Source organism: Ixodes scapularis, unplaced genomic scaffold (genome assembly GCF_016920785.2).
Source record: "Ixodes scapularis isolate PalLabHiFi unplaced genomic scaffold, ASM1692078v2 PGA_scaffold1__304_contigs__length_218370807, whole genome shotgun sequence".
Lineage (NCBI taxonomy): Eukaryota > Metazoa > Arthropoda > Arachnida > Ixodida > Ixodidae > Ixodes > Ixodes scapularis.
The window spans coordinates 32,228,995-32,517,352 of record NW_024609846.1 but is presented as its reverse complement, the minus strand read 5'-3'; the positions used below and the strand labels follow the sequence as shown (position 1 = coordinate 32,517,352).

Genomic DNA, 288,358 nt, shown 5'->3' with positions numbered 1-288,358 from the left:
AGGGCGCCTTTTATATTAAGGTGTCTGGGAGTACCCACCAAGAAACAGCCGTACACCGAGTGAAACTCACACCGCTTAGTCGCATTATGCGCAAGTATTAACTCACTATTCCTTTGTATTAGGGCTGGACAAGTGATCGATTAATCTACCGATTAATCGATTACTGCTTTAATCGCGATTAATTTTTTAAAGCGCGGCTCTTTGGTGGACGCTTCCGGCTTGAGCGGCGTCGCCGTCGCCGTAACCGCGCGGTGCATTATGGGAAATGTCCCATAATGCACCGCGCGGGGAGGAGGAGGGGAGAGGAGGAAAGGAGGAGGGGAAGAGGGGAGGACAGGAGGGGAGGAGGAGGAGGAGTACGAGGAGAGGGAGGAGGAGAAAGAGGAAGGAGGAGGAGTAGCAGGCAGGATGAGGAGGTGAGGAGGAGAAAGGACGGGTATACCCTCCCCTCAGTACCCTTACCTCCTCCTCCTCAAGAGCTGCGCTCTAACTCGGCGTTACAGGGTGTTGTAAACGTCTTTCATTTTTTTAACCGGTTAGTCGGTAAAATATTTACGAACCAAAAGAAAGTCAGAATTAAACGCTTTCAGCACGCAGACCTGGACGAGTACACCTGTTTGAAGGGCCAACTTTAGGTCAAATTTTAGAATAAATAAACTGTAAGGGTGAGATTTGTAACTCCAGAGAAGGGTGCAAAAGGCTACACGTGCCCCGCTAAGGCACCCTAGTCCCGGCTACTTCAACGCGGTTCGAGTGTCTGTTCAGAGTAGCAGACGCTATAGTAAACTTTGAAAGGAGGTCGCTCTTGCCGGAGAATACCAACGAACCCCTTCATCTGATGCAGCTGAAGTAAAGATCTGTGAGTGTGGGTGTCTTTAAACTCCCCTTAAAGGGACACTGAGAGGCGGTTTATGCTCGTCAAGGTTTTTCTTTGTACATGACATGGCCGGTTTGAGTCGCGCTAACTCTCCTCTCCGTGGTCACGTGCAGTTTTCTATGGTTTAGACACAACCACCAACTATAATAAAAGTCGTGGGTCATTGGAGGCACACACTCAATGCTGAAATTACGGAAAAAATGCGATACCATTTTTTTTGTGGCTTGTAAAAAGCCGCAAATATGTTGATTGAGAAAATAAAATTTGCACAGCCACGTGACTTTCGGTAATTTTCTCCTCTGTATTCTTTTCTTTCTCCTCAGTCCAGTTTCAATTTCGGTTTCGAGCAGTTGCGTTTTTTTTTTTTTTTTTTTTTTTTTCGTTTTTTGGTAAATATAGGGGACGCTGAAGCAAAATATTCAATGAGTAGTCTTCTGACACCGTAATAGATAACATGGCAAAATATTTTTAAAAAATGTGGGAGGGGGGGGGGGGAGGTGTCAGTGTTGGGTTTATCCAAAATTTTACAACCTGCAAGGTGACACAATCTTTTTTTTTTTTTGGGGGGGGGGTGGGAGGGGGGGTTGTAGGGGTGTTTGGAGAAGGGGGATGTTGTCTTGTATGTGCTTTGCACAGAACATTCTGGGGGTGTTGGGCTCAACCTGAGGGGAGGGGTGGGTGTTGGCGCGGGTCTAGTATAAATCACAGGTGTCAGTGTCTCTTTAACTACACATGGAGATTAATTCATAATCAAAGTTCTTAATTGTGCCGTTTTCATGTATTCAACAAAGGCAAACAAAAAATATTCATTTGATATTCTTAATATTATGCGTAAAGATAAACAAGACCGATTTTAATCGAAAAATTAATCGATTAAAGGGTGACGATTAATCCGGTTAAAACGTTTAATCGACACCCAACCCTACTTTGTATACGATTTATTTTCATTTCTGCGAGCAAGAAATAAGCATATTGTGATGCAGCCACGCACCACCCATTCCGACGGCACCCAGTGCAAGGCAAAAAAAGCTGATTTTTCTTCAAGTGCGCAATACGTGTTTTCGCTTTTTAGCCGCTAGCTTTATGAATACGCACTGATCTTTCCTACAGACACTGTATATGTACGACGGGAAGGAATAAAAAAGAAGCAGCTTAACTTACTTCTTCAAATTGATAACTTCGTTAAGTTCGCTGCATGTCGTACCGCGCACCGCAGCACCAACGTGATGTCATCGGCGCCGGACTGATCAGTGTTGCCATTCATCCCTAGCAGATATTTCGATTTTGCTGTAGACGCTCGAAACCCAACTTTGAGCCCCAATTATAGTCATGAAACTACAAACAATATAAAGAAACCTTGTAGATCAGGGTCGCTGACTGAGCTGAAAAAAGTCGTAATCCCAAATTTGAAGATATTGACCGGGGTTGTCTTTTAAAGGGGTTCTGCAAAGGGACGAAGAAAACCAAATGCAGCTTTAAGGGCGTGCCTATTAGTGTCAGACACGAGCGTTTAGTGACGACATTGGTCTAGGACCTTGGATAATGACGACATAGAATTCTAGAGGTAGGACTAGCTAAATAAGTGCACGTGACCCTTCTGATTCTTTCAAGCGCGTGATTCTTTGCTCGGAAGACCCGTAAATCGGTGGGGCATTCAAATCTTCATAACTGGATGTTAATTCCAGCAATTAGGAAGATCTGTATGATTGTTGCACGCTCTTGTCGTTTCGGTTTTTATTGGTTCAGTCTAAGGACGCCATCAAGAAAAGAAAATGTGCTCAAAATTAGGAACTTCTTTCAACTATTTTTTTTAAATCCATCAGATTTCTTCTTTATTTTATCTTTAATGTGTTGCTAGAGTCTCATCTACTACTTCGAGCGAACGCGCGAACGCGATGAAAATTAAAAATGACTAGAAACGCTTTGCGGGGCCCCTTTAAAACCCTTGTTACACGGGCATACTTAACTGGAGTTACACTAAGCCATAGTTCGCGCACAACACTGCGCACAACATTCTGCGTCAATGCAGACAAAACTATGGGCGAACATGCGCTTGAGCATCTTGAGCACCCGTCAAGGCAGTACACGCGCGCTGTTCACTTCTCCTGATATAGCTGTCCGAGAGTATAGTGAGGTAACTGTGGTGCCGCGTAACAGCAGTTAAAGCCGAATAACGTAGCAGCGCACAACTATAGAAACACTCGCAAACTCAGACACACCAAAAAAGTATACACTCACTCGGCGCTGACTCACAACTCTTAAATTTGTATTGTCTTCTTCTTCTATGCAAAAAGACCCACCTCCTCTTTTTTATGCCCTAGGAGAGAGATGACTACCTCAAATAGAGATTACAAAAATAAAAAGCCAATGCAATTTAGGAATTATTTACAAATAAATATTAAAAATTAAAAAGTAAGGAATAATAAAGAATTCTCACTGCTGGTGTCTAGAAGAACTTTTGGTTAAATACTCCAGCTCCCTTAGTGAGAGAGTTAAAGAAGGCCTGCTGACACACTTGTCAATGTGTCCTTCGATACTTGCTGCCTCGATAATCTCTCTGGTTAGCTCTAGTTGTGCGATGTTACGTTATTCGACATGAACTACCAACTCGCCTAGTCAGCAGTCTTATCAGCAGTTAAAGCTGAGTTAACTGTAAAGCGCGAAACACATGTACGACGAAACCGTCGGATCTGACGTGCGGACTGCCGGAATGACCTTGGGGGGAAGAGGGTTTTCGTAGCATCGGAGAGCGTGGAAAACCCTCGCCTCCGACCGTCGTATTGCGCGGTCGGACGTCGGATCGGACGGTTTCGTCGTACATGTGTTTCGCGCTTAAAGCCCCTATGTCCTGAGAAAAGTGGCGCAATTCATTGTTGTGGAAATGCTCGAGACACGCGCCGCGCGCAACTGCTGGGAAGGACATGTCGTCTGAAATCTAGCTCAGTGCTGCACTGTGCCGCCATGATCTTCCCAATCGCTGCACGTTGCACGTGCTTCGTGCATCGACGCTCTTTGCGCTACCCTTGAAACATAAAGGGGCTTTAGTTAACTGCGGTTAAGGGTGCCCTGTACACGACCAACTATACCGCGCCGCCAACACCTTAGAGGCCAAAACAACCTGGTGCAGCCCGGAAAAGGCGAAAAAATATACAGAGTTCCAGGCCCCGCCACGAGGCACCGCTGAAACCCGGCCCTCCAGGCCCTCCGGGAGGTGCGTGCTGGAGTGTTCCAAGACGGAGTGGTCGTCAGTATAGACGCTTTGCAGCAGCTGTGCATGGGCACCGCCATAACTGACCTTCAATTTTTGTTTCCCCTTATTACGTTTATCTCACTTCATTATTACCATAGCACGCTAGGTTATTGAAATCTTAGATTTTATTCTGCCTTTCTCCCCAGCATTGGCTTTTGTGGAGGATCGTCGACCCCAATTTCAGTGCCTCGGTATCTCGGTAAAACAAGAGAAGGTCAGCAATGGCGGCTGTATTCAAGCGCGTGTGTAAAGCGTCTATAGAGTTGGTAGTGGCCCTGTAACGGTTGTCTTCCAGCCAATCTTTATTTGATGGGAGTGGCAGCAGCGCATGTGACGCGACATAAAAGAAGTCTTTAGCCACGATGCCGAAGCTTGGCAGGTCCTTTTCAAGTAATGATAGGCACATGAAAATTGTAAAATTAGGTCATATGCAGAAAGAGGCACCATCCTTTGTACTTATGATCAACTATCGAGTTTCCGCCATATGGGGGAGGGGGGGGGGAAGGGTCCCGTACCGATCGTTTTGCCCGCCAGACATTAGTCCCGGCAAAGTGGCAGTTGTAGATCTAAAATATGATCACGTACTGCATGCTAGTCCAGTACGCACCCTACACACGGCGTCTTGGATAGAGACTGTTCACTTACCTGGATGGCCCAGTTGATTGCTTTAGTGGCGAGCCTTGCGAGTCATTGTCTCGGAAAAGAGTGCCTAGCAGGTCCACGTCAGCAGGTACTTACAGCGTCACCTAAGTGCTTTAGTCATTGACGATCCCTTTCTGGTTCGAAGCTCCGGGGAACTAGTTCAAGATTTGAAAACAGGATTGCAGAATGCGGCCACAGCCTTTTCCGTGGATGTAGAAGAGTTGTTTTACTCGGTTCCCCATGATGGGACTTTACATCGCTGTTCGTGAAAGCATAACGCAGTCAGGTGAAGTGGGATTCCAGAATTCTACGGGTGTCAACTGCGACCATTTTATAGCGCTGTTAGAATTTTACTTGCAGTCCACGGCCGTTGTTTTTAATGAACAGTTCTACGTACAAAAGTGTGGTATTTGTATTGGTTCTTCAGCGGCACCTGTTTTGTGTGACATTTAACTTTCTGCCATGGACAAGCGTATATCGAGGAATCTTGACGGGATGAATGTGGTCAAGACCTTCCGCTATGTGGATGATTTTGTGGTTATTTTGGGGGAATGTACAGCGAATCGTATGGAAAATGACATGGCAGAAATTGTTAATCTGTTTAGGTCACTGGCCGGCGGACTCAACTTCACTTGGGAAATGCCGAAAGATGGCAGTATTCAGTTTCCAGATATACAGATTTTTTTTACTAAGGATCATTTGTGCTGGAATTATAATCCACGACCTAAGAAAGGCCTCCTTTCTTTTAGCAGTGCCCACTCAAAGCTCGTAAAACGGGGGATTTCATCCACCTGCCTTCACGCAGCCATTATAAAAAGCTGCCAGCATAGACTGCTGGTGATCAGCTTTGATCAGCAGGTTGCACGCTTGACGAGGGCCGGTTACCCGAAAAGCTTAGTGACAAGTGTGTGTGAAAGGCTCTTACAGAAAATTAAACGAGAGGGTGTTGACAAAAGTCGTGAAAAGACAGACAAGATACCAGTGCAGGTGATACCATATTGGCACTAAAGTGCCCACAATTTAAAAAAGACGACTGTTAGACACAGGGTTAACGTAGTCTTCTCAGCCCCGTGCAAACTTTCAAAGATATGCTCCGCGATGACAAAACGAGAGTTTGTAGTGTGCTCAAAGAAACATGTAACAAGGTACACCGAATGCGTGACTAAGGTTGTTTATGAGATTCCTTTTAGTTGCGGCCAAGTTTACATCGGTCAGACCGGCCGATGTTTTAATGAAAGAGCGCGCGAACACAAGCTTGCCATACGCAATAATTCGGGTGGGCATCTTGCGGAGCACTGTAAACGATGTGGGTGCGAACCTTTGTTTGAGCGCACAAGGTTTATCAAGAAAGGGAACGAAAAAATGGAACGAGAACTAATCGAAGCTTTCTGTATACACAAAGCGGCTGACAGATGCGTAAGCATGCCATCTCTTTACCTGTTAACCAAAAAAATTGTGTTTCTTGAAGGATGTGTGGAATGAGCGATAAAAAATTTTATCAGTTGCGTGTGTTTAGGCAATTGGGATCGAGTTTGACAATGATTCGTGTTTCAATAAATCAGTTGTGAGTTGGCGCCTGTTCATGTCGTACGTGTCTCTTTTTTCGTCTTGTTTGTTCGGGCCTTTTAACCTTTCAATCGATATGAACCAACTAGCCCCAACCAAAGTTTTCTTGCGACAGCGTTGACAGCGTTGCTGACAATTTATTTTCCCCAATCTCACGGCCGTCTTTCTTTTCTTCGTCGAACCGAAACTAAATAGCAACCCATTGAATGTACAAATGCGTCTTCCTAATATCGTGAAAACCTGATTTAATGAAGATGTGCCTCGTCCACGGAGTTAAGATGGCATAAACCCTCCAATATGGTGGCTCCAAATGACGTGATGATGATAGCTGACAGATATTTTGCATGTCGCCTATAGTGTACTCAAATTTTATTCGATAGTGTAGCTGTGCAGTTCTCGGCAAAACCAAAATAAGGCATAATGCATTCCTGAGTAATCTTGGTGTTCACAAGCCAGATTGCATTTCTGTTTTTTCTTTTCCATGTTTTGAGTGAAATAATGCTAAATAAAGCTGAAATTCCTACCGTTGCAGCTGTTCTAGGAAGAATCGTGGTATTTTTATTTTTATTATCCCTTTTTTTACGAGCAAAACGTTATTTCTTCTGCCCAAAAAATGTTTCAAAAATTACATGTCACTTAATATTAAAAACTTTTTTTTTTTGCTTTTCCATTTTATACAGAAGGTGTCAATTTTGAACAAACTACAGCTGTTCTTTATTTCTTATATCTTTGGTGTGCAATGTGGGAGAGCAGAAAAACGAAGATTGCAATTCGTGCACCACGCGGAGGCCCTTACCTTGTTTCCATCACGTTGATTTGCACCGATATTGTGTGGAGCGATTAACATTTCGTATTCAATTACTTATTTCGATAACAAAAAATCTCCATATTGAACAAAGATATTTTGTCTTGTTGTCGTTCGATAAGGTGTGCAAAAAAATTTACATGGTTTTTTTCATGACAAAAATACACTGCGTCTTGCCCAACGCTCATCCTCCGCCCAAATGTAGTGCTAGAGGTCCGAAGCAGATGCCCAAGTTTCAGCTCGAACCGGTACCTTATTCAAAAGTTATAAGGGATTTTCTGAAAATTTCAATGGGAAAATGGCAGCTGACGGAGCTACGCCAGGAACAGAAAACGGGCAAAAAGGAGCCTCATTTTCGCATTAAATTTTTGGAAAATCATTTATAACTTTTGAATAACATATCGCTTCGTGCTGAACCTTTGGTATCTGCTTCAGACCTTTGGCACTACCTTTTGTACGGAGAATGAGCGTTCAGCAAAGTGTAATTACTTTTTGTGATGAAAAAAACCCCATAAGTGTTTTGGGGAGAAACCATCTATGTGTGTAGCTTTCCTTTTATCCCGTAACTTATCAACCCGCTCCGATTCGTCGGGTAATATTTGAATGGGCTTTCATAAACATGATGCAGGTCTCCAGGGTAGACATCGACGTGTATGTTTTAGCATGACTTCATTCTTGCCCTACTTAGGAACTTGACAGAGCTTATGAAAATCAGGGTTTGGTACAGTACGTGCTAAGAGAGTGTGACGGGGCACCGATGTCCATTGAGATGCTCTGTAGGGGCAAGAACGTTTATTCGCGAACGTTGACATTAATATACAGTCTATAGAATGTCGAAACAGTTAATATGCGCATAATAGAATAAGTTCTATATCGTGCAGGCGGAGACTACCCTGCCTGTGAAAGTGTGACATCCCGTGTAAGTGCGCGAATGTGTTTTTGTTTTGTCTATTGTACGAATGTTTATTTAGTCTTGCGGTAACCGCAAGGTTCGCCGTATTGTCGTTAAATAAATGCATAATTGAACTAATAAATAAAAATAAATGTCGCGAAGAGATAGGAGTCTTTAAGTGGAATGAACGTTTCTCGCAGCTCCACGCAGAGTGGAACATGCATGTGAGAAAGGAAGCAGATGGCCGACTAAAAGGGCAACGTTTTTGCAGGCGGCCGACTAAAAAGCAACTGTGCTCCGCCAGCTTGTTTTTCAGTCTGGCGCCAGTAAATGAGAGCGGGTTTGTAAAAGCATAAAACCTATCCGTTAGCTATGCGCCGGATGTAGGACACCAAGCTGGAATGGAACCGCCGCACATGTGGCACCGTTATATTGCAGAAAAGCATTTCACTTCACTACAAAAACATCGATACGATAGGTCAAAGAGACGCAACCATTCTACAAAGAGCTTCGAAAAACAAAAATATTTTTTGTATGCATTTTGATATACATTTTAAGAAATGTGGGACACTGAAGTATAATATTTTCTCGCTAACTTGTGAGAGTAAACGTAACCTTAAAAGATTACGCAATTTATAAAACTCAGAAGAACAGAACGGGTTCTGTTCACACTCTACTTTGAAGTAAAATACGGCGCATATTTTGGGGTCACGCTTAGGACTTTTTATTAGCTTTTTTAGGCACTGAAAGCTTTTAAATCCTTTTTTTTAAGAGCTTTGGCAAAGCAGGGGCAAATATTACTTTGGTCATACCAGACCAAATCGTCATACGTGGAATTCGTTTTTGGGTCGCTAAATGCCGGAGCAATCCCTTTTGTAACGAGACGGCTACCGAGATTATCGGCAGAAACGCCATTGGTCGTCACTAGGATCGCATAGTCGATTCGGCCCGCTCAAATGGAAGTGACGTGCCATTCGCGAGAAAGCTCTGCTTAGGCGGTGAAAGTATATATATATACACTAAACTTTGTACACTCTTAAGGGCGTAAAAAGGGTGTAGCAGAGATATAAAGCTGGTTCCCCTTACAAAAAACATGGTAGGAGTTTCAAGTGGAAGTGTAAAGGATTCACTCAATTGAGTCTCAATTGAAACTCAATTAGTATTTTTTTTCAGCAGGGTATTGGCCACTGCGTTTAATTGAATTTTTAGCAATTGCATTTTCATTACATTCTTGCAATATAGTTCCAATAGAATTTTTGCAATTGAATTTCAATATATTTTTTGTAGCTGTGTTTCAATAGAATTGTTTGCAACTGCGTTTAAAAAAATCCTGCAACGTGTGGGGAATTTTGGGTATAATTCCTAAAAACATGAAACATGGAAGAAACGAAGCACATTAAGGAAACGAACAGAAACATCACAAAGCATTCACAACACACTAATCACACTTCCCTTGAATATTCCACCACCTTATTTATTCTATATATGAAAGGTATTCATTTGGCCGGGTGTCCACCTATTCGTGGCAGTCATTTGGCGGTTTGGTAGCTCTACTATCTGGCAGCGCTGGCAGCTTTGTATGTGTTTTACAGCCTAGGGCCCTAAACTCGTCAAACACAAAGTTTGAGCCGAAAGCGAACTTTCGGCTCCAGTATTGTGTTTGACATGTTTAGGGCCCCTAGATTCGACACTTTGCGTGCCTATGGCGCGCGCTGCTTGGTCAGTTTTTCACAAGAGTTTGTAAATTGGAACCAAATTCGTGCGTGGAGATTTTGTAGATTTGGTAGTAGAAACTGCCTAAACGGGCGTAAACATGGGAGACGCGGCTCCAATAACGAAAGCAAATTTGAGAATACCGGTGTAGTTCCAAGAAACGCCAATAGAGAAGCCCTCTCCATGGCGGTGCAGTGCACGCAGCGGCCCGGCCGCCGGTAAGAGGTGCGGGCGTGGCCGCACAGCCCGCACGGGCAAACTCCGGAGGGGCTGCACGGCCGAGCTCAGCGCGGCGCGGCCACTTCACGAGAGCGCGCGCTCGGCTGTCGGCCGCTACCTCGGCAGTAGCAAATTTGGCCGTCCAGGCCAGTACGCCGCAGACGAACTATGGGAGCGGAAGAACGACATTCATGCTTACGCATTCACAACTCATAGGAAGTGCTTATACTTCGTTTCAGCTTCGGTCCAGACGCAGCCGATGCTACAAGCGCGAGCATGTGGTCCAGAACAGTGGTTGCACTGCACGGGCGCGCGTGCTTGGCAGGGATGCTGAAAGCCCGGAGCTCGCGCTTGTAGCTTTGGCTGCGTCTGGACCGAAGCTGAAACGAAGTATAGGTGCCCTCCGATTTTTTTCATTAACAAAAAATGTTTCTAAGCATTAATTTATACATTTTTTTTCTTTTGCTGACTTGACTTTTGGGGCAATCTTTATTTTATAAATGTATTCTGGAACCATGGTCTCACTAAAATTTTCGCTCGATGGCATTGTTTTCTTTTTTTTTTTTTTTCGTTTCGCGGATGAAGGAGTTCCTACACCAGTAAGGTGCTTTACGGCGGCAGCTGCTAGTGGCCCGTTTCCCGATTTTTCAACGACGTGAGCGCAAACGCCGTCTGTTTCTCCGCTAACTTTAGCGGAAACTTTTACAACGCGTGACGAAGGCACCAACTCAGTTTCCTCTCTAAATTTGGCGGTAAACTTTATATCACGTGACATGACGTCACGGGATCTACGGTATTCTGCTCCCTACAGTTATTTCTTTTTTTGTTTCAGTTTCGATGGTGTCAAAAAACTACCACTCTGTAAGAAGCGCATATTTGAGTAAGAGTATGCGAAGAGAAAGTCGTCTGCTTCTAGCGCAGGAGTTGCGGTGACGTCAGTACAACGCCGAGCTCTGATTGGTCTTGATTGAAAACATTGTGGGTAGACCTCAATTCCAGATGCCTTGAGGTCTATCCACTATTTTCTTTCAATCAGCCAATAAGAGAAGGAGACAAACTTCCGCTCCGCATACTGTATCTCCCGAATGTCCGCAGTAAAGTCAAAGGCACAGGCGCGTAAGCTTAGCTGAGCAGAATGCTTTTGTTTGTACGAGAGCTTGCCGATAAGAGGCCCTTTCCAAAGCCACGCGCTCGTTCCCATGCCTTTGCTTGCACTACAGATGTTTGTGAGCTGGAGTATATTGATACAATGAACCACTCTTTATTGCTATGCGTTGTCTGGGGCGCGCTAAACCCGAGCGTTCGAAGTGTTCACATGACAACCTCAAATTCGTAGTGCTTAGAAGCTAAGTCTCGTCACGATGACATCGAACAACAGCGGAACTAACGTCTGGAATGTGGACTCTGCATCGGTGCCTGTCTTCAAATTGTTCACCAACCTTCAAGGTCGCCTTTAGCATGTACAGAGGATATCCCTGTCAGACTGGCAACTAAATGTCAGTTCCGTCGAACGACATTTGTGTGATCGGCGAATCAGCTCGCGATCTGTCGCGCGCTGATTGGCCGATCGTTCAAATTACATTTGATGGAACTGACATTTAATTGCCTGACGGGGGTTTACTACTCCGTTCGCCCTTAAGATGGGACTAGAACCTCTATTTTCAGAGCGAGCTCGATGGCTTTCGCGGTGCTTTGGTTGCGCGTGCCTGCGCGTTCACGCTTGTGTTAAGGCCCGTTCACACTTTTGCGACCGAGTACGACTGAGAGAGACGAGATCTCTTAAAACTTCTTAAATGTTTTTAGAATGAGGGAACACACTTGCATTGTGGCGCCATCTATGCGGTGACCCTGGAACTGCATTTCACAAGAGCGAAGGTTTTGCGGGATTTCCGAGGTCAAATGTGCGTAATACCCATCGAAAGGCTCGTTTATAACATTTGCAAAAGTTTTTCGAGCCAAGAAAGAAAGGATAATGCGCGAGAAATAAAAAAAAATATGCCGGACCGCCGAGTTTACACTGCTTCCCAATAGATGGCGCCAGTGTGTTCTCTGGTTTAAGAAGTTTTAAGGAACCCAGGTTTAAGAGGTCGCAAGAATGTGAATGGGCCTTTACGGCAAAGACAGAAAGCTCGCGCAGGGGGCGGAGCTTCTGGTCTCAGCTTAAGGGTGAACGAAGTGTTGGTGATGATAGTAAACGAAGCGGCCAGACTGAATTTATTCCTGGAAGGGAGATACCGGCGCCAACCCCAGATTTAAAAACGTGTGACAGGATTTCAGGTTGATATCTGACGGACGCAGAGCGCATGCTCCGCGAGGCTTTCTCGCCAAGTCGAACTTCAACTCACGGCGATCTGTCGTGACATTGTAAATGAAGAAAAACAACTGTGCCGTGAAATTCTGGTAAGACATTCGCCTAATAATCTAAATGATCTCAGTTCAATTCCCGCCTGGCACAAACGAATTCTTATACCCTTTTATACGGGTACACTTAACTGCAGTAACGCTAAGCCACATTTAGCGCACAATACTTGCCGACAACATACTGCGGCGACGCAGTCAAAGCTATGGGCGAACGTGCGCTTGAGCACCTTGATCATCCATCGAAGCAGTGCACGCGCGCTCTTCACTTCTTATGGAATAGCTGTCCGAGACTATAGTGCGGTATCAGTGGTGCCGCGTAACAGCAGATAAGCTGAGTTAACCGCGGTTAAGTGTGCCCGTGTAACAGGGGTATTACTGAGATTGCCTATCCTCCCCCGTTCCCCACTAAAACTGGTGGCGATGTCCGAAATAGGGGTGTGACGTAACCACTTGGCTCAGCCAATCAGCATTGAGATAAGCGGAGGCTTCGCGAGAATTTTGAAGTGCCCAACATGGCAAATAACGTTTCACGTTGAAAGAAATCCTGTACATCGTTTTACAGTCCGTAGGCAGGTTTTGCTTCTCGGTGTGACACCACGTATCCTCCCAAACGACCCCGGATTCGACATCCTGTGTTGCATACAGCTGGAGAATGGCGGCAGATAAACCGCTCGACGTCGCTCCGTTTTTTAGTGCACTGTGGGCACAGATGGAAAAAACGTAATCAACCAGTTTGAAAGCCATTTACGCACAAAAAAAAAAAATATGTTTACCGTTTTGCGAGAATCTTTTAATTATATTAAACATGATCTGTTGCTTGACGAACTACGGAATATGAAATTTTCCACTATGCTTAGCCCGAAGCTTCCATACATTCCTATTTATTGCAATGCACTATCATCAATGGATCCCCCCTCAGTTGTCGTACATGCATCGTGGTGATTCACAAAGACTAATTCTTGGGACATTGCTTCTTTTTTTTTATTCGTATATTTTAAATATATGAAAGTATCTGTCTTCCGGTGGACTCGTGTGGGACTTTTATTAAAGTCAATTGAGCATTCTACCTTTCAAAAAAATAGTATCCGAGCTCCCTTTTCTGAATAATGCGAAGACAGCCAGTCAAGGCGAAATGGAGAAGGATGCCATAATGCGAATAGCGCAGGCACAAAGAGAGATTGAAGCGTCACACTCCTTGTCCCCGCCCACTTCGCGTTTTCTGGGTAAGTCATATGTCGGGTTTCGTCATTGGCCGGAATCCTCCTCTTCGTCGCTGTGATAGGCTGTCTCCGTGGTCTGCGGTGCGGGGAGATGAGCTCACAGCTTTTTTCGAGATTGTACGCATCAGCTTATTTGCAAATTCTGTGATCAAGTTATAAGGAAAACAATGGTTTTGCACTCCCCCCCCCCCCCCCCACCCCCTCCCCACACACACACACAAAAAAAAAAAGATATTTGGTTGAGCCGGGTTTGATTAGCCCTTGTTTCTGGCAGCACGCAAAAAGTCAAATCCTCTTTGCAGTAAACCAACGAGGGTCCATGGGAAACTAAAAGAATGAGCACGTAGGGACAACTACAGTTTTTGGTCTGGCATTGAGAAAGGGAATATCCTACCTAGCAGGCACGAAATATCTGGAAACCCTGCAGAAATAAAAATAAAATATAGCAGTCCTGTATTGGACATCGGCGTCGCGTTCATGCGCCGCGGGATGCGTGAGCAAAAAAAAGAAGCGTTCGGAACAAGGTAGACATCTGACTAGGTTGCTCCGAACGTTTTTGTTTCTTTTTTGTTCCGGAGCGCGTGAAAGAGCGCCTCCTGGCGCAAGCTCTTGGTGAGCGCGTGCATTGCCATTGGCAGTGGGCTTCGGGTTGTACTAAAATCCTTAAGTATAAAGCGGGTTGTTAAGAGGATATCACAGTAGGATTACATCTCCGATATAAGATATTTACGGATCTGGATGGCTTGGCACAAAAGACACTTCGAAAGCCAAGTCTCTTGTTTTACCCATGGCACTTGTTTTATCCAGAGATTTACGAGTTCGCTCTGTATTATTCGCCTATTTTGTACTCTGATTCTTTCCCGCATTGAGTTTCCAAGTGTGATGTGGAAGTGCTTAACAGCAACCGAAGGAAGTTTTAATGACTAAATGGCGCAGGTTGTTTTACTGTAGCATGAAGTATTTTATGGAGAGATAGGTACATAGCCCCAGCTTGCTATGTTCCTTTAACTCTTCCCTTCAATTTTTACATCGATTTTAGGAGGAAACGTATGATTGGTCGCAAGTTCTCGCCGAACACTGACGCAGCACAATTTAAAGACTGAGTAGCCGCAGTTTTTTTTAGTTTTTTTAACCATTTGTTTTTGAGAATTTTTTCTGATTGTCGGTTTTTGCAAGAAACCTCAGCCTTAAATGTATTGAACGGCTTCTGTGAAAACATTTCTCTCGAGGCAGCCCTTGCTTCAAAGCATTTTGAGCCTGCACGCGAAAGAAAGATTTCTGAGCTTGCACTTCGACGTGCTTCGACCTTATGGAACGTGCTCACACGAAAAAGTAGCGGTCCTTTACATATAATGCAATTCATAATTTTGTTTCTTTCCTGCGTTTTGTGTCATGAGCTCCCTCGCTAGCCTGACAAAAACTCGCAAAGTAAGAAAATGCAAAGATACAAAGCTGAAGGAATACATAATTGGAAATTTGAGCACTTTGGCGAGTTAACTACTGCCGAACTCTCGCGGAACATTTTGCCTGTAATCTTTTTTTAGGTTTTCTGTATGCTGTCACGTATCATCAAAAAGGATCCTCAGTCCGTTTTACATCCTGCGCAGCAGACAACCAGATTCGGATCGACAATTAATACGCTCGACTGTGCTACATGTTCCACCACATGGCGTGCACAGACGAGCACAGTTAATCCTAAAACAAAACAAATAAATCGTATCGCTTTTTTTTTTTTCGCTTGTGTGCAACTCGACGCGTTGCGAGGGGCGCCCTGTAGGTGTTCGGAGCGAATAAAAGAGTGCCCGGGGGGCCATGCGAGCGTCAGTTCTCCTCTCGCGACCCTCGGCACTAGCAGCAAGCATGCCCGTCGACTTGTACAACTCGGCCCTGAGCGCGCCCTGCGCCCTGGTGCGCATGGTGGCCAAGCACATCGGGGTGGAGCTCAACATTAAGGACTTGAACTTTGCCAAGAAGGAACATCTAACCCCCGAGTACTTGAAGGTAATCTGAACTTGTCCGGTCTGGCCTGTAGTTGAATGGAGGGTAATTGCAGTCGCCGATTTAAAGTGCACTTTCTCTCACACTGCACGGCTAACCTTTCGGCCGCCATGACTCAGTTTTAAAGGAGATTCCAAAATAAAATAGCCGGGTCATTGTTTTACCTTTTTTTTTTTTACGCGTGAGTGAATTCGCTTAATTTCAAGGATGCCGCCGCAATCTTGAGCGAAACGCTGAGAGGTTCAGATTCATATTTTGCTCATCATGTTTTCTTTCAGTCCTCATGACGTGGCGGCAATGTTTATCAGACGAGTCACACTTGTGTGATTTCTTCCACTGGAGAAAAACTGTCCTTGCCCTTTTTGCTAGGGAACTTAGTCAGTATTATTTCCCTCCAGATTTTCTTTTTATAATATAGATCAGGGGTGGCCAAGCTTCGGCTCACGAGCCGCATGCGGCTCTTCGCGGTTGCAAATGCGGGCTCGCAGCTCCTTCCCGTGTCCCCAAGACGGAAAGGGTCCTAGAATTTACAAAGAGCTCACAGTCTTCGCAGGCTCGTACTACAATACTTTCATACAGTTGGAATGCTTTTTTACACATATATGTGTTCAGTGAGACTGCTTTTCTTAAAAATATTTTTAAAAAAATTTTTAGCAGAATACGCATAACGGGCATCAGGGGCAGTGACAGACTAGCGAACCACGCATTCATTTTTGCTTAGCGGTTGAAGAAACGTTCTGCTGCCTCGTGTTATTTTTTGCAGTGGACAATTGTACGTGTCTTCTTTAGAATGGACTGTTCCCTCGATATCATTTCTTGTTAAAACTATACCTCCCCCCCCCCCTTCAATTTTTTTTTTTTCTGCGGTCCTGTGAACTTTTGTAGCTTTGTATGCGGCTTTAACCCCATGTCACTTTGGCCACCCCTTATATATATAGTCGAATCGCTCACATCACAGAATATGGGATTTCTTTTTCTCTTTGTTTATACGATTGTATAATTATAGGTCACGCTTCTCAACCGCGAGCAAGCGCTCAGAGAAATGAATGTGTTTCCATTTTTCAGATTAACCCGTTCCACAAGGTTCCCACAATCAACGACGGCGGATTTCTGGTCTACGAGAGGTATCTTGCTAACTTCTTTCCCAGTCCCACCCTTACCGTGTCTTTCTTACGTGAAAGGCAGAGATCCTAAGTTAAACCTGAGAAACGAAAACATTAATTTTAGGGACAACACCCGTGCCACAAGCAGCGCTCTGAAGCAGCAAGAATACGCATGCGCTCGCTCACGTTCCGTTGAGTGCAAGGCCGTTAGAGGGGTACGGAAACAAAACACTAGCTCATATTTCTTTGTTTAGCCAGAAACTACGTTGTGTTAGCATCTTATAAACACCAGGATTCCGCTCGTAAACTCAAGAAAAAAAATTTTAGAACTGATCAAACGATATATTTAATACCACCTGGGCCGGTTTTCTCGAAGCGATGGTAAACCCATTTTGGTGAACCACGGTGCCTAGGAAGGGAAAGGTACCTAGGTAGTGTAATAAACAGCTGGATATAGAACAACAATAATTATTTTTGATTGGGCAATAAGATGCGCCATCTATCGGTGAAACAAACCAGTCATTTTGTTTATCCTCTTTTTTCGCTGGTTGTCATCGATCTAGTATGGTATTTTAAGTCAAAATATAGTAATGTTGTACTTGAAGACCAATTTATTTGCCTCAGATGGTACGAAGAAATTTTAGCTACTATGCTGGAGTTTGTCGACGAATATTCGAAAATGTAAGAAACATTTCCTTCGATATGTTCCGCCATAAACAACGCATAACTTTCCCGTGTTTCTTCCAGTCTGGCAACGCCGCTGCTGTAGTCTCGTTTTCGTTCCTTGCGACGCACGTTTCTGCGATTCCTGCTGATCTCAACTGTTTGCCCTCTCTTCCGTTTGCCCAACCGATTCACCGGTGACGAGAAGCTAAGCTTCTCGTCACCGTTGAATTGCTGGCCACCGGGGATATGTAGAAACCTCGATGCTGTCGGCATAGTGTCGGCGCACTGTGAACAAAAAAAAAAAAAAACAGTACAATGTCTCAGCTGTTCACCCGGAACGAAGACTTTATTGAGGATAACCCCCTTTCTCCGCAAAGTAATCGCTGCTCACGAGTTGGCGTGCATAGTGTAACAAATTAAACGTCTTAGTATAAATATGTACCAACACTCGTTCGCAAAACATTTTTTTTACTCACCATAAAAACACTTGCAAGGCTTATGTACCGTCATATGTCTTGGATCTCGGACTGCTGAAGAGTGATGCGTTCGCGGAATGCTGCCGTCGGTTAGTTTAGTAGTCCCTCTGAACTATTGCTTTGCTTGACCTGCTAATAGGTTGATGGTGAGTCATTAATATAACAGCCATATCGAAATGAATGTTCAGCAGAACCAAGCAAAACTATTAGCCCTCATTAAGCGACGCCGCGGCCATTTTGCTTCTAGGTACTGCTCCTCCCTCCGCGCCCCTGCTCTCCCAGTCACGTGACCTGGAATTCCCCCTTCAAGGGACAATAGTTAACTTTAAACCACGGTTCGCGTTCGAGAAAACGGGCCCTGGTAGTTGGGTGGCCGATGTAGTTGTGACGTTGAATGCCCCAACGCAACTCACGGAAGTACATAGGCAATGTATAGACAACTCGGGGTTGAACAGAATCTCGAAACTTCCACAAAGCTTACGCAACGTGCATTCCATACCCTCAAGATCATCGTCCCTCCCTCTCCCCCCTCCCCCTCTACACACACCTACACCGGGTGAGCAGTGAATAATGCGCTCAAATCTGGCACCCAGGGACTACCTTATATACATAGCTTCTAAGTGTCGTCAGAGCTGGGTGTTGGTGGTCATTGTGACTTTCTGGTTCACTCAAGCTCCTACTTTTGCGGTATGAAACTAACACGGCGAACGGAACGCTTGCGGCACATAAAATAACGTCGTCGCCGCGAATAACGTTGCGGGCAAGCTATATATGTATAGTCCCTAAGGCGTACAGTCCTCGTATATTACTACCAGGCGAGATTTTCACGCGTTGACGCCACCAAGCGGCAATGCTCGCAACTACAGTACCTTTGGCACAGCCGGACTGGGTCCGAGCGCTTCTTTTCCATACGGTCTTTTTCGTCACAAGAGAAAGCAGGTGCATCTTTCTGCGTGGGGACGCTGGCACCGTACTGATAAAGGGGCTTTAACTGTTCTCGCCGTTCCACCTTGCTCACCCTGCTGCTCAAAGAGGTCTGTTTCTCGTGGCCCAATGGTGGATTGCCGTGTCCCGAATCGCACGTCGACATCGGGGAAGCTTCCTGGAGAATCTTTCCGCCATCTGCCCCGCGACGAACCCCTATAGGCACAACGTGAAAAAAGATGACAAGAAAGACCCTTGTTGTCAATTTGTCACAAACGTGCGTGGGCCAGTATGTAAATTTGTTGAAACAACATTAAAAAGACAAAGGACACATCTCATGTGCACACAAAACAAAAAAAAAATATATGTTCGACCGGTTGACAGGCGCTAGGTCCACGCCTGGTGTAAGAATGAGCAGGGGAGGTGACCACAGGGTAAAGGGTAAAATAACAAGATATTTACTAACTTCAAACAACAACAAAAAGCTCTCGCCAAAACCGTAGGCGACGTACACTCGCGAACAAACAGAATAACCCGAAGTGTCGCTCAATACAAGCCGCAGACTCAATGCGCACGGGCGCAACAAAATTCAAGTGATAATAGAAGTCTTATCTGCCGGATCGTCGGTGGTCCAGGAATTGGATGCCTCCTCCGTGGTCTTGGTCCAGTCCGTCGGACGATTTTCTCGGGCACACTTCCTCACGCACTCACACTGCAACACTAGCACAACACAGTACTACACAGGAAACCAACAAAATTCGAAGAAGAACAATGACGTTCCGACGGTGGGCTCCAACCCCGTCGTCTTCACGCCCGCTGGACGGGAGAGCAGCGTCTCCGACTGCTCTCGGGATTCCGTGCCTCTTTTCCCGCCAGTTCACTTCTATTTATAAGCAATAGCAGCATTCTGAAGAAACTTACGTTGACAAATCAGAACCGAGCTTCTTGGCTCCAATCAAAACTCTCAGTTTCGCAAGTTTTTCCCTTTTTCCTTTTTGTTTTTTCCAGGAGAAAAACAACCAACCAAGCAAACAGACAGAAAATTACTTTTACATTTCATCCAGCTTCAACAGCGTCGCTGGGAGGTTTTAGGGGACGTAGTCACCCGACGCCCTCGGTTGGACGCGTAAAGAAAGCGGCCCTTCCGCTAACGAGCCCGTCCCCCGACCGTCCCCCTTCGGCATCCCCGCATGGCGCGACCGAACACAAACCCCACACAAACAAAATAAACCTACGGTCCAGGGTGCGACGCCTACACAAAACGGCTTTAAAGTAAAGAAAACCAGGATGCGGCAAGCTTCCCTTCCGTACATTCGGCATGGCCCAATAAAAGAATACACACACAGAAAGCCTTCAGTTCTCGGTACGCGGCGTACACAAGGCGGAGTAGAGATAAAGATCAAGTCCCCGACTCCCCAGTCGCTTCTTTTCGGGATGCCCGGCCTACCCAGACATACCACCCACACAGGAGAAATGCAGAAAAAACGACAAAACAACATAAAAAAAAGAAGAAATTTTGGCGATTCGTGACACAATTCAACTACCCATCTACTGTCTGTGCGTAAGGTCCTCGATTCCCTTAGTGAAGCATTTAGCCGATTAGTGCTTTGATGGTAATCAAATGAATAGACGAAAGAATGCTCCTTGGTGCGTTGAGCGCGCTGATAGGAAAGTACACAGTAACGAAAGAAATACATAAAAGGGACGACACAGACGACAATCCTTTCGATTTGCAACAGAAACGTTTACTAACTCAAAGCTGGTGGGTTGGAGCCCGACGGAATCGTGCTTCGGGAATCGGGCGTCGGGGAGAGGGCGGGGTGGCTTACCCTTTAGGGAATCCGGAGATTTCGGTGTAGGGCGTTTCGGTGTAGGGCGTTTCAGTGCGGCCTTTTCGGTGCACGGACTTTTCGGTGCACGAGCTTTCGGTGTGGGACGTTTCGGTGCCTGGACAATTCAGCGCGCGGATATTTCGGTGCATGAACTTTTAGGTGTGGGACGTTTCGGTGCGTGGACATTTCGATGCGCGGACTTTTCGGTGCACAACATTTCGGTGCACGGTAAGTCAAAATCAAGAGTTGTTCTTTTTTTCTCTCTCTCTCTTTAAAAGTAGTAAGCACTATTTTAGCCAAACATTATTTTTTACGCAATTTATAACTGTGTAGACATGGTCATTCATTTACGGTCACTTACACATATACAACCTAACTGACTTTGTTAGGTGCTGCACCATCCAGTCGGAATACTGAAGACGTTGGACGGTTATGTCTTGTTTGCCGGTGACTCTTTTCCAACGTACGCACTATACGGATCATACCGTGTTTACGCATCAGAGTGATACAGGCGCGCGTTCTCGGCGTCTTCAGTAAAAGTATCGTTTTTATTCTTGGTAATCTCTGAGGAAAGGCCCCAAAAGCAAGAAGCTTGAGAATGTTGACAATTACCCGAGGCTGTGGTAAAAGAAGAAAGAGAAACTTCGTGGAACTTTGAGAGGTCGATGAGTTTTTGTTCATTCAGAATGGCGGTGGTTGGTTTGGTCCACTCAGTGTAGGAGCAAGGCCGTATGTGGTAGGGGAGGTTGCGGATTGCGCCTCGCTCTCCGGCGCGGATTCCGCGCAGTCCCACACGAGATGGGAGCAGGTGGCAGGAACGCCGCAGTGTTCGCAGTTCGGATCGGGGCCGACGTCGTCTGGATCCGTCGGATGGTGGATTCTTGACAGCCAGTCTGGCGTCAGCACCGTCTTCGTTTGGAGTCGGTTGAGGGCCACCCGCTCCCATCGCGGAAAGCTGCTCGGAATGCGGTGAGGGTTGGGCGGCAGGAGAGTAGCGAGTCGCGCCTTGACGTGCTGCTCGTTCTTCGCGTTTGACCTCGGAAAGGTCAAAGTCGGCAGTGTCCTCAGGTACCTTCCGAGGACTAAGCGGAGGAACCGGGCCTTGTGAGGGCTGTTTTGCTTGTAGCTGTGCCCTCGCGGCCCCATTCGCCCTCTCGTTCCCAGGGGTGCCTTCGTGGCCTGGCAGCCACGCGACAGTGATCGTTTGGTCGTCCTTCACTTTGCGCACCAGTGTTCGAAACTGTGCGACCACGGCGTTAAATGTGTCCGTGCGACGCAACTCGCGGAGTGCCTCTTAAGAATCTTCTAATCATCGTCATTTTCACTTCCCTTCACCCTTTCCCCCCGCCTACTCTGAGGCCTTCAGGCCAGAAGGCGGCATCACAATAAACGTTTTTACAATACAATACTTTGAGACGCCCTTCTTCCTGTGTCTTCTTTCTTCCATGACGCTTCCCATCTTTTACTACAGTCTCGGGTAATTTTATTGAGTTTTATTTGTTGATTTATATTACAAACCTTGCGACGCGTGACGGATAGGAGTTACTTTAATTTCTCCTGTCAGGTATGCTAAACAATCGATGCTATACGATTTCGCAATAAAAACACATTTGAAGACATTCCAAATTGTTCTGAGCTACCAGACATAAACAACTTATCAAGCTTTACGAAAAAACGGTGAGTGTGCAGGCGAGCTGCTGGACGTTGATCATATTCAAAATAGCCCGAGACTGTGGTAAAGGATTGGAAACTCCGTGGAAGGAAAAGGACACAGGAAGAAGGACGTCTCAAAATTCCGCGAAATTTCCTAACTTTTACTCGGGTCATTTTAGACATTCTCAAACTTCTTGCTGTTGGGGTCTTTCCTACACGGATTAAGAATAATAGAGCTAAGAACGCCTCTCTCGAACTAACGCGTAAACACGATGTGATATGCGACTAGTGCGTACTTTGGAAAAGGGACACCGACAAACGAACCACAACGTCTAACGTCTGCGCCTAACAAAGTCACTTAGGTCGTATATCAGTAAGTGACCGTAAATGATTGACCAATGCTATAAAATTATAATTTGTGAAAAAAAATTAATTTTTAGCTGAAGCTTAAGGCCCGTTCACACTGTTGCGACCGAGTACGACTGAGAGAGACGAGATCTCTTACAACTTCTTAAATGTTTCTAGAATGATGGGACACACTGGCATTGTGGCGCCATCTATGCGGTGACCCTAGAACTGCATTTCACAAGAGCGAAGGTTTTGCGGGATTTCCGAGGTCAAATGTGCGTAATACACATAGAAAGGCTCGTTTATAACATTGACAAAAGTTTTTCGAGCCAAAAAAAGAAAGGATATTGCGCGAGAAATAAAAAAAAATATGCCAAACCGCCGAGTTTACACTGCTTCCCAATAGATGGCGCCAGTGTGTTCTCTGGTTTAAGAAGTTTTAAGGAACCCAGGTTTAAGAGGTCGCAAGCAGTCGCAAGAGTGTGAACGGGCCTTTAGAGAAAACTAAAAAAAAAATTGTGATTTTTGTTGGCTCTGCACTGGAAAGGCTGTGCACCGAAAAGTTCGTACACCGAAGCGTCCGTACACCAAACAGCCGATCTTGAAGAGGGAGCTAGAGAGCTAGCGGCCACGTCCTCCCTTTTCTGTACCCCTTTAAACGGTATTTGCATTCAATTTTCTCTTAGCGAGATCCTTAGAGTCACTATTTTTGTTTTCATCGAGTTGTAGGTCAGCCCGATGTCATTCGAGTGCGCGGCGTGGTGGCAAGCGCGCGCAACTATCGCGACTCCAAAGCACCAGATGTGTGATATTAAAAAAACACAACAGAAGATTAAACTACAACTAAAGCGGCAATCCGAACATAAGCATTTCGCATGGGGTTTTTCGCTCTCCCTCAACTGATTATTTTACTTCCGATTTTTCTTTTCTCCGGAGGAATCCCGTATGAGACAAGTAGCTCGAAGTCCAGCCCACAGGCCCGTCACATTGCTAGCCTACACAGACGGCTACACACACGTTTATCAATAACGATCAACGCAACAGAATTGTTCCTTTTGTAATTTAAAATTAAGTTCTTGATGACTTCTTATAGATTAGAGGCTTTTAGACTCGCTCCTTGCCATGTTTCCGTGGATCAATTTCAGTAAAAAAAAAAAGAAGAGCAGCCCTAAAAAGGTCGGAGGTGCCTTTAAGCTTCAGCCGCCTTCTCTAAAACCAAAAATTCTGAAAAGCCGAACGCTGAAGAGAGCACTGTTGAGTAAGGTGACAAGATTCCAACACATCCGACCATTCTCCACGCAGCACGGCCGTCTGCCTCTACCTGCTGAACAAGTACGCCCCGGGTAGCGACCTCTACCCTAAGGACCTGCAGAAGCGCGCAAGGGTAGACCAGGTCCTGGCCACGGTGACCAGCTTCGTGCAGCCTCACTACGCGCAGTTCTACGTGAGTTAGGGAGTCTACTTATCTCTCGCTGAACAGTTCCCATGTGGTCAGCTTACAAGACAAAATTACTCGAGAAATCTTCGAGGCTCGTGAAATTGGACGATTAGGACAACAGTGCGTTAGCGCACACTCATTGTCGTTGTCAGATAAAGAATTGTGTTCGTATAAAGGAGTGGAAGAGCCAGTGCAATGCTGTAGATGGCATGTAGGCTGTACACGGATTTTAACCTTTTAGTTTTTGTGTTGGTTTGTTTTTTACCTGGCGTGTTTTCTTGGTGTCGATAGTATTTACACCGGTTGCCAACAAGAATGAAGCTTCAGTTATAAGTAGCGCCGTGTTTGTGTCCCTCCATTGTCCTCGGTTTTTGCACTAAACGAAAAAGTTTAAAAAACTGCTTCCACGGTTTTACACAGTGGTGGCCGGTCAACGTTTTACTGCGTTGCTGGGGCTTGCGTTGAGATACGACTGCCAGTTACCACGGCAATTGAGCGACACAACTCGATTTCAACTTTCACGTCATCAAGAGCAAAGTAAACGCAGTCAACCACTACTGCGTGGACGTGCCCTTACTGTCACTATAATCAGGAATCTTTGTCGGAATACTATTGGATAGTGTAGCTTACTTGCATATTAAAACAGCAATAAATGTGAATAGCTGCACAGTGAATTTTGATAGCTGTTATGATAAACTTGTCTAGGCCCCGATCAAAAACAAGTTATCGCTATCTTTGCCTTTCTAGAGAAATTCCATTATGCTAATGAAGAAGCCCACGGCACAGCAAGTCCAGGACCTCGAAGAGACTGCCCTCAAGGGCTTGGAGCATCTTGCGGGCGACGGCCAGTTTGCCGTGGGGGATGCGCTCACCCTGGCAGACCTCACCCTGGTGGCGCACCTCAGCTTCACTATAATGGTGAGATGCCTCCTCCGAACCGAACACGTCGTCCGACGCACTCCAGCTTTGCACAGGGCTCGGGCCTTCGTTGATGCAAAGCCGCTTTTTGTCATGCTAAAGACACGGCGTCCGCTGCAGGCGTGACGACAGAACTATCTGCGCCTCAAGCATCTTCGAAGCATGCTTGAGGCGTACGTTTGCAGACTGTCCTTTGCGTGATGCATTCGCAGTGTGGCCTTCGTTCGAGTGGCTGCCCCACGATTCGGCCTGCTGGACATTTAGAACCATTTTTAGAGCGCAGCTCTTAGAGGCCCGTTTCCAGCCTGAGCGGCGTCGGCGTCGGCGTAACCGGGGGGGGGGGGGGGGGTCACGTGACCTCGGGGGTCACGTGACCCCCCCCCCCCCCCGAGGTCACGTGTCCCCCCCTCCCCGAGATCACGTGACCCCCCCGGGGTCACGTGACTACCCGCAGATGATGTGACCCACCTCAGTACCCTTCCCTACTCCTCCTCAAGAGCTGCGCTCCAATTCGGCGTTCCAGGGATTTGTAAACGGCTTTCATTTTTTAATCAACATCGTATAAGATCACGAGAATAATGAGGAAGCATGTCTATTCGGTCAAGAATTTACGGACCAGTGCTTTTGGTTAGAAAGATGAAAGGTTTCTTATTGTCGCTGGGCATCCAATGAGAGTGTGACGTCATCCAACGAACAAATCATAAAGCAAAGAAGAGTGAACAGAGGAAGACAGTCGTTCTAAAATGGAGCAAGTGTTGAGACCAAGCCCAGACACCAATACGAGGTTGCCTAGCTATGTGTGTGCAAGGAAATGACGGCATGTCGTGGGTCTGTTTCAAAGCTCCCTTACATCAGCGTTGTGACGGCGCGTCTTTGAGCGTCAAGCTCCCATTATACTGACAAACAATTACAGGAAGATTCATTGGTGGATTCTTAAGGAAAGCGTTAGCATGACCCTTGGGAACGCCACACAGGTCCACCTTCAGGAAACGCTAACGTTGAACCCTTCAATATGTTTCTTTTGGCTTTTTCTTTTATTTCTATTTTTGGTTGCCTCTTTTTGGCCGTGTTATGGTATCATTGTTAGCGTTTCCCAAAAGGGGACGTGTTTGGCATTTCTCAAGGGTCATGCTAACGGATTCCTCAAGACTCCACAATGCATCTTACTGTTTCTTTTTTTTTTTTTTTTCTTTTTTTTTTTACCCCTTTTTTGTACTCTGCCTGTCAGAGTACGTCGACGCTCTTCGATACGGTCATCCATATCCCATACCAATCGTGGAAGGAACCGCGTCCATATCACTCGTAACGTGAACCGCAGCGATCGTTTTAACTACACACACATATCGCAGCCCACATACCGCTACTACGGAAACCCAGAGCGAATAAAAACAGGTGACGGCAAAGCGGCAACTGTGCACGCGTGCTGCGCAGAGGCGTCACAAAGGCGGGGTAAAAAGGGAGGGGCTGGGGGAAGGGCGGGGAGGGGCGGTCCGCTGTAAGTGCAGCGTGCAGCGGGGGTGCAGCTTGACAGTGAAAGAGGAGGGGGGGGGGGGGTTGTCGCGGGGGGCTACCGGCCTGAGTGCTGCTGACTATTGGGACGCCACTGCGCTCGCATTCCACCGCGCCGCGGCGCATCAGCTGCTAGATAACAAAATCGTAGTGCTGAATGAGATGGCGTCATCAGGGAAGGCCCACGCTGGGCCCAGATTGGACACAACGTTTACGTCAACGTTCGGCTCGAAGTTCAAACTTTGACTCGAAGCCGAGCACCGACGCAGCACTCGTTTCCAATGTGCGTGCAGCGTTGGCCTTCTTTGGTGACGCGACCTCATTCACCACTAGGGCTTTGCTATCTGGGGGGCGTTGCGCGGCACCACCCCTTCTTTGGCTCCGCGCCATCTGTGCGCGTGACTTTGACGAAAACGAAAGGGCTCGTTTTGACGAAAACCCGGCGGCGTCTGTCAGTTTGTCAGCTACAGGGAGAGAGGAAGTAGGAGGGGAAGAGGTTGACTCGTGCTGACGTCAGCGCTTGGGACCAATAGGAGCTTCGTACGCGTCACCTTCGCCCCCTCCTTCTCCCTCTCTCCCTGGACCTGACAAACGAAATACACCGCCAGGTTATCGTCAATCCAGCGCCCTAATGCTAACACATAAACAAAAACAAGCCAGCTATGCTCGGTGTTTATAAGGTTCAAGGTCGTAGTACGCAGTTACCGCCAGCCCAATAATCTCCGGACGTGTCCTGAGCGTCTTCTGATCGTTCGGCAGCCAATGAGAATGCAGCATAAACTGATAAGAGCGTTGAAGAACGAATTATGAAGGGTGTGGACATATTACGACAAGTCCTGCGTTTCTTTAAATGTAAGTGACGGAAGAATGTGCGGAATAACCAGCGGTCAAAGTCTCGTGGTGTACCACTTCGTTCTGTAAGGGAATCGCGCGAATGGGCTTGAAAGCGGAAAGTGGCGTTACTGCTCTTTTGTAGGCAGCACGTCTATACACCCCTCAGGGAACGTCCGCGACACTCCGGTGGTTTTGCGGAGTTTAATGAGAATGTCCATGTCGGGAATCCGATTCGATGTGATACTCAGACAGTGTCGTTTTCTTCCATTACAGCTGCCCGTTTTCGACCGCAAAAAATTCTCTAAACTGGTTTCCTACTACGAACGTGTGACAGCTAAGCTGCCGCACTTCGCTGAGACCAAGACTATCACCGAGGGGCTGGTGCAGAAATGGCCGGCCTTGAAGTGAAGACCAAACCCGAGCTTTACTCTGACCATCCAACTCGGAGCTGCTCTATTTCGGAATAAAATCACGATGTGATCGTCTGGTAGCCAAGTTCTTTACTGATTCCACACAAATACAGACGAGGTGAGGAAAACCACGATGTTCCCCTTGTGAATGTCCAAGCACAAGACGGACTGCGGACTTCAACATTTACTTTATACGTCGGAGAAGTGTCGCTTCACGCGCCCTGGGTAGCTAAACTCGTGGAGCAAAACATTCTTCGCTTTTTGACGTAGCGGGGGGAGTAACCAAAAGAACGTCGCAAAGTTTCCTCCTCCCTGCGCGCGCTCAACTTCGCAACTTTTGACGAAAAATCCCTCCCCCGGTCCCTAGGTGGTGCACGAGAGCACGAGACAGCGCGGGGAGGCGAGCGTTCACGCTGATCGCTGTACGTTGTCTTTGAGCTCTCTAGCGCCGACAATCCCGTCATGCCTCGCCCAGGCAAGGGGCGAGCACAGACGACGAAAGTTTGTCTGCTACGATGTGGCATTCCCACAGCGGAACTGAAAGAAAATGTTGGTTTTCTGCTCGAAATCTTGTCCCGCGGGCCACAAACTCAAACGCGAGCTTGAATTGTAAGCGTCTGATATTTCACGAAGGGAGGAATCGACGACCCGTGTTTTATTTGCAAAATGAGTCGTTTTGTTGCCGTACAGACGCTGAAACCTACCAGTGTGTAATGGAAGGCCCAGGCCAAACACAGAGGCCGCGAGATCTCACATCATCTGTGTGCGCGTGAAAAGTGGAACATTTTTCGACAAAGCTCCCACAGCAGAAACCTGTGACGCATTCACTCAGCGTTCGGGAAGGCTAAACATGGAGACGTTGCCCGATGCTCAAGCAAAGTCATATTTGAACGGCAGCTGTCTTGCCCCGTCGTATTTTGTTTTGAGAAAGCTCTCGTGCTCAGTGCCCTCACCAGGGAAATTAAAATTCTTACGAAACGTAATGCTAGATGTTCCAAAAATCCTTTCAGTGGTTCACTTATAATACTATGCTTAAAACGAAGCAAGCTCTTGCGCGTACAGTGTCATCAATTTTCTCAAGTGTATGCTGTTTTGTAGTCGGCTTGTTTCGGAAATTTACGCCGTCTGTAGATATCTCTGACAGCCCAGTTTCTTAATTGGAAGTCATCGCAAATATAAATTACACGTTGCAGCAACGAACGTTTATAAATAAACGATGGCAGCGACTGGGCGCTCTCGTATTCCCACCCATCACGTCGAACAAAAAGGCGCTAGTTTCGGCTTGAGGTCGGTACTTTTCTACAACATCTATGGCGACAGCATCAGTCTGCACTCGGTGCATTCGGCAAGTTCTTTCCGGGCCTGTTCTCCGTGCAGCACTCCGCGGGTGCAATGCATTAGAACTCTCACTGTGCTAGTCTGGATCGCGGATCGGGAGCCCGTCACTGGCCTCACCGGCTGTCATTGCTTGACAACAGGCAATACGCCGCGTCCTGTCTAGTTCTCCCTTCGTTTTCGTCCTTGTTGTTTTGGCTTATTACAGCATGAGGCAATACACGCAAGTCTAACGGAGAAACAGGCAAAAATTGGAAGCTTGTACGCGGTGCTCGGGGGCGAGCATTTTATGACGTGTTGCGATGATTATATCGGGTTCTTGGAGATCAAATAGACATTCGTCAAACGTTCGAACATCGATTTAAAAAAAAAAAAAACGGGCCGGAGCACCACCGGCTTTACTGACGTCGCTTGCTTCGGTTGCTAAATAAATGGCACGTTCAACGATTGAACGGCACGCTTCGAGTTTCAGTTTGACACGGAAGCCCTCACAGCAGTTCAAAGAAAAAGCTTTCACCATAAAGTACTATGTACAAGCCGTTAAACCGATGCGAATGTCCCCAGTAAAGGCCATCTAACTTATCCTTTGCTGAGCTTTGATGACTCCGAAATCACGGATGAGTCCACAATAACTCTCGGTAGCCCTTGTCTCATTAAACACATCACAGTTAACGCCCAACAAAGTCGCCCTCGACCCTCAACCACACAACATTTAGTTAAACAAGATTGGTATTCTAACGCGTTTAATATTCTTGCCCACAATATTAACTCTTATTTGCGGAAACACGATATACGTTTCATGGTAGAGAACAATCTACTAACGTAATAAAATTGAGTTTTCCCGTTCCTCCTATAGCATGCATAAGATCGTGTCAAGCGACGACTGCCGGTGGTGCCGCTCGACCCCAGCAATACAGGCTTCTATCCGCGATCTAGTCCCCTAAGAAATCAGTGGTGCCAGTGCTATTAGACATAAATCGTTTATTTGCATCGGTGCACCCATACCTGCCGGATGTCGGGACGAGGCGCAAAACCGTACATCCGGCCAATATTGTAGACGGTTTTCGGCCGAAACTGCCTCGACACTCGCCAAGAAGCAACGTGCTGTTTCGGCGACTCGTTTGTGTAATTTATTTGTTCAGTCATATTATTGGGTCCTGGGCCACTGTGTACACCCCAAAAAAGAATTGTACTGTGGTAATTACACCTTGACGAGAAGCAGGCACGTAGCCAGAATTTTGCTTAAGGGGGGCGGCGCCCATGACAAAGTCCTCTATGAGGGGGAGGGGGGAGAGGGGGCCCAAGCAAAATGGAAGATTTCGGGGAAGTGGGGGGGCCGGGCCTTATGCCCCCCCCCCCCCCTGGCTACGTGCCTGACGAGAAGGGGTATTGTAGTTTTACATCTTTATAAAAAGGTGTACTGCATTATCACACGTTTTAAGGAACGTGTTTAAAAATCACACATTTTGAAAGGTGTGAGGTTTACATTTTTATAAGGTCTATTGCTACACTTATTAGGGTGTTAGTTATGGGACACCCCACTTAAATGTATAGCCTGACGAGAAGGAGTATTGTAGTTTTACATATTTATAAAAAGGTGTAGTGCATTATCACACGTTTTAAGAAACGTATTTAAAAAATCACATATATTTAAATGTGTGAGGTTTACATTTTTATAAGGTATATTGATACACTTATTAGGGTGTTAGTTATGGGACACCCCACTTAAATGTATAGCCTGACGAGAAGGAGTATTGTAGTTTTACATCTTTATAAAAAGGTGTAGTGCATTATCACACGTTTTAAGAAACGTATTTAAAAAATCACATATATTTAAATGTGTGAGGTTTACATTTTTATAAGGTATATTGATACACTTATTAGGGTGTTAGTTATGGGACACCCCACTTAAATGTAGAGCCTGACGAGAAGGAGTATTGTAGTTTTACATATTTATAAAAAGGTGTAGTGCATTATCACACGTTTTAAGAAACGTATTTAAAAAATCACATATATTTAAATGTGTGAGGTTTACATTTTTATAAGGTATATTGATACACTTATTAGGGTGTTAGTTATGGGACACCCCACTTAAATGTATAGCCTGACGAGAAGGAGTATTGTAGTTTTACATCTTTATAAAAAGGTGTAGTGCATTATCACACGTTTTAAGAAACGTATTTAAAAAATCACATATATTTAAATGTGTGAGGTTTACATTTTTATAAGGTATATTGATACACTTATTAGGGTGTTAGTTATGGGACACCCCACTTAAATGTATAGCCTGACGAGAAGGAGTATTGTAGTTTTACATATTTATAAAAAGGTGTAGTGCATTATCACACGTTTTAAGAAACGTATTTAAAAAATCACATATATTTAAATGTGTGAGGTTTACATTTTTATAAGGTATATTGATACACTTATTAGGGTGTTAGTTATGGGACACCCCACTTAAATGTATAGCCTGACGAGAAGGAGTATTGTAGTTTTACATATTTATAAAAAGGTGTAGTGCATTATCACACGTTTTAAGAAACGTATTTAAAAAATCACATATATTTAAATGTGTGAGGTTTACATTTTTATAAGGTATATTGATACACTTATTAGGGTGTTAGTTATGGGACACCCCACTTAAATGTATAGCCTGACGAGAAGGAGTATTGTAGTTTTACATATTTATAAAAAGGTGTAGTGCATTATCACACGTTTTAAGAAACGTATTTAAAAAATCACATATATTTAAAAGTGTGAGGTTTACATTTTTATAAGGTATATTGATACACTTATTAGGGTGTTAGTTATGGGACACCCCACTTAAATGTATAGCCTGACGAGAAGGAGTATTGTAGTTTTACATCTTTATAAAAAGGTGTAGTGCATTATCACACGTTTTAAGAAACGTATTTAAAAAATCACATATATTTAAATGTGTGAGGTTTACATTTTTATAAGGTATATTGATACACTTATTAGGGTGTTAGTTATGGGACACCCCACTTAAATGTATAGCCTGACGAGAAGGAGTATTGTAGTTTTACATATTTATAAAAAGGTGTAGTGCATTATCACACGTTTTAAGAAACGTATTTAAAAAATCACATATATTTAAATGTGTGAGGTTTACATTTTTATAAGGTATATTGATACACTTATTAGGGTGTTAGTTATGGGACACCCCACTTAAATGTATAGCCTGACGAGAAGGAGTATTGTAGTTTTACATATTTATAAAAAGGTGTAGTGCATTATCACACGTTTTAAGAAACGTATTTAAAAAATCACATATATTTAAATGTGTGAGGTTTACATTTTTATAAGGTATATTGATACACTTATTAGGGTGTTAGTTATGGGACACCCCACTTAAATGTATAGCCTGACGAGAAGGAGTATTGTAGTTTTACATCTTTATAAAAAGGTGTAGTGCATTATCACACGTTTTAAGAAACGTATTTAAAAAATCACATATATTTAAATGTGTGAGGTTTACATTTTTATAAGGTATATTGATACACTTATTAGGGTGTTAGTTATGGGACACCCCACTTAAATGTATAGCCTGACGAGAAGGAGTATTGTAGTTTTACATATTTATAAAAAGGTGTAGTGCATTATCACACGTTTTAAGAAACGTATTTAAAAAATCACATATATTTAAATGTGTGAGGTTTACATTTTTATAAGGTATATTGATACACTTATTAGGGTGTTAGTTATGGGACACCCCACTTAAATGTATAGCCTGACGAGAAGGAGTATTGTAGTTTTACATATTTATAAAAAGGTGTAGTGCATTATCACACGTTTTAAGAAACGTATTTAAAAAATCACATATATTTAAATGTGTGAGGTTTACATTTTTATAAGGTATATTGATACACTTATTAGGGTGTTAGTTATGGGACACCCCACTTAAATGTATAGCCTGACGAGAAGGAGTATTGTAGTTTTACATCTTTATAAAAAGGTGTAGTGCATCATCACACGTTTTAAGAAACGTGTTTAAAAATCACACATTTTTAAAGGTGTAAGGTTTACATTTCTTTTATAAGGTCCATCGCTACACTTATTAGGGTGTTAGTTATGGGACACCCCACTTACATGTATAAAGGTGTGAAAATGTTTAATGTGTATATACCTCTAACGGAAGAAAATCTCTTTCATGTGATTACATCGCGTGCCGATGAAACGATCTGTCGATGACACGTCGTTAGATGAACTGATTTGACCGCCAATGAGTGACTACTGCCAGTAGAATTTCGGGGAAATAATTCTGCCGGCTGCCGGGAGACTTGGCCCTACCCAGGAATTACCCCGGTTCTTGTTTGTTTCCCAACATTCTGAATTGTATACCAGCTTTTTAGAACCTCTTCAAATATTACAGAAAAAAAAAAAAAAAAAAAAAAAAACGATGGCAGCCGCAAAAACTTTGACAGCCCGGCTCACAGTCATGTGGGAGACGGACAGGTGCTCGCCAGTCGCCACCATGCCTTGAAAGCTACAGGTTCCGAAGAACCGGAGCGCGCAGAGAAGTTGTTGTTCCACGGTCATGGTACAGGCGATTGTCCGCCGCCTCGAAGACCGGGCGCCGAACGAAGCTCGTCGCAGAGTCAACGCACGACGGCTTTCGATAGCTGGTACTGTCGCCGAAAGTCGTCGTCGGGGAGTTGAAAGGCGTCCCCGGTGGTCTCGGTAGCGACGCCGACGGTGGCGGAAGATAAGCTCGGCCGCTGCGTACGGCACCGCCATGTTGACAAAGTTTAACTTCGCCTCGATCCGAAGCGAAGATCTCGAGCTCAAACCACGGCTCTCGCAAAGTTCGGAAACGTCACTTTGACGTCAGCGACAACTTCGACAAACGAGGTTTCCTTTTTACACAAACTTCGGAGGGATTTTGAGCGTCAGCAGGTCGCCTAGGGACAATTTGCAAAGCATTAATTTTAGCTAGGCGTTGGGATGTAGGGACAAATGGTCGCTACGTCATCGGCGAAGCCGTTCAATCAGCGGGTTCCTCGCGCCCCTCACGCGCTGCACGCGCGCCTCGATGAACTTTGCAACATTCTGCCTCTCTCAAGGAAATGAGCGTTCAAATGATTGACACCTCGCCCCAGAGAGCTACCTTCGCCAAGGTTTCTAACCACTCAGCATGACTGCGGAACTTAATGCTCGCTAGACGGCGCTATAGTATTCAAAATTGTAAAGCCCCTGTATCCTAGGAAAAGTGGCGCCATTCATTGTTGTGGAAATGCTCGAGGCACGTGCCGCGCGCCACTTCTGGGAAGAACCCGGCTTCTGAAATCTAGCGCAGTGCTGCTCTTTGCCGCCATGATCTTCCCAAGGGCCGCACGTTGCACGTGCATCGACGCACCTTGCGCTACTTTTGAAACATGAAGGGCTTTAAAAAATTGCGCTGCCCACGATAAAACGGTCTGCAGTAGCAAACGCAAACGCCGTGCGTTTGCGTTCGCGTTGCGAGCTCTACGCTGCGCATGCGCGTCGTCGTCGCCACGGGCCAATCCAAGACGCAGTTTGGGCTCCGAGCACGCGACGTGTGGAACACGCAAAGCTAACTCAAACCAGGGTGCTTGCGTTTGCTCGTATACGCAAAAAAAGGGCTACAGAAACAAAATGACGTAACCGCTAGCTTTCTGCTTTTGGCTTCAAACATCGGACAGCGAGGAGGGCAATGCGTATCGCGCTCGTAACGTCCATCGCCTCTACGCGACGAAGGGTTCTGTAGTTGCAAACATTGACGCTTCGTGACGTTAACTCGTGACAATCTCGCCTAGAAGTAATATCAGAGGACTGTATACGCCCTATGGCCTATACCAGCGGTTCTCAAATGGGAGTCCGCGGATCTTTTGGGGTCCCTGTAGGCTTTCTAGGGGTCCCCGAAGCTTACCGCCTAATTCAGAAACCTCACTCAAACTACACTCAAACTGAAGGGCCCCTCCACTTCCTCGAGGAAGGCGCGAGGGCCGGCGCTGGCCAATCCCGACGGCGGATCCGTCCTCGCGATTGGCCAGCGCCGGCCCTCGCGCCTTCCTCGAGGAAGTGGAGGGGCCCTTCAGTTTGAGTGTAGTTTGAGTGAGGTTTCTGAATTCGGCGGTTATGCCATCAATCGAACCAAGTACAAACACTTTTTTTATCGATTCTGGTTGTCCCACTCAGCTAAATAGACGAGACCATCTGCGCTGAGTGAGTAGTGTGAATTAGCCTTTGTTATTAGGACTTCAAAGTTGGTTTGCAGGCGTTTAATTGTTTTCATTTGTCCGTTTGTCATCGCAATCCGCCGTATATTGGGAGAGTTTGACCAATGGCTGGAGTAAAGACCGCCGCCAGCGCCGAGCACTCCCCCTGCGGTTAAGAGCGTAAACTGACTGCAAAGAAAACAGTGCAAATGGAGGGGCGCGCGAGCGTCTCGAGACGCGGCTTGAGTCCCGCTCGGCTCGAGCGTTGGCTTTGGCAGTGCTTTCTTTCCCGCAGTCTCAGCCGAAAGGCTGCTTCTATCAAGTCAGCCCCGCTTTGGAGCGGCCATTCGTTTATTCTACCGTTGAATATGGACGTGACGAAAACCTCACATGCGCCAAGTTTTCAGTCACCAAAAGTTAGTATACCGTTATACTCGAGCGACGCTAAAGCGGCTTAAATTAGACGAGTCGCATATTTAGACTCATGATCACCGCTAGCGGCTGCTTCGCGGCCTGTGGTTGGCCAAGAGGTGCTCGCCTATTCAAACCAATGTATGGCCAAACTCTCCCAATGCACGGCTCTGATAGCAATCGTTCAATACCGCCCCCTGCCGCCAGCGGATACGGTCCCCCACTCCTTCTGCCGATATAAAAAAAGGTCCCCTCAACATCCGTGGTTGAGAACATAGCTTTCCCGTAACGTCCGCCGCGGCCATGCCGGTATTTTACGTGCTGTGAGCGTTCGGTGCGCCGCGTGAGTTACAAAACGCAGAAGGAGGAGCTCGAAAGAGCCAGTAAGTAGAAATAACCGTCAGTACCCAACAATGACAACACCTGCCCACTATGTATATGAGGTACGCACTGGGCGCCATATTTGAACGTGTTATTCAAAGCGCATCCGGGAAAGGGGGGTTGGGGAGTGGGAGGGGGGGAGGGGGAGTAGTATGGTTGGTTTTTTAAAGGTCCCCGCGTCCTCAGATCAAGCTCGTACCGTCGGCTAAGAACGGAGATCTTAAAGGGAAACTCCGCCCAAAACTCAAAATGAAATAAATTACTGATATCGCTGTAGTAACACAAAATACGACCCCAGCCAAAATATAACGTCCGTGGGACGCCGCATTCTCAGCAAATGCCGATAATAAAAATGCGAAAAAAAATGTCGTGTCGTCAGTATCGTTCTCTTTCTTTCCTCCGGTCCGGGCGTTGAGCGGAGTGCGCTTCTTTGAGCTACTACCACCGCTACTTCGGCTTGTGATTGGCGTGTTTAGTCGTTGCTTTTATCTGTAGCCCGTGTAGCTTCGGTATAGCCTTTTGTTTATTTGCTTGTGAGGACCCCAAGACTCGTTTTAGCCAGCAACTCGGTGCGCCCAAGACTGCCCAGCTATTCCTCGAAAGATGCCGAGTACAACAACCCGCTGCGCAACCCGGAGGTACTTTTTCACAAGTTTCTGACGGACCGAAAATTGAAGAAGGTGTGGGTGAACGCTATTCGACGAGTGGACTTTGGACTTCGGCTTTTACGAGCCCGAGGAAAAAAGAACGAAAAAAGAGACGTGTACAGTCCAGCACACGTGCGTTCCGGCGCCACAGCCCGCGCCGGAGAGCCTCAAAGCTTCGTGTCTGGGACTGACCCGCAGCGCGAAAGCGAGTGGGCCCCCAGTACTGTACGTCACTGGCAGCGCGGCGTAGAGCAACGCCGCTCCATCCACGGAGCCCCGATGACAATTTAGGCCTAGCGACGAGTACGGAAGACCACACACACGGCGACAGCCGCCAAGTACGGCACCGAAAGAGTTAAATCGTTTTCCAGTCGCTACTTTTTGGGTATACAAGCGACGAGTATGGCATAGCGCACGCACGGCGGCGGCCGCCGAGTATACGGCACCGTACGAGTTCACGGGTTTTCCAGTCGCTAGCTTTTGGGTATACGCACTAACTCTCGCTACATATGCTGGGTAACAACCACGTGTACAGGATTAAAACAAAATCAGCTTACCTCCTATCTTTCGACGGCTAGCGCAACAGAGGTAGGTGCCGCTCGGCCTGCGTACTCGTTGTACGCAGGCAAAGCGGCACCTGGCAGCAGCAACGGCACGGAGCTATAGCACGCTTACAACCCGTCATTTTGCAGACTGTGCTCTCAACCCATCCAAGAACGCATCATCACCCCTGTGTCCCGGCGGCCTGCCAGACTGCAAATCTGTTGTGCTGCCATCTACCCAGCGTTGCTCTTCCACGGGACAACTTGCCATTGGTCAAGAGCTAGAGGACGTCAGCCCCTCTTCGCTACAAAAGACGCACGCATCTCGTCTTCCTGTCACTTGGCAGCAGCAACGGCACGGAGCTAGCACGCTTACAACCCGTCATTTTGCAGACCGTGATCTCAACCCATCCAAGAACGCATCATCATCCCTGTGTCCCGGCAGCCTGCCAGACTGCTAATCTGTTGTGCTGCCATCTACCCAGCGTTGCTCTTCCACGGGACAACTTGCCATTGGTCAAGAGCTAGAGGACGTCAGCCCCTCTTCGCTACAAAAGACGCACGCATCTCGTCTTCCTGTCACTTGGCAGCAGCAACGGCACGGAGCTAGCACGCTTACAACCCGTCATTTTGCAGACCGCGATCTCAACCCATCCAAGAACGCATCATCATCCCTGTGTCCCGGCGGCCTGCCAGACTGCAAATCTGTTGTGCTGCCATCTACCCAGCGTTGCTCTTCCACTGGACAACTTGCCATTGGTCAAGAGCTAGAGGACGTCAGCCCCTCTTCGCTACAAAAGACGCACGCATCTCGTCTTCCTGTCACTTGGATGCAGCAACGGCACGGAGCTAGCACGCTTACAACCCGTCATTTTGCAGGTTTGTTCCAATTTCTTACGTTAAATACCTCAGGCGTTGTCACCGTTGCTGCTGCCACAGCTGTCAAAAATTACGCCTGTCTGCTTTCTTTCTTTCTTTGTTTTTGAGTGATCCCCTATTACGAAGGAAGTCTCCAAAATACTAAATGAACTTAAAGATGAACTTCGCCAGGAATGGAAGTCTTTTAAGGAGACACTGGAACGAGATATTAGAAGTGATATACGTGACTTGCGGAATGATGTTAAAGAGTCGAAGGATAGTATGGATTTTATAAACCGCGATGTAAGGGTTCTGGGAAAGACGGCTGGTTTCTCGATCGGCCGGGCGACGGTCGTCTTGTCGGGCGGCGTGTGTGATGCTCCCTCTCCGGTCGTTTTGTGTAGTTTTATTTTTCTAACGGGGGACCGCGCGGGCCTTTCTGCCGACGCGGCCCCCTGGAGAGCGTCTTCCTGTGTCTCCCCCATCGGGATGACCCCTCGGGAAGAGATGTTGTTCTTTTATTTTGAATCTGGAAGGCTTGCGCATTCTACGGGGCTTCTTGGGTTTCAACCTGGGGGTTCCGGAGAGGCGCCACTATGTCTGCAACGGGATGCACGGACGAAGTTACGGAGCTGTCGGCTGTAGTCCGTTGGCAAGTTAACGAATGTGTATCGACGCCCTTGCCAACTATTGGACGGTGGATATCACGTGGCTCCAGCAAAGCTTTGAAATGACTGGTTGATCCTCGCCTAGAGTGAGGGGGTCAGCGTCTTCAAAAGTTCGTGACAGGGGAGAGAGAAGCCCCTTTCTGGCTTGGACTTGGACTAATTTGGAGGACGGCGAATTTCCTTTGCTTTGTATAGACTGTGTACAATAGCTTGTAGCGTCTAAATAAACGGTTTAGACGAAGTCCTCTGGCATCTGTCGCACTCTTCTGATCACCCACCGAACAAGGCTCATCAAACGACTGGCCTCGCAAGACACCGCTGGGCAGTCATCATCTATTCAACCAAGGGACGAACCTTTACTGGCGCAGCTCGACAGCGATGAGCGAGCCTCGGTGACGATCAGAGGATCAAGAAGGCGACAGAGGCGGTCCAGCTGAAGCTTCCTGGCTGGCCAGGCGCTTGAACGGAGCGACCGACGGAATCCGCCGACAAGCAGCGCTGAGCGTCAGGGAGCGGTACTGCCGAAGCGGACTGGCCGGTGGAAAGCAGCGCATGCGGCACATCGACGGAGAGAAAACCACCTGGGTCATCGGACAGCAACGCTGAACGACCGGTGGCTGAAACCAGGGACCTCGAGGGTCAGGAGTTCCGACGCCGAGGCCAAGGACGGCTACTGAGGACGCAATATCCGGGCTCTGGGCGTCAAACTGCAGCAACGTTTGCGCCGGGTGAGTGGGATTTCTTGCGTCGGGTCGAGGTTGGCATGGCTGGTAGTTGGCGGGACTTATGGTTTTGACGCGTCAGATGCTGGCCGACATGGAGAACGGGTTAAATGGAGAGAACTCGCAGGGGACAGGAGCCTCTGGTCAGGGGCAGGAGGCGCCACAGGGTGCGACAGAAAAGGAATCGGAGGCGGTCACAATTCGAAGGCTCGAACTAGAATTTGAGTTGCGGAAAGCGCAACTTCAGATTGAGTCCGAAGAGCGGATCGCGTTGCGCATGGCCCAGCTAGGAAAGGAAAGTGGTCGACCTTCGTCCTCTGGGTCGGAAACAGACGACCAACGGCACGCAGGCTTAGACCCGGTTGCGCAATGCGCAAAAGTTTTGAAAGGGTACAGCCTGCCGTGTGACGCGGACGTTCCTCTATGGTTTGATGAGGTGGAAAAATTGTTTACCACGTACCAGGTGCCGGATAGTGGTCGAGTACATTTGATTATGCCGGTGCTAACGCAGCGTGTCCGCTACCTGCTGCGCAGTCTAGTGCAAGACGATTGTTTAGATTACGAGTCGGTAAAACGGGCGGTGCTGAGCGAACTGAAACTCACGCCAGCTGAGTACCTGGGCAGGTTCGACAGTGCAGCCAAAAGAAAAGATGAAACATGGGCTCAGTTCGCCTCCCGTGTCCGAACCTACTTCACGTATTACCTTCAGGTGAGAGGTGCCGACACGCAGGGGACAGTAACGGAGCTCATGGTTGCTGATCGGATTAAGGCGAGCCTGAGTACCGATGGTCTGGAGTATGTTCGCCTTCGCGAGGGAGAAACTTGGTTAAAACCGGTCGAGGTGGCGAGGGTGTTACAGACTTATGAGCAGGCAAAAGGGAAAGGGAGCGCCACAAAACAGGTGTACGTTCCAACAGAACAGTCAGGGACGGGGCGCTCGCCAGGGTTCAAAAGTCCCGTGAACTCGGGTCGAGCAGCTGTAAGGTGTCATGTATGTCATGAGCAGGGACACATTGCCAAGCACTGCCTTCGCGCTTCGGGTAGTGAGGTGCCTCAGGGGCTGGCAAATGTTCCTGAACCGAAAGGGCAGACAGACAGAGTGTTAACCGCTCGGGTTGAGGTGAGGCGGTCGATTTCGGAGAAGGGCCGCTCGAAGCTACAATTGGTTCAACTGGAGTGCGGCGACGTACACACCGAAGCAGTGCTCGACACGGGTACCGAAATGACGGTAGTACGGGAGAGCCTGCTACCTCAAGCTTTGAGGGAACCGTCGGGCACAGTGAAGCTAGTGTCCGCTTTTGGCCACGCCATTGATGCCAATCTTGCAACACTTCCAATAAGGTTGAGCTGTCCAGGGGCGGTAGAAAATTCAACTAAAGCCGACTTAGTGTGCGCGCTCACCAATCAGCTGGCGGAAGGGGTGAACTGTTTGCTTGCCTGGGAAGATTGGGAACTGTTGAAAGCTAGGAGCGGTAAGGTCCAGGTGCAACAGGGAGGTACAGCGGCCTATCCTTGTGAAGTTGAAGAACAGAACGTAGGAAGAGATGAGGACAGCGAAGCACTGACTTGTGGGGTTGGCTAGGTAGGCCTCGGCCCTTCAGCGTTACAATGTAACCGTCCAGCATGGGAAGGGAACCAGTAACGAAAATACTGACGCGTAGTGTGGGCTCAACAATTTATGTTGGGAGTCGACTGAGTGATCATGCCATGCCGCCTCGGTTAGACGTGAATGTTCCCCTCACCCGTGCCGCAGGGCGCTGTGGGGCTGTGAAGTGAATTGGCGAGTTGAACTTGGGGACCCAAAAGGACGTTTTTCTCGTTGCTGTAGTGAATACGTTCAATGCGAATGTAACGCTGTTTTCCTCTTTGTGTGTGTTATTTTTCAGCCTTTGGGATGTCACGCACGCGTTTTGGCCCCTTTCTATGTTTGCACTGGGACATTCCGGTTTGTTAAAGTAGAATCTGTTGTCTTTATGTGTTTTGTTTTATTGTCAGCTTCCGATTATGTTTGCTCGCTTTGAGTCGGTTTTGAAGAACTTCACGTTAGTGTTATCTAGTTTTATTTCTTTTGCGTGTGTTTAGATTAACTGTTTAGCAGGTCCAAGGAGGACCAGAAACAGTCTTGGGGGGAAGGTGTAAAGGCCCGACCACACTAGCGTGAACGGCGCCGCCGGGCGGCGCCGCCGGGCGGTACCGCCGTCCGGCGTCCCAACGCGAGGAGTCCACATTGGCCTCCGTTTTGCAGGCGTCACGTGACAGCACTGGTTCCCGCGATCGCGCCTCCCGTCGGATTTCCCGCTCTTTCGTCGTCTGCTCTTCGTTAGATTCTTCCGTTCCGCACTCGCTGTCTAGACGGTAAGAGTTCATAATGACCTGGTGATCAGCGTGAATGTGATTATCCTAACCTGCTCGTTGATCTTGCGACGTCGCCGCGCTCTGAAGGGAAGGAGGCGCAGGTTTTGGGTCCAGCCGGGTTGGTTCTACCGAAACACCGAAGGACAGGAGAGGTCTGGCGCGCCGCCGGGGCTTTGCTGCCCCGGCGGCGCGCCAGAGACGAAGGCTACTTTCGAAAGTGTCACCAAATCAACACGACATCCGTCACAACAGAGACGACATGCAACAAGTGCCACGGAGAAACCCACTTGTAATTCCGAATTGGTTAGTTTCAAGGAACCGCTCCGTTGGGGAAGGCATCGGGGGGAAATAGGGGGAGCAGACGACACCAAACACGTCCTTCGCTTCGAGAGGCGCCGAGGACCGGCTTGAGCGTTGCCATGGCATCGCGACGTCACTATCTACGCCACCTCCCATTGGCTCCTCTCTTCTGCGGCGTGCGGCGTCAAGCTCTGAACCGCGCACGGAGCGGTTGGGTGTGCGGCGCCGCACGTCGTGACGTTGAAGCCGAAAACTGGTTTCCGCCGGCAACCGGCAGCGACGACCGTCGCGCCGCAGGCCTCCGAAACGCCAATGTGGTCGCGCCTTAAGGGTTCTGGGAAAGACGGCTGGTTTCTCGATCGGCCGGGCGACGGTCGTCTTGTCCGGCGGCGTGTGTGATGCTCCCTCTCCGGTCGTTTTGTGTAGTTTTATTTTTCTAACGGGGGACCGCGCGGGCCTTTCTGCCGACGCGGCCCCCTGGAGAGCGTCTTCCTGTGTCTCCCCCATCGGGATGACCCCTCGGGAAGAGATGTTGTTCTTTTATTTTGAATCTGAAAGGCTTGCGCATTCTACGGGGCTTCTTGGGTTTCAACCTGGGGGTTCCGGAGAGGCGCCACTATGTCTGCAACGGGATGCACGGACGAAGTTACGGAGCTGTCGGCTGTAGTCCGTTGGCAAGTTAACGAATGTGTATCGACGCCCTTGCCAACTATTGGACGGTGGATATCACGTGGCTCCAGCAAAGCTTTGAAATGACTGGTTGATCCTCGCCCGAGAGTGAGGGGGTCAGCGTCTTCAAAAGTCCGTGACAGGGGAGAGAGAAGCCCCTTTCTGGCTTGGACTTGGACTAATTTGGAGGACGGCGGATTTCCTTTGCTTTGTATAGACTGTGTACAATAGCTTGTAGCGTCTAAATAAACGGTTTAGACGAAGTCCTCTGGCATCTGTCGCACTCTTCTGATCACCCACCGAACAAGGCTCATCAAACGACTGGCCTCGCAAGACACCGCTGGGCAGTCATCATCTATTCAACCAAGGGACGAACCTTTACTCGCGAGTTTGAAGATATAAAGGAAAAGCTTGATACAGTACTTAAGGAAAACGCTCAGTTAAAGAAAGAGAACGGAAATCTCTCGCAAAAGTGCGATGAACTGGAAACATGCTTGAGGAACAGCCAGGATCGGCTTACGGACGCTGAGCAGTACTCGAGGAACACCAACCTGGAAATTAAAGGAGTCCTCAAGCGTGATGCCGAAGTACTTCCAGATGTGATTCGAAAACTGGGAGAATCAATTGGTGAACAAATTACTCGAGCGGATATTGCCATCTGTCATCGTGTACCGACGCGGGACACTGAGACTACAAACATAATACTACAGCTTGTAAACCGCAGCAAGCACGACGCAATACTTCAGAAAGCAAAAAAGAAGCGCCTTACAAACTCGGATGTAGGCCTCGACACAAATACGCCGATATTCGTGAACGAGCATCTTTGCCCGTCATTAAAACGTATTCTTGGCAAAGCGATTGCTAAGAAGCGGCAGTCGAACTGGAAACATGTCTGGGTGAGCAATGGAAAAATATTTGCTCGTCAAGCCGATGGTTCCCCACTCGTTCCAATCAAAAATGAAGCTAACATCGAGTTTAGCTTATCTACTCGGTCTCTTTGTGTTTCTTTTTTTTTTTTATTTGCAATGGAATACAGGAAGTTAGTTTTGCCTGTAGACCTTGGTCATTGCTTGTCATCGAAAGATAACACTCTAATCTATCACCTAAATGCACGTTCAGTAACAAATAAACATGACAGTATCATATTGCATTTAAATCAGTGCTGTGTTTCTTTTGACATAATAATGTTTACGGAAACCTGGTATCAGCATGAAGCTGACATGCTCATTTTACCAGGTTATAATCACTTCTATTTGAACCGAACAGATAAACGTGGTGGTGGTGTTTCTATTCACGCAAAATGTTCGATTAAATGTGAGTTGCTACATGCGTTTTCTCAAATGTCAAGCGATTATGAGATACTAACTTTAAAATGTGGTAAGACTATTTTTACTGTTAAGTACCGCCCCCCTTCGGCAGATTTTGGAAACTTCATTTCTTTTCTTGAGCGCTTCTTTGACTACGTCTCGGTAAATAACTATAGCCTTGTTCTAGGCGGCGATTTCAATGTTAACTAATAGATATCTCCTTCTATTCAAATTCTCTCAGTAGTACACACAACTCTGACGGCTTTGTAAATGTAATTACGTCCGCTACTAGAATCACCCAAACCACGTCAAATGCAATCGATCTTTTTGTTACGAACGTTACAACCAAAGTTAAGGTATCTGGCACCATAAGCTGTAGTATCGGTGACCACATTCCAATTTTCTTGTTGATACAAAATTATGAAATACCGAAAAAATTAAAAAGTACCGCCACCTTTCGCAAAATGTCCGATGACTGCCTCTTGGCATTTAGGAATGCAGTTCTTAACTGTGACTGGAGCTTTGTTTATTCTAGCTTAAACGTCGATGTCTCTTATAATACTTTCTTGGACGTTTTTAAAGAACTTTATCATTTGCATTTTCCGTTAAAAACCGTAACCGTAAATAAAAAGATAAGGAAACCCTGGGTGACCGCCGTACACATTAAAATGATGCATAAAAAAGACAGCCTATACACAGCTTTCATAAAAACGAGGGACCCAAACAGGCTCTCATCCTTTAAGAAACATAGAAATAATCAAACTTCTGAACTTAGAAAAGCAAAATCTTCATACTATAAGCAAATGTTCCATAATGTCACTAGAGAGCGCCCCGATGTGGTTTGGAAAATAATAAATGAAGTCATAAATCGTACAAAGGTGTCCCCCTCTATCGGTGAATTAAAAATAGACGGTCAAGTTATGTCCGACGAAAGTCTGGCGGAATGCTTTAACACTCACTTTTCGATTGAACAACCCACTGCTTATAATCCTAGTGCCCTTTCATTTGTAAGGCATAATAGCGATACTTTTTTTCTAAATCCAACTGACGAATTTGAGATATGTAATATATTCTCAGGAATAAAAAACAACAAAAGTAGTGACGTTGATCAATTACAAATAAAGCCGGCTAAATATGTAATAGATGTAATCGCCCCCATGCTCAGCACACATATATAATTTGGCATTATCATCTGGCCAATTTCCAGCAAACATGAAGTTGGCAAAAGTTTCTGCTATATATAAAGGAGGCGATAAGAACGTCCCAAATAACTACAGGCCGATATCAGTATTACCTATCTTCTCTAAGGCACTTGAAAAAATTATACTCGCACGCCTAAATTCGTTTTTTTACAGAACATTCTATACTATCGGATTGTCAATTTGGTTTTCGACAAGGTAAGTCCACTTAAGCCGCTTTATTACTTCAAAAAGAAATTATATTGCAAAAATATTCAAAAAGGGCTTCTTACGTTAGGTGTATTTATAGACTTCAGTAAAGCGTTCGATGTTCTCAATCACCACATTCTTCTTGCAAAACTTGGCAACTATGGGGTCCGCGGAGTACCCCTTCCTTTACTTACATCATATCTACAATATAGGAAACAGTGCGTAGTAATTGACGGTCATTACTCTTCCTTTCATAATGTTATTGCTGGCGTACCGCAAGGAAGCATACTTGGGCCATTTCTATTTAATGTAGACATAAATGATATTGTTAACATCGATCACCAACTTCAGTTTGTCATTTATGCTGATGATACGAGCCTCTTTGTTTCTGCTACTGATGCTGATGTACTGATATGTAAAGCGAATAATATCTTAAGTAAATTTGACATGTGGTCCAAAGTTAATGGCCTTAAAGTAAACACCCGAAAATTCAAAGCCATTTTATTTAGATCTATCAATAACCAGTTCTGGTTAAAAATGAAATCAAACTTGGTGATTCACAAATTGAATTAGTTAGCCAACATAAAATTTTAGGAGTACTTTTTTCCGAGTATATGATGTGGGACTGCCACGTTAACTATATAATTGCTAAACTTTCCAGAGTTGTTGGCATTATTGCTTGCTGTCGTCATGTTCTACCAATCAGTATTAAATTACTACGCACTATTTGAGTCCAATTTGAATTACTGTAATCCTGTATGGGCTACGATAACTAAGACAAACCTTCAAAATATACTATTATTGCAAAAAAAGTTTTACGTTATGTCGCGGGTGCCTCATATACAGACCATACAGAACCATTATTTTATAGATATCAAATACTTCCCGTAGAACGCGTATATAATTATCGTTTACTCTGTACCCTTCGTTTCTCATCGCCAACACTCATAGATTTGTTTTGTATTTTATTTCTGAACTTGAGAAACGTGAAAGTAATATAAACACACGCCGTGTCGACACTTGGTTCCTTCCTCGGTGCCGCACAAATTACAACCTCCAATCACTGCATTACAAAGTACCGTACGTGTTAAATAAATGTTTCACGAACAACATAAACATCTACACAATCGGCAAAAAAGACTTGCGTACCTACTGTTTTAACTATTCATAGCTAATTTTGTTCTTCTGCTACTCCAATGTTATGCGACCTTGTTTTATTTTTCTTATCACCCTGGTAAAGTGTTTTATATGTTTGTTGTCCGAGCTGCTGCCATGTGTAAGGGGGAGCCAGACTCAGTCAAGCTGCTTTTAGCAGCTTTTTGTCTGAGGACCCCTCCAGTTCTTCTGGAAAAATAAAGTTTATTGTATTGTATTGTGTTGTATCCGTCATCGCGATTGGCCCAGCGCCGGCCCTCACACGTTTGTCGAGGAACGGGAGGGGTGCCTCAATTGTAGTGAGATTTGTGAATTCGGCGGTTAACTCACAATACTAACTAATCTGCTCGAGAAAAAATATAGTGACTTATTTTAACCTATTTTATGCACACTATGTGCTAGCATTAGCGCCTGCCTATTAAATGCGACAAAAATCATCTGAAACCAACGTCATTTCCACACGCTCCCATTGCTTTCCATAGCGGTCGCCGGCACCTAGTGGAACACTCGGTCGTTCCAAGCCGTTCACGTGATGTTCCTTGGCCCGCGCGCTCTAGGGAAACGTAAAGTGACCTGATCGCTCTTAATAAAGCCGGTCGTGCTTCAAACGCTCGGGCAGCGTGGTACGCAGAACATGCTAGTGTTTTTTTACAGCGGAGCTGTTAAGGGCCAGTTTTCCCAGGATCGTATCCCTCGCAAAGAAATGAGGACACCAAACTGTGGACACCTACCGGCATCTATGCGCGACGGCGGGAAGCCACGTATCTGGTTGCTGCCGTCGCTCATAGATGGCGGCAGCCTTCTCACTTCGGCTTGTTGACTTGCGGCCGGCCATTACTTTCAATTGTACAGCTCCGCTGGTCTTCCTTGTTCACCAGAGTGGCAAGGCTGAAAGTTTTTTTGAAGTCCCCATTGTCTCCACTGTCTGCTTTCAGCGCAGCGTTCCCGCCGAGCGTGCGCGCTCTTTTCTTTCTTGTTTTTTTGTTTTTTGTTTTTTTTTGCTTTAATAAGTTGTTTGCAGAACACCGCAGTGCTGCGGAGTCTCATCTTTTGCGTTTTATTTTACTGCGAAGCTGTATATGTCTAGGCTTCCGTGGATTTTTCGTGCGCGTGACCAAAAACTCTACGCTCGCGCCGCATGCACGCACCGCACATCACCTGCGCGCCTTACGATCCGACGTCTGCAACAGTTACCGCTCATTCACACTGGAAGCGGATCCGCGTTCGCAAAGCGGTTGCGAACGCGGTTGTATAAAGATTCAGTACAATTGCACGCGCACTCGATGACACCAAGAGCGCGTGCAATTGTACTGAACCTTTATACAACCGCGTTCGCAACCGCTTTGCAAACGCGGATCCGCTTCCAGTGTGAATGAGCGGTAACTGTTCTAACGCAAAAGCTTGAAATAAATGACATCTTGCACGCGCGTGCGTTCGCCAACGCTTTATTTTGGTTATTTACTTCGAATCTTTTACACGAGGGAGGCGTGTGCATGCGGCGAGTGGAACACCATTAAGCGCGAAACACATGTACGACGAAACCGTCCGATCCGACGTCCGACCGCGCAATACGACGGTCGGACGTCGGATCGGACAGTTTCGTCGTACATGTGTTTCCCGCTTTACTCGTGTGCGTGACCAAAAACTCAGAGCCGTATGTGTAGATAGTTTGGCCATTCATTGGGAAGTATAGGAGACAAATGAGGAGGCGCCAGTGCCGAAAGCAGGCAAGGCGTGTTCCAGGGCGTCTTCACAAATTTGAATGGGGCCAACCAGAAGCCGCAAATAATACCCTGGTAGTGGTCGCAAGAAGCAAATTTGGTAAGTGCGTCGGAGTAACTCTCGGTGACTTAAAATATGGTGCACGTGATGTTTCAATCACGATCACCCGAAATCATGCTGGGAGAGTGCGACTAGCGCAACGATCGACATAATCCGTACGCCAGGCGCCGTGGGCCGGGAATCTGCCATCCGGTCACACCCTGTCCGTGCAAAAGAGTTCGATCGGAACATTCGTTTCTTACATCTTTCTGCATGACCACGATCGAAACATCACGTGCACCCTATTTTCAACCATGAAGGGACACGCTTACTACAACGACCAGAACTGTTTCTCGCTACCACCGCTAAGGAATTCTTTTCGGCTTCTGGTTGGCCAAGAGAGCATGCCAAGCCCTATTTCTGTGTCTGACGCACGCCCTGACTCTGCCCGCACGTCCCATTGACCAAACTCGTTGTAGACACGGCTCTGCAAAAACTCTACGCCCTCACCGCCCTCTCTCTGTCGTCATTCCACGCGCTTGCGTGCCTAGTTTCCTTTCCTTCCGCTGGGTGGCGGTCCCGTCGCGGGTGTCTAGTTTCGTCCGGCTCCTCGGGGCGGCGATAGTCGTCCACGCGAATGTATATAAAAACCCAGAAAGATAAGTTTACGTTCGCCATTTTAAATTTCGCTTCTTTTCTCTCGTCGTAATGGGGAAGCCGCGTATAGTCCGGACTCCCGAAAAGCAACGCGCCTACGAAGAGCAACGGCGGGAACGGCAACGAGAATGTCAGCGGCGGCGGCGGGCGGCACGTGTGTGTGCGTACCTTTCGTCACGATGACCACCGATCAAGACAATAAATGTGTTCGTACCTGTGTTAACGATTCTATGTCACGACTGTTTGATGTGCTAAACAGCTTCGCTGACCATCCAACTACACAAAGTGGAACGGCTCCCAATTTTTATTTTTTATCGCTCCCGGACTTAGGACACTGGATTTGTCGCGGCACCAGAAACGACGGCGCTGCAATCGCTTCACGCTGCATCACATTCGGTTGGCGCTTTCTTTGCTACGATTTTGATAAAAAGGAACGACTTTTTCGTAGGAATTATGCGGCGAGTCGCTAGCCTATTGGTGATTTTCATCACTTGTTTTCTAACCTACTTGCACGGCCTCGTCTTTAGGCCGCCAGGCGCTAATATTTGAATTGATCGAGAAGGCTGGCATTCGACCTGCCCCACAGCGTCGAGATGTTTCGTTGGCGCCCCCTTATGGTTACCATCCGTGACGTCACGACTGGGATTTGCCTCGCCGTGACGTCACCAGTTGTTATCCTGGCTACTTACCATCGGGTGTGACGACGAGTTCGGTGGTGTGTTTAAAAAGCACAGTGGAAGCTAGGAGCCATTGCAATCCGAAACTAGCACCGCCAAAGTTGAAAATCTGACAATGCTCATATAACCACGGTTTGGCCAATCGTGGAAAGCTGACCGCAGCGACGCTTTTGGTCGCGCACATCGCTAATAATGAAAAGGCGCACTTTCTTACGGCCTTCACATTGCTGGGCACGGGGACGGCACCACGTGCATTTTTCGATACCCAGCCATAAAAAGTTTAAGCGGTGCTTGCACCCACGTGGGATGCACGTGACCCTGTCACGTGAGTTGGGTGGTTGTTTGTGTAGAATGTGTTCGCATAGCGTTGCGCTCGCTTCCATCGGGTAGAGAGAGAAGTAGGCGTTTATTAAAACAGTGATGTCATCCAGCGCCTTGTGCTGGTTTGCTACACTGTGTAATGAACGGAATAACAAAGAAAAAATAGGAAGGAGTAGAGAAAGGTAAGAAAACAAAATTGATATAAAGGAAGTATAAGAGAATATAAAAAAAGTGATACAAAGTAAAAATTAAAAAAAAAAAATAATTGTAGATGTGAGTGTTTCAATGGCAAGCGTCATTTACCACTTCAGTTCACTTTAGAACACTAGAGCCTATGTTGTAAGCGAGTATTCTTCAAAAACTTCAGGAGAGCTTCTGTGGCCTTATAACCGTCAGAAGATGTCATCCTGGGGCCAAACACGATGTCGATGCTTATTTGTTCTTCTTCTTTGATGTTGAGGTGTTTCTTCATTAACTGCCTTTCATGGCTGTACTCCTCGCATTCGCAGACTACATGTTGGATGTTATGGACGCCGCCGCAGGATGCACATTCAGGAGACTGAGCTTTTCCGATTTTGTGAAGGTAGCTGTTGGTATACGCAACTTTTAGCCGTAAGGGGTGTAGCACGGTCTCCGTTTGTCTTGGTAAACCTCGTGGAGCCCGAAACTGTAGCTTAGGATCAATATTGTAAAGATATCTGTAGTGGTATTGAGGGTTTTCCCAAAGAGACGATGTTATTTCTTGGCCGATGTTTCTTATCATGCTATTTGAATCTGGTCTCGAGAATGGAATAGAGACAATAATAATGCTCTCGTGAGCATCTCTAGCAGCTCTGTCAGCAAGAACATTTCCGGTTATACCGGAGTGGGCAGGAACCCACTGTAGAATAAAATGGTGTCCCTGGCACGAAGCTTGGCGAGCTGCTTCCAAAATATCTTGTGCAAGTTGTAGATATGGGCTACTTTTTTTCATCGAGGAGAGTGTGTAGAGAGCGGGCTTCGAGTCAACAAATATTGCCCAAAATTTAGGTTTTTCAGTTCCCGCCTGTGTCACTGCTGCTCGAATTGCCGCGAGCTCTGTCGCCGTTGATGAGGTGACGTGGCTCAGCTTTGCTTTTATGGATGTTCTCATAGAAGGAATGTAGACTCCCAGAGCCGATGATGACGTCATTGTAGAGCCATCAGTGTAGATGTGGTGGAATGAGTTGTATGATTTATTGATGTATTCAAGAGCAATCTGGGTGATTACCGGCGCAGGCATTTTTGCTTTCGAAGTGATCCCTGGGATACCTGTTCTGATTTCTAAGTGGGGGTACTTCCACGGCGGATATCTTGGAATTGTAGCCGCTTCAAATGATCTGGGAATATAATCCTGCAAAAGCGTGACTACTTGGGCAAATCCTGAGGATGGTCTCTCTGTTTTGATATCTGCTAGATGATGTTTATGTATTCGAGTTTTGTGACGAAGATGAGCTCGCAACGTTTCTTGTGTCCTTAAAATGGCAGGCGAAACTGCTCGTGCTTCAGCCAGAGTTCCCACATTCGATGTGCATTTCGGCAGTCCTAAGCAAGCTCGAAGAGCTTGTGCTTGGGCACGTTCTAATTCTTTAAGAAGAGACCGTGATACATTATGCATAACAGGAAGACTGTAGCGCATAAGGCCGAGAAACAGAGCGTTGTATAGGGCCATTAGCGCAGAGACAGAACATCCCCATTTAGTCCCACTAATCATTCTGATCATATCGATAAACGAGGTCAGCTTTTTCTTTAGGCGCTTTATGTGGGGGCTCCATGTCAGTTGCCTGTCGAGAGTGACACCCAGAAATGTGTGTTCAGTGACGTAAGGAATTGGTTTTCCATCGATCACGATTGGGTATTTGTCCGTGTGTTTTCTGCTGAATGCCATCACCGCTGATTTGTCCGGTGATATATGCAGACCCCGCTCGTGGAGGTAGCGTGCTGTAATGTTTATTGCTTTCTATAGTCTTGCTTTGTTTACGTAGAGAGACCTACTACACGCCCAGAAACAGATATCATCAGCGTGAACGGTTTTAGGAAGTATTTTAAGAAGGCCTATTAGAGAAATGCTAAAAAGCATGGGGCTAAGGACCCCCCCTTGCGGTACTCCCCTCTTGATTTCATGAAAACCAGTGTTGCCCTCCAGCGTCGATATGTACACTTGTCTTTCTTTAAGGTAACTTGCAATCCACGTATATATGCGTCCTCCATAGCCAATGGCACCCAGATCGTGAAGAATGGCCCCGTGTTCTACAGTATCGAAGGCCGATTTTATGTCCACAAATACAGCTGTTGTTATCTTGTTGACAGTTTTCGTTTGTTCAATGCTTGTCACTAAATCAATAACATTGTCGATGCTGCTTCTTCCGCGTCGAAATCCATTCATGGACAAGGGATATAATCCTCTATTTTCTAGATCCCATTCGATACGGGCTAGCAACATTCGTTCCATTACTTTGCTCATGCAACTTGTTAATGCAATTGGACGATACGAATTAATATCTAGGGGAAACTTTCCAGGTTTGAGGATTGGCAACACACGAGCAATTTTCCATTGTCTCCGTATAATTCCTGTTTCCCATGAGGAGTTAAAAGCCTTTAACAAGAAGGTTCTAGCCGCTGCCCCCAGGTGACGTAAGGCTGAGTATCGTATTCCATCCGTGCCCGGGGACGACTTGACGTTAGATGCAAATAGTGCCATATCAAGTTCTTTTAAAGTAAAATATGCTTCAACAGCATTGCACACACTTACGGATGGGTGGTCATCTGTCGTATTCGCTCTGCAGTCGATAAGAGTAGAGCAGGAGGTGATCTTGACACAGAATTCCTCGGCTATGGTTACTGCTGAGACTTGGCGGCTCAAAGCGATGGCCCGGAAAGGACGAACTTGCTGCGGCCTAACACGCAAGCTTCGCATCATGGGCCATATGCGAGTAACTGGCTTTCTGGGATCAAGGCCGGCACTAAGAGACCTCCAACGTTTTTTTTGAAAGCTTGTCCAAGTGTCGTAGAACGCGCTTTTGTGCTCTCCTAGAAGCCCTGACATCCTCAGCACTCTTAGTTTTTCTTGCCCTGCGTTCAGCCCGCCGGCGGATGGCACGCAGTCGTTCGTATTCTCCATCAATAGCTGTCGGGGGGTTTGTCATATTGACAGTTTTGGTCGCTTCGGAGGTTGAAGAGTCGATGGCCGCAACAAATCCTTCTGTCTCAGTTAGTGTAGTACAGGCGGACTCCAGTTTTGTTTTGAAGATATCCCAGTCAGTATAATGCATTGTGGTGCGCCTCTTCAAGCAATGCAATCCTTGTAACGTAGTGTAAGTGGGCACGTGATCACTACCATGAGTTTCAATATCAGCGAACCACTTGGCTCCCTCAGCGAGACATGAAGATACGAACGATAAGTCTAGAGAGCTACTCGTAGATGCACCTCTGAAATACGTCGGACTTCCGTCATTAAGGATTGCAAGGTCATATTTTAGTGTAACGTCTAATAAGGCTTTCCCTCGAGCATTAATTTTTCTGCTTCCCCATAATGAGTGGTGGCTATTGAAATCTCCTGTCAGAAAATGGGGTGATGGGGTTTGCTGTAAAATTGTATCCAGCCTCTGAATGTCCAAGGCTGCCCGAGGAGGTATATAGCTAGCAATAACTGTGAACGAAATGTCCTCTATCTTAACAGTCGCAGCAATATATTCATTCGTAGGGTGCGACGGAATATCGTGTTGAATATATGTCAGGTCCTTTCGAATGCCGACCAAAACTCGGCTAAGACCAGTAGTTCTGTGGGAATGAAAAAGCTCGTACCCTGATAGTCTGATGCTGTGCGTCACTCGCGACTCTGATATTGCGATAATAGGAACAGGATATTTGAATATGAATTGTCTAAAGTCCGAGAGCCGATTTCGAAGGCCTCTCGCATTCCACTGAAGGACGGTGGCATCTCTACGAAGCTTGTCTAATGACACCAGATCATAACAAGCGGAAGTATGGCATCTAGTATGGTTAACAGTGCTTGGGCTATAGGAGAGTCCCATGAACGGAGAATATTACGGACAACGTTGGCGATGGTTTGGAGATTGACCCCGGAAATAGGTGGTTGCTCTCTGGTTGATGCCCTTGGCTTGTCCCTCCTGGGCTGCCTATTTTCCTTATCTTCGAAACGCGAAGTTGATGCAGATCCAGGGAGTGCTGGAAATTCTTTGTCATCCTTTAGCTGCAAAGTAGGGGCTGTAGCTTCTGTGGATTTTGTATAGGTCTTGCCTTTTCTCACGCTGGATTGCTGCGTTGACGGGCAATCTCGTTGAGCACGAAAATCGTGAGCTGCGACGTCGTGTCTTGCTTGGTTGACTGCTGTCCTGGCATGGCCAGTGGACATCTGATCTTGTGTAGACCGTAGAGCCTCTTTTGCTGAGGTGTAACCAACCTTAGCTTCGCTCTTGTACCTGTATATTTTCTGCTCTCTTTTGTATGCCGGGCACAAACGAGATGTAGAGTCGTGTGCTTTGTGGCAGTTCATGCAGAGAGGGTCTTCCGCTTCGCACTTGGAGCGATTATGGGGTCCCCCGCAGCGAGCGCATCGCGATTCCCTTGTACAGTCGGTTCGAACGTGCCCAAAACGGTTACATGTGGAGCATTGACGCGGTTTCTCGATGTACGGTTGTGTCTTGTATCTTGTGTATCCGATTGTAACGTACTCTGGTAGAGTGTCCGTGCTAAAGACGAGCTTGACGGTCTCGGATTTACCCAGTCGTCGGATGGAGATAACAGGTGCAGTAGTGCGAACTGCCAGTTGAAGTTCGACCTCGGTGAGGTCTGCTGGTACTTCGTAGATCACCCCGGCCGCCGATTCTCGTGGGAGCGGTTCGTAGGCCAGGACAGCGATCCCGTCTAGTGTGGTGAGTGCAAGAAGCGCTTTCGTAGCGTCTCTATTTCTGGTGTCAATTGCCAGTACGTTGAGTCGTCGGTTTGGTCTAACCAGGATCACCCCGTCTGGAGCAGTCATGTCCAGTTTTTCTTGAATTTTCTTCGGGTTAATGGTTGCGATCACTTTGTCTGGATCCTTGGGTCTGACTATCACCGTGAGGTGGGGATCAGTATGATTCATAGTCTTGACGGTCTTGTCGCTTGACTCCGAACTAGTTGAGGCTTTGCGTCTCTTTCGGCTCTGAACGAGCTGAAAGGGTGCCGAGTTGGCGTCCAGCTCGTCAGAGATGCTCTCATAGTAAGAGACGGTGCTTGAAGCGCTTGACATACCCAATGATGGCCGCTCAGCCTGTCCATCCAGTTCCATTTCGATCGACGGTGAGCCCTGGCCGGCGGGATGACCCGCCTCAGCCATGGTTGGTGACCGTTGCGTCAATAGCGAGGATCGTATCGTTTTTACCTTGAACTAGCAGCGAAAATCTTGAATAAAGATACAATATAGCAAGACAACCTCGATAGCAGCCAAGGTAAATCCGACTTCTTCTTCTTCTCTTCCATCGGGTAGGGTTTGCATGAGCGAAGCGGCGTCGAGGCAGGCGAGTCCCCGAGGAGCAGACGACGGACCGCGATCAGCTTGTCGCGGTCCGTCGACAAGCTGATCGCGTGTCGTCTCATCCCCACCGGGCCGCCGGGGCTTTCCCAGTCCGAACGCAGGGTGAAGCCTACAGACACCGCCGTGTCCGTAGGCTTGCCAGCTTCTGCCAGCTGGACGGAGGACCGGCCCGCCATACAGTCAACTGAAGGGCCCTGGGGCCTCATCACCCGCAACATCGGCCCGCACCATTTCCCGCGGGCTCCATTTCAGCATTGCTGGCGCCTGACTATCATAAGACACGGTACTTTGTAGACTCTAACCAATCTCTTCAATGTGCACGACGCTTCGAAGCCGGCTCGGCTCCTTGATCACGGGTGACTGTATGTGGGCCCAAAGGTAGCAATCTGTCGTTGTTTTCTTCTAACATCCTCTCTATCACCTATACGTCGTCGTCTTAGCTTTGTACATATCATCGATCATAATCATCATCCCTAAACGTGGCACCGCGGGCCACCATGGTACGGGCTGTCGCCTTTCCGCGGTACCACGGCTCTCCTGAGCTAATAAAGATTACTATTAATATTATTACTTTTTCATGGTCCCTTTAATCCAGGTGTCGTCCAAATATTGATATCTTTTCTGCATTTCCTCACCTTCTTTTTTTATCTCCCCCATCCCTTTCTCAGCGCAGAGTAGCCAATCAAAGAAGGTCGCCTTGGTTTGCCTCAACATTACTTTGGTTTGCCTTCCTGTTTTCTCGATAACTCTAGGGTATACTCATCTGCTCTAGTTTTCTGTTTCAACTTGCATTTTCTTACAAGTACCGATACTCAATGATGCTAAAACGCGTGACATACGAGTGTTTTGATAGCCGAGAGGAGTGTTCCGGCACCACATTCTTCCTGTGGAAATTCAAAAGATGTCAAAAGCTTTAATCGGCGCTTATGGAGAAGCGCCAATTAAAGCTGTAAGGTCTTTTGACGTGTAACGTCTTTTAACCTTACACGCCCAGAAAGTGCTAACGGGGTGTAGGATGTGCGTGCTCCGTGCATCGGCCCCCTTGACGCTTGTGTGCATCACCCTATAGGCCTATAGAAAAAATAATATGATAGAGAGAACATTAGTACTTTCCGATTTCCCTTCGTTTATTATCTCCTTCCCTCTAGTGCTAGTACACTCACGGCGCTGCATGTTAATATAAGAAGTACTGGGAAATATTGGGATGAATTTTAAATAATTGTGCAATTACTAGATAACTCTGTCGACGCTCTTGTATTAACAGAAATAAACTTTCGGGACGTGGGCGTTTCGCAGGAACAGTTCTCTTTGCCCGGGTTAGAAACTTTCTTTTTGACACGTGATACAGAGAGAGGAGTAGGTATTGCCGTATATGTGAAGAAAATTTGGTGTGTAGTAAATTTAGATGTATCTTTAAAATATGCACGGTGTCTATCGTTAAAATTCTCCAATAACGATTTTTCAATGTCCCTGATGACGTTTTATAGGCCCCCCTTAGCAAGGGTATCTGATTTTCTAGTTGAGTTACACTCAATCTTGGAAAACGTTCCTACAGATAAAATTTGCATAGTAGGTGACTTAAACATTTATCCTCTTGCGCGTTCAAAATCTATTGCTTGCGATTACTTAAATATTTTTGCGAATTGTGATATAGAAAGCGTAATTACTGCTCCTACTATAGAAGAATACCTGTCCGGTAACCTAGTTAGATCTTGTATCGACCATATTAACATCAGAAACTCGGGGGTACCTGTAATTCCTAAGGATATTCAGCAAATACTAGCGGACCAGTACTTTGTGGCATGTCGAATGAACTTTGGCATCATTTCGGCGGATTTATTATTTATTATTATGGCGAAAGCCCTACTTGGCCTATTGCGCGAAAAGGCGGCGTCGTTGTGCCCGAGAGATGGTAATAAATACACGTCATCAAGCACGCTCTGCTCAATCATATGTTCAAGGACGACGCCGTCCTTGTCGTCGTCCTTTAGGTTGTCCTAGAGGTGGTGCAGGTAGAGAGAAACTGTTTATTTTCTTTTAGAGCGCAGCTCTTAGGGGCCCGTTTCCGGCTTGAGCGGCGTCGCGGTCGGCGTCGGCGTCGCCGTCGCCGTCAGCGTAACCGCGCGGTGCATTATGGGAAATGTCCCATAATGCACCGCACGAGCCCCTTACCGGGGTCACGTGACCTCGTGGGGGGGCGGGCACGTGACCCCCAACCGAGGTCACGTGACCCCCTGAGGTCACGTGACTCCCCTGAGGTCACGTGACCCCCGAGGTCACGTGACCCCCCGAGGTCACGTGACCCCCGAGGTCACGTGACCCCCGCCGATGTCGCGTAACCCCCGATGACGTCATCGTCACTGATGACGTCACTGGCATCCACATCGTCATAATCACTGATGACGTTATCATCACTGATGACGTCATTAGTGACGTCACTGATGACGTCACCGGCAACCACATCGTCATCGTCATCATCACTGATGACGTCACCGGCATCCGCATCGTCATCGTCATCATCACTGATGACGTTACCGACATCCGCATCGTCATCGTCATCATCACTGATGACGTCATCGTCATCATCAGTAATGTCGTCACCGGCATCCGCATCGTCATCGTCATCATCACTAATGACGTCATCAGTGACGTCACTGATGACGTCACCGACATTCGCATTGTCATCGTCATCATCACTGGTGAAGTCATCAGTGACGTCACTAATGACGTCATCGGTACCCGCATCGTCATCGTCAATGATGACGTCATCAGTGACCTCAGTGATGACATCATCGGCATTGGGGGGTCACGTGACCCCCCCTGGTCAGTTGAACCCCCCCCCCCCCCAGTACCCTTCCATCCCCCTCCTCAAGAGCTGCGCTCTAATTCGGCGTTACAGGGAGTTGTAAACGGCTTTCACTTTTTTTCCAGCTCTCACTTACAAATTGAGAAATTCAGAAGTCGTCCTCTAAGCGTCGTTCTTGAGGTCGTCCTAGACGTCGTCCTGTAGAAGTCGCCCTTGACGCCGTCCTAGACGTCATCCTCTAGTTGTCGTTCTCGACGTCGTCCTTAGGGTCGTCCAAGGGGTTTTCCTAGAAGTCGTCCTAGACATCGTCCTCGACGTCGTCCTTGAGGTCGTTTGAAAGGTCGTTATCAGTGTCGTCCTAGACGCCTTCCTTTACGTCGTCCTAGAGGTCGTCTTAGACGCCATACTCTGTGTCGATCTTTAGGACGTCGTCCTCGAAGTCGTCCAATACATCGTCCTAAATTTTAACATGTGTAGAAACATTATTCGAAAACATTTCTCCCGTGAGACTATAATGCTTTCGCCTTCTTACACGTAAGCAGTCTTCCGGTAATTATTATTACTATTAGTCCCCTGTTTCTTATCTAACTACGTATGTTAAAATTCCTTTGCGTTCCCTTGTATACATTGTGCTTAGTATCCTGTGTCGTATCTATCGCATATTGTCAGCATCAGCACTATCATTTTCATTTGTCTTCTGCCATGTAGGTACATGCCAAAGTTTCTTTGTGCTATGATTTATGCCTGGTGGGTTTTCTGGGTCCCAGGTATTAAGCAGTGTAATATTTAGCTAAATATTGGATTTGTAATTGAAGTAGATACATTCCTCTTTTCTAATGATTACCATAACTTCAAATTGTGTATTTAAAAGCTTATTTATAGGATTATTAGAGCGCAGCTCGGGGGCCCGTTTCCGCGTATAGCCGCGTCGCAGTCGGCGTAACCGCCCCGCTAAATTTAGTGGGAAATTGAATTTGTGTTGAGGTCATGTGACGTCAATTTTACAGCTAAATTTAGCAGGGAAACTGTCGGAGGAGGGGAAGAAAAGGAGGAAGAGAGGAAAAAGAAGGCGAGGAGAAGAGGAAAGAAGGGGAGGAGAAGGATCAGAGGAGGCGGGGAAAAGGACGGTAGGAAAAGAGGAGGAGCAGGAGGGGCGGGAACGAAAGAAGAGGAAAAGAGGAGGAGCGGGAGGGGAGGGAACGAAAGAAGAGGAGGGGCATACCCTCCCCTCCGGACCCTTCCCTCCTCTTCCTCCTCCTCCTCAAGAGCTGCGCTCTCATTTCACATTACAGAGATTTGTAAACGTCTTATCTCTTTTATTTTGTTTTCTTTTTACGTCTGTATTTTCTTAATTATTTTTGGCCATCGAGGCGGCGACAGATCCCCGATCTGGCCCCTTAACCAGAATGTTGGTAGACCCCTGGCTTAGATCGCTACATACAGTTACCGATTGTTTTCGGGCACTTTCAGAGTAAGCCTGGGTCTTGAAAACACATAGTGACCATTTTCCGGTCTTTCATTCCTTGCGCGTGCAATTATCCCATTTATTAGATGAGTACACGGCGAGCGCATCGTGGACGCTTCACCCAGTTTCTCATTTCGCGGCGTTGTACAACCCGGTGATTCGTTCGAGCAGGCCTTTGTTGGTCTCCTCGTAGTAAGGCAGAAGAGAAGAGACGCGATCGTAGTGGGACGACAACTTTGGGAACTTGGTCTTGTTGAAGGCGGGCGTCTGCAACAGCCAGAAGTGACAGCAAGCCGTTACCAAACAGGCCACCCCAGAACATGGGTGGCAGCAAAATATTTTATTTGACCAAAATTAGAGCAACATTAGTGTGAAAGAGAGATAAGAGCGCACTGCTTTTAGCTGTACACTAATAAAGACCTCTACACTGGGAACAGTGCGCCCACAACAGACATTGCTGCGTAATCTCGTGGGTCCTCAGTCTACTGATTTCGCGGCGAAGTGCCAAACTTTCATTGTATAGACTGTTCTATTGAAAGAGGGCAAGGTTTCCTCTATTGCCTTACTTCCGGAATATATTAGAGCTAGCGCATTCAATGACGACGATCTCCCGGTCATGGGGACACCACTGTTCGGTATCTGCACGAATAACAACCCAAAGCGCAGAATATTATCGGAGGACATCTTTATTGCGCACGGGATCCGTCAAGGCAACCCCCGGCTGCAGTGTCTTGAAACTTTATCGCTTTCCAAATGACCACGACCTCCGGCAGCAGTGGGTTGCGTCCGTAAACCGAAAGGACTTTTCCCCAGAGCCATCCTTTCGAGTAGGCTCGGAGGAATTTTTGAATAGAGGTGCACCGAAATTAACGCGTACATTAACATGAGGTACGCTCGCAAGGTGCGTGCAAGTTTTCTCGTGAGAATTGCTGTTTCAGCTCGTAACTTTTCGTAACTTGATATATCTGAATATTCATATTTTTTAGTGGTGACATTGACTCAATTTTATCATCTACAACACTTAGTTGAAGGCTCATTTTCGCCGCCGGGAGTGGCTGGAAATTGTCGAAAAGTTAGATCACTTGGAATTTCCTGAGTCGCGATCTTCAGCGCGATACCGGAGAACCGTGAACTTACGTTGACTGGAACAACGCGACAGGATTCTTCTTATTTTAAAGATTGGTACATAACGTAGCTGAGACAAAAAACACAAAAACTTCAGTTTGTATTGCTAAAGCATGCTCATGCATCGATTTGGAATCGTTGAATCATTGATCGGCTTGCTCCGACGATGGGCCCATCTCGAATTCGCAGTTTTCAGTTTTTGACGAAGGACACATTCGTCGACACGGGGTCCTTAAATAAAACGTTTATAAACATCTGCAAGCAGGAGGAAGCTGCCTTCGATCCTTCCCTGCAATGCTTTTATATCTCGCGTCCTTGTTCACATTATATGAATTGCATTGTTGTAGAAGACATAAAACACCAAAAAATATTCTCGTTATACTGCATCTAAAATGCAAAGGAAATTCAATCGCTGTTAGCTTATAAAATATCTTGAGTACTTGCCTCCGATTTCTTTTGGTGGCGCGTTCAGTGCCGCTCTTCTCGGCATCGCCGCACTGGCGGGTGACAAAATACGGGGTATGAAACGTTCCCAATTAGTTGAAAAACACAATCCGCGGCACACAAGGACACAAGACGCGCCCCAAGTCAGATACCCAGCACTTTGGACCACCCTACTAGCACAACCAACGCGGGAGTGACGTCCCAAAGAGCGTTTTCGCCAACCTTACAAACCACTCAGCATGGCCGCGGAACCTGAAGCTCGCTAGATGGCGCTACAGTATTCAAAATAGGTTGAGGCTAATGGATGGGGAGCAATGGGCACGAAAGGTTTTCAGCTATTTATACATGAGGAGTGTAGACACAAAGTGGAGACAGCGCACTAGGAAATTAAGAGGAAGGTTTTTGGGCTATAGCGAAGATACGGAAGAGCAAGTCTCAGTTAAGAAGAAAGTTAAGGCCACAGAAAGAGATCGGTGGCTAGAGGGAATGCAGACAAAGACTGCTCTGGAAAGCTATAGATTAAACAAAAGAGTTATTGCCAAAGAAAGCATTTATGACAATTCTAGGGGAAGCTCATTGCTGTTTGAGGCAAGAACGGGTGTTCTGCGAACCAGAACATACAGAGTGAAGTACCAGGAAATTGATACAGTGTGCACTGCTTGTGGAGAGGAGGACGAGACGGCTGAGCACTTGATACTCTACTGTAAAGGGCTTCACCCTATGCCTACCGAAGACAACATAGATTTAATAAAGTCATTGGGTTTTAGAGACAGCGAAGGGAGAGTGGATTTCAAGACTGTAGAGATTACCAAGCAAAGATTAAGTGAATGGTGGCAGAAATCGAGAGAAAACTAGGTATTTTCTTAATCACTGATGGCAAGGGGGTTTCATAGCCTCACTTTCTTTGCACTGCGGAGTGAATATAGATTTCACATTTAAATATTCTAAGCTTAAATGGTAAAACAAAATGGCTAGGTGGCGTAAGCTACCGCCCGATCCAAAGGGCTCAGCCGTATTCATCCATCCATCCATGGCGCTACCCACGATAAAACGGTCTACAGACCGTTTTACCGAAAGAGGGCTAGAGAGAAAAGGGGAACGGGCTGCCTGCGCTTTCCCCTTGACTGAGTGGTTGGGAACGAGCGAAAGACCCGCGGATAAACGCCCTGGACGCGTGTGTTTCTCCAAGTTCGGTTCTCTTTTTTGCGGTTGATTTATTTTACTTCCAAGTGTAATTAGAGCTATCGGAATCGGTGACGACAATCCCCTGGTCATGGGGACACCTCTGTTTGGTAATAAGCTGCACAAATAACGACTGAAAGCGCAGAGTAATATCGGAGGACATCTGTATCACGGACGGGATCCGATAAGGCAACTGCGGCTGCAATGTCTTCAAACTCCATCGCCTTACAAATGACCGAACCCTCCAGCCGCAGTGGGTTGCGTCCACAAAGTGAAAATACTTCTCCCCGACGTCATCCTCTCGAGTGTGCTTCGGACATTTCGTGAATAAAGTGCGCACCGAACTTACCGCTGTACCGTCGACGAACATGGGATACACTCGCAAAGTGGGTGCAAGTTTTCTCGTGAGAATCGCTGTTTCAGCTTGTAACTTTTCGTAACTTAATTTGTCCTAATGCTGATATCTTTCGGCGGTGAAATTAACTCGATTTTATTATCTACAACGCTTAGTTGGAGGCTCATTTCCGCCGCCGGGTGTGACTGGAAATTGTCGAAAAGAAATTAGTTTTTTTCGGTTTTTTTCTTAATTGAGATGTTCTGCGTGATGCCAGAGAGCCCCGATCTTATGTTGACCATGTAATGGCATGAACCGGGCACATAGCTGTCTTAGTCACGACTGCAGTGGTAGGTTTTACTTTGCTTTGCTGATAACATACGTATTGCGGGGTTGGCAACCGAAAACATTAAGTCCGCTAAGCATAGTGAAAACAGTGAAACGTGTCACTACATTACACCCCTCCCCTCTTAGTAAGATGCACAGTCTCGTTCGTTAATAAACGTAAGGTCCCAATCGGAACACAGTTCGATGCCGTCTTGACGGCTTTCGAGGAGGAGGACTTGTCGGCAGGTCATGAACCTCTGCATCTTGTGAAGGCATTTGCTCCGTTTTGGCTCTCGACGACAGGAAACCCTTTGCAGTTGAACACCATAGTCTCAGCTAGTTGCGTTGATGCTCACGTCCAGCCAAACCTTGCACAGCTGGTCATGGTGGCGTCGATGACTCTGAACGTTCTCCTGCTGCACTTTGTACGAAACTGGACCCAGTATGGCAATTACCTCTGTTGCTTTCCATCGCGGACCAAGGGTGAAACTTCTCACGTAGACCGCATCGCTTTAGTTGAAACTTCACCTTTGGGACTGGACTCTCCGGCTCTCTAATTCGATCCGGATGAAGCCAGTTGAGTGGAGAACGCAACTTCCGTCCCATAATGACACGACCTGGCGTCTTGTCGGTCATTGAGTGAGGAGTGGTATGCTGCTTGAACAGAAATTGCGAGATTCTGTACTGAGTATCTACTCGCGATTGCATCTTGAGTGTCGACCTTCACGTCCCTCACCATCCACTCTGCCCTGCTATTGCTTACAGGGTGGTACGCAGCTGTGTACACAAACCGGACAGCACAGCCTGAGGAAGTCTTGCATCTCTTGGCTGGTGAATGCAGTTCCGTTATCAGACATAATGTCGTCCGACAAACCATGTGTTTAAAACACTTGGGCAGGCTCCTGATTACGGTAGTCGAAGTCATCGATGGCATAATCTCCACTCCCACCCAGTTAGAATATGCATCGACGATTACCAGAAAAACTTCGCCTTTGACTGGACCTGCAAAGTCGACCTGCAGCCTGCTCCAGGGCTGCTCTGGTTTAATACAGAAGTGTACAGGTGCCTTGAGGTTTCTCTGGCGGTCGGTTCGGCACTTGTCGCTGTAGCGCACGAACTCCTCTATCTCTTGATCGAGTTTCGGCCACCAGATTAGGCTACGAGCCATGGCCTTCATCACTATCATCCCAGAATTATTTGTGTGCAAGGGCTGTAGGACCTGGCTCATTCCCGTCTTTGGAATTACCACACGGTTACCCCATAACAAGCAGTCTCGATGCACTGACAGTTCAGTTTATCTCACTTCGAATGGTGCAACGTCTCCGCCCGAACTGTCATCAGTCCATCCGCTGAGCACCCACTGCTTCATCATTGGCATCACGGTGTCCCTTCCGGTCAAGCCTGCAATGTCAGTAGTCAAAAGTGGGGGGTAGTGCCACTAAATAAGCTACGCTTCAGAGTAACGACACTTGGCCATATTGTGTCTTAAAATCATGGTTGGCAGTTATCTGAAGCTTTATCTGAAATTACAGGAAACGCTCTTTCACCCTCCACAAATGTTTAAACAGTTCGCGACAGAGCAAAGCAATATTACATTACCTTCCTAATATCGAATGTAATGCTGAGGAAGTCGCACTTTTGAATCAAGACGATCGGCAGTTGCGTCTGTTCTGCATACGAGCCAAAATGGCGGTGCCCACAACAATGTCGGGGAACGGAGTGCCGATACTCTAAGCGCAGCTCATTTAGTTGCTCTAGTGGGGGGTACTGGACGGCTTCAAGCAACAGGATATCACCAGGTGGTGCTGGTTAATTTACATCTCCAGGCATTGGCAGCCGGCTCAAACCATCCGCGTTAAAGTTGTCTTGGCAATTCCGGAATTTGATCTGGTAGTTTTAGGCACTCAACGGGAGTGTTCACCATAGCTGTCGAGGTTAAAGGACCTCAGGTATGCGCTTGTCTGTGTCGAAGAATCCCGGTAGCGGCTTATGATCTGTCATGACCGTAAAACTTCTTCCTGCCAGGTACTGGTGAAAGTGTCTAACCCCGTAGACAACGGCAAAACCCTTTCGGTCGAGTTGTGCATAATTCCGCTCGCTCTTCGGAAGAGTACGTGACGAAAATGCGATAGGAAGCTCATTTCTGCCGTCGTCTTGGTGTGCCAACACTGCTCCAACCCCCATTGGTGAGGCGTCATCGCAGAGCACTAGAGGACGGCTAGTGTGGTACTTCACCAAAAGCGACTCAGAAGTCAGAAGTTTCTTGAGACTTTCGAAAGCATTCTGGTGTTCACTTGTTCAGGTCCACTTACACCCGCCATTCTGCAAGCGATGCAAAATTTCTGCAACCTCCTCCTTCCCTTCTAGGAATCGACTGTAGAAGTTCACCATGTCCAAAAAGGCTTGTATTTCCTTTTTGTAAGCTGTAGCTGGGGCACTGTGGAATGCTGCAACTTTGCTGGCACTTGGGTGAATTCCTGAGGCACCTATCTTGTGTCCCAGGTACTCGATGCTCGTCTTGCCAAACTGGTAATTGCCTTTGTTGACTCACAGTCTGGCCTCTTGCGACCGTCGCAACACGGCCTCCACACGCTCGTGGTGCTCTTCTTTTGTCTTTCCAGAGATGGGATGATATTGCCGCGCGTGCAGCTGCCAAGTAGGCAGCGCGGCCGTGGCCTAACTGTTATCGTGCTTGCCTCCCACGCGAAGAGCCAGGATTCGATTCCTGGGAGAGAAGTGTTTTTTATTTATTATTTCCGCTTGTCATTCTCGCAAGTTCGATAACTTTCTCGTTTCACCGAGTTACGAATGTTCTACGCCCCAAATGTTCTAGGCCGAATGTTCCAGAAACCCACGACGGTACAAAAGGCGCTCCGCGTGGCAAGCCGGGATCAGTCTCGCCCCAGCGTTCGACTCTGCTGTCACGCCGGCTTCGACGCCCGCGACGCTCTGCTTTCTTCTGTTTCCTTTTTATTTTTTGGCACAAGGTCGCCCCATTAAACGTTCAGTTTACTCAGTCATTCGCCGCCTCATCACTCGTCATTCGTGATAATATTGTCCAGGTACGCCACAACACCAGGGATCCCAAAGATCAGGCTGTCGAGGACACGCTGAAAAAGTTTTGGCGCTGCTGAAACACGGAAGGGCAGTCATCGGACTCGATGCACTCCTTTTAAGGTGTTGATCGTGAGGAGCTCTGCAGACTCATCGTTCAACATCAGCTGCTGATAGGCATGCGCGAGATCGAATTTTGTGAACATGCAAGTGGTACCTATCGCTGCAAATACTGCGGTGGTGGTCGGTAGAGCGTAAATATTGCTTTTCATTGCTTTGTTCACCGTACTGTGATAATCCCCATACTCTCAGGGGCCCGCTTTTTTTTTTTCTCACCACTACCAGTGGTGTCGCCCATCTAGCATACTGGGTAGGCTGCAATGTTGCTCCCTTCTGGAGGCGGTCCAACTCGTTTTTGACGCCTTCACGAAGGGCAAATGGCACCGGACGACACTTGAAGAACCTCGGCTCGGCGGTGTTTTTCAGTTCAAATTGAAGAGGTGCTCCCGTAAATCCTGGCAAGTCGCTGCCGAAGATACCTTGAAAGGTTTCCGTTAGATCCTCTTCGGAGCTGCTCAGCTTTTGGATGCCTTGCATTCCAATCCCCAGCGCTGAAAACTTCCTGCCCAGCAAACTACCCTGCCTTCCGGACATTAGAAGCGGTGACGTTGCGACGTAATTTCTAGACACGACATCCAGCATCGCTTCACCGAGGTTCGGCAGCATTTCACTGGACCACGTGAGCTGCTTCGCGCTCGATTCCATGACGGGGATCTTTTTTCTTGGGCTTCAATTTTCCTGAATGTATCTTCGCTGACTGTCAAACATAAAGTATCAGAGTCCATTTCCATGGCGACTTGCTCATTTGCAATGGCAACCTCGACCATGTACCTTTTCCCTTCCTCAGGTCACAGATGGAGAATAACTCACCCACTTCGTGCACCTGTTCTGCACTTCCACGGCTGCTTCCTGACGCTGAAGTCTCCGCCTGTTTCTTCGAACGGCACGCTGCGCGATGTGCCCTAGCTTCTGACACTTATAACACATCTAAGTTTTAAACTTGCATGACGTTATAAGATGCTTACCGTTACAACGGTAGCAACTGTCTTTCTTTTTCGTGAGACGAGCTCTTCTCTGCGGTTGCGTGCACGCTGGCGTCGCTGTCCGAGACTGTCTTTCGATCATCGTTGATGTCATTCAGCTGCCTGGCTGCATACGGCTTCCGCCGTGAGCGCCAAGTCATACGCCACATCGAACGTTAGCATGTGTTCGGCGAGCAGCCCCTGTTGTATCGCCTCGCTGCGAATTCCACACAGAAAACAGTCACGTAGCATGACACCGAGTGGCAACTTTTTGTCCCCGAACTCGCAATCGCCCGCTAGCTTGCGAAGAGCTGTCACGTAGTCGGCGATGCTCTCCCCCGCCGACTGATGCGGTTTGTAAAACTTGAACCTTTCATAGAGCTCGGAAGACCGCGGACACAGGTGCGACTTCTAAGAGCGAATGCTCAATATATGGCTAGGGTTCCATGCATATTTGGTATCTGTGTGCAAAAACAAAACTCAGAAATTGCATGTAAAAGAGTTCCACTGTATGGAAATGCATATACACCTCGTCACCTCGATAGGCATTTTGATAAGGAAAGACGTGGAAACGTGTGATAATAAAGATACATCCGAGAAGAATGGGCCTTCTCCCACTCGAGTGGGGTGACGTCACTGCTTTACATATATAAAAGCAGCATCTGCCGAGCAGGGCATTCCATTCTGTTCTGCAGTTGCTATGGGAAGGCCACGCATAGTTAAGACTCCCGAAAAGCAACGTGCCTATGACGAGCGCCATCGGTCATGTGTAGATACTGTAAATAAAAATTTGGTGAACTGGTTTTGTGTGTCTCTTGTTGATTCATTTGTTGCAGTGCTCTACAGCTTTGCTGGCCAATCGCCTTCACAGAGTGGAATGACTCCAATTTTATTTATTTATTTATTTCACAATACTACAGGCCAGTTCTCTGGGCCAGGCAGCAGGAGCAAAATATAAACAGATGTAAAGGCATGTAAATACACAATAGCAGAAAATACAAGAAAACAAAACAAGCCAATCTTGGCCGACAAATATAGTAAAAAGATATATATATAAGGTGTGTGAAGTCACCGGGTTCGATACTAAATTACCGTAAAAATCGGAACCTGTGCGAGGCAATTTAAACTTTTCGTCAAATGCGTATTTCACACCTTCGTTTTTTCTTGTAAAACTACAAAATGTAATTTCTGTAAAAAAAAATTAAAAAAAAGAAAGTTAAACAAGATTTGTCAGGGTGAACGGCGGACGGTTACACAGACGATCGAGTCAAGTGGCAGGGCCCGTTTGGCAAGCGTATTTGATAGATGGCGTCGGGAGCAGCGTCGGAAAATGTAGCCGACCAGCGAAAGAAAACAGACGACACGCAGGCGAAATCCGTCGGCAGCAAAAACGGCGTCGTTATTCAAACGCATTTTTTTTACTTTAAGTCCTGCTTTTATTGTTCGCGTTTCTTTCTTATTCAAAAGTACATTACAAAAAAAATTATGTTCATTTTAATAAACCACGGTGGTCGCCGAGCAGGGGTTTCCCCAAAAATTGAAATTAAGGGGGCGCCTAAATTTTTAGGAGGGGGGGGGGGGGGGGGGCGGGGGCATTAAGAATACAGGAGTCGTTGCGAATTAATCGGGCGCCTTCAGAAAAACAAAGGGGGGGGGGGGGGGGTGTACATCCACCTTAGGGGGGGGTGTAGGGAGATCACTGGTCGCGAACAGTCTCGAAAACGAGGAAAGGAAGACGACGACGTTGAAGAAGCAGCTTGTGTTCCCTTCGGTTCTGGCTACAAATTGTGAGTAATATTCTGTATACGTCGAACTTTCTTGGCTCTAAATAGGTGCGGTCGTGTATTCGACCAAGAGCAAAGCCTAGGCCTTGGCGGCCTTCAAAGCCAAGACTAACCGGTGTATACCGGCCGCCGACCCGACCGACTGACCCTGTCCCTCCTACCTGACACGTCGAGCATTGCCAATGAAGCGTTCTACCAAGCAGCCGCGCAAGAAAATGAACCTCCAAGCGACTCAGGGCCTGCAAATGGCTTCTTGCCCATCACCACGAACGACACCAGCTCAGACAGGTCCAGTACATCGAGTGCCTTTTGTTGCTTTGACTCTGAAATGCCACTAATAGAAAACAACTGGACAACGAGCAGCCGAAAAAGGTGCAAAAAATCGAGCATTGCATCAAGCGGGGACACAGTGATTAACACAACACCTAGCATGGACGCTCTCACAGTCGTGATAAAACCAGTAGACGGAGACCATCTCATAACAAAAGTGAACCCACTGAAGCTGCGTGAAAAACTTCAAGGTTCTGCCCCAGATGGAGTAACTGAAGTGCGACCGAACCCGAGACTGAATTTGTTAGCCGTTGACACCAGGAACATGGAGTCGACAAAGGCGCTGCTAACCATCACCTCTATTGGCGGGATCCCAGTGCGTGTGTACCAACCTCATTCAAAGGACTCAGCAGTGGGAGTCATTAATGGAGTCTCAAAAGATATCCCTGATGAAGAGCTACAGCAAGTTCTTTGCAGCATCGCACCCTTGAGAAGTAGTCGCCGACTAGGACAATCCGAAACTGTGAAACTGGTTTTCAACACCACTAGATCTCCTGAGTACGTCGTCCTCGGACATACCCGATTCAAGGTCCTACCTTTCATCGAGAAGCCCCTACAATGTCGCAAATGCTTCAATTTCGGGCATGTTGGAGGAGCGTGCACGAAACGGCAGCTATGCCCACGTTGTGGGGGCCCCCACAGTCGAGAAATCTGCGATGCAGACCATCCACAATGTGTGAACTGTGGAAACCACCACGAATCGACGTCCATAAGCTGCTCAGAATACAAGAAGGAAGAATCAATCCACAAGCTCAAGAACGAAGCTAAGATGGACTATTTATCTGCCAAAAAAGCAATCGGAACGGGCGTTTCCTCTGAAGAGACCAACCAGAGGCCGGGGCCGTCAAAGAGCATCACTCTCTCATCCGCTTCACCTGGGGCTACAAGCCATAGCACAGCTGTAAGAAAGCTTGACCAAAATCCTCGACGGGAAGCTCCAAAACCAACTGACTCCTATGCAGGTCGTTTGCACGACAACAGCGAGTTTCCACCACTGCCCACTCGTGCCCAGGCTGATCCGGGAACCCCTCTTTCGGCTTCCTCGAGGCAGATATCTCAAACGACCGAGCGTTTTCAGAAGCCTGTCACACCAACCAAAGAAAAAAAGGAATGCGAAGAAAACTCCGAGACCCCCGCCCAACCTGGTTCTACTTCATCCGCAGCGAAGTCGATAATTTCTTGTGTTGCCATTAAGATCCGAAGCTTTTTGTCAGCATTGTCGCTCCCGTGTTGTGAAGCAACAATTTCAATCATCGATGCTATCCTGCCATTCATACTCCTATGGTGCTGATGAACCTGACATGCATACCCAGGCACAATATTCGTATAAAATGGTAACCGACATCGTCGCACCACGCACGGTTCTAGCACAATGATCAGTAATCCCCCGACCAGCAGCAAGATCATTAACAAAGCCATTGTCTGGCAGTGGAACTGCAGGGGCCTACGCAAGAAAAAGTATCATCTTGAACATCATATCCTGCAGGCAAAGACCAAACCAGATATCATACTCCTTCAGGAAACGAATGGCAACTATAAACTATCCGGGTACCAACATTTCATACAACAAAGCATCACCAAAAAATGTCGTGCCACGCGCGCCAGACCTAACCCCCTTCCACCATCGGCCCCGGTCATGGTCGTCACATATGTGGCCAATCATATCCCTGCGATTCAGTTGGAAACAGAGCAGCACAACACCGAGAAACAAGAACATGTAGCCGTAGAATGTCAACTGGGCGCCACTAAAGCAGTTATTGTGAATACGTACTGGACACCCGGCGGCCGCACCGCGCATACTACGTGGATCAAGGAAATCAAGGATATGCACCCTCGCAAAGATATCCTCATAGCGGGTGACTTCAACAGCCCGAACGTCGCATGGGGATACTATCACACTTCTCCTAATGGTCGCAGGCTTGAAACCGCAACCTCTCAAAATCGACTGACCCTTCTCAACGATACCACCATTCCAACACGCGCAGGCAACAGCGTGGAAGCTGACACAAGCCCCGACCTCACGTGGCACGCCGGACCGAGCAAAACAGAATGGGAGAACACGCTCGAGGATCTAGGTAGCGACCATTATATTCTAGCTACAACCATTGAACTTCTTATGGCACGAAAGAGCTCTCCACGGGCCAGCACCGCCCATATTACCAAGTGGGATAATCTGCGGAGCCACCTCGAACAAACCGACGCCCCAGAAGAATGGGTGGAAAGAATTATCATGACGCACCGCAAATTCGCCAAACGCATAGCCAAATCCGAAGACCACCCATATATCGATCGTCATCTTCTTGACCTCTGGGACAAACGACAAAAGATGGTTAGGCGCTGGAAACGCAACAAAAAGAATAACCGCCTCAAGTAGGCTATCCAACTCATTACGGAAGAGGCGCAAATATACGCGCACGAATTGGCGACTCAAACTTGGCTACAAATGTGCGATGGTCTCAATGGACAACTCCAAACACCTCGCGTGTGGCAGACCCTACGCACACTATTGGGCCAAGGCAAGCCTCGACACAGCCTAGAAAAACTTCAGCTCAGAACCAATAAGACCCCAGAGCAAATCGCCAAGGAATTGCAAGAACTATTATACCCAGTACAAAATAACCTCCCCCAACCACCAGACTACCCAACGACGGAAACCGAGGATGAAGACACCGGTATCAACTCTCCATTTAGTAAAGAAGAATTGGCTACGGCCCTCCACAGCATTACGAGGAACACAACACCTGGGAAGGACGGCACCACATATACCATCATCAAGAATCTCCCCGAAAACTACCTCGACGCACTTCATGATCAGATAAACCAAGCATGGAAAACCGGCATCATCCCACCATCGTGGAAAGAAGCGATTATAATTCCCATCCCCAAACCAAGCAAGCCACCAGACCGCATCACCAACCTTAGGCCCATCTCACTCACCTCTTGCCTAAGCAAGCTGACAGAGAAGATGGTGCTACAACGCTTGGAGTGGCACTTAGAAGAGCACCACGTCTTTCATCACTCTATGACCGGATTCAGGCGGCATGTTTCTACACAGGACACAATGCTCCGAATACAGCACGACGTGCTCATTCAATCCAGCACCGCACAAACCAGAGTCGTCGCCGGCGTCGACATTCACAAGGCGTTCGACAATGTCATGCACCATGCGGTACTCCAAAAGCTAATTGACATCAAGCCAGGCAAACGCCTCTATAACTACGTTCGAAATTTGTTAACCGACAGAACGATAGAAATCAAGATTGACGACTATACCAGCCCCAAATTTCCCCTGCACGCCGGTGTCCCTCAAGGCTCGATACTCTCCCCAACCCTTTTCAATCTCGCATTGAAGGACCTGCCCACATTACTCGGCACTATCTCCGACCTCCACTTTGGGCTTTACGCCGACGACATCACTCTGTGGTGTCACCGCGGATCACTGGCAGAACAGGAAGCAACCATACAGCAGGGCCTCAATGTTATCCGCGATTATGTACAAAGTATTGGACTCAGTTGCTCACCCAAAAAGTCGGAGTACGTAGTTATCCTAGATTCCAATACTAAAGATGCCGAGAAGACTAGGGACCTCATCCGTCTCGAACTCAACGGGGCAAGTATCCCACGGAGACCGCATATCACGATCCTTGGGTTCTATCTGAGCCAAAACGGTAAAGCCGACCACTGGCTTAAATTAGTCACCAAACAGATCAATCAGATCATCCACATACTCGGGCGAATCACTCGCAAAAAGCGAGGCCTCCGCGAGCACGAACTCCGGAAAACCATCGAAGCCCTAATTACTAAAGTTGAGGCTTGGGCGAGTTGGTACATACTTCGGAAATTAAAAACAGCGCGGAAAGACGAGGACCAGACAAAGAAGTGACACGGACGTAGCGCTGACTTACAACTGAGTTTATTGAACGCAAACCCGCAATATTTATTTGCGGTGTCACGAACAGAAGAACATAAAAAAATTCAGCCCATGTGATGTGTCACCAATAAAAATAAAACAATGATAAAAAACATTGAAAAAACATTGAAAAAATAATAATGAAAAGCGCCATGACACAGCCGTACAGAGTATGGGCTAACAATCTTGCAAGTCACGGAACCAGAAAATTCATCTCTTTGCCTGATAGGGCCACAGAAGGACTCCTTACACATGCTGCACCCAACCTCGCTATCTCAACAGCCTCTAGAATTTCCCGAGTAAGCTGGTCCCTATGACGCTTAACAACCTCACACCGTTGGAAGTCGGGAAGGCAATTACAGTCGCGGCAATGAATGCCCAGGTGACCAGACACGGTTGTGGAGACACTGTAAGCGTGCTCTCTCAACCTGTCGTTGAGACAGCGGCCCGTCTGGCCAACGTAGCGCCTGCCACACGTCAGAGGGAGAGAATAAACAACCCCCTCCGAACACGGGACGAAGCGATCTCGATGCCTCGTACTGCAAGCCGTGGCCGCCCTCGAAGAAGGGTTAACCGCTCTGCACAACCTGGACAGCTTGTCCGGGGCAGAGAATAAAACGTCGACGTCACACCTGCCAGCAATGCGTTTTAGGTTGTGGGACAGGCCGTGTACGTAGGGAATAACCACAAACTTTCTTCTTTCCCTCCCCTTTCTGTTGTTGGCCTCTTCTTCACTTCTCATAGGGCTGCTCTTGATATCTTTCAGCAAAGACTCGGCGACCGTTGTTAACACGTGAGAGGGAAACCCAGCATCTGCGAGGCGTTCAGTTTGCCTGTCAAAGCTATGTCTAATTTTATGATAACAAGACCTACGCAGCGCATGTGTATAGCAAGTCCTTGCAATCGCCCGCTTAACAGTTTTTGAGTGAGCGGACTCGAATGGCAACAATGGCTTTCCAGCACGGGGTTCATAGCTCCAACAAAGATGACCTGGACATATAGTTAAATTTAAATCCAAAAACCGGATGCATCCTGCCTGAGGCACTTCATGAGTCAGAACAAGTGGCGAAAGGCAATGACTAAAAATGCCTAAAACGTCAGTCATTGACGAAAGAAAGGATACGGCATCGGCATGAAACAAAATCAGAAAATCATCTACATACCGGAAGACCTTTGCAACTTTGGTTCCCCCAAGCCGATCAAAGATGATGCGGTCAAGGCTCGCTAACAACAAGTCGCTAAGTACGGGGGCAATGCAAGAACCAATACATACCCCTTGCCGTTGCAAATAGATGTTACCCTCCCAAGTCGCAAAGGTCGACCTCAGATACATATCAAGGAGTTCCATGAAGCCTTCAACTGAAAGTCCCGCAGCATTTTGAAAGGCAACTACACCAAACACATCGATGCAGTCACGAATGCAGGTAAGGAGTCCATTATGTGGCAAGGAGTAATACAAATCCTTAATATCGAATGAACAGGCCATAAAGCTAGTGCGCTGGTTGTCTTTAAGAAAAGAAATGACATTATCGGAACTCTTCACGAGAAAAGGATCGTGAATCTCAAACAGCTTCAAACTCTTTTGCAGGAACAAGGCAACCGACTTCTGCCAAGTGCCGGCCTCCGAAACAATGACACGCAAAGGGCAATCTACCTTGTGCGTCTTTGCTGCGAAGAAAAGCTCCAAACTAAGCTGTTTCCCAGCGTCAATTTTCTTAACCAGCTGTTCGAGGTTCAGCCTCTTACAAAGTTTTTTCGCCTCAGATTTTTGTTTAGTTAGGGAAACGCTGTCCTTAGGCAGGAACACAGACGAAATAGCCACAAGTGCCTTGGATTTATAAAGGTCAACTGGAAGGACAAGGAACCCCCCTTCTTTATCTGAGGCTAATAAAGACAAAGAGTTATCTTTCAAAAAGGTTGACACCTTCTTAACCGGGATCTTGCTAGCGCCAGGCGTGCGTCTGGTCAACACATCCAGTCCCTCAGAGACGCACCTCTCAGCCTCCGCTTCCGGAACTTTCCTGGCAACATCCCGGACGAGGCTCAGAAGTTCCGCCCGCGATTTCTTCGGCTCCACGGCAAACTTTGGACCCCGGTCCAAAACACGACGGATGCTCTCAGGCAGAGAGCATCCGTCGTCCTACTCTTCGGCGGCTTCAAACCCTCGCTGGGGCACGGAGTCAGGATGTGCAAGGTCCTCAGTTCGGAATGGCATCGACAGGCCCGCTTCTACAAGGAGTGCCTTTTTCTCATGCTTCAAGGCACGACTTCCAACGGTCACGGAGGCAGGAGGTGGCGTGAGTACCGCGAACTCGCTGATGCTACTGCTGAGTTCCATTGGCGACGCATGCTTTCGGAGCTACGTGCTTCGGCTCCCAAGAGGGCTGCGCCAAGCAGGTCCACCGTCCACACGCTGGGTCAGGTCTCCCTGCCTGAGAGCATCCGTCGTGTTTTGGACCGGGGTCCAAAGTTTGCCGTGGAGCCGAAGAAATCGCGGGCGGAACTTCTGAGCCTCGTCCGGGATGTTGCCAGGAAAGTTCCGGAAGCGGAGGCCGAGAGGTGCGTCTCTGAGGCACTGGATGTGTTGACCAGACGCACGCCTGGCGCTAGCAAGATCCCGGTTAAGAAGGTGTCAACCTTTTTGAAAGATAACTCTTTGTCTTTATTAGCCTCAGATAAAGAAGGGGGGTTCCTTGTCCTTCCAGTTGACCTTTATAAATCCAAGGCACTTGTGGCTATTTCGTCTGTGTTCCTGCCTAAGGACAGCGTTTCCCTAACTAAACAAAAATCTGAGGCGAAAAAACTTTGTAAGAGGCTGAACCTCGAACAGCTGGTTAAGAAAATTGACGCTGGGAAACAGCTTAGTTTGGAGCTTTTCTTCGCAGCAAAGACGCACAAGGTAGATTGCCCTTTGCGTGTCATTGTTTCGGAGGCCGGTACTTGGCAGAAGTCGGTTGCCTTGTTCCTGCAAAAGAGTTTGAAGCTGTTTGAGATTCACGATTCTTTTCTCGTGAAGAGTTCCGATAATGTCATTTCTTTTCTTAAAGACAACCAGCGCACTAGCTTTATGGCCTGTTCATTCGATATTAAGGATTTGTATTACTCCTTGCCACATAATGGACTCCTTACCTGCATTCGTGACTGCATCAATGTGTTTGGTGTAGTTGCCTTTCAAAATGCTGCGGGACTTTCAGTTGAAGGCTTCATGGAACTCCTTGATATGTATCTGAGGTCGACCTTTGCGACTTGGGAGGGTAACATCTATTTGCAACGGCAAGGGGTATGTATTGGTTCTTGCATTGCCCCCGTACTTAGCGACTTGTTGTTAGCGAGCCTTGACCGCATCATCTTTGATCGGCTTGGGGGAACCAAAGTTGCAAAGGTCTTCCGGTATGTAGATGATTTTCTGATTTTGTTTCATGCCGATGCCGTATCCTTTCTTTCGTCAATGACTGACGTTTTAGGCATTTTTAGTCATTGCCTTTCGCCACTTGTTCTGACTCATGAAGTGCCTCAGGCAGGATGCATCCGGTTTTTGGATTTAAATTTAACTATATGTCCAGGTCATCTTTGTTGGAGCTATGAACCCCGTGCTGGAAAGCCATTGTTGCCATTCGAGTCCGCTCACTCAAAAACTGTTAAGCGGGCGATTGCAAGGACTTGCTATACACATGCGCTGCGTAGGTCTTGTTATCATAAAATTAGACATAGCTTTGACAGGCAAACTGAACGCCTCGCAGATGCTGGGTTTCCCTCTCACGTGTTAACAACGGTCGCCGAGTCTTTGCTGAAAGATATCAAGAGCAGCCCTATGAGAAGTGAAGAAGAGGCCAACAACAGAAAGGGGAGGGAAAGAAGAAAGTTTGTGGTTATTCCCTACGTACACGGCCTGTCCCACAACCTAAAACGCATTGCTGGCAGGTGTGACGTCGACGTTTTATTCTCTGCCCCGGACAAGCTGTCCAGGTTGTGCAGAGCGGTTAACCCTTCTTCGAGGGCGGCCACGGCTTGCAGTACGAGGCATCGAGATCGCTTCGTCCCGTGTTCGGAGGGGGTTGTTTATTCTCTCCCTCTGACGTGTGGCAGGCGCTACGTTGGCCAGACGGGCCGCTGTCTCAACGACAGGTTGAGAGAGCACGCTTACAGTGTCTCCACAACCGTGTCTGGTCACCTGGGCATTCATTGCCGCGACTGTAATTGCCTTCCCGACTTCCAACGGTGTGAGGTTGTTAAGCGTCATAGGGACCAGCTTACTCGGGAAATTCTAGAGGCTGTTGAGATAGCGAGGTTGGGTGCAGCATGTGTAAGCAGTCCTTCTGTGGCCCTATCAGGCAAAGAGATGAATTTTCTGGTTCCGTGACTTGCAAGATTTTTAGCCCATACTCTGTACGGCTGTGTCATGGCGCTTTTCATTATTATTTTTTCAATGTTTTTTCAATGTTTTTTATCATTGTTTTATTTTTATTGGTGACACATCACATGGGCTGATTTTTTTTTTTTTTTTATGTTCTTCTGTTCGTGACACCGCAAATAAATATTGCGGGTTTGCGTTCAATAAACTCAGTTGTAAGTCAGCGCTACGTCCGTGTCACTTCTTTGTCTGGTCCTCGTCTTTCCGCGCTGTTTTTAATTTCCGGAGCCCTAATTACCTCCAGAGTGATGTATGCGGCGCCCTACATGCGCCTTACAAGGACGCAGCACAAACATTTAGAAACACAACTGCGCAAGGCAACACGACTTGCCCTTGGGGTGCCCCGTTTTGCACCGATCAAGAAATTATAAGAAACAGGCCTCTTTAACACCCTTGAGGAGCGCATCAGCTTCCACCACTCCGCCCAGTACCAGCGCCTCCAAACATCCACACAGGGCAGGAACATCCTCAGAAATCTTCATTTCGACATATCCAACATGCCTGACATCCCGCCACTGGAACCACCATGGGACAGTGTGCCAAGAATAGAGATCAGGCCAATACAAAAGAACATGCACCGCATCGAGAACAAGGCCCGGCGGGAACACCGCACATTCCACCTTTCACATAACACTACCACCACATACTACTACACGGACGCCAGCTACAACAACGAGACAAAACTAAGCAACACAGCTGTTGTTGGCCCAGAATTCAAGAAGGCCCATCACCACTCCAACGCCCCTACGTCAACATCACTTGAGATCCAGGCCATCGCAGAAGCCATCCAGCAGCACAATGGTACCGACAACATCACCATACGCACAGATAGTCAAAGCGCCATACGCCACTTCAGACAGAACACGCTACCGGTTCACATCAGAGCTGCACTAGTCAAGCATATGTACGAACACCCCAAACTCCACGTTTTCCTAGAGTGGATACCAGGTCACCAAGGGATCGAAGGGAACGCTCTAGCCCACGAGCTCGCCCGCGACCATGCCCCCCGGGGCCCTCCGACTCCCTGGCCGCAGGACTACGACCCGTACGATCATAGAAAGATCCTACACAAGGAGCGCACCCGTGCACTTAAAGAACTCAGGCATAATAACACATCACTAAGATCTCCATCGCGTATGCTCAACAGAGAGGATGCCACCATCATACGTAGAGCACAAACCGGCACGCTCCTTACGCTACACCACAAGCACCATATCTCAGGAGCGCCAGGTACGCCCAGATGCAGAAGTTGTGGAGGCTACCCGAACAATGAGCACCAATTATGGGCTTGCACAGGCGTCATACCAGCCAGAAACGCCATCATAAGCAGGTTGCCACCTGCACATCGCCCCCAGAGCTGGGAGGATTGGATTAACCCCCCTCCTGAGTATGAGCTTACCCGTTGGCCCCTCCTGGTCCAGCACGTGAAAAGCACCCTGGACGAGGAGTGGTGACCAAAGCAAGCATCGGACTGGATGCAATAAAGATGTTTGTTCTCTCTCTCTCTCGAAAACGAGGTATCAATACGCGCACCAAGCTTGCACCGCCACTCGACTCTGTCGTCTGCGTCGCCAGCCGCCGGTGACCCTGCCAAGTTTATTGGTCCTATTTTTTAGAGAAAGGAAGCTACGCTTTCTAATTTTACAATAAAAACCCGACCTGTTAAATACACCTTTAACGAAAAGTTTAGCTCGCTAGGTGCAGGAGCCGATTCCTACGGCCCATTTTAGATCGAGCGTGGTTACTTCATTCACCCTATATGTGCATATATAGGGTGTCCCAAGTCACCAGGCTCGATCTAAAATGAACCGTAGAAATCGACACCTGCACATAGCAATCTAAACTTTTCGTCAAAAGTGTATTTCACAGGTCGGTTTTTTCTTGTAAAATTACAAAAGCATAGCTCTCTTTCTGTAAAATATAGGGCCAAGAAACTTGCCAGGCTCAACGGCCGGCGGCGACACGGACAACCAAGTCGAGTTGCGGGGTGCGTTTGGCGCGCGTATTGATAGATGGCGTTTGGAGCACCGTCTGAGGATGTAGCCGACCAGCGAAAGAAAGCAGACGAAATGCAGACGAGATCCGTTGGAAGCAAAAGCGCCGTTGCTATGCATTTACTTTTACTGTCCGCATTTATATTTTAACCAAAGGTACATTACAACAATATTATATTCATTTTAATAAACCAAGGTGGTCGCGAGCAGTCTGGTTAAGGAGGTAGCGCCATTTATCAACACGAGAGCCAAACGCGCACCGCTACTCGACTTGGTCGTCTGCGTCGCCGCCCGCCGTTGATCCTGGCAAGTTTCTTGGCCCTATTTTTTTACAGAAAGAGAGCTATGCTTTGTAATTTTACAAGAAAAAACCGACTTGTGAAATTCACCATAACGAACAGTTTAGATTGCTACGTGCAGGCGTCGATTTTTACGGCCCATTTGAGATCGAGCCTGGTGACTTGGGACACCTTATATATACCATATAAACATACAGACAAGACCAATGCTGTAGAAAATCTAGGTTAATTAAGTAAATAATCTTCTATAACCTGATTAAAATTATATGTTTAAAAATTAGCCTCCGGAAGTGAATTCTACTCAGAACCTGTACGAGAAAAAAAGAAGTCATTCAAATGTGTCCACTTAAACACTCGTTCAGCTCGGAACAAAACTGAAGAGCTTGCTTTATTTTTTAATGAATTTTGTTTTTTGTTCGATGTTATTATGTTTTCAGAAACATGGTATTCAGACGACAGTGATGTTTTTGAACTGCCAATGTATAATGGATACTTCCTGAATAGAACAACTGGGCGCGGAGGAGGCGTGTCGTTAATGCTTAGAGATAATATGTGTGGTGAGGTTTTAGAAGAATACTCGATCATTAATGAAGACTATGAAGTGCTATCCCTGCTTGTGAACAAAAATCTTATCTCTGTGTTTTATAGGCTACCGGACGGGAGTTTGACTTCTGTTTTTGCTTTTCTAAAAACATATTTGAGGTTCGCAGCAGAAAACAGATATAATATTTTTCTGGGGGGTGCTTTTAATCTAAATATGCTTCAAGACACCCCAAATAAAAGACAATTAGAAGTACTGATTAACAGTAGTGGTTGTACGAATGTCATTACCTCACCTACCAGAATTACAGCAGAATCATCAACTTTGCTCGATTTGTTTATAACAAGTTTTGAATTACCCTGCGTAAAATCGGGGATAATTAGTACAGATATAAGTGATCATCTATAGGTATATTTTTGTGTGTCAAAAAAGAAATATCTAAAACTACAAGGAACAGATTTCGAGGATCCTTTCAGAATATTACTGAGTATAACCTTTGTGAATTTAGGACTAAAATCTCGGAACTAGACTGGAACGAAGTCTTTAATGAAATGAACGCTGACGAAGCATATAATTTGTTCTTAAACAAATTTCAGCAACTATATAAAGTGTGCTTTCCTTATAAATCTGTTAGATTGACCAAAAGAAATCGTAAACCATGGGTAACACCAGAGCTTCTTATTAAAATTAATAGAAAAAATGTTTTGTATAAAAAGTTTGTGGAAACAAGGGAGCCTGAACACCTTAAAGTTTTCAAATCATATCGAAATAGACTTACAAAGGAACTAAAAACAGCTAGAGCAAGGTACTTTAGTAACTACTTTATATCATCATCAATGAGGACAGACGTCACATGGAAAAAGCTTACCAATGTTCTAAATCGTTCACATAACATGAAACATATCCAAAAAATACGCCTGAATGATAGGGACCTAACGGATCAAGCACTAGCAGACGCTTTCAATGATTATTTTGTAAACCTATCAAGAGATGATCCCGATACAAATGCTTGCGCGTATGTCGAACACAGAAGTAGTAGCTCTATCTTTCTTCAGCCAGTAACTGATAATGAGGTGACACAAGCATTTTTATTACTAAAGAATAGTAGCAGCTGCGACGCTGACGAGTTACAAATAGGTCCGATAAAATACGTTTTAGATCTCATATTGCCCTGTTTGACGTATATCTTTAATTTGTGCTTGTACAATGGGGTATTTCCCCAAAAAATGCAGATTGCGAAAGTTAGCGTTCTCTATAAAAAAGGTGACAAGAATGATATAGGTAACTACAGGCCAATCTCAATTTTATCAGTGTTTTCAAAAGGCCTCGAAAAAATTCTACTTTCGCGTATGGTACATTGCGTAGATAAACACGGTTTAATCTCTCCATCACAGTTTGGGTTTCGCAAACACCGTTCCACAGAATTGGCACTCCTGGAGCAAGAAGAATACATCTTGAAAAGCTTTGAAGAAAAAAAAATGACTCTTGGTATTTTTATTGATTTCAGCAAAGCATTCGATCACTTAAATCACAGTCTGCTACTAAAAAAAATTACAAATGTATGGATTTCGTGGACATGCATCAACTCTCATAACATCTTATCTTGCACATCGTAAACAGTACGTTCATATAAATGGTTATTCATCTGGCATTAAACCCATTCTATCTGGCGTTCCACAAGGAAGCATATTAGGTCCCTTCCTTTTTAATTTATATGTTAACGATATTGTCAATATTAATAAAAGTGTTAAATACGTAATTTACGCTGATGATACAAGTTTATTTTTTACCGGTAACTGCTGTCAGGAACTAGCAATAAAGGCAAATCAAACGTTGAAAGACCTCGCTACTTGGAGTCAATGTAATGCTTTAAAAATAAATGATAACAAAACAAAAGCAATTTTATTTCGCCCAAAAAGTAAGAATGATTATATAACTACTGATATTGTTTTAAATGGAACCAAAATAGATATTGTATCTAGTTTTAAGACACTTGGCGTTATATTTACGGATCGAATGAGTTGGGATGAACACGTAAATTATATTTCGGTAAAATTGTCACGAGTCGCCGGCTTAATGTATCGTCATCGCCATATTCTGCCCACAAATGTAAAATTAATTATTTATAATGCATTGTTTCTCTCCCACATTCATTATTCCTTCTTAGTCTGGGGTACTACTACGAATACAAATTTAAACAAAATACTTGTGATACAAAAGAAAATATTGCGAAGTATTTGTAACGTGTCATACGACCACCCTAGCGAACCTCTCTTTAAACGTTTAAATTTGATGCCTGTAAATAGATTATATAAATATCGTTTATGCATGACCTATAAATCCGAAGTACAAACAAATCTTCATGCCCTTAGTGAATTGGCGTCTCTCTCGCTAAGAGTAGCAACATATCCTACTCGAAACACGGAAATTTGGACGCTCCCTATTTGCAAAACTAACTACGGTGAACAAATGTTAAAGTATGCACATCCTCGACTGCTTAATTTTCTTGTTACTCACAACATTGACCTTCCGACAACATCTGTAAAAAATCTCCGAGCATTTTTTTTCTTTTCCAAATGTGATTGCTTAGTTGTCATGTTTCATAAACTAAATTTTTGCTGAATTGTATAATGCTTTGCTTGCATGTGCTTTGATTTTGTTTGCCTTTTATATATAGTCGCACCTTTTTTGTAATATTGTCCTGTTCTTATCTCTGAAATTGTTATCTTTCCTCTTGGTTTTCTTTTTGGATTACTTGTGCCACTGCTGCCATGTGTAAGGAGGGGGGGCTGAGGGCCCGTCAAGCTGCATGATGCAGCTTTTTTCCTCGGTCTCCCTCCGTCATTTGTGTTTTGACGGAAAATAAACATTATTATTATTATTATTATTATTATAACTGCTTCAAAGCATTTGTTTTGGCCATTATGAAATGCAAGGAGTGTTCCTTTGTGAGTCGTGTGCTTCTTGTGGTAAGTGGAGTTAGGTAAGTGGGTGTCTCTATGCTTACTTCACTGCTGCCACAATATATGAATAGTTCGCTGTCGTCGGACGGCTAGGCTTAAGTAGCGTAACTATGAGCGAGTACGTTTCGGCGCCGCAACAGCTGAGTGAAATCGCGCACTTTTGTTCTTCGCTGGCCAGCTTGTGACACACGCTGTACATCTCCAACCTATCGACATACTCTTCCCATGCCTTCCCTGTTCCGAGTTGGTATTGTCCTATGCCGTTGGTTGTCATATGTCGCTGTGGCTACTTCTGTCCGCCGTAGGTATTTCATTCTCTTCTAACTGACGTCACCGTTGATTAGGTTTAGTTTCTCGCCGCCAATCGCGATACATGAACCATACACATCGTTGTCTCGGTCACGACTGGTGCGCGGCTTTACTTTGCTTTGCGGAAAACGTAAGGACTAGAGGGTTGAGAACCAAAACACGAAGTCCGCTAAGCATAGCGAAAACCGTGGAACTTACCACTACATTACAGAACGTCAAAACGTGAGATGGTTGTTCTTATTTTGGTAATTAGTACATAACGTAGTTGGAAAGAAAACTTCACTTTCTATTGCTGAAACATGCACATGCATCGATTTCGAAGCGTAATTGATTCATTGACCGACTCGCTCCGGCAATGGGCCCATTTCGACTTGGCAATTTTTAGTTCTATAGACGAAGGACTCACTCGTCGACACAAGGTTATCAATTAAAAATTTTACGTCTCCAAGCCGAAGGGAGCTGCCTTCGATCGTTTCCTGGGATGAGATCATCTCGTGAGTCTTTGTTCATATTATATTTCATTGTTGTGGACAACACAAAACGCCAAAAATATTATCGGTGTACCGCTTCTAAAACGACAAAAAAACCGAAAGGAAATTCAATCGCTGTAAACTGTTGCAATATTTTGAGTACTCACCAACAGTTCCTAAGAGTGGCGCGTTCAGCGTAACTCTTCTTGGCATCGCCGCACTGGCGGACGCTATAATGCAGGACAAGAAACTTTCCCAATGCGTTGAAAAACACTATTCGCGGCACACAAGAACACAAGACCCGCCCCAAGTCGGATATCCTGCACCCAGTACTTCGGAGCACCCAACAAGCACCGAAGAGCCCTTTCGCCAATGGTTCTAACCAGTGTTGGACAAAATACTCGATAAAAGTATTTAAGTTAAGTTACTAAATACCTGCTCTATAAATATTTAAAATATTACTCAAGTTATTTTCACTGTAAATAAGTATGCTCAGTAGAGGAAAAATACTTAGAAATGTAATTCAATTACTTTTGAAAATACTTCCGCACAGCGTAATTTGTATCGACGTCAGTGACAAGCACAATTATACAGTTTCGCGAATCTGGTTTACCAGAATACTTTATTAAAACGCAACAACACAAAACGAGAAAAAAAAGCATCTTGGTGCTGTTTTATGCAGTCCAATTATAAGGAGCAGGATATCACTGATACATGTTACAAAACCTTGTGGGACAAAAAAAAAAAGAAAACGAGGGCGCTTTAGCTATTCGCAAATTTCACGACCTATAAGGTGCGCACTGGTGCCTATCGAAATGGCTGTCATCTATATGACGGTCATAGAACAGTAGTAAGAGACGCGGTCTGCAACGCGTAATTAATTCTAGTTTTGCTTTATACGAGCAGTATTAGAGACTATTTTTTTTCGCTTGGAAGGTGTAAGCAGTCACCTTTGTTGTGAAGCCGAGCATCCATGAGCTAGGGAGTGTCATTCTGACACCGCGGTACCACTATCGCTGAAAGTTTCGAATAGTGACATTGCTGAATATCAAGTCCTGCGGACGCGTCGTTGAACTACAATCTTATTCCCTACATGGGGAGTTCACTATAAACGAACTTAGGGTACGGAAATGATTGAATGGATGACAAAGAGAGCACATATAATACCCACGGCATTGGTCGCACCTTCTTCAAGCAGGTTGCGTTCAGAAAGGCATTTAACGTTGGGGGACGCTTGGTTGGCATCTTGAGAGGTCACCCTGCGCGTAGTTGGTTTCCTGTCCTGTTCTCTGCTTATCAATGTTCGCTTACAGACAGTGTCCGCGAGAGCAATAAGTGCCGGACTGACGACAAAAAGAAAAAAAAAACCTAGACGTTTTGTTATACCGGGATCAAATATACAAAAAATGTCTTTTTTTGTGACCATTTCGCATTTAATTCTATTTGTTACTTTCTTGACACTGAAGTTTGAATTGTTGTCGTGGGTTGTTTCCCGTTCTGCGTTGCGCCTCAGTGTGTCAATCTTTACTTCCGTAAAACCACCCCTTTTGTTTGACTATTTTTGGTGGTGAAAATCTAGGAAACAAAAGGGCGTCTTTGGGAAGGCTAGGTGAAAATCTTCATTGTACGAACTTTGGGGTGAAATATGAGTCACACTCGGCACAAAAGCGATGTTTTCAGAAACCCAATCTAAGTCACCGTAGCTTCTCGGAGTTAGCAACGGGATTTGGTCGCTGAAGAAATCGTTCACGTTTGCTCGTGCCACGCCCACGCCACTTCATACCGAAAAACTCGGAGAATGGCGGAATGTCAAAAATCTATTTCAGATGATGAGTACAAGATACTCAGAGATGTAATTAAAATAGAGTATCAACTACTCTCGATCCAAAGTATTTGCAAGATACCAAGATACTTCAAAAAGTATTTGAATTACAGTATCTTGAGTAGAGTATTTGAGATAGGCACATGTCTGGTCCTAACCATTCAGCTTGGCCGCGGAACCTGAATCTCGCTAGATGGCGCTACAGTATTTAAAATGGCGCTACCCACGATAAAACGAGCGTCGTTCGATTTACCGGCACCTCTTGCACTGGTGCAGAAAAGTGTACGCCAGTCTACTTCCGGTATGTGTATTCAGATACTTGGAATGGGGAGCGTGCTGGTAAGGGTAGTATAAATAAAGTGAAGAACATAAAAGACAAGGGCGGTCAAACGTCTAGTCCGTCCTTGCCTTTTATGTTCTTCCCTTTATTTATATTGTATTCAGATACGACCCGAAGTACACCGCACTACACTTTTGTGCAACGGTGCAAGAGGTGCAGCTAAATCGAACAAAGCTACTGTCTACAGACTTGTTTCACTAGGGCGGCGTAATCTTGAAATGTCGTCACTCCCGCTATGAGCGAAAACATTGTTTTGCCGTCGTCACACCAATAAAATGTATTGAAGATTTTAGCGTAACCGTAACCCATTCTCGTTTTGTCTCCCCTTGATTTTTTTACTCTTTGCAGGCTGAAATGTTTTATGATTTCTTCGTCGCACATACCGTAGTTGCGTGCCCGGTGGCTGGGGACAAGAGTAAGCGAAAAAGGTCTATAAAGAGGCCACGGCTAAGCAGACAAACAAGGCAGCGCGTAGAAAACGGTTGTTGTAAATACACAAAGTAAACCAGCAACATTCATGGAGGGAATCAGCCTTTTCGAGGGCTACCCGCCCGTGTACATGCGCAATGGTAGCAAACGTGGCTGTCCTCCATATTGATGGCACTCCCGGGGCGGTATAACAGTGTGGAGCTAAAGTTGAGTCAGCGCTGTAACTGCAACGCGCCGCAATTTTGTTCCGCCATTACGTTTGCAACAACGGTAGAGGCTCAATAACTGAGGAACTTTTTTGCAGACGATTCTCATAAACGCTTTTTGATTTGCCCATAGACGACGCTGAGCATTCGAGGAAAATGCTTTTGCGACCGTGCGAAGCGCGTTTTACGGCGTATAGATGCTTACCTTTATCAACAGACCAAGATGCGCAACCAGTGTGAGATCAGCCAGAGTTAGCTCATCTCCGACAGCGAACTTGCTGCTCCCCATCATTAACTCTAGGCCCTGCAGGGCAAGGTCCTCGAGGGCCTGGAGTTGCTCTGCCGTGGGCTTCTCTCCCAGCAACAGAGGCAATTTCTGCAGAGACGCGTGAACTATAAGAGCGCCGTTCCCAAGGCGCCATTCTAAGAGCCGTCCCTTATGAATCGTTATCTTGCATGCATGTTATCTGTTATATCTATCTTTTTTGTCCTTATCTGGCCCCTATGATCGTTGCCTCAACGACTATGCTTCAATCGAGCGGCAACACGTCCCACAAGCCATGGGTACTTTAATAAGGCATCAGTAGTGTTTTTAGTTGCTCCGGGTAGCGAGAGGTTTCCCCCAGATTTCACCAGAGTGTGTTTGGTATCCCGGTTTACTAAGGACACGAAAGTTTCAAATTTTTTGCCGGATTTCGGAAATCTGCTGGCGAACTTTACCGTCTGGCAATTAGTGAGGTCAATAAGTACGCCACCACGAATGGTCATGATGTATTCGCGACTCCAGGAAACTATAGGGGGCGCGCTGGTCGGGCAAAATGGCGGACGAAAGGAGGTCGTTTTCGTCGTTCAGCACGCACACCACCATAAATTTCTTGCACTGCAGCCAATGTTACTAGAACCACTCAGTGGGGAAACTGCCATAGAGCCTACTCTGAAAACGTGGCGCCGATCCTTATCCCAGTATCGAGCTAATGGCGATCGCAACGCCGCCATTTCTCCCGCAACGGCCACTCCGTGAACAGCACGGCTGCACTTTCTGGTTCCGTCGGGTCACGGAAGGGCTGGTGGCGCCATCTCGCGGGGCGATCTTGCAGTAGCGATATAAAGCAACTTTCATTTTCAACTCGTCGCTAATGGGTGGCGCTGTTATCGTATTTAGTCTCGTCGTGGTGGACGCCAGCGGCCCAGGTTTTCAGGGCGAGTTTCCCAACTGAGTGCTTTAGTAAGGTTGACTGCAGCGTAAAATCGGTGTAACATATGAAATAAAAGCGATTTTCCGACGGTAGAATCCTTCTTCTAGTCAATGCGTAAGAATGACACGACGGATACATAAAAATAATTCCTGAGAACGATCTTTGTTTCTATGCTGCCTACGAGAACCAGGCAGCGATAGCAAGCGACAGAGTCGAAACGACCTCCTCTCTTGAGCTTCTCGGCGTTACCGCTACGCGGCGTCGATTTCGCTGGAGTAGCCAATATCCAGGTCAGAACTGAACGACAGTGTTCGAACCAACACTCGCAGTCGTTATCAGTTCAGTGTTGGGAAATTAACGAGAGAAACTTGTCTTTCTCGTCGCGGAAACATTTTGCCTGAAGGCCCCTTATTATTTAATTTTTTTTCTTTGTCACACTGAGCAGGTGGGTAGCAGGAGAGGGAGAAAATGAAAAGCCCCGGATTACGTAAACGAGTCCCCGCACTTTTACCCGTATTCATACTCGCCATGTCTCCTTTGTAAGCATTGTCGAATTCTACCAAGTGCAGAGCTCTGTGACGGTATGTATACAAATTGTAAATCAAATTTAAACTTTTAGTTTTTATGAATCTTTTTTTTGTTTATTTGCATTGTTGTTATTAATTAACGCTATTCCTAGAGGCCGCACAAAACAAATAGCCAGTATACACCGATTTCTCCACAATGAATAAACGCCAACGCCCATCTGCAAGCTTTTCTTATAAACATCGAAAAATCTGCCACCTGCTTATAATCCAATCTGGTAGGAGTTTTTCTTGTTTTCATTTTCTAAACTTTCATTCTTTTTTTTTTTTAATTGTATTTCACATGTAACGCTGCTCACTTTAAGTCACGTGATATTGGGACGCCAATCTAGGGTTCGTGTACGTATTTGCTCGCGACGAACTTGTGCTGAAAACCGAGCGACCTACGTAGATGTCATGGTAGCGTGGCTGGAGGCAGCTGGTCACAACGGCCATTAACTGGTCGATCCTCGCGCGCTTTTCAACGTCCTTCGGGTACAGTTCGCTCCCCGGGGCATACTTGTTCAGGAGATAGAGGCAGATGGCCGTGCTGCAGGGAACGGAGAGTTAAGGCCCAATCACACCCTTGTGTTTGTTCACGACCGAGTTCTTGTGATCTCTTACCACGAGAGAACGCACCGGCACGCTGGAGCCATCTATGAGGTGACCACGGAGATGCATTTCACTAAAGCGAAAGTTTTTCCGTGTTTGCAAGATGAAATGTACGTGCTATCGATGAAAAATTGTCGTTTATTCTGTTCTCAAGTTTTTCGAAAAAAAATTATGCGCGAATAGAAAATGAACGGGAATGCCAAATGTTCCACCCGATAGATGGCGCCAGTGTGTTCACTCGCCGCGAGAGATCAGAAGAGGTTTCACTGCACTTGGTCATGAGCGGTCGGAAGTGTGTGAATCAGCCACTTATCTATTGAAGGAAGCGCTTAAAGATATAGTTTGTTGCACTAATAAACACACATGTCGGACGGCTTCATCAGCCGGACGCCTTTTCTGTTTAGTTTTGTTTTTCTTTTACATACAGCTTAAATGGAAGCTTCTCGCAGTCCAAGGCGTACGGACGCCCGGGCCTGTTGTTGAGTCAACTAACCGCTCCTTCATGAGAGCGTACACTGTTAGAAAAACTCCTGTCAAAGTATGGGACACATACATGCTAACCTTGTTGCCACAACATGTACTGTATTACCGGACTACAGAACATGTCCATACTTCTTTGGTACGGGACATGTTGTTGTTGTATGGGCAGCCACAATAAGTTCCATACGCCATCATCACGGAACAAGTAGTGTATGCTACAAGAAATGTACCATCATGGCACACAGCAGCACATGTTCGGTTGCAAGCCATGCTAGAACATGTACCATTTTTACGAAGTACGTCACATGTTCCAATACGTCCAAAATGACACAGGTTACATTTCTTGTACTTACGGAAAAAGTTCAGTCTTGTTTGGGATAGTAGTCGTCCCATTTTATGTTACTACCGCTATTCACGAGTACATCCGGACTTTGTATGTCACATGCCAAGCTTCTCCTTGAAAAGTTGATATGTGACATGGAAAACAGGGATGTCCTGACAGTTTGCAGGCGCAACTTGATGCAAGTCTTTGCAACATAAAATTACCTGCAATGCGAAAATCTTCCCCAAACTTGTATGGAAAATTCGAACTGTCGTATCTAATGCGAGCACTATCCTAAAAACAACACAATAAATCTGCGACATATATACTCAATAGAACAGCCAGGAAAGCTATGAGAAAGTGCTCACATGCTACGTCAAGTTTAGAGAACATTTTACATGTAGGAACGGGGATAATGGCATAGAAACATTTGTAAACATCTTTATGAAACTAAGTTCAGGCTTGGTCCTTTTGGTTCCAAACCATAGCAACGGACCCATTGCGAAGAAGACTGAACAGTTTGCTGCTTCAAAAATATTTACATTTATTTCTCTTTTAAATGACTAGAACACATACACAATGCAAAAAATATTTCATGCCGCAAATATATTTCGGGCAGCTCAGCCATCAAAAAAATATCAATGTGAGCATTTACTTTGTGTATTTTGTGACATTTAAGAAAAATGTCACAACAAATTATGCTGACATGCTACACCTCGAAAAGAACCATCTTGGCCTATGACAACAAATAGTAATATTAACAAGAGAAAAAAAAATTAATCTAAACAAGCACCGAAGTTTCTTTCCACTTCTTTCGGAACTTCGAGAACTCTTGGAGGGCTCCATGCGCCTTCAGACGCACCAGAGCAACTTTTCTTCAAGACTGCCGGGGCCCCTCCTGTGGGTTCATTGCCACAAGTTGCCTGAAAGAAAGATCACTTAAATAATGGGCGGGATTATTTAGAGGAAGATGTCTAATAGAAGCTAAGGAGTTCCTGACTCCTTCTTTAACTTCTCTTTTGGTTAGTAATCCGATCTGAACGAATTCTAAATCTTGTCTATAATATCCTTTCAAGCCGAGACGAACGCCCTTAATCTGGACAGTCCGTGCACACACCATGAGCATCCAAGTCTGATCCTTGCATCAAGACAAATTTTGATTGTACAAAAAAAAAAAAAGTTTCACCCCACTGGCATCAGTTCTCAGTAATAACTAGACAGATTTCGGAATTTTCGTGAGCACACAACGCTAAGAGATTCTACAGCGCGAGACGGAGGCTACAAAGGAGGACAAACACATCCATCTCAATTGAGACGTATGTCTTCCTATCCTCCATCCCGGGTTGGAGAATGTCATATTAACCAGCTCGCCTGCCTAGTAACGTTGTACACAACAATAATTCGGTTAAGAAAGGAATTCAGAGTACCAGTCAATGCAATATTACAAAAAAAGCTTGCCTGAAGTGCTTAAGCAGAATATTGCGGTTAATATTAAAACACTGAACATTCATGTCTTTTGGTTCATATTACTTATTCTAACTGATGAGCATAGCCCGGTCACAGGTATATTTATGTGCCCCTGCAGAACAAGAGCCCATGCATTTGCAGCCGAGTGATACTAAGGCGGGTTAAAATATAAGTTGCACGTACCGTAGGATGCATAAGTCCTACTATTGGTTCTATATGACGATATATCTGAATACCGGATTCATATTGATTCTTTCATTATATTGCAACATAATAATATGACTTAAAAAGAAACGGTCCTCCCCAGCTGGTCACGCAGTTACTGTAGCACATCCAATTAATGTGAGTAACGAATTGTAAAGTGAATTGCGAATTGCCAAGCGAATTGTAAACAAGGGTGTCTAGAAAGCAGCACGTTAACATTAGACCTTTGCCTTTCTTAGTGTAAAGTTTCAACAAAAACATGGTTCAACATGTTCCAGGTTGCTGTTGAAGGTGCCAAACAAGCACAAACCCTAAGCCTAATATTCTGCTCTACAAAACATATTTTTTTCAAATTGCTGTCGAAAGTTAGACACTTTGCTTGATGTAATTGGCAATGCCTCGGTGACAGTGTGACCAAGCTGAATGAAAGCCTTAATATTTACATGGGAGTACTGCAATACGTTCGAGGAATCTTAATGCGTCTGCTATGCTGTTTTTTTTTTTTTTTTTTACAGATTTGTTTAAAGCCATGAAAGCTACACTTATGCGGTTTGTGCGTCTGAGTTATACGCCCAGGGGGACATTACCGGGGTGGCTAATCTTCGCGATAAGTCGGCTAATTAATTGAAATTCGTTAATTATATTTTAATTAGTAGAAGTAGTCCTATGGTTCCAATTAGATATTTGCTGAGCATCGTTCAAATCCCCTAGATCAGTAATTTTTAGAAAGACTTTGAGCGCGTGAAAAGCGCAACAGTGCGCCGAAGTTACTACTCGTGGAACAGGTACAAGGCTGGGGCTAGCTAAGAGACGGAAAAATCGCGCGGGCGCCTTACCGCAACCGGTAGCCTCGGGCTCCACAAGTGGTAACCTTTATTGTACTACTACACTTCTCACGCGCTGAAAGTCTTTCTGAAAATGACTCATTTAATGGTTTTCGATAACACTCACCAAGTTTTTAATTGGAACCATATGTCTATTTTCACTAATTAAAATATTAACAAATTTTAATTAATTAGCCGACATATTGCAAAGATTAGCCACCCACTAAATGTCTCCCTGGGCGTATAACTCGCTCACACAAACCGCAAAAGTGTAGCTTTCTTTAAACAAATCTGTAAGAATAAAAAATATCATGTATATGTACAGTACTCAGCAAAGGAACACGCGACTGTATTACCTCTTAAAATTACATTAATCTATGACGTAGCGCACAAAATTGTTGCATTATGCGCCATGCTATAGTTATCGTTCGGACACCGACAAGTTAGCACTTTTATGAGGTAATGAACAGTTTCTGTGTTTCTACAAGTTTCGGAAACATTGCACAACGTCAGAGGATAACAGTATTTGAACTTTTTGACTTGTACCCTATACTGTAAACGACTTATTTTTGGCGGGCTCCATATTTCGCGATTGAGGTAAGAGTTGAAGATTTGGAATAATTCGCGGGTTCTAATTTTCGCAATGCGGCGGGATTTCTAATGTGAACACGATTGTAAGCCTGAGACTGGGGCAGAAAAGAGAACACAACAGAAGGTAGTAAAAGAGGAGGCAACGTCTCAAACTCAGCTGCAAAGTTTATTTCGAACACGCTTTATATACCCCATCTCCAACGCCGTCTTTATTTATTTCTTCACGAAATGCAATGTCCACTTGACAACTGCACCACTTGAAGGAATCAGAACTGTCCATACGATACATTTTTCCAAAGCAAATTTACAGTGCACATTTTCAAAGGCACATTCATAGTTACCTCTAAACGAACTTCAACGCTGCTGGCAGCTCAGCAGGGTACTTTAGGTTGAGACAACAGTATGTGGCGTACATCAGCTCCATTGCAGGGAGGAAGCTGGCGCCTTCGAAGCACCTGGTGCCATCCAGTGGCAGTCGAAGATGCTTCTGCCTGAAAAAAGTCGATCTTTTTAGTCATAAAGGAACGCTGAACCAAACGTTTCTGATTGCAATTGTGTTTGAGAGCATTAATACCTAGGGCTTTGGGAGTTATACTATTTTCAAACATGGCACACCTTTTGAGTTTTTATCTGGGGAGTAGATTTTCAGTTTCGTCCGGTTAGCATGCATATCCATGAGTTTTATCGCTTTATTTTGGTGATATGTATAGTATCTTCCTTTAATTCACAAGGCAAAACCGCACTCCGTTGCGGTGAATGAACTTGATACGCAATGAAAACAAGTCAAATCCCATCCTCTAAAAAAAAGGGGGACTTGACACACAAAACCCAATTACAATTCACGAGCATGCTCATGAATGTGCGAGGCTGCATGCACGATGCGCGAGTCTGGTCGCATATTCACGAGCAAGCTCGTGAATTGCGATGTTGGTTAGGTCATGATGGGCGAAAATATTTGCTTGAGGGCTCTGCAGTAATTTGTATTGGTAGAGCAAAGCTCTGCCACTATGGCCAGGATTCGAGTCGTCCAATGAAAGAACATTAACGCGCGTCGTGCGTACAGCAACTTCCGGTAGAGCTGCACGACGTCGTGCGTGTAGCATTACCCTATATAAAAAGGGTGTCCTTCTCAGGCCATAAGCGGGAGTTCACTCTGAGCATGCGCAGCGTTCAGAGAGCTCCAATGTGGCGTCCAGTGAATACCACCTATTACAATAGAGGTTTCGACTCGACCGGGGTAATTTCGAACTCTATTCGTCTATCAGTAGCCCGAGTTATTTCAGAAATATCAGTCCCGAAAAAATGGAATCAATTTAGTCCACAAAACACCTGGAGTGACGGAGCATCTGCGGCGCGCAAAGGAGCATTAGCAAGACGATGATTGATTACTGGCACAGCGGGGATACGTTTACTGGGCGACTCAAAATATCGCACGATAATGCGTTGCTATTCCTAAGATGCAAAAGCCTGCATTATTTCTCTGCATGAAGCAGGTGCCACCTTTATTGGACCGCATATGCGAAAGCTGCCAAGAACGCTCACACGGTTGAGCAGCTGAGGAACGCAGTGCTCCATTCTGCTTTCAGGCGCATAAAAAAAAAAAAAAAGTTAAAAACAAGCTCCGTTTATCGAACGCTGTATTGAGAATATCTTACGCTTTCGACCTTAGGAATATACTTCGTTCCTTAAAACATCAGTGACCAATGTTCACGTCTTCTAATCCGATCTTCCCTCATTGTCCAATTGCCCCATCCCCCTCCCCGATCAAGCGCTGAACTTTGAACCATGTGAGGTTGAAGTTGGCGGCGAATCTAGTTTAATTCGACGCGCTTAAGTCACGCATGTTGACAGCGGCCTGGCATAATAATGCGGGAATATTGCGGAAACCGTGCTCTCCTAGTGGCCAATACTAAGTAGGGTCGTGCAGTATATGCCGCCCCGAATCAGGAACTATAAAAGGCCTAGCTTCATGCGGCTGGGAAGACGAGACGCTGCACGATGGGCATGCCGAACTTGGAATATACGACACCTTTAGAGATAGTAAACTAACACTGCGTTAGGAAGAACTTAACGTATACGTACCTTGGAAAACGAAGCCGTCTACGCACCGTAGAACGCCGCTGACGACGCGACAACAACGTCAACTCGCCTTCCGAACGGGTAGCACTAGGGTGCCTCAATGTCCTTCTGTTAAGGGTGATGTCACCCTTTGTAGTACCCGATGCCGACAGCACGCGCTCACGGGTAAAATACAAAGAAATTGACGAAAACAAAATGTCGCCATAGCACAGTCAGCGCCACAAATGCGTGCAGGGACACGCTCTTTCACGCGCTTTTGAACAAAAAAGAAAAATAAATGTGTGGGACAAAATGGCGAAATATCTCCACCTTAAGCAAAGCGCACATGAAGGCACCCTAGGTAGCACCACTCCACAGCCCCAGGGCCCACGCCGGCCGGCAGCAGCTTGCGCATGCGCGGGAGAGAGATGTCTTCCTGCGCGCGGCGTAACTGGGCTCACGGGGGCTGTACTTCCGCGGTCTGATAGAGTTCCATAAAAATTTCTGGATATCCGGCACTTTCGGGCGCGTTCAATTCGCTTATACCAGTTGAACCGACTATAAACTGTAATCTTGTAAGGCTTTTTTTTATTGATACGGATAAGCTCATACTTATTGCTTAAATAGCACATTTCGATGCATATGGTACAGTTCCCGTTTTTGAAAGCAAACAGAACATTATATGCATTTCCAGAAAACGGGACATGTTCTATTCGGTTTTTCCACGTAGATTGATGCAATTTTCTAACAGTGTAGCTGTTTTAAGAAACCTACACAACCGCCGCTCGATTAAAACAAGGTACGGCCCGCCACGTCGCGCCTCCGTACATAGGCGAAGGCTAGATCGATCGGTAGGCTCGTTCGATTTACTTGCAACTCCAGCGCCGCTGCAGAAAAGTGTACGGCGGCGTACTTCCGGTCGTATCTCAATACAGATACATGAAGTACACTGCCCTACCCTTTCTGCACCGGTGCAGGCAAATCGAACTAGCCTAGTTTACACTACTGGCCGCGTGGCCGTCACTATAGCAATCGTGTACGTTCATAATCAGCGAATGGGAGAGACACTACGGAACGAACCAACCAGCGCCGGTGATGGACAGCGGGTGTCATCGACCGGTAGCGCCGCGGTGGTCGCCCAGGGTACTAGGCGCGTCTCGCCGTTCGTGGCGCATCTGGCGGGCCGCACTTCTGCGATCCCTGAGATTGAGCGGCCGTGCTTCCACAGAAAGACATAGCGCTATAAATCCGAACTTTTTTTGTCCAGAATGCCACGTTACTTTGGAGCACCTGGGCGTGCGCTCCTCTCCTCTCCGCTCGAAGCGTCTACTCTCACCTTGACGGACGCTGCAGCTTTAACACCGCGCCAGAGATAACTCTCCGTTTAAACGCGCTCATGAGACTATTCTTGCCGCCGTTGAGGCACTAAATTAGGGTTAATTACGAAGCATGTATTTAAGCAACATGCGTAGCGAAAGTAACAAGTTATACGTAACGTGGCGCATCCGGAATACCCCGACAGGCTGCCATTAGCCCCATATCGTGGAGCCATCTGGTGGCGCAGCTTGTTACCAAGGCAAGGAGAGGACTTTATGCGGCAGCTGCAACGCGCGCGGTGTCCACACCTCTATATGTTACACCATGCTCTAAATTCAGCAACTCAGATCTCCACGTACCTCTCGAAGACAACAAAGCCGTCATCACAGAGTGTGGGCAGCTTGTGGAATGGATTCATCTGAAAAATAGAGAACCGGGCACATCGTCGTTCTTGCGAGTCATCCTCTCTTTTTGAATCACAATGAAGGCGTGCAGCGCCATCTCGGCGCTGGCTATATTGTTCAAAACTGAGTGTCCAAAATGGCGGAGACGGAGTATCACGTTCCTTTTTTTCCCTTCGTTGTCATAGGAGGAGAAGCGTTCACGCGAGCTGTATGCCACAGGATAGTCTGCCGGAGAGCGGCCTCGCAGAGCGCGTACATTTTAACATAGATTTTATACTAAAGTGTGCTTAGATCAATGCCTCTTCTTTTTTTGAGCCTCGGCTACACCAGTTCAATAAGTAGTTGCGCCGTTTATTTTTTTATTTTTTTATATATATATAACGCTAGGTATGTCTGAAATCTCCTATTCCCAGATGATGGCGAGGAGATGATGCGGAAGACTATTCGCGCGCTCACTTCTCAAATGCTGAGGAGAATCGTAACAGCACATGCGCCGACATTCAACGTGCCCCGGAGACCGCGGCTCCGGGGCACGGGCTAATAATTAGTCCTTTCCGTGGTCTTTCACGTCAATCAAATTTTATTTACCAACAGACGCAGCGAGTGTGACTAGCCAAATGAAAGTATTTATTTACTATCTATTTACAGAACGCCTTACTGTGCCTGCCATGACAGTATGGCGGAGAGATGGCTAGTGAAGGTAAGCATGCTATCTGAACAGTGCGGATCTAATTCAGGCCCCTACCAGGGCGCCCCTAGCGGCAAACGGGTCCGTTGCATCGGCGAGCCTCTGCCAGCCGCTGGCCCGCTGCGTTGGTTGTGCGTTGTAGCGGGTTGGAGCTATAAATTCTGAGATGCCTATTCCGCACCAAGAAAGCCATAGCAATTGCTGGGTGGTCTGCTGTAATTGTACGTCCAAGATCGCGTAGGGCACGAAGCTCTACATCGTCCCTTCGAAGCCGTACGAGGCGGAGTACCGCGCGACCTGGGTGCGGCGTGTGCGTCCATGCAGGTGACTGCCGTTTTTTAGCTTGCAGTTCGCGTTTTGCTTTAGCTGCTGACGAATAATATGACTAACTTTTTTTCTATTCTAGTGACGATGGGACAACATGGACACCTACGGCAAACCTTAAGATATGCAGCAAATACTTCACCGGAATCGAGAGGCGGAATGCGGTCGCCGACCCAAGCCCACCCTTGGACGTTTTCATCAGCCTAATCGCGACTCCAGCGACCTATAGGGGGCGCCACCACCAAACAAACATGGCGGCTGAGTCCAGGTCGCGTCGGCTCGGCCGGGCCGCCTGAACGGGTGGCGCATTGAATTTAACAGGTTTTCTTTTCTTTACCCAAAGGAAAAATCCATCAATGTAACCCTGTTTGGCAGTCAATGTTTTCTAGTGGACCGCTGACTGTGCCTGACTGTACGTCAAGCATGTCTGATTGGCCAACAAGTTACTCTGACCGACAGTCAAACTCCAGTCAGACCCCGCTTGTCGGCTTTCTGGTGGTTTCCTGGTGGCAGTCGGCCGCCGCGAAATGCCATCAGGATGTCTTGGTGGCGATTGTGACTGTACATCGATTGTCTCTGACTATACGTCAGAAAGCTTTGACGTGCAGACAGACGTACGGTCAAAGGACGTAAAGTTCGTTCGGATACCACTATTTCGTCAAATCTATGAATACGAAAAGTAATCTATGCACGAGAAAACGATTTTGGGACGTGAGCCCATAAAACCGCTGACGTTAGAGATATGACACGCAACCGACCGACAACCTTGATCAGAAGCCCGCCGAAGCGCCGAACACGACACTTCGCACTTCGCTTCGCCCATAGAGGCTTCGCCGAGCTTTCATGAACGATCGCTCTCGACTCGTTTTGTTTGCCCGCTCGCTCCAACCTGTCGATCCTGCCCGGGCTCTACAATGTCTTATGTTTTAGTAGAATTTCTACTCGACAAGACCCAGCCTGTTGTGAGTTCAGATGATGTAAGGGACTTTAGCGGTGTAGTTGAAGACGACAGGGTGCACCAGGTCTACTGGGCCGGTGATGCGCGAAGAAAAGGATCGTTCCACGACGCGAAAGTACTCTACATGGCAGGTGAGTAGAACTGAAGTACGGTGAGTGATGTACGAGAGCTTTGCATAACATGCTGATGGCTTAACTGCATTTGCAGCCAAAGCATTTCGTATAAAACCAATAGTCAAATCGAGTTTCTCTAACGGTGGCGTAGCATAGAGAGTTCGAAGAAGACGACGAGCTGAAAGGCCGCGTTGGAAATGGGCTCCGTAAAGGAAATCTCAACGGCTAAGCCTAGCCGGGAATATTCTGATATCATTTCTGCTTCTGCCTCCTCTGCACCAAGTACAACGGAGTACAAGATTTTACTGCCACCTCTTCCCAACGGTAAGCTGCTTGAAAACTCACTGATTCTTCATGGGGACCCATCAGCCCGGCCATACCGCATCGACGATTTCGGTCCTGCTTTGAAGAAAATCATCAACCCAAACGAGCTAGCTTCGCTTGGGGCCTACCAGTACAATCATGTGTGGCTGCTCACAGTACGTTCTGCCAAAGAAAAAGAAAGATTGCTGCAGCTCCGAGAGATCCAAGTAAAGAACAAGACATGTTTGATAATAGACGGGAGCAAGACTGCTCTGTCCATGAAGGTGCACTGGGTTCCAACTAGCGTCCCAGATGCAAACGTAGCTAGTGCTTTTTCTACGTTTGGAAAAATAAAAAGCATCGTTCGAGGCAAGTGGCACTACTCCGGCTTCGAAGAAGTGGAGACAACCACAAGAATACTGTCAATTGAATTGACCGAAGGGGTGACCGTGGACAGCTTGCCGCATCAGCTCAAGATCCTGGGAACCACCGTACTTGTCTCCGTACCGGGCAGAGCACCGCAATGTCTACGATGCAGGCAAGTGGGACACGTCCGAGGCCAGTGCCGCGCTCCCTGGTGTAGCGTATGCCGAAAATTCGGCCACGATCCCGAAGATTGTATTCAAACGTACGCCAACCGAACGGCTGCATCTCTCCAGATTCCTACAGAATACTTGATGGGCGCAGAAGAAACAGCCCAAACAGAGGTTTCGGCAGAGGTCAGTAGCGCTCACAGCACAGCCCACGTAGAGGCAGTCTCACGGACTGAGAAGTGCGAAGACAGGTCGGCGTCGTCACACTCTGCAACGAAGGAGACAGTGAGCAATGTTGTCATCTCCAACTCGTTCAGTGCTCTTGTCTCTGAAGACCAAGCTGAAGACCAAGCTGAAGAGCCAGTGAAGTCAGACGAAGAGGCGTCCGAAATGGATGAAACCAGCGACAAAGAAATGCTTGGGAAAAGAAAGGGAGAACAAATTCTATGCACGTCAGATCCTGGCTACACATCTCAAGGGGCGAGGGCGGAGTCAAAAAGGAGGAGGAAGAGGCGAACAAAATCGTCATCTCCCAAGGCTCCCATCACCGAGCAGGATTCCATCCTGTCTGGCCACGATGACTTGAAGAGTCAATTAGTTGGTGTACTTTGAAATTCCTACGGCTGCACTACAAAAGGACGCTGACTGACCCGACGGAGATATTCATGGTTTTAGGCCCACATGCGGTATGGCGGTCAAGAGTAGACATGACAGAATGCACACTGTACCCTTAACCTGCGTGGCGACACTTTCCTAACGAATGGCACTGGACTATTTGAGCTTTAGAACCAGTTGAAATAGAAAAACAATCTGACAAACACTCTGGGAAAAGGTCAAAAGGTAGCACCAAATTTTTATGCTTCGAGAAGACTATCTGTCGCCTTTGCAAGTGCCTCACTCTAAAATATTTTTTTAAGATCTTCGAGTGTAATACACATCCAGAGCTGAGGTTACTGCACTCTTTAACAGTGCTGTAGCCTTTAACTGATTTACTTTGCAGCTGGGTCATTGAATGCAATGTCTAAATTATGTAACGTTCCTTTTTTTGCTCTAACATATGTATATACCTCATTTTTTACATTCTTGCTACTTATGTTTTTAACCTGTAAATAAACAATTGCTCAAAAAAAAAAAAAAACGTGGCGTAGCATAGCGGTTAAGGTGTCCGATCTGTACGCATGTGGTCGCGGATTCGATGCGCGGTGGTGCTGCTTTTTTTTTTTTTTCTCGAACATTTTGTTTTATTGAGGCATTTGGCGATATTTATGAGTGCGTATTCGCGACTCCAGCGACCTATAGGGGGCGCCACCACCAAACAAACATGGCGGCTGAGTCCAGGTCGCGGCGGCTCGGCCGGGCCGCCTGAACAGGTGGCGCGTTCAATTTAACAGATTTTCTTTTGTTTAATGCCCAATTATATAGGTATTTGAACTGAGACGGTTAAGTGTAGCCGGTGCAGATAAACTTGCAAAGCATAGTTTTGTTTTGCCGGTGTTTTTTTGTTCTTTTCGTATCAAACTTTCGTTTCGGAGATTTCGTTCAAAACCGAAACTATGGGCTCCGGAGAGACGGTAATATGCTAATCAGTTTTGATCATCTAAGGAAAGCGGCGATGACTATAGAATTGTTCCACAGAGAGTAACTTTTCAGCTAACTCGCATGCCTCGACCATGCGACTTATCTGTCCGCGAAATTGAGCTTTTGTGCGTATCCGCGTTTCCGAAACAGCTCCAGTCGTCTGCTCGGCCAACAACACAGGCTGCAGGAAAATTACGAAAATTAAGCAACCGCTTCTTGAGCCAAGGACCATGTTAACCCGCCGGCGCCCCACTAAGCAGCTGATACTCGTATTTCAATTCAGGTTTTAGTAGCAACCGAGAAGTCATTTTGACGAGCGGGTTATGCATTATATTATGTACTATGTCCCACTAAAGCGATATTAGTATATCCTTCGGGTTGAAACATGAGCTTAGTTGACTAGCTATTAGGTGAGATGCTGAATAAAAGTATATTTGACAGACGGAGACATACCACCTAAACTCAGCCAAATCGTTCTATAGCCGGCAGCACGGAGACAAACTGAAGAGAGTCTTCACTGAAGATCCACGCAGAACCTCTCTGCATTGAACTATGCTTCGAATCCTGAACGGAGAAAATTAGTATTTTTTTGTGGCCGGTCAACCTGACCAATGTAGACGTATAGTGCTGCTGGCTTCGACGTCCTCGTAATATAAATATTGGAGGCGCGATAGGTCAAAATGCCGTGACAGCATCTAACGTTGCGAGACTTGTCTCCCACCTTTTGAAAACAGATAATTTCCCTCATTCATCATTTGCAGCGAGCAAGTTTTCCTGAATCAAGTAATTGCGAAATCAGCCCAACTCCTTCAGTGTGGTCCAGAGGTTTTTTCGGCGAAAAGCAGCCAAAATGAATAGCCAACGCACCGACCGGCGTGGGTGGCTCAAACTTGAAGCTAACCGAACACCACCAAACTCAAGAAAAGCAGCTACCGAACCTTCCCATTCACTTGACTGCAACATTGATGTTCCCTCCAGCATCAGTTACCAAGCAGCCGTCACTTTGAATGTGATTCGAGACAGACAAGAAATCAAAAAGTTTTTCCGTGATTCCTCCCCATCCAAGAAATCGAAAGCACGCGACCGTGTGCTGCGGAGTAAACGGGCTTTAAAACACGTAATAGAAGAAAACAATCTACTGAGGCTTCACCACACTAATGATCACCCGGGCAAACTTAAGAAATATTAGGACCTTCGTCAAATTACATTGTTCGCCACCGCGCCGAACAAACGTCTCCGCGAAAGCCACCAGAGACGCCGAGGGGCGCGGCGCGACCTGGACCGGCTGGTTCCCGGTTTTCCCGCTTGGCGGCGTCCGTTTTGCTGGAGTCGCGAATAGCTTTACTCTTATATAAATGCTGCCCTTGTTGATGAAATTCTCTTGGCAGTGGCAGTCAGACGTCATCTGATGGACCATCAGATAACGTTTGATGGTCCATCACGTTCCACCAACGCTGCTGACTGGCAGTCAGTGTCCCAAATTACGTAGCTTGATGGAATTTTCAATAGGGTAATGCCCAATTTTATAGGTATCTGAAATGCGACAGTTAAGTGTAGCCGGTGCACATAAACTTGCAGAGCATAGTTTTGTTTTCCCCGTGTTTTTTGTCCTTTTCATATCAAACTTTCGTATCAGAGATTTTGTTCAAAACCGAAACTATGGGCTCCGGAGAGACGGCAATAGACTCTAATCAGTTTTAATCAGCTAAGGAAAGCGGCGATGCCTACAAAATTGTTCCACCGAGAGTAATCTTCAGCTAACTCACATGCCTCGACCATGCGACTTATCTGTCCGCAAAATCGAGCTTTCGCGCGTATCCGCGTTTAAGAAACTGCTCCAGTCGTCTGCTCGGTCAACAACACAGGCTGCGGGAAAATCACGAAAATTAAGCAAGCGCTTCTTGAGTCAAAGAGCGTGTTAACCCGCTGTCGCCCCACTAAGCAGCTGATACTCGTATTTCAATTCATGTCTTAGTAGCAATCGAGAAGTTATTTTGATGAATATACGGGTTATGTATTATATTACTTACTATGGGCCCCACTAATGCAATATTAGTATATTCTTCGGGTTTAAATATGGGCTTAATTTACTAGCTATGAAGTGAACTGCTGAATAAAAGTATATTTGACAGACAGAGAGATACTACTTAAACTCAGCCAAATGGTAGTAGACGGTAGCACGGAGAAGAATTCGGACAAACTGAAGAGAACCTTCATCGGAGATTTACGCAGAACCTCTCTGCAGTGAACTTGACTTTGAGTACTGGACGGAGAAAATTAGTATTTTTTGTGGCCGGTCAACCTGAACAATGTAAACGTATATCGCAACTGGCTTCGAAGGGGGTATAATATAAATATTGGAGGCGAGATAGGTCATAATGCCGTGACAGCTTCTAACTTTGCGAGACGCGTCCCCCACCTTTTTAAAGCAGACAATTTCCCTCATTAATCGTATGCAGCGAGCAGGCTTTCCGGAATCAAGTAATTGCAAAAACAGTCCAACTCCTTCGTTGTGGTCCAGAGGCTTTCTCGGCGAAAAGCAGCCAAGATGAATAGCCAACGCACCGACCGGCGTGGGTGGCTCAGACTTGAAGCTAATCGAACGCAGCCAAACTCAAGAAAAGCAGCTATCGAACCTTCCCTTTACTTGACTGTAACGTTAGTATTCCCTCCAGTGAAACACCCCGCCTGTCGTCCCCAGTCCACTGTTCTGCATCCTTATAAAGAGACCACTTATCAATTACCAAGTAGTCGTAACTTTGAATGTGATTCGAGACAGACAAGAAACCAAAACGTTTTTCCGTGATTCCTCCCCATCCAAGAAATCGAAAGCACAAGACCGTGTGTTGTGGAGTAAACGGGCTTTCAAACACGTGATGGAAGGAAACAATCTACTGAGGCTTCAGCAGACTAATGAAAAATCAGGCAAACTTAAAAAATTTTCGGACCTTCGTCAAATTACATCGTTCGCCACCGCGCCGACAACACGTGTCCGCGAAAGCCACCAGAGACGCGGAGGGGCGCGGGGCGACCTGGTCCGGCTGGTTCCGGGTTTTCCCGCTTGGTGGCGTCCGTTTTGCTGGTGTCGCGAAAAGGAAGAGTGGGAATCGCGGAACGGCTCGAAAACAATCGCCCAGTTATTGTCAAGCTGATTCAGACGTAAACGTACATTATTAGCGCAGTCTACTCAACGCCAACTAAGAAAGCTCTCTTATCTAATTACGCAAAGCTAAAAAGTTTTTTTTTTCTTGCGGCGTTTTTAATTTCGTTTTGCGGAGTACGGCGCCGTGACATCCACTTGTCCGTCGAAACGGACCTCCTTTACATCGCACACGTGGGCAGATTCACGAAGGAGTTTTTCCTTTGTCATATTGGCACCACGGATGAAACTTTCTGGATTCGTAACCGCCCTAAACTTCGTCGTAATCACCACCGGAACACCGTCCGCTGTGCTGCTCACCGCCATTGCTTCCTCCCGATGATTCTGCACCGGCTACCGAAGAAGCCTTCCGGATCCCTAATCGCCTTAAACCTCGACGGGGAGACTGTCCGCTGTGCTGTTCGTTGCTTCCCAATGATTCTTCGCCGGCGGCACCGCGGCTGTCAAAGGAACTTCCCGAATTCGTAACTGCCTTAAATCCCGTCGTCATCATGACGGGGACACTGTCCACTGTGCTGTTCGTCGCCATTGCTCCCCGATGCTCCTGTGCCGGCTACCGCTAGGTCACGGCGAACAATAAACAACCGCAGAACGAACAAAACATCTGACGTGACAGAGTGCTAATTTCAAGTGATCTGACGCGGCGCCATAAAACAGATTTTTTTCCCCTCGTTTTTATTATTTTTCGGTTATTAAACAGGCTCAAAAACGTTTAATCGAGAGTTGTTTTTTTTCCTTCTTAATTTTTTTTTTGCGTTATTGAAACAGTTTGTTACGGATGATAATGTATCATCATGTATCAGAACACATCTACCGCTGCAGTTTCGTAATGCTTCGAACTTGACAATCAAGATTTATTTTTATAAAAGGTTTATGCAGTGGAGGCATATTCTGGAAGTGACCGAATGAACTTGAATAAAAGCTAAACAAGTTCTTGAAAAAAAAAAAAAAAAAGACGAGCTGGATGATGGACAGTTTTAGGGTATCCCTAAAACTAGTTTTAGGGTATCTGTAAAACTATCCATCCTCCAGAGCGAGGGGGTACCGTGAATCTGAATATTGTGCTCGTTTTCCCCAAAAACGTATATAAAAAAAAAAAATTTTTTTTTGTACGTTATAAAGATTTTTGGGTTGCCAAGTGCATGTCGCTCGTGTGGGCAGCGCGTGCAATGGCAAGCTTGCCAGGTATATCACCCCGCACTGACACCAGTCCTGACGTCTCTTTCTAAACTTTTTGAAAATATCGAGTGTGCGCGTGCACAACTTTGAAAGGCGCTGAAGAAGCGCGAGAGCGGAGATTCCCAAAACTTCTTTAATGACGCAACGCTTCAGAAAGGAGGGGACCAGCGGAACTTTAAAAACAATTTTTTGCAGCCTCCTTGAACCAAATTGAAAAAAAATATAATCTCGATAATCTGGCCTGGAGGCCAAATGAAAACTCTTTAAGTATTTTTACTCAAATACAAAACCGCTTCAGGTTAACGCGTCTCCGACTGGTCTGTTTACCGCGCCCAAAAAAGTAGTCCCTCGATTTCCGCCTGATGACGTCATACAAGTGTCATGCTGTCGCTGGTCGCGATCCTGGCGGCGTCCCAACAGTTGTGGTGTATATGGCAGACGCCTGTTCTGCCGCAAGTCGCTCTCCACTGTGACAGTCCACGGAAGCTACAGCAGCTGGAAGTTGGGACGCCGTGACGACAGCGACACTCGCGTTTGCTCGTGCTTTTCGCCAGCATTTCTACGGCCAACCGCCAGGATCGCGGCAGGCTACAGCATGACACTCCGGCTTTTATGACGTCATTTGTTGCCACTTGGGGACCACTTTTGATGCCTGGGCGGGATAGGACGCTAAACACACCAGTTGAAGACGCGATCCAGGCACCATACTTAAAGTACAGGGTGGCAGCTCCAGTTAAGCGTCTTAGGCAATGGCTTCAGCACTGCATATTTTCCGCCCACAATTGTTAACAGTTCTTGTAAAAATTAGTTCCTTTGGCGTCAACACTGTGTCGCCGACGTAGATTCTCACTTGTCTGTCAAGTTACGCATTAATAATATTATGGCCGCCTCTCTCCGTATGCTTGGTGTTATCTCTAGAATTGCGCGCGAGTTTTCTATGTCAACTTGCACGTTACGATTATACATTTTGTTAATTCGGTCCCAGCTACAGTTTTCATCTGTAAACAATAAGAAGAAGAAGAACCCTGGAGAGAAGGAACAAGGGGGGGACAAAGGACAAACACAAATCTCCAAACACAGTCAGATGACTGGTGCGCGACTGAAAAAATCCGCCTGGTCCTGGTATCAAACCAGGGACCTCTTCGTTTCCAATGGAGCGCGCTACCAACTGAGCTAACCAGGAGTTAGAGGTCAGTAGAGCGAACGGGTTTTTATCAGCTGCCACCAGTCTAACACCAACAAGGGTGAACGGCCTGGTTTTAAGCTTATAATGTTAATGCAATTAGTGCGAAGGTACCGCGAGCTGGAGAAGAATAACAATAATAATCCCCGGAGATGAGGAACAAAGGGGACAAAGGACAAATACCAATGTTCCAGCTCGCCGCACCTTTGCATTAATCGCATTAACATCATTTCCTTTGTTGTCTGGAACTGTTTTTTTGGTGTACGGACCACGTGATGGTAGAGAGCGTTCAAAAGCGTTTTTTCTAATTTTTTAGGACGTTTATATTGGTCGTACAGTTCATTATGAATATAGGTGACTTTTTGGAATGATGCAATTGCCCTACTTTGAGTTCTAGAAGACGCGAGTGAGATTTATATATCTTTGTATAAATGCCTTCATGAATTAATCCAGTGCCTTGCTCATCTCATGTCATCTATTCATGTTCAGATTCCAAGGTAAGTTTTGCGAGTTTATTCTACATTTTTTTTTTTTTTTGTTAATCAAATAATTGCAACTAGCCCAATGGCCCGCATACCACACTTCTATAACAAACACCCTCGGTGCAGCAAATAATGACGATTTTAACTCAAGTTTTTTTTTTTTTAAATAAAATTGTGTCTGATTAGTTGGTAATCTCACTGTTTGTCCATCATTGCCCAGGTATATTCTTTTAATGAGCACAAAAAATCAACAAATAAGTGTTTATATACCAATTAATTAATTAATAATAGATTGAGCCACCGATGCAGTAGAAGCTCTGGTTACGGCACATCGCCCTATACAAGTAACGGCAACGTAATGTTGTGTATCGGTAAGCGCGTTTTGGAGGGAAGAAGGTGGCATTTTGTAGTTCGATTTTTCATTTGCCGTTTTCTTTCCAGAACCCACCATCGTGTCCCTCCAGTTTGTGCACAAGGAAATTCCTCCCTTTATCTGATTCCCAACACATAAATAAAACAACGGTGACAGACAATACTCAAGTAGCACGGGTCACTTTTACCAGAGTACGCCTGGAGCCCATCCCAACCAGTTGCTTGCTCTTCGTACTCCGCCTTTGGCGCCAAACGCGGAGAGCTTGGGAGCGGAAGCACCCTTCTCAATGGGGGGGATCCCTCTCTCTCTCTCTCGCTGTCCTTACGACGTCAACCGGCGCAAATCAAGTTTACCTTCAGGAACTCGGGCTTCAGATGCTCCTTCCTGGACGTGTTCAGGACCTGGATGTTCAGGTCTACCCCGATGTGTTTCGCCACCATGCACACAAAGGTAGACGGCGTACTGACACACCCGATGTACAGGTCGATGGTCATCGCGGTTGCTATACAACGGCTCCGGGGAATCCGCAATTCAAACCGTAAAACTCTGCGCGCAGCCCTGAATTGAAACCGCAAATGAGAGCGCCTCTCATTTCTTTCGCCTGGCCAGGTGGACTGTTCCGAGTCGGTGAACGCTTTCCACTGGAGAGGAACGCCTCCGATGCACCTGGCGGCCTACTTGACTGTGTCCGGGTCTGAGCTGGCAGTGGGGTGGAAACTATAGGCACCAGTTGGCCCTATTAGCCGCCCTCACTGCGTCACGCAAGCGTGTTCGAGGAGCAAGAGATCAAGCGGCGCCAGGCCAACTGCTCACTATTGTGTTGGTGCGCGTATAGATTTTCAGACATGTCAGATGTGGGGCTATATTACTGAGCATGTTGGCCGTTTTATTCCTGCTGGACGACGATCATGTGTTCTATGCTTGTTTCGCGACATGATTTAGGTAGGGTACGAGGCATTCGAGATTCATATATTCCAAAGGAACTTAATTCGGAGGGACTTAATTTCTAATTAAAGAATCGAGTCGCGGTTGATAATTTAATATACATAGGTGAAACATGCACGTATGCATCATGTCCGTAGCTAGCAAATGAGCACTTTATGTTTAGTTTCTCCTTCACTCCAAAAACAAGGTGGAAGAAGGTAAAATATCGTGATTTGGATTCTTACTTTTTGCATCCAGCAATGCTGACTCTTTAAAGATACTAAAAAGACAGAAGCGCTAGTGGGCTTTCGTAGTGTGAATGCGACCTATTCTTTTTTTAACAAAACTATTTTGAAACGTTTTATGCATGAGCTAAAATTATTTAAAACACCGTACATTTGGTGTTCTGCTGACATATTTGGAGTCTCGAATCTTAGACAATCTTACACCGGTGTAAAAAGGGTGTTTCAAGATATACAGCCATTAATACACCTTTTCAGTGCCCCTACATAAAATAATACTCAAAAAAAAGACAAAAAAGAATCACAGGGTCTCTTATGTTATCCCTAGAGCCACTAAATGAGCTGCGCTTAGAGTATCGGCACTCCGTTCCCCGACATTGTTGTAGGCGCCGCCATTTTGGCTCGTATGCAGAGAAGACGCAACGGCCGATCGTCATGATTCAAAAGTGCGACTTCCTCAGCATTAGATTCTGTGTTAGGAAGGTCATGTAATATTGCTTTGCTCTGTCGCGAACGGTTTAAACATTTGTGGAGGGCGGAAAAGCGTTTCCTATAATTTCAGGTAAAGCTTCAGATAACTGGCAACCATGATTTTAAGACACAATATGGCCAAATGTCGTTACTCTGAAGCGTAGCTTATTTAGTGGCACTAGTTATCCCTATGACGACTTGAAGGCGAAAGCCCAAGCGAAGATGCGTTAAAGACAAACAACCCTCTTAGTGTGCTGTCTCATCCTTCTTAATGTGCTGAGTCATCACCTTAATTCGTTTAGTCGTCCACTTAATTCGCTTACTCATCCACTTAATTCGCTTTAACTCCTCTTAATTAACTTTAATTCCTCTTAATTCACCTTAATTCCCCTTAATTAGCTTTGCCATCCTTTTTCATAAGCTTTGAACACTCTTCTCTTTAATTCTTCTTAATTCATTTTAATTCCTCGTAATTTACTTGCAATCCTCTTAAATCACTTTGATTCCTCTCAATTCGCTTTATAGTTCTTCCCACTGATTAGTTACTCTTAATTCACTTTGATTCCCCTTAATTTGCTTTGTCATTCTTCTTAATTTCATTGCCTCTAATTCGCCTGAGTGGTCACGTAAACGTTTTGGTACCTTTCGTGTCGTCGACGTGCTTTCGCTCAAGAACAATGAAGGTAGTCTGAACGATGAGACATTTAAGGCGTATATCACTGTTGCACGTAGCAACCCTTGATTTTCAAGGGTATAAAAAGGGTGTGCGAAACGGAAAAAGGAGGGAGCCACCTTACGGCCGCTTCACACAGCTGTTGTTTTGACGAATTTTGAGATATTACGCCGTAGCTGAAATATTGACGAGAACCAAGCAACATACTTGCAGCCTTCGTAATCATTACCTTTTAATTGTCCAGTATAAGACGTGTGTTCTTTTCTGTTCACCCCCCCCCCCCCCCCCCCCCCAAAAAAAAAAAAAAAACAGCGCATTTAGAGAAAAAAAAAACTTGCGTAAACTTCTTTTTTTTTTTAGCCCTGCGGTGAAGTCGGGCTTAGCTGAACTTGTTGGAGGTTCCATACAGAAGGACTGTAAACCTCAGAAGTAGAGAAACCGCTAAAGCAAATGGCCGCACTTCGGGTCCCAGCGAAGTCGCACTGAGAAATCGTCCTGGCGAGATTATCGCGCGCAGGAGAGAAGGCTAATCCGCAAGAGGCATACATGCTCCGTTTAGACGTGTATCTGTGACGATTAAAAGACAAAGCTTCCATCCTTATTTGCACGAAAAAAAAAAGCGAATAAGGAGGCATGCGCGGCTGGCAGAAAGGTCACAAAATCCGTACGCTGGAGCACCTGCGAGTCAACCGGGGGTATGCCAGGTCAAGACGTTGCTCTTTATAACGTTTCAATGTCCATTCAGGCCGCTCCATCTCACCCTGCTTCGATGAATAAACATTCCTAAAACAAATCTGGGTTTTCGTCTTTTCTTTCCCATGGGCTGGACAAACGGCAAGAAATAGCAATGTTTGGCCCACTGACTATACTGATGCGACCAGATTGGCCTTTTTTAACTGTTTCTCAGGGTCAGCGCGCATAATTTCTAAAAGTAGAAATTGGAGAGAATTGGCTCATCATGTTTGAATGAAAAGTAATGCAGCCTCCGAAAATGCTGTCGACCCTCTAAAATCAGTCGATAAAACGCGTACCGACTATGAATTGTACATTGTTTGAAAATACGGTACCGAACAAAAGCGGTAAGGAATGCCCCGCCCCGTCTCCAAAAAGTTGATACCTTCGGCGTTTATTTATTTTGCATAAACCCCTATGTTTTTTGTTTGTTCGTTATTTAGGAAAAGCTTTTTTGTTGATAGTCAAAACTCTTTTTCCCCACCTCTCTCAGTTCGTCTTTGCCTTTTGGTGCGATGTTAGTTTTAATTCAAAGCCCCGTTTCCAGGAAGCCCCGGTACCGGCAGCTGGCCCCTCAGACGACCGGCGTTGAGCGAGCAACCACGCTTCCCGAAGAAGCCCACGGACGGAGAGGGGTCGTTGTCTGGAGCAGCGGCCTTGTCAGATCAACCCGCGCACGGTAACCCCGACCAGAGAGTTCAGTCAGAGGAGCGCTCAGGAGACGGTCCCTGCAGGCTGCCAGGAGGGCAGGCAGGTAGGTGCAGCGGGCACCGTCACGTGAACCCCCCGGGGGTGTTCCCCCACCCGTCCGACTACAGCCCACCTAAAAGACAAGGCCCCTTCGAAACGTCATCAGTAGTAGATCTACGCATCGCCACCTAGTTTACGCCAGCACCCAGCGTGTCATGCAGTGCCTCACTGCGAGCGCGACGCCAGCACGCGGCGCACCAAGATGGACGGGCTTGCCGCGGCGTTTCTTCGGCGTGTTTGCCGCTTCAGGCAGGTCGGGGATATACTAAGAGTGACGTCATGCGCAAGCCTTGTCTTCGACGTCGTTGCTAGAGCGCGGGAGCAGCAGCGCCATCGAGGAGCGAGAGAGGTTGGCCTGCTCGAGCAGGAAGAGCCGTCGCAGCACAAAGCGTATTATTAGAGCTCGAGCGGGCCCGCCCAGAAAACCGCCCCGGGAGAGTCGCCCCGCTCAGCAGGGCGTGCGGCCGTGCGACGAGCAGACGGCCGGATGGGGCTGGAAAACAGGATTTCAGTCCGGCAACAGACGGGCAGCGTGAGGCCGCGTCTTGGCCACACGTCTTTAACTCCGGTTTCCGGCTCGCTCCTTCTGGTCGGTACCTGAGCCGGTTGCCCTCCTGGTCCGTCCGAATACCCGGGGTCCCTACCTGTCCGTGAACAGCGCGCAGTGGGGTGTCTACGAGCGTGCCGGCCAAGAGGCGCAGGTCCGTCTCACCGGCTATCTGAACCATCTTCTAGCGTGTGATTGTGGGAAGTTCGGTGTTCCGGTCCGGTCTCTTGCCGCTTGTAACCACAGTGAGAAGGATCATCGACGTGGGCTCGAGTCCAGTGTGATGTGGAGTGTGGCCTGGCACTGCGGAGTTTTAGAATGTCGTGGGAAATGCGTGCGTTGGCGGAAATGTGTCGTTTCTTGGAGTGACACTCGAAGGATTATCAGAAGCTGGATGAAGTGCGTCTATGGTCTCGACAACTACTGCAACAGTGATTTCCGTCATTGATGCGTCTGAGACGGTGAACAACATGCGCTAAACTTAACTGAGCTTCGCATATACTTTTTCTTTTCTTTTTTTATTCCGGATGTTGCCGCTGGTGAAAGTTCTTCGTGCCTGAAGGAATACCTTCCCCGAAGAAAACTGGCCTAACTTAAACTCGTGTCAAGACCAGTTAAACAGTGAAGAGACAAGGAATGCCATAATACAGACTTGCACTAAATATTTCCGCTCCATAGTTTGTGAAGTTATTCCCGAACGACGGCACTAACGGCAGCCTGACCCACTTTTCTCAACGAAAACATTACTAGCGGACCTGTTTATGCACATCCTTTCTGGGACATTCGCTCTCTAGTCGTCTCTTCGCGTAACTAAAGTAAACTCGTTGGCATCGATTGTTCTCGGCCTCGTCTTCCAAAAACCGAAAGAAACCACAACACAACAGTCTACGGTCGCGCAACCCGGCCAGCGGGATCATCGTCAATGACCTCACAATCGGTCTCGTAGTGGGAGACGCCGCTGACCTTGTGCACCGCTGACCCAGACGGTATTCAGGGTCCGACCAGCTGCCTCGCGCGACTCAAGCGGGCTCGGCGTATTCTTTCGAGAACAATGTGTTCTTCGCTTCCGAATCTGACATCTGGGTCGTGGGAGCTTGGGAGACCGCCGATCAGAGTGGGAGACCGTCTTCCATTGTTGTCGGCGTGCGAATGAAGGCACGCCTCCGTCGCCTGCTAGAGAACGCTTGACTGCAGAGGCATCAAGCCCTACCGACTGAACACGGAACTCGACGACCTGCAAGTCGATTGCAGATAGTTTACATGAGAAATAACTAACTGCGTTCTCAAAACGAGCGGTGTCCGCGAACGTGTGAAACGCGCCCCTCAGTGAGTGAGTGCGCGAGTTGCGGAGGCTGGGCAGCTGTGCCATAGCCGCCTCGTCAGTGTCTTCACTCGGATAGAAGCGAGATGGATGACCAAGTCATGAACGAGAAGAACCGGGCCTTCGCTTTCCTCCAGCACAGGCCGCTGAATGGATTCAGCCGTGCGTTCGAGAAGCAGAACATCTACTTCGAAACAGGTGAGGCAGCAACAAATTTTGTTTTTTCTTTAATCGATATTTTTTTTTTTTTGCATTCTGTAATTTTACGATTGCAGAGCAGTGTTGGCGGTAACGTGTTCCTTTTCTTGCGAACGTAGTAAAGTACTCGTTACTTTTTCAGAACAGTAACGGGTAACATACTTACGTAACGTTACTTATTTCATGTAACGGGTAACGTACTTACGTTACTTATTTCATGTAACGAGTAGCGTAGTTACGTTACTCGTTACTTCTTCCCAAGACTTAAAAAATTACACTTCAAATTTTTTCGTGTTTTTGGCGCAAAGCCATGCGAATTTTGGAGTATTTTAGCGTTTTTCTATGAATTTTTTCTCGTGAGTATTTAAGTGAAACCGTAAAAAACGATAAAATAATTATGTTCAGTTTCTGCATGAACACAATGTTTCTTGAAATATGGCGCTTATGCATACCTGTACCGACAAGACAGTAAAGCGTGTTAATTCACAATTAAAAACGTAACGCAAAACTAACGTGCGTTACTTTTGATTGGTAACAGTAACGCGTTCCTTGTATATTGAAGTGACGTAGGTCGTAAAAGCGTTCATTTTATTTGCAAGTAACGAGAAACGTATTTCATTCCTTTTTTTCGGTATCGCCTACAACACTGCTGCAGAGGCTGAAGCACGAAAGCTCGAGACAAACGCGGAAGTGAGCGCCTGTTTTCCGTTTTCCCCTTAGTTTGTGATTTCTTCGTTGATGTGATCAGTCGAGGAAAACGGAAGGTCACCCATGGTTGTACGTTAACTGTCGAGTTCGTAACCGCATGCGGTAGCGGCAGCGAAAGAGACGATCGCGCGTACGAAATCGAAACAAAGCGCACCTGTTTCCTTAGGCCTCAGAGGCTCCGAGTCGGACCGTTACGCGGAGAGCAAGTTGTCTGCTTCTCGCGCAGGCGTTGGCAGGAGTTGTGGTGACGTCACAACGACGCCGAGCTCTGATTGGCTCTGATTGAAGGATAGTGGCTAGACCTGAAAGCAAGCTGTCTCGAGGTCTACCCACTATGCTTCATTCAGAACCAATCAGAGCTCGGCGTCGTTCTGACGTCACCACAACCCCTGCAAAAGAAGCAGACGAACTTGCGCTCCGCATTGAAAAGTGGCGCCATCTGGAGGCGAGTTTACGAAACGCGTGAAGAGCAAAGCAAAAGAACGGCTTCTCGTGTGGTCGTGGGATCGTGCGCGGTGCTTCCCGCCGGCTATCCGTGCCGGCTTTTGTTCGCCGGCCTGAAAAGTTTTCCCCCGTTTACTCGGAGCCTTCGTTCATGTGCTGCCGTGTTTGTGGAAGCCGGCGAAAGATTCAAGTGGCAAACGGAACTCGCGTTCACTTTGCGCCGAGGAGGTGCCGGCTTCTCGGTGTGAGCACGAAATGACCATCTAGCGTCCTTGGGCAGTGCATCGACACGGCGTCGACTACGTCCCTTGTACCTTCGCCGTGTCCGCGAATGACGTAAACGTCCGGCCGAGAGAAGCAGGGATGCATCTCGAAGCTCGGGAGCTTGGACAGGGTACGTGGATGCCACGATCTTGAACGGCTTTGAAGTTTGCGTTGAAAGATCGTAACTCTTCGCGCAATTGTGCATCCTGTATTTTTTTTTTTTTTTCTTTGTTTTTTCCGTCGGCTTTTTTTTTTTACGTTTAGACATAGAATTTTGATTTGCTAACTTGTTGCAATGACTAGCGTCAGAGCACGTCTCAATCTGAAGTGCCCTGCCAAGTGGTGATGCCAAGAAGAAAAAAACATATATACCAGCTTTTAAATTTAGGTAGAGTCAGACCATAAACTGTTCTTGAGGCAGACGCTTCATTGTGATAGAAAGATGGTATATTTCTCTCGTATGTTAGTTAATATATGGTCCGCTCGGTTCTCGTTAACCAATGTTTTTGGTTTTACCGGGTTGCTCACAAAAATACCGCGCCTTTTTTTTTTTCTCGAATTTCGAGTTTGATTGGTCGGTTGGCGTGACGCGTGCCAAAGCAAGTTGAGGTCTAAAGCGTCTAAAGTCTGTTTATACTGTCATCCTAACGTCCTCCGTAAAGTTGCTTGGGTCGTGAAAAGGAAATGCTCCCAGTCAAAAGGCTATTCTCGGCGCTGTCACAAGGATGAAAAAAAAAAAAAAAAAAAAAAAGCGCTACCGTGTATACTTTGTTCTTGCATTTGCGGTTGCTGTCTCCTCTTTTTCGCGCCTAAATTCGAGATGTCGTCGTCTAGTCCCGTCTGCCAGGTGCGGGGGTCGCTGACCCCAGGAAGGGTGCTATATTTACGCCGTCGAATGGGTGTCATACGTTAAAAAGGAGGGTCCTTGAACGAATAGTGTATATTACCCTTTTCCTGAAAGAAACGAAAAAAAAAAACTATAGCGTCTGTATAGAAAGCATGTTCGTTCAATTTTGGGCGGAATGCCGAAGGAGATATCGCGGCCATATATATCTCGCAGAGGCCCGCGCTTTAGGGCGACGTTCAAGCGGAAAAGGTGGCGCTGTCTGTCGCTGCTGCCGCCGCCAGCCTGCCACCGGCTGAAATATGCAGACACGATTTTACACTTCTGGAGCGTCGTTCCAAGTTCGATAACGTTCTGTCACTTGTTCGATGTGTCCCAACGTTTCAGAGTATAAACCATGTCGTTTCCCAACTTTTCTCGCCTCCTCGTTTTGCAGTTCTTAACTGACAAGCATCGCTCTGATAGCACACATTCTTGGAAGACGCTATATCCGTACTTTAACCCGCACTCTTTATCTTTGGGGTTCTCGACAGACAGTGTAAATGCACTGCCAGCTGTGTATCCTTCCAAGCTCTTAATCATGCAGCGGGTGATCAGGACGGCTGATTATAGGCGGACTGTGATAGAAAGAACAATGTGGCACTGAGCACTCCCATCACTTTTCTCCAGAAGACAGCACAACTCCCGTTTGAGTGAGTCTATAAGACTTCATTTCCAAACACTTTCTCTGAGGAACCTCGTTCCGTTTTCAACTCGAGTGACTGCCTTTTGTGTTAGATTAGAATTGAACCCGGCCTGATGGGATCGCGCATACCTTGTTCATATATAGAGTCATAGTCATATAGTCATATGAAGAAAATAAGCATTGGTGACGGCTCTTGGGAACCCTGTAGTGTGTACTGGATGTGTGGGCGATGACATCGCTTTCCCGACGTATCTGACTCACACGCTGGTTGTTCGAACGCGTCTTCGAGTCTCCAAGTTCGTATGTTTTGCTTGGTGCTACGCGCCGACTCGGCGACTTCGAGAAAACCGTCTCAGCCCCGGAAACACGGCAATGTGAGAGTTGTAAAACGTAATTTCCAACATCTCACACTTGGAAACGGCTTTTCGTGTTCGGAGACTCCCGTGGACACTTGGTGACATTTGCTCGTCAACATTGTGCTGGAAGTTTGGACCGGTTCCCGCGGCAAAGCGGCGCCCATGTTGACGCTGAGCGTGGTGGAGTTCAATGTGATTGCCGGCACTGAGATCGTGGCCCAGCAGCAGCTACCGAGAGGCGTCAGGGTCCGGTCGCCGCTCTCTACGGCCAGCTCGACGTGCTCGACGGCGCGCCAACGCCGGCTTCGCCGGGCGGCGGGCCATTGCCGACGAAAGGTGCTCCTGCAGCTGCCTGCAGCCGGGTAAGCAGGGATCGGCAAAATACATGTAAATATGTATCGAAATACAAATACAAAATACTTCGTCAAAAATGTATTTAATTACAAATCTAATTACATTTCCAAAAAAACATTTAAGTACAAGACACAAATACAACCAAATGTCTTTGGTCTCCTCCAAATACTTTTCCAAATACATTCCTCAAAATTTGCGTCAGCGACTTCAGGGCACCTGAAACGGGTTTCTGGGTATCTCATTTTAATTTTGCGTCGCACACTCGGGAGTTAGTGTGCGAGGCTCTAGTAACGTAATAAAAATATAATCACAAAAAAATGTAATCAGCTTGGACGTAATAGGTGAAAAAAGTACAGAGCTTGAAGCAGCTTTTTTTGTCGATTACATTTGGGTATAGGCCAACAAAGAACCGAGACGACCAAGACGCGCAGCACTAGCTAGAGAATTTTTTATTGTTGCAACTCGCACCAGTTACGAAAATCTGGACGACCCGCGCGTTTAGAATGTTCCAGGCAAAAATATGGATGGAAATCAGGCTGGAAAGCATCACAAGTTGTCACAGGCGCTTATTTAGCTAGTCTGCCTGTGAACATCGATTTCGTCACTATTCTTGCCCTGGACTAGCACCGTAATCACAAAGTCACTTAACGCCTGTGCTTGATTGAGAGGCACTGCATTCGGTGCAGAACGTAGTTTTCTTGCTGCTCTGGACACGTCTAATACCCGCGCCACACGGGCAACTCGAATGCCATTTACGTCAAATGACATTCGTGTCATCGACGAATCGGCTCGCAATCTGTCGCGCGTTTAACGCCCCACGCTCGGATTGTCGCGCGCTGATTGGTCGATCGTTCAAATGTCATTCGTTGTAAAGGGCATTCGATTCGCCCGTGTGGCACGGGTATTAGGATGAGCAAATTGAGTCCTGACAATAAATTTGAGGGATGTATTTTCGCCCACAAAATTGTATTTAATTACAATTGTATTTGAAATACCCACGTTTAAGTATTTAAATACACACGTCAAACACATTACCCAATTTGTAATTAAATACAAATGCAAAATACACAAAGTATTTGAAATACGTATTTCAAATACTTGTGTTTGAAATACTGCCCGTCCCTGCGGGTAAGCAACCAACGGTCTTCGCTTGGATCGGTTTTGGATCGCTGCACGGTTGGATTTCGTTTCTCGTTTGTCGCTCTTTCCATGCCTTCGTCCATCGAGACGTATTTTTTCGGTTTTCGTTCCCTTTGGTTGCAGTCATCAGCATTTAGTTCACGAGATGTTGCGACCTGCTGCTCCGCCATGGCTTGCCCCTCCACCATCTTTGTCTCCGTCGGATCCTTTCTCGGTGTTTGACTCGTTGAGTACACCTTTTGCAATACACCCAAACACCAGAGCATGCTGTGAGTGTAGTTGCATGCGCTGCGCGTGCAATAACCGTTCCAATAAAAAGACTAAAACAAATGGTGCGTTCATCGAGCCCCTATCTTGTTATTCGAATCCCTTAGACGGGTATGACGACCGTGTGCAGCGCGATTGCCCAAGTTCCTTGCATTCCTGTTGTTTTGTAAAATTGTTGCGTTCTAAATTATTTTTAACGTATTTTTGTTTCTTTTAGGATTAGAGCTATCTGCATATTTCCCATTTACCTTGGCGATGAGTAATTGTACTAAAAGTTTATTTTTTCAATCCACTCTACTGGGACTAGAGATTGTTTTTTGTCGTTATGATCCTTATGAACTTTTCCACTGAGAAAGCAATGGACGTAGACAGAGAGAAAGAGATCACTCGTTTTATTAAAACAATCGGAGATCCGGCTGGAGTTAGTCTTCCCCCTAGGCCGACATTGTCCCACGCGCGAAAGGCAAAATATAAAATTAAATTAATGACAAGGTAAAAAGAAAGTGGATAGATATGAACAGATTAGAGGAGGTATTAAAGTTAGTGGTCAGAAATTTCCACTGTTGTCTTTGTCACGTCTGTAGTATATGAGCCCTTTACAGTTGAATGTGTAGGCCAGTGGCTCGCGGGAAATTCAAAAATAATCTCTGAAGTAATTTCCTAGTGGCACGAGTACCAGGAGGAAATATAAGTTGTGCTGTGTCCTGTATCACAAATTTGTGCTTTCCCAACTCTGCCGAGAATGTTTTCCTTTCCTCTTCAAACTTTTGACAATCGTCAAGCATGTGATTGAGGTCTTCGGTTACTCCACATTTGCTGCAGGTATCGGTATCTCGCTATTCCCAGCGTTGCATCAGTTGGCCTGTACGTGCACTCCCTGTACGTAAACGGAAAAGCAGAGTGGCATCTGCGCAGCGGAGATTTCGGGTTAAGCACGGCTGAACCGGAGAGGAGTGGTCTATGGATAACGAGCATATATGGTCGTATATAGTTTTGTAGAAATTCCTAGTATCTTCTGGGGTCTTAAAGGGGCACTGACACATCAAAATCATTTTTTTTTATTATCCGAAACGATTGAAAACGATGCCGGGACATTACCCTCAAAATTTGAGATTTGGGAATTCAGTATTCGTGAAGTAAAAAAACAGTTTCCAAATGCCGAATTCGAAGTTCCCGCGCGATCGGCGCCGGTGCCTTGACGTCAAAAATCGCGGAGACCTGAGAGTCGACTTCCTTTCACCACTCCCTGCTGTTGCCATGGCGACCCAAAGCGAGGAGGAAAGGAGCGAGCGCCCGGCGTTGCGGCGGACCGGTTTTGAGCGGTGTCGCCTGTTTTCCGTTGGAGGATACAAATCCAGGAGACGGCACCACAACGAACTCCCGATTTTTGGTATTTCAAAAAGAAGGGCCGTAGTGCGTTCGCAATTGCATTAAAAAACACGTTTTAGGATTGCCGTAATTAAATGTTATAGAGATGTCGCCTACAAAGCTTCTAAATTTCCTGATTTTTGACGTCACCGATCAAAAGAAGCGAGGAGGCGAGACGCGGGAAAATCAAACGCCAAAAATAAAAAGGCGCGCGCGCGCGCGGGAAAATTTTTTTTCGCGATGCGGTTTTTTTTGCGTGTCTATGACTTCAACTTGCATCGTTTTAGACAATAAAAATAAATACGACCTTTGGGGTGTCAGTGCCCCTTTAATGCTAGCGGGTAAATTGTGAGCGGCGAAAGCACGTTGATCCGCTTTTTCGTTGCCTCGTAGCCCGATGTGTGCCGGTACCGCACTGATAGCAAAATTTGAACCGTTCGCTTCCAGTGTTTTTGTAGCTAATTTAGCTGCCGTTGCTGCTTTCGACGCTTCTTGGGGTCTTTGTAGCTGTTGGAGAGCAGCACGAGAGTCTGTTAGTAAAACCAGATTTTGTGGTGTGAGCTTACTTATCATACTGAGAGCTTCTACAATCGCATACATTTCAGCTATTGTTGACGATACCATCTTATCGAGTCGTCCACTCCATTCAAGTTGTAAACTAGGCATATAGAAAGCGGAAGTGCCGCTTCTTCTGGTGCTATTTACTGACCCGTCTGTGTATACTTGTAGACAGTCAGCGTATGTTATCGAGATATATTCAATTATGTTTTGCTTGATTACTGTTACATTTTCGCTCAAATGCTAAAATCCCTTTCAGGGATTGCAGTATCAATAAATAAATCTTATCGCGTATACCCCGAATCTGGCAGGTGCACTTGGGGCAGTAGTTGTTCGAGGGCTGCGATGGTTTAACACCATCTCGATCATGATAAACGCCAAGTGTCCATCCAAGGTGTTGAAGAGTTTGTCCAGAAATTTGAAAACGTGATTGTTGCTAGGTTTTAAGTCGTCGCAACAGGTCTCTCCCTGCAGGCGTGCAATGGACGTAGCACATTTTCTTCTGGCGGTGAAACCCAAAAGCGCAAAGAAAAAAGAAAATCGAAGCGCCGTTCGCGTCACCCGCTGTCGTCAGCCTCTTCAGTCCCATTGGATGATGCATTCCCTTCGCCCCCGTGAAGATTCCCGCCTCACTTCGTTCGAGGTTGCTTTCATTATTTCCGCCTTTGTTCCGCCGCCGCCTTGGTTTATTAGTTGCTTGCCAGCCTCGTTCTTTTCCATGCTTTTATTCGCACTTCTTAGCGACTGTAGGAGGCGCTTCCGGCACATGGATCGTAATTTTAGGGGTAGTACTATTGAACGGCTTAACCTTAATGCTTTTTTTTTTTCTGAAATTTTGACTAATCATTAAAAAAAAGTGAAAGCCATTTACAACTCCCCGTAACGCAGAATTAGAGCGCAGCTCTTGAGGAGGAGGAGGGAAAGGTGCTGAGGGGGGGAGGGGGTGACGTGAACTCAGGGAGGGGAGGGGTCACGTGACCCCTCCCCTCCCGGAGGTCACTGAAGGTACCCGGGGTCCTCCCGAGGTTCTCAGGGAGGGGGGGGGGGGGGGGAAGGAGGGGGCAGGAGGAGTGGGCTCGCGGTTACGCCGACGTGGACGGCGACGCCGCTCAAGCCGGAAACGGACACCTTTACCCCGTTAAAGGTGTGAAAAGAGTGTTCCGGGGAGTTACACCCATGACACACTTTCCGATCGCCCTTATTTCTAAGAATACTACCTTTTTATTGTAAAATAGGGCGCTGTTACGGTGGAACGCCCTTCATTCTTGAAGAGTGTTGAAAAGCTGGATACGGTAAGTTGAGGCAAACACCCTTTTTGAAGAGTGTTTGCCGCGCTGACACCCGCTTCGAACAGCTTTAGCGAAGGTTGTTTTAGCGCAAGGCTGCCAGCACGAAAAGTCAAAATGTCCCTAGCGGACGCCTGAAATCTCTCTATTTCTTCCGAAATTTCCCTCACTTGCCCAAATGATTACGTAATACTAAATGTCCGTTGTTTTCTACATCACTTCCATTTTTACGATGAGTTATATACTATATGACCTTTACGCTTCGCGTACGTTTCGTAAAAACGAGTTTATCAGGCTAAAAACTGAAGATTGCCCATGGGAAAAAGTTCAGCAAGCTGGACTGCAGACAAGACTGCTTCCAGATTCTCTTAGCGCAGGGGTCCCCAAACTTTTTGGCTAAAGGGCCGGGTCGATGCTGTCTCTGTCTCGAGGGCCGGAAATATAAATGGGCAGATGTAAATGAGGAAAATCTAAATAAATAATCCTAGATATCTAAGCATTTAAATATACAATATTTAAAGTTAAAGTAAACATGAAAAAAAAAATTCTAAGATGGATGAATGCATTCGCTTTGTTATAAAATTTAATCATTTAGCTCCTTATGACATCACACAATAACTGGAGCCCAGAAAACGTACCAGCATAAACCAGAGCGCATAGGAACTTTGGCACGTTCACACAGGGCAGAAGACTAGTGAGAACGATAGAAGTTATGCTGAAAATATTTAATAGCTACGACGCAGTACACCAAACACAATATATATAGGGGCGTAAATTAATTTTAACGTACTTAGTTACCCAGATATGGAATAGGGGACCAGGAGCGTGGATTTTGCTAATGACAATGTCCAATTACTAATATGACCAGAGGACACGCCTTACGGTAGGCAGTTTTCTCTCATTTTTCTTTTTTTCTTTTTCTGGTAACTTTGTTTACGCGGTTGGTGCGCGCCGCGGCGCCGTTTTACACGCGCTTATTTTCTCGCCAGTAGCAGCGGGGGTGCAGGAAGCGGGCCGTGGGCCGGGCTCCATTGGGAGGACTGCAGCCAGCCACGGGCGGGTCGGAAGACCTGCGCGGGCCGGATTTGGCCCGCGGGCCGGGGTTTGGAGACCCCTGTCTTAGCGGATGAATCAAAAAATCTCTCTGTGATCAACAGATACAAAGGGCTCTCACAGGTGAACGTAGTGCCATTTGGAATAACACCAGCATCAGTTATCTTTCAACGTATCATCGAAGAGCTCGTTGGGAACTTGCCGTACACAGGTTCATTTCAGGATGATATCGTGGTAACTGGCATGAACGATCAACATCGCCTACGGAACCTGGACATCGTACTGCAAAAACTCAAGGAAAGGGGCCTTCGCTTGAGAAAGGAAAAATTCTGCTTCATGCAGTACTTCATCGAGTACCTAGGACATGTCGTAGACAAACAAGAGATCAACCCAAATCCCAAGAAGATGGATGCGATCCTAGAAGCGAAGACACCCGAAGACCAAAAAGAACTCGGAAAATTTCTGGGACTGCTGAACTATTACGAAAAGTTCATCAACAACACAGCCCACATCCTGCATCCGCTACATGAACTGCTGCGGAAAGATAAAAGATGGGAATGGTCGAGATCATGCCACAGAGTCTTCAACGAAGCGAAGAAGCAACTCACCAAGAGTCTGCTAGTGCACTATGACCCTGCATTTCCCGTGGGACTGTACTGTGACGCATCGAGCCATTGCATTGGTGCAGTGCTTCAACACGTACAACCCAACAAGCGACGGAGACCTATCGCCTTCATGTCAAGAACGTTCTCCAAAGGTGAGCGAAACTACTCTCAGATCGACAAAGAAGCGCTGAGCATAGTTGAAGGCATAAAGAAATTGCACCAGGATTTGTTTGGACGCCACTTCACGCTGTGGGCGGTTCGCAAACCTCTGGTTTGAATTTTCGATCCCACTAAGGGAATCCCAGGCACGGTTGCTGCAAGAATGCAACGATGGGCAATCATCTTGTCAGGGTGTGACTTGGACATAAAGTATGTGTCGACCGATATGAACGTAGTCGCAGACTTGCTGTCAAGACTCCCAATCACTGACAAAGGCGCTAAAGAATTAGAAACTACAAGAATGGGCGAAATCAAATGTTTCCACCTAGAAAAGTTCAAGCACTACCACTGACACATAAGCAGATCAGCAGAGATACACGAAAGGACACCGTGTTGTCTAAAGTTTTAAGGCTCAGCATGGAAGGATGGCCGGAAGTAGTAAATTCCGATGACTTCAAGCCTCACACCCGTCGCAGAACGGGACGAACCGTGGAGCTCGACTGCTTAATGTTGGAAACACGCGTCATCTAATGTTAGTACTGTTAGGAAAAATTCAGACTTTTTTGAGGAACGCTGTTCGTATATGGTGAAATAGTCAGGTTTGTGTTTGATCTAAACCGAGCCTGCGTTTAGCAGCTTTTACTAACGAACCATTTTGACAGAAAGTAGATAGTTTCTCGTGTTTCTCGGACGGAGCAGTCATGCTCCGAGCTTCTTGGATGGTCTCGATGAAAACGCGAAAGCCAGGCACGTCGCCCTTTTGAATTCAATGACGTTCGCTCCCCGCAACGTTGAGGCACCTCGCTCGACGTCGCTCCCCGCGGCGTCGAGCGATGCACCGGGGCAAGGTGACGCAACACGATTCAAGCGATTCAGCCATACCCGTCCATTTATCCTGAACGCTGCAGGGGGTTGGTGGCCGAGTGGGAGCAAGAAGAAGACGCCGTTTCGAACGCTGGTGCTTTCATGTTCTCCGTCCAAAAAATCGACAATCGGCCTCAGGCCGAGGAGACCCTTCTACCTCTTGTGCTTATACTGGTTACGAAAATCACAAGATGTACTCGGAGAACACTGCAGCGGCACCCGTGGCCCCAAGAAATGTTCCTATTTCGGCAACCGGCCAAGATGAGTATATACGATTATACTTCCTCCTTTTCCACTTGGAGCCATGTCCGTAAACTATGTCTTCCTCCACGCTGACCTCACGGGTCGGCCCTACCGTGTAGTTGACTTTCGCCATGGACTCAGAGGACTTGTCGGTCTGAACGAAGTGATGTCTCGGACAGTTTCAAATGAGTCATGTGTGGATAGCGACACTGGCTAGTCCAGACGCCACAAAAAAGTGGAAAACTGCGAAAGAACTCAGCGTGAAAGAAAAAAAAAATGTTTAATCATCGACCCGAACATAAAGGATGTGAAGCTCAAGCTACTCTGGCTGCCGTCATACTTAGAAGATAAAAAGGTCGTCGAAGCCTTAGCCCCGTTTGGCACGGTTCGAAGCATGGCGCGAGAAACGTGGCGCGTGCCAGGAATGGAGAACATGGAGACGCTGAATAGAAAGGTTTGTCTATCTCTGCACGACACCGTGACGTCGGAAGACATCCCTCACCTACTGAAGGTGCACAAAGTACAATCCCTTCTGATGATGTCAGGACGACCACCCTTGTGTCTACGATGCAAGAAGGTCGGTCATATTCGACGACAGTGCCTTACGCCGAAATGCGCACGTTGTAATAGATTTAGCCATGAAAGTGACGAGTGCCTCTCAAGTTATGCAACCGTACTACGAGGATCTGGCAACGACCCTGGTACCAACCCGGAACTTTTGATGGACTTCTCTGAGGTCGTGGATGCTAGCGGAGGTGTTCTCTCCACTCAAGCGCAGCCCACAGAGACACTGGCTCAGAGTTCAGGCGAGAGCAAAACGCAAGTTGAAAAGAAAGTTTCGGAGATACACTGAAACACAACATCGACTGAAGCCAAGGACATCTTGTCAACACCGGAAACGGAGGTACCGAAACAGTCAGCGGTGTCTGCAGACGGACATGCAACGTTTAACAACAAAGGTGACCCGTTTACGATGGACATGAGCCCTAGCACGTGCAAGGACAATAGTAGCACCGACAGGAAAAAAACACCCGCCTGATACCATCGCGAGTAAGCGAAAAACCTCCCTTGCACACTAGATTACACATGAACAAACCCCACCCTCCCCCCTCCCCTTGCCCTTCCTCCTCCCTCTCCTCTTTCCCATCCTTATCCCTCTCCTCCTCTTCCATTACCTTTAACTGATAGCTTTCGTATATTGTTACCCTAAATGTAAGAGGATTTACGTCCCGAAAGAAGCAATATCATTTGAAACGTCTACTTGAAGACAGGAAGGTAGACTTTTAGCCGTACAGGAAACGAAACTCTCAACGGTAGAACAGGTAGAACAGGCCATACGACATTTCCTGCATGACTACGAGGTATTCGTGAGCCATGCTGTAGGTCTCTTTGCTGGATGCTTATTGTTTATTAGAAAGTATTTTCATTTGTCTGATTTCGCTGTCACGACACACCTTTGCGGGCGCTTCATTATGTGCGACTTCCGGGTCTCCGACATAATGTGGAGAGTGATATGCGTTTATGGCCGAATGAGGCGAATGCCCAAGAACTTTTTTTTAATCACCTGCGACCTTATTTACTTTGTGATATAATGGAAGTTCCGCTTGGAGGCTTTAACTGCGTTTGCGGCGGAGCAAACAGAGCACCATATAAATTTCGAATTGACAAAAGTGAACAACTGCTACAGGACATGGTGGACGAATCTAATATTTTCTTACGTTGCATCATTGCAGCTAAAGAAAAAACACTTACCATATACCCATTTTCAAAACACACCATACGCAAGACTTGGTAGAATTTACTGCTCAGTAGAACTTATTGACAATTTAAACAGTTTTTTTCGCAGACCATTGCATGGTATCAGTAACAATTGGAAGGAAACGAAGAAAAAAAGAATATAAACTGGAAAGTGTGGAAACTTAATAATCAACTGTTAAAATATGAAAACTTTGTTGCTGCTGCGACTGGTCTTCTAGAGCAAATAGGGAAAACAATTGATCATACATCTATTAACTAGGAGCTTTTTAAACAAGAATTCAAGCAGATAGCAATTGAGAGAACTAGTGTTACAAAATTCCAGAAGTCTGAGACCGAGAGGTCGTTGATAAGTAATTTCCGTGCGTTGGTTCAACTTGAATGTCAAAACTCCGGACAGGGTTTGGAAGATATCCGCATAAAAGCTGAACTCGATAAATTTTACAAAGAGCGTTATCAAGGCACTGTTATACGTTCTCGTGCTGTAAAATATTTCTTGGGAGAACAGCCAACAAAAAAGGTGATGGAGGAGGAGAAAGGAAATGCGATGACTAAAGAAAATAAAATAAGACAAAACATGATTATTAGAGATAGCGAAGCTATATAGCCGAAGTTTTTCTGAACATTACAAAAAGATATTCGGCTCAAAGATGGGTTCCACAAATGAAGAACATCTAAAGGTACTTATAACATTGCTTCCCCAGTTAGATAAAAAGCACACAAAAGATTTGGAAGAACCGACCAGTTTAGCTGAGGTTGAAAACGCTGTGGATGCCCTTCCAACAAACAAAACCCCAGGACCGGATGGTATTAATGCAGAATTTTATAAACTTCGCAAAAACACTATGTCCCATTTTGCAGGAGATTTTTTTCAAGAGACGTACAAAAACAAAAGTCTTCCGCTCTTTTTTCTGCTTACATACACTTCTTATTCCAAAGACATGACAAAAACAAACTTTCACAAGTGACTGGCTATCGATTAATCACATTATGCAACGTGGACTATAAAATATTTTCAAAACTTTTGACAAATGGATTGCAGCGCGTCTTTTGCGATTTAGTAGGGGATCACCAGACGTGTGGGATTCGTGGAAGTTCTATTCAGAAAAAGTATTCATGTTGCGAGAAGCGTATTAGGGTGTGTTCCCAACAGCAGCTCTCAGGTAGCGATGCGGCAAGTTGATCTCGCAAAAGCATTCGACCGTGTTAGTCATAATGTTCTTTTTTTATGATTTTGTCGCACATTGGCGTTGGTGATGTGATACTTCATGGCGTTAAAATGTCGTACACAAACTGTTGTACACGCCTAATCATAAATAAAAAAGTTACAGAAAGCGTCCTGATTTGTCCCTCCGTTCAACTGGGGTGTCCATTATCTCCATTAGTTTTTACTCTATATCTAGAACCCTTGTGCCAAAGCATACTAAGAAATAGACAAATACAAGGCTTCGCTTTGAGCAACACTGAAATTAGGGCGCTAGCATATGCCGACGGTGTCGCATACTTCTGTAACGAAAAGAAAAGCGTGACCAATGCCAATGACCTCAGTCGCAGCTTTTGTGAGGCCACTGGAGCCTCAGTAAACCTAGAAAAGTGTCGATGATCCTGGCATGGAGCCCGGGCGACGACGCCCAGGCAGTACGAAGGCATAGATTGGAGCTGCACTCCTTGCGAGTATAGGAGTGCCATTGAAGTACTACCGAAACCGCACGTCCTATACTGGTCCGGAGTTGCGACGGAATTGAAACGACGAGCCAATAACTGGTCACAAAAAAAGTTGTCAGTGTTTGCACTTTCGACCATCGGTAATCTATTTTTGGCGGCTAAATTAGGGTATGTATTGCAGGTACTGCACTGTACACGGACAAGCATTCAAAAATGGCACAGGGTTTTTGCTGTTTCAGTGTGGAAGTCCACTTGGGAATCCATGCGTCGCGACAATTGGTTTGGTCGTGTATCAGATGGTGGACTCGGCCTTCCCCTTGTATTTATACGTTAGTTGGTTTCACGTTTTCTTTTAATAAGAGACCAGGAGCACCCTTTCTTTCGTGAAGTCATTCGGAATAGACTGGCATGTTCCCTACCTGACTTTATCGTATCCTCCGTGGCAGATCAAATCTGTGTGTTAGTAGAATATCTTAGAGAAGTAGTCGATGCTTTTCAGATTTATCAATAAGGTTTTCAAAATATTATTTAATGTCTGTTTCACGTAAAAAGTTGTCAAGAGATCTTGTAAATATCTTCAATATTTTCAATGCCAATTTACCGCTCAATGTACAGCGACGTTTCCCAACACGATATGCTGCGCTGGGTAAAGATGTCCGTCCCCCCCTGCAGCAAAATCTTTCTTTTTCAGATTGCAATTGTTCAGTGTTACCCACCTAAGTGTGGCTACAAGAGAAAGGAATATTCGTCCCGCGGTCAACATGCAAAGTGTACATTAGGTAAAACGCCTGAAACCATTGAGCATATTTGTATTCACTGTTGGAATGCCATTTTCTTCTGGGATGTTCTGCATCGCATTTAAAAAAAAAAAAAAAAAAGATGTTGATATTACACCCTTTTCAATTCGTTTCCTACTGGTATCATCTAGAGATAACGTCCCGTATGACATTGTATTGTAATGCTCCCAGCATTGTATAGCTTGTCCCGCCTCGACATAAGGAATGAGAATTTGCACCCATAAACTGTACGCCTACTGCTACATTTCATTGAGCTTGTAATCCGCGTCAAAAGAGTGTATGATGTTCAAACAGTAGTTGCTGGCCGGCTACCTCTGTTTAATAGTCTCCAAGATATCAAAGAGTTTTAACATGTCTGCTATGATCGTGTAGAGTAAACCCTGAATGACCACGTTGTGAGGCTATCGCTCCTTATTCCTTGTGATAAAGAAAAGAAAAGGTATCGGTGGTCTAGTGGGCTAGCGCACACCAGCTCGGAGCACGTGGAGCAAAAGCTCGCGCTGTAGAACCCAGAGATCCTGGGTCCAATCCCCACCCCTGCCCGTTTTGATCTGGATGAGCATCGTACCGGCGTGCGGTCGTGTATCACTGGTGCCTGATGCACGTTAAAGACCCCAGGCGAACAGTTGTACGGCACTGGCTAAATTTGTCATTTACAGCTGGGAGACTCGTCGTCCGTTGAGACAGACCAAGTTCTAGGCTGTAAAACATACACACAATCCAGTATTTTTTTTTTCCTGAACGCTGTGATCCGCACGTCGACTCAAGTGAAGAAACGTCTCTCGTTCAAACTTTTTTCTTGTTTTCTTTCCCTTTTTTTGGTTCGCGTTGAAAAGCCGCGGATCGCCACGACACACTTTTTAAGCATAGTACGCGCGAAATCTGGGAAGTGGCGTTGAAAACGTTATCAGCTGATCTATTAAGAAGATCGAGGTACAGCTAAGCATTCCTAACGAGTTGTGAATGCGAAAGCATGCAAGCCGCTCGTCCGCTCCCTTTTTCGTCTGCTGCGTACTTTTCGTCGCCGGTCAGCGCGCGTGCTCCCCTGGTGACCTTGGACGCTGCGTGTTAATAACGGCGCGCTCATGGACACGCCGCGCCATGGGGTGAGCGGTCGTGGAAACTGGCGAGAGCAGCGGCCAATGGGAGCCCCGTCCACGCGCGCCAGCCAATGGAGTGCGAAGGCGAAATCGCGGAAACTAGGTGCCGTTTTCGAGCTTCAAACTGATGACGTCAGCTCGCTCCATAAAACAGTTAATGCTTTCGCATTAAAACACGCTGCAAGCTGCCGCTCGATCCGAAGGATTGAGTGTCATGCACCCGGCCATTCATTGGAGGACGCCATACTCGAGACGCGTGTACTGGGGTGCGTGTACTGGCGTGTATACCGCACTGAGTATGGGACTCGCGCAGTCCTCATTATACGAGAAGTTTGACGCCCATCGATGGAACTGGAACGGTGTCGTAAAGACCGTGCCTTCAAAGAGGGTGAATACGTAATACGTTTTAATGCACCGGCCCGTGCGTGCAATATTATTCGCAAGCAAAAACCCTTCGAACCACTATTTTTTTCTTGGGGGGGGGGGGGGGGGGGGGGGGGGGGAGGGTGTTATTTTGCGAAGGGGTGGGTAAATGAGAAATTTTATTTTATTTTCTTTATTTTCTTTAAAGACACCTGATGATGCATTACATGAGGGAGAGCAGGAGGGAGCAGCTAAAAGTGAGGACTAGTCATAACAATCCCAGGCACAAAAGTAAAAAAAAAAAAGAAGCAAACACTTTATATAAAAGTTTACCAACGACATGCTACTAAAACCCAAAACTTCAAAATGAATATATAGTGATGACGAAGGCAGGCTTCGTCCGAAAGCCGCACCTCAAGCGTGCTCTGACCAGGGACTCAAACCGTAACCGAAACCGAAAACCGTTTATAAACCAAATTTTTTTCAGTGACCGTAACTGGAACGAAACCGCTATTTGAAATTTATGAAAAGCGCAGCCGCAACCGTTATCATTTGCCGGTATCCGATATTAACCGAGAAATAGAAATACTAGTATTTCTCAAGAATGACCTCGAGGAGGGATCTTGAAATGTCGTGGCCATTTGACATAATGGCCACGTAATAAATTTTGTAATACATTTCCGTTCAATCTAAATTTAGAATTAAGAATACTTAGTTGGAATCAGTGGTAAGTCTCTATTTCTAAATCTGCCACACTCCTACAATCTCTAGATGTGGGGTTCTGCCGTGCACTGTTAAGCGCCGTTCACACATATGCAAGAGTGTGAACGGGCCTTTAAGGCCCGTTCACACTCTTGCGACCGAGTACGACTGAGAGAGACGAGATCTCTTACAACTTCTTAAATGTTTCTAGAATGAGGGGACACACTGGCATTGTGGCGCCATCTATGCGGTGACCCTAGAACTGCATTTCACAAAAGCGAAGGTTTTGCGGGATTTCCGAGGTCAAATGTGCGTAATACCCATAGAAAGGCTCGTTTATAACATTGACAAAAGTTTTTCGAGCCAAGAAAGAAAGGATATTGCGCGAGAAATAAAAAAAAAATATGCCGGACCGCCGAGTTTACACTGCTTCCCAATAGATGGCGCCAGTGTGTTCCCTGGTTTAAGAAGTTTTAAGGAACCCAGGTTTAAGAGGTCGCAAGCAGTCGCAAGAGTGTGAACGGGCCTTTAGACCGGGAGATACCAGACCGGTTTTTAAGCCTCTTGCGACGTCTTAGGAGCCCCAGGTCCGCTGCAGCGCACCTAAGACGTCGCAAGAGGCTTAAAAACCGGTCTGGTCTCTCTCGGTTGCATATGTGTGAACGGCGCTTTAGTGTATTAGCAGGGGGGATATGAAGGGAAAGAGAAGGTGCCAAAGGAGAGGAGGGGAACGACATTTCGACAAAACGGTCTTCTTCAGATACTATATATGTATATATATATATATATATATATATATATATATATATATATATATATATATATATATATATATATATATATATATATCAGTGTGTCGAACCGAAAAAAAATACGAGTTCGGTTACGGTTCAGGTTCAGGTAACTTTATTTTGTTCCGGTTCAGTTCCGGTTCGATTAATTCGATCCGCGAACCGGTTCGGGGCGCTGAACCGGTTCGCGAACCGGTTCGGAAATTATAAATGACAAATTGCAACATCAGAATAAATTACAAATAAAACATCTGAAATCAGCACATACGAAACGGGATACATCGTAGTGTAAGGCTCAGGGATTTCTACCAGGAATGGTTTTTTTTATGTGCGCTCAAAGGTTACCTCACCGACGTTTACGCATTCGGACTTCATCTAATTGGGTCCGACGCATTAGCTGTAAAATCCGCGACCTCCTTACAAACCTACTTACAAGTAGGACTCGCTAACTATCCCGCCACCTCGGCGTGTAAGCAATTGAAGGAACAGTGGGGAGAAAATACAGCTTTCTTTATTTGAACTAGCCTTCGGTAACTCAAATTAGACTCTTAAAGAAGTTTTCATTAAACAAGATACGGAATATGAAAAACACTTCACCGAACGCAACGCCAGAAGGACGTAATAGGATAAATATTAAAATAGAAGAGTTCGCTGTCACACAAATATGTTAGCTTCTAAGTGCCTATACGAAACCGGACGCATTATTATCAAACTCCACAGCCCTTTCTTTTCTCATTCCGATGGAAGCAAGCTTCAAGAACTCGCGCGTCCTAGAAACGTGTTATGAAATGAGCACACAGCAGCATTTAGGATTTACGAGATTGTAGAAAATGAAATCCCGTGACGCGATTTATTTATTTATTTATTTATTTATTTATTTATTTATTTATTTATTTTGCACAGCCTTCCAATTCATATTTCTTCCGTGCAAGCCGCGACCAGCGCAATACTGATTCCTATGTCAAGATTCATGGATGCAGCGTTGGTCAAGATTCATGGATGCAGCGTTTATATTCCTAAGACTGAGTGGAGAAGAAAAATATGTAAGCGAGGTGTGTGTCGGTTGACGGCACTTAAAACACAAATGGCATTGATAGCACATTCATTGTCAACAGCGCGTGGCCGAACCGTTTTGACATGAGCCGGTAACCGTTATTTTTTTTCCGGTTCAGTTCCGGTTCGGGTTCATCGCGATAACAATATAACGGTTCGGGTTCGGGTTCAGTTCCGGAAAAAATACCGGTTCGGTTCCGGTTTTCGGTTCGGTTCGGTTCCGGTTCGACACCCTGATATATATATATATATAAGTAAAAAAGCCACACACAAAAGGCAGAGATACCACGAGACAGATGTGACGTCGTTCAGAGAGGGAGGAGGAAAATTCGTCAAGTAAGGTGCAAGAGGTTTGAAGTCAACAAGTTGAGGAATGCGGGTGAGGCGAAAGCTTATAGCCCCTGCGTGACCAACCAAATTATCGAGAATTAAAAAAAAGGAAGAGAAAGAGTGGAGCGGGGGAAAGGGGAATGTCTAATAGTCGAAAAAATGTTTCTCGTTTAAACCAGAAGGAAATTCCGCCTTTATGTTAAAAAGTAATGTTTTCTTTTTTTCCGTGAGGTGGGGTGTATGGAAGCCGAATTCGACGGCGCATACTCGCATGTTGCGTTCAGAGTGATTCGTGGACGAGAAGTGTTTAGATACGTGTGTGGAGAGGTCATGTTTGAGTTGTCCCGCTCTTTCTCGTGTGACAAGTGTATTCAGTACGTGTCGCCTTCAGGGTATCCACTGAGAAGTTATAGTTTTGAGATGCCCATCCAACTTGACCCTTCAAAACCACCGATGTTCCTGACCTGCAGTAGCGAGATATGAAGAAACCAGGCAAATTGACCATCATGTAGAGCTGGCGGAAATTGTCTGCAAACTGCATGGATTGCAGGTTTCCAGCAACAAATCCAGTTAGATTTTCTGTTCCATGATCCAGTTGATACTGTTCTCTTTTTCTTTTTGGTAGGGTACTGCGCCCGGACATGCACGTAACACGTTACTAGTAACAAGTTACTTCTACCTAGTTACTTTTTTCGGTAATGAGTAACGTATTTTGTTACTTTTGGGGAGCAACGATACAACAGCGTTTAAACCCTCTCGTTTTAATTCTAACCTGAGTATGCGTCTATTGCGACAAAGGCAGATGGGCAACCCGACAAAACAACCAAACCGTATGACAGTATAGTACCGTTTATCGCCGAACACGTCTGTCGAACTCTACAGCTGGGAATATCCTTCACCCAGAGAACACGGTAAGGTTCGTTGGTTGAACATTTCTAAAATCGAGTACTGACCGAATGCTAACCCGGAGCTTGCCAACGCTGGAAGGCGCAGAAACCATTTTCAACTTCGAACTTTAGAAGCAGAGAAAAGAAAAAGAGGGGAATCTCAGATTCATCAGCTCTTCCTGAAGCACAACACTGCCGTTCCTTCGAGCGCGTCGGTAGAACGACTCTTCAGCGTCGCCGGAGATGTATTCTCAAAGAAGCCGGGAAATATATCTGATGAAAACTTGGAGAGGCAGCTACTGCTTGAATGCAACGACTACTGAGAAGAAAACAAGATGTTATGAAAAAAAAAAAAAAAGTGGTTGCGTATTTGGTCGTCAAAGTAACGAGAAATGTACCTCGCTACTTTTGAGGTAAAGTAACGCGTTCCTTTTGAGAATCGGTAACGAGCAACGTATTTAGTTACCTTGTGAGCGGCTAATGGTATTTAGTTACATTTTTGGTAACGTGTAGATGTCTGACTGCACCGCGTTGCACCCGAAGCATCAATCATTGGTATACCTTTGATCAGGGCAGCCAATGATAGAATTGAAAACCTCTGTCATCCCCCAGTTGCCACGCGGTTTGAGTTTTGAGATGAGGGGACGCCTTTTTGCCACTGAAACTGGACTTCATTGGATTGGCTCTCTGTGTGCTCTAAGGGGAAGCGGGAGTTCAGGCTCTATTGAAACGTTTCTAAACTCCTTAGCTGTCGGCGATTAAAACCATTTTGAAAAAGCAACGAAATGGAGACGTCCATAAACTGTGTACTTTGTACTTTGCCGGTAACAAATCTGGAAAACAGGTTTACGATCCGAAGACCCGAGTAGATGACCAGCTTGTATTCTCATGACGAAAATAATCCCTGGAGAACGGGAACAAGGGGGACAAAGGACAAACACAAAATTTCCAAACACAGCTAGGCGAGTGGTGCGCGAATCCGCCTAGTCCGGTTATCGAACCCGGGAGCTCTCCATGTTCAGTGGAACTCTCTACCAACTGAGCTAACCAGGGGTTAGACGTCAGTAAAGCAAACAGGTTTTATCAGCTGCCACCAGTCTAACAACAACAAGGGTGAAAGGCTTCCATTTTAAGGTTATGGTTATAAGCGCTCCACTGGAAATGGAGAGGTCCCGGGTTCGATAACCGGACCAGGTCGATTTTTTTGGTTGCGCACCAGTCACCTAGCTGTGTTTGGAGATTTGTGTTTGTCCTTCGTCCCTCTTGTTCCCCTTCTCCGGGGATTATTTTCGTCATTCTTGTCCAGCTCGCTTGCACCTTCGCATTTAATTGCATTATAATTGTATTGTCATCACTGGAAATCATTTGTGTCTCTCTACTATTTTCTAAATGTCCTTTGATATTCGAGTCGTTCTATTTCCGTTCGCTTTCATACTCGTATTTTTTTTTTTTTGTTAGCTTGCGATTTTTATTAAAATGGCTCAGCCCGAAAAGTCCATACAAAAGGTTATCGCCATAACACCATTACGAAAATCCGGGTTTTTATAATGATAGAAGCTCACCAGCTTGTCTGTTTTTGTTATCTGTTATTCCTACATTCTAATTATAAAATACTAAGCAACACAGAAAAACTGACCACAACAATGCAATTATGTGTAAAGCGATGCAATTTTCAGTTATTCCCCCCGTCAAAGTGACAACACTGTGGAGAGTTTTTAAGCGCTGCATAGTTTGTCCTCGCGGCCGGGAAAACACGATTCGCTTTTCTCGGCTGAACCCGAAACTTTCACCGACACTTTGTACGAATAATGCCATCCGTTCGAAAACAAAACAACCGGGTCGACCAGGTTCCGCTCGATGCTAGCAGATGGCGCGAGCGGCGCCCTGGTCACGTGGGCCGTGACGTCACTTTGTTGGATTGGAGAGGGCGGAGTGCGCTACGGGAGAGGAGGTGTTTGAGCAAGCGGGAGCGGCGGCGCAACACCGGCAACAGCACCGCGATCCCCCGACGTCGTCCACGATTCTTGCGACGGCTGTTCGCCCGTCCGTCGTTCCCTCCTCGACGACTGACTTTCATCGTCTGCTTTCGGCCGCTGCCCGTCGGCTTCGCTGGCGGTTTGGCCAAGCTCGTACGGCACCGCGTGTCGCCGTCACCCCTTCCCCGGAAAGTGTCCCCCGTCGCACGACGAACCTGGCGACGCGGCAGACGGCGCGTGCGATCCTGCAGCGTGGGGCGGATCAACACCGTCCGGCGTCGGAGTGGAATTCCGTTGGCACGGCGCCGGCCGATTGTTCCGGATTCGGCGATGAGAACACACCCGCGTGGTCCGACGGCACCGCGCTGGCCGTGAGTTTTACGTTTGCCTCTTTGGGGTGGTGTCTTCGCGCGGCGGCCGCACCTTGCGAGCTGGCTTCTCCTGCCGAGAGCGGTCCCCGCCTTGCTCTGTATTGATCCCTGCCTGCTTGCGGCTCTTTTTCTTTCTTGAGCGCTCGTCTCTCCATCACCACGGACAGCCAAGGTGTGCGCTGCTAAAAGGAGTTTCTCCCCTAAACTCCCTTTCGCGCTACGAATGAGCCGTTTCTTTTTGAGCGGGCCGTCACCGAGTGCGAGCTAACCGCACTGTCACGCTCGCGCGCGGACTGACCAGGTGCAAGCAAACGGTAACCAAAGCTCGCCTAAATCGACGTTGCATCGAATGGTGCTCTTTTCTACATAGTGCACAATGCTGTCAAAATCACGCGCTCGCTTCAGTAGCTTTGGCAGCACTGGGCACTGTGTATGAAACGTAGTGTAGAAACAGCTGGCGCCGAGGGCTCGTGCCAAGCGCTAGAATTTAAACGCCATACTCTGTTCACCCTTAAGCTAAGATTGCAGCTAAAGCTCCTAATTTCCAGCGCGAGTGCTTTCTGCGGAAGACGCTTCAAAGCCGCGACCTTCAGCTCTCGTGCTTGTGGCATTGGCTGCAGTCTCCGTGAACGGAGCATAGCAGCGTGTCTCATAGAAGCTTGCGCTCGTACCTGCCTATCCCGGTCTACTTTGGAACACAGTGCGCATGCTTCCAGGGGTTAGTTAATGTCTCGAGCCAGCTTGCTCGCACAAGTTGAAATACATATCCGTGGTGGGACGCGCTCGTGCTACTGCATAATTGTTCTTATGTATGTGCGTCGCTGCAGCGTCTAAAGGGGGAAACTCTGAAAATGCTGCAGCACGGCGGTAAATAGGCAACAGCACGAAACATGCACTCGTTAAGCCGCGTACGTTAGAGTCTGCGCTTGACCATAGCCCCTATATACTGACAAAGCCTGGCAGATCTCCACGAGAAGCGGCCGCCGGAATGGAAAAGGGCGAGCGGCTGAAAACGGATGGGGAGAGGAGAGCCTCGTGACTGGCGCCCCGCTGCGGCGAGACGCCGCAACACACTTCTCCCGAGCGTACAAGTGTGTTTCGAGTCCTCGCCGCTTCAAAAGCTGTGCGCTGATGTCCAGGTTCCCCGAGAAAGGGCTATTTGAAGCTCTGTGCTACCAGACCCTCGCGCTCCAAACCTGCGACCGGGCACTCTATGGCTCCGTCGTCGAACTGCCAGGATTTGTGAGTAGAGAGGAGGCTATGGCTTGACACTCTTAGCGCGAACACATCTGCGCTTTTTCGCATTTTACTAGCTTACTGGCTACGCGTTAGTGATTTGTAGACACCCTCCCATTGTGTCGAACGTCCCCTGCCCCGGAACCCTCCCAACAATTCGTGATGCCGGGCTGGCTATCCAGAGTAAATCCCCTACCCCGGATGAGCACATAGACCACTGTCGAGACCGCTTGGTCGTTTTGTATGCCTGTGTCGCGCCGGGTACGTCAGTCGCTCGGAAGTAAACATTGTCGGAATTATGGATTGGACTAGCTCGATCGTGTGCTCCGCGCGTACCCACTGTGTAGAGCTGGAGCCAACTGACTCCAGCTCTACCAGGAGAGAGACTTATAGGTTGGTATGCCCATGATTAACTCTGCTGTAGATTGACGGTCAGTGTAGTGCGACTGGTAACCTGGCGTCGTTAACCCGCACCAGGCAGCAGTAATTACGCCGCCGCGAGCCAGTACGACGTTCATGGAGATCGAAACGGGCAGGAGCGGGTGGAGGAGGGGCAATGCGGCGCGATCATGCTGCCCGCAGCCACGTCCGGCCTGCTCTCTTTCCTTCGAGTGGCCGCTGTGGTCGGACGGCAGTTTAAAGGGATACTTCAACCAGGGTTGGGCAGAAATACCCAAAAATGTATTTGGAAATACAATTACATTAAAATAGTAGCTAAAATACTGATACTGAAATATACTTGTAAAAGTATATCGGCGATACGTTCCATCAAGGACTGACCGCGGTCCCTTCCCTGACATCCTGTCTGTCTGACGAGGGATGCGAAAATACTTCGACCTCTAAATAGATTCTATGTCATGCTAAATCCCATCAAAACGTCACCACGCCCCTGCCCTATAAGGACGCCCCTGTCAACATTTATCACATGACGTCACGGTGGAATGAACTGGTATTCTTTATTAGTAGGTGTGGCCTTGAACAGGAAGCTTTACCATGCTGCTGTATGAAAGGGCAATACGTACTTTCGTTGTAGGTTACCTCGTTGAAGATCGTGCAGACAGTGTCATTTGGAATTTTCGAAAATAGTGAACCAGCTGAAGCATCCTGGAAAACATGTCTTAGTTTCTGTTACGGTTGAAAAAACGATACGGTGGCATCCCTGTTGTTTTAAAATTTCTTTTCGTGACTTTTTAACAATATATTGGTGTGTTCGATGTGATACTGCTTCTTTAAACACATATAGACCATAAAATAAGCGCCGAAATTTCGTTGAAGTATCCCTTTGCGCACACTTGCAGCCGAGTAGGACCGACTAAGATAAAACCGCTTTTTAAGCCTCTCGCGACGACGTAGGACCGAATGCGCGATGGAGGCCTCGTGTGCATTGGCCAGTGCCCACGGAATCACGGTGAGGCAACGGAAACACTTCCGATATACCTTTCGCAAAACGCGCAGCTTCATTCGCGGCGCCCAAAGGATTGCTGGGAACATCCTGTACATAACCGGCTGCAGACGGCGGGAGAGGGCAGACGAGCAAGTGCGCTGTCACTTTTCCTAAGAAGCATATTCCACTCCACTGATTTACATTAGACAGCGCGTCTGACACGTCTGAGGGAACGGATCGCACACCCAGTCCTGCGGCGCCGAGGAAAAAGGGCTGCCACCGGCGCACCGAGATACCTGCTTTGCAAAGACTTGTCCAAGGCGGCAGCCACCCCTTTCAATTGAACAGAGAAAACGAGGGTGCGGCACATGCTGCTGTTCCAACTACGCAAAGCCTGTCCGAGCAAACGCCATTGGATGTTCGTGGAGTCAGATGTATTCCTGTTGTAAAGTATGTGCTGTAACCATGGTCTCTCTCTCTCTCGCTGTCTTCACGGTAGCATGGTAGATGGACAGGAATTGGGCAGCGAAGCTGGAACAGCTGGTTTTAATTGGCACCATTATTTATTTGTTTTGAGGGCTAATAGAGCATCAGTACGCTTCGGGAAAGAGAAAAAAAATTGTCAGCCACCTTTAAGTTTAGTCTTATAATTCATCAAACGCCATTATTTGGGAGCAATCGTTTCAATTGTTCGGAATATCTTACACTGTCGTTCCGAAAGTAAAGAACCTATTTTCTTTTTTTTTTTTTTTTGGGTGGGGGGGGGGGACTGATTTTTGGTGTCACGTGACCAGGGAGGGCACTGAAAGGGGGGGGGGGGAGGAATGGGTAGGGAGGATTGAGGGTGAGGAAGGGAGAGGGAGAAAGAGGTCAGGTGACGTTAAGTCATGTAACATCAATTTTTCCGCTAAATTTAAGGGAGCAACTAAATTGATGGCGTTCTGACACGATCCTGGATATCTCGATGCACCGCAAAGACTCGCTGTTTCGGTCACTGCAAGGTGCACACCGACAACTTTCACCTTGTTTGAAATGCGATATGTCTCCTATAGCGTTGCGCGATTGTTTGCCGTGCTTTTTCTGCTCGTCCGATTCGAGTCCCTCCCTACTTTGGCTTTCCTCGTCAAATGCAAGATAAGAGACGTTGGCCCCCAACCAGCGCGGACATCGGCTTCGAACTTGCGCCGCTATAACCATCGCCATGCAATGTTCCAGTCTGGTGGATGCTGCAGCGTGACCGAGGATACAGGATGTTCCCAGAATTCGTCGCGTGCACTCCGCGCGCCGCCTTTTTGCGATATTTGCTAAAAGTCAGTTTAAGGACCTCCGGCGGTTTATTCAGCTTAATCGAATTCTAAACAGATCCTCGTAAACTCCGCGCCTTACTTTTTTTTTTTTTGGCGCGTCATTTATTATTTTAGCTCAAAATACTTCTTGAGGAGATGGCAAATGAAGGCGAAGCCAAGATTTTTTCCGTTCTCTAGTGATGTGACGTCTCCGGTTGTACAACTTGCGAGTAGTCTCAAGCACATTTTGCGCGTGTTCCTTCGTTTCGCTGACGTGAGCTTCCCCGGCGTTAATTTCACGCCACTAAACCTCTCGTGACTGATCTCTCTCAGCATCTCCCATCACATTTGAAACTTGAATACCTTCGTTAAAAGCATTATTGTGACTCGTAATTTTGATTACTAGTTCAGATGTATCTAGGAAACCAGTTTTGAGACACATCAGTGACTCTCCCAATTTTTCATTTTGAGCGCTGGTGAGTATACTTTGCTCCGAACCTTTAAACAACGGCATGGAAATGCGGCGTGAGCCGAAAGCGTGTCTGCGGTTGTCCGGGCTCCGCACGTAAGCGCGTGGAATCCAGAGCGCGCGTTTCCACATCTCTCCTTGGCGGGGTTCAACAGCTGCGGTGCTTCTTCCTTCTTGTTGGGAGGGGAGTAATAACCGGCGCACTCGGAGACACCGGCGGCGGCGTCGAACGGGCGCAATCAGCTCGGAGACGCCGCTGCTTTTTATAACCCGCTCCGGCAGCAGGTGCGGGTGTCAACCCCAGGCCCCGGAAAACGCTAATTTCTCCGCCGTTCGGATGCTGCTCCGCGCGGCTGGCCGCCTGTGCGCGGGGCACGGTTGATGAACCTGCAGTCGAGGCCCTTTTCGCCCGAGGCTCCGTCTTTTTTTTTTTTATTACTTTTATTTTATTTCTGGTTATCCCGCATTTTCGGTAATGGGGACTCTTTCGTAGATCACCGTACTATTCGGTCTGCTCCAAGTGGTGGCACAATTGCTCCCGCGATGCAAAGATCTATGAAAAGTCTCTGGTACGCCTCGCGCACGTTAATTCCTCGTAAGCTTGCGTCCCACACCGAAGAGAAAAAAGCTATTTCGGGCTCGCTGCGAAGTTTCGTACACCGGCAGCCGCGGCGTTTCGGTAAGAGATTAATGCGAGGGAAGTCGAAGAGTTCAAGTGGTGGGCGTGCAGCCGGGAGACCCCGGGTGCAGCTCAGAAATCCCCGCCTGGAAAAGAAGCGTGTAGGCAGCCGACGTTTCTTGGAGCAAAAACGATGTTTTGCCCGGGGATAGCCTGGTGGTTGAGTGTCGAGCGTTGAGAAGGAGATCCAACCGATGGGTACAACGAGAGATCATTTGCTCGTGCTTTGACGCAGCGCTGGGCCCACGCAGCCGTTTGTTGCGTTCAGCGTTCGGCTGGGGATCGTGTTCGAGCAGTGAAGCCGAATGCAGCGAGAAATTGGCCAGGAGTCGTGCTCGAATCTTCCGCCCGCGGTCAATTCACTAAGATGAAGTAAAGCATTCAGTCTTGTGCTGGTAAACACTGAACTCTGTGGAAAACAAGCTGGACGAGCGCCCCATATATAGTTCCATCTCCTCGCCAATAGCATTGCTCTAGTCTGGTTCACACATTCGCCTTTCATTGCGACTGACCGCATTACTGCCGCTGGTGACTGCTTGCGACGCTCTACGGGGTGTCTGATTTTAATTTGAATACATTTATTTAACGAAAGGCCGCGAAATGTGCACTAACACGGTCTGTGCACCAGAGTTTTACGGCCAGGGGGAGATACTATAGGGCGTTAGTGGTAGGGTGACCAGACGTCCCGTTTTGGCCGGGACAGTCCCGTTTTTGAGGTCCGCTTCTGCCGTCCCTTCTTTTTGGCCCAATAAAGTATCATGTCCCGTTTTCGCAGGAGTGCATAGTTCCGAAATTGGCACCAAGCGCGCTGAAGCAAACCGAAACGAGTTGAACTTCCCATATTGCTGCGCAGAATTTTACGACCGAGTCTTTCAGGATAAAGTCCTTAGGAAACTTCAGTCGTTGGCAAAATACACCCACACCAACGAAGGACCCGAGGCAGGACCTTCCAAATAAGTGCATGCAACTGAACTGTGAGTGTGACTGTTCTCTAGGCCCTATAGGGCTTAGTGCAATATTGTAACGTCTTAAAATGAGAGCAGTCATTTCATTAAAGTTTTTTCTCCCAATCTCAATCTTTAATGCCCCCCTTCGTCACTGATGATGTCCCGTTTTCTACATTGAGGAATATGGTCACCCTAGTTAGTGGCTTCAGTGCGGGAAGCGAAGGTCGCTTCCCGCTGTGCGACCTTGGATCCAACATGGCCGCCTGGGAGCGCCGTCGCGATACTCTGCTCCGCAAGCGGAGCATATGCAGTTAAGGCCCGTTCACACACTTACAACCGAGTACGACCGAGAGAGACAAGATATGTTGAAACCTCTTAAAATTTCTTAGGACGAGAGAGAGAGAGCACACTGGCACGCTGACGCCATCTACGTGGTGACCCTGGAACTGCATTTCACAAGAGCGAAGGTTTAGCGGGATTTCCGAGGTCAAATCTACGTGATGCCTTTGAGAAAGGCTCGTTTATAACGTTGACAAAAGTTTTTCGAGCCAAAAAAGAAAGGATAATGCGTGAGAGAAATAGAAAATATGCCGGACCGGCCAAGTTTTCACTGCTACCCAATAGATGGAGCCAGTGTGTCCTCTCGTCGTAAAATATATAAAGGGATTCCGAGGCACTCGGTTCTAAGAGGTCGCAAGTGTGCGAACGGGACTTTACTCTAGACGGCTCTGCCCTAGACAACAGACTGGCGCCATCTGTCGGCTAGCCCCGGAACGGTTCCGGTCTGCGTATATTCCTGAATTGTTTTACGAATTATTATTTTGCCATGTCCTCGAAACAATTGTGACAATTTCTCCTAGGCACTGGGTAGATTTGATTGCGCAAATACTGCGGGACCCTAATTTTACGCGGATCGGAAGTGGGGTTAGCCTGTAGATGGCGCCGGTGGATTATTTTGTCGTGAACAGTCGCAAGGACGTGGACATCTATGGTCAAACTACGAAGTGTGAACTTACCGTTACCGCTGTGCCGGACCCGTAACGTATCGCGTCGCGAAGAAAGCGAACCGTCATCCTTCTTTGCACTACGGCCCCGTTCTGAACCGTATGACGGTATTACAGAACGGTAAAGCTACTAGGGAATTGTAGTAGACCGTTCCCGCAGCCCGCTAAGCACCCGGATAGCGCTCCGTAATCCGCCACAAGACCTTGAACTATGCAGAGAAGGCTGGGGGCGCATGCGCAGCTGCGGCGTTTTCTTCAGGGATACCGTAGCGGAGGGGAAAAACGATCTACTACAACTCCCTAAAAGCACCACCGTATACGCAACTTTCCACCGATTTTCTACGATATTATACACGGGGAGTATGGAACGTTTTTACTCTCCCATAACGATGCGATGCATGCGCAAAGGCGCCGGCGAAGTATCGGGTACTGTTGTCGGAACGTTTTACTAAAACTCCCCGACTTCTGCCTGCAAACATAAGGTGGTGCGCCACTGATATATCACTCTTAGAAATGGGGGTGTATGTAACACCCCAAAACTACATTTGGACGTTCAGACCACTGACGTCGGCCTGGTGGTACCAACTTTTACGTGCGGCTACATAGCTGTTAGATATAACGTAATAAATAGCTCATGTGCATATCAAAGACTAGAAAAAAACGAAGAAAAAAACATTGAGGTTTTGCAGCAGGAGGGCCAAAAAAAAAAAAACCTTGATTGTCTTGCTGTAGCCTTTATTGCGTACATTAACTATCTTAATAAGTTGTATCGGTCGGCTATCAAGCCGCTCTTGAAGGTTGATATCGTCGGTTTCCACGTCTGTGGACTGAACGTCGAATTGTTGTTCTGGGGTGCTACATATAAGACAAGGGGTGTACCCCTATACACCCCCTATCTCTTAGAGTATACGTTGCATGAAACCCGTCCACACGACGAGAGGTACATATATGACCGGGAGAACTTCGCCGCAAGTATATACTTAGTGCCTCTCTAAGGACGCAGGATGTCAGCCACAGAATGAACAGCCGATGATAAACGATGTCTTACGAATTCTGTTTGTTAGATTTAAAACTCTTCTTTTTGCATTTGGCTTTTATCTTTGGTTGCTTTCCCGCAACGGCTAGGAATCCCGTTATCTCAGCTATCTCACGTTTGCTCTTGCCCTGGATTCGAGAGTTCCGTTATCTTATAACGGATCCCCCCGGCTCTCTCGGAACCCGCATAAGCCGGGAGTTTCGACGCTGGTTCCCAATGGCGACTTTCGATCCGGTTAGGCTCGCGGCGGCTTTCGTCTTCTCTACGCAATGATCTATAAACGGTTTTATAGAGCTCATTTTTTTCCCCCGCGTTTGTGCGTGTGTCGGTGTAATCATAATGTTTCTCTAATGTAGCCTATTTGTTTTGTTTACTGTGGTTCTCTCGGCGGGACCCGTTCACTCTCTCTCTCTCTCGACTGGGGAGAAGGGTTTTTAGTCCCGTTATCGGGTTGGGACCAGGTTTTTGGTCGTTGTCTTTGTTTCGAGTGGCACGTGGACGCCGGGCTTGTTTGCCCTGTGTACTAGCGTGAGGATCAATATTGGCCCCGATTTCCCATTCCCGAAAACAACGCCGAGTCCTTTCTTTGTGCTCATAGGTTGATCTTGTTTTGGAAAAAAAAAAGTCAACCGGTCGATTGAAAGAGGGAGAGAGAGAGGGGTGGGCGATTGCGTGATGGGGGGGTCGGGCAAAAGGAAAAGTGAATAAAATGTTCGAAGCGTTTTCTCGAGGCCAGCCATCTCAATTTCTCGAGACCTCTTACTTTTCTTCAGATTCCCTCTTTCGCATATATTTTATAAGCATTTTAAATAAGAGTTCTCCTTCTCTTTCTTTCTTTTGGGTAGAGCAATTTTCGAACATGCCCTTCCGGCTACCCCCCCCCCCCCCCCCCCCCCCCTTTGCCGGCTTATTCCAACTTATTCTACAATGTAGCCGTCAGGAGGCGATCAATGCGTCGCCCGACTTCTTCGAAAAGAAATATTTCGAGCTATTCGAAGAGATTGTTCCCCATTTTTCTTTTGTGAAGCGAAACAAAAACTCCAACTCAAATCGCGACTTTTTCTTTTCTTTTCAACGCACGTTTTTGAGTGAATTTTTATAATTGTCGTTTTTTCTCAGATTAGCAATATGTAGGCATTGGCAGCCCTAGGAATGATCGACAGGGCGTGTCTATTTATGACGCAGTTGATTTCTCGAATTTTCTTATCGGGTGCTGCGGCGATCCCATTGGCTGCTCCGCAGCAGTGACATCGTCTGGGCCGGCTCCGCCCAGTTCTTCTTTACAAAGTGACTGTATAGTTCTCGACCGTTCCTAATTCTCAGGATCGTGTCCCGATAATACTGTAGCGAGGTTACACGATGCTCGGACGGCACATACCTTAGCTCACGGTTCCCTAACTGCTCCAGGTCAGCAGTATGGGACGGCCCATTCGCTTCAAATCCGCGTTGCACTCGGAACATCGAGTATGTCGATCTTCCTTTGGTCAGTTGAAGCGATCAGAAAGATGATCTAGACAGCGATCTTCTCTCTTATTGCTCGAATTGATCAAAAGGCGATCGCTTCATTCGAATGCACTCCAGAACTTTATGAGCTGCCGCTCATAAAGTGCTCCTTTTGAAATTAGGCATTGCTTTCGCTCTCCCCCCCGAGACAATGCCCCAGAAACAATAATTCGGTTCACATATCAATGCGGCTGAAGAAGAAAAGAATCTGTTTGGCGTCGAACTTTTTTGTGGGATTAAACATTTTAATTCTTTACTGAGAGTAAAGGGAACAGGAGTATTACATTGTTACCACGTTTAATTCTGGCAGACGTCGGGAAAACGTCGAATTTGGAACGCGCTAGACATTAATCCGTTCGTCCCCACGTTTAATGACGAAGTAGGAAGCTGCACTCAGATATTGCGCTGTGCTGGCTGTCGCGTAACAGTTAATTCGATGTGTGACAGCGCAGTTACTACTGAAGGGGATTCGATGCTTGACTGGGACTGCCACGAGGAAAGGCACCTAAGTGACGGCAGCTGTTGTTCAGCGCTCTCGTGACGCGCTCTAATGACACGCGCTCTCGTGTCGCTGCGCTCTCCTGTCGTGCGCTCTAACGTCGGCGCTCTCGTGGCCCCAGCCTGAACAACGCTCCGCGCTTCTTCGGCACAGTTGCGAGTGTCTCGAAATGCTTCGATCCATGGTGCAAGAGGTTCGTTGAAGTCTCGGTCAAATCTAGAGATAGCGGAGCTTGTGGGAACTGCTGGCTTAGTCAGAAAAATACTGCGGACACACGAGGATAATTTCGCGAACCATTTTCGGTCGAGCGCATGCTCGGAAGCTCTTGTTCTTCCGCTGTTCTCACCTGAGCCCACCTAGAAGGCGTGCTCATGACGCCATCGTTAGTGGATCCCCGCCCCAAGACAGCCTGTAGCTGCACGAGAGTGGCCTCAAAACGGCAGACATCTCGGCGACGACGGGTACCAGTTGGGAGACGCTGCAAGACTCGCTGCTGCAATGGCGACGCAAGCTAGGCGTTTGGGAAGTGCCTTCTTCTAGGTGCTGTTACCTTAAGCACGGACTGGTCGCAGAGGGTAGAGGCGGGAGCTCCTGCGGGTCGCACTTGCGGCTAGTTCACGTGGAGGAGGAGGTTCGCCGCCTCTTGGCGGTGGCACGCCATGACGCCTTTCGATCTGGTTCCGTCGCCAAGACGACTGCCCCGAAAAAGAGGCCCTCGTTTCGGGAACTCGGCTGCCTCCTGTCGCGCCAGAGAGAAATTGGCGCTGGTGGGCGCAAACCTTATCGCGGAATACGAACAAACAAAAAAAGAAATCTCGATTCGACGGATTCCGAGGGTCTACGTTAACCGACGGCGCATTGAGCGGTGTCCGTCTGGGTACTCCCTGTTTATCATCGAGACGTTCGCACGCGAGGTGTGGGCGAAGCGCGTGCGCCTAAGGCTTTGTTCTTTTTTAAGAGGAAACACTGCTCCGAAAGGCTAACTTTTGAACCGTTTGTCTTATTTGCATGAACTTTGCAGGGTGTACTCATAGCACTGGACAAGGATGCGGTGGAAATTTTCAACCCTATAAATTTATCCCACGATGAGTTACAGAAAACTTCATAATAAAAAAAAGTGTATCTCCTGAGGAGAGCTATCGTTTAGAAAGGGTAATGAAAATGGACAGTTTTTTGTTTTTTTTGCTGGAACATACAGCAGAATACTTGCTTCAGACGACTATGAAAAGAAATTTCAAAAATTATAAAATTTATTCACAAAAAAAAATATGGGAGAAAGGGTTTTTTTGTTTTTTTTTGGTGTACATTTGGTTTAAAAGAAATATAAACTTTTCATAACAAAAGAGCAGAAAAATGCAGAAAGTAAGTTCACAGTCGTGTTCTCCAGAAAATTTCAATATAGAAAAACCAAAATATATCTGCACGTATAATTTGATTATGAAATGATAGCTTCCCTGAACTGATATTTGACACCAAAACGTGAAGCTGAGATAAATGCACTTGAAGTTTCATGATGACGATCTAAAAACTTATTTTTGCGTCTTAAATGTCAGAAATTCTTTCCACCAGTGTAGTTGATGTCTTCCTCAAACTTCTTCCGATATACTGACATTGCTTTCAGCTATTTTCGCTCGTGGATGACGAGTGCTACGGAGCGCAGCACACCTCACCAACATATAAAGCATAATTATTTTCGACATTGTTTGTCAGTGCACATTGACAAGACTTTGTGAGAGTGTTCTTTGTTATCCATACATGCCAAAACTTTGCAGTTCTGAATATGCACTTTTTTTTTTTTAATGGTGCAATTTAAGGTAGTGTCCCCCCTTAAGCGCCGAGTGTCCGCGCAGGTGCCGAGGCGCAGCCGGCACTGCAGCAGCTTCGGGTCAGAGACACGCTTTACCCGCTTTCATCTTGTTTTCTCGATACTTGTTCAGCTAGTATAATATCGATCGTCAATAAACCTAGATTTCCTAGAAACGTAAGAAGAAAAAAAGGGCCCAGGTGCCATAGGGCGCGGGGGGAAGGCAGTTTTCCAATAAAAGTTTTTTTTTTTTTAAAGAATAAACTAAAAATACAATGATAAAAAAAGAAAAACCATGATGTCCCGCAGTTATTCTACGTGTACGCACACACTGATCCGCCGAGGACGTGCTGCCGGTATTGTCTGTTAGGAAGTTTGCTCGGTGCAAGCCCTGGCCCTGGAGTGCCGTCCGCCTATTCTCCTCATAAATCGGCGTGGCGGCCGAACTCTGGCGTTGAAGCTCGCATGCTCCGCTCCTTCTCCAGGTTGGCCAGGTAATCGAATTTGGCGTGGCGCGTGGCCCCTTCCCGAATCGGTTCGGACCGGCCAGACACGGGTCGACCCTCTCCCACCCGTTCCTGCTTCGCATCACCGGCGGGGGCCCAGACGTCGGCTTGGCCGCCAAAGGACTCCGAGAATTTACGATCCCCTCCTCCCGTTCCGCATTCCTTTTGAAGCATGAAATGCTTTTTAGCGATACCCCCTCAATCCCAAAATGTTTGTCCCTCCGTCCGTCCGGCCGTGCATTTCCCGCTGAATTTAGCGGGGAAGTTGATATCACGTGACCTGTCGCCACGTGAACTCTACACCAATGTAGTTCCCCGCTAAAGTTAGCGGGAAAAATGACATCGGTGACCCGACGTCTCCTGGCATTTACTTTACATATATTGATATGCCACGTGACCTATATTATACAAGACTGTATATAGTATTGTAAACCAATTAAAAGGATCACTTCGTAAATACTGGATTGCATGCATCATAAAACTTTAAAACCAATTTAAAAAATATTGTAGGATGAAAGGACAAGAAAGCGTTTGAATGCTACTCGAGCTCCAGCTGGAGTGACACATAGCGGGTGGAAACTGAGGGAGAGGATGAGCTCCAGCGTTCAGCGTTCGAGCGCGCTCGATGAGTGAGTAGAGTCCAAGGCAGCTAGGCTTGGCGTACTAATTATTCCAGTCGGAGCTCGATGTCCTGACGTCTCATCTTCTCCCTGAGTTTCCACCCGCCAGAAGTGAAGCGTGCGCACGTATAACCTCGATTATTTCCGCCGTTGAGGCACGAAACTCGGGTCAATGCATGACGAAGCATAGCGTCTAAGGAACACGCGTAGCGCGAGTAGCAAGTTCTCCATGACATGACGCAGCTGCACTCGGCGACAACTTTTCTTGGCAATGCAGTGGAGGGTACAGGCACGCAGAGCCGTATATGTAGAGAGTTTGGCCATTCGTTGGGAAGTATAGGAGACAAATGAGGAGGCGCCATTGGCTGAAAGCGGGCTGGGCGTGTTCCCGGGCGTCTTCAGAGATTCGAATGTGACCAACCAGAAGCCGGAAATAATACCCTGGCGGTGGTCGCGAGAAACAAACCTGATAACCGCATTAAAGTAACTCTCGATGACTGAAAATATGGTACACGTGATGTTTCAATTACGCTCATCCAAAATAATGGTGGAGGAGTGCGACTAGCGGAGCGATCGACATAATCCGTACGCCAAGCGCCGAGGGCCGGGAATCTGCCGTCCGAGCCGTCACACTCTGTGCGAGCAAAACAGAGTTGAGCGGCGCATTCGTTTCTTACATTTTTCTGCGTGATCATGATCAAAACAACAAGTGCACCCGATTTTCAACCACAAAGAGTTACTACACTCCACTCTTACGCGCTTATTAAAACCATTTACGAACATAGACCTTTGATCAGAACTGCTTCTCGCTACCACCGCTAGGTGATTCTTTTCGGCTTCTGGTTGGTCAAGAGAGCATGCCAAGCCCTCTTTCCGAGTCTAGTGCACGCCCTGGCTTTGCCCGCGCCTCCCATTGACCAAACTCTCCTGCAGGCACGCGTTCCCTCCATTTTGAGCGCCGAATACAGCTGTGCGCGAGCTCTCCTCCTCTCCACTGCATTGCCCAACAAAAGTTGTCGCCGAGTTATAGGAAACAGCCTTAAAGGCACTGACTGCCATTGGATGGATGGATGGATGAATACGGCTGAGCCCTTTGGATCGGGCGGTAGCTTACGCCACCTAGCCATTTTGTTTTACCATTTAAGCTTAGAATATTTAAATGTGAAATCTATATTCACTCCGCAGTGCAAAGAAAGTGAGGCTATGAAACCCCCTTGCCATCAGTGGATAAGAAAATACCTAGTTTTCTCTCGATTTCTGCCACCATTCACTTAATCTTTGCTTGGTAATCTCTACAGTCTTGAAATCCACTCTCCCTTCGCTGTCTCTAAAACCCAATGACTTTATTAAATCTATGTTGTCTTCGGTAGGCATAGGGTGAAGCCCTTTACAGTAGAGTATCAAGTGCTCAGCCGTCTCGTCCTCCTCTCCACAAGCAGTGCACACTGTATCAATTTCCTGGTACTTCACTCTGTATGTTCTGGTTCGCCATTAGCCGAATACCGGGAAGCCATCTGGTGGCGACGCTTGCAACCGGGGCGAGAAGAGGACTTTATCTGGCAGCTGCGGTTCGCGATCGGTGCTCAAGGTGCGCGTGCGCACGGGCGTCTGTAAGTTTCCTTTACATATCCCCGAGAGTTATCCCCAAGTATATCTGTAGTTACATGCACTGCACGTGCTAGCTTCTGCAACGGTTATTTTTCCGAGGCAAACGTCGCGCGTGCATTGGAAAGCGTCTTATTTTATCGAGCTGCTTTTTATATTTCACGCAGGTATATAGACATTCGCAAACATGGGTTGCCGCCAGATGCCCCGCTTGCAATCGTCTAGAAGCCAAGCGCGTCAGCACGAGTTGAGCAAAACGCCTGAATTTTGGGGATCCGTCGGAAGGAATGAGAGTATAACGCGGTTAGTTCGTGTCACATCGAAACTTGGGGTGAGACTGAGCTTTGAATGCGTCAAAACTCGACAATCTCTCCCCAGCATACCTTGAATGGAGGAACTGAATCTCGCGGAAAGCGGATTAGTTCGCACTTCGACTTATTAAATGAAGCATTCGATAAACACGAGAGAAAATTCCGCCGGCCCCTCTTCTTTTCCCAGCAGCCAAAAACATGCACTGATTCCCGGCAGAAGGAGCGGGCTTCGACCCATGATAACAAAAATTACGCGCAGACCACGTTTTATTTATTTTATTTTATTTTTTTTTTTTAACAAGGAGCAGTTACGGTTGTTTAAAGACCGTGAACCGTTTGCCGCTTCGCGTTTAAATTGGGCCTTGGATGTCTGAGTTGCTTAGTCACAGTTGGTAGATCCATTCTGGGAGAGCGGTTGGTCCACACGGCGGACGTCCAGATATTTTCGTTCTCGAGGCGTGCCGGGCGGTACCTGCCAAAGCTCCACTTCTCGTGCGCCATACAAAACACACTCGCTGCAGAAACCATGAGCTGCGCATACTCCCCCGGCATGTTCGCTTCGTACCTCTGTATGCTTCCAACATGTCTGCAGAGAAATGTTTTATGCCCACAATGTGAGCGTCATACGAACACTGTCTTTTGTGAGGTGTGCGAGAGTTCTTCCGATACGCTCAGAAGAATTCTTCGCCACCGCCTGCACCTGGAATCCGTTGCGCTGGACACCGAACACACGCGGAGGCGTCGCCGAGCTCGCGCTCGCGCATTCGAATGCGTTTAACCATAGCCCTGGCAGTTCGACAACGGAGCCGTAGGGTGCCCGCGGTCGCCGATTTGGAGTGCGAGGATCTGGTAGCACAGAGCATCAAAGAGCCATTTCTCGGGGAACCTGGATGTCAGCGCACAGCTTTTGCAGCGGCGAGGATCCGAAACACACTTGTTCGCTCGCGAATGTGTTTCGGCGTCTCGCCGCAGCGGGGCGCCAGTTACGTGGCTGTCTCCTCTCATCCGTTGTCTGCCGCTCCACTTTTTCCATTTCGGCGGCCGCTTCTCTTGGCGATGTGCCAGGCTTTGTCAGTATATAGGAAGCTATGGTTGGACTAATCCTTCCGAGCTGAGCTGGTCGTTCTGACGTCCCCTGTGGGTTGTTTGTCGGCGCCTAGAAGACAAGGCCTCGTAGCGGCCAAACGTCGTAGATCAGCATCGCTTCCAGCGCGTCTCCAATCGTCTCCCAATGAGCGCGATGCCAGGACGCATCTCTCGTCCAACTTCAGCGTGTCTTGGTCGGGGAACGATGATGTCATCGTTCAGACACTTTAATGACAGTCGGTCGGACAGTTTAAAGTCGCGCTGCTCGCTCCCACGCGATGCCACCTCGTCCATCGACGTCGCCGGTCGCACAAAGGGACGCATCGAGGGCTTTATCACGCCAGACGTCGGAACAGGCGTGCTTCGCCGATGCCCGTTATTATTCTAAAGGAGTATCCGGAGCCAGTCTCAATTGTCGCGATCGAAAAAAAAAATATATTAAACGACTCCGCGAAGAGTTGCTGCGGTCGATGCTGATCTTTTCGTCTCTTTTTCTTTTGGTTTGCTTCTTGAGTGTTTTGTATACGCTCCATTTATGGAGTCATAAAAGTGCACTGGGGTACTACGTGAAGAAGTCCGGGGCAGCATCGGTCCCTGCCAGTTTGCATCGAGAGCAACGAGCAGCGTCGGCCGCGGTTCGGAAGAAACCGGTTCCAGACACGAGGCGTCAAAAGGGACCGATTTCTTAATGCCTGCACGCGGGTGAGGGTCCGGTTCGGCAACAAATCTTTGTCGTCTCTTGCCTTTTTTTTTTTTTAACTTTTGTCTTACTTTGTATGGATTATTATTTGGGGGGAAAAAGGGAAAGAGGGGTAGGGGGGGGGGGGAATGGTTGCGTTTCTGCTACGTTTGTGTGCGTGCCAACTTGCACCCGGAAATCTAAACTTTGGTACGGAATAGTTTTCAAGGACGCCAACGACGGGCGTGTAATTCCGGGTCGTCTATGGGTAGGATTACATGTTTTCGGAGTTATGTTTTGGAGATAGTTGCGGATAAGTACTTTCGAGTGGTTGATTGTGTGGACATAGCCAAAAACACTTGCATCAACGAGAAACTCTGTCAGCGCGATGGCACGTCATCGCCATCTACGGCTGGCCCATTCGGAGATAATCGAGGATTCCGAGCCGGAAGTGCGTCACGTTGAACCGCCTCATGGTGAGGTCTATTTCCGTTGTATTGGTTTCCGTACGTGCGTACCCATTCACGTAGGACGTTGTCGGGTCAAAATGAGGACTCGGTAATTTTTTTTATTTAGAAACGTGACCAAATATTGCGAAGTTTTAAAGGATCTCCCTCGTATCATGGATCTCTGGCTTTTCCGCCCTCTGGATTCGGATTTCGATCCCGCTCGACGAGAGCAGCTGACACCGGATCGTCGGACAGCACGCAGGGGCCGTCTCAAACTAATGCCACCAAAGAGGCGAGGCCTTTCCCCTCCAAACGTCGTCGCTAATGCACTCTTAAAAAAATATAAAAATAATAAATAAGCGTACTTGAAAAGTTTATGGACGCCCTTAGAACTCTTTCAGCTCTTGAAGAACGGTCTTGCCTCAGGCACTATCACCCCCCTGGTGCGCCAGAAAGGCAACTGAGCGAGGACAAACTCTTTCGCATCAAAAAGGGAGCTTAAAAGCACCCCTTATAGGCCAACGGGCTGTCTACAAAGAAGTCCTCACGAGGTGTGGGCACTGAGCATGCGCAGGAACCGCGGCGTCAAGTGGAGCGTCTGCACATGCGCCCTGCCAATGCGGAGCGCTAGTTCGTCCGCTTCTCTTGCGAGTGTTGCTGTGACGTCAGAAAGACGCCGAGCTATGATTGGCTTGGATCGAAGGATAGCGGGTAGACCTCGAGGCAGCTTACTTTGAAGTTTACTACACGCTATCCTTCAGTCAGATCCAATCAGAGCTCGGCGTTTTTCTGACGTCACCACAACCCCTGCAAAAGGAGCAGACGACTGCGTGACGTCAGCGACGTGTGTTGGTGTATAGGGTTTTCACGAAGGACCCTTTTAGGGGGGTGCTTAAGATAATTGTTTTAGGGAGCAAAATATGGACGAGTCGGAGAACCCTCAAAAATTCTTTCGGGACACGATTTGTTTTTGGAGTGTGGATCCAGGCAGCGTCGTCAAAACGAGCACGACGGTAGCTCGCGGTGACGCCGAGACAGACGCCGCCAAGTTTGCGTTGCTACGTCTCCTCGCTTCAGCGTGTGCTTGGGGGACTCCACCGGCGATCCTCTCCCGTCGTCTCCTGCGGTTTTTAGTTACGCCGGCCTTGCTCGGAAGCCGCCGTTCCTCCCGCGGTAACGGGAGACGCGTCGGAAGCGGACCTCGCCCCGTGTTCCTCGCGACCTGCAGCCTGACCTCGTGGCTCAAGGAGTGTTCCCACGCCGCCGCAACTCCCACGCTCGGCCACTGCAGTCGGATCATCGATTCGAACGGCATGCCCGAACCTGGATGGGATTGCTGCGCCATTTGCGCCGAACTGCTTACTTACACCCTAGCTTCGCCCTGCTACATTTTGCCTAAATGTGAGGAATTGGCGCCAACGTTGCGCCAAAACTTGGAGGTGTCATGAAACGATATCGGGTTGGAAGGTTCAGGACTTTGCGAAGGCGTACCAGTCCTAGTCTCGCTCAAGTATATACGCACGGACCAACAGTCTCTTGCAGCTTATTACAGAAAAAAAGCTAATCTGAGATGTCGATGAAATGGTGTGTCGATGAAACATCGCGTGTCCATGAAACGATATGTCGACGAAACGTCGTTCAACGAACTGGTTACCACCTTCCTATGATTTCGTCGAAACTCGTTTCGTGGAATTACGTTTCGTAGACAACTTTTCATGGACATACGTTTCCTCGACATGATCTTTTCGTCGACACTTGTTACGCGAATTATACGCTGTAGGGATATTTCGTCACGCGTGTATCACTGGCGTTACTCGTTTCTTTTCTAAAAAGTAACCTAATTACGTTACTCGTTACCGAAGAAAAGTAACTAGGTAGAAGTAACTCGTTACTAATAACGCGTTTCCGTACATGTCCGGGCCTCGCTGCCCGCCCGAACCGTTACTATATATGTATCGGATTTTTCAGAAATTTCGAATATCGTCTCAAATAACGTACTATTCGAACGCATTTCGTATGAAAGACCGACAGTACTGGGAGGAAGTTTCGCAATACTCATGTTTTTGGTGTGTTCTGCTGGAGGGTTTTAATCCCGTTGAGTGCACTTCTCATCGCGCACTGGTGTAGTGCGGAAAAGCGAAAACCGCGGAATGGGCGTCGCGATTTTGCGTGTCTTGCTTCGCCGCAGCGCACCCACGTGCTAAGGGGAAACACTCTTCCAGAGCGAGACGCCACACAATTCCTGAATACAACTTCAGCAGTATACATGATGGACGGCGATATCCTGGCGGTACCTTTTTCCAATCCGAGATTTAGCGAGGATACTTCTACATATTGCAAGCGCATTTGTACGCACTCTTTTGTATGTTTATTTATTTATGCCAACTCATATTTTAGTTATCACTTTTATATATATGTGAGTCAATTATAACTAAATTGGAAGGAGCAGGGATTGAAAGCATGGGAAGAACCTTAACGAGTGGCGGTATTCTTTTTTAGGTTTTGTTCACATGACGTTTTTGTTATAATGTCCTACGCAGCAAATGTAATTGACGTTCATGATCAATTAACGAGTGCCTTTTTTTTTATCAGAACTATAAATTGCAGTTTTATTACAACCTCTTGAATTTAAAGGAAGCATTAATTTATTTGCTCAATAATATTGTAGTATTTCAGCGGGATTCGGTAGCCAAAATAATAATTCGCAGTAGTTCGTGCGCTGTCCTTCATCACTCTGCTTCTTGTCACCCAGTCTGGTGCTTCTCCACGCAACCAAACGCCAGTCTTGCGTTTGTGGGAATCGGTCCTGCTGTGCAATTTATGCTAACAAAGGGTTGCACGTGATAAGGCAATGTAGACATTGCCTTTTTCGTTGGACAGGCCGACACATTAATATTAACATAATGTTTGCATTGGTATGTATAAAAATTAATCTGCTCTCGTGCTACAAAAGGTATTTTTGCTGCTTCAAAATGGCTTAGGTCAATCACATCACTTTATTCCTTAGCGCGAACCAACGTTTTTCTGCTTGACGTTATTCACCGGTTGTTCGAAGTTCCTGTTTGAACATTCGTTTCCTGCTGTTCTATCCTTCTGACATCAAGATGGTCGTACATTAGCAGATCGGCCAAAACGCGATTGGTTGAATTTCCTGTTTTGGCATCAATATTCCCGCTAAATTCAGCGCGAAAGTTTACGGCACGGGATCTATACACCAATTCAGTTTCCCCGCTAAATTTGCATCGATGTGAAGGTTTCGTAGCGTCAGGTCACGTGACATTAATTTGCCCGCTAAATGTTGCGGGAAATGTGAGGACAAACGGACAGACAAACGTGATTTTTTTTTTTTTTTTTTTGGGGGGGGGGGAGGGGGGGTTCTGTTGAAAAGCGCTTTAATAGTAAACCTGAACATGTAAACTGGCAACTCAGAAATGGGAGTTTATCAATCAGCCAGTACTGAAATGAGGAAGAGAGAGAGAGGTAGCTTAGCAATTAAGCAGTGTTGAAATTAGAGAGTTTGGCAATATGGGGGGTTAAAATTAGAGAAAAATAATTTAACTTGAAGTAAGACAGAGAGAGAGAGAGTTTATTAATCAGTGTTAGCAGTGAACCTGTAAGTGAGAGATGATGTTTAGCAATGAACCTGGTGGTGAAATAGACAAAGACTTCCCAGATGAAGTGGTGTTTAAAGGGGAGCGTGAGTTGAGCAACGCACCATGCACTCTATGGAAATGAGACACTCGAACAGTTGGATTATTCCAAATTAGAAAAAAAGATTGCTGAGTAGCGAAACTGAACACTCTTATATAGGAGGAGGAGGGCTTTAAAAACCAAGGGCAAAGTTCGCGTGTCTCTCAGTAAAAGAAACGCCGAATGTAATTTAATTAATAGTGCGCTGCTTCACAGCGAAGAACGAAGAGCTCGGAGCAAAGACCCCAGAACGCGAGTAGCAATACGCCAAGTACATGGGGCCAAGCGTAAATGACGGGCTTACACAAAAGGACGGGTGAAGGGGGGGGGGGGGGGGGGGGGGGGGGGCTGGCTTCATCACAGATGTATGCACGAAGAACAGCAGCAGGCCGGACCCGCGCAGGAGCCGCGGAGGAGCTAATGGACGGCAGAACGGGGGTCGCGCCTCTCGGGGCCAGTTTGTCGCCGCAACAGCGAGCTCCTCTCGTCTCTGATTGGCCGGATGATTCCTCGCAAAGCGCCATGCGCCGCGAGTTGAACCGCTAAACTTTTAATGGCCGAGCGCAGAGGATGCAACGTTTTTATGTCCTTCTCATTTGTACGGACTCGTGCTGTTATGACTTTCCAAAAAGACCCCTTTGTGAGTTTTGGTGCCTCCGCGGTAAGGATTTGCATTAGGAAATGTGCGACCACAAAAGCGGGGATATTGCCGCCGGATGCATGTGTGGCGGAGTTCTAGCAGGGCTCCCTCGGGCCCGGGGATGTACCGGATTCGATCCACGCCAGCCCTGTTGTTTATATTTACAAATCAAGGCTCTTCTGGGAACTTCCAGGCTATTATTAACAGGTATGTGTTATCGGCTTTTCCGAAGCAGCCAGCGTGTATATCCGCTCGTGTGTCGCCCTCCCGTCGCAAAATGCGCGACCCCATTTCTGTTTTAGGCACGAGTTCGTCTTATACCCTAGTTGCACGGGCGCTCTCAACTGCCATCGAGTCAACGACAGTTGACCCGATCGCGATCGGCCGGAGTTACACGGCGGCGCCAACTGTCATCGAGCCGCTAATGACAGTCCAGTTCAACTGGACCTCACTTCAACTGAACGGACTTCCCCAACGGAGGTAAAATGGCGCCTGTCCACGGGACCGCTGCCGCCGACCATCGTTCGTGAGGCACTGACTGTTTCGGAATGCAGGGGGAGGCGTTTAGAAAGAATCTTAGCAGCCAAATATCCGGGAAGGAATAGGTTTAGGCGCCCGAGCTGCCGCTAAAACGATCTCGGCTAGCCGGCAAGCCACCAAACGAGCAAAGATGGCGGAGGGACCAGCTGTATAAATGGACAAATAGTAATGGGTACACCCATCTAGCGGGCAGTAGCTTGTACCATCTAGTCTAAAATATGCGCTACCTAGTCCTGAATCTGCTTTAGAACTGGTGCAAACGCCGCTAAAGAGCAACGAGGTATTGGACATATTGTACGATATACTTATAATAAATAAAACGCGTGTCTCCGAGTGAATTATTTTTACAATTAGACTGATCACGTAGCACAAGATTTAGTTTCGTTTCAGCTTCAACTAGGTTCTAGAGAGCCGTGTAGCACCATCTCAGTTCAGTTCAATCACAGTTTGGGCCGATAATTGTCGTAGACTAAACGACAGTTCAAGGCGACCGTGTAGTTAGGGTATTAAACTGTTTGCATTCACCCATATGTTCCTATCCGAGACAATATGTATTTATAATTGTATTTCCTGGGGGCCGCCTTCTCTTTTTTGGACATATTGCCCTTCCGAAAGACGTTCTCGAGGTTCGCAACTCTTTTTCAGTGTCGTGCCAAATACTCGACAAAGGTAATTAAGATAACATAATCAATACCCATTTGAAAATGTGTTTAGAGTATTGGATACTTTCACTACCAACTATATTGAGAAGAGTACAAATACTTCGAAAAAGTATTTGCATTACCCTCGAAGATACTTGTGGTGGGTTGCAAGCCGGCTATATAAGGATAAAAAAAAAAAAGTCAAAAGAGGATGTACTACTTGTGATGACTTCGCTGAAAATCACATTCTGCTATGATTTTTATGATTTTCAAGAAGCCACCTAGCCGCTGCAATTGAAGTTTACTTGGAAATAATTCGGGATATGCGACAACATTGGTACCGAAAGGTTTGACAAACAATGGGGACTCGCGTATTGTAGACATATGGCAACTGGTGTGCTTTCGTTTTGCGGTAGGCTCGGCTCATGACGGATTCCGCAATAAGTTCGTAGTATGCCTTGACGCGATTCGGGGGACTTGATACACATAGTCCGGCATTGCATATCCCTAACAGCCGAACTAGAAGTTGATCAGGCAGCCAGACTTGGCGATGAGTGCGCGAGTGAACGACAAGCGTGCACACTAAGGAGAAACATCGTCTCGAGGACAGCAGCCTCTGTCGCTGATCAGCAACCAAGAGCGAGTATTTTGTCTTCCCAACCAAGGTAGAGGAGGAGCGCCTATCCCTTCAAACTGTCAAAAAAATAAAAAGGAACGCCAAGAGGTAAACACAAGTAACACAAGAGTGTCCAGGAAACCGCTTACAATCCCCATTCTGCTCAGACCATTCTTGACACATCGAGGTCAAGTTTCCAGAGTCAGAATCTACCATTTTCAGAAACAACTGGCACCACCTGGCGGAAAGCTGGTCTTGAGGTTTGTTTATTTAGATTTCTGAGAAATTTGGAAAGATATGAAAGAATTGTTTTAACGAGCTCGGGAGCAAAAGTTAAGCCACAATAGGCCCACGCAAGGGGCTTCGGGAAAACCCAATCTAGGTGACTGCAACTCAATAAAAAGCCAGTAGGACTTTAGCTTTCTTGACCGAGGGGAATGTCTGCTCGCTTAAAAACGTGCTCGCGCATTTTTATACCAGAACCTCGTGAACCTGCGATTTCCAAAAAATGGTCCGTTATGAACGTACGGTGTCACAATCCTTCGCCGACAAAAATGGTGAATTCCGGATGACGTCACAGCCCTTTGCCAGCTCCAAGCGTAACGCGCCTTTCAAAAACAACCAAAACAAAAATGAAGCGGAGGAAGGGAGACAATAGGGCGGGCGTACTTGGGACTATCTCTTTTGTTGTCATTTGGAGACCGTTTTGCTCGTGTATTCGGTCGCTTGGCTCCAAGTTTGCAATCGGTTCACACTTGAGCAGACGACATGCCTTCTAACTTGATTGAAGGACTGGGGCTGGTCCCCTACGAGGTGTCGTTCGTCGACGAATCAAAAGAGACCCTAAATAGTACTGCGGGAAGAGTAAAGTTCGGCAGAATATATGCCTGGGTAGCTGAAAAAACGGCCGGAGTCTAAGCGGCAGGCAGCTCGAGACGATTCTTGGGAGCTGACGTGACCCCGGAGCCCCGACCCTGGTTCCGGGCACGGGACGGCGGCCCGATGTCGAGACCCCGGTCCGGACTATTTTAAGGGAGCCGCGACCCTCCTCTGCCGCCTTTGTGTCAGGCTGCACTCCCTCCCGCCCACGGTGTGCTGCTCTCAAAGGGTGCCTGCTTGGCCCGCTGCTCCGCCGAGCGTGCCTGTCCGTGTGTGTGCGTGTGCAACTACCCTGGGATGGACCACCTTAAACGGCTATTAGCGTGTCCTCTTTTTTTGTTGTTGCTGTTTTTTTTTTTACGGTACACGCATTTAGTAAAAGCTTCCGCGGTGTTATATGCGCTCTTAGTTTGACTTTAACTGTTCTCGTTTGTTTTCTGCCTCGAAACTTTCGGGCAGGAAATATTTCTTTTTTATGAGCTCAAAAGCTCCTACGCGTTTACTACCCCACGATACACTCGGGAGCGCCAATCACTGCCCTGTCGTATCCTGAATATTCGAGCATGTCTTATTGGCAAAGGTGGTGGAAAGGCTGTCCTTACAACCTATGTGCAGGGTGCACCCCCCCCCCCCCCCCCCCCCTCGATTTCTTTTTCTTTTTTTTTTTCCCGCAAAAATAAATTGCTTTATTGAACGCTCCTTTTTTTCGTCCAAATGTATCTCTAGCGCCGTTCGAACCAGATGACGAAGTTTCAGCACTAACCGTTATTTTATTTAAAATATATATGTCATTTTCTGAAATTATCAATGGGCAAATGGCAGCCGACGGGGCGCCTCGAATACCGGAGGTCAATATGGCGCCAGGTACCGATAACGGGCAAAAATGGGTTTCCTCCATCGAAATATTCAGAAGATCACTTAGAACTTTTGAATAGGAAAACGGCTAGTTCTGAACATTTGGCATCTGGTTACTTCCGACCGTAGCAGTTTATTTTTGCTGTGAAAAACAAAACAAAAAAATAATCAATTTGTTTGGGGGACATGCTGTTTTTGTTAGAAGTCCCTGTATGTTTATTGTTCGAACCGTTATAAAAATATTTATCTAATAGGACGACCGCCATTTTCATTTGTTGCACCGTTTCAAAAAAGACGAATGATTGGCGTCCCGAGTGCCGTGGAATCCACGTGCACGGGGACTAGCGGGGGTGACCTCCAGATAACCACTGGCCCAGGGCTGGATTTTCGTCACTCGCCCAAGGCCAGCGCGAGGCAGAGATCGGACACGAGGGCAGCATTCGGCTGCGATTCGGGTGTTAGCTCGTGGAACGCTAGTCCCTGCCGAACCAGCGCCCGATCTGTGCGCCGCTCAAGCCTCCGGGGGCTGACCTTACAAATCTAGGTTTTCTTCTCTTTAGATGGTACACTCTTAATTTGCTTCCAATATCCACTTCGTAAGTCGAACCTTTTTGCAAAAAAATATCTTAGGTAACTTTAGGCGTATACCCCGAAAAACATGCTGAACACTGCTCCGTATATTAATTTTTTTTTTTTGCGCTTTAATTGAAACGATTTTTTACTTGGACATCTTGTACGAGAGACTCGTGCACATCCAAGTCCTTGACGAAGGGATACATTTGGAAAAAGGGAGCGTTTCCTTCCTCTTCTGACCGTTTTTCTTTGCAACACGTAACGTGATGGAAACACTGCGAAGAGTTTACGTGGAACAGAATTAGATGAAACAGCTCATCAGCCTCCTGCTCCAAATTCGCGTATTCTATATATATAAAAAAGATATCCGTTGTGGAATGCGAGCATTATACGGAACTTAACTGGAACCTGGGGGAAACCAGACAAAGAGTCGGCATGTGAGTCAGAGCCGCGATTGCGCTTCTCGTACATGATGGAGAGTCATGCAGACGACATTAGTCATACAGAAACTGTCCTGCAGACGGAAGATACAGCAGACAGGCTTGGGGAGCATGTGTGACTGCGGCTTACAACCGCTCTCCCTGTTTGGTGACGTCACTTCCGCCCGTGCCAGGTCATCAGCTTTTCGACCCCGTCGTGCTCCTGTCGGGGTTCGCGCCTCCGAGTGCATACACGTCGACGTGAGGCCGCGACTTCTTCGCCAACAATGGGACAATGGCGTGTCGGCATGCGTGCGACGACGGCGGCGCCTTTGGTGTCGCTGATTCACGCCGGGAATGCAGTGACCTCTGGCGCCTGATCAAAACTCCAGGACGGAGCCACACAGACATCGCTCGCACATGCCCCCGCCGGCAACTAGCTCCGAGGGTCGGAGAATCCAGTGTGCTTTCTTTTTTAGAGCGCAGCTTTTAGGCGCCAGTTTCCGACTTGAGCGGCGTCGCCATCGCCGTCGGCGTATAACCGCGCGATTCATTATGGGAAACGTCCCGTAATGCACGCACTTCTGCATTTGAGAAAAAAACACGAATTCCGTCGTTCACTTGGCCTTTAGGATAACAGATATCACAATTATGTTTCAATGCGACGCGCCGGAGAGCCATAAGAGCAATTTCAAAATAGGGCTAGCCTTAGCCTTGCTCAGCAAATGGTTAGGATATTCGGGTTCACGGGCTAAAAATACTCTAGAATTCAGTTCTAACTCTTTTTTTTTTTTTTTTCAAGGAGCTTCGTAGCTGCCCTTAAAGGGATACTTCAACGAAATTTGAAATATTCCCGTCGTGCTCAAAACTAGGTTGAATATGATCCACAATATCCGTAAATGACAATCGCACGTTTGTATTTTGATCCTGGTGGCTGTATTTTTCGTTATAAACGGCCCACACTGGCAAGCGCTCGGAGAAGGCCCAGCTTAGAGCACGTGACATCCAACGCAATCGTGACGTAGGTCGTCTCAAGACGAGCAAAGCTACGGCGAGGCTGACATCGAGAGGATGGCCTAGTCGTTCCAGCCACCGAAGCGGCTGCTTTTGTACGAATTTTGAGTGACGGGTTAATCTTCTATAATCTTGTAGGGGGACGATAGCGACTTCTGCGACACACAAAAGGGATTCTCGGGAAGAGGGGAGTTCCTCCTTCCCCCCTTCTCTCGTCGTGGCCGGAGATGAGACAACCTCCGTCACTAGCTGTCAAGGTTCCTAGACGAGCATTACAAACGAGGCGTTAGCGACATCCACCAGGTGCTCTTTGCTAATCGTTTAATTCGTTTTAAAATTCCTTTTCGAGACTTTTTTAACAAGATATTGGTATGTTCCATGTGATACTGCTCTTTTGAACACATATAGACCAAAAATTGAGCGCCGAAATTTCGTTGTAGTATCCCTTTAAAACGACGCCTCACGCATGCGGGCCATAGAAGGTATGGAAACATAAAAATAACGTAGTTTGTTTTATAGCATGCCATATTACAGTCACGAGCATCATCTCGCGACGGAGTAATCGCGTCTACAAAGCTGTCAGGGGTCACAAAGGGCTGGTAGTTCGGCTGCAGTAATTTGATTCGTGTAATCTTGTTACCTTTCATTTGCAGATGCATCGCTTTTGGCTGGTATCACATGTAATTTTGGAAGTGTTGGCGTCAGAATTGCGCATTTGGATTGCATCGGGCCTTTTCAAAAGTGCTCTTCAGCTTTGATGAAACAAGCCCTCTGATATTCGGCACTTGAATCATCCGTATCGTGAGATAATTAAACTTGACCAGACGCGAAATCTTACGACTCTCGAATATTGCGCAGATACATCCTGAAACAATTAACAAAGAATGCGGCACTTAATTACGGAAAACTGCTCTCAAATCACTGGGCTCAAGCCGGGTAGCAGAAATAATTGCCATGGTATTCTCATTACTATCTAAAGTGACGAATATTTGTAACGCGCTTCGCGTTTCGCCAAATTCTCATCTTAATGAACTACTTTTGGAGCTGGATAATTTTGTGTAGTTTATTTTCAGAAGTATAATCTGCCCAAGTATGGACTCGAGCAAAACATTTGACGGCTTGCGTGGGGCTACCCCCTGCGTGTCGAGCCCTATTCTATGTACGCCCAGGTCATCCGCAGATTATCCGCGAAGAGCCAATCGGACGCAATTGACCTTTGTGCTTGAACCGAGGTATAGGATGAGCGAGGCTGCAATGCTTTGAGGCCACCTGTAGGTATTTCATCGCCTACGCTGCTTGTTGTTTTTGTTTTTGTTTTAGTCCGAGTAAGTTGAGAGTCCGTGAACATCTGTGCATTGAATGCTGCGCACAATAGGCGATGTTACGACGGTTTTGTTGTCTGGGAGAAAAGTATGAAAACGAGCTAGCTGGTGAATCATCCGAGAACTTACCTTGTGTGCGCCAGTAACTGTGACTAATCAGTATTTAGCGAAGAGTGTACTAAAAGGAGGAAGTGCATGGGATCGATTTCAGATTACAGTGCAGTGCTGTCTCGTGTGGAAAGAAAAGGGGCGGCGCTGTGTTCGATCAGTATGTGAGCTCCAATGTTGGGAGACGGCGCGCTTTTCGACCGTCAAGTGTAGTACCATTTTCAAACGTTTCCTTCATGTTTTGTTCGGTGTAGGTTATAAGTTATAACTGTTGTTGTCAAAAAAAAAAAAAAAGTACTGGCTAGATGGCGCAGCCCGCTGCCCGATTTAAAAGTGTCAGTTGTATGCATCCACCCAGCTTGGCGGCAGGAAAATACAGAAGCACAGTTTTTCGCGATGATATATCTATAGATGCATAATCAAAACGTAAGAACAACGCTTTTGTTTTCTCTTTTTAGCGAGTGTATACTTGCAGCGCGACGTTAATGGCGACTCGTTGGTAACAAAATTCGATCCATGGTTAATGCAATTTGCATTCAACATGGTACTGATAGGATCCCTTCGATCTTGACGGTACGTGCACTTGGAAGAAACGCTCACTTTGACGGCAGTTGCTTTGCAGGCGGTCGGATGCCGCAGTTGCGCTCCTGCGCGACACAGGTATACAATTTCAGTAAAAAGAATTAAAAAAAAAAACTGTTCCTCGGACGTTTTTGTTAACCTTTTAAGGTTTCGTTCGCCCCTGGGGCGAATAGATATTTCTATCGCGTCGTATGTGCACCGTGCACGGCGGAAACAGCAGAACCATGCGCAGGGCTTGTTGTTTCGCAACTTTTCTCCTTTTCGCCCCGGCTTGCAGTCGAAGATAACCGGAAGAACCGAAAAAAGACGCGAAACTTGGGGCTGACGGGTCATTGTTGGGACATCAGCCCTGACCTCGATTGAAAACGGCGATGTTCGCGGAAGAAAAAAACGCTCCTCGAAGTCGCGCTTTTTTTTTTTCTTTTTTTTTTGTGAAATTGAATTGTTGATAAACAAGACAAAGCCATCTAGTGCATCTAGTGACGCCACCACAACGGTAACGGCGAAAGCCGCATCGCTGCTTTTGTCGGCTGTCTTGGAAATGGAAACATCCAGCGGGTTCGGATCCCGTCCGAGCTGCCCGCAATCTGACGGAGGCTTATTGCGGAGAAGGCACCGGGTAGGTCGAGGTTTCGGTTGCACGTCACTAGGATCCCCCGGTGGTCCAAATGAATCCTCAGTCCTCCGCTGGGGCGTGCCAGATGTCCGTCGTGGGTTTGGCACGTAAATCTCCCTAATTTGACTTTGATTTGATTTGGAAACATCCAGCGGCCAAAGATAGCGGGTAGCTTTATCTTTACGGCGTGCTCCTCGATTCGCTGAGGCGCTCGGGTGTGGGCGCGATACGTATAACGCAATGCCGCCGCCGGCGCCTGGTAGTACTCATAAAGAATAATAATATAATAATATTGGCAAAGCGTTGGCAACTCTGCTTAATTTCCTTTGATATTGAATTTACGTCTGTTCCTTTTTTCGTTTTTCTTTTTTTTTGCGTCCCTTTTTTTTTAATCGTTTTACCATTTTACATATCATCACGCACCGATCCTCAACTAAAAGTTGGGATCCCTCCATTGCAGCACATCTACCTGCCTCTTGTTTTGCCTCAAACCTCGATTGACTGGAACCGCGTTCCCGCGGCCATTGTCACAATCACTGCCTCGGATAAATTTAAGATTGCCATTACTAACCTGTTACATGATCTTTAGTAGTCATTTTGTGTATTTTTTTCCTTTTCATTCATATTTGTTTTGTTTCATTCACTGTGCCCCACTCCTGTCTGTAATGCCTTCGCGCCCTGAGGCACAGATGAAATGAAATGAAATGAAATGAATTGCACATTCGGAAAATTTGGTTTAAAGCATTTATTGGGTAGGAGATCGAACTATAGGGGGCGCTTTAGCGAGCTTGCTGTCCCCACAGCCGGGTGTTTACTAACACAGCCATAGCCTCCTCTAAACTCATGCACAAAGCCTGGCAGTTCGACGACGGAGCCATAGAGTGCCCGGTCGCAGGTTTGGAGCGCGAGGACCTGCCATAGCATTTCGGGGGGGGGGGGGGGGGGGGGGCATAGCATTTCGGGGGGGGGGGGGGGGGGGCGACCTTTGCAAAAAGAGCTCTCTGGGCGCCGCCATTTTGCGAATCGAGCGACCCCTACCAGCCAGAAATTTGTTGTCCACGCAGCTGAAGCGTACCTCTAGAGGCGTGACTGTTCGATCTCCTCTCCAATAGCGGAACGAAAAATATGAATCGACGGCCGACTCGCTAGAAACAGCGTCTTAGCTGAGACTTGGGGGAAAGAAAACACCGGCTTAGGCCATCTCGCGCGCCCCTGCCCTTGCAGTGCTTTTGTTCACCCAGTCTCAGCTGAGACGTTGTTGCAGCTAGCCGGCCCTGGGGTCCGATTTTCGTCCAGGTGAGATCGAGGGCGTTCTCGGCTGCTCATTAGACGTGGCGCCACAGCTTTTTTGTTGTTCTTCATCCATTCCCGAGTTCACAATCGGGTTTTGCTGGGGTCGAGATATTGGCAACATGCAAATAGCGAGAGAAGTCTCGGTTACATCTACCGTTCGCTGCCAGCTTGTGCACGGCAGCGGAACGACTGGAGATTTGAAAGCGAAGCGTGAATAAGCAGACGATCAGAATTTCAGCCCGATCTCACTTCGCCGCTGCGCTCAGTTCGTAGCAGATGACGAACCTTTTCGGTCTGTTATCAGACGACGTAAGGTGTTTTATTGTTCTATTTTTGTCCGCGAATGGCGCTTCGCAATGGACGAACCGCTTTCTTTGCTTGCGTTTTAGCAGACGACGAACCGTCGGCGATCTTGGCTCGCTCCGCAAGAGGCAACTTAGATCTCGTTCTCGCTTCCGTGGTGACCACAATCGGACCCCTAGAACGGCGATAACGCCGATTGTTACTTTGGATAAGCTGAGAGATCTATACTGCAGCGTCCGCGCAGCCCCCAACGAAAGGGCAGCGCGGGCAAAAAGGACGTCACTTGTCCCTGGGTCGCTGCAGCAACAGCTGGCGGTGGCAAAGGAGCCGATGGTAACATCTTTGACGCCGGTTTTACGAAAATTCCTGGACTACATGTTTTCGCTGTACTTTGGTTATGAAAATGTTATCTCCACTCCAGCGATAGTCGAGATTTCTTTGGAAACTTGAGCTTGAATAGCTCTTTTTGAACTGAAAGCTTTCCTTCGATGTGTCTCTTCTGTGTCGCTCTGTGCTCGCGAATCCGGCGGGTATTTGTCTCGCCGCGCCGGCCTGCCCATTTCTGAATAGCAGGGCACTTGAGCTTATCGAAGGAAGGGTTGCCGAAGGCGGGCTGGCACACTCTGTCGCTTTCCCGCACGCCTTCCTTGTGTTCGCTTAGTTGTTCGGATCCGCGCTCCCTCGCCAGCGAGCACTAATTGCCTCTCGAGACTTTGTGAGAGGAAGGCGGTGGAACGGGCGCGCTGAAATAGCATTAAGGTGCCCGGACAGTCGCTGCTTTGCCGAGCGTCCGCGCGCTCCCGTTCGGGAACTTTTCTTTCCTGCGCGCAGCGTCTTCCTTGAGCGTGCGAAGTTTGCGTCGGCTCGATCCATCGACACCGCGCACGCGCAGATTAGTGTACCCAGGGTTGGTGTGTCACGAACCGGAGCGCAAAACGCGCGAGCAGAAGGCATTTGATGTTTTTATTTGTTTCTTATCGCACGGTCTCATGTACGCTGGCAAAGAGGAAATAAAGCTCGTCCCATTTAATTTATACGTTCATTCATTCATGTTCATTCATTCATGCTCATTCATTATTCCTCCGGTTCATTTAACGAACGATAAGGGTTCTTCAATTCCGTATGGGCTGAAAGCGGTTTACATACACACGGGGAAGTCTGTACGATTCGCCTCGATCAATCTGGGATAACTCGTCTTCAGAAGGACACTGAATTTTGTTTCTCTCTTTTTTTTATAACATGTTTCCTGTTGAGAGAACGTTCCAAAAAGTAGGGAGGCTTTTTTTCCCCTCTTTTTATTAATATAAAGACGAGTGTTTTTGTTTTTTCAGTAGGGTACTTTAAGGTTTCGGATGCAAGAAGTGAACTATTGTCACTGTTTTCTTTATCATGCGTCCTGTGATTTTACAACGGCTGCAACTTAAAAAATCGATCAAATATGTCTGTTTTTTTTTGTGTGTGTGTGTGTGTGTGTTTTTTTAAGAAGGCGCGGTTTAAAGAAGCATTTTATTTTTTAATTGAAGGCTCGTACCCGTGCGTTTTACGCAATGGATCGTTTCCGCACGTCCATCGGCAAATGCGTGAAGCCCCTTTGGAGGCTGGTATAGCGTTTCCAGAACTGCGTTCCCCAAAAAGACCACGGTAGAATTATTCGGGTAGTACGAGACCACCGAGAGCAGCCGCCGATCATTACATGTGCGTCACCGAGTCAGCGGTGCACAAATGTATCGCAAATTAACCCCGCAATTGTGTCGCTATACGTGAGACGTTCTTGGCTTATAGTACGCTAGGAACCTCGAGGCATTTCTTCTCGAGCTGTACCTCCAGGTCTCTGCACTGCTCTCCACACCCCATCTCTCCACCCGATTGACACATTGCCCCATTGACTTTCCCCGTCGGGTCGGCCTGTGACCACAGAGTATACACTCGAAAAAATGCATGCGCGTCTACTTGCCCGCAAAACATTCCAATAGCCAATCTCTGCTATCTACGAAATGAGCTCAGTGGGTGATGAGGCGGAACATCCGTTTAGACCTAAAAATAAAGCCTGCGCTGTGGCATTACGCAATGCAAAGCGTCATGCTTGCATTGCGTAATGCCACAGCGCAGACTTCATTTTTGGTTCTAAGCGGATGTTCCGCCTTATCATTGGCCGAGCTGATTCCCTAGATCGCCGAGATTGGCTCTTCGAGTGTTTTGCGGTTAAGTAGACGCCCAGGCATTTCTTGGAGTGTAAGGAATGACGGGTAGCGGGTAAACTGAATTTACCTGTACGTCGCGTGACGTCAATTTTCCCGCTGAGTCTAGCGGAGAAACTGAATTTGTTCCGTCACCGTGTCACGTGGCGCCAATGTTTCGGCTAAATTGAGCGGGAAAAGTGGCTTTCTGTATAGGCCACATGACGTGAAGTCGTGCGACGTCATTTTCCCGCTAGATTTAGCGGAGAAATTCGCGGTTCCGCTTTTTGAGGTTTCACCTGAAAACCTAGCCTATAAACGGTTCATGTGAAAAACATCAATTCCTGTAGCCGCCGGAGGACTCGGGGTTATCGGTCGCTAGAGGGAAGGCAGCGCGCGCATGGGCGAAACTCTTCCGGGAAAAACGTCCCCCGAACTTTTTTTTTTCCCCTGTTCTTCACATTTCCACTGTCGCCGCGGCTCTCTCCATTCGCCTCCCACTACTGGCGTTTAATATTAAAATCACTGGGTAGGTGGCGCGAGCCGACGCCCGATTTAAAGAGCTCAGGCGTATGCGTGCACCCATCCATCCATCCATGATTTTGATCTCTTTGTGAATTTCTGACGCCTAAGCCGCTGGACTGGATGCGGCGTCATCAAATATCCATTACCAGCGACAAACTGGAAATGAGCTCCAACTACTATAACTCTTGTCCGCCTCAAGAAGCAGAGTAAAAAAAAAAAAAAAAAATGGCCGGCTCCTCGAGGAGCTTTTCTAATTTAACTTTTTATGCGGTGAATTAAGATATACGTATGTGGGTGCATATCAGATCTGCTATATGCTATTTTACTAAAGCGAACACGTTTCAAACGCCTAAAGCATCGTGATTTGGTGTTTCTTTTTTTTTTTTTTTTCCGTGACAACCAAATTTCGTAAGGACTATTCGCACAAAACATAATCTATGCAAAAAAAAAAAAACTTTATTTTTAATTTCACTAATGTTCATTTCTAATGTTCATTTGCAACTTACTTAAAGGACACATGCAAAGGAAAAAAGCATTTCTTTAACAGCCTGGTTCGAAAAACAAAGTCATAAAACGAATTTACAACGAAAAAAAAAAAAAAATAGAGCTATATTTACGGCGCGATGCGAATTTGTAGTTGGCGCCCGCGGGCACCGCTGAAAAGTGGCCGCTCTTTATCACGTGACTGGCCGCTATTTGTCACGTGGTGCTTCCGCTCTTTCGGAAGCTTCCTTTGGTCTCGAAAAGTTACGTATTCATCTTCGTTTGAAGTGCAACAAAAAACGAAGATTAATAAGTCGCTTTTAGAGCCCAAAGGAAGTTCCTGAAAAAGCGCGAGCAGACGTGATAGACCTGTGCGCCGGTCAGACGACCCCGTGGCGAACAGTCTTTTGTGTCGATTGCTCGCCGCGGCTGCGTATTTTCGGCACCGATTCGAAGCCCAGGGGCTGGGGTCTCTGAAGAGCGAACCCAAGGGGAAACCACGTGATCTCCCAGAGTACGTCACTCGAAATGCAGAGTTGAGGGTACTTTGACCTTCGATGTGTTTCAGTTTCCTTTTTCTTTTTTTTAATCAAAACTAAAGCTCGCAAAAAAAAACGGTTTTTCTGTTTTTCGTTTTATAGGTGACACAGATTAATTTCAGTAGTTAATTAGTCAAAGTTCTAAAATCGTTGCACCGCCCCCTCAAAAACAACAATACACTTTTATTTTATTATTATTTTTTTTTTTTTTTGCAGGGTTTGGATTACATTTTTTGGTGACCATGAGTAGTCCGAGCTTGAAATGTGTTCCGTGGCGCCCTGCAGGCCCGAACCGATCGGGGCGCGAGTCCGCCGACGCGTCTGAAATTTCCTGAGCCCCTCGGGGGGGGGGGGGGGGGGGGGGGGGGGGGGGGGTCCCACGCGAGGTCCGAGCCCGGTGCATCGATCTCGTTGCCGCCGCCGCTGTGCGTGTCGCGAACGTCCCCGGGAAAGTCCCTCCCGGATCGTCGTATAGATTGTCCCAACAACCGAGCCGCGCGGCGCGTAATGGATCTTGCGTGTCCCGACGAACCCTTAATGGCCGCTCACTCGGCGTCGAATCCCGACCGCTCTTGCTCCTCTTGCCGCGCTGCCCGAGACGCGTTCCTTTGCATCAACGAGTCGCTCGAAGAAGATGGCTCGCTCGAGCGAACGCTGCCTTCCCTTTCCTCGAACGTTGTTAGGGAATAGGGAGCGGCGCTACCTCCCCCTCCCCCACAAGCAACGGCGCGTTCCTGCACCAGCTGGGCTCCGAAAAAGTGTCGCGTCACTAATTAAAAGGATCCGAGTTGGCGTAATTAGTTCGGTGTCTGCGTACATTCAAAGGGACGGGGAAATTTCACCGAGTGTAACGTGGTTTCACTTAAGTCAGCTGCAGGTGCCTCTCGAGCTTATGTCGACAAGTGTGTACGATCAGCTCAGTCGTTGCCGCAGTTTCAAGCTGTCCCGTGTGAGCGCTCCATCGAGACGACGTAACGCTACTACAAAGCGGGACGAGCTTTGCCGGTAAAGCCTCCACTTTAGCAGAGCGGACGTGTGGAGGAGGCGATGAGGTGGAAAGAGGCTTTCCGCTTTACCCGTCCGCTGTCTCCGTTGTAGATGCGCGGCACTTTGGCCAGTGCACTTGCACATAACTTGGCTACTTTTTGGGTCTGACCGTAACTCTGACCACAAAAAAACATCGTAAAGGACGGGACAAAAAAGTGTAACTTAAATATATTTCATCCGAAATCACTGTAGCCGCCTCGAAATCATTCTAAGATGTATTGAATGTAAGAAATGTCTGGGACGCTTCTTTTTTTTTTTTCTTTTTTTTAATAACGCGTTTTGTGTTTGTGTTTACGTGGACAATTGATTTGAGCGCTGCGTCTCCCATCGTTCGGCGGTCAGCAGCCGGCGGCGGCGGCGGCAAAGCCGAGACAAGCTTGATCTGGAAACTGGTCAGCCTCCTCGACCCAGATAGCCCTGTCCGACGTGACAGTAGCTTTAGCTCCAGCTGCCCACAGAAGGGTGACAGCCTGCCACCAGTCGTAGGGGTATTGAATCTCGGGGGATACCGGCCAATGTAAAATAAATCTCTTAAAAAAAAAAAGAGACAGAGAGAAAAAAAGTTTTCTCTTTCGTTAACCGCTCATCCCCTCAGGCCGGGTTGCCAAAGGCGATCTACAATTGCGCATTACGTAATCAACATAAAATGAGCGCAAGGTCACGGGGTCCGCATTGCGCCGTACAGAGAGAAATGAAATACGCGTGAGACTCGATGTTTGTACAGCAATCTTTTTGACAATGTGTGACTGGCCGCGTTGTGACGAACCTGCCGAAAACAAACGTGGTAGCCGAAGCTGTAAAGGTTACTCTTAAAAAGTGGTAGGGTTACAATTACTTCAGCTCAATTACGTAGTTCAGTAAAGGTCAGTTGGGTGTAAATGGAATCATAGTTCTTACATATGCATCTAGTCACACTTACTCGGAAAAAAACACATCTTATGTTACGTTGTGAGTCACCGATATGTTCGTGCTTCGAATGTCGAGCGTAATGTCGCTCCTTAAACTGGTTGTCATGCTTCATACGAAGCGCAGATGTCTCAGTGACACTCGACCTAAGAAAATGTAAGCTCTCGTAATGTAAGGTTACACAAGAAAACGTGGCTAACTTAAAGTTCTAAGTTGCCGTTTTTTTGTGTTTTTTTTTGCAGTTTTGGTTGTGTTGTGCAAGCAGTAATCGTTAGATAATAATAATAATAATAATTCAAATCTCAATAATACCGCTATTCCAGTCTTACTGCTGGCCGTGTCGGCAAGAGCGGCATATCGGCCTTCGCGGGCGACCTCGGCCGAGCTAGCCATTCATCTTGCCGTCATGCCGCGTAATTAATCGTCTCGGTTAGCGTGGAAGACGCTCAGGACATTGCGGCACGCCGGATATCGCACACTGAACGCAGCCGATAAGCGCCTACGCTGCGCGTTCGGGCAGGCAGCGATCGAGGCAACCATGGAGTGGGCCACCTTCATGGAAGGCAACGCCACCCAGCGGAGAAGACGTGAACTAGCGAAACCGGGTAGCTTGGCGCCTATCCGAATGGGCAGCGAGAACTAGCGCGTCCTAACGGCCTGGGTGTGAACAGAGACACGTCCTTGTAGCAACACTACCTCGATAGCTAATGCCTGTGCTGCTACGGTTGACGTGAACCAACGTCATGGTACGCGGGCTGTGAACAGGGTTGCCAGGTAGTTTCTAGCTGAAACCGCCAAAAGCCAGCCGGTGTAGCCCAAAAGTAGCCAAATGCAAGAGATTTATGTAGCCCAAAAGTAGCCATATTCTGCAGAGCCCAAAAAATTGAGCGCTCGAATGTGCGAGCTTAATTCGAAGGCACTGCGTCTGCATACCTAGGGTTTAGGGACAGCTTGTAAGATCTACGACTTCTTGAAATGTATTGAACTTTTTATTTGAAACAGAAAAATACAACAATTTTCCACACGCGTTTTTGCAGTCACATAGTTATGAAGCACTCGCTCGTGCCCGGCTTACCCGCCTTATACATGATTTCTGTGTTAAAACGGGCAAAAACTTCTTTAGTATAGGTTGATGTCCTTACAGAACTCGTTCTTCCCAAGGAAAGCAAACTTTACCAAACTTTACATAGAGGGCGTTTTGAAGAGTTGGAAGGGACACGTTCTTCCTTAGGCCTGACTTTGTGAGGGACACGTGACCGAATACTCTCTCCACGGCGGCATTCGACGTGGGCAGTGTCGGGAGCGCGATGGCAAGCTCGGACAGCAGCGGAAACAGGGCCGCTCCTGCGCATTGATCCTGGTCTTGTACGGAATATTCATTGTCCCAAATCTTTTGTCTTTTGTTATGGCTTATTGCGCTTTAAGAAACTTCCAGGTTTCGCGGAAAAGCCTCCTTTGTTATATCCGGTACAGCACGCGTTATCGGGCGACATCAAATTCTGCAGGATGTCTTGAGTTGCCTTTAGTATCATTTTCCCTCGGATGAGGTGCCTCCTCTAGGAGGATGGTGGAAAACTCGAGGAAATAAGAGACTCCAGTAGGAAGCAGAAAGAACTTGGGAGAATAAAATAAGCCACAATTAATACAAAAGCGATGTCATCGGAGTTGAATCTAGGTCACGGTAGCTCACTTGAGCTAATAGGTTCTGGCATCACGCCCACGAATCTTCACACAGAAATCCATGAAAGCGGGAATCCAGAAAGGGTGGACTGTCACCTTGTGTCCATGCTGAAGTGTCTTTTGTACAACTACTCTAAACCAAGGCGAAAAAAAGTGCCGCGTTAGGATTTGAATTAGCCCAAAAATAGCCACATAGCCAACCGCCAAATTTTGACGCCAAATGCATGATAAAGTAGCCCAATTTGGCTATTAATAGCCCAACCTGGCAACCCTGGCTGTGAACAATTTCTGTACAACGGTAGTATGCAAAGAAGTCAACGACGTCACAAGGGTTGTAAAAGAGACAGTGAAAATTAGGTCGATCGGCAACCGCATAAGCCAGGCGTCTATGCTTTTTAGTGATAGGGCGAAAGCTTTTCTGCGAATATGATTTGAACAGGTTTTGTGTTTTTCGCGAGAGGTTTCTTCTTTGTCATCTTCTTGTCACGGGTGCTTGCGTACGTAAAAAAAAAAAAATGAATAAAAAATAAAAGGTGTAACAGGTTGATGGGTTCGTACTGCAGTCGGTTCCGTGTGGTTCGATTGTTCGTTTGTTGTAAAGTTAAGAGTGGCTGCAAGGTCGAGAATGTCCCCTTCGGCCGATGTTTTGTTGTGTGTTTACCGTTTGTTAACTCAAAGTGGTTCGTAATTTTTTTTTTTTTTAAGAACTTTGTGGTTGCGAAGTCAAGGCGTGTCCCATTGGTGCCATTGTTTGAAATGTTTTTTTTGGTGGCGGTGTTGGGTCAGGATGTATACACGTTTGCAAGTCCGGCTTCAGGGAGCTGCCATCTTGCCTGTCTGGGGTGCGCTTGGACCAGTCATAATCCGATTACGAAGCCTTGCTAAGGCGTCGTAATCGGATTATGGCCTCTCCCGAGAGCGCACCCCACTGAGGAAGATGGCGGCGCCCTGAGACCGGACTTGCAAACGTGTGAGAACTGAATAAAGTGGTTAGCTGTGTTTGAGACGTCGTCGTGTTTCTTCCACCCAGTCTCCGGTGGTAAAAAATGGTAACCTTACACCAGCTCGCCTGCGCCCTAACTGTTTTTTCAACAATTTCTGGCCGATTTCCGGGCAGCGCCGCCTAGTGACTCTGAGGCGCGTTTTTTTCCAGCGCCCCATAGTTACTGTGTTTCAAATAGATTATGGAATGCGTCGTAAATTTATTTTAAATGCTTTAAATGCCGCAAGTTGCGTAATTGGGTTGATAACGTACCAGGGTTAAGAGGACCTGGAGATGTATGTATCGTCATTACGAAACCAAACGGCGGCGTCTACTCACTTCCGCCGCTCAGACGCGGTAATAAACGCCACCGCATTCATTACCGCGATCCAAAATAGGCGCCGTTACAACAGCAATGCATCCTATCAGAAATACCGCCTACAACGGCGCCACTTTTTTTATTATTATTGATTATGAGCAGTTTTACGAGCCTTCTTTTTCATAAAAATCATACCTCTATCACCTTTTTTTTTTTTTTTCATTTTCTAATGCATTGCAGGTTGGCGTCGGGGAAAGGTTTCTCGAACATGGGAATTGCGACAGGCGAGGCCATTTATCACGCAATTTGGAGCTCGTAGAGTAGCGCAAACTCGTCCGCCGCTTGAAGCCTCGGGTGTACATATACGTACGTGTTCCATTTCCGTTTGTCGAGCTGGCAAGAATTTGCTTTCGCAATCCGCGACTCCAAATCCCGGATTCCCCGTTGCCACGAATACTGTTCCAGACTTTCCCAATTCACCGGCGGAACTCGAAATGCGTTTCGTGCGTGGCAGAAAAAAAAAAAAAAAAAAAAAAGGGAAGCGATAAATAGATGGAATAAACAAAAAAACATTGGGGGGTGATGTGATGTTCGCTTCACCGGACCATGGAGGACCCAGCATGTCGGAGCAAGCGACACGGTGAAGCCCCCTTCGCAGGAGACAAATGAGGCGCGCTCTGCGGGCACGTCGTGACGACGCGGTTTCGCGCACATTTGCTGGTCAAGTTCATCGAATATTCTTTGGTCGCGTTTTGCCTGCGCGTCATGGCGCTTTTTTTTTTTTTTTTTTTGGGGGGGGGGGGGGGGGGGTGATGGCTCGCGAACGCCAAGCTGGCAGAATTGCTTTTTGTAGGGTGCAAATTTGGGAAAGAAAACTATACGAGGAAAGCCTTCCTATATCGTTTTGATGGGACACTGGAAGCGCGAGATGCTATTTCAACTTTTCTTTCTATCTATTCCGCTGCCGTGCAGAGACGGGGGCTGGCTGGTAAACGACCGTGTGGCTCGTTCGAACGTGGCAGTGCCGTGTTCGGTGCAAGCATTACTCGGGCGCGTATTGCGCTTCCCAAGTAATGCCGAGAAAAAGAGTCCCGAGCGAGAGCATATTCCACATTGCCGGATTGCCTGCACCGTTTCGGCCGAGCTAATCGTAAAACGAGCGCGTGAGAACGAAGCCCGTTCACACGGTACCGTTACGTTGCGTTATATTACGGGAGCTTCTACGGCGAGTTACGACCTCCAGTCGCCGGGACGTCCGTGTTTCAGCGTGGAAACCAGTGTACGTATATTTCTATGTAACCCGAGCATCGACCGGAATGCTGGGTATGTAGTGTACGCGCTGCGCGCGCGCTCGCCTTCCGCGTATAAAAGATCTGAAGTAAATAACCAAAAGAAGGCGTTGACGAACGCGAGTGCAAGGTTCCATTTGTTTTAGACTTTTGCTTTAGAACAGATACTGCTGCAGACGCCAGTACGTGCAGCACGTGTAACTACACTTGTAGCATGGTTGCATGGTCCTGGCTGCCATGGGTAATTTAGCAAGATGTCTATTCAAGCTGCACATGGCATACGAAACACGGATATCCCGGAGACTCACGGTCGTATCACAGCGTAACGTATAAGAACAAGTAAGGTAATCAACAGTTAAATTAGCAAGATGAAGACAATATTCAACAATAAAATCGTTTGAACAGTAATATGCAGTTTAATCGCAGTTAACTTAATTAACTGCAGTTACGCTCAGCCACACACTATGACGGATGGACATTGAAATCGTTAGAACAGTAACCCGCAGTTTAATCACAGTTAACTTAATTAACTGCAGTCACGCTCAGCCACACACTATGACGGACGAATGGATGGATGAGGCTGACCCCTTTTAATTGGGCGGCAACTTGCGCCATCTAACCAGTTTTTTTTTCCATATATATATATATATATATATATATATATATATATATATATATATATACATACATATATATATAATTTTTATTTAGTAAAGAGTTATATATCTAGATTTTTATTCTTAAAAGCTACGATCCGCACGACGAAGGCCCCTCTGTGCAACCGGGTGCACACACAATCAGCCGTACGGGTCGCCCGGAAGGGAATAAGAACATATTCATCCTTCCCTCGACCAATGCGGCGTAAAAAACTTCAACCTGGTCGCGCCAATATTCGTCATTGTTGCGGTAGTGTTCCAGGGGAACTTCGAGATAAGGGGCGACGATTCGTTCCGTACAACCCGTTTAAAAACAGCCGGCGTTGAAGGCCGATCGCCGTGCCAAAGACCCCAAACACTTATCCCAGCTGACGGATCGTATTTTTGGCAAAACATATCTGCGAGTCTGGTGAAGGCGAGCGGTTGAACATGAATACATAAAATTGCTTGTCCTCTGTGTTTTATTCTTTCAATTTTATGTATATCTGCGAGCTCGACGTTTTTTGGACACTCTTGGAGTCTAGGCAAAAATCATTATCATCATCCGCGTACGCTAAAATACGCACCTCTGCGGCTTCCAACCTAAACCTACGAATAAAACTACTCCGAAGAATACTTAGACAAAAACGGCTGAAGAAAAAAAAAAAAGCGAAGTCGAAAGTGGCCAGCGTTGTCGCACCGAAGACAAAAGGCGAATACGCTCGCTTACAGACTTGTTTACAACAAGACTGCAGGTGGCGCAGTTTTGGTACAACGTGCGTATACACCATCGCATAAGACGGACCCCAGGTGAACATGAGTCGAATTCTATTATAGAAAAAAAGAATTTTCATGTGACACGCCGTCAAACTCTTTTTTTTTTTTTTTAGGTATACCACGGCAATTCTTTGCACAAACGAGCCACAACACTGCAGTATGCTCCGGGCGGCATGCACATTTGTTACAATGCTCCTCCCTTTTATTTCACGCGTCTGGTGTGGGCCGACGATGATGTTTATGACGCTCTGCAAACTTTCCGTTAAAACCCTTATCAGTACCTTATAGTGTACGTTAAGTTCTTGTGATCGGACGGTACACGAGCCAACGAGACAAAGTTTTAAAAGGTCCTCGCTTTTGGGTGTAAAATAGCGCAGAAAAACGACGGAGCTAAAGCTTTCAGTCTGTGTGCTTCACAAAATACGCAGTGTAAGGCTGAGCGCCCAGACCGTCTGGTCTTGGAGCATTGCTAGGCTTGAAATTGTCAATCGCCTTTTCAAATTCCGATAACGTGGTGGGCTGTTCTTTTTCTTTTAAAAAGGAAAATAAAACGTCTGGAAACCATCTTTTTTTTTTTGGGCGCATGGTGACTGAAATGTTTCTTTATAATATTCTACGAAAGCTCGTTCGATGTTTCCTTTATCGCGCGACAGTATCCCCTGATTCACTGACTCCATTCTTACTCAGATATCTTTTCTGCCCCTATCGCCCTTTTCGTGGCTATTTCTCCGAGCGATAACCGCTTCTAGTATCAAGAGCCTCGAGGCGTTGCTTTGATAATGATTTTTTCGTCCAAACACGAGCCGGGAGAAGTGCATTTCTCCCTCATCAGCTTCTGAAGCAGTGCGTTTAAACCTTCCTCTCAATTTTTTTTTTTCGTGCTTTAAAAACTGAAGCGTTCGGGAGCTATTATCCTAGTTCTCTGTTTACGCAATTCCAATTCCACTCCGAACTCTTCCCTATTAGCTCTTGCCAAATCTTCAATCTTCAACCCTGTTTACAAAACAGTATTCAATTAGAAGCTTCGCACTCAGCTTCCCTAAATCCCAAAGTTCTTCGGCGTTTCTTTAAAGGGAACAAAGCGTAAGGAATACACGAGCACGATCACGAAAGGACACGCCATCGCCTATAATACTGCTTGCACCCTCTGACAAGGTCGAGAGACGCTCCATCCAAGCGCGCGTGGCTTGCTCCTCGAAGATACGTGTATATTGTACACACTTCGTCCACTTGACGCGCAAGGCACGACATCTTTCAACTCACCAGCGTTCGGCCGTACCATTCACAAACTCGCCGCTAGCGTCCTCATATCGCGCGCCGTTCGCTCTGTCGTGCCCTGGAAAAAAAAAAAAAAAAAAAAAAAAAAAAAAAAGTTAAAATTACTTTTTTAAAAAAGAAGTCGATGAGTGTGAACGCACTTTTCAACGTGCTCAAAAATGATGAAACATTCGTCCGTCTTAGAAGGGGCGTATATCCACATCTCCCCGGCACGAACGCGGCAATATCGCACATACTTCGTTTCAGCTCTCCGTTCAGGCGCAGCCGACGCCACAAGCTGATGAGAACAATCTTATGGTGAATTCGGGTGGTCGCTTCTCTCCTCTGACCTCGATCCAGCAGAGCGCCCCCTCCTCGCCGCCAGAGCTGCTCGGGATCCTTTTCAGCCGATCACAACTGCTGGCTTCAGAGCGCTCCGAGATTCTCAGACCAGTCACGGAATTAAAATTTCTGGACATTGGTAATGCATTAAAAACAACACCATCTTACAGCGTACGGTGGACCATTGCGCAAAATTTACGCTCGCAACGTGATAAAATAACGGTTTTGACGTAAATAGTTTTACTCATCAGAATGTAAAAAAAAAAAGAAAAGAAAACAACAGTATGCGAATTGATTTTTGCAGAACGGAATGAAAGCCAGCGCTTGGAAACAGCTGTCAACTCATCGCGTTTTCGACAGTGAACGCGCTGCGATAGCGGTCATGCGTACGACTGAACAGGCGAATATAAAATGGTTAATAAACCGCATTTTTCTCACGGCGAAATATCGTGCAAGCATCGCAATGTGACACAAATCACAGTGCATTATATTCGGCTCTCCCTTTATTTTACAGCACAAACCTTTGAACGCACTTTTACCAAACCTCAAAAATTTCTTGAAGCGACTAAAAAATCCGGTAAAACAACGGCCAGCTCTGCGAGCTGTTTCGTCGTCGGTTTGGCTTAGCGGATTCACCGCCGTGAGGTCAACGATTTTGTGAAGGCACTGGGAACAGTTCACACGTCGGCTTTTCCTGTTACGGACGCAAACGAATGTCGTCCCGTCCGTTGTAATCCTCGCACCGTCGAATGCACAAGCACTTTGTAGAACCACACATCAATCACCGTCACGCCGGATTCCGCACACCACCACAGACCACTGCCGGCCATCGTCAACAAAACCACGTGATCACCGTCCAGCTACCACGTGACGCCTGCGCCGCTCCGCACTCCGACGGGTACAGACGGAGTGCCAGGGAGCGCTCTGAGAGGGAGAGGCGTCCGCGGAATGAACCACCCGATCAGGCCACAGCACTCTCTTTCAACCACCCGATTTCGCGCGCTCTGGAAAGAGCGCTCGAGAGCGCGCAGAAAGAACCATGCGAATTCGCCATTACACAACGTCGCAAGGGCGCCATCATGGTCTTCGTCATGTTTCTGCACCTGTTCCTATCATCGCTGAACCGATCATAAACAGGAAAGGCCCAGTGACTTGCGCTTTTGGTGCTGCTTGATTGGTCCGATTAGCTCGTAGCATCGCCTGCGTCTATTTGAACTTGATTTGAAACGAAGTGTAGAAATTATATCGCTTGTGCGGCATTTACACCACGCCCGAATGTGCTGCAAATAGAATTTTACAGCGGAGCTGTTAAGGACTAGTTTCCCCGGTTTCTTTCTTGTCCGTGGACAAATAAAGCTCGACACAACCCTCTGGACAGCTACCGCCATCTAGGAGCGACGGCGGCAACCAGTCAACCGGCTTGTCGGTTGTCTGGTTGCCGCCGTCGCTCATACATGGCGGCACATAGTACAGCTCTGCTGCGCTTCCTTCTTCATCAGAGTGGAAAAGCTGAAAGTTTGTTGCATTTATATCACGTGTATAGGGTGCGTAATTTAAGCTTTTCGCGTCGTTTTTTTTTTTTTTTTTTTTTTTTTGTTAATTAAGTTTACAATAGTGCAGTACAATCCCGTAAGTTATACGACCGGGGCGACATTATATACGGGGCTAATCGTCACGAACTAAAATATATTAAATCATTCTAGTCAGTAAAAAAAAAAAAAAAAAAAAGACATTGTGTTCCCAGATTCACGTCAACGAAAACCACTAAATCGGTAAATTGTTGGAAAGAATCGCAGCACATAGGAAACGGGATGGTGCGCTAAAGTTACCACTCGTGTAAAATGTGCCAAGCTGGCGATGCGAAAACACGGACGATTATTTTGTCATCCGCATCCATCGTGCAAAAATCAATCAACGCACACAGGGTAGCATCGTCTCAAAGTGGCGGATATTTCGGCCGTTTTTACGGATTGGTTCATCTTTTGAAATTCGGGCACACGCGCCTCGCCAGGGAATTTTTTCAGGACATCCCAGCTTGCAGCTAAAGACAAAATGGTGCACACTAAACATTGTAACACCTTTAATCGTGTAAGAAGTGTGTAACAAGGGTGAAAGTTAGGCAAAAAAACCTTTTTACACCCTTTTTAAAATATTTCTGAATATCAGTAGGTGTAAAAAGGGTGTGCTGACTCACTACACCCCTTACACGCCCTTTTTACTCCCCATTTGTAGCGATGGTGTCTGAAATCGTGCAAAAAGGGTGTATGGGCGAATTTTACGCCCTTCATTCGCACGGTGTGAAAGGGGCGTAATGTCGATGCTCTCGAATTCATCAATGATTTTATAGCCGTTCATGTTTATTGCTTTGGTGAAAGTGTTGCTGATATACGGCGGTATATTTACGGTGGTAAATACTCAAAGACGATTCCTTTTTGAGAAAACCGTTCTCAAAGAGGGGCATGGTTCGGAATTTATATGGATTCGGTCATCTTTTGAAATTTGGGCACCCGCGCCTCTCCAAGAAATTTTTTGAAGTTGTCCGAGAACTTAACTGGGTGTTGAAACACAAAATGTGGGGCCCTTAACAAGAAGCTGCTACTATGGTAAAATCCACTAAAATGATTATTTGTGTAAACTTGTCTCGAAGTGGACGCATGGTTCGACTATTTTCAGGCATTCGGCCATCATTTCAAATTCGGGCAGGCGCCTCATCCGGGAACTTTTTGAGATCGGCGGAATTCTTAAAAATACAAACTTTAAGGCCGCCGAATACGCACGCCTCTGCTACCCTCTTCGAAGAATGTGACATCAACTCGAAAAATTCCAATACGCCCTTTGCCCGATTTTTTTTTCTTCTTTTCTTTTTTTGGTTTGTGTTCAGGGCGATTGGGATGATTAATTTAATATAAATATTTATAACATGCCTATGTATTATTTTGGACATCTGAATGTTCGGTTCACAACGAATATCATCTTCTCGTTTATTCACCGCGGTGCTTCCACTTCTTACAATTGAGAAGTCACTGATATAATCGCATAACAGTAATAATGAGTGAAAATATTTTTTGAACTTCATATAATTTTATATTATCGTAATACAAACAATTTCTTTCTAGCTTATTTATGTCAGTAGCAGAATACTGGAAATGATCGTAGACGTCTAAACCAGACAAAACACAAAATGTACCCAGCACATTATCGATTCTTGCGGCTTACTGTAGTCGAATGGCAAATCTTGTATTTTTTTTTATTTTTTTAATTGTGCTTGTTTGAATTTTGTTGTTTCAGGAAAATTGGTGTGAGCTGCCTCCGAAATATATTTTTCTACAGATGTAATACACATCTTGGACGCTACAGATTTTGCCGTAATATTGATGAGGGATCATATTTTATTTATACAATCATAACGATTTATTTATGCCCAAGAATAAACTGTACACTTTGATTAACCTGTATACTATCCGTACTGGCAATACATCAAAAGAGTTTATTCGACTGAGGAACCTGAAGTTTATACGTCATCATTCTTGCAATTTTGGCTCAATACTAGTGGTATATGATGGAATAGAGTAGTAGCGTGGCAGATTGTTTAAAGCGTAACGTTCTGGCGTCCCGGCCATATTTGTATATGAAATACACGGGCTTTAGCGGAGCGCTGCCGTAACCCGCCAAGAGATGGCGTAAGCATTCGATGGCAGAAAGTTTTGGGGATGTATCTTTAGCTCTGAAATTCCGTCATCATTGAACAGTATGACCGCTAATTTGTCACAACTGAATTCTAAGCCTAACCTGCCGCCCTCTGCGCCACATATATGCCTTACGGCTCTATGTTGTTATCGGCCATTAGCATACATATCATCAGCATACATGAGATCTGGTATAATGACTGTTAGATCTCTTGACCGTGCCTGTCGTATGAAAGATCAAACCCACGATTGTTTTTTCTAGCTCTTTCTTTAAACTTCGGAGATGCTACATGAAAAAACAATGGCAACGAAGAGCATCCCTGTCCAAGACCCCGTTTTATCTTTATTGGCTTTGTTCTCTTTCCTTGCCTCGTTATTAGCACCATGTGTCTTTGTAAAGATCCCTTAACCATTTGAATATTCCGTCGTCCAGATCTAACCTACTTATTATGTTCCACGAACTTCATTGAATTGCATTGCTATAAGCCTCCTTTATGTCTAAGAATGCTTACCAGAGTGGTCTACCTTCATTTTCTGCTACCTCGATACACTGTGTTAACGAAACTAAATTGTCCTCCAACCTCCTTCCTTTTTGGAGCACATTCTCATTTTCTACCCATGCCTGTAATCTCTCCTTGATAATCTGCATTGCCAACTTGTAGACTACTGATGTTACTGTTATGGAACGACAGTTTCTTATGTCAGCTTTGTCCCCTTTCTTTCGTATATATTAAGCTGATTCTGCTTAGCCTCCATTGTCCCGGGGCAGTTCCCTTCATAATAATGCTACTTACTGCTTTTCTGAACGCTTCCTTAAAGAGCAACTCCGCTTCATTTTTGATATTTAGAAAACTATGCAGCCCTTTTCAGTATCATACTTGAAGACCACGTCTCAAGTATTACGATCTAATTCCGTCTTTATATTTATTAAACTGGCCAGCAAACTTTCAATTGAGCCAAGTCGACGAAATCTGCTAACTCTATAATAGCGTGTGACGTCAGGCGCAATCATCAGCGCAGTCAACACCACGGAGTTGGAGCAGCCAACATTGAGCCACTACGTCAGAGTCATGTCTACGTCATTTTCACGTTTTATTTTTAGGGCGAAATTGAACGATGACGTCATGAGTTTTTCCTCCCAGGGTTGGCTCAACGGCGTGTCCGTAATCACCGTAACACGGATGCGCTAGTTTGCGCTGCCCTGCGCGCTTCTCAGAGTTGAGAGCTGGGAGCAGTCTGTTTCGTATCGCCGATGCTCTAGTTTGAGAACGACGTTTTGCTTACGGTACGAGCCCGGGCCGCATCTCCGATGCGAAGCTGCGATGATGCCGAAAGATTCATATAGGCTCACGATGTTGTGTCGCTGCCTGCTCGAATTACCAGTTGTCCAGCCCGGGAGTTGTCTTTCACAAGTTTCCACACGATGTTGTAGCAAACTACATTGGCGAAAATTGCGGAGCAGACGACACTTCCGCTTTGCTCTACGTTCGCCCGCCGTCGCAGAGAGGATCAAGCGACCTTTAAGACTGTGACGACCCCCGTCGAGGAGGCACAAACGCGCTGTAGTGGCCCCACGCTGAGGTGAGGAGAGACGAGGCCAAAACGATATCTCCGTTTAGACGTGAACAAGACTGACGACACGAGACCAATGTTGCCAGACGCAACCAAAGTTTCGGTTTCGGTATCTGCTGATGTTTAAACTTCCACATTTCGCGAATCCGAAGACGTATAGCTGTTTAGCAGTGCTTTGGGAAATGGAATCACATGTAAGCCTACATTTCTGGGGATTGAGCGGAGTTGCCCCTTTAAATTTGAGTCCTAACTGTTTTATCTCTGTTGGTGCCCAAGCAGGCTCTTCTTTGGCTGCATAGTTGCGCAAAGTTGTCCCCGAGTGTTCGGATCCCGGCATCCAGCGGCCCTGCCGAGCACTCGTGCAGTGCAGGCATAGTTTATATAGGGCGACATGCTCGTGCTTGGCTTCGCTCGCACATTTACACGTTGCTGCAGCCCCGCGCTGTTGCGAGAGCGAGTGGCTTTGTCTTTCGTCTCATTCGCACGCGCTGTCGTGCAAGGGAGACGCCAAGCAAAGCCAGGCACTCACGCGAGAGCTCTGACATCGTTGGAGCGCTGCGCAAACTGCGCCAGCCTTGACAAAGTTGCACAGAGGCATCGCGCGCTAGTTGGAAGCCATGCTTTGTTTCTCCTCGAGCTACGCGCCGCGTATTCGCGGCGCATTAAAGGAGCTGTGCAACGATATTCAATTGGAATGTTTTTCTCTCTACACGAGCTTACTGGCACACCTGGGACTCAAGGATACTCACACGCAACGCCACTGGCCAAGAAACTCCTTTGTTGCGGTGTAATTTCAAGGACAAAAGCGATCATTTTCATTCAATCTCTCCTTCGCGAAATTTGATGACGTAACTCGGGGATCGCAGTACACCCAAGTGACGATATTTGAATGCGGCTCATAGATTGGACCCAAGCATTGCGTGGGCACTCGACTTGGGCTCGTGACAATTGCTATCTCGAGGAGCATTCAGGTTGTAACCCGTGTCCAATCGCTGCAACGACGACAATAGCCGAGCCATAACAATGTCTGGAACTCAGCGCGTGTTCTGCGCTTTGCCAACCCCAGCGCGTGGCTATGATCAACATTGGCGGCATATAATCGGCTCCAGATCACGTGGCCGCTTGTTCTGGCTGCGAGTTGAGGGGGTGAATGCTGCTCGTTTTTCTTAAATTTTTTTCTGGGACTTTTATTGCGTGAGGTGAAAAACGAACGCGTGTTTCATAGGTCATTAACGTTAGGGATCCGTTTTACGCGGTATTTGTGCAAAGTACAAAAATTGTTGCATTGCTCCTTTAAATTACCTACCCAAGAAAAGCGTCTGGCCCCAAGCGAGGTTTATACGTCCTCCGTGTTATACGTGCGAGGCATATCGCCCAGCATCGCTGACGCCGTTCGCCGTTGACGCGGATTCATAATGCATCGTTCGCTCTTGTTCGACGGCAGCCCATCAGACATGCACGCATATCCTCGTTTTCCGGCTGTTTTCGTGTAGAATTTAGACCGCCCCGTTCGCGCTTCTTTTTCGTTCCTGTTCGAAAGTTGCGTTGTCCTCCCAAGCCCGACCGTCGCCACTGCTGAACGCGGAGCTGGAGCTCGTATCACTCTTAAAGAAAAGGGTGTCAGCTTACACCCTTCTCTCCCATATAATGCACCCCTAAACTTCAGTTCGACGTACAGCGCACTGTAGTCGAACAGGCGGCCCCACATTTTGCGAGGGGCTCGATAACGGTGCGATAGAACTTATTAAATAGCTAAAGTACGTATCAAAGACCACAGAAAGAAAACACTGACGTTTTGCAGTAAAGCCAAGAAAACACCCTTTTTTATTGTAGTCAGTAACACGTACATTAGCTATTTTAATAAGTTGTACCACACGGCTATCAGGTCTCTCCTGAAAGTTAGTACCGCCAGATCGACGTGAGTGGGCTGTACGTCCAACTGGGGTTTTGGGGTGTCTTATATGGGACAAAAGGTGTAACAATACATTTTTTTTTCTGAGAGTGTACCGTGCACACCACCATATATAGAGTTGATCTAATGTACGCTAGAGGTTCAGCTGGCGCTAGTGTGCTGTTGAAACTTGAAGCAGACAACAACCAGTCGAAATTTTACTTCCGGTAATGCATGCACACGGGGAAGAGCCGGTGCATTTTTTTTTTCCTGCGCTGATTATACGAGCAAATATTTCGAATAATATAACGTAGTCAACAGTGGGAACATTTCTCAATCGAATGAACTAAAATATTAGTCAGTGATAGTGTTTTGTTTTGTCAAATTCATGTAATTAAAGCAGCGCTAAAACAGCTTCATACATGTACTTTTGTGCACAGTGGGGCTCTACCCGCGCGAACACGGTGTCAGCGCTTTTCTGCACGCAGGATTTGCGTTCAAAGCGAGCGAGAGACACGTGGAACACCAAGAGAGACAACAAGAACTGCACAGTTACACTGGACCAGCAACTCCCTGTGCGTGTATTGGCGATCAAAATAAAGCGAAGGCCTAGTAATGGGTAGTCCGATTTGCAATAAATAAGTATTGCTTTATTCTCTCTGCTCGTGCGTATGTTCGAAGATGGTTGTTCCGCGTTCAAAACATCATCCGCACGCTCGGAGTCTAAAATAGTACGAAGCTAGATATCATGTGCCGGATAAAAGCTGCTCGGCATAGAAAATAATAAAGAAGAGACACCTTTAATAGCCTATGTACTTTATTCTTTACGTTTTGAATGTTTTAACCGTTCTTGAAGATGCACGACGGGGTCATTTTCGTATGTATGTGACAGGAGTGGAATATTAGCAATATACATAACCGTCACCGGAATGCTGGCGAACCTCGAACAGATTCTACATTCCTTTCGATTGTTATTTTGCTTAGATTCGTCGCTCTATACACTGTAAAAAAAAAAAAAAAAGCCGTGCGTCTATTTTTTCGTTTAACACTCGGAGAGCCAATCACCGCAGCTTACGGAGGCAGCTCAGCGAATGACGATGCCGAAACATATGTTCGGACCAAAAAACGCAATCTGAGTTGTGACATTAAGCAATGCAAAACGTCACGCCTGCATTGCTTATTCTATAGGATACGTTTATTTCGAAGCGCAGCGTCTAGATGGCGTTCCACCGTATTGTATGGGAAACAGAGTTCGTAAACGAAAATCTAGATGGCGCTTCGAGCGACGAGAGGCGGGCTGAAGTAAGTGAGGGGGGGGGGGGGGGGGGGGTTATACGTCCTCCGGGAGTTCCCCAACTGACCTAATCTAGTAACGTTGCCCATGGTATGTACCCTGACGTCACGTCACGTCACGCGGTCATTAGTCACATGAGCCACGTGGTAACACCAACCACATAACCACGTGCTGTGCGCAGCCATTTTGGTGCTTAGCGCAAAGTGGGCGCCATAGACCCTTTTCAAGGATACATCGAAAACTGGCGGGCGCCCTCTTTTCGAAATGACTGACCATCGTGGCGATTCGATGAAGCTCGTGGGATATCGTTTGGCTTTGTCATGGACTCCTTCCATGGAGGACGGAAGAGCGGTTTCTGCGCTATATCGGATAGAGCTTCATCTGGCGAGGGTGGTTTGAAGCACCAGGATGGCTCGAGGGACCAGGATGGCTCGAGGGACCAGGATGGCTCGAGGGTCCTTCTTACTCCTGGTACTAACCCCAAAAGCAGGACAGACAAAAGAGATTGAAGCAGGGGCCGAAAAGAACGCAATCGAGCCGATCGACTTTATGCCAAGTATCGAGGATTGTTTCGACGCTCAACCAGTATTATCATCGCGCAAGAACTTTTTTTCCCCTTGTTTAGTTTAACGCGGGGAACCAACGGATCCCACTTTTAAACGAAGGATAGTGACGACACTTTGTTTGCCCTCCACGCGACTGGTTCATGGGCGCTCTCTAATACCGCGTACAGCTGCGAAGCGATACTCAGAACTTGCCAGGCATTTCATAAGCCGCAGTACTCGCTACATTCACGATGACATGATTATCTCCGTATCACGCATGTTACCGAAGCTTCATGTTTCGAAAGTGTAACAGACCGTTTTTGTACGACCCATGTCTCCGCCATACAAGGGAGAAACGCGCCTCATGCAGCGGACTGTCTTTTTTATACGATGTATTCGCACTGTGACCGCGGCGGTCGTCAAAGGTCCACTGTGTCTGTATGGGAACGCTAATGGCTACCTCGCGCGACCGGGGCCGTTCGACAATCAATGATCGGGTAGCGTCTTTTTGGCGCTCGGTATCGGGCGCACGTCCTTCCTGCCCGCTGTCCCTCCGCGAGTGCCCGGATGGTCTCTGATCGAACCCCCATCACGGACCCCGGGCGTAAACAAACCGCGCGCGTGGCCCGTTTGTCGTGGCGACTCGGCTCATTGTTGCTATCCGAACCACCGCCGAAAGATGGGCGCTGCTTCCGACGGGTATCTGTCTTGCCTTTCTGCCTCCTCCCTCCCAGCTGCCCATGTGGCATCGAAAGGGGTATCCGCCCACCGTGGCGACGAAGCAGGCTGTCATGGGGATGGTAAAAAAAATAAAAAAAATAAAAAAAAACGATGCGTAGTGAAGCCTTCGTCTTTTCAGGGACGTCCACCCATCCATCCGTCCGGCGTCCGTGCTCACATCGATTGCACTGCCTGCGAAATCTGCCCACTTTAAAAAAAAAAAAAAAACGTACGCCAACGTTGCATGTAGTCGCTCAACGTCTATACAGGAGAGGGCGCTGCGGTCAAATGCGTATATAATCGCGTTAAACTTTGCCTGCATTGGCTCAACGTTTATAGACGAGAGGGCGCTGCGGTCAAATGCTCAACTGCGTATATAACCACGTTTCATACCACAGATTCTCTTTAGGGGAGGAAGTGGCCGGGTGGGCTAATGCGTCTCAGCTCGGAGCGTGGAGCGAAAGCTTGCGCTGGGAACCTCCTGGGCTCGATCCCCGCCGCCCCCGCCCGTTTCGATCTGGATGAGTTTCGCACCGGCACGCGTTCGTGTGATCACTACTGCGTAATTCACGTTAAAACCCCCAGGTTAGCGGTTGTACTCTCTGGCTAAATTTCTCATCTACAGCTAAGAGACTGATTACCCGTTGAGGCGCATCTCCATCAAGACTGTATAAACATACAGAGCAAACCAATTTTTTTTAACACATTCTCTTTCTGACATGGACCGTTGACTTAACCGGTGGAGATGCGTTTCCACGGCTTCTAGCGGATCCAAGCTGATCCGCTAGAAGAACCGCTGGCTCTGCATTTTACCGACCATAAAGCAGTAATAATGAAGTCGAAACACAACCCGGAACTCAACACTACCTATGAGCAATCAAAAAAAAAAAAAAATATTAGCACCATCAGCACTACCTATGAACAATGAAATCAGTATCATCAGCACCACCAGAGCTTCGCCCCAATCAACATCATTCACCACGTGGAGATGCGGCCTCTTTTTTGACCGGAGGAGGGATGGAAGACTTTTCACGTTACGTTATCATTATTCGCGCGCAGGCCTAGCCGGTCCTGTTGGATCACAAACGCTCCTGGTGTGTATACACACCACTTCTCGTTGCGCAGTATGCGGTAGGGGTGGAACGGCTGCGCCATTTGCGCCATTTTGCGCCAGACACATTTGTCTGCGCCATCCTGCGCCATGTTATGGAAACTGCGCCACAGCCAGTACCTCGCGCCGTCATGCACCAAATCGCTAAATGTGCGCCAAACAGTTGTATCTTATCTTGGTTTCGGTTTCTATCGACTGGATTGGCAACAAGAAGCGCGTTTAGCTTGTAAGACCTTGCAATCCTTTGTTCTGTTTATTCTCCCTGTGTATCCCGAGTTGGAAGCGCGCGACAAAAATCGGGGGTATCACACCCCCGATTTTTGTCCCGCGCTTCCAATTGCAGGAGGTTCCCAGCACAAGCTTTCGCTCCACGCTCCGAGCTGAGACGCGTTAGCCCACTCGGCCACTTCCTCCCCTAAAGAAAATCCAAGCGCTACACCACCTGCGACTGGATTGTTATTCTTCAACTATATAAGCGGTTAAGAAAGTCGGCCGAGGTGAGGCTCTGCGGCCCGGGATCCGGACGTCAGCCAGTTGTAAACAAATGAGCAAACGATTCCTTTTGGTACTTCATCGTTAGAACTTGGAACCGCATTCCCGCAATATAAATTGTGATTTTATAGAACGCGGTCCGATCCGAAACCTTGCCGGCCAGCAGCTCTCACGCGAGCGGTAGATCTGCTCGGCGTACTTTAACCTTGCTCGTGCTTATCGCTTCTAATACGATAACTCCGCTAATCGTAGTCTGCTGCTTCGATATTGATTTGCACAATAGTATAGACTCTAAATTTGTTGCCCAGTTCCTCCGCGCAACTGCTCGTCCGTTGCTTACGCACGTCACGTGGTTCGCACATAGAATTACTATGTCGGGCACGTGTGGGTTGTGCGATAAGCAGTGCTGGTTTGCATTCTGAGCAGCTGAAAGCCACTAAAAAATTATCAAGGACACTATCTTCAGAAATATACGCTACTTTCTTTTTGCTCCTCATTAAGGCTCACAAAGGTTCAAGTTTTCGCTCTTGTTCAACTGTTTTCCCATCTACCTAGGTCCCTAACCACTCATGTTCATCAATGCTGCTAAGCACAATCGAAGTTGCTCCTGTGCTTGTCTAAGCCACAAGCTGAAGTGCAATGAAAGCCGATCTGAGCTGCTCCTAGCCTGCTCCAGAATGTAGTTTTAGCTGTTCCCAACCTGCTCCAAAACAACTGTTTCAGCTGCTCCCGTGACTGCTCCCAAGTACATTTCATGAGTTCCACCCCCGATGCGGTTGTCGCGGTTCGCGTGTGTGCCGCGCCAGAGCTTTGTATCATATCCACTTGTCATTAAAACTCGTCGTCGTATTATTGCGTAGCACATGAGCCGCTATGAGCTTCGTTTGACGACTGATCTGCGATTGGAATGTTTTAATGGGAACGTTCCGATGAGAGATGTGCAGCTTGTCAAACTACGCATTTGTTCCCAATAAAACAAAATGAACCTCTTTTCCCAAAGAGATATGTCCTAATCTGAGAGGAGGAATGGGGGGGGACAGAACGCGGCAGAAACTTGCCTTCTCTGACGTTTTCGTTTCGTCTTACAATTTTCATTTTGGCGATTTCTTCCGTCCCGGTGCGAGCTCAAAAAGCTCGACGGATGGACGGCTCGTCGCACCAACTGGACCAAAGCGGCGCGGTTTGTAAAAGCAGGTTTTGAGATCGCCTTTCTGACCGGGACTGGTGTCACACGCATGACGTTTCCGGCCCAGTGTTGCCATCTTTTTTTTGCGCGCGCCGCTAAATTGAGATTGGGAAGTCACTAAACAGCCGCTAGATTTGCCAGGAAGTCGCTAAAATATTCGCTGAATTCCAAAAGCTTATTGAACCCTTTTAAAGTAAGTGAACCTCAAATAATCATATCTCAGGTATTTTGAGAGGTTAAACTTACATTGAAAAACAACTAGGAGGGTTTTTATTTGTAATGTTTTATTTGGGAAACGACTAGGCGGTAAGTACGAAAGTACGAATAAGAAACGGGTACTTGTTAATTTGAACACGGAAATAATGACTGCTTTGTATTCAAGAACAGTTCAACGGAAAAGTCTAGAAGAAGAAGAGTTCTTTCCCGATGGTTACTGCACTGAAGTCACCTAAATCTGCCGATGTCAACGGTTCGTTGCCAGCTTTGTAGGCTTCAGCTGTGCCAATTCGCCGAACAACTTCTTCTGGAAGTTCGTAGTCGAAATACGTCTTTGCGTGCCTTTTGAGGCCAGCGCTTATAATCAGGATGACGTTTGGCGGAGAGCATGTGGGTACGGGGGCGCGGAAGACATGGTTTGCAGTGTGGGCAACGTTGACTTTTTTTTTTTTTTTTTTTTTTTTTTAAGCGCGCCGTTAAATTGAGCCTATATCCAAAGCAAACTTGGCTAGAGAAGCAGAAGGGTTTAGCCCGCGAGCATCTCTAACATTGTTCAAAATAACAAGATTACGGTTGAACGCCAAAGTCGCTAAAAAAGTCGCTAGCCGCTAAATTAGAAAAATCAGTCGCTAAATCTATAGAAAATCGCTAAATCTAGCGACAAAATCGCTAAAATGGCAACACTGTTCCGGCCCGTGATGTCACAAAACAATCCCTTCCGTCATTTTCTTTTTTTTTTTTTTATGGACCCGGAAGAAAGCGTGTTCGTACGCGGCAGAGACGGGCGACTCTATGGACTCGGCACGAGGAAAGAATTGTGGCCAATTGAGAAAGTGCCAACCACCACAGAGCAGGAGCAACTGCTAAACTGAAAGCTACGAGCTCGGCATTCTCGCCTTCAAAGTATTTCATCATTTAAAGACAAGTATTTTTTTTTTTCAGAGTGTTGTAATAAAAATTGTCAGTAAAGCAAGAACTTTCAAATTAACTTACCGTTTTTCTAGACATGTTGAGCTTAGTTTATTCCTGATCGAATTGAGCGACGGGAACGACAGTGTACTTGCATGCTTTCTTCTACTATTAAAAATGCCAGCACGTCGGGCGGAGCGGTGTCATTTCAATTCTTCTTATCAGATCAGGTCAGGGCCGAAATTAGTCATATAAACAAATCAAATCTAAAGATATCACTGGCAATTTACACGAGGTCTCTTCTTTTTTGTAATCTTTTGACACCCGCGCTTACGTTGGCCCTCGAGTTTTCCGGGGTGGACTATCTGTCCCCCACACTCAAATGAGTTTGAGGCCCCTGTTATAGGGGATTTACCGCACGACGTCGACTCCAGACATTTTCTAGAACCGACAGAGGCTGTACAGTGGGGCATGTCTACCGTTGGCTGTAGAAAGTCCTGCTGCCCTTGACTTACCTTCATTCATTCATTCATTCATTCATTCGTTTGTTCATTTTCTGTGCTCACGAACAGCTTGACGCCTTGATAATGACGCACAGCAAAATGTTCACAGGTTAGTTACAAAAAACTTGAAAGCTACGAAATTTCTGTTAAAAACATGAATATCTGCTCCACTGAGGGTATTGTAGAAGTGTTGAATACGGGTCATGGGTCTGGTTGGGATATTTGTGTTTCCTTGCGTTGCCTCTCAAGATCCCCCCCCCCCCCCCCACACACACACACACACATTTTTTTTTTGTTTTTGTTTTTTTTTCAAAACGCGTTTGAATTTCATTTTTTTCGGGGCGCCTTTTAATACAGCGCATGCCTTATATCTTTATAACGTGTGTGGATTTAAGAGTATTAGACTATGCCCCTCACTTTTCTAATTGCAACAATACCCTAAAATGTATTAATTACGAGGGTATTCCGCACCGTCGAGATTGCCGGATGTTTAGAGCATGCGCTCAAATATGGCATCCAGTGAATACCTTCTATAACGAAGACAAGTTAGCTCAATTAAACTAAAAATTTGTTGTCGTTTTTTTTTTTCTTTGGATATCATACGTTAATCAATATTTTACCATCAGACGTCAGTTTAAGACACTACAAACAAATAAAAGGTTTTTTTTTTGTTTTTTTTAATATGGACTTTTTTTTATTGACGTGCAGTTTCCCCTATTTAGGGAAATCAGCTGCGTTTCTTTATTAATAAGACAACTGCAATAATAGCTAAGCGTACCTTTTTTATATATTCGTAAAATGAATTTAACGATGCTCATTTTTATACATTTTGCGCCATGTTATATGAAGCAGTTTTTTGATACATTATTTGTTAGGGGGCCTCTAAAACGTTTTTACCTGACGTGTTTCGTTGCTTTTTTTTTTTATTTATTCTTTTTTTTTATTATTTTTAATATTATGTGTACATGTTGTAAATCTTTCATAAAACAAGTTAAAAAATGTAATTACTATACGTGTATACTTTGGTGCGAAATTGACGGCTGAGCAAAATACCATAGTGAATAAACCTTGGCAATCTCCCCGCCTCAAGCTTTGAAGTTTCATATCTACAGAAAAACATTAGCTGCGGCCTTTAGCAAAAGGGATAGCATCGAAAGGAGGAGCTAAATTTTTTTAATTAGCGTCCCTGAATTACTTTCTTCCCTCCTTTACGTATAAATATCGTCCGTGAATTACCTTCATCTTCCTATGTAGATCTTGAATGTATCCTGCAATTTATGTTAATGTATATTCTAAAGAAATAGTAATTAATATAATTTACACGTTTAAAATGAACGACGCGCTCAGATAATAATAATAATGCAGTTAATTCTACGTGGCTATCCTCACCGATCATTACTTCGAAATATAAAATAACCTAACACTTTTTTCTATTTTCCAACCATTTGAGTAAACGTCATTAGCGCTTGTTCCGTTTATTCCGCTTGGGGTGACGTCGTGTGAGCCACATATTCGGGAAGGGAGTCCGTGCCTCGGAGAAGACGCGTCGAAATTGCGGCTTTCGTGAGGTGCCTATAGTCAGTTTCTTCCCTCCAGATTCGTCTAGTTCGTTTTTGGCGTAGACGACAACTCGGTCATATACGTTTCGTCAACGCCTCGGGGATTCGGTTTCGTAGGATCAGTGTCGCCAGTTCTCACCGGATGTTTCCAACAACTGTGTAAGAGGATGGTGCACATAAATGCACATAATGAACGACGAGCGAGCGCGTGGGTAGCCGTGTTTGTAGCGTGTTTGTAACAGCCTCCCCTTACATCGTTCCCGGCAACGAGGTTACACCGACCCATAACCACCCTCAGCCTCCCCGAAACAAACAAAAAGAAAGGAAAACATACCGTCAATTTGGGGAACTTACCAGCTGCCAGTGTATACTTTATTCCCAACCTCCCTGTCTTTCGAGAAGCCAGTCTGTAGCCCCACTCGAGACAGCGTTCGCGCGGTAAAGCAACTTTATCGCTGTCCAGTAAGCCGCAATAAATTGGCAGTCTAGCGGTAATAAATTTAGTCCAAGGAGACACGCTACTAGGGGTGCCACGAAGGAAGAGGAGAAAAAAACAAAACAAAGAAAGCTTTAACAAACGCGAAGCGGGAAGAAACAGAAACAAGCCGACGTAGGGGTAGGTTTTCCCGCATTGCCTCCGTGCTGAGTGGCGCTGCCAACTTCATTGTACAAAAAAAAAAAAAAAAAAAAAAAAACCTCAGTTTTGTTGTTGTTGCTGTTGTTTTTTCCTCTTTATTTTAGGTTGGGAGAGGGAGAGAGAGAGTGTCATCACAACTATTTTTTTGATCCGTACTCACGAAGCATCCGACAGTTGGGACCCTTTGTTCCGCCGGCACAAAAAGGAAGATCCCGGAGCGGCGGACCTTTTCAGAGCTCCTCTTTTTTCGATGTTGGTGCCCGTTCCCCGGGGAGAGGTTGATTACGTTCGAAAGCGTTGCCAGACCTTTTCCTTTGGCGCCGCTAGAGAACCCGTTGGATGTTGCCATCCCGCTGAATGGGCCGTCCGCCGCGCGAGCGAAGTGAGATGTTTCTCTGGGGCGATCGCAGCCGTTCGTTGTCCCCCGAATTACACACCAACCGATGGGGGGTTTGTTTGATGCGGCGAGGGAACGTTTCTTTGAACCCCCCGACGACCAGGGGGCGGAGTTGCGTGGCGTTGTTTGTTCCCTTAACGATGGTCAGGCCCTGTTAACGTTCATTGTCGGCGGACGAACTCCAGGGCGTGCGTTTCTGCGTCTTTCGAGAAATGGACTGCCTATAAGAGCCGAGGCATGCGCCTCTCCTGCCGTCGGCTGTGGAACCCCGCACACTCGGGAAGCTTTCAGAGCCGCCCTTCATTTGTAAAGGCTGTGGAAAAGAGTGTTACCGTAAAACGAAGCGGGACATCATTTTTCGAGGGTGTTCGCCGTACTGACACCCGCTTCAAACAGCTTTAGCGAAGGTTGTCTTACGCCTGACTATGTCGGATGTATTTTACCGAATGCTTTTTACTAGGAGATACCTTTCTCGAACTTAGATACGTGTTATGCCTAACATGCGGATGAGAACAAAGCGACGTTCCTGGAATTTTCTTAATTTCAGGTACGGCTGCACCCGCGAATGTCGTCGAATTGACGAGGTGGTGATTCCAATCTCGCGCGTCATACATATTTATGTCTCTGTTTGCTGTTTCTGCGCGTGCGACAACTGAATGTGGTGCCGTTGCTCGTGAACTTTTCGCTAAAATATGTTCCTGGGAGGCTGCTAAGATTGCCAGCATCCTGTTTTGCATCTTCAAGCCGCGCTCGCATCGAACAAAGTCCAGTTTGTAGACTCTATCCGAGTGTCTTGGATACAAACACTGTGTTCAGGCATGTTCGACGCATGCAAACATGCTTGGAACATGCGTCATGTCATGTCTGCGACCAATCGCAATCACACCGTGCTCGTACTTCGTAATCAACGGACGCGTGTTCGGGGCGACGCGAACGCGAGCCATGCGGCCCAGAGCGTATATACGGTGTTGAACCTAACAGATTTGTTTAAAAAGCCGGGAAAGCTACGCCAATGCGCTTTGTGCGGGTGAGCTTACAGCCAGGGGGACATAGTACACGGGGCTAATCGTAGCGATCAGACGGCTGATTAACGAAAATGTGTCAATTAAATTTTTGAATATCGAAAGTAACCTCTTCTTAGGAACTTGATGAGCGTCATCGAAAAGCAATAAATCGGCCTATATTAGGAAAACTCGCGCAGTTTTTTTCGTCTTTTATCGTAGCCCCGGCATTGTGCATCTTGCACGAGTGCTCTTCCCACGCGCTCCAGGTCTTTCTAAGATTACCGATTTACTGCTTTTCTCTGGCGCTCATCCAGACTCTAATTGAAAGCATATGTCTATTTTCACTATTTAGAAAGTTGACAAATTTTAGTGAAATGTTTACTTATCGTGCCGATTAGCACCCTATCTATTATGTCCCCCTGACCACATAACTTACATGCACAAACCGCATTAGTGTAGCGTTCGTGGCTTTTATTTATTTTTTTTTTTTAACAAATCTGTCGAGAGAAACACCATGGATGTTACAGAGGGATACGTTTTCATGGAAACAATGTTTTCAAATAATAGTGGAAACTGCTGGCTGAATGCCGTCTCTTCGCTAGGTCATCGTAAGTCGACTAATTAACTAAAATATGTTAACTCACTTTTAAAGCATAAATCCCTTTCTAACCATACCCCCCAACCCCCATATTCCCGGTCCGTCCGTCCGTGCGTTTCCCGTTAAATTTAGCGGGGAAATCGATTTCACCTGACCTACACACGAAATCAGTTTCCCCGCTAAATTTGGTGGGAAAATTGATGTCAAGTAACCCGTAAACCCGGTTCTGTTTTGTGGGGAAATTTTGTTTGGAAAATGATGTCACTTGACCGCACGTGACGTGAGCTATACACTAATTCAGTTTCCCCGCCAAACTTGGCGGGAAAATTAATATCACGTAACCTGAGTTTCCACGCTAAATTTAGCGGTAAATTTGAAAATTCAGTCCTTTATGCATTTCATGCATTATGGGACTTCAAAAATAAAAGTCGCTGCCAATTGTTTTTTTTTTTTTTTTTTTTGGGGGGGGGGGGGGGGGGTGTTACGTTGCAATTGCAGAAACGACGGTGATTACTATTTGAGGCCACACCAAATAAAATAATTCGCAAAATTGTATTACTTTTAAAGAAATTAATTCATAATTTTCATTTTTTTTTAGCCCGATTTAAGAATTGCTCGCTAAAAGCGCGCTTCTTGCGCGCAATTTTAAAATCGGGCTATAAAAACGTAGAAATTGAATCGTTAATCTCTCAAACAGTAATAAATTGTCGCAAATTATTTTAATTGGTCCGACCTCTAACAGCAATTCCGCCATTGACCGGTAAAACGAAGTATTAAAAAGTTAATTAACCGAGTTGAGGTGACTGGCTAACTTGCCATGACGATTATACTCTCTCAAGCTAATGTCCACCGAACGAAGTGGAAGCTCCTCCCACCCCTTTCCACTTCGGCGGAGCGAACGCTGGAGAGGAGGCGACCTCCTGTCCAGCGTTCGCTCTACTACTAAAGTAGAAAGAGGTGGGAGGAGCTTCCACTTAGCAGTTTGCACTATTTTCTCTTTTAATTGTGTGCGCAGCGTGGCTCAATTGCCTCGGCGTCGCCGCTATCATTCGGCCCCCCACCGAGCGCAATGGTGGCGCTGCGACGTCAATGTGGAGCGTCGGGTAACGATGATGTAGTGCGAGTGCGGGTGGTGGCAGCGTCCTTGCGGGGCTGGCGTTTCTCTTCTCATTCTTGGTTTCTTCTTGAATAATCCGCCTCCGTAGTGTGTGCGGGATCCCCCTCGTAGCGGTATACAGTTCCCGACAGAGTTGCGCGGGCGCTGTCACTCGATTGCACGAGAACACGCGGTTTTCAAAGGGGGCAGTAAAGTCCGTGTGCTGTTCCCGCTCTCGGTAGCGGTCGTCTCTTTCCTGGCTTTGATCGGTGGTCTTCAACTAATGAGTCGCTAATCGGTGGTTTCATTTGAAATCGAACACGCTTGTCGGGGTGGGTCTTTCGATTAAAAGAAATGTGTGTGCGAGCGCGCGCGCGCGTGCGTGCGTGTGTGTGTGCGTGCGTGCGCGTGCGTGCGCGCGCGCGTTTGTTTTATTTTTGTAAAAAAACAAAACCACCTTTCACATTAAAAAAAAAAAAATCTTTTTCGCTTTACAAAAAAAAATATTTTACTCCATGATTTTTCTACCCAGTTTTGTTTGCTGGTATGAATGCGGAAAACATACAGAACTCAGAGTACTATTTTTAGATCAAAAAACAATATTTTTTTTTTTTACTGAGGTAAAAAATGCCAAACATCGTCTCTTTGACAATCTGGTGGCATAATCAGAGCTTTGTATCTCTTGAGTTATTATATTTGTCACTTAACAAATTCTATCCGGATGTAGTCTTATAAGGGCTATCAATGGGCATAAGTTTAATTTATTTTATTTTCACCGGAATGTTTTATATAAAATCTTAAATATCGTCAAAAATGAGATTTACCGATACTTTGAACCCGCTTTATCGAAGAGCGGTCCCACTTTTTTTTTATTCCATTCAATATTTTTATTATTGCTACCATTCATATTAACTTTCAGTTGGCTTGATGTGATTTCCCTCTTTTTTATTGTATCTTCCCTACAAGTGATCGAAATCGCACCTACGTTCCCGCAACGGCCAAACTCCGTTTCTGCAGGTCGACTTTTCAGCAAAGAATATACTGCTTATTTTTGTGTTAAAATTTAGCGGGTAAATTTATTTTGATTGAGAACACTCATGCTTGGCTGCATATTGTATTTTCTTAATTTTGTAATGATGGCAACTGACATTCCTTAGTCCGATAGTTAGCGGTGCAGCGGTTGTTCCATTATCCGGTGTGTAAAGCCAGGGCACAAGGGCGGAAAAAATGGAACGAGATCTTTGTGTAGCCAGACCAATGCCATATGTCTGTTTGTGCTATACACAGCTTGACATGGGTGAGCACCTGGGTTACCGTGATAGGCTCAGTAATAATGCTCAGTGCTATTCCAGGGGCCCTAACTTGGACACTTAGCGAAAAAGTCGGCGAGAAATCTGGCGGCTATGATTGGCCGGCGCCATGGTCAAGTATGGCGTTGGCGAATCACGGCCACCAATTTTCTCGCCGACTTTCTCGCCAAGTGTTGAGATTAGGGCCCCAGGTCTACTTTTCTGTCTTTGTGGTAGGAATTGATCTCCAAAATTAAAAATCTGTGCCGAGAAAAAAAAATGAGGTCTATATTTGAACAAATTGTAGTCAAGGTTGTTCCCTTGCGGCGGTCGATCGAAAGAACAGCAAACTTTGACCTCACTATGGTTCCAACGCTGCTAAGGAGCAGTGCCATTTGCACAAGTGTAAGTTTTCATAATATTTGGGGGTGGTTGTTTTGGCAGTTCATAATAGTAGTCTTGAGTATGTTAGTCTTGAGCGTCCTCCAAGTATTAAACTTGGAGGACGCAGTATCGTTGATAGACAAGCAGGTTTTTGTAAACATTTTACAGAACTTATATGTGTATACAGGCTCAATAAACTACCGGCTGTTAAAGTACAAGGGGGGAGAAGCTTTATCCTAACCGGAGCGTTGTGCTACGATTCATTTTTTATCAACTTTTAGCACCCATTGTAATTAGAACCTTCTCTGACTAGAGCCTTATTTCTTAAAAGAAGGCTCTGTGTTCTTTTGGTGCCCTATAGTATATCTATTCTTTATTGGAAAGGTAAAAAGTAATATGCTCTAGTATCAGGGAAGAACCTTCAGCCATTATCAAAGATGACATCATTTAGCGATGCAATCACTTTTTAATTTTCAAGTGATGTGCTAACAGATGTTGGCGTCGGCTCCAAAGCTATGTTTTGCCTAATACAGAACCTGCTAAAAAAAGGCGAAATGCCGCCTTTAACACTGCAACTGCATCCTGTGCAAGCATTTCCTCTTCCCATTAGAGAAGCGAGGGTGTCGCAAGGATGTTGCCGTTCTGCAAAGTGAAGCAACCAGCGATTAAACGGTCCAAGTTTTCTCATCCAATAAGATGAATTAATGTTACATTGCATACTAATTCGTAATGAAGAAAGTGGACGAGATTTTTTTCGATAACAATAAAAAAGTTGTGGTAAAAATGTTTATTTTTTAAAACACTCTTCGAGACAAAGTTTAAGGAAATTTCTCGTACATTTTTTTAAATTATAATACTGAGTATGCACTGTAAAAGTATCACCCTCTTGACATGAATACATTGTAAGAGAAAAGTAAGAAGCACGTAGCAATATTTACCCGTTCATTACCAAACGAAATATTAGTTTGCCATAGAATCGCCAAGTATACAGGGAACATGTTAGAAAAGGTACTTTTGTGAATGTTTGTTTTAATCAAGAAAAAACCGTTCTGTACCCATTCAACGTGGGGGACCGGTTAGAAACTGTATATGCTTTTAGTTACTCTATAGGACCGAAGCCTTAAATGTCTATGGCGATGGAGCTCGTGGTTCTCGCTGGTTCTCGGATTTACGGTGCTGCACTGTCTGCATCCTGGCAACGACGGCCGAACGAGTCCAAAAAGAGCACTGCTTGATAATAGGGACTTTTATCAAACCGTTACCGTGTTCCGTGCACCACACTACCGAAGCCTTTGAAATACGCTTCGCGCTTCAAAGCACGCTTCAAAGGCTCCGGTAGTGTGGTACGTGGAACATGGTAACGGTTTGATAAACGTCCCCAATAAGAGTGTGAGTCGTCGGCGGCGGTTCTGACCGGCTTGGGTGTCTCTCTGTTCCCGCAGCTATCCAGTCCTTGGACTCTCTGAACGAGCAGATCGTCCGTTACGTGCTGGGCTCGGAAGACAGCGGACACAGGCAGCCGCCGCAGCCACCGCCGCCCAGGCCCCAGCTCGCGCCTCCCCTAGAGCCGCCGGTGAGTGTGCGCGCTGCTTCCACGAGGCGTCAGCTTGAACTTACAGAATTAGACGTTGAAAGGACAGGACAATACATAACAGCTCACTAACAACTTTGCTTTAGTACTCTTCTTCTTCGCATCTGCAATCATTGTTTTTACAAATTATTCATATATACATAAATTAACTATTAGTTTCAAATAATATTTAAATAATAACAATAATAACAACAAGGCTAGCGGTTGTGGTAACGCGCCCGCGCGATTGTTTCGTCTCTTATGAGAGCCCCAACATTGTACCTGCTCTACGAGTGGTAGCTTTGGCGCACTACTGTGCTTCTCACGCGTTCAAAGTCTTTCTAAAAATTACTGATTTAGTGGTTTTGGACGACGCTCAGCAAGTTTCTAATTGGAACCATATGACTATTTTTACTAATTATGAACTTTATTAACAAATTTTACTTAATTAGCTGACTGATCATTACGATTATCCCAACATGCTATGCCCCCTGGCTGTATAACTTACCTCCACAAACCGCATAAATGTAGCTTTCACAGCTTTTTTTTACAGAAATCCGTAAAGCTTAAAAAGAAACACCCTGTATATGTAGAAATATACATCACTCTCCTCGCTTAATGGTTCTGCACCCTCCTCCTCCTCCTCTTCTGTGTCCTCTTCCTCCTTTGTACCCTCCTCCTCTTCCATACCCTCCTCCCCCTCCCTCTCCTTCGTATCCTCCCCTCCTCCTCCTTCCTATCCTCCCCTTGTCCCACAGTTTCCCTTCTAGATTTAGCTGGAACATTGGCGCCACGTGACCTCAACACCAATTCAAATTCCCCTCTGAATTTAGCAGGGAAAACGACGTCACATAATAATAATAATAATCTTTTATTTTCCTTTTTTCATTACAAAACGAAAAAAGGTGGAAAGAAGGGCAAAAAGCTGCTACTGCAGCTTGACGAAACCCTAGTTCCCATACACACCTTGGCGGAAAAACAGCGTAAAATGAAAACACAGTAGACCCAAAAAATCAAATATACACCAGCACACCACTCCAATCATTATACTTGTTTATGTAGAAAGTTAACTAAAAGACATATGCCACTCAGATAGAAACAATTTTACAACACATGCCTGACACTACACGGTGGCATATGGAAAATGAGATTGTAGTAGTATGTTCACTAACATTCGATTTGACTTTCTATATATGCACATATCATTTGCTTCAGGTTCATTTAGTAAAGATGGCAACACATATTTTAATAATGTAAAACCATAATTAGTATGGCGTGTTGAAACATTCCAGGTCTCGCCTTGGTGGCGGGTAACATATTTATGATCTAACTTAGTTAAACATGACAGTGCAGAAATGAAAAAAGTATGTTTTAAGGCTACATAATAAGTCACCAACAACCAAAACTTGTGCATTTGTTCAATAGGAATTACACGATGCTTTAAAAAGAGTTCCTTAGAAAGATGCAAAAAATAAACATTTGAAACAATTCAAATAGCTCTCTTTTGGGTTTGTAGTAGTCTTGTTTTGTTGTTTGGCCCCAAACTAAAATACAATATACATAGTGAGTATAAACCAAAGAGTAATATAAAAGTAATTTTACACTTGTTGGAAAGACATAACGGTTTCTACAAAGGAGACCTATAGATTTACTAGCTTTTGTATAGACAGATTCAACGTGCTCATTCTATGACATGACTTTGTGTCACGTCAAATATGAACTAAATCAGTTTCTCCGCTAGATTTTTGTGGAAAATCGACCTCACGTGACCGCAACACCAATTTAATTCCCCGTTAAATTTAGCGGGGAAACTGAATTGGGTTTGAGGTCATGTGACGTCAGTTTCACCGCTAAATTTTGCTGGGAAACTGATTCCGCAGTGTTGCATTATGGGACATCACAGACCTACACAGCAATTTAGTTTCTTCGCTAAATTTAGCAGGGAATTCAATTGGTGTATAGGTCTATGATGTCCCATAATGCAACGCATGCAGTTACACCGACGGGGACACCGGCGACCACTGTACATGGAAATGGGTGCCTAAGAGCTGCTCTCTAAGCATATATTTGTACCCGGGATGTTTGGCTCTTTTGAATTAATTTTTTTATTATATTACATTGTTTGATATACATTGTGAGATGTTGATTCAGTCATGGCCAATTTTCTTGTCCTAACTGCAAGGGTGTGCTCAAGACTAATTAGTGAGGTGTATTTTCTTATCCAGAGCATAAACTCAGGTGGTATGATGTTTTTGTAAGTCATATCATCCCAGCACCACAACTCCCCCCCTAAAACAAATTTCTGGCTATGCCAGTGTTGTGCCGTGTACATCAGAGATGTCACAAACTTTTGACGGTTCGGTGGATCTTCAAACATTGAACGAAATTTGACAAGATATTCCACCTTTTGAACAGTGTCCAACTTCAGCACTTCAAATTTTTTGAAAATATATTTCAACACCAGTGTGTTACATATTTTAGGGAATATATTGACTGGTGCGTGCCTTGTTCAGCACGAGGACCAGGCGGATTTTTTGGTCGCGCACCACTCACCTAGTTGTGTTTGGAGATTTGTGTTTGTCCTTTGTCCCCCTTGTTCCCTTTCTCTAGAAATTATTTTCGTCATTCTTGTCCAGCTCACTTGTACCTTTGCATTAGTAATTGCATTATCATCATAACAGGCCATTTACCCTTGTTGCTGTTAGGCTGGTGGCAGCTGATAAAACCCATTTGCTCTACTGACGTTTAACTCCTGGTTAGCTCAGTTGGTGAAGCACTCCACTGGAAATGGAGAGATCTCTGGTTCGATACCAGGACCAGGTGGATTTTTTCGGTTGCGTACCAATCACCTAGCTGTGTTGGGAAATTTGTGTTTGTCCTTTGTCCCCCTTGTTCCCCTTCACCAGGGATTATTTTTGTCTGTCCTGCCTACCCTCTCTTGTCCTTGTCTCTTTTGTGCCATTTTATTTGATACCTAAACATGTGCCAACTATCTTAGTAACATGCTTTAAAGGGACATTGACAGGGTATTTATGCTCGCCGAGGTTTTATTTGAACATTACCTGTAAGAGCTCAACTGCCCAGAACATAATTTCAGGCTCGGTATTCACTTTTTTCCGCCCGATAACAGCCAGTCGAGAATTGGCCAGTTTCAGTCACACTCACTCTCTTTTCCATGTGGTGTTCAAACTATGTGTACCAAATATATTTGAATTCATGGGTCATCTGAGGCACACATTCAATATATTAAGAATAGGAAAGAATATGAATTCCGTTTTTGTATGTGGCCTCCAAAAAGCTGCAAATACGGTCGAACAAAAAAAAGATGTCGCACAGATCACAGGAAGTACATGTACAGATCATTCTCAATATGGGGACGTACTACAAAGTGGACAACGCGATGGCAGCACACGAAGGACCAACGTTGCGAAGGACGCGAGGCCGCTACTTTGGAACTGTCGTTCCTGGTACTGGCCAATCAATCTTCAAGCGCAGAACACAGAGGGATATAAGTGCAAAACAGTCGCATGACAAACAGTGAACGCAACTTCGTCATCGTCTGCTTGACACGCCAGAGAAAGAGAAAGAAAAAAAGTGTGGCCGGGTGTAGCCGCATGATTTCCAGCCATGAGCTTCTGTGCTCGTGTTTCGGTTTCGAGCAGTTGAGTTTTTTCGCTTTATTAAAAATGTGTGTTACTCTGCAGCAAAATATTGATTGGGTAGTCTCCTGAGTTTATAATAAATTGCCTGGCAAAAAATAAAAAATCATGTTTTGGGGGAGGTGTCAATGTCCCTCTAAGTTTGCTACCGATGAAGGTTCCACCCTTCCTGCGCCAGGCGGCATCAGCTCATTTCTATTTTCTGCACATGCTCATAATAGTCTGCTTGTGTGGAACTTTGTGTTGGATGTTCTAAAACATCGAACTTGATGGAACTCGAACCTCGGCTGGAGTGTGACATCATGATTACGATTAAAGCCTGAAGGGCTGCCTTCAGCAGCTGGGGTGGGTCTAGTGAACTTTGCTAATCCAGACTCTTGGCTCTTGAAAACCCAGTTTCTGGGAGTAACCTGATATATTGAGATGAAATCAGGTCTTTTAATAGTAGCCTGAACATCGTAGTTTGAATGTAGCACACTGATGTTTTTGTGCAGCCTAGCTGATTGGTTGATCTTTATTGAAATCAAGCTGGACACCTACCATCTTCATTTGCCAGTTTTCGAGGCAAAAGTTGTCGTCTGCAAAATTCATTGTTGTGAAAACTTCCAAGCATTTCAAGTTTAGATCTGGATTTTTGTACTTTTTGATGGCATTAGATTGTATATGCTAGTAGGATGGGAAAGTGATATGGCTGAGTCCAGATTTTTATGGAAAGGTTTGGAGCTGTGTCCATAGAAAAGAGTGTATGTATGTTTGTATGTTGGATTCATTTCATAACTATGAAAGACAGTGCATTTTCAAGCTTCAGTCTTCCCAAATGTAGATGGGAATACAGATACATCTATGGGCGATTACATTTTTTACAAGTAGTTTTTTTTAGCTTGCAGAACTCCTATTGGCTGCTGTCTTAAAATTTCATTCCTGTAACTACTGAAACTTTTTTTTCGGAATAAATTATTTTGAACATTCTAGCACCATCTAAAGTGAAACCGTTTGAACTTTCAATTGGATTTATCTCAGCTTCACTTTTTGGCATCAAATTTCAGTTCAGGAAAACTATCATTTCGTAATAAATTCTGTGTGGAGCCAGTTTTAGAACTTACCATATTAAAATTTTGAAAGGAATGCGGCAGTGAACTTACTTTTTGGATTTTCATGTTCTTTGTTATGAAAAGTTGCAGCTTTTTCAACCTAATACATGCCAGAAACAGATTTTTCAAATTTTTCTTTTTTTTATTAAAATTATGTTGTCTTTGTAGTTTCTTTCCACAGCCGCATAACACAGGCGTTATACCGTATAAGTCATTGAAAGAACTGGAAATTTTAATTACCACTTCTGAACAACAGTTTTCCTCAGCAAGAAAACTTTTGTTCAGAAGTGCAGTGTTTATTTGACATAGTTTTATGAAACTCTTCGAAGGACTAATTTATAAAGATATGCCCTATAAATTTCGTACGAATAAGACTAATGGTTAAACATTCGCCTTTCAAACCAGTGTCCTCCCTTACAAGAGTTTCCTTGTGCACAGGTTTCTCTGATAGCTTTGAGCGAATGCCTGTTTGCAAGGAGATTTGGCAGAAGGTGACGCCATTGGTGCCTTATATGTAACTGTCCCCACTAAACACCTCAGCGAACTGCTGGGATTTTTTAACACTTCCTCTGTTTTAGTACACTAGTTAACTCCCATGTTTCTTTGTGTCCTCGTGCATTGTATGCTTGGGACAGGGACACCTTGCGTGTCATACTTTGCTATTGATGACTTGTTACGCTGGTACGGAAAGGACGTGAAGATTAGAACAGTGCTCTCAAATAGGGGTTCCAGAAGGCCTTCTTAGGGTCCCTGAAGCCCTCGCCTGTCAATCAAGCCGAGCATTATTAATTTTTCTAAACTTATGCTAGCTGTCCCACAAAAATAAATTGACTAAACGATATGGGCTGAGTGAGTATAGGGTTGATTATTCCTCATTTCAAAGCTTCAAAGTTGGTATGCATGCATTTAGCATTGATCATTCACCTCTCTTTTTTTTGGTAATTGTCCAATAACCTTCCCCTCCCTGCCTCCCGTGGATGGGGTTGAGATCGACTGGTCCATCCCCATTTCTTTGTCCTCGTTCCTCCGCAGCCGCGTGGCCCTGGGAGCAAGGAGTGGGGCCACGAGGTGTTGTGTGGGGCCCCGGCTGGGGGCTGGGGTCGCCATGAGCAGGAGGCGCTGCAGTCCTCCATGGCGCTCATGCGCAAGCTGCTCGTCGACGCCCAGGCAAAGTTCCGCAACATGATGGAGGACAACAAGGCACTCGCCTCGCGCATCGACGGGGACCTGCACCAGGTGGGGGTCAGCAGACCGTCCGGGCATCGGAAACGTTACCCCAGTTGCGCGTGCTTTTCAATCTGTAGAGAGCGTGACGCATCCAACGAATAGTTGGCTAATTGCTCTAGGCACTATATAACCTCAAAGGGATAAGCACCACGACACCTTTGCCTCCTGGTGCTTGTCGTCATAGCTTATGCTCGTTCAGGAATGGCAAAGCGCTGAAAATGTTACCGACTTTTCAAGTTTGACGTATCACTGTGGTCTTTCTTTTTAGCATGAAATGAATTGCATTGTAAGCTTTAGGCATTGAGAAAGTGATGCAGCATTTTTTATAAGAAAAGAAAGATAGAAAAATTATACCTTTTTGTTGCCAAAATGGACACCAAAAGGTTTCTGCCAAACCTAAAAAAAAATTGACACTTTGAACAAAATACCAGTTCCACCCACAGAGCAGGCATAGTAATCTTAACAAATAATCCCAGCAGAATTCATGTGTGTGCATATTTGTTTCTGCTTCTTGTGCACAGCAAGTGTCTAATTGCAAATACTGCTGTATGTCGAGAAATTTCATTCATACAAAATCTGCGCCTTACAGGGACCATCATGTTAAACCTGGTTCACACAGCTGCGCTGGTTTTGTTCAGAGCAACTGAAACAACAGCAATGACGAAGTCACTGTGACAGGTGTTCGACAGAAGCCTACAGTAGGCAAGCAATGCAAGAGGTAGCTTTGTGAAGCAGTCTTAAGTCATGGGTGTCCCAGTGTCCCGGTCGTTGCTGTCATTGTGCCTGTCACTGTGGATGGTTGCAAAAGTGTTATGAACAAGCCTTTAGACCCCACTTCTCTTTTGTGGCACACAAGATGAAACCAATGTAAGCATCAGTTGGGTCATATGGGCCTGCAGAATGGGCAAAGTCCTAGTGCACCCCAGATGGGTCTCCCAGTTTATGCTTGGAGGGCCTCTTTATTGGCATTGAGATGTCTCGATGGCTAATGGTTTCTAGCCATGACGTCACAACCAGGTTTATCAGTTGGGAACGAAAATAAGCTTGAAGGTGCGTGTAAAAAGCATGGTGGAAGCTTGGAATCGTTGCTTTCTTTGTAGCATTGTGAGATTTCTCGAATTTTCGAATTGCAGCTTTATAGAGTTCTCAGTTTGATATTCGCTCTAAGATGAACTGTGGCATTCATATTTTTTTAGGGGTGTGCGAATAGTGATTTTTCAAACCGAATCGAATACGAACCGAATAATTGTGGCACCAAATCGAATACGAATATGAATCGAAAAATTTTCGAATAGTTTCCAAATAGTAAATAGACAGCTACTAAAGAAGAGCAAAGTGATTATAAAATTATTTTTATTGTTCCAAAATGTTTCTTAAAATTATTGTGAAAACGCGATTAGACGATAATGACTAGAGTTCAACAATATATAATTAAATAGAGACAAAAGGTACGAAAATATTAGAATGCTGAACATAATATCACGGTTCATGCGGATGCTAAACATAAAATCAAAGTTTCCTTTTGCCTGGCACATCCTGAAGCATTGCACTTAGTAGAAACTCTACATTCTCTTTTTATTCCTTGTTGTAGCAGATGTATTTGAATAGAGAGGATCAAGAAAGGTGGCAAGGGCGTGATGTGCCTGTGTGCTTACGTCCAGGAACCTTGTTTTCACTGATCTGAGAAAATTCTGAGAAAACGCATTGTCTTGTTCCACTTGCGTCCTCAAAAAGCAACATCTTCACACACTGAACAAGTGGAACAACCATGGAAAGTGTTGGGAAAGACTCGACACAAGCAGCTGTTGTGGCTTCTTCAGCGGCCGAAAAACTTCAACACTCTACTGCACTTTCTCTTCGAACAACTTCCCGCTTCTACAGAGCGGCAGTACTGTTGCAACCAGTTCTGAAACGTCTCTACAACACGCTTTCCGAATGCGTGCACGAGCAGTCTCGTGCGAAAGCGGTCCCTAAAGGCTGAACCGCATGTAAGCGATTTAGCAAGCGACAAGATTCAGCAGCGAGCGACGGAGATTTCTCACTGTTGCTCGTCGCGTCACTCAATGTTTGGATTTCTAGGAAATGTCCTCATCTCCTTAGTCGCTTGCTCACGCCACTTTGATGTGGCTTGCCTCATTGCGCGACTGACCGAACGACAGCAAAGTGGGTTGATGTCGCCTGTCGCGTCTCTCGGCAAATCGCATACATGTGGGTTATACTTAACGCGGTGGTCCCTAATGGAGGCAACCGCAACGTACGCATAGAGAGAAACTGCTACTGCTGATGATGACAATCATTGTATAGGAGAAGAGAGTATGTATTGCCATCTTGCGGGCACGTATGGCAGGCGTGCTGGCGCGTTGTGGGACGCCTATGAAGGGAATCTCCCGGCGTGACACTGTAACGACTATTCGGAAATTATTCGAAACTTTTGAAAATTATTATTCGATTCGTTATTCGAAAATGGCGAATATTTGCACATCCCTATATTTTTCTAATTGTTGATCGCGGCAGGTTAGACCCGCTGAGCACGCTTCTTAGTGATCATCACTTTGATAAGCACCAATATTGCAGTCGTGTGCTTAAAATTAAAGTGCACTTTCAAAGTGTGATGGTGGACACGCGCGTCTGGTGTATTTAAAAAGAAATGAAAATTTTGCGAATGTAGATATTTACACCACAGTAAAACTTTCATCATTAAACTGTGGCTATTAGGGAAGAGTATATGTTAGGCAGAAATGTCCTGACAACCTGCACCCATAATTCATGATTGTCTTTCCCTTTTTCTTGAATTCGAGACCTAAGAAAGGTTATTTGCATATAGCAAGAAGATTTATAAATCTCTGTTTCAATATAGTTGGGCATCTCTATGTTTACTTTGCGTCCCTGTTGTTGTTGTTGTTGTTGTTTTTTTTCTTGCACTATTTTGTGTGTTTAACATCTCTATAGGTTTAATTTTATGTCATATGCATCATTTACTTGTCTTGGCAATAGTATAGGCATTGACTTGCTGAGGCCACAGTTCATAAATATAATTAGATTAAAATTAGCTTAGAAGTGGACAAGTGGAAGCTTGGGAGCAATTAACCTTCACAAATTTAGCTGGGTTTTTGTCTTTGAGCTTGGTGCAGTAGTGAAAAGCTTAGAGAAAATATTCCCACTATTTGCTTCTAATTTCTTTTGAACTCAAAATCCGCCATTCGCGCATGGCTAGTTCTTAGACAAACATTTTCGAACTTGACAGCCTGACGTTACTCCTATTTCCATCCCTCATCATCCATCAAGAAGTTAAACTCGGGCTCCTCCCAAAAGGCAGACGACCTGGAACCGAAGGCTCTAGTTGGGTTGGGGAGAAGTGAATATTGACACGCGATTTACATTCTCGAAGGGTTTGATGATATGTCAGTGCGACCCCACAGGCCCACCAGGAGGTCTCCCAACTGCGTGCCGAGCTCCAGGACACCAACAGCCGGATCGCCAACATGGCCTCTGTGGTGCAGGCACCGCCGTCCTCCCAGGGCTCGGCCAGCTGCTCGGTCATTTCCTCGTATGCGCAGGGCTCGCCCACACACAGGGGAGGCGGCAGTCCCCCCAGGCACTGCCCGCGCTGCCGAGGTACGTCTTCTCACCTTCCAGTGTCCATTGCAGAGCGTCCCCTTCCACACCACCTCATGTTGACCTCTGGGAAATATCAAGTGTGTCCCAATTGGTTACGTGCAGCCACGTGATCGATAGGAGGTGAGAGGCTCGGCTCGTAATTGGTGGTCAACCTAAAGAACGGACAAATGAATGAATGTTACAAATTGGAAACACGATGAGATCGATAAGGTCTTGAAAAAAATGAGACGGTTACAACGCCCTGTAATGCCGAATTAGAGAGCAGTTCTTGAGGAGGAGGAGGGAAGGGTATGGAGAGGAGAGTATGCCCCTCCTCCTCCTGCATACCCTCTTCTCCTCCCCACCTCCTCTCCCTCCCTCCCTCCCTCCCCCTCGTGACGTCACTTGTGACCCACGAAGGTCACTTGTGGGTCACAAGTGACGTCACAAGTGACCTTCGTGGCCACAAATTGGAAATACAATGAGCTCGATATTGGAAACGAGCTCACAAATTGGAAACACAAAAACAAGGCAGTCAAAAGCTTTACAGAAGCCAATAAAAGGTCCTAGCATCAACTGTTTCTGTCCTATATTACGCTTAAGTTCCTTTTGCGATAATAGAGTTCATACTGAGTTAGCACTGAGTCTACAGGGTGTTTTGCGAAAGGTGGACAAATTCAATATTGCGAAAACTATGCGTCGCAACAAAAAAACACATGTGTCGATTTGGCTCTGGGCCAGGGACCTATTTAGGAAAATTATTAAAGTCCGGAATAATTAGACTGTTAATTATTTTTGCGTAATTAACTTTTTTAATATTGTGTTTAAGGGCATGGTTTCAATTAGAAAATTGCTCAGCATCATCGAAAAACACTAAATCAACAAATTACGGAACGATAGAAGGCACATGAAGCATTTTACGGCTTTCTGAAAAACCGCACAAATTCGACGGGTGTTAAGTTTCGATTTCCTATCGGAGCGCATCTCAGGCGCCGACGGCACCGCTCCCTGTGGAGAAATAGTGCAGCCAGCCTCCGCTGCATCACGCGACGACAGCGCAGCAGAGGTTGGTTGCACTCTTTCTCCACGGGGCGCGGTGCCGTCGGGGCCTGAGATCTTTTGTGAAACACCATGTATAATTTGTAACTACACTGAGAAGGCGGAGAGGGAATGTGCATCGTGGCACAAACTCCTAATGTCCAGCTAGTTTGACATCGAAAACTGACAAAATTTTGCAAAAAATGTGATTTAGGGTTTTATGGTGTTTTATTATTTTTTTATCCTTATATTTGATATATAAAAACAATTAGTGCTGATTATGATCGCAAAATTAGTCAAGTACGCATTTAAAGATTTCTAGGCAACCTAGAGCATCGTCAATTTGAGCCACTTTTCTCTTTGTGGTTCTTCAAGTTGCAACGTTGCCCACCATCACATTTACATTGAAGGCCTAACCGTCTCCTCTCCATTGCTGCCTTCTATCTTCTTTACCCTAGTTGTAAAAAATAAAAATCTTGAATATGGTGATAGTTTTCTGACGACAGATTAACTAAACAATGTAGGCGTGTTGCTGATAGAAGCTACACTAATTTCCTTCTCAATTAACCGACAGACCTGAAATTTTGTTATACACCCTCTAGCATGACCACCAGCCTACCTTGTAGATTTCATTAATTTTAAGACAAGGGTTCAAAAGTTGACCCCCCCCTAGGGGGTGTGTCGATCCCCTTAAGCTCGCCTTAGTGAACCGCGCGCTAGCTTTTAGTGGCTTAGCGAAGAAATGCATTGTCAACAAAACGTCGCAGGGGCATGTGCCCACTAAACGTACAGTGTCGACGAACCATATGGCCATGAAATGTATGTCCATGAAAAGTTGTCCACGAAACATATTTCCACAAAACGCATTTCGAAGAAACAATAGGGATCCTAAGAAAGATCTGATTCTCACTGAAGATCGCTTCAGTTAGTGTGTCGCCTCTCGTCAAAAATGCTATCTATAGAAAAAGTAAAGATTGTAGGGCATCAATCATCTCGAGATAACTAGTACATTGGCAGGGAAAGAGCGGAAAACTTTCTCTTTGTAAAGAAAACCTCAGACGTACAAGTCACAAGAAAGTAGAAGAAACGTCCCCCTCTCTGCAAAGAGTAGTGTGGTCATGATTCCAAAAACAAAACAAGTGCATCGACATCTTTTTGTGCACTTCTGGGCAGAGTGTCACGGACTCTTAGGACGATCACATGACTGAGATAATTTTTCCTTTGACGCGAAGTGTCTTATTGGGAAGGCTGATCGCTTTTAATATAAGTACGATGAAACTGATAATGATAAAATGACATCCCCTTTGAATGGTGACCCAAAGATTTCTTTGTACAAAGAACAAACAACTTAGAAAGTGCTTTTTTTTTATTCTTGTTTGATGTTATAATATACAATGAATGCCTAGATTGTGAGTCGTTCTGGTTTCGCATTTTGCGGACGCGGTTCGGATACGGATACAAAGTCTGTGGATGTGGATCGGATGCGGATAATCAAACTGTTATCCGCGCAGGGCTCTACGTATAACTGTTAGGATGCATCCTAAATTGCAGTCTGAGTCAGAGTTCTAATAAAAGTCTGATTAGCTCAGTCACACTTCAGTGCGGTTAAGGGTGCCCGTGTAACTAGGGTATTATTTGGAGAGCAGTCAGTGGTCAGTAGTTCATGGTCCTCTTCTGCCCTCCTCTTCGCAATCCCGCAGAGTGCCTGTCGGAGACGGCCAAGGAGTCCCGGCCGGCGGCCAGCGTGCAGACGGACATGGTGGCCGGCCCGGCAGAGAGCAGCGGCTGCCCTTCGCTGGACGAGCGACTGGGCCGGCTCCTGGAGGACAAGGAGCAGCTGGCCCAGCACAACCTCAACCTGCAGAAGGAGCTGGATGAGCTCAGGGGCCCACACCAGAAGGCGCTGGTGCTCGTGCAAGAGGACCGCGACAGGGCGCACGACGAGCTCGCCAACGCCAAGGAAGCCCTCGCGGGTGAGTGGACTATGCGCCTCATGCCAACCTGGCACTCCACAGCTCCAAAGAGGGAAGTGTGAAAGTCAAAGGTCGAGGTGTCATTGGGTCTGTGACCTTTACCTTGGGGTCAAAGGTCAACTTCTGCGAGGTCACAGTGTCAAGGTCAAAGATCAAGGTATCATTGGGTAAAAAGCTAATACAGAAAACCCGGTTCTTTTTGGTTATGCCCGTGCAGGTTCTTTGTGAAAGTTTGTGTACTCGAGGATTCATGGACATGGCTGAGGACGATTTAGGTTTCATAAGATCTGATTTGATCATTGTTGAAGTACATGCTCGGGCACAGTGCTGGAAATAGAGGAGTTGACAAATATCCCTTAGCACATACAACTTTCTAGGGTCCTTTGGGGAAGGTAAGCTTTGTTTTCCTCGTCCAACATGTGCATGTTTAGTTCCTGCATTCCTTTTGCATCTGCAGATTTATTTGTCATGCAGTAACATACACCCTCATCGTGTTCACCAGGTTTTCTAGGCAAATGACATACATTTTCTCTAGATTTTCTTACATAAAGAATGGAACGCAATCATTGGGTTCCTTGAATCCTTCGACAAAAAGACCACTACTTCCTCGTCAAGTCATTTGGCTGAACCACAGGAACAGTGAACCTTGTTGTGCATTATCTTGGAGTACAACCTAAGATATATATAGCAAAGTCAAAGTGTGCTCGTAATAGTGGCATGATCCTTTGAGATACTGACATATACTGTAGATTTTTCCGATAAAAGGGGCTTTAATATGAGAGGTTCTGCTACACCATAATATTTCTCATTTTATTGTCTTCTCGTGGGAAGTGCAACCCGTGCCCCCCTCTTGTGCCTTGGGCTCACCAGAGAGCTGATGCTATTTTCAGGGGTGGGACAGCTGCACCAATTGCACCATTTTGTTACATCCACAATTTCCAACACCTAGCAGCGCGAAAGCGTGAAATCGACGAAACACTTGTAGTACAAACCTAATTCGCTTGAATTGTAACACATGGTACAACTGGCTAAGTTGAAGGGCAACTCAGCTTCATTTTTGTTTTTGAAAAAACAATGCAGTCATCTTTGGTATCACCTAGGAAATCTCTCTTAAACAGTCCTGCAGACTTTGAAACTCGCAAAGTTGCCAAAATCGGCTGACCGGAGCGGGCAAATTGAGACGCAACCAACAGCACAGTCAAGGTTACGACAAGGCCGAAGCCAAAATTGAGCTAAATGTCATCACCATTGTTTTCTTTTGCTTGTTTTTACTTCTCCGGGCAAGCGTAAAGGGTGACTGCAGCGACGTTTCCTCTTGGCGCTCAGCAGTGTTCATATGATTGGCGTAACGCGCCTGCGCAGCGCGCTTCTTGGGAGCCATCTGGCCACTCCACCGTGGTCCCGTGGTTACTGCAGCCATCTCCTGTGTCACAACCGCCGTCGTCATCTCGCCATTTGTGATTACTGTCTCTCGGAGTTTCATCCACGCTACGGACACTATGTGCGCAGACTTATGTCACAGTCGTGCAGACGTCGTCGAAAGTCGTAGACACCAAAACGCGGTGAAGAGTGCGGTGCAGACAACACTTGCGCCTGGCACACGCCCGCCCCAGTCCTGCCCGTTGCTGCGTGGAGGATTACGTGACATCTTTTATCACGTGACAGCCATGTTCTTGGTGGTCCGAGGCCAGTGTTGCTGGACGGAGCCAAAGTCTCGGTTTTGATTTCTGCTCGTGTTTAAAACTAGGTTTAAAAATATATATCCCATTTTTCGTGAAGGAAATGCCGTAGTGTATTTTACTACGACTTTTTAATGAGAAATCACTCATTATTCTGAAATCTTCAGAATTGAGCAGAGTTGCTGTTTCATTTCTTAAATGATGTCACAGGTGCTGCAAAATATTCTTTTTCATACTACAGTGCTTCAAAATGCAGGTTTTCTGCTCCCAAAATTGCTCCAAAACAAGTTTGGTCTGTCCCACATCTGTATTCTGAAACGAGTTTAGAAACAACGAAGGTTGGGGTGCCACAGCCCAGCAGCTCATCCTCCCCAATCTCCCCTTGTGCCCCAATGACGGTGGCGTGCAGCCCTGAAGCAGGACCGCAAGCGGCTGAAAGCAGAGAAGTTTGACCTGCTGAACCAGATGAAGCAGCTGTACGGTACCCTGGAGGACAAGGAGCAGGAGCTCAGGGACTTCATCCGAAACTACGAGCAGCGCATGCATGACAGTGACCAGAGCCTCAAGCAGGTCCGAGCCTCGGCAATGGCCGCTTCCTTTTTAAAAGAACCATGAAATGATATTTTTGCCATTCCACATTCATAAGTCATGAAACATATACCAGTGTGTGTATATTCCTGCTGGTTTTTGCAGTTCATTTGCTAGCACGGCATTCTGTTTTTCTTTTTCTAAACTTCTCACCCCTTAGCCGGACGGTCGCACATCGTACAAAGCAAGTAAAAAAAGAATTATCTCGTGGCGACTAATATTGTGGGTAGGTGGGCTTGACAGAAGTTGAGTATTTAGGGGCTGTAAGCATCAGGATGTAGAAAAACAAAAAAGAAGAGAGGCTGCAACCAATATGCCTTTTCGGTGCCCTGAGATGTAGCACTGAAAACTCATTGTCATCCTGGCAAAATAATTGCACACAGGAGAAAAGGGTTAGTTGAGTTCCAGGCCTTCAGCACCCTACAGTCCCAGAAATGCAGATTAGGGGGAGGTTTTGTTTTTGCCTTCCTCTTAGTTAGTCCACTGACATTGGGTCATTTAAGCTTGCCTTCGCATCTCGGCTTGTGTTAGTGGGCTTCCCGGTTATTGATGCAAAAGATTCCGCACATACATTTTGTTGCTCCCACTTTTTTCCTTGAGTAGCTCGCACCATCAGCCACATATACAGGGTGTTTCCACTTACTTGTGCCAAGGCATAGAAAGCTGGCACGCGTAAGCACATCGAAGCCGTGCAGTATTGTTCACAATCCTCTCGAGCAAAGTCAAGATAACTTTTGCAACATGCCAAAGTGGTTAATTAAAAAAGGCTCAAGGTACACCTAAGCACTTCTAATGAGTTGTGAATGCGAAAACATGCATGTCATTCTTTCTCTCCCTCATTTCGTCTGCGGCATGTTTGCGTCAACGGCAGATCGCGCACTCTCTTCGCCGCTCCGACCTTGGACGCTTCATATTACCGGCATGCTGATGGCACGGACACGCAGCGCCATGGGGTGGCAGTCGTTGAAACTGACGCGCAGCAGCCAATGGGAGCCTCGTTTCTTGAAACTATGACGCGCACCAGCCAATGGGACCGAAGCCGAAATCCATCAGCTCCACTCCGCTCCTTTGGGATCGAAAAAACTAGGTGCCGTTTGGCAAGTCTTTTCACGTGGTTTCAAAGCCGGGAGCCGGCTTCACTTAGAAAAAGGAGTTTAGGTGCCGTTTGGCGCGGCTTCAAAGCTGATTACGTCAGCTCGCTCCATGGGACAGTTAATATGCTTTCGCATTAAAAGATACAAACAGAATGTCAGGGTGCAAATGAGCTACCGTAAAATACCGGGCAAGAAACCACTCAAACTTTGGAGATAGTCGCAGAAAAATGGGGGATGGGCGCTTGTCCGGTCATCAATTTGACATATAAATGTGCTGTGCGTATTTTCTCAGATCTCACAAATTTGGTAATGGGCGCTTAACGTGGAATGGGCGGATGTGCGGTATTCTACGGTAGTGAATAATAGATTCTGTCTCAAAAACATCTCGCTCGTACTGCATTGCTTCGACGCGTGTGGCGTGCACCAGCATTTTTTAGGTCTTGGCACGAGGTAGCTGAAACAACCTGTATTCCCTCATAAAAAACAAACTTTTATTGCTGAACCTTAATCTACAATGCGTTAATTAACTAGTACGATTTTATTTTTTCTTGCATCGCTGTGCAGTTGGCCCAGGAGCGCGAGGAGTGTGACCGCGAACGCTGGAATCTTCTGAAGCACGCCCGTGACGAATCTGAGCGCTGCGTGGCCCTCAGGGCGCAGCTGGGGCTCAAGGAGGCCCTCATCAAGCAACTGCATGAACAGCTGCAACAGGTGAACGAGAGCATTCTGGCTTACGCTGAACCCGGAGGCTGTGACGGATACCGTAAAATCCCGAGAGATGCCCCACCCCCGAAAGATGGCCCACCCATATTTTTGGCTTGATTTGCTATATTTTCTCAAGCACCAAAAGATAGCCCACTCCTAGTAATAGTAGTGTTGGGATCAATGATAGCCTCGACGTAAATGCGGCTAGTTAACTATGGTGGGATATAAGCAAACGTTCCTGACTGGGAAGTACAGTCATCTTTGCTTCGTTGCTCCTCGCCACCATAACAGGCTTGGAAGAATTTTTTAAACTTTTTTTGATTGTACACCGAAAGTTAGCCCACTCAATATTTTCACCTGATTTGCTCTTGATGTTAGGTGGGCTATCTCAGGGTTTCACGGTAGTAGCGCATGGAGGCTGTGAGAAAAAAGATGGCTCGATCAGATTCAATTGGAATTCCAACTAATTTTAATTACAACCAATTGGTTTTAGCAAGTTCCAACTGGAAGCGCACTGGCCGATTGGTCTTGTTTATTGGAGGCTTTTGTGCCCCTTACTGACATACCAGCAATGCTTTTCAGGTCACCATGGAAATTATGCTTTTATTTCAGGTGAACTCGGTTTTAACACTGCAGAAACCCGAGATTGGTGAATAAGAAAACTGTCAACACGCATAATAGCAGTCTCCAACTCAGCTGGCTTGATCGGGTCTAGGTTTTTGCAGTGTTGAGCTGAAAGTTGCCCCGCTTGTGCCTCCACTGTTGGTCGATTAATTGATTGATATTGATTTGAGCTCAGGAGAGCTAGCCACTGCATTGCAAAAAGGCAAGTCGCTCACACCGTGAAGGCCTAGCTGCTAGCTGCGGCACCGCGTCTGATGATGATGAAATATGGTATTGTACATGATGTTGATGATGATGAGAGGGTGAAGAGCGTTGGGCCTAGCAAAACCGTGCGCGCAGTGTGCAATTGCGCAGCAGCTGCATCTTCCGCCTTCCGACCTTGGAATGTGGACGAACAGTCCTACTGCAACTGTCTGACGAAACTCTCGGAAGCCCGTGCACGCTGGCGACAATCTCATTGAAGCAGCGCAAAGAGTCCTACGCCTTCGCTGTGTAAGCTTACATAGTGTGGTGCGGTTCAAACTCAATCGCATGGTTTCGTCGCGAGCGTTGATTGATTTATCTTCCCTGGGTAGCTGAGGGCCCACAGCACACATCTATATATTTCTCTAAGCGAGGACAGAAAACACAAGGACACATTCTCCTCGCTTAGCTTAAGCCTTCCGCATCAGCCTCACGATTGTCGGCCTGTGCAATATCATCCAAATCTCTCCTGTCACCAAACTCACATAGTAGTTTGTATGTGTGGAACATAAACTTATTAAAAATTTGTATCATTCCCCACTAGACTTTGCAAGTGTTCCTGCTTTGAGAAGAGTGGGGGCTAGTTTTTCAAAAACATTGAACTCGGCCACGAGGTCGCCCAGCACGGAGAAAATATTTACTGCTTTTTGTGGCCTTGCATCGCAGTAAGAACAGCAACTTCGCCTGCACGTTCATCCAGTTAGGCAGACTCCATGTCACCGTGCAAGCACAATGCCCTGCGTACCGTTAAAGACCCTCCATCGGCGTGCCTGCGAACACTTGGTCCGGCGGACAAGCAGTATGAAGCGACTCTTCGGCACTTCCTTTCTGCTACGTTTAGTGCTAAGAAAGCAAACGTCGTGCCACAAAGCTTGTTTGCATTACTGTCCATGACTCCGCATTGTTTGCACAACGGAACGCAGCAGGTTACAGGCATTTTGCCGGCAACAAACGAAATGGTCGCATATGCACACACACCCAGCCAGCTCCGCTTCTCGCAAACATTAAAATGGCGGGAGAGCTTTCTTTTGCGTTCACCAGATGGCACAGCTAGTTTCGCATGAGGTCTTTTGGCTGTAACGAAAAATTGACACCAAAGGTGTTATGGAACCATATAAAAAGACTTCATTCCACCAGCAGGATTTGAACTCACCAGTTTCAGATCGTCAGCCAAGTGCTTTGCCAACTGAGCTATCGTGAGTTAGAGATTTGAGCGTGCAAAAGTGAAGTCAATCATATGGTGCACGAAAATGTTTTTGCACCCTTTGCAGCCTTCTCACGGCATCTGTCAGAAATTAGAGTGAATCTTCATTAGGCACTGCCATTCAGATGCCCTTCTCTTCTCTGGGAGGCACATCACACATTCTGTGCTACCAGTTTTTGTCAGCATAATCGAGCTTGGTTTAACTTGTATGAACTTGTTTCAGCTTTGAACCTTTCTAAAACTGGTTCTGGGATACTTAGTGGAAAAAGGCTCATAAAAAGTCTCACCTGCAGAACTACAAGTTAATTAAACTTAAATTTTGTGAGCGTGGCCTTGCCCTTGCTTACAGGTCAGAAGGTACCTAGTGTAATGGTATCTCCATAATAAAGCCAAAAATTGCAAAAATAAAGGCAAAAGTTCTGTCTTTAATGTGGGGGTTCTACTAATGTGTGCTAGCTGTTTTATTAGCTTCAGGTACTTGGTACAAACAGTGTCGAGGGTCACGTTCATAAAGCCCTCTCTCTGTACCGTACATCTAACACCGGAATGTTTCTTTCCTTGCATGTCCTATAAACCGACTCAGATTCTATATCCAACAGAGTGTGTGTGGTTAAAATTAGTATACAAAGTGTTGTTTTTTTGTGCAAGTTGCCAAAACTGTGAATTCATATTGGCAAGTATTGCAACTGTTGTTTGTCAGTAAGCACCCAGATTCTTGTACTGCTCACTATTCTGAAATGTACAGAAGACTGCTCGCATCGTGAAAAGCATTCTTCTACCTTTTGTCTCACTTAAAAAATCGCAGTCCACACGCGCTAAATCACAGTCCAACCAGCGCTCGCCCGCAATTGCGGCCAGCCAGAAAATGCGTGTGCATAACACACAAATACAGCAATGAACTGGCCCTCATACGCTTTTATGGAAGGGTGTATAGAGAGTATTCACAAGCGGCCATAGCTGTGTGCGCGATTTGCCGAGTGTACTGATGGCGAGCTTCCGCGACTTTCTTGTGACGTGCATTCCACACCATGAAGGTTGCCGGTCCTAGCAACCTATTAATGCGAGCTCGGTCCGAGCATGCGCTTTAAATGACACCCACAAATTTGGCATCTATACGCTTACCTTTTCAAAAAAAACTTTCAGCAACTTTCAGCCTTTCCACTCTGGTTAAGAAGAAAGACCAGCGAAGCTGTGCTATGGTGGGAATGAAGTAATGGCCGGCCGCAAGTCAGCAAGCCAGAGTGGAAAGGCTAGCTGGAAAAGTTGCCGCCATCTATGAGCAACGGCGGCAACCAGACAACCTGCAAGCTGGATGTCTGGTTGCTGTCGTCGCTTATAAATGGCTGTAGCTATCCAGTGTTTGGTGTCATCATTTGTTTGCTGGCGGACACGATCCCGGGGAAACTAGCCCTTAACAGCTCCGCTTTAAAAGATAAATTTTAAGTAAAACAGCACATGTTGAGCAGTGTTTGTCTCGAATTTGCCGAGCCAAAGCCATGTTGGAAGGCTATAAAGAAAGACGGTTGGTTTTGCAGGCTCAAGAAAGACTGAGCTACATGTCGGATGCCGAGAGCTTGCGTGGAGTGTCCAATGGCTTCCAGAGCTCCGCCTCTCGGCGGAGCTGCCGCAGTCCCGCACATAGCGGACTCAACCCTCCCGTTGCGGCGGTGGGCTATGACTCCAGTCCAAAGCATCATGGTAGGCCTCTTTCTCAAGCAGGTCTTACTCAATGTGTGGTGTTCGCTTAACGGGTCACTAAGAGGGCTTACTAGTTCATATTTTTATGCAGACAACTCAATGACTTAAAGTGTATGCCCTAAAAGCTAGAAATTATAATCATGTATGGCTGTTTTTTCTATTAAAAAGAGGTGATCAAAGATTGCATAATGCCCCTTTTCTGCTATCACCATAAAAAGACAAACACAGAGGCCAGTTTAGTCCCCTCTAAAGGGGATACTTGAGTTATTTATTTATTTATTTACGATACTGGGAACCTTACGGTCAACACAGGAGAGAAAAATAAGTTGTACAAGCAAAACAAAATACATTCACACACTTCAGTGAGTCATTGTACGCAGGCAGGTGTGTCTTCATGCCCTGCGCATCTGAAAATAGGCACACGGTCGAATCTTCAAAGTAATCGTCAGAGTTTAAATTTATGGCTGTAATAAGCAGTTGAAGTATATCTGATAAAACTCACCTGTGGTAGGTAATGCTGACCAAGTTCAAGTCTGTGCAGCTGATTGTCATATGAAAAGCAACTGTTTAAAGTCCTTTTAAATAAAATGTTTTGAGATATTCAGCATATCTGGTGAGATTTTGTTAAGTTTCTATTTCTAGAATTAAAAATCGGACAAAATAAAAGCCCCTGTTTTTTTGTTTTTTTTTTGCTGGGACGGCTTTAAAATTTGAAGGTTGAACAGAATACTCTATTATTCGAATTCATAAAACTCGAACCGCATTGAAAACTTTAGAATGTCTTGGGTAATAATGTGTTACAGGTAATGCATTATTCTAGCTTCGTTACATTTTTGGTAACTTTTAACTGTAATGTACCACCTTTTCATAATGTAACTCCTAACTAGTTATATTACTTTTTGTGAACTATCGACAAGATCCAATGTTACTTTTGTCATTACTTTTAACAGTTTCTTCAGCATTAATATATCACTGAACGAGTACTACCTAGTATGGCGCACCGTGCATTCACGAGGGCGCCCATCAAACCATTCTGCCAATCCTTGGCCGCCAGGCAGCTGCGTAGCTGCCTCGCCTCAGACACGATCACATGGTCGTGTCGCCGCGGGGTCGATCGGGATCTCGAATTCGGCTCCCGACGCGCCGCTTTCTCTCCTAGCCACTGGAGGGCACTGCAGGCGCCCCCGTGGCGGGTGAGGAGAAACCTCCTCACCCATCGATGGATATATACTCGGTGGGGCAGGGGGCGAGAGGCTCTCTGAGAACTGCGGACGAGACCGAGACGCAGGCAGGCAGGTGGGTGGCGACCGGATCTAGGATATCGCGGGACGCGAGGCCTAAGGACCTTTTTTGTGTTTAGCGTTGGGCTTAACGTGCGTTTGTAAATATTTGTGTAATGTCGCATGTATTTGTAGTTTAGATTAAGTGTTTTGTAGCGTTTTGTTTTATTGTATGAATAAACTGGGAGCGGAATCCCGCTCCCGTGAAAGAACCAGGCTGGACTCGGGTTGTTGACGGACCACGTGGGAAACGGCGAATCGGCGGCGGTACGCGATTTCCTACACTAGCCATTTCATACAGTTTTCAAATGATGCATTCCGACATTTTGAGTGTCATGTTTGCCTTGTGCCAACTTGAGCGAACTTGCACTTTTTGTAATAAACTTGGAGGGCGGGAGGAGGGGAGGCATTTTCTTCTGTTTTCTTGATTTGTAGTTTTATGGGAAAGTAACTTAAATGTTACACAGTTAATTTTTGAAAGTAAATGTAGAGGTACAACTTTGCTGCTTTTATCTCAAGGTAAACTATAACTGTACAAATTACTTTTTCAAAGTAACTTTACCCAGGACAACCTGTGCCTCGCACCCGGGCACATCTCATTGAAGTCTCGTTGCCCACCGTTCCAGCGTCTGGCTGCCTGCTAGACAGCCCCAAGAAGTCCCCCGTGTCGGTGTGCAGCGCGGCGGCACTGCCCGGCCTCTCCCGGTCGGCCGAGGAGATCTACCAGAGCAGCGGGTCCTCGGACACGAGCGCGGCGGGAGTCCTGCGCGGGGTCCCAGGCAAGCCCAAGAAGAGGAGGGACGGCCGCAGCCCCTGGGGCTCCATCTCCAGGGTCTTCCTCAGGAACAGGCAGAGGAAGGGGCTCGAGCCGGGGCTGTACCACCCGGGAAATGCGTGTAAGTGGGACTCGGTTAGCACCTGTGAGCCATCGCCAGATTATCACATTTTTTTTCTCAGTATCGAAGAGCTGCCATCAGAACTACTATAAAGGACTTACCTAGTAGCATATGAATTCACTTGCACTAGAATTTCTTTTAAGAACTTTGTGGGAATGGGGAAACGTCTTACTCGTCGGCGGGCACAAAAGCCACCCCTTTAATTTGCTTGGATAAGCACTTTACGTAGCTTCGTTCATTAAAGTTTGCCCAAAGAGATTCCGACCTGTTGGACGTGCTACGAGAATATTCGAGCAGGGTTAATGTTTCCCGCACCAAAGGAGATGCTAAGAAACGCCCCTGCCATTGCAGCTGGCACTCCGGACAGTTCTCCCCAGCACTCGGTTCAGGCCCAGCTGCACCAGCAGCGTCAGCGCAGCTCCTGGTCCCCCCAGGGGTCGGGACCCCCGTCAGGCTCTGGCCTGGAGCCGGCCGAGTGCGTGGCCCAGCAGCGCCTGCTGGAGGAGGCCCAAGGCACGCCCATGGAGCGCTGGAGGGCCCCCACCGTGCTTGCCTGGCTCGAGCTGGCCCTGGCCATGCCCATGTACGGCCCCATGTGCGCCGAGAACATCAAGAGCGGAAAGGTGGGCTGCGCTGCGTAGGTGCCATGCGTCCCACTGCCGACGTGCGGTTTACGCTCGGAAATGGGGTATGGCAACGCCAACCTGGGTATTTGTCGGCCGTGTCCCCTCCCAGAGCGGCCGATGGAGTTACGCGTCCCGAATGGACTTCTTTGTAGGGTCGTAAATCAATGAAACAGGTCCAGTTGGTTTAAGACCGATGGAAACATTGCCAACAATATGAAAAGATGCCCCGATGCACCACATTTAGTTTTTATTTATCAAAATATACTTTCAGGCTATGGGTAAATGTAGCAAGAACTCGAATAGCACGACAATGGACAAGTAGAAAGAGCAAACGGGACAAGTCCCAACTACCAACTGACATTCTACAATGCACGACAAAGACGAGGACATGAGTGCGGTAGTGTGAAGTGTGCGTAGTAGTAGTCTCAGGCTGTGAAGGCAACTCCGCTCAATATTTTTTTTTATTTTGGATTACGATTGTTTTCAGCTCAGTCAGTGACCCTAAATTAGAAGGTATATATATATATATTTTTTTTTTTTTTTTTTTCGATATTGTGTGTAGTTCTATGAATATCACGGCTCAAAGTTTGGCTTTGGGCATCTAGAGCAAAACTGAAACTATCTGCTAGAGAGATGGCAACATTGATCATCAGCTGCATGGCCGCGATGGGACGTCACCGTGGTGCTGCGATGAGCAGAATCAACTGCAGCTCCACCGCTATGTGACTTCACGGGGCTGCTGCATTACGCGTCACCTAGCGTTCCTTGACTAAAAGCTAACCCGCTGCCACCCGCTAAAGATCAGCTGGGCGCATCTTTGAAACCAGTTATAGTGCACCATGCAGCTTCACTTTGACGTTATATTTCGATCGTGGTCATATTTCGTGCCACTAAAGGGATATCAGTCACTTAGTTTTGTTTTGTTTTAGACCGAATGTCAGCTCTTAGTGAGCGCTTGTCCCATTCTTCTCTTCTACTTGTCCATACCGCTATTTGTCTTGGCGGTATTTGTTTATTTACACGTATAACTACTTTCTCGTGGAGGGCATCACAAGTCCGAGCTCTCGAAGCAGAAACGGGAAAAACTGTGCGATATACGCAAAGCCCGGCTTGTCCCTCAGTGGAAAAACCTCACGACAAACATTTCAGATCCTTCTTGAGTTGTCGGACACGGAGCTGGAGTCCTGCCTGGGCATCACCAACGTGATGCACCGCAGGAAGCTGCGCCTTGCCATCGAGGAGCACCGGGAGCCCTCCATCTGGTGAGGCGCCTTTTCACCCACGGTCTGAATGCGGGAATGAATCAATTTTGAACCCAAATGGACATTGACTCTTCTCATGTTCTTGCAAGACCCAAGTTACTGTTTGCTCAAAACTGGTACTTTAAAAAAAAAATTGAAGCCTTCTTTTTTTTTGCATTTTTTTTTTTTTTTTAATAGCCTAGAGTGCTTTGAGCTAGCAGTACCTCTATATTACTTTCAAACTGGAGTGGAGAAAGCAGTACCGTATTTGCTCGAGTAATAGCCGCACTACTTATGAACAAGGCCCTTGCATCTACTTTCCCGCAAAGCAGATATACAGCCAATCATTGCATTGCGCATAAATAACATAGCGAATAACCAGATCGAGAACATGATTCTCCATACAAATGCAATCTTCACAGACGGTATCTTCGCACGAAGACGTTATCTCTGTCCTGTAAACAGCTGGAATCATGCTGTTGATTGCAGTGTTTGGCAATCTGCATGTTCCGTGGAAAAACAAACCCTCAGGTTTTCTTCATAAACAGTGCGGCTATTACTCGAGTAATTACGGTAGTAGTAGGTCTCTGGAAGAACTGAATGAGCCAGATTATTTGGCCGCGCGTCGGGGGATGGCGATAATTTGTCTGGGTTCCGAACGTGCATAAATGTGGGTGTCTTTTTGCTTGCGAGTGGGACAGCTGGTACATCTATAAATAATCTCTCGATAACAGTATTCTCAGTTCCAGCTTACGGTGGACCGCAGAGAGCTTAATTGACTACCGTGCAAGTGTTAGGTGACCTTCAGGCAGGGCACATAGCCTTAATTGTGATACATTTACAGAGCTGGATTGGCTGGGAGGGCTCGTAATGTCCGCTGTAAGGTGAAACAGAGTCTAGCAGTCTGCACCGTGACTTGCCAGAGCCAGCCACCCGTACAAGGGAAAGGAAGCAGGCGTCCGCCTTGAGAACCTAAACCCAACTAATCTTCATTCGTAATCCCGGCAATGAAGACAAGCGTGGCATCTAGCCTCATGCACAATACATGGCACGCCCTTCCTGTTAGTCGCGCTGCTACATCGTGCAAGAAAGAATAAAATTTTAGCTTATATAATTCTGAAAATAAGGTAATGTCGTTCTCCGACAAAGACAGTTCGAAAATGTCTGCGATAACATACCACACTGATCACTTCCCTCCTTTTCTAGTGGACCATGCACAGCAATGTTGCTTAAATAGACACCCAACAAAATAATGCAGAGTACAACTTGGCAGTTTGATAACAGAGCGAGAGGTGAGAACCACCATACTTTCCAGTAAGGTAGTTCCCACCTCTCAGATATCTAGCCAGCATGCCTCACATACTTCGAGCAGATGTCATTGCGACGGGTGCTTTAGCACAACAGACTCGTCCACCTTTTTCTGCCGTGCTGCCACCTTGACTGCACAAAAAAATATAAAAGCTGTTGGTAAGCTTGTACCCATTTCCTAGAGAGAAGACGTTATGCGAGGCGAGGAGAGAAAAGTTAATTATGCGTAGGGATTCATATCATCTCGCGAATCTGTAGGGCACCACATTCCTGCACAGAAAACCGCTTGGCCTGTGTAAAACCCCCTTGGAAGGAAAACCTATTTCTTTTTTATACATACAACATTATCATGACCAGACTTGAATTTGCTGCAACGACTGCATTGGTAAAAGCAGCTGCAAGACATGTGATCCATTGCCTGTATTTCTATTTGCAAAGATGGCACGTGGAAAGGGCACTGAGATAAAGTTACTTAAAGGAATTCTCAGAGTGCCGCAGTCAAACAAAATCCCTCTAGAAACAGTAATTGGCATCCACCATTTTTCTTCTTGGGAGATGGTTGTAACATGCCATCAATACGCCAGATGGCGCTTGGAGTTAATAGTGTGTGATGCTGCTACGAGATGATTTCCACATGAAGGCTGGTGACTTAGGCCCATTTTACCATCAACATGTATGCGAAAGAGTGCCGCAGTGACATGCTGTCTAATGGGTTTGGTCTTTGAGTCTTATATGGCACTTCCATCATAAACATGCTGCAAACATGGGGGTGAGAGACTGAGTTTTGGGAAACTTTTGTTGGTGTAAGCAGTAAATAAAAAATGGCAAAATTGTCGCATGACCACTAATGAGAAGAGGAGGGCAATAATCTGACTCCTACGACACTTCTGTTATGAACATTCAGAAAACAAAGTGTGAAAATTGTCCCAAGGTTAAGGTTGCGTCTGCATCTTCTGGTATTTCTGTTACGAATATGTTCGCAAAAACAAATTACAAAATTATCTCATGACCGCCAGTGAGATTGGAGAAAAGGATGAGTGAGCCTTGCGCTTCTGTTGTCAACGTTCGGCAACAAAAGGCAAATTGTCACGTGACCGCCAATGAGAAGAGGACGGGAAAAGCCTGAGACTGCTGTAGTAAACATTCAGAAAACAAGCTTGTCACACGACTGCGAAGGCGAGGGCACTCTTGTACAGCTGGAGGTTAACGACGCATACCCCGTCTGTCGCAGCCCGTACCCCAAGATGTGCCTGGTGACGCACACCTGGGTGTGCGGGGAGTGGCTGAGCAGCCTGGGGCTGCCCTCGTACGGGGAGGCCTTCCGGGAGCAGCTGGTGGATGGGAGGGTGCTGGACACCCTGAGCCGCAGGGACCTGGAGAAGCGACTGGGCGTGGCCAGCCGCCAGCACCAGGCCTCCCTTCTGCGAGGCGTGCAGCTGCTGCGCACCCTGCGCTTCGACCTCAGGGCCCTGGCACACCGCAGGGCGCTCTGCCGACACCTGGACGTCGACCCCGTCGTCTGGACCAACCAGCGCTTCGTGCAGTGGGCACGCTCCATCGACCTCGGGGTGAGAGGGCTCTCGACACGTCCCAGTGGAGTTCTGCTCCAGAGGGGGGTGCGCCCACGATCCGTTCGCCAACGAGGCGGTGGAGGTCGTGCGTCAACCTTCCACCGCACACGCAAAAAGTTTGAATGGCGGACAGTCGAGTGGTCTTGCGAACACGTAGCTCCCACTGCCCTGTTGGCTTGGGACCGAATGTAGCGTAGGGTCACCCAAAACCCACGCAGCCACTTGCGTGCACCACGCAGGTGTATTTGGCAACTACCTGTTAGAATTTCGAATTCTGTTTTTAGATACGGTGTTAGGAGGCTCTAGCGATATTGTTTTGCTCCGTCGTGGACTGTATTGGTGAACAGGTCAGAAAGCATTTCATTCGTATTCCATTGTGCATGTTGCAACAAACCATTGGAAACCTGCAAAACTGATATTACGCAACAATATTCCTGAAGTGCCATTACACTGAAGCAGATTTATGTAGTGAATCCAAGTCAACCTTTTTACGCGCGTAGCCCACGTATCCAGCTTTTTGCAATGTCCACGAAGAGCTGATCGTAGCAATTTTTTGAAATAAGATCTGTACCGAAATTACGAGCATGCGAACGTCGCGTTACTGGTCGAGCCTGCGCAAGTTGGCATTTTCGACTCAAAGTCATCTCCGTCTCGTCACTCTCTCACTTACTTTCCCGACTCCCATGATTGGCCTCTGCGGGAAAGTAGATGTGCAGGCTTTGTTCGTAAGGAGCTCTACATTTTTTAAAGAAGTGCTTCCTTGCTCAGGTTTCGGAAATCCTGCAAGTATCGCATGATGCATCTTTCCAGAAAATTTCAATATGGGTCTAAAGGTTGATTTTCACACTTGCGACTGCTTACAACCGAAGGGACACTGACACACCTCAAAATAAATTTTTTTTTTGCCAGGCAATTTATTATGGTGTCAGAAGATTACCAAACCAATATTTTGCTGCAGCGTCACATATATTTTTAATAAATTCAAAAAACGCAACTGCTCGAAACTGAAACTGGACTGGGGAGGAAGAAGAAATATAGAGGGGGAGAGGGGTGGCGGAAGTCACGTGGCTGTACAAGTGTTTTTTTTTCCAATCAACGTATTTGCGGCTTTTTAGAAGCCACAAAAAATGGGCATCATATTTCTTTTCTATTTAAACGTGCCGACACCACCAAATGATGAAGCTCATAACCACGCCAGCCTCGCCGTAGCCTCGCCCATGATGGGAAACGTGGCATCACGAACGCGCTGGAGGCGCCGGATCTTCTGAGATGCATCACACTTTCCGACGGCTGCTCTTCAAGCGCTTGCCATAGTCAGCGAAAAATGTAGCCATCCGTTCAAAATACAAGCGTGCGATTGTCTTTGGCAGGTATGGTTGATCACGTTTAAATAATTTCTGAATGTGAGAGGTACTATATTTCGATTTTCATTTTAGTACTTTAAGGAGCTTGTTTACGTTGTGCCGTTGAGTCTGCGCAAAACTGGAACGGGTCACCCTGTAGTACTTCAAGAAAAACGGACTAGACTAACTTTGTCGGTCCTACCACGCCGCAGGAGTATGCGGAGAACCTGCGCGAGAGCGGCGTGCACGGGGCCCTGGTGGTATTGGAGCCGTCGTTCTCGGCAGAGACCATGGCCCAGGCGCTGGGCATCCCCTCCTCCAAGAACATCATCCGGCGGCACCTCACCACTGAGCTGGAAAACCTGGTGCAGCCTGCTAGGTAAGCCACTTTCTGCCATTGGCCTTCTGCAGACTGCTAGACTCTCTGTTCTTTCTGGGCTATATGCCTTCACTTCCACACTCAATTTCTTCTATATCTTTGATCTAGCACAAGTTAAGCAAGTGCACAACTCACTAGAAATTAAAGGGGCACTGACAGGATATTTATGCTCACCGAGCTTTTTATTTAAACATGGCCTATGAGAACCAAACTACCCAGAACATAGTTTGCGGCTCGAAATTCGCTTTCTTTCTGCCTGAAAACAGCCAGTCGAGAATTGGTCGGTTTTAGTCACGCTCACTCTATTTACCATGGTCATGTGACATTCCAACCATGTGTACAAAATACATTCAAAGTCGTGGGGCATCTAAGGCACACATTCAATATTAAAAATAAAAAAGAATATGAGCCCCATTTTTGTGGCCTCCAAAAAACTGCAGATATGTTAAACAAAAAGGAAAAAAGAAATCTTGCACAGATCATAGGAAGTGCATGTACATGTCATTCTCAATATGGTGGCATACTGCGGGCTGGACAGCGCGATGGCGGCGCACGACGGACAAACATTGCGATGGATGTGGGGCCGCTACTTCGGAACTGTCGTTCGTTGTACCAGCCAATCAATCTTCAAGCACAGAACATAGAGGGATACAGTATAGACCACTTACAACGTAACCGCTTATAGTGCAGGACCGGGTATAACGCGGTTTTTTTAAACCACCGGTTCACCTCCCATAGAACTCCATGTAATTACATACCGCTTAAAACGCAGGCGCGCGAAGGGAAATACCGGTTATAGTGCGGTTTCTGGCACAGCCCGCCGACCGCGCCGACGACCGGAGCAGCGAGCACGCTTCCCTGTGCGACACCTGATAACGGCGCTGACGGCGCGAGCGCGAGCCGCAAGCGTTGCGCAAGCGTGACTCGCGGGGCAAGGAGGTTGCTGGAAGAAGCGGGAGAAGCAAAGAGAGGCTTCAGTTGCCCTAGCGACGAGGGACGCACGCACGTGTCGTTCACGTGCGTGCGTCCCTCCGCTGCGTTGGAAACCAACAACCGCAACGACAGACTAGTCGCAGGTTGAGGAGAAGTGTTCGCGGGCATCGCATGCCAGTCGCGGGCCGCAAACATGGCGTCGGTTGTGATGAACATTGTGGTCGTCGTCGTAGACGGCGTTCATCTCATCGTTCCGCGTAAAAGCGCTATCCTTGACTGTGAATTTTCGTTGTGTGTCGCTATGATAACCCAGCGCGTACTAGAAGGGAAGATCCACCTACTCGAGCGGCGATGTCATGGCGACGCTTTCAAGACGGCAGAAACGCCCGTGTCGTCGTGTTTGTTTACTTCGACTACAGTGGTGCTTTCTACGCATTTATGTCCTCGAACATCGCCCGGATTTCTTATTTAGCGCATTTCATGCGTGTGCTCAAGTTCAAGGTATTACTGGCGCGTACCGTATGAAGGATGCGAATTTTCTCGCGTTTTCATCTCCGGAGAAAAGTGATTAGGGTTAGCAATCCTGAACGCTCGCAACGTCCGTCCGCAACCCGCGATGCCGCTAAAAGGCTGCGCCAGGCAAAAGCCGTTCATTTCTTTCAAAATGTGTGACACACTTGAGAGAGAAGTGTACTAGTCTGGTGAAATAAAGACTTTCCTCAAACTAAGCTTTATTTTTCATCTAACATGAAATAAATTCTTTTACAAAGGTAAGTTGTTTCATGGCATGTATTTTGGCCTGAAAAATTGATGTTTTGGTTATAGCGCGGTACCGCTTATAGTGCGGATTTTCGCGACTCCCGCGACATAAGTTATATGCGGTCTACACTGTATAAGTGAGAAACAATCGCATGACAAACGGTGCACGTAACTTCGTTGTCCGCTTCACACACCAAAGAAGCGGAGAAAAACGAAATGCAGTCACAGCCATGTGACTTCCGGCCATGAGCTTCCGTGCTCGTGTTTCGGTTTCGAGCAGTTGAGTTTTTTTGGCTTTATTATGTGACTTTGCAGCAGAGTATTGATTGGGAAGTCTCCTGACCCCATATTTATTCGCCTAACAAAAAATTTTAAAAAACATTTTTGGGGGGTGTCAGTGTTCCTTTAAAAGGATTCAGAATCGAAACTTAAAATATACCTCTCATGTTCGGAAAGGAGTTAAGCCCAATCAACTCTATTCGCTAGTGACAGTCACACGCTTGTATTTCAGACAGATGGCAGTATTCTTTGTTCTAAATTTTTGATTCTGGCGAGCACTTAAAAATCAGCCATCGTAGAGCGCGGTGCGCCTCGGGATATCCATCACGCCCGCAACTTGTCCGCTATGTCATCGGCCTCCCTGGGGCAAGGCGCACTGTAGTTATGGGCATTGACACTTGGTGGCATCAACGCGTTATTACATCGCTTAGCCAGAATGCCCAAGGGCTGTAACATATATCACCAGGAGGTTGCGGAGCCGGCGAAGTCGTGTGCACTGGGACAATGCGTAGTTCGTCATCTGCTCCACGACTTGGTTGGTATGACGACATCACCAACGTCGGTTTCGGGCGCGAGCTCGCTGCTCTTTGAACGGGACGACATCGTCGCGAGGTGGCTAAGGTACCTCTGCTATCTCGCACAAGGCAAGATGCCGGTAGATATCCTACATCATGTCGTTGAAGGTGACGGCAGGACTATGTGTGACATTGGTAGAAAAAGGCAATTACTGCTTACCTGATTTACCACCGACTGATCACAACGACCAGACTCGGCAAGGGTGCAGCACGGCGGGCATTGATAGTGGTGTAACTGCAGCATCGACACGCTACCGCAAAGAAATACGTACGCCACGACGATTTTGTGTCATTCCTTGCCACAAGGGCGACCACTAAACAAACATAGGCATCGGCATAGAGGAAGCTTGCGCTGGTCTTTATGGGATTCGATTTTCCCAGCAAAAGCACTGAACACAGAACACGACTGTACAATTCTCACATCGTCCCACAAAAACCGCCGCAAAAAACGCTGCCATCGCCACGATTTTGCAATGCAACCTTTCTCAATGGCGAACACTAAACGAATAAAGAGAAGCGGTCTCCACTGCTTTCGTTCGTCTTGTCCAACGAGGCTTACGCAATTGTCTAAGAAAGGGCACTTAGCACATCGACGGTGACTAAGTTCGACGTTGAGACAATCACTGAATTCTCGCATCTTTGCACATAAACTGAAGCGCACAAATATGGATACCGACATAGCTCTGTGACGTAAACCCATGTCACTTTGAGAGGTCGGCATCCCTTGGCGAGAACGACGTTGAAAGCAGCACGCGCCTTGTTGAAAAAGATTGTTCATCAGCCCCTGACGTCTGTGACGTTAAAGAACGAGGAAGCGATTGGCTGCATGGCAGAGTGAATTCAAGGTGACCAACAGTGTTTTGGCTTATTCAGCGAACCTTCAATATTACGTTATGGTCTAGGCAATCTGTTCTAGTGAGCGTACTTCCCATATACTGGCGCTGCCGTCGGAGGCCGATGCTGTCACGACATTTCATTGAAGCTTCATAACCAACAACCAGATGGTTTTTTGTTGTCGTTTTACTTCTGTTTAAAACATGTTTCCTCGCGTTTTCCAACGAAATATTGATGTTTCTGGGGTTCTACTGCTACCTGCATCATATTGAAGCCAAGAAATGAGCTCCAGAATTTGGTTTCCATATCCCTTTAAGGCCCGTTCATATCCTTGCTCTTCCTTAGGACGGAGCGTGATCTCTTAGAACAAGAGAACATGCTGGCACCCTTTGTGAGGTGGCGCTGGAACTGCATTTTACTAAAGCGAAAGTTTTGTGGTACTCTGTGAGGTAAAACGTGGTACTATCTATGAAAAATGGTTGTCCATAACATTGTCAAAAGATTTTCGAGCCAAGAAAGAAATAAGGATGCATTAGAAAAACAGACGGAATTTGCTGTGTTCCACGGCCACCTGATAGATCGCACCAGTTTGTTGTCTCATTGTAAAAGGTTTTAAGAGGCTTTAAGGCACACGGTCGTAAGTAATTGCAAGTCTGTGAAATTAGCTCTTTTCTTACCGCAGGAAAAAAGGCTGTTATGGGGTGCTCCGAGGAAAACAATTGTTTAGCTGCACATTTCGCTACTATTTGTAGTGAAGCATACCAAAATGTAGCTAAAGAAATTCTCTTCTCAAAACATATAGCACGAAAAGAAAAAGGAATATTTATTGTAAAATTTTGTTTAACACGGAAGATTTTATATAATTTGGTGTGCCCTGCCGTAGTATTAGGAGTAAAAAAAATTTAAAATATGCATTTTGTGCTTTACTCTTTTAAAAACGAATCTTGCAAGTTTGAAAAGACTCCGCACAAACTTCTAGTTCTTCAGAAAAATAAGTTACCTCCCATGATGACTACACCGTTCCCCGAAACCTCGAACGAAACGTTTTGTGCTATGCCGTAGTGTTATGCCAAAGTTGGGACCGGGCCACCTTTTTAAAGAGAACTCCACTCATTTTGCTGCTGATATCATAAAATCGAGTCTGTATGAGGTTCACGCCCTGCTGATGAAAAGCAATGCGTTCAAAACACACCCAGTATGTCCACAGAAGCTCACAGAGGCAAAAAATGCGCTCAGCATGTAATACAAATACCCACGGATAATCTCGGCTGGTTAGACCCACTGCCACAATCGAAACGAAAATCCAATGAATGAACGTCGTCTTCTGACTCGCTGCTGCCACTTTCACCCACAAAATTGATTGCACATGCACCAGAATCGCGAATCAGAGAATGTTTCTGAGAAGCGTTGGCATGCGGCGAGGACGCCATGCTTCATGCAATCGCTCGCAATCCCAGAACTTTAAAGTCACGTAAAATATCGCCCCCTCGCGGAAAAACAAAATCTCCGTAATATCCTAGATGGCATTGCATGTCTAAAAATGACGCCTAACGCGTTGAAGTAGACGTTTTAAATCCACCGATCAAATTTATCGATTTGAATAGGCACAATAAGGAAAGAGCTAAGTTTCCTTTTCGTAAAAACAATTCCGAGGGTTTTAATAATCGTGCTTCGAAATCGTTTTTCGGTCTCTTGGGTGGGGAGAGAAGGAAACTCCCCAAGCCTCAAAGTGGGAGCCGACATTTCGTGAAGCACACCCAAAAGGCATGTTCGACTGACGCGTTTAGAACATGATGGATTTTGCGATTCTTTTCGCGAAAGGGAGAGCGAGAGTTGCGAGACGGGGCCCCTTTTGGGCGGCCAACACAGGATGTCCCTGGAGGCGGAGGCGGTGGTGGAGAGCAAGGGCGGCAGTGAGCGACGCCTGGCCTCAGCCACGGGCTCCCTCGGACGCAGCTTCACTCGGTCCAGCAGGGCTCGCTCCTCAGACCGGCAGACGGACAAGCGCAGGTCGAGCATTCGGGTGAGCGCTCGCATGGGTGCAGGTGCCGAAAGTTTCAGGCATGTCCATAAATGTTCAAATATTGGTGTATTCGATTCACCTTTCGAGTCGAATATTGTCGCTATTCGATTCCACCTTCAAATAGAATAGTAGTAATTAAAAAGTTTGGATGACTTGGAATTATTTAGAGTATTTTGATAATATTTGGGGGTTGCTTTTTCATTGGGAGAAGCAAGACCCCCATCGATCTTGCTTCTCCCACAACATTGATGCGGGGTGGTGAAGCGACGCCCGCAGGAGCCGGTGTCGCAAATGCTGATTTTCCGCAGAGTTGCAGTGCGTAAAGGGAAAAACATCTTTTTTGGACTTCTCTGTGTATTTATTTTCAAAAGAAATACATTCATATTTTTTTTATAAGTGCTGCAATTCTGTTTTGCTCCAAACCCTTGAAAATTGCATGATGGTTATTAATTGACTGGAACAGTGATGGAAGTGCTGCACCATTTCCGCCAAATTGTATCATGAACGAAAGTCCGCTACGTCTCGCACCAAAGCGCTATTTTTCCTAAGAACTGTGCAACACCTGCACTAAAATGGGCAAGGCAAAAAGAAATATTATGATTGGTTGATTTTAATATTTATAGAAGTAGGAGGAAAGGAAAATGGTACAAATAAGTATTTCAGTACATCTCTATTCACCGTTTTATTTGTTTTATCTTACGTCAGAGTTAGTCTTGTGCGAATAGTGGATTTTGAGTTCGAAGTGAATAGTGGTCTTGGCCGAATATTTTCGATTCGAATATCAAATAGTTTTTCCACGCCTTTCCCTACCATTGCACAATATTTAGACGAAAACCTAGCTAAACCTGTGACGGTTATTCAACTTGTTCATTTATTAGCTAAGCTTAATCTATCTTATGAACTGTGACCTCAGAAGGTCTGGTGTCTTGGGATGGCAAATAAACGACAGATTTGACATAACATTAATCCTATAGAGATGGCCAACTATACCAATTGAGTGAATTTACAAATCTTGCTATATAAAATATTCTTTCTTTAATCTCAAGTTAAAAAAAAAATGAATCGCGCATGATGAGCACAGGTTGTAAAAGCATCTCTGCCTAACATAGTATACACTCTTGCATAAAAGTTTAATTTTGAAACTTTTACTACAATGTAGATATACACATTCACAAAGTTTCCGTTTATTTTCAAATACAGTCGGTATGGGTAGACCATCCCGCTTTGAATGTATGCTTTTCTTCCAAGCACGCAATTACGATATTGTATATCGCGGCGCGTTACCCCGTTAAGTGCACTTCTTACCGAGCACGTATGTAATGCAGAGAAGCAACACCCGCAGAGCTCACTTCCGCAAGTTTTGCTTCTCCACAGTGCTCCGGTGCTTGGTAAGAAGTGCACTCAACGGGGCTAACCCGCCGCAATCAACACTTCGAAAAACGCGAATAGTGCAGTTCCTTTCGAAGCGAATATCGAATAGTGTATTATTCGGAACTACTATTCGAAATTTCGAATATTCGCACAACCCTAGTCAGAGTACAGTCGAAGGCTCGAAGACATACAACCACAAAGACATACTAAAAGCGTGAGTCACGGGGTATTCTGTGCGCTTGATTCGTTCAGGCGATGAAAGACTACGCACAAGAAGATGGACGAATACCATGATGTCGCACTTTGGTCATCCAAGGGTTGGTCCCAGTGGCTCAAAGCAGTGGCTGCGCTTTAAATTAAGGTGAAACGAAGAATCAAGATTGCTCGTCAACCGCGCTGGTTGGTTGATGCGCTAGCTAGCCGGACTGATCACCGACATCATCTAACTTTTCAGACGATGTGAGGAGCTAGAAGTTGCGAAAAAAACGTTGCCAAATTGTAGGATGGCAACTAGTGCGATAAGACAGAACCAGGGTCTTGCACTCCCGATGAGATCACTTAATTACCGTGTCTGCCGCATGCCTCCATGCCACCTCTCACCAGCGCTCGTGTGATGACAAGCTTCACCGCTTTGCACCAGTGCTAGGTGCGGCGGCTGACATGGGTGAGCACCTGGGTTAGTGCAATAGGCTCAGTAATCATGCTCAGTACTATTCCAGGTCTACATTCAAAAATCTGCTCTGAGGTAAAAAAAAGTAGTTTTATACTAATTGAATAAATGGTAGTCAAGGTTGTTCCCGTGCAGCTGACGATCGAAAGAACTGCGAACTTTGACCTCACTCTGGTTCGAACGCTGCTCATTTTCACAATATTTGGGGGTGGTTGTTTTGGCAGTTCATAATATTCGAGTCTTGAGTTTGATAGGTTCATGAAACTTGGGGGACGCAGTTTTATTGATAGATGAGCAGGTTTTTGCAGGCATCTTACAGAACTTATATGTGTTTACAGGCTCAGTAAACTACCGGCTGTAAAAGTGTGAAGGGAGAGAAGCTTTATTTCAACTAAAGTGTCCTGCTATGGTTCATTTTTCATCAATGTTTTAGTATCCATTGTAAATATAATCTTCTCTGACCAGAGGTTATTTTTTAAAATGAAGGCCTGTGTTCCTTTGGCACCCTATTTATCCTTCTTGCAAAGGGTAATGAGTAATATGCTCCAGTATCAAAGAGGATCTTCAGCCATTATCAAAGAACTCATTTAGTGATGCAATCGCTTTTTTACTTGCCAAGTCATGTGCTAACAGATGTTGGCATCGGCTCCAAGAGGATCAGTGACTACTCCATACCAATGTTTTTGCCTTCTACAGAACCTGCTACAAGAGGTCAAATGTTACTTCCATCACTGCTGTAATGGAGTAGCTCTCGCTATTGTACCATAAATGCAGCGCTGCAGCATAAATAGAGTTATAAAAATTCAAATATCTTTAGAAGTGAACGCATTGGGTGCAGTGTTCATTGCAAAACATGGAACTATATGTCACAGAGATGTGGTTTTGCTAAAAGTAAAAACATCTCACATGTAATACCTTCGTGGTTTTGTTTGTATCTTTCATTTTTCAAAGTAATAACCAGTTGTGACTTCATATTGTAGCATGGTAACATGGTTTAGTGGCAAAATATTATTCAATTGCACTTTAAGTAAAGAAACCTGGCTTTCAAACCTGATTATGAATTTTATATATGTTTAATCCAGCCTGTACACTTAGTAGGATTGAGTGTATAATTTAATATTCGGAAGTATTCTACTTCATTTAGATTTTCTTCGTACCTACAAAGGAAGCAGTAATTCTAAGAAATCATTTATCTATTAGAAGCATATTAACCGAGACTGCTAACAACTACCATAGAATACAGCGCCTCCGCCCATTCCATGCTAAGCGCGCAATTTTGTCAGATCTAGAGAAATATGCACAGTACATTTATATGTAAAATTGACAACCGGACAAGCACCCATCCCCCCATTTCTTCTCGATTATTTCTAAACTTTGAGTGGGCGCTCGCCCGGTATTTTACAGTAAGTGAAAGAAAAACTGCTAGACATTCAAGCAACCAATCAAGAATGAAAAGCAAATCCTAAGGAACAAAACATACACATCAGCTAGGTGCCTGAGGAAGTAAAATAGAGAAGATATTAATCTACAAGGTTGGTTCTACAGTATTCGAATTCCTGTTGTGCCATCTCAAGGGTTTGGAACTCGCTGCTTGCTTAATTGTTTGGAATTTGCCAAGTAGCTCTCTTTCAAATTTGTAGTACAAGTCCTGAACATTTTTGCTTGTTTTTTGTGCTGCTTTTGAAAGTCTCCTACGTGGCAAAACTCTCAGGTAAGCTATATGATTGGAAAGTGTTCAGGTGATCTCAAGTTCGACCATTTATGACCTCACTTTGAAGGTTCGGCTTATTTTTAGGTCCACACATCAATAATCTATTCATGTACAGTCCATTTTTTAAGGGCTGCACTTGTTATCCAGGGCTTAGTTTCACATTAAAGGCACTTCAGTTTGTGTATCCTTTATGAAAATAGAATGCTACTGGCAATTATTTGTGAAGCCTGCCCATCCAGCCCTGCTCAAGCATGTTTTCTTTTTACTCCCTCCTTTCCATTTTGCTGCTCACTCGTCAGTTTTATTTCTGTGTGGTGTGTTAACAAAACCAACTAGTACTTTGTAAGTTGCATGGGCCATGGGTGTGTCTGTATTAACCACCTTGATGAAACATTAACCTTTTCTTTTTGGTAGAAATCATTTTTTTATTTTCATAGTGGTTTGTTTTCTTGTATTTCAAGTTTTGTACACTAGGTACTATACATTGACCACATTATCTGGAGGGTGAGATGTATTGCTTAAATCATACTTGATCCTTACAGTGTCCTCATCTGATTCACCTCTAAACATGTCTGCTAGAGGCCTAAAATCTTGCATTACGCTTTGTTTTCTGCTTTTTGTTCCTTGCAATCTTATCAGTAGTGTCACGAATTGCACACTCTTGACACTGTCTTCCACCCCAGTGACTTGGTGGGTGGAAGATAGTGACAGCAACACCTCAATGTTGCTGTTGGCGGGTGTCCTGCCCCTCAAAATAAAATGGTGCATTCTTGGAGCCGGTGCCCATACGCCTGAGTCTCCTAACACAGTCGACTCTCGATAATTCAAAGCTCACGTGAACGGCATAACATTTTGAATAAGTGTACTTCAAATTAAAAAAAGAGAAACACTCGAGCCATATGTTTTTTATTCATATGCTCACCGGGTGAAGTAGATATTTGCTTGCCTCCGCTAACGGAGCCGCGCATCAGTTCGCTAACGAAGACGCACGCTATAAACTCTGCTCTGCAAGTTGCAAAGCTTTCTTCAGACACCCTCAGCAATTTCTTCACCAAAGATGACGCAAAATTTTACTCCGTAGTCCCACTGGCAGTTTTCACATCAGCGGCACTCAGCGCGGAAAGCGACGCAATAGTTCCTGTATGCCTAGTCACTTGCACAATGTCACTGTCTGAAAGTGGATTGCAGACCACAGCACATTTGTTGACATCAATATATTTGATGGACAAAACATCTCATCGGTCTGGGTAATGTCTCAAACCAAACTTTGTTGGTTGTTTGTGCCGCACGGCTGCACTTGCTTTTGTAACATCCGTGGGAATGACACCATAATGTGCAAGCGTGCGGTCATGCTAACTAATTAGCTTGGCTTGGCCGCTTAATTGGCTGGGTAGCCTAACAACTTAATTGCGCACCTTGCTCATTCTTTTTTTTTCCTCGACCGCACACACGTTAGGTAAAAGCGCAGTGTTCAAGGGTGCGATTGAAGCTTGAACAGCAGAATCGCGAGGCTTTTTCATGTTTCCAGTGTTGCTGGACTTTTTGAGCATGTAAAAAAATCCCTCGAATTAACCAGTGACCGAGGTGAAACTTTAAATTACTGCGCATTTTTTCCCATAGACTCGTACGTGTAAATGCCAGGACCGCATCCCTGCTTCGAACTAACCGAAAGTTTGAATAAGGCGGTTCTGAATTACTGAGAGTCGACTGTAATATGCAACAACATAGTATATGGCCACAAAACAGTGCACTGTAGTAGTGGCACAATGCTCTAAAAAAATACTTTGGCTACTTAACTTGGATAAGTAAATACAGTCGCCGACCGATTTTTCGCACGCCGAAATTTCAGACATGCTTGATTATTGGGACAATTTTCCGGAACCGTCGCTCATCTGAAGATCCGGACAATGTACACCTTGTCACTCCATTTTTCTGACTATTTAGCGGCCGCCATACTGCCAACGTTAACTGAGCCGCCACCATTTTTGTCCGTTTCAGTTTTTTCCCGTAGTCTGGACACCACGTTGTACACTATGCAGGAGGCGCTGTTCATGTGATACAGAGGCTGGATTGAGGCTATATTTGAATCATCAACTCTTTTTCCCGCAGTCGAGGTTGATTTGATTGCCGCTTTTCTTTTAATTGTGCTGTTCATGGGGATCACCAGGACCGTGGTCGTCTAAACGTCCGGGCACTGTCCGCTGCCGTTCTGCGCGTACCTTCTGCTGTCGTCCTGCAGTGTCAAATGGCACCGACTGTACCTTCAACTTCATTGTCTGCGCCAATGGCTAGGTTCAACTTGGTCTTTTGCATTTGCGCTGTGCCCCTGGGAAGCCTGCCGAATTCACGGGGGGTCCTGGTCATCTAAATGTCCAGGAACCTTTTTCGATGTCCGCTGCTGTTCTTTGTTTATAGTTTCTTTTATGAACAACTTTACATGACGCGGTCGTGACATGGACTTCGTACAGGCCATCGTGCGGCCATCCAATGCAGACCGCTGAAATGCGAAATGATCCGATTGCGAAGAAGCGAAACACCGTCCAGCAAGCTACCGACCTGTTTCTCCGGGCATTTAGTTTATGTAAAGTGTCGATACAGTGATTCTTTGACTGAACTCACTTCTTCAAACTCCTTGCTTATTCAAACTTCTCCATGATCCCGATTGAACTTGTATAATCGGTCGGCGACTGTAACACAATCAAGTGTTTTGTGTTATTCTTTTTTTTTTCTTTGTGTCCTATCTTTTTTTGGCCTTTTGCATCGCCTCAGGAGGTACCCAATCAATTTTCTTTCTTTGCAGAGTTTTCTGTTTGAAGGGTTGAAATAGCCTGCCTGCCCTTGGGATAGTTATGCTAACATTTGTTTCCCCAACTTTCCAGCTGAGCCTGTCCTAAGGGAACTCCCTCAAAACCTTCTTCTCTTGGAATGCATCCTAACCAGACTCGTCAATATAAACTGAAATGGTAACCCTCTTGCATCTTGCTCATTTCTCAGTCCTTGTTTGTCTTTCATCCAACGTTCCGACAGTGCAAAATGCACAAACCACGCAGTTTTGATGAAAAGAAAAACTGCGCCATAGACACAAGCTTCTGTCATTTATTCCAAACTTTTGAGTTGGAATAGAAGCTGACTGTGTAAAATGTTGTACTTTAACTTTGAGTAAAATATGCCCAACAGTTCTGTCTGCTGTGAAATCTATAATCTGATATCAACTATTAGGGAAGGAATGTGTACATAGGATTTAACTGTGTGTCTTTTTTTCTGTAGCACTAACACTGTGTTGTTCCTATCCTTATTATGCTGTTTATTTGATGCTATCTCGGTTTCTTATACTTTTACCTTTGCCTCAGCATTACACATTTTGCATGTATACAGGGAATGACCTGCACTTCATTCAGTAACTTTTGAAATATTCACCTTATCCGAGACATTCCATTTAGAAATTTGTTTCCCCTTCTTCTAATATGTCGCAGCCGTTTTAGAATTCAGACAACTAAATTTTGCTAGAATATGAAAGCAGAAGAGGGACACAGAGGGCAGTACAGATGATGCAGGCACTGTGCCATTCTTTGGTAAATTTAAGCTGTGAGGAGACTGAGATATCTAAAGAAAAGGAGCAATGGAGCTCCCACCCAGAAGTGACAAGCTACCCACACCCGCGGCTCGAGCTGCAGGCACGGGCGACGAATCGTCGCAAAACCATCTGGCAGCATCTCCTTATCTGAGAGTCATGTGTGGTTGTAGCCAAGGCTCGCCACGCTTGTTCTATGGCACTAAGTTTTAGCTCTTTTTTTCCTTAGTTCCGGCATGGCATACTCTGGACAGCCCAACTTCTACTGGATAGCACAGAGGAGGATTTACCGGGTGATTCAAGGAGACGGCAGGTTCTTTAAATCGACCGCAAAATTCGGTGTCCTAACCTATCGCGCTACGACTTTGTGCAGCGTTGCCCACAGATGGTGCATTTTTTTTTGTAAAATTTGCAAAAGGCGAACTTACCTGAGGAAAAAGTAAAGAAAGAAAAAGGCTTAGCTCCTATGGAAACGCAGCGACGCCACCGGTCTGAAAACAACACGGCGCCGTTTCGCACGGGAGACAAGAGATGGCGCAACGAACGAGCATACGGCGCCGAGAGCCGGCGTGTTTCGCAGACAATCTTTTTGACTCAAAAGCAGTGCATGTTCCGCAGGCGGCGACAGTCGCAGAAACAAAAACGGGCGCGGTAACAACAAGGAACTGCAGTTCCTTGTCTGCTAAATAGACGCTTTCAGCGCGCGCCAGATTGAACCGCCTTGGCCGACCTTCTCTTGTCTTACCGCGATGCCGAGCCACTGAAGCGGGTGTTGACGAGCCTCCACAAGGGCCTATGCTGGCGAGAAGGACACAGTAATAATTAAAATGGCACTAACCTGTCCTGCTGTGGTAATGATGACGTGAAGCGAACGGAATAAGAGAGAACGAAAACTGAAGGTCGGTTATGGCGGCGCCCATGCACAGCTGCCTGAAAGCGTCTATACGCCGGCTCTCGGCGTCGTCTGCTCATTCGTTGGCGGCAATTGGCGTCGCGACCGCTTACGCCATCTCTTGTCTCCCGTGTGAAACGGCGCAGTGTTGTTTGCAGACCGGTGGCGTCGCTGCGTTTCAATAGGAGCTAAGCCTTTTTCTTTCTTTACTTTTTCCTCAGGCAAGTTCGCTCTTTGCAAATTTTACAAAAAAAAAATCACCATCTGTGGGCAACGCTGCACAAAGTCGTAGCGCGATAGGTTAAGAAACCGAATTTTGCGGTCGATTTAAAGAGCCTGCCGTCTCCTTGAATCACCCGGTAGTTTTCTGGCTTCCAACCACTGCTTTAGTATATTTGGAGGACAGGCAACAAATCTGAAATTGAAACGTGCCAAGTAAGGTGTATATTTCAAAAGTTAGTTGGTGGGTTATAGGTAATTAGGTGGCTAATTATCACCTTTCATTTGCGCGTTAACATCCGCCGCGGTCAACAACATTATCCGGAAGAAATCATATCTTTATTTCGAGTGTTCTTTCTTTTTTAACTTATTCTGCCTCTCCCAAATCACTTGAAGGACCCTTACTGAGCAGGTACCCACCAAAAGTGGAATGTGATTACTAATCAAAACCTTAGAGAATCTGGCACTCTCTTGGATCTGATTTAGTATGCATACTCTGACCAATCCAAAAATATAGAAGGCAAACAGCGGGCACCCTTACGAGCTCGGTAGTTAGCACCAATATTTGCACCCTTAATGAGGCCACACACTCGCGACTGCTTGAGACCACGTGCCTTAAAACCTATCTCTTACGACGAGAGAACACGCCGGTGCCATTTATCGAGCAGCTGTGGAACTACTCTACATTTCCTCATTCATTTTTCTTTTTTCCTTGGCTCGAAAATATTTTCACAATGTTATAAACAACTCGTATACAGCATATGCATTTGCTCTTGCAAATATCACAAAACCTTTGCTCAAGTGAAATGCAGTTCGAGGGCCACCTCATAGATGATGCCGGCGTGCCAGTTTGTTCTGCGAAACAGATCGCAAGAGCTCGGGCCTAAGCAAACACAAGTGTGTGAATGTGCCTTTACTCTCTATCTAAAACGCGAGCGAAGAAAATGGATTAAATAAAAGCGAGATGCGAATCAAGAAAGGAAACGAAAGCGACAAAACCCTCTCGTTTCCGCCGCGTCGGACCTCGCAGGACTCCATCGGACGGGCGTTTGGCCTGTCGGGCTCTTCCCCGAGACCCGGTAGCCGGAGCAGCGGCTCCAGTCCTCTGCTCCGGGCCTCCACCCTGGACTCCCGGCCTCCCTCCGTTCCCCGCGCGAGACGTCCCGGCACCCCCCAGCCCCCCTCCAGGGCGCCGCCTCGGCAGCTTCAGAGGGGATTCTCGTACGGGACCGTCGAAATCCTCACTGTGTCCCCGGTTTAGCGGCCTCCTCTCAAAAGCGCTCCACCGGACCCTCCCGCCGCTCGGACCCCGAGAAGCGAACCACTCGTGTGGTGGCTCGCGGACATCCGGAGGAATCGGAGTGCATCGTCAAGACGGAAGATGGAGGAAAGCGAGTTTCTCCTCCGTTCGGTGCTCTGCTGTGGTTTTACAATTTGCAGCAAAGTTGCCGTGGCGTTGCGAGTTCGGCTTTGTGCGCGGTGCATCGAACTCGTCTCAAGATTGTGTTCTTTCTTATTATATTTTATAAGCTCAGGTTTTAGGGACAGCTTGCGCATTCACATTTCTGCAAGTCTGGAGGGTGGGACCGCGTCCAAAGACTGAAGTCGGAAAGACCGTGGTGGCGCTGTTTGTCTACGGGCAACAATTCATACTTGCGGCATTTCACCGGCGTTGTACGACGCTAGCATAACCTCAACTTTGTATTTTTTTATTTTAGCCGGCGACCCCGCTGCATCCCCGCGCGTTGCAGTGCCGGACTCCTCGGAATACCTGTGATCTTTTTTTTACCCGACGCCTGGAAGAGTTTGTGGAAGCGGTTGTGAAAGTAGAACGAGGAGAAGCCGTCAAGTGCGACAAGCGCACAAATTTTTCTTCGGCTTGCGATACCTCATGGAGGGGGACCCCGACGCGTTCCCCACGTTCGTCGGATTCCTTTTCCCCGTCACTTCCAGGCATCGGCCTCCTTCCTTTTGGGCTGGTCTGCATTCCCTGCCTACCGCGTCGAACGTCACGATGACTTCAAGTTTGATGTCTACGACATTTGAAGCACACGGGAGAAGTTCAAGGTGCGGGTTTGGTCTTGCTCAAAGTTGATAAGTGCAAAAAAGGACAGGCGGGAACGTGGTCAGTGCCCCACATCCTGGGTTAGACGGGCACCTGTCACGCCCAACGGCATGTCAGGGCACCCCGCAGTTGGTTGCAGCCTCTAAAGTAACGCCGTTCCTCGTGTCTTTGCGAAAGGGAACAGATTTTATGCACACTTTTTTTTATTTCGCGAGCGATGTCTCGTGCGTTTGCAGGAACGACTTTAGTGGGATAGTCCCTTTTTTTTAGGTTTATGCGAGGGTTTGTTTGATACTGCAGCTAGACCGATAAATACATACTTCTACACTTGTTCCGCAACACTCAAAGTCACAGACATATCCTTACGGTAGCTCGAGCATGCCTACACAGCTTTGGAGAGGTCTGGCAGCGTGCCACGGCCGTCGGTGTTGTTGCGTTTAATCACCGACACTTGCGTACTTGCGAGTCAACCGTTGAGCGAATATGTTACGAATGTTGAACTAAATGTAGTTATTTGCAATATATATGTTATATTTATGCATAATGAATATCCTAAAGGACACTAAGATGGCTGTTATAAGCTGCTGCAAGTGTTGCAGAAGCATACTGTTACGACATGGATGCATTTAAATGTACAGAGTGAGAACTGTTGTAAGCTTATAGTAATGTAGTACTATGTATTGTGCCAAAATGAAAAGAGATGCTTCCGTGAAATTCTTAAAAGGGGCAATCAGTTATGTAAGAAAATAGAGTGTTGCAAAACTTGTTGAGTTTGTTCTTACACCTCTACGAGTCGAGTTCCTCGTTAATGAGCAGAGCATACTGTTTCTTAATGTTAGCCGACATGTAATGCAAGATGACCACTTCACTACTGAAATAGAAATGTTTTATTTAGTAGAAAACATGCATACAATTTGACATAGGAAAGTTCTCTGGAAATGTGCAAGTTTGTTATGATCATACATATCCGTGAGGCACATTTTAGTGGTAATTTGAGAAGGAAACTCTATTCTTTTTCAATCATGCAGCTGGGTTTACTGGGGACCCTAACGACATAGGCTTCATCAATAGACATACACTGGCATTTGTTATCTCGATTTTAAGAATTTATGGATGGGACTTCATTCCTGTAGGATTTCTACATGGCAAAGGGTTAAGAGAGATCTTGGGTACAGATATGTCATTTGCATGACCAATAGATTCTATCACATTTTTCTTTCTTGTGCATGTCTAATGAAGACCGAGGTTGGTCTTTTTTGGAACCTCGTGTGCTGCCATTGTCGTGAGAGAAAAGAATTTGCGTTTCTTTGTTTTCCTGGAGGGAGAAATTGGTCACGTTCACTACGTTACAAGTCAGCGAAGTTCTGTTTTTCATCAATAATGCAACATCTGGGTAGATATTGACATGGTTTGTCATTTATGCGTGCATTGTGGTGTGTTGCCTATGGAACTGTGTTCAGGGCTGGTCCAAAGGAATCATTGGATGGGGCACGACACATTTTATTGAGAAATTTTGTTAAATGACTTCGGGTTAATCTAGTGAGACAGGAATAGATACAAAGTGTTATGGTCTCAGAATTCTCATTATAGAGCTATTTAAGTAAAAGCATCGCCAGCAAAGTTGGTTTATGTGCTGTAGATATACATATAGGTCACAAAGTGATTGCAGAAATTTTATTTGGGAGCAATGTGCTACAACTTGGATTGTTTCAGGGTAGCATTTTATGACCTAAAAACAAAATTGTCTGCATCGTTGACATTCCATAGTGTCAGCTACACAGTTTATAAGCAGAATATATTATGTATGCCACTCTAATTATTTGCAGACTCCTTTTAGCTGCTCGTGTATGAATTCGGTGAATGTGGGCCACAAACATATCAAATGGAGCACAAGCAAGGACTGGTATGTGTGTGTGTGTATTTCCGGTTTATGTGAGTTGAAATGTGCCCTTACGTTCGGTGCTATGCATACAGAGAAGGAAATGTACTGTTGTCTGTTCATGTGTCACCATGCACACATGCAGTAAAAAAAAAAATACAAAGAAGTTGTGTGTCCCACTTGTTCATTTTCCTGGGTGCCGCAAAAACTAAAATCTTTTATCTAAAAAGAAAATTGACACTGGCGAGAAAAGCAATTTTTTTTGTTCTAATTTTTAAATGTATCATTACACATCTTACAAAAACACCGAACCTAGTAAAAAAAATTATTCTACTTGGTAAGGGCAGGCATGTCTGAAAATGAAGTTTCTTCGAAAAAAGTTTTGCCCAATATTTACGTTACAATATGAATTTTTCGATTTGCGAGTGAAACCGAAAGTGGACCCCTGCGAGATGATAGCGTTTGTACCCAACTAGTGTGTGCTCCGAGTTCGCTGGACCTTGGAGCACAGACACTAGACATTTGCAAGCATGGCGCCCCAACTGGTGCCCCATGAGTGCAAACGCGTGCAGCTTGTGCGTGAACAAAGCTTTGGCAAGCTTGAAATTGCATGGGCTTGTCCGCACGAGAAGAGACACGGCGGCAGCCAGTGGCCTTGCTTGCAATCGTTCATAGACGTTTCCAAGTACAGCCTGTGGGCGCCGCCATCTTGCCTCTGCTGTGGGTCGATCGTCTGATAGTCAAGCATTGCTGAGGCCACGGGTATGCCTCAGAAATGCTAAGCTATCGGACGATCTACCCCAGTGACCTCTGTGACAATTGCTGGATCGTGCTTCCCCACTCTGCGACTGCGGTTACCGGATGGGCATCAGTTGCGTGTACCGAAATCGACTTTTTGGAGCGTTGCAGAGGCCGGGCGGCAGCATGCTGAAGACATGTTTTCTACTCGTTTGTTGTCGTTCGCCGAAGAAGTTTTTTAGAACCTTGTGTAAACGGTAATAATGGCCTTCGAGAACATGTGAAAATTTTTACGAAAGCACAGCACCGCAGGAAACAGGCACAACTCGTTGAACGCAAGTCTCGCCGGTCTCGCGACGTGATCAAAGCTTCCTTGGCACGCCGGAGTGCTGTTGTCTCTGTGCCCTCATACACTTGGATACCGATCAAGAATCGATGCCATGGTTCACGACCTGGACAAGAATCAACCTTTCTCTATAGGTGAGCTGCAGGCAGTGCTAAGATCAGCCAAGTGTAATACGGCCCCACCCATGAGAGAATCACGATCTCAGCTCTCAAAAACCTCCCATAGAAAGCCCTACAACAATTACTAGACTGGATGAACAGAATCTGGGAAGAAGGTTCGATACCTAAAGAATGGAAGACCTCAACGGTTCTGCCTATACCAAAACCTCCAAAGTGCCCAGACGACATAAAAGATTTACGTCCCATATCGCTAACCTCTAATCTATGCAAAGTCATGGAGCAATGGTGTTAGCGAGAATAACATGGACCCTAATAAACGAAAAAAAAAAACCTCACTACAGGCAAACTGGCTTGAGATCAAATCTATCAACGTAAGATAGTCTAGCCCTCATCAAGAAGGATCTGTTCATGTACCCCCTGAGCAACATTCCGAAGGCCATGATCGCAAGAGACGTGAAGAAAGCATTTGCGACTGTTCCACATGAAATGGCTATAGAAGCCGCAAGAAGCAGGGGACTGAAAAGAAGAACCCTAAATTTTATCAAAGCTTTTCTTTAGACCGATGCTACAGTTATTATTGTAAATGTGAACAAAACGACCAAGACTAAATATGGAGGTGTACCATAGGGCGCAGTCATTTCACCAACGGTTTTCAATATGGCTATGCCGACTTGGCATATTTGAGCTGCAAGATGTCGAAAACAGAGGGTACTTCTACTATATATGTGGATGACATTACCATATCATCCGCCGGCTCTGCGCCCGAGCAGCGAGCCAGGCTCCAACAAGCCCTATGAATCAGATCCGCCTTTCTCAGGAGGGCTGGACTCTACAGACAAGATGACAGTCATGAACATTGTATGCAAGCGTGCGAGAGCAAAGCTGAATAGGAGACTCCATGGAGGGAATTCAAATTCAGCGCCAGCCAAGCATCAGAGTCCTGGGTCTCTCATTTAACCAGGACAGGGGAACTGCGAGTTGCCTCAACTAGCTAACAACACAATGGAAAGACGGGACAAAACTTCTAAAGGGGATCTCGAGCAGATCATGGGGAGCAACTTCTACGGAGGCTAGTCAAAGCTCCACTCTAAAGCCGTCTACAGATTCATGCACCTGGACCCCCCCTTCCCCCGAAATAAATTCCTGGCTATGCCACTGCGACCAAGCTCGCAGAAAACAATATTGCCATCAGTGGTCAGTTTTAGTTGCTCCTCAGGCCCCATCCCCTACATCTAGCTGATTCCCTTCCCAATTCTCAGCTCATGCCGTCTTGCCAGGTGGTATCAACCAAGATCGGGGCAATCACCTTTTCTTTTCAATAAACGCATTTACTACTAGCATCACAGACCCGGACACCTGTGTCCCATCCACTGCTGACACCCTGGTAAGTTTGTTGCAGTGGCATAGCCAGGGGGGAGGCCTATGGGGCTTCAGCCCGACCCCCCCCCCCCTTTTCTCCCTCTCCTCACCTCAAGTCTTGGACATCCCAGAAAAAAGTCTGGCTAAGCCACTGGTTTGTTGGTCTCATTTTTCACAAAAAGGTAACCTTAAAAGTTTATCGGCTAAAATCACCACCTCGGTGTACGTTTGGTGAAAGTTTAGAGCAGAGATATTTATCTTTAGCATGTGTAGCGGTTTCCTCTGTCACTTGTGTGTTACAAATTGACATGTGCGTTTTTTTATGGGATTCGGCCGATAAAATGCATCTTGTGTTAATACAGAAAACTCGCCTGGTCTCTGAGGACAAAAGTGCCTTGGTGTTCGCTTCGAAGTACCGTGTGACGATGACCGGCCACTCGGCAGATGGATGCAAAATTAGCACCGACAGGCAAGGTAAAATGGTGGGCAGTGGTGGTAGACTCGATTTCTATATATTTACAGAATTTTTTTTAGAGAACTAGCTTCCTTGCATAAGAACATATACTTAGAATTTCTGAAAAAAGGAAACTCGCTCTCGGTAGATTCTTGTCGACTTTACTAAAGCGTTCAAATATCTAGATCATAATTTGCTGCAAAAGTAGTATGGATTTCATGGCCATGTATAAAAACTTTCATGTTCGTATTTATCTTCCCACAGACAGTATATTCATATAAATGGCATCATCTGGAATAAAACCAATTGAATTGGGGGTTCCCCAAGGAAGCATTCTCGGGCCCTTTTTTTTAACAGCAAAGCTGTTAAGGGCTAGTTTCCCCACTATCGTGTCCGGCGGTGTGTCGACACAAAACTTGAGCGAGTTTACCGTCGCCCTACGTCATTGTCTCGCCTACCAATCGTGTGTGTCCTCTGTCCTGTGACGTCGAGATTGCGCTAGCGCTCTTATCAGTTGCCCTTTGGACTTACGATGGGTCAGTCGCTTGCCGTTTGTTCGGAGGAAAAAGAGCTGGAGCGCAAGGAGCAGCGACAAATGGCCGTGCAAACGCTGCGAAGCCACGCTTATAACAATCAGTTTCTAGACTGGAAATAATCAGTTTCTAGTCCAGATACAAAATAACTGGTTATAACGATTGAAATTTTGGGTTTTCTCACTATCGTTATAAGTGGGTTGCACTGTACTACCGTTATCGCCTCGAGTTCCACTACGTCAAGTCGTAATTCCGAATCCCCGTGGAGAAATAGTGCAACCAACCTCTGCTGTGTTGTCCTCGCGCAATGCAGCAGAGGCTGGTTGCACCATTTCTCCACGGGGCGTGGTGCCGTCGGGGCCGAGATGTGCTCCGATCGCAAAACGAAACTTAAAAGCACATAGAATTTGTGCGGTTTTTCAGAAAGCCGTAAAATTCTTTGCGTGGCTTCTATCGTTCTGCAATTTGTTGATTTAGTATTGTTCTATGATGCTGAGCAATTTTGTAATTAAAAGCATGCCCTTAAACACAATATTAAAAAAGTTAATTATGCAAAAATAATTAACTATCTAATTGTCCCAGACTTTAATCATTTTTCTAAATAGGCCCCTGGCCCAGGACCAGTATGACACAAGCCTTTTTTTGTTGCAACGCATAGTTTTCGCAATATTGAATGTGTCCACCTTTCGTGAAACACCCTGTAGATACCCAACACGAACTACAGAACCTTGGGAAGTACCCTTTTTTAGAGTGAATTACGGCCACCAAAGCAGTGTTGGGGAAAGTACATCTAAAAGGTACTTCAAGTAAAGTACAAAGTAAATTAGATGTGATGTACTGTAAGTAAAGTAGTACACTGGGTGCAGGGATGGGCAGTATTTCAAATACAAGTATTTGAAACATGTATTTCAATTACTTTGTGTATTTTGCATTTGTATTTAACTACAAATTGGGTAATGTATTTGACGTGTGTATTTAAATACTAAAATGTGGGTATTTCAAATACAATTGTAATTAAATACAATTTTGTGGGCAAAAATACATCCCTCAAATTTATAGTCACTGTCCAGAGCAGGAAGAAAACTACGTTCTGCACCGAATGCAGTGTCTCTCAATCAAGCACAAGCGTTTAGTGACTTTGTGGTTACGGTGCTAGTCCAGGGCAAGAATAGTGACGAAATCGACATTCACAGGCAGACTGGCTAAATAAGTGCCTGTGACAACTTGTGATGCTTTCCAGCCTGATTTCCATCCATATTTTTACCTGGAAGATTCTAAATGCGCGGGTCGTCCAGATTTTCGTAACTGGTGCGAGTAGCAACAATAAAAAATTCTCTATTAGTGCTGCGCGTCTTGGTCGTCTCGGTTCTTTGTTGGTCTATACCAAAATGTAATCGACAAAAAAAGCTGCTTGAAGCTCTAATTTTTTCACCTATTACGTCCAAGCTGATTACTTTTTTTTTTTTGTGATTATATTTCTATTACATTACTAGAGCCTCGCACACTAACTCCCGAATGTGCGATGCAAAATTAAAATGACATACCTAGAAACCCGTTGCAGGTGCCCCGAAGTCGGTGACGCAAATTTTGAGGAATGTATTTGGAAAAGTATTTGGAGGAGACCAAGTACATTTGGTTGTATTTGTATCTTGTACTTAAATGCTTTTGTGGAAATGTAATTAGATTTGTAATTAATTACATTTCTGACGAAGTATTTTGTATTTGTATTTTGATACATATTTGCATGTATTTTGCCCATCCCTGACTGGGTGTAATGTACTTGAAGTAAAGTGCTATAAATACAATGTACTTTCAAAGTAAAGTACAAGTATTTTAATTCAATCTTTCATGATGTCCTTTAATTTTAACTGGTGTGCATTGCCCAGGGGTAATCAGGGTGAATGACCTATTTTCAAAAACAGCGGCGAATATCTGATAAAGTCAAGTGGCCACAGAGTAGTTATTTTCAAGAATAGAGCTAAATTCAAAAGTACCTCCTCTGGATTTGGCACCGCTTGCACTGGATTTTTGTACCCAAGGGTGCTAAATATATACTAGGAGAGAGCATAACGTCAGTGAGTGTGCAAGCGAGCTGGTGATATTTAATCATAATGTGATACCTGAGATTGTGGTGCGAAAAAATTGAGGGACTTTCAAGTCGAAGGAAGAGACAAAAGAGAATGTCTCAAAACATTGTGGCGTTCTCCTCTATTGTCTTTCTCTTCGACTTGAAAGTTATAATTGTTCTGCACCACAGTCTTGGGGGCTAGGCTATGATTAATTTTGCCCTCATAATATTTTAAACCTCCTCACTTGCGCTGAACGATCAAGAAGTAGCAAGAGTTCAAAAAGCTACTGGAAAGCCGCCCCCAGAACAAGCGGAGCGATGCGTCGTCTGCTCACGTCTCTGCTGAGAGTGGAATACCCCTCCCAGTATTTCTTCGGAGTTGACAAAGTATCATTTCGTGATACAAATTTAACGAAACCGAATTTGGGGAATGTACTTTAAAGTCGGGAATTGTACTTTCCTCGGAAAATACCAGAAAAAAGTACTTTAAATAAAGTACAAGTACATTCTCAGAGAATGTTCTTCAAATAAAGTACAAGTTTCCTAAATCTACTTGAAGTAGTACTTTAAGTACAATGTACTTAAAGTACTTCCCAACACTGCACCAAAGTGTGGTATACCGGAGAGCATCTTACGGGAAATGTTTACTGTCGAGACCAGTTATAATGAAGTCGGTTATGAGAAAATAGCGGCCACAGTGAAGTGATCCCGATTTCCCATTCCCTTCTGTACTTCGTTAACCGAAGTCGGGTATAACGAAATAGCGGATATAGCGAAGTGACTTCCGATTCTCACTGACTTCGTTATAACCGGTCTCGAAATTCAAATGTTTATTTCAAACTAAATTGTCCAGAATAATTGCTGAATTCTGTTGAGTTAATGTTTTCTTTCACGTTTATTTTAGTGAGGTTCTAACTTTCTGTACATGCTGTCACATGCAAATTGCATCAATATGACCTCTTTTATACAGTTAGTTCTCTTTTCTAATTTGTTTTTCATTTACGTATTGCATATGCAATATTTTAGTTCTATACAATTTCTTATGGTGGCTGCATCACAACTGCTGCTTTAGGCGGCTCTGGACTCATCAGGCTGTTTTTCACAGCTTTTTTTCCTCTTGTCATCTGCTCAACATTCTTTTTGTTGGAAAAAATAGAGGTACTATCATAAAATAAGATGCACAAAAAAAGCCAGGACAAAAATGTATGGCAGACAAGCGCAACGCGTGACAGACAGAATAGGGCTTCAGGAAGAACGAAGAATAGTCCCTTACCCTGCTGCACATGTGTCGTTCAATAGCGTTCAATATTGAATGGCACATGTGCCATTCAATATCCTGAAGCCCAGTTGTGAGTGAGCGCTTGCTGTCGTATGTGTCCTCTTTAAGTCCTGGTGTTTTTTTTTGCGCTGCTGCAATAAAAGCACTATTATTATTATTAATTGCTTACAACAAAGCGTTGTCAAGTGTTTATAAAAACCAGAGTCTATGAGTCAATAACAATAATAATCCCTGGGGAGGGGGAACAAAGGACAAACACAAATCTTCATACAAAGCTAGGTTTGACCTTTGTCCCCTTTGTTCCCCTTCTCCAGGGGTTATTATTTCCATTCTTGTCCAGCTCGCTTGCACCTTTGCATTAATTGTATTAAACTCCCTAAGTGTATGGTGCGCAGCAATGGCATAGCCAGAAATGTTTTTCGGGGGAGGTTTGGCTGAGGTGGCCGGGATGTCTATGAATTTGGGTGCGAAGGCGAGGAGAGGGGGTCAAGGTGCATCTGGAGGAGGGGGGCTGAAGGCCCATACGCTCTCTCCCTGGATACGCCAGTGGTACCCAGTACACTGTTCTGCACTCAACGCACTAATATGTACACGAGCTACCAGCTCATAGAGTATAAAAATAACAGAGTTTTTGTCAGTTTTATATGCCATTTAAAATACAAAAATATTCTAAGACTGCCTCTGAAGTTGTAGCCTGTGTGTGAAAAGTCCTGGATGATAACTTGTTGCTGTTTCTGATTTTAGAATTTCTCCAAGATCTCGTAAGGTAGTAAGATAACAATAATTGTAGGTTCTGTAGCACGATTTCCAGCTTTATAGCCTTCTTTTCAGCCCCTTGAGATCGAACCGTGTCGCCACTGCGCGGCGGAAATCGGAAACATGAGAAAGCGGGGATACCGCCGTGAGTACTCTGCTACGGGCGCATGTTCAGAAGTATGGATCTCGACGATCCATACTTCCGAACGAGATCTCGTTTCTTCCTACTAAAGGTTGTGTTGCATCGTTTCACAGGCATAAAAATTCAGCAAAGCGATTATTATTAAGTTGGATGCTTCGGCTTCCATAAAATCATAGTGTTGTGGTTTGTATACAACCGCTGGTCCCCATATTAAACTTCACGTTGTGGCGCCGAAATATGAACAAGGAAAGCCTTTTAAGGTGAAGTCCTTTGTAAGTTATTAATGCGAAACCATTAACTGTCCCATAGAGCGAGCTGACGTCGTAAGTTTGAAGCGCAAAAACGGCACCTAGTTTCCTCAATCCCAAAGGAGCGAAGTAAAGCTGATGGATTTCGCCTTCAGTTCCATTGGCTGGCGCGCGTCAACGGGGACCGTGCAAGCCTGTGTCCTAAAAAGATAATTACGTCAGAAATATTAAAGCAGAGATTTTTTACTTTTTTCTGACTTTCCCCAGCACAAGATTTCGATTAAACAGGAATGAAAAATATCGCAAATAAAGCATCACTTGAGTAATCTGAAGGTTAATCGATAAACTGCCCAGTCCCGATATGCGTTAGGTGAGGGCGTCATGGTGCGGGTCATTTGTTGGAGCTGCAGAGTCTACTATGTTTGAATAGAAGATTATTTAGCCAGAAATTTATAATGTTTGCCTTTTGACATCCACAACCCTCACCAAAAAAACTGAAGCGGGTGAACTCGCACTACCGAGAAAAACATCTAATAACACTCATGCTACTGCGTTGCTCGGTTACACCCGTTTGTTTGGATATTGGTACGGATATGAAGGGAAAGGAATGTGCCAGAGGAAAGGAGGTGAACGACGTTTCGACCAAACGGTCCGACTGGTCGAAACGTCGTTCCCCTCGTTTCCTCTGGCATCTCTTTCCCTTCATATCCCTCCCCACATCTTCATATATTATAAGTTTGTTTCACTTGTCCTGCCAACGAAGTTTCCGGATCGTAACTAGAAGAGGCACTCTCTCCTCGTAGCAACGAAGTATAATTGTTCCGACTCCGAAAAACTTACCCACACCATGGCACAATAAAGGGAAACATTGGCTGCAGTGGACTGATACAGCACTAAATTCTCTTCATGTTAAATATTTATATTACTGCAAAAGCTAAAAGTTGCAAAAGCAAAAATGCATAATTCCTGCGATTTCAGTCCACAGTGTCCGTATTATGTTATCCGGGTTGGAATTCATTGTTTTGTTGAATTCCCACGCTGGCGAACCGATAAACTTATTTTAAAAGAAACAAATATTGAACATAAATAGTGCAGTTCCCCCGGAGACAGGCATCCGTCGTGGTGATCTATGTTTCCTAACGTCTGCCTAGAGCATACTACGCATCCACACGAGCGATTATTTAAATTTACGTCGTACGCTGGTAACACGATTCGATCTTCATTGAAGCACGAACGTGTTACCAGCGTAACACGCTGGTAACACGTTCGGTGGGAAAACAAATTTGTCGCATAGTATCGGTGGGAAAACAAAATTGTTTTCCCACCGATACTATGCGACAAAATAAATGCAAGAATCTGCACCGTCTCGCGGCGCGCGAACGAGGAGAGCCCGAGGGGTGGCCACGGTGGCCATGCTTCTATCTTTGATGATAATGATGATAATCATTATCATTATCATGAAAATGGTGGAAAATATGATCAATTCCCCGCTTTGATGATAATGATGATAGCGCGACGGTTGCGCCACCTTTAGTTTGATTTTGACGTCAATAGATAGCGCCAGTTACCACCGTTGCTTGCCGCCAACTACCGCCAACGCCTTCTGTCTTTCTATTCGTTCAGTCACGAATCTAAAATGTCGCAGGTGGAACGGAAAAAGAGCCGCAAGAAGCGTGAAAAAGATGTAAGTATTCCACAGCTTATTAGTCATTCTTGGAGCCAACACTCGGATAGTAACTCAATACCGCCAGCGGATACCAACTGAGCCCAACGCGCGATTTTGGTGCTCGTAATTTCGCAGGGCATAATGCTTCAACGTGACTCGTTGGCATGACAGCTTGGCAGTCGAACTTTTGACACGGTGGTCACGGTTTTGTGGACTCCGTTGCCCTACGACTCGCGCGGACGAACCTTTGTCATGTTCGTCGCTCTCCCATCGCCGGTGTGGTCTGTTTCAAGAAACTCTGTCCCTGTGCTTTTCTCTTGCACCGTCATATCAAAAGTGCCGGCTCTATACCGACGTGTCAGCCCGGAGCCGATCAAATTTCCATTTGGCCGGCAGCATCGGGTTGTGTCGTTTTTATTTTTCGCTATTTTTGCTTTGCCATGTCGTTAGACGCAGGCCTTGGGAAATTCGGCTCCCCCTTTCGTACGGTGTGCTCGTTAGTTTGGAACGAGCGTAATTCACAATTACTCTCATTTGTGTGTGTGTGTGTTTTTTTTTTTGTTTTTTTTTCTCTTCCCCATTACTTGACAGCAAAGTACGTGTCTGTTTCCTAAGAGTCGGAACCCCGAAGCCAGAGCTTCTTTCCATATTCGGTCATTGCTTCTGTCTCGCGAATCCGACAGATCCACGTCGTCTTCGGCGAAGCGCGCATACCGCGTGGTTAGCGTTTTGTTTCCGGAACAATACCCTTATTTCTGCACATGACACAGCGCGGGCCAGCTTCTCTTCGTCCGAGCAGTACATGGAGCGCGTCTTAGCTTGCGTATCGTTTCTTTTTTTTATTTTCTTTCCTTTGTTTTTTTGTCCACGTTGCGTTTGATGCTTTTGGAGTCAACGAAGAAGAAATTTGGCACTCTGCCGAGCTGGCTGAGCGCGTTCTAAACTGGCAAGTCTAAGCTGGCAAGTTCGTAAACAACCGATATTTCCTTAGTAGCTGGTGTTTTACACGTCCGCGTCCCGTGGTACCTGGGGATTCAGTGTCTGGATTTTGCTTATTTTGCCTATGGTATATGGAGTAAAGCTGTCTTCAGTGATGATGCTTCTGAACTCATCTAGATTAAGTGTTTAATAATAATTCACTCAATGTCTCGTTGATTGTTAGACCCTCCTTGTGCAGGGCCGGCTAGCTCAAAACAAAATGAGCCAAGATCTCTTTGTCCTTGTGCACCTCGTTTGAGACTGTCTATAGAGAAACCTCGCTCATTTTCTTTTTGAGCGAAGGACACCCAGGCAGCTCACGGTGGGAGCATCTCGGGAATGTACACAGACTGTTTCGGTTTCTGTGGTGAAAACCTGTTTGCGATAGATCATAACATTTTGGCTAGATAGCAGATTGAAATGTATTTTGAAGACAAGCGAGACTTGGTATGGAGTACATGCGGTATCAAGAAAGGAATGTTCCAAAATATTGCTTCGTTCATAGTGCCCACAGGCAGCTTTGACTCTGTCTCAACTGAAGCTTTGTGGCTTTGCTGAAAGGTGCCTGTGTCGCCTTCTGTGCTTACTAGACAGGGTGAACAAATGCAGCATTTTGTCCTCTCCAGTCACTTGAGGCATGTACACAAGATTCAGGGATGCTTTGCTTGGTCAAAACAAACATACCCTTTGGTGCACCCATTACATGAAAGAATAAAAACCAAGACATGCAGAAAGTTGCTCCCCTGAATTTCTAGTGCTTCCAACCGTTGTGAAAAGGTTTTAACAAAGTAACGAGGGTACAAGAAATTACCTTCTTGTCACCTCTGATCTATACTTTTTTTTATGCTGTTTAGTATTTGGTTTTGGAACGTGTAGAGTTAGTGTTTTTCGGTTGCTTTGATCAATCTTTATTTATTTTGTTTATCTACCTGGTTTAGACCGAACTGACAGTTGTGTGGGATCTGTCACTCACAAATGTTAGTACATTTATTTCAGAGGTTCACACACACTGCACGATACAATTAGCAGATTGGCACTTTCTCACATTTTTTATTTGTAGAGAGTAGTGACAGAGGCCGAATTTTACTGCCCAAGTGTGCAACCATCTGGATGTGCACATTTCGTCCCGTTTTGACAACAATCTTTGAGTTTTGAGAAAGATATGGGAAAATCAACTATTGCTCGTTTGTGATGACTGTCGTGCTCTGTAAGTCCCATGAACAGTTTTTCCAAATAAGGGTCGATGAGAATGACGAAATGGCGTAAACTGGTTTTACACTTCTATCGTTTTCCAGGCAGATGCAGGCCTGGCAGAAAAGCCATCCAAGGTGGAGTATGACGTGGCACGCTATCTCAGAGACAAGCTGCCAGTTAAGAAGACCACGTTGCTCAGCCACAAGGTGGAATACTTCAACGGTGAGGATTTAGCCAGTCGAAGTCAAGGACTGTTGCAGTCTGGAAGGCACTTGCTATCAGTAAAATGAAGGGGGCCTTATTCCTGTCTAGTCTGCTCCAGTCATATAATTGCCTAGTACAAACGATGGTCTAGTTGCCTCATTGTTGTGGCACATGCAAATTAATGCACTAGTGGAATTGAAGGTACCGTGAAACTATCTTTTAAAGTGACAGCCTTATGGGGTGACATTTTGCGGGGGTTTCAGTGTCGGCGTTCATAGTCAGTCATTTCAGCAAAGATGTGAAAATCCTTCATTTCTGCCCTCATGGCGCGAGGAGAGAGTAGCCGGGCATTCTTACTGGCCATGCTGCACGAAGAGGGAAGAGAGGAGATCCTCAGCGACCCCCAATAATGGCGCGACGACGAGGAGGTGTCTTCCCCTGTCGTCTGCTCTTGATAACTTCAAAACAAGCGTTTTCAGACATTCCTCGCATTATACGAAATCCCACTTTGGCAGCATCTAGTTGCTACACAAAATGTTGGGGTTTCAGAAACTTCCACCGCACTTGATTTTAATGTAACTTCTCTACTTCTCAAACCCAACTCGAAACAAAGTGTGTTCTGCCAAAACTTGTCTTCTTGCACCCACCTTGCCCGTAAAGCTTCGCCTCCTTTTTCTGCGTCTGTCCCCCTCTTTGCTGAACGTCGACACTGCTCATCAACACCGAGAAAACCTGTGCCTCCACTTGGGTTGTCACTGCCGCAGACGCTTCCTAGTGGTGCACCTAGTGGTGCAGCCATTACAATCGTAATCCGTCCCAGGAGCGAGTGCGGAGAAAACGGCTGGCTTCCACCACTTGCGACCAGCGTCGCGCCCACACTGACCACCAACGAGAGGTTGGTGGTCAGTTGGCCCACTTACTTTACCGAGCATCCAGTGTCTCGCCTTGCTCACATACCTTATCGGTCACCGAGCAGTTGTGGCTGTCATCAGTGGCATCCACGACGCCGACCCTGACGGCACTTTGCATTAACCACTTTACACCTCCGTCCCCTAGTACGTGACGACACCATTTTGCATTAGTATTGAAAATAAGCACTTCTCACTCTTAAATATGAAACAAGAGTAAATTTTTGTTTACATGCTATGAATTTTGTAAAATGTATGTTATTAAGGGTCACATTCCTTTTCCTTGGCTCCCCATTTCTTCCTTGACCAGGCAGCCTGAGTCCTCAACAAAACAGACAAGGGTTACCTCTTGGCGTAGGATTATCCATTTAGTCACACCAGACACTACCCGGGAACCCGGGCTCCCTCCGAAATCTTTAATTTTGCAGGGGTCCTCCTCTCCTTCCTCCACCTCATACTGCATTTTGTCATGGGCGTGCCCCCTCCCCCCCCCCCTCTCTGAATCAAAATCCTGGCTACGTGCCTGAGTCACACTAGCCAGAGGCTGGATGTAGAGGGGCAGGAAATGAAACTGCAGCTACTTCATAATACGACGTGTAATCTTGGTGCTATCCAGACGCGATAATCGCATGTGGAAGACGAGTATCATCTGCTTTTCAACGGTCTCTTTATTATCTTCTTTGAGCAAAGTGCAGTATTGAACAGCTGCAAAGAAAGACATCCAGATTGTGTCACTAAGTACATTAAAGAAGAGGAAGGGTTCTCCAAACAAATCTGAATTGTCGCCGAAAATTATGGTTTCTCCCAAACACGAGTCCATGCGTAACAGTTTCCGTGACATTGTTACAAACAGACGAGAGTTATTTTGTGCAACGTATATAGTAAAACTCTGACACCATAGAGCGAAAATGCGGCGAACAACTGACCGACTTCACCTGGTGGTGCGTTAGCTCTGCGTGCGGCGCAACAGTCATTGTTCTGACGGCATGCCCAAGGCAAACGCCACCAGGCGAAATTTATCTCCCTGGAGCCCAGTCTCCCCGGAGACCAGAGAAACTGGGCTGTCTCGAGTCTAGTTTGAAACAGCCCTTGAAGACCGGTACCATGGGCGTTCTGAGCAGTGTGGGGTTTCAGCTGCCAAGGCCGTGGACTGCCTCCTGGAGTCCCCCTGGGCAACTGGCAAGCCCAAATACGAGCAGCTCTTCACCACCAGGGAGTCTGTCGTGGACTACATGGACCTGTGAGTAGGCCTTCAGGCATCTCTTGCCTTTGCGCTGTCAAACAATTTCCGAGCCGCTGGCATCTTAATCCAAAGTGCCGGGATCTTCACAGGTGTATTGCTTACGTGGTTGCATTCGTGTGACTAAAGGCTGGTTCACACATTTGCAGCTGCTTGTGACCATGTGTGCCTTACAACCTCTTAAAGGACACCTGAAAATAAAAAAAAGGGGCTAGTTGGTTTTGCATCATGGGGTAATACGCCAAAACAACAGGGACAACAAACGAAGGGAGAACTAGACAGGACGCGGCGTAACTTTCAACTGAATTGCTTATTTGGAAGAAAGAATTTAAAAAAATAAAATAAAATATAAAAGCAGGCACACTTGGCAGAACACCAAATGCCAACGTCATTGGTTCGTCAAATAGTAGAATTCTTTATCAGTCAAGGACAAAGGGGGAGCGCTTATACAAGTATTGTCGTGGTGCTACCTAATCAGGAAGGCTTCGTGAATTTCTCTTGCCGTTTTTGTTTCGTAATGGCCCATGACACAGGTGTCACCAAAGATGGGGCTGCACTTTTCAGAGTTGGGCCCGCAATCGCAGTCCCCGTCTGGCCACTTAGCGGTCCACTGTGACCGTTGCGATGCGGGCCCAACTCTGAAAAGTGCAGCCCCATCTTTGGTGACACCTGTGTCATGGGCCATTACAAAACAAAAACGGCAAGAGAAATTCACGAAGCCTTCCTGATTAGGCCCCACCACGACAATACTTGTATAAGCGGCTCCCTTTTTGTCCTTGACTGATAAAGAATTCTACTATTTGATAAACCAATGATGCTGGCATTTGAGGGGGGTGTGTTTTTAGACAATTTCTTTGGTGTTCTGCCAAGTGTGCCTGCTTTTATATTTTATTTTATTTTTTTAAATTTGTCTTCCAAATAAACAATTTAGTTGAAAGTTACGCTGCATCCTGTCTAGTTCTCCCTTCATTCTTTTTTAGCAGTCTAGTTAAAATGCACGTGTCAAAAAATTAAATTTACACATAAAAAAAAAAAAAAACTTTTTTGACCAATATTGACAACGTGAGACGGAACTTATACCTCTGTCAGACGGCATTCTAAAGATCCTTTTCACTAAGCTCCTTTATAAAATCGGCTCGCGATGTGGAGTGCGCACGTGCGTTACGGCGTGCGCTGGTTCGCCGATTTTATAAAGGAGCTTAGTGAAAAGGATCTTTAGAACGCCGTCTGACAGGGGTATTAGTCCGCAGTCACCTCCTTTTCACCTGTTTTCTGTCTGCATTTTGGACGCGTGGAGGAGAGGTGGATTGGCTTCACCTTCATGACTGACATGGTCATTCCGGAATAACCCGTGGTGTCATGGGCTTTGCATGCAGAATTTCCAGTAAATCCCTCACCATCAATATTGCTAGAAAAAAATATTTTTTTGCGTAAAATTTATTTTTTGACACGCATGTCCCATTCAGCTTATCTGGATGCCATTTTACTTAAAGCCAACATGGCGGTCGGCATTTATTTAGTTTATTTACCGAGGTCATGGTCGGGTGTAGTTCTGAACAAAGTTTCAGGCAAAAATAATGCCGTGTACTTCACTAAGTGAGGAGGTTGCCCCAAGTACCGCTGAAAATGTTTGTTTAACTGAAACTTGTTTTCATTGAATACAATTACGTTTCGGCGCGGGATTTCCCTAAAATTCGCTTATCTGAATAGTTTGTTGAAGCAGCGTTCGTTCAAGTGAAGTTTTACTGTATTCCTATTTTGCCTGACCTGTCTGCAACAGAAAGCAACAACAGTGGCTCAAACATATCATGCACAATTCCGTTTAGTCCACATATGCAGCACTTTTTGCGAATGGTTGGCAACATTTGTTGGGAAAGCCGGGAGATGACTGACGATTTCGTAAAAGGAAATTAACCGTCGGTGACGCCTGGATTCTGGCTGCATCTGACGACGGACTGGAATTACGACACGTAGCGATTTGAAACTTTCGGCTAACCCAGCCCGTCGCCAACTGCCGCATTAAGCTCGATGCCCGAACTGGCAAACGTTTGTCCGTTGGTGGTGCACGTAGGCCAGCTCGGACAAGCCCCTCCGTCTTGTTTTGAGCAGGGACGGTGCTTTCTCCCCGTGTGTGCAGGCTGCTGCAGCACAAGTTCTTCCACCGGGCCAAGAAGATCATAGTGACCAAGACAAAGAAGAAGAAGGACGAGGAGGGGGACGGAGGCACGCCCAAGGCGGCCCGGGAAAGGAGAGCCAGGGCCGACGGGGACGAGGGGGCCAAGGACTCCGACGACCGCAAGGTGAGAAACTGGCTGGCGCTGGGCTCATCGAGCTTTTCTAGCTTTCTAGTAATCAACCACTCAAAAGCACTCTGTGAAAAAAAAAAAAAAAAAATCATAAAAAAAACACTTTTGGATCTGTGTTGCTTATGTAGTAATAGCTTGCTACTGCAAAATATTTTGCAAAAATAGTTGCACAATAGTATTGCTTTCTTCTTTAGCATTAGTGTAAAAAAGAGGTTATAGTCAGATACAATGTAAGGAGAAAAAGGGTGCACACCAAAAAAAGCTGTTCTGGAAAGGAGGTCGCTCCTCTCCACTTCAGCTTCCCTAGTTTTCGCCCTTTTCCCCTCGCACTGTCTTTCTTATGTTGTATCTGGCTGTAATATTCGTTTGCCGAGCCACTGTTCCTGCTCGTGATTGCAAGTGTCGTCGTCGTCGTTGCTGTGGAAACCCTACAGCTCTTTTGTTTCGGGAATCGGTACGCTTTGGAAGATGGCGTCACCTGCACCCGGTGAAATGGGGACGCACAAATCAGTTTCCAAATGTATCGCACCACTACCTGCCGAGCAGCTCTGAGGCTCTGGAAGAATTAACTTACCTCGACAGAAATTAAAAAGATTATGCTCATTTTTTTTACGTACGGTGTTTGTCTACAAGCGACACACAGTATTGGTGCACCAGCCAGCAGATGGTGGCTGTGGTCCACAAGGGACGTGCTCGTAGGCCATTGCATGGCTAAATACAATAGACACCATAACCGGACAAACCATCTTTTTTTTACAGCGATAGCTTTTTATGGGGATCTTCCCACCACTGGAAACGACATCCGCTGTTGATGTTGTAGTTGACGTTGCAAGGCGTCCGTCGTCGGTGTTGCCAAATCCATAAAAAAGATTGGCCGCCGCCTGCGGAAGTTGAACCTGGGTCCGCTGCGTGCAAGGCGGACGTGTTGCCTCTGTGCTACACTACAGCGCAAACAACCTGCTCCATCCGTAGGGCTTTTGTAGTGCCCGATGCTTACTGCATGCGCTCTCTGGAAAGGAAAATAGCCGAAAACAAAATGACATCGTAGCGCTGTCATTGTGCGTACCAGGCGTGTCTCCTGGCACTGTAGTGTGCCAGGACACGTTTCAAAACAAAAAGAAACAAAAGCATTGGAACAAAATGGGATGCTTTTGTTCACTCAACCCACGGTGCGTTAATGTGACACCAACGCTTGCTGTGACGTAGCTATCGCTGTGACTGGACTGTAGATTAACACAGGACTAGCTGGGATTTTTTTATCTGTTCAATGTGTTTTATTAGGAGTGAGTAAAAAGAAAGAGGGGGGGGGTGCAGCCCTTGACTTTTAGCTATTGGTTACTGAGGGGAGGAAGGGCAGTGGGTTAGGCGCAGTAGGCCAGCTTGGCCGACTGCTCCAGAATGTATTTTTAGCTGCCTCAAAAGGGCCCGTGACAATCACATATCTGGGCTGCTCTTGGAAATTTTTGTATGGGATCAGGGGAAAATTAGATCAACTATCCACGTTACTACTTGGCAATTTTGTGAACTGCATTAATGGTCGAGGGAATAGTAATCTACCCCTTGTGTCATATCCGTATAAAAAAAGAAAAGTCTAGCAACAATAATAAGTTGTAAGAGGAAATGTCCCTTCCTCGGGGGTTCTCAAACTCTTCGATCTCGAGGTCTTGGTGTTGACGCAGTAAAGCAGTGCAGAAGCCGACAGACCTTGTCAACAATTATGTTTGGCTCTTAGCTATATTCATAAATGGGTGGCTCAGATCTTCTAAAACGGTGCTTAAAGTGGAAAAATGCATGCTTAAAGGTTAACTCCAGTCGAAAACGAAACCAAAATAAATGACTGGTATCGGTTTAGTGGCACAAAATGTCATCAGTGCCGAAATATTACTTCAGAGTGAAGCTGCGTACTCCACTAAAACCGATTTTAAAAATGCGACCAGCTGTTCTTTAACAGACGGCAAGCTTTTAGTCAAGGAACACTGGCGCAATATCCTTGTGACGTCACGCCGCAGTGGAGCTGCGGTTCATTGGTTGTACCCGCGTACCGCAGCACTCTTGTGATGTCACGTCGCGGCCATACGGCTGATGATCAGTGTTGCCATCCCTCTAGCAGATAGTTTCAATTTTGTCGTCGGTGCCCGCAACCAAACCTTGAGCCCTGATATTTATAAAAGTACACATAATATCGAGAAGAAAGAAAAAGTATACCTTGTATTTTAAACACTCTGCTTTAGCTGAGAACAGTCATAATCCCAAATTCAAGAATATTGACCGGAGTTGGAGTTGTCCCTTATGCCTTTGATGGTTGTCGGCTTACATGTACAGCCGCGATTACACATTTGAAAGTGCCCGCCTAGATGCGAAACCACACACATTATGGTAGGTGCTGGTATTTGTTATGTATTTGGGGACTATAGACATTATATTTGCACGGTGTTCCACTTCGCTGAGGCTATACATAGCTATAAAGTCAGAAGCTCAACGCGCATGACACACGGGAGATGGTCGATTCGAATGTCGGCTGCTGGCTGAAGTGGCAATTGGAGCACCGGCTCTTCCGCATTAGCCTTCTGCGCTTTTCAAAATTGAACTCAGAAGATGATAGCTTACCATCCGATAGCGAAGCTCTGTAAAGTACCTCCGGTTTAGAATCTGAAACTGCCGAAATCTTGGGGAACCGGATGCACCAAAATGAAACCAATTAACTGTAAGAAAGGCGACAATTTTTCGCCTTCAATATTTACATTTGATGCACCTAAACTTAAACAGCCTACGAACCCTGGACATGTTTCTGCTAGATAGTTACAAAGTAACCTGCACATTGACTTTTCCTTTATGCTATACCATTCCAAACAAAACCCAACTGCTGGGAAACATTGGTTGGGGAAAAAACTCGACCGAAGGGTTAAAGGTCGACGTACAACCTTGGTTTTCTGCAGGTAAGATGATCCTCTTAGTGCCTTCCTCTCCTGTGAGGGGAGCTGTGTAGGAGCAAGTTGAAGGCAAAGAAAATATGCAAAAGAAGGGAGTGAGGAAGAGTGCACAAAGCATACGTCTCCTTTTAAGGGTAAGGACGGTCGAGGAAATTTGAGAGCTCAGTCATTCTATGAGGATACACTGGTGGAAGGTTTTGAGGAAGCTGGTTTAAGAGCCCTTGATATAGCTCAGGAGTGGCCAAACCGCTGCTCACGAGCGTGAGGCTTGCTGCTCTCTGGTAAACTCTCTCCCCCCCCCTTTCCCCCCAAGTTCATATAGGAAAAAAAATGCAACTTGCATTTTGTCAGCTTTGGCCATCATACGCATATTACATAAGGATCTCGTTTTACGAATGGCAACTCACAATACGGGAACATATTGCGCAATTGCTTCACAAGTGGGATTTGCTATAGCCACCAACTAAAAAGAAAACAATCAAAAAAGTTACTCCTCCCTTTTTTTTTTTTTTTTTTTGGCTTTTCACCTAAATGGTTTTCTTTTATGGCACTTTGAAAAAGTCTGTTTGTTCACACCTGCAATATCTATTTCTGTTTTCAGCTTTTTTGCTGAGCGGAACAGATTTTTAATCAGCCAATTTCCATGGAGTTCAATAAGGTTTGGCTGTAACGAAAAACCGACACCGAAAAGTGTTACTCCCAAAGGAACCTTATCAAAAGGCTCGAGTCTCTTGACACGACTGGAACTCGCCTTGAGATTGTGAGCCAAGTGCTTTACCGACTGAGCTATTTAGGGTCGGGGGTCCGATCATGCAAAAGCGAAGTCACTCGCGCGCTTCGCGGCCTTTCTTGTCGTGTTGCGCCATCTCACGGCGCATGTCAGAACTGAGAGCCAATCTTCGTTATGCGCTGCCATTCAGATGCCCTTCTCTCCTTCCCTGGAAGGCCTATCGCGCATTCTGTGCTTACCAGTCTTTATGATCATGATCGAGCTTGTATAATTTTTTTCTGTATTGTAGGATGTTGAGGAAAAGACGAAGAGGCTGAAGCTGGACATGCACCTGGAGCAGTTCTTCGTTGACGCCAATGAGGCAAGTTCCCACTCTCGCTGTTCTATTGAGTGGCGAGCAGAGAGTGGACTACAAAGTCCTCGCTTTTTTGCGCCATTGTCTTTCAAGTGCAACCATGTGCGCATACAACTCGGCTCTATTACAGTGAATTCAGAAAGAGCGAGGCAGGGGGTGTGATGCAAGTAATTCTTTATGTTCCTTTTGTTTTTTGGGCTGCTTTGATTTTCTGCAGTGTGTTTTGCCAAGGTCCGCAGGCGGTAGTACCTTGAGAGTGCGACATTCTGTCACCATCTTTTCGAGATCGAGACATCTGAAAACGATCGGCTAATACTGTTTTTTTTTTAACTGCTGTAGACACGCTCTTATAGTATGTTTGCCGGTGCAAGCATGAGTTGGCGCATGCACTAGGTCTTTTGGATAAATCTAGCTTTTCTGCATCAGAGCTGGAACCTGAGAGAAAAAGAGGGCAGAATTTGCCTCGGCCGTTTGTTCTGTTGGCACTGTGGCAGTGAAGCGCAGGTGCCACAAAGAGTCGATTCCCCGTCTGCGTCGTCTTCGTTACGAGCGACCGGTGCTGCGGCACCCGGAGTTGCTCAAGGTACAGTCTCCAGCTGGCACTAAGCAGCAGGCTCTGAGAGAGCACACCGTTGCTCAGTAAAGGAGCAAGCTTGTCTCCGAGGTCTCGGCGAAGTCCTCGAAGGGACTTGAATTGGCTGCGATTTCGGCCTCCCAGGTTACACAGACGAGAGTGTCTCGAAAGCACAGTTTGTACGAGTGTCTGTTTTTCTTCCCGACAGCCCTTTGTGTGGATCTACGACCCGGTTCCTCTCAAGGCATGGATCGTGGGGACATTGCTGGGTGAGTGGGCTTCCTTGTTGCGTGGGTTCCCAAATCTCAAAACCCTTCCCACTCTCAGCATTGATCTTGCAAAGCGTTGCAGAAACGTACGAGCCCTCTAAGCAGTAATTCATGGGCGTGTTCTCATATATTCCAAATGAGGAAAAATGCTAGGCATAAAGGCTAAACTCTTGTCTGTCTACTTCAACTACTTTAGCCTTTGTACTTTGCAAGCTAAATAATATTTTCTTGCTAAAGGCAGAGAGGAAATTTGAGAGGAACCCCTGGGTGTACTCTGGGGAACCTTTGGGTTTCTTGGAGTCCAGTTTGAGAACCCATTGTGTGAGGGCTGTCTAGACAAGGGCAGCATCTCAGGCGAAGAAGTGGAGATGTGTTTGTGTGTTATGTTGTGCGAGTTTAGGATTGCAGAGTTGTGTGCTGTCTACGAGTGTATCTTTAATCGGGCGGTATAGAATAAAAAAGGTTAGTTGGAACTGAATATGTAACGATCAAAACACTGTTTTGATTGTTATACTATTTCATGAGCTTATTCATTCATTTTAACTTTTTAGGTCCTCATTGATGGGTAAAACCTGACCTTAAAGGGCAACTCCGCTCAATTCCGAAAAATTTAGGCTTCCACGTGATTCACATTCACAAAGCACTACTAAACAACTCTACATCTTCGGATTCGCGAAATGTGGAATATTATTTGTGTAATCCTAATTTAAACATCAGCAGATACCGAAACTGAAACTTCGGTTGCGTCAGGCAACATTGGTCTCGGGTCGTCAGAGTCATGGCACGTCACGTCGAACCACGTGGTCTTGTGACGTTCGGGAGGGAGCAAGAAACCGAGCGAGGTCTTTTTTTTTTTTTTTTTTTTATTGGACGCGGGCAGGTTGCTTTGCATGGCGTGTGCGGTGATGGCCCGGGGGCGAGGGGAAAGGGGAGAAGACGAAAGAGGAGAAAAGGAGCGGAGAAACAGACCGATAAGCGCGCAGGGCAGCGCATCCCAGGCGCATCCGTGTTACGGTGATCACGTGAAAGCCCGGTCAGCCAACACCGGGAGGAGAAACTCATGACGTCATCGTTCAATTTCGCTCTGAGAAGTAAAAACAAACAAAACGTGAGAATGACGTATGCATGCCTCTGACGTAGTGGCTCAACGTTGGCCGCTCCATCTCCGTGACCTTGACTGCGCTGGTGATTGCGCCTCACGCCGCACGCTAGAGTTGGCAGATTTCGGCGACTTGGCTCGCTTGAAGGTTTGCTGGCCAGTTTATTAAATATATAAACGGAATTAGATCGTAATATTTGACATGGGGTCTTCCTATATGATACTGAAGAGGGCTACATAGTTTTCTAAATATCAAAAATGAAGCGGAGTTGCCCTTTAAAGGAGCTGTGCAACGATTTTAACATTGAAAGAATTGTCATTTTCTACTTTTTACATTGTTCATCTTGTCACAAAGTATAGAAAACACACCTCCCTCCGTTACGATTCCGCCGCGGAATCACAAGGCAAAAATTAGAATATTCTAAGACCTGCAGCCGCGAGAGGCGGCCATGAGAGCCACGCGGCATGACATCTCTTTAAGTCTGCATATTTTCGATAATTCTGAGAGTTCTTTATACATTTGTGTTGTATCAATTCAATCATATATTTAGCGACGGAAATTTGCCTCGGGAGGTTTATTACTTCCCAGTTATTCAGAGTTCTTTCAAAGAAAGGTTTGAGCCACATAGTCTTGAGATTCTGTTTTTTCTGGAAGAGGTGAGATCTTGATCGGCAAATAGGTTGTCTTTGGGTAAAGACATGGGCGCGCATAGACGTCGGGGGCAGGAGTGCCAACCCGTGGCTCCCGTCGCAGTGGTGGGTGCCGTGGCCGTCTGCCTGTTCCCGCTGTGGCCCCGGACGGTGCGGGACTACGTGTACTACCTGAGCATCGTCACGGCCTTCCTGCTGGGCATCATCATCTCCCTGGCCTTCTGTGAGTGGCGCCTCCCTGCTCGCCCGTCTCCTCTCGAGGCCACACACTCGCGACTGCTTACCACCGTTTGCCACCTTTTACAAAGAGAGAACAGACTGGCCCCGTCTATTGGGTAGCTGCGGAGGCAGCTTCTGTAGGGTCCTATTCTTTCTCTCTTGGCTCGAAAAACCTTCAACAGCGTTATGAACGACCTCTAGAAAGTATGTACATTTCATCCCCCAAGTACCGCAAAACCTTAGCTCTAGTGAAATGTGGTTCCAGGGCCACCTGATAGGTGGCGTCGGTATGCCAGTGTATTCTCTCGTGGTAAGAGATTGCGAGAACTTGGTCCTAAGCAAACGCGATAGTGTGAATGGGCCTTTAGTTCTTTGCACCTGCGCTTCTTGAGCTGCAGTCGTTAAGGCTAGGCTTTGTGCCAAAGTAGACTACAGTATAGACCACTTACAACGTAACCGCTTATAGTGCAGGACCGGGTATAACGCGGTTTTTTTAAACCACCGGTTCGCCTCCCATAGAACTCCATGTAATTACATACCGCTTAAAACGCAGGCGCGCGACGGGAAATACCGGTTATAGTGCGGTTTCTGGCACAGCCCGCCAACCGCGCCGACGACCGGAGCAGCGAGCACGCTTGCCTGTGCGACACTAGATAACGGCGCTGACGGCGCGAGCCGCAAGCGTTGCGCAAGCGGCACTCGCGGGGCAAGGAGGGTGCTCGAAGAAGCGGGAGAAGCGAAGAGAGAGGCTTCAGTTGCCCTAGCGACGGAGGGACGCACGCACGTGTCGTTCACGTGCGTGCGTCCCTCCACTGCGTTGGAAACCAACAACCGCAACGACAGGAGAAGTGTTCGCGCGCGTTGCATGGCCGTCGCGGGCCGGCTGCTTCTATCCGCGAACAAGGCGTCGGTTGTGATCAACGTTGTGATCGTCGTCGTAGACGGCGTGCATCTCATCGTTCCGCGTAAAAGCGCTATCCTTGACTGTGAATTTTCGTCGTGTGTCGCTATGATAACCCGGCACGTATTAGAAGAGAAGATCCACCTACTCGAGCGACGATGTCGTGGCGGCGCTCTCAAGTCGGCAGAAACGCCCGTGTCGTCGTGTTTGTTTACTTCGACTACAGTGATTTCTCAGCATTTGTGTCCTCGAACATCGCCCGGATTTCTTATTTGGCGCATTTCATGCGTGTGCTCAAGTGCAAGGTATTACTGGCGCGTACCGTATGAAGGATGCGAATTTTCACGCGTTTTCATCTCCGGAGAAAAGTGATTAGGGTTAGCAATCCTGAACGTTCGCAACATCCGTCCGCAACCCGCGACGCCGCTAAGAGGCTGCGCCAGCTGCGCCAGGCAAAAGCCGCTCATTTGTTTCAAAATGAGTGACACACTTGAGAGAGAAGTGTACTAGTCTGGTGAAATAAAGACTTTCCTCAAACTAAGCTTTATTTTTCATCTAACATAAAATAAATTCTTTTACAAAGGTAAGTTGTCTGATGGCATGTATTTTGGCCTGAAAAATTGATGTTTTGGTTATAGTGTGGTACCGCTTATAGTGCGGATTTTCGCGACTCCCGCGACATACGTTATATGCGGTCTACACTGTATCAAAATAGTATACTAGTTCCTCGGTGGGCTTGCAGCAGATTGAATGCTACTGAAGCCAGGGGGGCAAGTGAAGCTTCATTTTCGTTCAGCCCGAGCCCTTTCATTGTTGTCTGTCTTTATTAACTCGGGCTGATTACGGATATGTGAGCGCGGAGAATCGTGAAAAAATTGAGCGGCCGCGATTCATACGATTTGGCGAGTTGTACGGCTCCTATGGGACATTACCACCATTGTTACGGCCGGTTGGTTGCCTTTGTTTCCGTTGTAAATCCCCGAATCGAGATGCTACTTACAGGGGTGTACGGCTCTGCAGCAGAAAAGATATTTACACCCTGTAATTCAGAGACCCTAAAATGTAGAAATCAAAGATTTTCAATTTGTACTCTACTGCAACCTGCCAAAACGGAGTTTTCTTTCATTTCTTTCTCTGCACTGGTCGAACGGAGGTGGAAGGAGGGTCCTTCGTACGGACTTGAGTGCAGAGGCTAATACACAATGAGCGTCGAGAAATCTAGGTCACTGCGTCTTAATGGAGCGAACAGGATCCACAGCTTCCTGGCTGTAGGTCCAGTAGTGTTCACATTCCTGATGAGGAGGTTGCATAAAATATTGCTGGAGTGGACACTGTGCTCTTCGGTGAAGTTGGTGTGCTCCTGCCAAGACTGCAAAGTTCCGGCCGATCGAATGCTTTGTGCCGCCATCTTGACAAAGGGCACGGGACACTCCAGACACCGGTCTGCAGGGTCGGCGCTGCGGCTCATTTGGCTCGGAAGTATATACGAGTATAGACGTAGTGGCATGCAACACAAATACAACTAGCCTAGTTGGTTTCTGCACTATTTACGGATGTACAGAATCTCGGTCGGGCTTGGCCCCATGGAGGTAGGAAGCTTCTGAAGGCAGCATGATGCCAGGAAAGTGAAGTCGGGGGAGACTTCTGGCTTGGAAGGACACGCACCCAACGATGACCAAAACCGAGAGACGCTATTGGACGAAAGGGAGAGCTAATTTGGCGCCAACGGCTGTTTTGGTCACCCTTGGGGGCATTCCCACCGGCTGCGAACGCTAGTTCTGGCTTCCATCTTGGTTTTCTCAGTTGGCTGACGTGAGCCGTTATGTCTTCTCTTTCTACCTCATATTGGCCCCCTTCCGACTGGTATATATTAGAGCCACTGAATAAGCTAGAATATCGGCTCTCCCTTCTCCAATTTTCTTGAGGGTGCCGCCGTCTTGGTGCTTAATGCTTTGCGCCATAAAGAAGAACAACAGCATCTTGGTGCTTAATGCAAAGCGTTTGCTCTGTCGTGGATCATTTTCACTTTTCTAGAGGATGAAAACCCGTTTCCTGCAACTTCAGATAAAGCTTCGCATAATTGGCCACAATGATTTTGAGCGCCGAGATGGCTCAAGTGTCCTTACTCTCGAGTGTAGCTCATTCAGTGGCTCTAGTGCATACAGCCGACCTCCGCTCCAATGATCTCTTGTGCGACCTCTTTGGCTCCTAGGAAATTTGTGCGGTGTAATTTCGAAAAAGTAGATGTGGTGGGGCGGCGTTCCCTGATGCACGTCTCCCCGGGGCAGTGCGGCACGTCCTGTTTGTGGTGATCTGGGCGGTCACCCTGGGCCGGCACCACTTCTGGCTCCTGCCCAACCTGACGGAGGACGTGGGCTTCCTGGACTCCTTCTGGCCCATCTACCAGTACGAGTACCGTGGGCCCGTCAAGGCGGCCGACGAGGACGGCCCGCCCGGCGACGACGACGCCAAGCCCGACCAGCCGGAGGCCGGCGACGGCAATGGCTTCGAGTTGCTCGACCACCCGGACAAGGAGAAGCAGTCTTGAGGACCGCTTCTTTGTTTGCCAAAAGCAATTTTTTTTTTTTTATGCAATTTGGGGAACGGCGGCGCGTATGTGCCTTCCGGCAGCAGGAACGCCCAGACTCATTAACGGCAACTGATGGCGTGGCTGCAGCTTTAGCCGTCGCGGACAGGTCGGTGGGAACAAGAACTACTAGAAGCTATTCTTGAGGCAACGTCTACGGCTGTGACGACGACTGCATTAAGTCGACAGTTGCGACTCTTACAAAAGTTAAATAAGGTATCGCAGATGGGTGCGACATGGCATCCGAAACTTCAGCTAGGGCTATCACCGTGAGGGACAACAGTTAAGTTGTCAATTGTGGTTTGGGACAAGGACAGTCGAATAAGGAAGACTGTCTAGATTCCTTCCTTTCAAAGCAGTTTGCAGCTCTTGGTGTAGAAGCAAAACGACTCAGCAAAGTTAGGCAGCGAGGACGACTGAAAATGGGTTTGCCACCATTTCCGGGAAGTCTGTCCGGCTGCGTCAAGGGCAGCCTCACTTTTAGGCAGTTCGTGCCTGCTGCTGTCGGCTCTGGAGCTTTGGATGAAGGAGCCCTTTCTTAGGGTGCAGTTGACTGTGCCCATGTCAACGCCTATTGGTGACAACTTTCTCGACTGTCTCTGTCACTAGAAGTTGGTCGCAACTGCCGCCGGCCGTGTTCGTAAAGAAGAGGCACCTACGTTTTAAACAGCATCCACGTCCTGCCATGCAAACTGCAGACGTCAAGGCTTCGTAACACATTCGTGTTCGGGCTAAAGAAAAACTTTTAAAAAAAATTTTCACAACATGCAGAAGTTTTTTAACCGTCAGAGTCTCTTCTTTCCTGCTGCTGGAAATGGCCTTTTTCATGGAATGTGGGATTGGGGTGGGAGGTTGGGTAGGGTAATTACAGGAAATGTAAAATTTAATTTCACCACTTAAGGTCCCCAGCACATTTCCTTCGTTAACAGGGCGGAACTAGAATTTATAAATGTAGGGACCGTCATTGAAGAGAAGCGATTTTTCTTGTTATTCTTTGTCTTCTTGCATCTCCTTTACCACTTTATCTTATTAAAACTGTATTTCACCTGTGTTGGAGTTCCAGTTATCCATAGCCTGTTTCACTTTTGACCTCATTTCCCCCAAGGGGGCACAGCAATCCTAAGAGTTAAAGCAGCAAGCATTAAGGGTCTTATTACTCATTTTCCAGTACCATTATAAAGATTGCACCTTTTGTTGTTGCCCTTGGTCTGATCATCTTGATGGAGAATAATGGTGCTTGCAGGTCCAGGAAGAATCTTGTGAAATGTTTACCTCGTAACTCGCTTGAGCGGGCTTGCCCCAGGTGAGCCGACAAATATGGAAGGAGTTGGCTTCTGTTTTGGGGCATTCTTTTTGGCACTTGTTGCAACCTCTTCTTTCAAAAGCATGGCCACATGCACTTGTACCATCTCTGAGTGGGAACATTGTGTGTAATAAAACTGTACATATACAGCAAGCTTGTGGATCGAATGTCCTTGTTATCCGACCCAGTCACATAACATTGTTTTTCTTTTTTTTCGTTTTATTGTGAATGCAGTGTAGAATGCCATTCTCTGCATTTGGTTGCTGCTTGCTCTGTAGAAGTTTAAAATAGCCACCAGGAAAAGGCGTAATGGTTTCTCAGCAGTCTTCCACACTTCAATGAAACTTCAATCGAACCACTAGTGTTTCCAAATTCACAGCCTGGCACGCGTGTGTTTGTCGCTATGGAACACGAGCATATCACACACCAAACGCATGAATGCTGAAAATTCCGTCAGCCAAAAGCGGGTTACTGTGGCATTGAATGCTTCAGGGAGACTACATTTTCCTCCGATCATTTGCATTAGACAGCGCCGCTGCGTCAATTCCTCCCTTAGCGGCGTGGGCAGCTCTCGTCCAAGAGAATGCATGCACATCGCATTGTCCACGCATTCGCGCGGTGTCAAGAGAGAGGGCTGTCGTCGACACTTTGAAAGACAGTACTCGCCGAGACATCAAAGTAAAAAAAAAATTCACACAACTTTTTTTTTTTTTTTTAAGAAGTAGCGACAACCACTGTTGTGCGAACTTTCGAGACACGTGCGATTGCCAAACCGCCATTTGCTTCCAAGAGCCTTGCGAGGCGCATGCATTGCGGGTTGGCGCATCCGACGCCACTTGCAAAGCCTTGGCAAGCCCAACATAAAACGAATTGTGTTTGTGTGTATGTTTATACAGCCTGAAGTTTGCACAACGGGCAACTTGTCTCTCAGCTGTAGATAAGCAATTTAGCCAGTGCGATACAACCGCTAGCCTGGGGTCTTCAACGTGCACCACGCAGTTGTGATACGCGACCGCACGCCGGTGCGATGTTCATCCAGATCGAAACGGGCAGGGGTGGGGATTGAACCCAGGATTCCTGGGTTCTGCAGCGCGAGCTTTTGCTCCACGTGCTCCGAGCTGGTGTGTCGCTGGATTGCCACGGCATCGGCCGCAGTCTGTTTGAAAGTGAAACTTGAAAACGCTGCGCGCGTGAGGCATTGCGATTTGCACGTTGCCACGGCATCGCTACGTCATACATCCGTTGCCTCTTACGGGTCCCATTTATTGTGCGGTGCAGCCGACATAATTCACACCGGCCAGGAAATCTCGCCGACGGGCAATCTCGCCATGGAGGAACCTCTCGCCCGCATGTCGTCTGCTCCGCCGAGTGGGCGGAGCAGCCGGAGCCAGCCGGAGCCTAGCATCCGGCTGGCGTACAAACTCTGTTTAAAATCGCGTCATTTTGGGAATTTCAAGCGCAGATGCGTAGATTTTGATATGCCAGTTATCGTATATTACTATGCTAGATAAAAAAGACTAACAGAGTCCGATTGCGCTGTTATCTGCGTGCAAATAAAAAAAAAATAGGGAAAACTGTGTCACACTGGCCGGTCTCTACGGCGAAAAGTAATCCGGTGGCTCTACCTTTTCTACTATACAAAGCTCGTACTGGTGTAAGCCTTTAGCGACCAGGAGTGGATGTCTGATGTAATGAAAAAGTGCTCTCCTGCCGCAATACACGCCGTAGTTGAGGGTAGTATTGCCGGCTGACTCAACTGCTATTTAAGTAACGAAAAAAAAAGATATGTCACTTGATCATTTACCGAAGTAGAACAACAGAGAGCTCTAGGCTGATTTTGGAGTAGCCATAACTATTCTAAGAACGGGAACCACTTCACAACGGCAGCCACGAGCGAGAGTTCGATGTTCCGTAGGGTCGGCATTTTGAGTTGGAGTCATTCAATATCATGTCACTTTTACAAACACTCCCCCGAGTTCATTCACGCTCATATCACAAATTTTTCCACCATCAAAAAAAAAACAAAAAAACATGAGTCAGATCAAGAATTTTACCAAGGCCTCAAATTCACCAAGACTTATCTCGGAGAGATTATTAATATCACTGATATCACAGGAGTCAATCTCAAAAAATATCCCCAGAGTCAAACTCAAAAGATATCAACTCGAGTAGGTCTCAAAATAAAAATATATCACCCGAGTCAAACTCAAAATAAAAATATATCACCCGAGTCAAACTCAAAACAAATATATATCATTAGAGTCAAACTCAAAATATATCAACCGAGTCAAACTCAAAATATATCACTAGAGTCAAACTCAAAATATATCACCCCAGTCAAATTCAAAATATATCACCGGAGTCAAACTCAAAACATATCATCGGAGTCAAACTCAAAATATATCATCCGAGTCAAACTCAAAAAGATATCACGAACTATCACTGATATCACAGGAGTCAAACTAAAAAAATATCATTTCTATCACCGGAGTCAGTTCACTCACGGGATCACGTGACATCTCTCTGAACTTGCTGGGCTGGCCTGTCCTTCCCCGCGCGGGAAGAGGCAGTCACACCCTTCTCCGCTCAGGCGAATTAGCGTCCGGTGGGGTGGAAGGGAGAGGGGGGTTCTCCGGCTTGCTTTTCTATGGCGACTGCGGAGAACGCTTAGGGAAGACAGCAGAGACGCCGCTCGTTTTGCTCTTTTATTTTGTTTACTTTCTTTGATTCTTGCGATTAAGAGCCAACGCCCGTGTTTTGATCTTTTTTGCCTGTTTTGTGAAGGGCCTGAGAGGAAGCGTGTTTAGGCGACCACCGCAGTAAGGAAGTATTCGTCTGGTTGTGCTTGTTAATTTTAGAGGTTGTTAATCTTAGTTAATCTTATTTTTGTTTGTTTTTGTATTAGGTTGGAATACGGTGGCAAATAAAACAGCGTCGATGCAAAAAGAGACGGCCCATATCATTAGTGGCACGCCAGAGAAAGGATCGTAGCGTTAGCGTATATGTGGTCTCGGCAAACAGGAAGGAGGTAGGAAAATTTTAAAAAGAGTCACGCAAAATGCTGAAAGCTATCCACGCCTCCAGAAAGGCAAACCGCACAAAACATTCTAAGTTTAAAGCTGTATAGTTAGGGTCTCGTGCCTAATTCATCCTCCTGCATCAAAATCGCTGGTCGCGCTGAGATAAAGCTTGAAGCTGTCGAGTGAAAGTCTGAAAACACTTTACTGGAGGCGCGAATACACATCGCTAATTGCCGGCGCCTCGCCCCACATTGACATTTCTACAACTGTTAGGTATAAAAGGTCCATAAAGTGTATGTACCGTATAATGCGAAGCCATTCCGTACAGCGTTTATTTTACCTCTACACCGCACAAAAAGGCACATCCTGTCGGGAATGCTAAAACCACTTTGCAGAGAAACTGCGTCGATCACCGAACCCGATGCAGCCCCCACCACTTTGAATATCACAATTCAACGGCGAGGGGGCACTTGTAATCATCAAATCGAGTTCACGCTATTCCAACGGGAAGGAGCCGGATTCACTGGGTTCACTGAAGAGGATTGTGAGCACCCACTTTCGCTGATTCATCGGTGCGTCTCACTGTTACCCGCATTCTTGCGCTTCGTTAGCCCTTGTTGGCTGCGTCCTCCGTGTTTATGCTGGTTTAGCATCCTGGCATCAGTGATCACCGTCCACCTCGCGCTGTCTTGATAAGGATTCACGGGAACCACTTCCCGCAGCAGCCAAATGTCTGCTTCCACGGTGGATCGAAGATTTTCTTTTAGGCCGCTTCGAGCTCGCCTTGACCGGCCCGCCATTTTGGAAAGCTCTGAGTCGTGCTGAATAGTTCCCATTTGCGCGAACGGTTCCAGCGCCATGAGTCTTAACGATTTGAGCAAACTGTTGCCCAGCTCCCGAAGGACTCGCAGGCGCATGCGCAGTGGCGTCGGCGAGTCGTGTTGGGGTGAACCGTTCGCCTCGAAACGACTCACTTAAACTCCCTAATGTGCCTCACGCACTAGTGATACAAGGACGCGTGCCTGCACGATGCTGATCCAGATCGAAACGGGCAGAGGCGAGAACTCGACAGATACCTGAAGATTATAATTATATCTTCTTTCGTTGTTATTTAAAAAAAAAAAAAAACTTTAACGAGATGCACTCAGGAATGCGTATGTGTGCGCACTGCGCACGTGTCCGTCAGGTCTGTCTTTTTTCTGCTATCGTGTTTGTGCGCGTATAAAAGGTCTGCCGCAGGTTTTCTGTTTGTGGAGCGTTAAAAACTAAAAATTGCCGTTGCTGCTTTAGTCAGCGAAGTGGGGATCAGGAATCGCAACGATGATTAAGCGATTAGTTGTTTTGTGTTAAATTTTATGAGATAGAGCTGATCCGTCATACTTTTCACGCATTGCATAAGCGACACTTATTATGCAGACGAATCTTTAAAGCAAAATGGTTCCTTCCGATCCGTATATAGTTCAAAGAGCAATAAAATGAAGAGACGGGCTTGTTGGTACATCATTAATGTTTCATGCAGCAGCTAGCCTATCAAAGATATATGTGGACATCATTGAGCGAGCTCTTGCTGAGCTTTCGTGCCCAGTCGCTGAGATGCGTGCTTACCCAAGGGTTACACTTTTGCGTTTCATCTGTTAACCCTAGCGCACGGCACCAACGGCTCATTGTGTTTTCCGAAAGCACAAGATAAAGCCAAATTAGCCGCTGAAATGATATGACGGCGTCCACAGCCGTAGTGATCCGCGCGAACACTTGTACAGTTGCCTGGATTGGGAAACTCGATTGGGATATTAATTTAAAACGGGTACGTTAACCCGAAAGGCTGTGGTCAATAATCTGGTGGCATCTTTACAGGCAAGTCTAATATGCAACCGCCTTGAACACAGCCGTAGTTATTTCAATACTACTTTTATATATTTGGCTGTTAGCGTACGTAAAGAAAGCGAGCATAAGCCATCAGGTTTGTTCATAATGCAATCAAAATAAAAACAGTCTTGAAGCCTTTGTTATTGTGGCGGCGTCTGTAGTAAACGCCTTTGAAATACGTGGAGCTGTCAGAACTCAAAAGACAAGATTGCACCAAAAAAGAAAAAAAGTCTGCAGGCACTCCGAAATACAGAATAAGAAAAAAAAACATTACGTTAGTGGGCATCGTAACATACGAATCGAAGATACCGGCATGTGTTGTATAGTGATATCTTCCGCAATATTTTTTGTCGGAGGCGAAAGAGTTTCTGGTGCCTACCACAAGTAAATACTAAAAATTCGTTCGTTGTAAGTAAGCTCAATAAACGACGGCATCATTTTAATAAATACATACACCTGTCACCAGACACGAACCTACCGCTCTGGACTGGGGTTGGTATCGCGAACACATACAACAATTTGAACACCAAGGCTTCGTTCATAACTGATTATAATTTAAAGATTCGTGCCGGTACATTTCCGTCCCAAATTATTAGGGGTGAAATAATCCAGGCTTGTACATGAGAGTTGTAAGAGTTTAGGACATTTCGGTGCCGTTACGTTTCGGTGCAGGGCATGTCGATGGGGTTTAATAACGCACGGGCTTTTCTGTGCACAAACGTTTCGGTGGGCGGATGTTTATTGTATAAACGCTTCAATAAACACGCCTTACATTACTTGTTAATATTCAGGTTTTTATGCAGAGAAGATAATTTTTCTAAGACTAGCACATCCCAGTTATATCGTTCGTTTTTCTTTTAGATAAGAATAGCTCTTTAAGTGCTACAGAAGTTGTGTAATTAACTAAGTAATCAACATCCAGGAAAGACATCATACATAAGGTTTAATGCAGATTTTCTAAATACATAAACTCTTTAGGCGTATTTATTTAGATTTGAGTAAAACATTTCGTGATAATAAGACACACGAACAACAACATGATTTCATTTGTGTGTTGAGGCTGATGAGTCTCGACTATTATCCTCCTGTTTCCCAACATCACAGATAGCACAAGTGATGTTACTCAAGCATATATCTGGCATTCCTTTGTTCGAAGAACTCTTTTATAACCTTTCTCTGCCAAAAAACCCTCCAGTCTAACCTCGTCTGCCGTCACAATACACGCGCCATGGCCGTCAAGAGTGAACGAGTCAGCTAAATTCGGTAAGTCTGACTCCGAGGGTCGCTGTAATACTAAACCGAGGTCACACATAGCCCAAACTCAAACATCACCTCGCGTGCGTGCTCGAAGAAAAGAAGAAACAAAACAAGCATCCACTCCAAAAACCGAAACCAGCTTAAAAAAAAAAAAAAAGCAGCACACTAATCCGAACGCACGGAGGTTACAGCAATACCCCCTCCACAACCTTCTGGGCACCCCAGTCGCTAAGCGGGGTCCGACCAACAATACAACGCAAAAAAAAAAAAATATTTATATACCACGAAAAATACGCTAGAATATTGTCATAGCGACTCATTTAGTTTTCCTGGAATTCCTTCAAGAAATCGGAAAGCAGATTCTCATTGAAGTGGGCAGGACTTTCACGTGCCCCGTTACATTAGAACCTAATCATTTGAAGTAGTTCGTTTTGAGCCGGGTCATGTATAGAACCTCGCTGTCAAAATTGGACATGCGCAGAATGCAGGCCTTGTTAAGATTCCTGGTTTCGCTATTCACGTCGATCTAAAGTACCATTTTGAATACGTGGGAAGTTCGCAAGATCGAAACAAGACCGTGCTTCGTTGTGCGAAGTTTTATGTTAACGAAGGATTGCATTCTTATGCCTGTAGTATTTCTTGCTTGACAGGGCAGTGTACACCTATTTTCACTCTAGGTGCGAACAAAGTCAAAGCTAGAAGCGCGAGCCGTGTACGCCTCAACTTGTACGTTTTTGACTTGCACACGAAATCGTGCAATGCATGCGGGCATTGAATTCTGTCTGCACGCTTGTGTTTTAAGCTTCGGCTTTGTTTGCACACAAGGCGAAACGAAGTATAGACCTTTTCAGGCAGCTGTGCATGGACGCGGCTATAACTGACCTTCGCTTTCTGTTTTCATTTTTTCCGTCCAATTCACTTCATTACTGCGGTCCCCAAGCCACATTACTGAAAAAACAAGAACGCTGTGACCACAGCGTTCTTGATTCTGAAGCAGGCCCCTTGTGGGTTTTTCACTGTTTATTTCAGCGTCTGGGCACCTCGGCCGTACAACAGAAGGTCAGTAATGGCGGCGCGAATCTGGCGCGTGCTAAAAAAGACTTTGAACACTGTTAGAAAAAAAGAAAAGGGAGTCGGCTTGGTGATATTGTTAGAGCAGACCGCCCGTATAGCGGGGGCAAACACACAAAAATAATCATGTCCAGGAGGAATATTTTCATGCATTGCATGCACTAAAGCCTATCTTAGAAAGGGAGCGAGCGAGAAGGCAAGAAAGAAAAAAAGGAGACTAACAAATGCACAGTCCTTGTATGGTGGGCAGCACAGAATTCCTACATGATGTCGAAAGGGTCAATTGCTCAGTGCACGGCAGGCGCACGCAGGCGCAGCCCTTCCACGTATGGTACGGCAGCACAAAACGCGTCCCTTATACGCCTTTCCTATGAGTCGCCATAAGGTCGTCAGTGCGACGTCAGCCTTTGCTGCCGCGCCCGCGACCCGCGAGCTGGAAATGATCGAGGGACCCTGACTTCCCCTTTCTCCTCCCCCTCTTACAAATCAAGAGTGGTCTGACTCTGGTCGCCCCACCGGCCGGCATTGCAGCTGCAGCAGGCCCTTCCCCCAGACTGCACCTTTCTTAGAAACGTTCCCACCCCAAGGTCAACCACATTCGTTCCAACAAGAAAAAAAAAAAAAAAAGCCCCAGGCTTTGCTTTGCAGTTTCCAGATCCAAATATAGCACATTCTGTTTTACTTCAAAAGAGCAGTTGAACGCACACTCTCAACGCGTAGTCACTCAATATCATCTCACGGGCTCAAGTAATATCACGGAGTCATTCGATATCACCTCACGAGCTCAGATCACGGAGACACTCAAATCATCTTACGAACTCAGTCATATCACGCAGTAATTCTATGTCATCTCACGAACTCAAACTCATATCACGGAGTCATTCGATATCATCTCACGAGCTCAAACTGATATCACGGAGTCATTCGATATCATCTCACAAACCCCCTCATATCACGGAGTCGTTCGATATCATCTCACGAGCTCAAACTCATATCACAGAGTCATTCGATATCATATCACCAACTAAGAGTCATATCACAGAGTCACTCAAATTCACTCAAAATTAGGCAGTGAGTGTGAGTGAGCGTGAGTGAATGAGTTTGTGAGTGAGTTTGCCGAGGTATGTAATCCGTACAGCCCGCCGATACAGCCCAAAGATGGAGAATGGCAGCCTCCCGTTTTGTCGTCTGCTAGCGGAGTCGGGCGCGTGCCCTCTCTCTCGTTTTACCCCGCCGAACCAACACCCGAACCCGAACCCGCTGAATTTCCCGGATGTATGGAGAGGGCGCTGCTGTCGAACAAAATGGTGCCGCCCATAGAGCGCTAAACGATACGTTTTGTCAGCTTTTCCTTCTTGGAGCACTATATAGCTCCTTCGGAGCAGAGTAGCGCAGAGTATACGGCTCTGGAGTAGCGCAATCTAGAACGCCGCCTCTCGGCGACTAGCGGCGAACGTCCGGAGGTTCCAACTGCGGTCAGAAATGCATGGAGAACATGAGAAAATCGTTGTTTCTCCGGTTTTGTGGGGATGTGCGGAATGGAAATCATTTTTGACATAATAATGAAACATTTTAGAATAATATGCGATAAGTTTTGTGCCATACAAGGACGTAACTTTTTTTAAAAAATTGCCTGAGCGGCATCATGCAGCAGACGATACGGCGACGTCACACCATTCACGTGACCCGCTCCGGCCAACCCGAAAAGCCCATCTCCGCTGCGAGCAAAAATCGTCTGCTTCAAACGCCATTGCGTTGGAAATTGCCTTCTCAAAATTTGCACACGCATCCGATATTATTAAAACTTTGATAAAATGTTTAGCGCTTTACTAACTTCACGACAGGCTAGTTTTGAAAAATGTGAACTCGATCGCCGTTAGTTTTTTCATCAGCCGTGTTCTGTCGATCTCCATGTATTCTCCCATAGGGCGGGCCGCCTCCTGGAACCCTGAGTATCACGTGACTCGCGCCGAGCCGCTCTGTCGGCCATGTTGTCGGCAAAACACGGGGTTCAAAGGATTGCGCTACTCTGCTCCGTAGGAGCTATATAGTGCTCTAGTCGTGACTAAGAAACATTTATTTTACAATTGCCTGAAAATGCGCTTACAACAGTCAAAACGGTCATATTTCTGGATTTTATTAAAAATCTACAGCGCTTTCAGAGGAAAATTTCTCATGCATTTCTGAAATTCAGGTTTGTGTAGCGAAATGTGCCCATTCATAGACGAGTGGGTGTATCCCTCTAAACCACTGATCTCAATGACAATTGCTGGATCGCGCTTGCCGCTCCCGCAAGTGAAGCCACCGGACCTCACTCGCTTGGGATACGATTTGCCGTTTTTGCTAGCCTTTGCTGCGGTTTTCCAGCGTGCTGTGGACACGTTT

General features: G+C 46.3%; 4 protein-coding genes across 5 annotated transcripts; 3 read left to right on the top strand and 1 right to left on the bottom strand.

Moving 5' to 3' along the window:
- The first annotated feature begins 15,384 nt into the window (after window positions 1-15,384).
- LOC8043650 (glutathione S-transferase 1) lies at window positions 15,385-27,693 on the top strand. The gene is made up of 5 exons (XM_029975436.4): window positions 15,385-15,546; window positions 16,609-16,667; window positions 23,848-23,989; window positions 24,731-24,901; window positions 27,518-27,693. The coding sequence occupies exons 1-5, from the start codon at window positions 15,406-15,408 to the stop codon at window positions 27,650-27,652; spliced, it is 648 nt and encodes a 215-aa protein (XP_029831296.3). The 5' UTR covers window positions 15,385-15,405; the 3' UTR covers window positions 27,653-27,693.
- Window positions 27,694-59,962: 32,269 nt separating this feature from the next.
- Window positions 59,963-108,595, bottom strand: LOC121835932 (glutathione S-transferase 1-1-like). Its single transcript, XM_042290489.1, has 5 exons — window positions 108,455-108,595; window positions 97,183-97,241; window positions 89,357-89,498; window positions 87,395-87,565; window positions 59,963-60,100 (listed from the first exon to the last, which is right to left on the bottom strand). The coding sequence occupies exons 1-5, from the start codon at window positions 108,593-108,595 to the stop codon at window positions 59,963-59,965; spliced, it is 651 nt and encodes a 216-aa protein (XP_042146423.1).
- Window positions 108,596-136,547: 27,952 nt separating this feature from the next.
- On the top strand, window positions 136,548-250,775 carry LOC8031194 (kazrin). Of its 2 annotated transcripts, XM_029975488.4 has the most exons (15): window positions 136,548-136,947; window positions 203,631-203,761; window positions 209,541-209,744; window positions 213,155-213,350; window positions 216,071-216,343; window positions 218,432-218,592; window positions 220,269-220,415; window positions 224,016-224,178; window positions 226,085-226,354; window positions 226,706-226,977; window positions 228,130-228,242; window positions 230,761-231,097; window positions 232,656-232,822; window positions 238,072-238,225; window positions 247,690-250,775. In XM_029975488.4, the coding sequence occupies exons 3-15, from the start codon at window positions 209,640-209,642 to the stop codon at window positions 247,918-247,920; spliced, it is 2,589 nt and encodes an 862-aa protein (XP_029831348.2). In that variant the 5' UTR covers window positions 136,548-136,947; window positions 203,631-203,761; window positions 209,541-209,639; the 3' UTR covers window positions 247,921-250,775. The 2 variants fall into 2 exon arrangements, 1 of the variants encoding a protein (XP_029831348.2); XR_005715520.3 differs by lacking the exons at window positions 136,548-136,947; window positions 203,631-203,761; window positions 209,541-209,744; window positions 213,155-213,350 and adding an exon at window positions 244,857-244,940 and having other exon boundaries at window positions 216,127-216,343; window positions 247,690-247,810.
- Window positions 250,776-260,194: 9,419 nt separating this feature from the next.
- Window positions 260,195-278,912, top strand: LOC8031195 (translocation protein SEC62). Its single transcript, XM_029975487.3, has 8 exons — window positions 260,195-260,329; window positions 262,585-262,705; window positions 264,730-264,835; window positions 266,973-267,135; window positions 271,091-271,162; window positions 271,939-271,999; window positions 273,853-273,972; window positions 277,158-278,912. Exons 1-8 carry the CDS (start codon window positions 260,282-260,284, stop codon window positions 277,415-277,417), a joined length of 951 nt encoding a protein of 316 aa, XP_029831347.2. The 5' UTR covers window positions 260,195-260,281; the 3' UTR covers window positions 277,418-278,912.
- Window positions 278,913-288,358: the final 9,446 nt, after the last annotated feature.

Coding starts and splice junctions, on each gene's coding strand:
- LOC8043650 (XM_029975436.4), top strand. CDS start 15,406: ATGCCCGTCGACTTGTACAACTCGGCCCTGAGCGCGCCCTGCGCCCTG. Junction 16,668..23,847: donor GGATTTCTGGTCTACGAGAG/GTATCTTGCTAA, acceptor TTCTCCACGCAG/CACGGCCGTCTGCCTCTACC. Junction 24,902..27,517: donor ACCTCAGCTTCACTATAATG/GTGAGATGCCTC, acceptor CTTCCATTACAG/CTGCCCGTTTTCGACCGCAA.
- LOC121835932 (XM_042290489.1), bottom strand. CDS start 108,595: ATGACCATCGACCTGTACATCGGGTGTGTCAGTACGCCGTCTACCTTT. Junction 97,242..108,454: donor TGAAGCCCGAGTTCCTGAAG/GTAAACTTGATT, acceptor TCTATTTTTCAG/ATGAATCCATTCCACAAGCT. Junction 89,499..97,182: donor GGCTTTGTTGTCTTCGAGAG/GTACGTGGAGAT, acceptor CGTTCCCTGCAG/CACGGCCATCTGCCTCTATC.
- LOC8031194 (XM_029975488.4), top strand. CDS start 209,640: ATGGCGCTCATGCGCAAGCTGCTCGTCGACGCCCAGGCAAAGTTCCGC. Junction 213,351..216,070: donor GCACTGCCCGCGCTGCCGAG/GTACGTCTTCTC, acceptor GCAATCCCGCAG/AGTGCCTGTCGGAGACGGCC. Junction 226,355..226,705: donor GTACCACCCGGGAAATGCGT/GTAAGTGGGACT, acceptor CTGCCATTGCAG/CTGGCACTCCGGACAGTTCT.
- LOC8031195 (XM_029975487.3), top strand. CDS start 260,282: ATGTCGCAGGTGGAACGGAAAAAGAGCCGCAAGAAGCGTGAAAAAGAT. Junction 267,136..271,090: donor AGGACTCCGACGACCGCAAG/GTGAGAAACTGG, acceptor TCTGTATTGTAG/GATGTTGAGGAAAAGACGAA. Junction 273,973..277,157: donor CATCATCTCCCTGGCCTTCT/GTGAGTGGCGCC, acceptor TCCCCGGGGCAG/TGCGGCACGTCCTGTTTGTG.